General features: G+C 47.7%; 7 protein-coding genes and 1 long non-coding RNA gene across 18 annotated transcripts in view; 7 read left to right on the top strand and 1 right to left on the bottom strand.

Moving 5' to 3' along the window:
• The first annotated feature begins 547 nt into the window (after positions 1 to 547).
• LOC136364099 (prominin-1-A-like) lies at positions 548 to 11,632 on the top strand. Its single transcript, XM_066323718.1, is given in 28 exon segments — positions 548 to 779; positions 782 to 915; positions 917 to 928; positions 1,849 to 2,062; positions 3,133 to 3,188; positions 3,418 to 3,623; positions 4,039 to 4,159; positions 4,306 to 4,370; positions 4,786 to 4,874; positions 5,107 to 5,297; positions 5,377 to 5,451; positions 5,744 to 5,807; positions 6,033 to 6,192; positions 6,452 to 6,604; positions 7,088 to 7,154; positions 7,156 to 7,212; positions 7,370 to 7,461; positions 7,687 to 7,771; positions 7,879 to 8,023; positions 8,263 to 8,327; positions 8,517 to 8,609; positions 8,736 to 8,789; positions 9,127 to 9,207; positions 9,500 to 9,568; positions 9,660 to 9,749; positions 10,030 to 10,142; positions 11,058 to 11,075; positions 11,462 to 11,632. Coding segments are annotated over 28 exon segments (2,769 nt in total). The 5' UTR covers positions 548 to 631; the 3' UTR covers positions 11,514 to 11,632.
• Positions 11,633 to 13,850: 2,218 nt separating this feature from the next.
• Positions 13,851 to 17,477, bottom strand: HPS6 (HPS6 biogenesis of lysosomal organelles complex 2 subunit 3). Its single transcript, XM_066323710.1, has one exon. It carries the CDS (start codon positions 17,422 to 17,424, stop codon positions 14,977 to 14,979), a length of 2,448 nt encoding a protein of 815 aa, XP_066179807.1. The 5' UTR covers positions 17,425 to 17,477; the 3' UTR covers positions 13,851 to 14,976.
• A 152-nt stretch (positions 17,478 to 17,629) lies between these two features.
• ARMH3 (armadillo like helical domain containing 3) lies at positions 17,630 to 140,875 on the top strand. 4 transcript variants are annotated; one of them, XM_066323701.1, is made up of 27 exons: positions 17,632 to 18,083; positions 24,929 to 25,040; positions 25,504 to 25,560; positions 25,686 to 25,832; positions 27,774 to 27,881; positions 28,767 to 28,859; positions 29,727 to 29,801; positions 30,471 to 30,557; positions 33,833 to 33,889; positions 34,884 to 34,927; positions 36,444 to 36,504; positions 37,483 to 37,529; positions 38,186 to 38,261; positions 40,847 to 40,940; positions 45,736 to 45,837; positions 50,311 to 50,369; positions 51,691 to 51,756; positions 52,844 to 52,913; positions 54,405 to 54,465; positions 57,064 to 57,152; positions 69,798 to 69,880; positions 70,419 to 70,545; positions 73,247 to 73,322; positions 73,822 to 73,875; positions 106,909 to 106,987; positions 132,497 to 132,613; positions 138,502 to 140,875. In XM_066323701.1, exons 2-27 carry the CDS (start codon positions 24,939 to 24,941, stop codon positions 138,592 to 138,594), a joined length of 2,124 nt encoding a protein of 707 aa, XP_066179798.1. In that variant the 5' UTR covers positions 17,632 to 18,083; positions 24,929 to 24,938; the 3' UTR covers positions 138,595 to 140,875. The 4 variants fall into 4 exon arrangements, with proteins under 4 accessions (XP_066179800.1, XP_066179801.1, XP_066179798.1 ...); XM_066323702.1 differs by lacking the exon at positions 73,822 to 73,875 and having other exon boundaries at positions 17,646 to 18,083; XM_066323703.1 differs by lacking the exons at positions 132,497 to 132,613; positions 138,502 to 140,875 and having other exon boundaries at positions 17,630 to 18,083; positions 73,827 to 73,875; positions 106,909 to 106,963.
• Positions 140,876 to 148,530: 7,655 nt separating this feature from the next.
• On the top strand, positions 148,531 to 191,080 carry KCNIP2 (potassium voltage-gated channel interacting protein 2). 4 transcript variants are annotated; one of them, XM_066323713.1, is made up of 9 exons: positions 148,531 to 148,771; positions 186,885 to 186,980; positions 188,072 to 188,196; positions 188,589 to 188,658; positions 188,745 to 188,815; positions 189,347 to 189,454; positions 189,841 to 189,945; positions 190,180 to 190,242; positions 190,572 to 191,080. In XM_066323713.1, the coding sequence occupies exons 1-9, from the start codon at positions 148,699 to 148,701 to the stop codon at positions 190,617 to 190,619; spliced, it is 759 nt and encodes a 252-aa protein (XP_066179810.1). In that variant the 5' UTR covers positions 148,531 to 148,698; the 3' UTR covers positions 190,620 to 191,080. The 4 variants fall into 4 exon arrangements, with proteins under 4 accessions (XP_066179810.1, XP_066179811.1, XP_066179812.1 ...); XM_066323715.1 differs by lacking the exon at positions 148,531 to 148,771 and adding an exon at positions 176,052 to 176,173 and having other exon boundaries at positions 186,897 to 186,980; XM_066323714.1 differs by lacking the exon at positions 186,885 to 186,980 and having other exon boundaries at positions 148,534 to 148,771.
• Positions 191,081 to 196,253: 5,173 nt separating this feature from the next.
• On the top strand, positions 196,254 to 222,294 carry OGA (O-GlcNAcase). 4 transcript variants are annotated; one of them, XR_010744102.1, is made up of 18 exons: positions 196,257 to 196,735; positions 200,228 to 200,279; positions 200,606 to 200,703; positions 201,920 to 202,050; positions 202,717 to 202,888; positions 203,771 to 203,869; positions 204,011 to 204,295; positions 204,809 to 204,967; positions 206,247 to 206,857; positions 207,247 to 207,421; positions 210,898 to 210,983; positions 211,839 to 211,943; positions 213,463 to 213,548; positions 214,447 to 214,639; positions 215,429 to 215,588; positions 216,267 to 216,455; positions 221,483 to 221,568; positions 222,266 to 222,294. XR_010744102.1 is itself a non-coding variant. In XM_066323697.1 (16 exons), exons 1-16 carry the CDS (start codon positions 196,549 to 196,551, stop codon positions 215,752 to 215,754), a joined length of 2,613 nt encoding a protein of 870 aa, XP_066179794.1. In that variant the 5' UTR covers positions 196,256 to 196,548; the 3' UTR covers positions 215,755 to 216,324. The 4 variants fall into 4 exon arrangements, 3 of the variants coding, with proteins under 3 accessions (XP_066179795.1, XP_066179794.1, XP_066179793.1); XM_066323697.1 differs by lacking the exons at positions 221,483 to 221,568; positions 222,266 to 222,294 and having other exon boundaries at positions 196,256 to 196,735; positions 215,741 to 216,324; XM_066323696.1 differs by lacking the exons at positions 221,483 to 221,568; positions 222,266 to 222,294 and having other exon boundaries at positions 216,267 to 218,525.
• Positions 219,792 to 223,992, top strand: NPM3 (nucleophosmin/nucleoplasmin 3). Its single transcript, XM_066323700.1, has 6 exons — positions 219,792 to 219,993; positions 221,483 to 221,568; positions 222,266 to 222,385; positions 222,623 to 222,716; positions 223,136 to 223,253; positions 223,369 to 223,992. The coding sequence occupies exons 1-5, from the start codon at positions 219,807 to 219,809 to the stop codon at positions 223,219 to 223,221; spliced, it is 573 nt and encodes a 190-aa protein (XP_066179797.1). The 5' UTR covers positions 219,792 to 219,806; the 3' UTR covers positions 223,222 to 223,253; positions 223,369 to 223,992.
• Positions 223,993 to 236,389: 12,397 nt separating this feature from the next.
• LOC136364511 (uncharacterized) lies at positions 236,390 to 237,206 on the top strand. Its single transcript, XR_010744161.1, has 2 exons — positions 236,390 to 236,568; positions 236,835 to 237,206. It is a non-coding gene; the product is annotated as an uncharacterized lncRNA (long non-coding RNA).
• A 2,845-nt stretch (positions 237,207 to 240,051) lies between these two features.
• FGF8 (fibroblast growth factor 8) overlaps positions 240,052 to 243,793 on the top strand; it is an 11,534-nt gene continuing 7,792 nt past the window's right edge. Inside the window, exons 1-3 of one of the 2 annotated variants that reach the window (XM_066323694.1) lie at positions 240,052 to 241,455; positions 242,105 to 242,237; positions 242,322 to 242,358. In XM_066323694.1, coding sequence (XP_066179791.1) covers positions 242,206 to 242,237; positions 242,322 to 242,358 — 69 coding nt within the window. In that variant the 5' untranslated portion in view covers positions 240,052 to 241,455; positions 242,105 to 242,205. The remainder of the gene's footprint in view (positions 241,456 to 242,104; positions 242,238 to 242,321; positions 242,359 to 243,793) is intronic. The other variant, XM_066323695.1, reaches the window with a different exon arrangement.

Raw genomic sequence — 243,793 nt, 5'->3', positions numbered from 1 at the left:
TCACTAGCTGTTGCTTTTTCTCCCCCCTCTTTTGTTGGGATGGATCTGCGTCCTCTGCTGCCCTGCCCCAGTGCCAGTGCTGTGCCAGAGGGTCCCACATGATGCACTGGCATCCGGCATGAGCCAGACCAGGAAGAAAACCTGAAGCAGGGCTGGTCTCCTCATGCCACCTTCACCTAAGGTCACGGAATGCATGCCTGCTTGTGTCAAGAAAAGTTAAGCAGTAACTAGGAAGTGATGATGAGCAAGCTGTGGGTGCTGGAGGGGCCAGGGAGCCCACCATGCAAAGTTCAGGTACAGCTCACCCAGAATCTGCTGGTCCCAGTCCAAAAGCCCGCGGTGTCCCATGTGCGGACACAGGGCAGGACCATTATGGGGCCCCCAGCTACTCCGGGGCAGGAGGTGGGGGGGCAGGGCACACCTGAGGGCTGGCATAGGGGCAAGGTGGGCAGCGGGGGTGGGCTCCTGGCAAGGCTGCTATGGCAGAGTGGGCTGCTGGAGGGACCAGCAGTGGCTCTGGCAGTGTGGGATGAGTCCTGTTCCTCTTAGATAAGGAGGGAGCATCTCCAGGCAGAGGGCCTGTGGGCGGCAGGCTCTCCCATGTGGGACAGGGCAGGGGGCTCGGGGGGAGATGGAGGATGTCAGGGTGGGCTGGGGCCAAGAGCAGGGGTGCCCCCCGGGTGGGGGAGGAGGAGTGCCAAGGTGCATCGGGGAGGGGTGGGGCAGAGGGCCCCCCGTTGGCAGAGGAGGGGGCCGTCGCACGGCCCGGACAGAGCCGGCTGGCCGGGGCGGAAGGGGCGGCTCTGTCCGGCCTCTCCCGCACCTCCCGGGGCCGCCGGCGCCGCGGGCTCTGTGCGGAGCCGTGCCGAGCTGGGGAGCTCTGCCCGCCGGGACGTGACCCCCGGGGCACCTGCCCCGCGTCCACCGGGTGCGTCCGCGGCACAGCCGGGAGCGACCCGCGGCGCCTCCCCGCTCCTGCCCCCGGTTGCGGCTCCGGGAGCTCCGCGGCGGGGCGGGGGATGGAGCCACGAGGCGTGGGAAAGCTCTGCGGGGAGTGGGGATGGAGCCGAGCGGGCGCCCAGCCTTAGAGAAAACATGCTGTCTGTGGGCCCCTGAGGCTGTTCCCGCTTGCGGGGGGGGCCGGGGCGCGTGTGAAAAATGCCGGCTTTGCCGCAGTGCTCCATTTCGGAAGGTTTTTAAATGCTTAACCTGCTGCTGTGGCTACAGCTGGTTTGTGTTGAAACTACGAACGGCTCAACGCACCCCATCCCGAAAAGATGCAGATGGTGTGGGGCGGAGCGGGCGGGACGGCTGCCCTTGGGATCACCCCGGGCCACCCAGCTCCTGGCTTGGAGCAGGAGGAAACGAGCACAGGCAGGAGAGCTTAGCGGAGGGCGGGCAGAGGGACTCTTCCCCGTGCCTGCGTCGGGACAGGTCCGGTGATGACCCTGACCCCGGCATAGATAGGCGGCCTGAGGTGGCCGGGTGCCAAGAGCTGTAAGGGGCAGGGTGGGGCGATCGCGGCATCGCCGCCTGCCCCGGCAAACAGCTTGTCAGCAATCATCACTGAAACTTAAACAAACCACAGACCTGGGCGCTGGCACGGTGCGGCCGGACCCTGCCGCAGCTCTGGGTGCAGAGAGGTGTCAGAGGACAGGGTGAGTGCTCGGAATCCGCTTCATCCCCCACAGCTCCCCGGTCCCTCGTGGGCACCTCCTCTCTGGCTTCCCACCCCATTGCTCACAGGACTCCTCATCTTTCCTCGGTGCTCTCCCGCCGCTCTTTCCTTCCGGGCAGGAGCAGGCAGGTGCCTGATTTTTTCTCTCTGCGTTTCCTGGTCGGAGGCAGAAGGCAGGGCAGGCTGGGTGGTCCCTTGCCCCGACGACACCGACAGCTCCTCTCGGTGCCCGAGTGTGCACAGGAGCTGCTGCGATGGAGCTGGGGAACATCTCGAAGCCCACGTACGGCCCGGGCCTCGAGGCGCCGGGGAGCAGCACGCCGGGGCTGGTGACAATGGCACACGGCTTCCTGCGGCTGGTGCAGCCCAACGCCCTGCCCACAGGTGGGTCATGGCGGCGGGGGCTGGCAGGGGTGTGGGGCTGCAGGGGCGACTGTCCACCCAGCATTTAAACACCGGGGTACTGGGTAAAGAGGGATATGGCTGGGGTAATCAGGAGTGGGATCCCAAGGATTGCCAGCTGTGTCCTGCTCATGTCCCATGGCAACTGTGGGGCTATCTCAGCTGGGCCCCAGGACAGGTGTTAGTGGTAGTAACCACCTTGCAGACTCCTGCCTCATCCTCCCTGCAGGTATCTTAATCCTAGGCCCCCAAAACGTGCAGAGCAAACCCCACTCCACCTGCAAGGTCTTTGCCTGTCTTGCACCCTCTGTGCTTGCTGGCCACCAAGAGCAGTGTGTCCCAGTGCCAGTGCTGTGCGCTCTCCATATGCACTGCCCTGCTTGCCAGCACTTGCCCTTGTTCCTGTCACTGTCACAGCTCTGTCCCAAAGCAGCTGCAGGTTGGCACAGTTGATACCAGGACCCTGCAGCTGCTCAATACCCATGGGGCAAGTGCTGCCCACCTGTAGGGAAATCCCACTTGGGCTGCTGCCACTTGTGCTTCCTCCTTCAGTGGCTTCAATCCTTGCTCACTATCAATGTGCTGGCAAAGGTGTGGCTGACACACAGGGCTTTGTGGACTTGTGTCCCCATGTGCCATCAAAGCTTGTCATGAAGGCATGGGGTGCAGGCAGGGAGAGCCCTGGGAATAAAAGAGGCAGTGGGCCCAATACTTATTACTGGCTGGAAGTGCTGTTGGGCATCTGTGTAGAGCTGGGCTGCAGGAGGTCAGCCCCAGGGTGGTGTCCCTTATGCCCACTGTGGTGAGGAACCTCCTTGTTCTGTGAACCCCTGAGAGTCTGGGGGGACTGGCAGCACTTTTCCTGGGTGCAAAAACGCTGCAAAGCGTTATGGCTGGGGAGGGCAGCTGCAAGGGAGAAAAATGACATACTCAGAGCAGGTCTGAGCTGCATCCTTGGGCTGGGAGTGCCTCCCTGGGGGAGTCTGGGGCCCTTTTTGGAGAGCCCCACAGGGCCCAGCACCTCTTCACTTTCTGTGCTTCTTGTCTCTCAGAGCTGATTAATTTTGGGCAGCCCCAGAGTGAGTTCAGCCATGAGGACATCCACAAGGTGAGCAGGCAGCTGAGGTGGGGAGCCAGCAGCCCCAGACCACTGTGGACTGGGGGATGCTGGTGGGCACTGCTCTGAGGCTGATGCCTGGATGCTGGGCAACAGCAAGGAAACATGTTCTGCTCCTGGGGGGACCCATTTTGTCTGTTTGGGTCTGGGCAGGGTATGCAGAGCTGAGGACCCTTCAGGGGCACCAGCGTTATTCTGCCTCTCATTCTTCCTATCCCAGCTGCTGCTCTACGAACTGGGTTTCCTCATCTGCGTGGCCATTGGAGTCCTCTTCCTCATCCTCGTGCCGCTGGTGGGATGCTGCTTCTGCTGCTGCCGCTGCTGCGGGAACTGCGGGGGCCGCATGTACCAGAAGCAGGGCCGGCGGATGCGCTGCCGGCGCCGGGCGCTCTGCGCCTCTGTCCTGCTGGTCTCCGCTTTCCTCCTGTGAGTGCGCTGGCCGGGAGGCTCCGGATGGAACCCAGGGGTGGCTGGAAATGCCGGCGCTTGGTGGCCGGGCCAGGAAACTGCCATTGTTCATGAGTAGATCCCGGCACGGCGGGACAAAGGAGAGGAAGCAGCGGCGGTGGGAAGCTGTCCCCGGGGGGCTGCGCGTTGGCACCGTGCAGACCTTTCCCGACAGCTTCCCCACGGCAGCTGCCTTCCCCCGTGCCTCAGTTTCCTGCGTCCCTCCTCTGGTCCCTCCTGCGGGGCACTTGCTGGGATGCACAGGAAGCAGGGGTCACTGGTATACTCCGGACCCTGCAGGCTGGGGTCTATGTGGGTGGATTTGGAGGGTACTGTGGGGGGAGCATTGGGAGTGAGCTCCCCACATGCTGACCGTGCCACCCTTCCCTTGTAGGGCTGGTGGTGTCTGTGCCCTCATCAGCAACACCCGCTTCTCCCAGGCTGTGAAGAGCACCTTCCCCAATGTGAACAACACTCTGGAAGATGTCCAAACCTACCTGGCCTCCATCCCCCAGGCATGCATGATCCCCCTGCCACGTCTTGGGGGCAAGGGGCCAGGCCAGAGGAGCAGCCCAAATAGCCCCCTGGAGCAGGGCGACAGAGGGGCTGGCAGCAGAGAAAGGTCCCCTCCCTCACTGACACCGCATCTCTGTCCCTACAGCAAGTCGATTTTATCATCAACAGGAGTGATGTCCCAGTGGACTATGCCAACCGCAGCCTCCAGGATGAGGGTGTGCGATGGGAGGGGCTGGAGCATCCCCATGGCCCTGTGGGGAGCTACTCCAGGGTAGGGGGTTCTTGGGCTTGTGGGGGTGTTGTGTGGGTTTACCTTTCTGCCCTGTGGGTGCTTGCTAACCCTGCAGGCCACTAGGCTGCTTCTTATGAGGATGTCTAAAGGGACTGGGTTTGGAGTCTCTTCTAAGCTCCAGCTCTGCTCCAGTTGCTGCTTTTCCCTATTCAGGCTCCTCTCTGGGAAGGGTGATGCAGGTGGTGGGAGAGTGGGGATATCCCCATTGCCCCACATCTGGGAGCTGGGTGAGGGAGAGGTGCTGATGGTGTCAGTGTTTTCACCAACTTTCCTGTGAGTCCCAGGACCTTGCAGGGGTCCTGTCATTGACACCACCTCTCCCATCTCTGCAGACATTGGGCCCAGCCTGGGCAGTATGATCACCTCACGCATCAGGAATAGCATGGATGGGGCTCTGGGATCTCTGCAAAGCGTCTTGCAAGGTACTGGCCCCATCCCTGGGAGGCTGGCAAGGGACTCAGAGGGATGCTGGAACCAAGAGGTGGGGTAGCTGCATGTTTGGGTAAGGCTCTCTTGGAGGTGGATCCCTTTGGCCTCCCAACCACACCTCGGGGTAAGTGCCATGACTTTGGAGGTTCCTTAGTTCAGCTGGGTGAGAATGAGTCCCTGCCACACTGGCAGGATGAGGCCTTGAGCTCCCTGCTATCTCCCCAGGGATGGAAACACTGAAGGACACCTTTGGCAACATTGCCAGCAGTTGCTCAGACCTCGAGGAGCTGCAGAGCAACTACAGCCAGCGTTTGATCAGGCTGCGGGACAAGCTCAACCACACCCTGCAGAACTGTGGCCTCCCCTGCAGCCAAGTGTCCCTGGATGGGCTCGCCTTCACCACCAACTTCAGCACGGTGAGGAGGGGCAAGGTGTGGATCAGGGGCCCCAGCTCCCCTGCCCCACAGCTCCCTCACCCCAGGCCTTTTCCTGCAGATCCCAGGTGTGGAGCAGCAGCTGAAGGCATTGCATGAGGTCTCTGACTCAAAGATAGAGACTGAGTTAGAGGAGGTAAGATGTGTCTCCTTCACCCAGGCACAAAGCTGGGTGCTCCTGCAACTGTTGGGGCCATTGCTGATGGGGGAGAGCTCTGTCAAGGAATTCAGTGTGTGACATGGAGGGAGGGGCTGGCCAGAGGTCTGCTCGCTGTCCCAACCATCCCTGCACAGTGGTGGGGTGGACTGGGTGCTATGGAGAGCCTGGTGGCCCTGTGCTACTAGGGTCTGGGGACAAGGCAATGTGCTGCTCAGCCCTGGATTGCAGGCAGGGATGTGAGTTTCATGCTGTGCTCCCCTGGATGCAGGTTAACAGAACGCTGGACACGACCCCTGACAAGGTGCAAGAGCAGTCCCAGGAAGTGGTGGCACGTAAGCAGGGCTTTGCGTGCTGTCTTCTTCTTCTAGGGTTCCCTCCTCCCTTGTAAAGCCATTCTTTCCTGGAGGCCTTCCCTGCAGCCCTGGCTGTCCCCAGGTGCCATCATGTCAATGTCATCCTTGACCATGACTGCTCCTTTCCTGTCCTTTCTGAGTCCCTGGTGCCCTGCAGGACCCGGGCAGCAGCTCACAATGTCAGCGTGTCCCCATTCCTTGCAGAGAGCCAGGACCAGCTTGGCCTCATCAGGCAGGAGATCAGAAGATTGCGGGAAGAGTTGCCGCTCCTGGATGTGGAGGAGAAAGCTGGGGCCTTTGTGAACAATGCCATGTTGGTGCTGGAGGAGTACAGGGAGCCGATCATTGCCTGGGATAGGGTCAGGTGGGCGAGGGGCTGCGGCTCCATTGTCTGGAGAGTTTTAAGGCTCCTGCTCCTCCAGTTGCTGGAGGTGGGGGCTTGCTGGGTGGTGGGGTTGTGGGTTCAGGACAGTCAGTGCTGTGCCTTGCAGACACACAGGCCCCTTCCTTGCTGTGGTGTCTGGGACCTTTTTCCCTCCTCATGAAGGCAGCCAGTGGGCTGTAGGGTGCTGCTCAGGGTTCCAGGTTCTGCTGCCTGACTCCTGCCCTTTGTCTTTCCCCAGGTTGATCGTGTGTGCCCTCCTGTGCTGCACGGTGCTGCTGGTCGTCCTCTGCAACGTTTTTGGGCTGCTGCTGGGGCCCCTGGGGCTGAAGGAAGGTGTGCTGCCCACAGAGCGCAGCCGCCTCTCTGATGCTGGCGGGAACTTCTTCATGGCGTGAGGCTCGATTGGCTGCCAAGGACGTGTGTGGGAGCGCTGGGCTGGGTGGGCAGGGCTGGCCTGGGAATGCTCGAGCTCCTAAATCAGCATATTACTGCAGCTTAATGGCCTGCCCCATGGCAACTCCCCGTGCAGGTGGTAAATTGAAGGTCAAGTGTGGTGCTGGTGAGAGGCATTTGAGGAGAGCCCGTTTTCCCTGTGGCGGCGAGGGCTGGCAGTGTGTGCGTGGGTCCGGCAGCTCTGCGGGGGAGTGCTGGCTTGCAGAGCTGTGGGAAGCTTTTCTGGAATCCAAGCTCCAGGATAGAGCCCGGTCGTGCTCTGGGGTCTGAAGGCAGAACAGAGACGAGCTTGTGAGAAGGGTGGTGTTCCCACAACCATGGGGGTGAGGGGTGTGCAGCCCCTGGGCCATGCTGGGGGCAGTGCCAGCATCAGTGCTGGGCCCCAGGGCTGCTGGTGCTGATGGCATTTCTGTCCCGGCAGAGGGGTTGGCTTCAGTTTCATCTTCTCCTGGTTGCTCATGCTGCTGGTGATGATCATCTTTGTGCTGGGGGGGGAACATTTACATGTTCTTCTGTGAGTCCTGGCACAACCAGCAGCTCTTCCAGGTAAGCTTGCTGTGGGGAAACAGCTCTGCCTGGAGATATTGCTGCCTAAATAAGGACTGCTGGTGGAGCAGAGGCAGCACTAGCCATTTAGGATGCTCTTCCAAGGTGTCCTGCCCTGCACTATGTCTAGTTTCTGCATTTCTTTCCTTGCTCTTAGGTCCTGGACACCCCTGGCATGATTCCCAACTTCAATCTCTCAGAGCTGCTCGGCCTGAAGGGTGACACAGCAAACTTCTCAGAGATATACAGGTGGGTCCCAGCCCTGACACTGTGTCTTTGGTGGGGGTAGAGCCACTCAATGCCCTCAGACGCTCTCCAGGAGCAGGGCAGCTTTCCCTACCTTCCCAGGCTGTGGGTAGGCGCTGGTCACAGGGAAGGAGCAAGGTACAATCTACCTGCAAAGGTGAGGACATGCTCTTGGGAGGGGTTGGTCCTCACCTGCCCTGTTTTCAACCCCATGCCCCCATCCTGCAGGCAGTGCCAGCAAGATGCTTCCCTGTGGCAAACTCTGCACTTGGACCAGAACATGTCCCTGGATGAGCTCTTGAATATCAGCCAGGTGAGCATGGGAGTGCCAGGGTCTTGAGGGCAGAGATCCAGACCAAGGGCTGAGGGGACAGTAAGGGGCCAGCACATGTCCCATCATGGCCCCCTTTGCTCTGGCAGTACACAGGAGACATCTCCACAGCTTTTGAGAAGATGAACATCACCCTAAGCCCCATCTCCCTGCTCAGCCAGAGCCAGGAAGACCTGCTGCTGAACGCCAGTCAGGCCAGCCAGCCCCCCAACTTCACCCTCACCCTGGAGGCAGGTGTGCTGGGTGTAGCCTGGTCCTGGGATCGGGGGTGGGGGTTGCATATGGGCTGGGGAGGTCTACTGCTCTCTCCTTTTGCAGCTGTGGAGTCATCTGCCATCTGTATAACCTGTTAGGGTAACAAGACACATCCTCTGTCCAGAAGGCCTGGATCCACTCTGCCCCACAAAGAAGGGGTATAGCTCCCCTCATGAACCCCATTCTTCATTCTCATGGCTCTGTCTCTGCCTTTTCAGTTGGATCAGATTTGACCCAGGGAAGCCTCCTGGATTTGGCTGCAGAGTTGGACCAGCTGGCAGAAAAAAGTGGTGAGAGACCATGACACCCCAGGGCCATAGCCACCCTGTCCCCAAAGGCCACTGGTTGCAGGGCTCCTCTGTGCCTGGTGTTGAGGGGAGGCCCTTTACTCTTGCCCAGCTCTTTTCCTCAGCCTGGCTCATCAGCTGGCTGTGGTGGGGCACAGAGCTGGCACTGCTGACTGCGGCTCTTCCAGGACACAGATACGAAGAAGGACCTGGAAGATAATGCTCGCGACCTGAGGGAGCTGGAAAAGGAGATGCAGGCGAGCTTCTCTGGGCCACTGGTGAGTGATGCTGGAGGATGTCCTGGGGATGCTGGGTTGGGCTTCCCTAGAGCTCAGAGCCTGCTGGCAGGGTCTTGTCTGAGCTGTGGGGTCTGCACCTCTGACCTCCCTTCTCTCTGTCCCCAGCAAAGTCTGAAGGAGAACATCCACTCAGTGCAGAGTGAGGCTGCCCAGCTAGAGGTAAAGCTGCACAAGGGGAGTGCATGCCAGTCTTGGGCACCCTGCAAAGCACCCTTGAGGCCCTGCAGTGGAGGTGGTGGGGCTAACCTGCAGTCTGGGGGGCTGCTGTGGGACTCTTCGTGTGCTGCAGGGGCTGTTCATGGGGTAGAGGGAGGGAGGCCATGGACCCTGCCAGGTGCAGGCTCCCTGCACCTGAGTTACTTGGCACTACCACCGTGTGACTGCTGAGAACACCACAGCTCCAAGAGGCTGTGCTCCAGGGATTGCTGCTGTGCAGGGTTGGTCAAGTGCAGAGACCCCACTTAGATCACACTGCTGAAAGCACCTTTCACCTCAGGGACAGACAACAGCTGCGCTGGACAAAGCCAACAAAACCCAGGAGTTCCTGGAGAGGGAGATGCCAAACATCATCAAGAACGTGAGCTTGCCTTGCCCTGCTGCCAGGTCACATGGACCAGACCCTCTCACCGAGACCTCCCTCTATACAGGGAAGCCAAACCTTGTCTGGCTGCTCATCCTCCTCGCCTTCCCTGGGTGTCTCCTGCACCCCTGGGTGTTCCCTTCCCTTATGGCATCCCTGGCGAGGGACTGGGGTAGGGTGAAGCATTCGGCCCTATTGCTGCTGGGCTGAGGTGGTCTGATATGGAGGGGACATGGGACATGGAAGGGGCCAGTGGTGCAACATCTCCACTCTGTGCTTGCCCTTCCAGGAGACACAGGCCTTCCTGGAGCAGCTGTTGGATTTCTTTGAGACCTACATTTCATGGGCCAAGAGCAGGGTAAGCTGAGCCTTCCTCAGTGAGGCGGAGAGGAGAATGAGCTGCTGGGCTTGGTGGATGCTGACATAAGCTGTCCCCACTATGTCTTCAGGTGACAGAAGATGTGGCACGTTGCAAGCCCATAGCTCAGTCCTTGGATAATGTGGAGGTCATTGGCTGTGACTATATCATGGACTCTGTGGTGAGTGGGGCAGTGGTGTGTTGAGTGACACGCGTGTGGGGTGGCAGTGAGGTCCTCTTGTCCTCATCATGCACAGGATGAGAGACGCAGGGAAGGATCAGGGATGCACAGGATGAAGGATGCATAGGAGGCAGTACTCAGCTTCTGCCAGCAAATTGCTGTGGTTAAGAGGAAAGGCCGGGCTCTGAGAAGGAGTGGGTGGTAACTGGGGAGCGCTGGCAGCAAAAGAGATGCTCCCAGTCACTCTCTGGACCTAACACTCTTCCTCCTCCCTATGAAGAATGCCTTCTGGTTCAGCCTGGGCTGGTGCACCGTGTTCCTGCTGCCCACCATCATCCTGGCCGTCAGACTTGCCAAGTTTTACCGCCGCATGGATATTGCTGATGTGTACAGGTGAGGAGCAGCCCCAGCCCCTGTGACTATACTGGGTCTGGGGTCCCCTGCCGACTGTCCCTTCATGTCCTGTGGTAGCCTGTGGGGCTCATGCTGAAGTAACGTGGGCTGGGAAGAACCTGAGAGGTGGCTTGGGGCCCTCAGCCTCTGAGGATGGGGATGCTCTGGAGCTTTTCTCTGCCTCCTCTGACCCTCCCATTTGGGCAGACAAAGGTGCATCCTCTTTAGAGAAAGAAGCCTGGCAGGGCTGCATTCCCAGCCTGGCTCAACTCCAGCACCTGACTCACTCTGTTTTGCACCATTTTTGTGCTGGAGCACTGGCATGGGAACACAGCTGGATGCTGTGCAGAATGCAATGTGCTGCATGGTTTGTGGCATTGCCACGAGGGTGCAGTGCTTGCTCACACGCCTGTGGCCACTGTTGTCCTGGGGCTGCCCTCCAGCCCTCTGGGACACTGCCTGGCAGCTCGATCACCAGCACAGGCACAGACCTATGAGGGTAGTGAGGAGTTTCTAGTTTGATTTCCAACTCCTGAGGTGGAAATCATGGCCCTGTAGTCCAGCTGCTGTGCTGGAAGTTCCTCAGCTCCTGCCACCTCTCTGAGCTGGCTGGAAACATGGGCTCAGCTGCCCAGGAACCTCAGGGAGCTGAAGCTGAGGCATAGGGAGCTGGGTGCTTCTGAGCTGCTGAGCGTGGGGCCCTGCTCTGCCTGCCTGGGGAAGGAGCACTGATGCTCTGGGGGCCTGTAAGAGGTCAGCTCTGTTCAGATCAGGGAGCCAGGATGGAGGGGACCACAGCATCCTGAAGTCCTTTTGTGACCCGTGGGAGACCATGTCCCACCATGAGATGCTGGGCTGTACACAAGGCATCTTCTTGCCCCACTAACACTGTCCTCTCTTCTTTCTCCCCTCTAGGAACGAAGACTTTGAGATGTAAGCTACTCACGCTGCCAGGTCCCTGTGTGGGGTGGGGGGCAGCCCCTATGGTATGGGGGGGGATCAGGGGATAGAGGGAGGGGATGAGGGTGAGTGCAGACCCAAGGAGTGTGCTGGTACCAGGGGATGGCTGTGTAGGTGGGACTTTTGTAGTGCATGCAGTTGTGGTGTCCCCTATCGTCTTCCCACACTTCCCAGTCTGCAGGTGCTGCTGGTCCCTAGTATCCCAGCCTGGTGGGTTTGGGGAAGCTGTCTCCATACCCTATTTCCTCTGCAGCTGGGTGATAGGAGTGGGATGATATTTGACCATTCCAGTCCATCTTGAGCTGTTCCTTGCTTCCCTCTGTGGCTGGGAGTTACATTATGTGACTTTGGTTTTGCAGGCCACCAACATTCAACTCGTACAAAATCCCCAGACCTTCTACAAGGCATTAACCCCCATCACCTGCAGATGAAGGAGGAAATGGAGACCCCCTCACTTGAAAAATGTGACTATTTATTTTTGCAGGGCTGTAATTTTTGGTGTCAGACAATAAAGGGTGTGTTTGTGTGCACTGTGGGATGTGACTGTGCTCCTCAGGTCTAGCAGTGATGGAAGTATGCAGGGCTAGGGCCTGGAGTGTTCCCCACTGCATACTTCCAGGCTGTGCCTGGGACCAGAGGGCTCCTTCTGGTGTTCCCAGGTGTTCTCTGCTCATAGCCAGCCTATGGGTTAATACAAGATCACCATGACTGGGTGATGTTCCCCTGACTGGGCAGCCCTTTGCACTTCTGACTGGGTGAGTGCCAGGCCCCTCCCTGGGACAAGCCAGACAAAGAGACTCGTCCATGAAGTGGCACCCCAAGCTATTCCCGGCACGTGAGCACTTCCCTGTAGCAACCCTAATATGTATCATCTGTGGATTTCCAGTGAGTTTATGGGGTGCCTGCAGCCCACACCTCCTTCCCTCTGCAAGATATGGTGGCATTGGTACTTTCTGTGCCCACCCTGCACACCCCATACTCTGCACAGAAAGAGCTGCATGCAGAGATATACCAAGGGTGACTTGGTCTAGAGCCTTGGGGTGAGTTCAGGTATTGTTTTGTGCTGCTCCTTGGTTACAAGCACAGGGACCATCCCAAAAGGCATGTCAGGCATAGGGGGTATATGTGAGCAGCTTGACTCATTTCCTTTCTTGCAAAGTCCAAGTTTCTCTAGATCAGAGTGAGAGGGCCAGGCCAGCCAGCTCCCCCCTCCACTATGTGCATCTCTTCTTATTGTTTTTTCCACTTGCCTTCAGATCTATTTGCTAGTTTTTCCTTTGGGCTTTATCTGAAGCTGCACCAGCCTTACCTGCTGCTGTCTTCCCCCCAGCAGAGTCTGACTGCAGAGAGAGCCCTGCGCTTGCCTATCAGTCAGCTGAATCTGTCCTTCAGATTGGTTTGGCCCCTGTTGCCCCCAGGGATGCCCACCCTTCCTGGTTCTTGGAGTGAGATATCCAGCAACCCCTTGGAAAGCATTCAGCTCAGTTTTGTCTCATTTCCTCTGCCCTGGACCCTCAGCCTCCAGAATTCTGACTACTTCCTGTTTGTCTAGGGCCCATACATGGAGGCTTCTACCCCCAAGCCTCAGGCTGTCCCTACTGCATCATGTTCCCCACTTCCTCTTCCCTTACTGTGCCTCAGGGATGCCAGCTTATGCAGGACTGCTGCTGGCTTCAGTTTCTGCTTGCTGGCTTTGTGGGCACTGCTTCTTCCCTGCTCTGCTTTCTCTGCAGAGCCAGTGCTGGAAGGCAGGGAGCTTGACCCTCATTCACTGCGTCACTGTGAATGTGGGGTCACCTGCATCCAAACCCAGCCTGGCAATGCAGGTGTCCTCCCCAAATGACTGCACAGCCTTTGCCAAAGCATGGGGATAGCTCTTAGCAGCTCCCCATTCAGTGCAGCTCTAGGGCAGTGTTCCAACCCCTGGAGCCATGTCTCTAAGAGTTGCTGGGGTCCATCTCCTCCTCCTGAGCAGCCCTGGGAGGTGGGTAAGGCCAGCAGCAGCCTGGAGAGGAGGCAAGGACAGCCTGTTACGAAATGCCCCCAGTGGAAGCCACCAGCTCTCCTTTCAGGCCACACTCCCCTCGCTCATGTGCGTGGCAGCTGCCAGAGTGAGAGGGAAACTCACAGTGCCCCATGGCCACAGCACAAGGCCTCCCACCAAGGAAGGTCTCAGCAGTAACCAGCCAGTCTCTAGGGAACCATTGCAGCAGTTCCTCTTCCTCTTTGCCAGACCTTTTTTCACCACAGGGACTTTCCGCAGCCAAGCCCTTCTCTGGGAGAGACCCTGCCACACCTTTACAGTGGTTTCCCAAACAATAATCTCTCCAACGGCAGCTCTGACACTGCATGGCAGCAGGATTCTGTGAGGCCAGCCAGGTGCTCTCTGTTGCTAGTTTTCCTAAAAAACAGACATTTTGAAGCTCATGAGGAAAAAATTCTCCCTTCCTCAACTCTCTGTTGGGCCCAGCCACAGCCATGCATGGCCTAGATGGCCCTTCCCTGTGGCACACAGGCTTCAGCCTGCCTGTGCAGGCTTCTGACCCCATGGCTTCATAGTGGTGAGCAGCTGAGTACCACAGAGGGAATGGGCTTATCTGGGCACGCTTTCCAAGCCCAGCTGTACCAGTTGTGAGCCATGCTGGGCAGCACCAGAGATGAGCCTGGCCCCTTTTCACCAGAGACAAAACAAATTTGCCCTCCTCCAGAGGGTGTGTACCCTCATAACATCCACCACTACCTCAGCAGTGTTTTAGAAACATTTATTTTTAAAAGGAGTCTGTCTTCCCCATTTAAGACCACTCTTAAGAGAATTAATGCAGGTGAATCTCCCACAGCCCAACAAGGCAACAGACAGCTCCTTTACACACAGCCCAGAATGCAGGGACAAAGCCACAGCCAGGGTCTCCCTCCTGGTGGAGGGGGCCAGGCACCTGAGAGAGGCTGGAACCTGGATCTTCCTGCACCAACTCCTCTCAAGTTACATTGATTTTGCAAACAGAGGCACAATATGAGCCAGACAACCCTGACAAAGCCCCTTTGTATGCAAAGGGCAAAGGTAAAGGAGATGGGAACAGAGGGCTTGGGTGACCTGCAGCATAATCAAAGCTTCCACAAAAGAAAGGCAGGACCAGCCCCAAGCTCACGCAGGCTGCTGCAAGCTTCTCAGATCAGAAGAGAGTTTGGGTACTGTCTGGGACAGAGAGATAAGGGAATTAGGCTGCTCTTTCCAGCTAAGTAGCTGCAATCAGTCACAGCTACAGGACTGATCCCAGAGGAATTGTGGCGAGACAACATGTGGAGCGCTGCAATTGCCAGTGTATGTGCTGGGACCCCTAGTGCCATGGAGCTGGGCCACGCTGGCATTTAGCATCTGACTGAGCCCAAAGCAGCAGGACTCAGTGACCCAGCTGCAAGAAACGTGCCCCGTTTCTTACAGGCAGGGCTTGGAGGTACCACCCAACTGAGCCGAGAATGGGGGGGAAAGACTGTATCCCTGCCCACCACTCCACCACCAGTACTGGAGGATCAGGGAAACAGAAGTGGAGTCAAAAAGGAGCCAAACAAACCGAAAAGAAAGTGCTTTGGGCATGGAGCAGTTCTGTAGTCCTGTAGTGCAGCCAGTGTTTTCATCTGCAAATGCACCTGGCATTTGCTCCTCCACTGGCACACACACACAATTGCACTTGATAGGAATAACCAGAATGCCTCCCCTGGCTCAGAGAAGATCCCCCAACCCCAGCCACCCAACATGCTCTTTGAGATGCTGCTGCAGGGATGCTTCAGAAAGGAGCAGGCTTCCATACTCCCAGAACAGGTAGGATTTCCCTTCCTTGTGCACCCAGGGCTTGGGATGGCATTGTCCTTCCCCCCATCACACAGTGTCATCCTGTAGCAGTGCTGAGGGTGAGGAAGTCCTTGCCACGGATGGCTGAGGAACATCATCAGGCACTGCTTTTGAGGGGATTTTGTGCTCTCGGGGTGGGGCGGGAGGAGGGAAGGTGGTGCTCTGCAGGGTATCTGAGTACATCTCGTCCTGGACACTGGGACGCTGCACAACCCTTTGCAGCAGTGGCTTAAGCAAGCCCACAGTCAGCTGGTTCCCCTCGCTGGAGAAAGGCACTGGGTCCTCCTGGGAATGAGGGAGGTGCTGCAGGACTGTGGTGAGGATGTCTGAGGCAGAGAGCTCAGCGGGGCACAGTGGCCACACCCTGTCCAGGTAAGGATCCAGCTCCCGGTGCTGGGCAAACTCAGCCAGCAGTGTGATGAATATCTCCTTGTTAAGCAAGGGGCTGAGCTTGGAGAACTTCTCTGCCACCTCCACCACCCGCTGCCACTGCTTCAGACGGATGAGAAGGTGCAGAGCTTGCAGCACGGCCTTAGGCCTCTTGCTGCAGAGCAGCAGTTCCAGCTCCATCTCATCATCTGCCTCGCCGTGCTTGTTCTTTCGGGCCAGTACTCCCAGCGCTCTCTTGTACAGTGGCACCCGGCCCTCTGGGCCCTCCTTGCTGCTGTATGACCAAGAGCTGCTAACATACTGCTGGGTCAGCTCCACAAAGCTGGGCAACCACTTGGGTTTGAACCTCAGGAAGGAGGCACAAATGAGCTCAAAGAGAGGGGCCATCCCATTCTGACCCACCTCCTCCAGCTGTGGCTGACACAGGACCTTCTTCCATACCTCTGGGGTGGCCCTGGCTACCAAGAGGCCATCCCCATTCTGCTGCAGCTGCAGGCAGCTCCTTGTGGCCTTCCAGGCAGCCTTGGGGAATGAGGCAAAGACAGAGTTCAGATAGGCCAAATTGTCCTTGTCCATGTCAGACTGCAGAATGCGGCTGACCTCCTGCTCCACCAGCTCCTTGCAGTAGCTTTCTACCTCACTCTCTGGGGCACACACCACGCAAGCCTTGAGGAGCTCCAGGCTCATGTAGCTCTGCAGCTCCAGGCTCATTGTGCTCAACAGCTTGGCGTAAGTGTCTTGTAGGCTTCGGGCTTGCTTCTGCTTCTGGTGGAGGCTGTGTTGCAGGATGGCAGCGAGGACCACAGGAGCCTGGAACGTACCACCTTTCTTCAACTTCTCCACTGTCAGCTTGGAGCTGCTGAGGCTCCTCCTCTGGTAATATCTGCAGGCTTCCTCAAACACCATCTCCACCAGGCATGGCTCAGGCCTGCTGCTATCCTCAGGTTTGGAAAAGCTAAAGCTGTAGATACCAGTCTGACTGAGGAGCTGGATACTGTCCTCCTCTCCCTGGGACTCCAGGAAATGCACCTCTTTCATGCTCAGGACTTCCTTTTCTACAAACCTTCCACTGTTCCAGTCGATGACGTACAGCACTCCAGCCAGCACACAAGCCAAGATGCTGCCAAAGGTCTTCAGCTGCACAGGACTCCCTTGGGCCAGGGGGCCGCCCTCCAGGTCAAAGATATGCCTCTGTGTCCCATCTGGCTCCACGATACTCACAGAACCCTTTGTGCTCACCAGCAGCAGACCCCCACTTTTGGACACAGCGGAGGTGTGAATGTCCAGAGGTGCAAAACATGAGAGAAGGCCCACAGAACCCAGCAGAAGCTTCCTGAAGTCTGACTCGCTGCTGGAGCGCAGCACTTTGTTGTGGATGAAGCCTGCAGAGGGGGCTGTGATGGTGAACTCTGCCTTCTCTGGATGCCAAATAAGGAGGAATTTGGAAGTGGTAGCAAAGCCAGCAGCAGCAGGCACTAGAAAGACGTGTTGGGGAGAGGCCAGGACCTGGTACTCGGGGCTGTTGTGCAGGACTATCCTCACAGCGCCCAGCCGCACGCCTTGCTCCCCCACCTCCAGAGCACGGGCACAGACACAGAACCTGAAGGCACACTTGCTCATGTCCGAGTGAGCACCCAGCGGCGGCCTCTCCTCACACCACACCAGGCTGGCTCCCTGGCTGCACACGGAGACCACCCGTGCCCGGGCACCCTGGCAGAGCTCCAGCGTCTGCAGCAGCTGCCAGCCCACGGCCACCACAAAGTGCCAGATCTCGGTCCGGCCATGTTCCCACACCAGGGCCAGTACCCAGGAGCCCAGTACCACGGGGCTCTGCAGGAAGAGCAGTCCCACAAGGGCCGGCTGGGGCGGCTGCCAGCTCCTCTCCAGGTCGGCTCCAGCGATGCTGTGGCGCTGGAAGGCCACCACCCGCGGCAGGGTGGGCGGCCGGCTCTTCTGCAGGAGCAGGAGATGCTGCCCGTCGGGGCTGGACTGGACGTGGCGGGGCTCCTCTCCGCGGCACAGCAACTCCCGTAGCCAGTGGCCTCGGCTGAAGTCACTCAAGTCGGAGACCTGCCGCAGCTTCATCCTGTCAGCGACAGCATCCACCAGGGCGGGCCAGGGCACGGAGCCACAGCGGCCACTCAGACCCCTCCCGGAGCCCCGCCGCCCCCTGCTCCCCGGCCCCCTGCTCCCTCGGCTCTCTAGGAGACGCCCACGGTCCCCTCGGGCACCTTTCCCCGCGGCGAGCCGGTTCCGCGGCAGCGACTCCCGCGGACCGGCCGCACCCAGAGCTCCCCGCACGGCCAGCACCGCCCGAGAACACTCCGCGCTGCCCCGGGCACACGCCCGGCTCCCCTCCCGCCGGGACCCACCTGTCGGCGACTGCCGACCGGGCCCGGGCCCGGGCGGCGGCGGCTCCGCTCAGCGCTGCGCAGTCACGGGCCGCGGGTTTCCGGGCGGAGCCGCTCCGCGCCGCCGCGGGCCGTCCCGCTCCTACTTCCGCCGCCGGTGCGGGGTGGGCCGTGGGGCCGCGTCCCGAGGGTCCCCGCAGACGGCGGGGCCATTTGTTACCGGGGTGCGTGCGTCCGAGCGCGTGTCAGCGCCCGCGGGGGCGAGCCCGGCCGCAGGCGGCCCGGGGAGGGAGCCCGCCCGCCCGCCCCGCCTGCGGGGGCCGCGGTTCGCGCGGGGAAGCGGCGGGCGCACGCGCGGCGCCTGCGCGGTGTGCGGGGAGCGGCTGCCCGCAGGTGAGTGCGGGAGCGGCGGGGGGACACGGGACCCGCCCGCGGGGCCGGGCGCGCCCCCGCTGCCCCTCCGGCACCGGGGCCTCCGCCGCACGGGGGGCTCCGCGGGGCGGGCGCGCTCCCCGCCGCGAGGGGCCTCGCCGTGTGCCGGCGCCCCGCGGCAGGGCCGCTCGCTGCCCACCCCGGTTAGCTGTGGGAGCGGCCGCACGCGGCCCGTGCGGCGGGAGGTGCCGCTCGTCTCCCGCCGCTAACTCCGCCGTGCCCCGGGTGTCGGCCCCGAGGAGGCCTCGGGGCCTGCCGCAGCCCAGCCCCGTGGCTGCTCCTGGGCCGCGCCGTCCCCCGGCTGCCCGGTGGTTTGGGCTCGAGATAACTCCTAGGAAAAGAACCGGCGTTCGCTGGTCATTGCAGTTATCTGGTTTACCTCACCCTTCTCCGAACACTTGTATGGGCAAGGCAAAGGGGAACAGCAGACAGTGGTGAAGCAGTGGGAGCTTGCAGCGTTTATTATGTTGAAGGCAGAGGCGCTTGCTGCATGAGCAAGCTGCGGCCTCGGTCAAACCCTGTTGCGTATGTCGCTGTAACAAAGTTTGCTCCTCAGCAGAGACTGAAATCTGAATGTACGATGAGAGCCAATTAGGGTGAGCAGGTGGGTGGAATATGCAAAGCAATGAGATAATTTGAATCATTGCGTGGTGATTGCAGTTCACCAGCTGTTTGAGCTCTCGTAGGAAGTGTGACAAAAATGCAGAAGAGGAATTTCGAGGGGAGGAAAGGACGGCAGTTTGGCTTTCCAGTAATAATAGGTTGATCCACTGTGTCATTTATGGCACCTTTGCTGTGTGTGAAGAGATGTTGTGGGCAGGGTATATACAGTGTAAAAATGTTAAACAGTTATTGGCTAGCATGCACAAAAGGAAAAGTGAGGCTTTAATGAGCTGCTGGGCTAAGCATTTATCTGCTCCGTCACCCTGCTAACACACCAGGCAGCCTTTCAGACATCCCTTAGGAGGGCAGGGGTAAGCCTCTGCTGCTCAGAGTTGCTGAGTTGCCATATTCTGGCTCCCTATTTTTGAGGATTTTTTTTTTTAAACTTAAACCTTTTCACGTTTGCATTTTAACTCCTGAGTACTTGTGTTGTTGATGGTCTGTATCTCAAAAATGTTACCCACCCTACAGCTCCACTTTTCTTATCTTGGCATGACTTTACTGTGTAGCTTCTTAGAATATAACATCTATCTCAGAAGGCAGAGCTGATGGCATGCAGCTGCACTGTATTCAGCATGGGCCTTGGATCCACACCATCAGATGAAGCCATGGGAAAAGGGCAGGGGAAGGTTACAGGGAGAATGTTTTTCTTCAGTAGGAAGGCATTTGAAAAAGTCTGCAAGTGGCATGAGCTTTCAGGTGGGAGTGTAAAGGCAGTGCAGAATATTTCATTATAAACTGTGTGGGATGGGTTCTAAAGGGCTCGAAAAGTGAAAATCCAAAGTCATTTTCTGACATGAGAGAGCTGGTCATGGTAGCCAGGAATAGGGAGAGAAAGTGGCGAAATGAAAAGATTACCTTGTATGAAATTGGTGTGAACAGGTGCTGGTGGAAGCATGCAGAGCTTGTCTGGATGGACTTGACAGGAAGAGGCATAGCTAGTTGGTGGTGTGAAGTTGATGGATTGAGTGTTATTTTAACTGGACAGATAGAAATTAAATGCAGTTATAGATGAAGTGTTAAAATTGTAGCTCAGATGTTACACTTCTATATCATTGCTAAAGCAGGTGCAATGGGAGGTAGCCTGTGACCGAATTTGCATCAGGAAGCTGCTTTTCCCATTTTTCAAGAGGGAAAAAATAAGTCAGAAGTAGTGTGACTTTAGATTGTACTATGTAGAAGCACATACACTGCTCTGAGTGGGATGGAAGGAATTTCTAGTAAAAATACATATACAGAAACTGGGTTGTTGCTTTGTCCTGCAGAAAATGAAGTAGGATCTCTGTGGGTTTTTTGTCATCAGCACACCCTCAGAAGATGTTTCTTATTGCATACTACTGGATCCAGGCTTGTATGCTGTGTTACTGTTTCCTTGTTGATGGGTTGAGCATCTTGCAGTTGTAGAGGAAAGCACAGTTTTAGCAGTTTTTATTCCAATGGACAATATACAAATGCAGTTGTTAGCAGTGGATGGAATATAAAAGCAGTGTGGACATACTTGCACAATCTGTAGCTGCCAATGCAAGAGTTTGTGGAGGATAAGCTGCAAAAGGGCTTATGGCTGAAATTTGGCCATGATGGTTGCTAAAGTCTTGACAAAATATAGCCCTATGTGTTCTTGCTCTTTTTGTTTTCAATAGTGGTCTGCTGGGCTGCTGATGGGTGGTCCTTGGGGGTTTTAACAGAGGAGCTGGAACTGGGTCTAGGCACTCCCGGTGCACGGGGATTCATAAATTCTTGAGCTGGGTGCAGGTTGTCGGATGCTTCCAGTGATGGATGAGCACTGGGACCTGTGTTGTAACTGCCTGTTGCTCAGGTCCAGTATTTACTCTGCAGATTCATCACATGGATTAAGTGCAAGTTTTTCCTAGTACTTCACTGAAGAATTTAATGAGTTAGCTAATAACACATTGATTTAGGAGCTGTGTGTTACCTTTTAGACAGGGATTTATCCCTGCTTCTTGTGTGATGGAGGCAGTTCTTGAATAACTTTCCTTTAATCTTGAGTGATGTACCTGCAGAAGACCTTGAAAGGCAAAGCATGATCACACTGAGTCCCAGGTACATACACTCTGGGAGGGAAGAGGCAGCTGCTGGCTTTGAAAAGTTTGAACAGGTGAGTCCAATCTTAGTAGCTCTGGCAAGTCAAGGAACATTAGATTCTAAAACCAGAAGTATCTCAGTTGTTACTCAGAGTCTTTATAAAATTCATTGAGGCTCAGGGCTTTGACATTAGCAAACGAATACAGATCACGTAATTTGCACAGCCTTTTCCAGGTGGTGAATAAATGGTTTGCCAAGTAAGTCATAGGTTAAAATACAATTTTGCGTCATCTGTATTCTTTTTGTCTTGCCAAGGAGTGTTACAGTTTATTTTGTGAGGGCTCCACACTGAAAAAAATGCACTTATTCCCATTTGGTTGCGCGTGGAGGTTCTGTATGTGCATTTATAATCTTGAAAACTTTCAGGTTTGTTAGCCAAGGCAATTGAATGCAAAATGCTCTGCTTGATGTGCTGCATGCAAGATTACACAAGTTACAGGTTTTGGATCCTGATGTCATTATGGTGTAGATGTGCATTAGTGTTATCCTCTTGACAGTATTTTTGCTATTAAAAGACGGTCTATGGAATTCTAATAAGTCTGTTCAGGAGCTGAGGTACAATATGGAGCATTGTGTAGCAGTTTTCAGTGTGCACAGGTCTGAGTAAATCTCAGATTCAAATTACCAGGTTCATTTTCCCTGTGGCTAACAAAAAGCTAACAGAGCTGTGTTCATTGGAATGTCATATGTTTGCTTGGAATCTCTGTTACGAGTTGTGGAATGAAACAGAAATGAGGTGAATGGGTGGATGTGCTCATCTCTTCCTGACTGGATCAGCTGATCCTGGGGTTGATGAGAGATAAAGCAAGAGTCTGCCTGAACTTGTGTTTGCCATGGCTTTTATCTTCCTGCCTTTGAGCTGCCAAGACTCGTGCTCTGTCCAATTTTCTTTTAGTTCAAGATGAAGCATCTTGGATCTTCTGCTGCACAGCAAAGTATTTGTTGTTCTAAAAATCCCCATGCGTGTACTTCCCTTGGCCCTGAGGGGCAGTTCTCCTGTGCAGTCAGTGAATACAGCAGGATTCACTTAGCAGCATGTGTTAATGGGAACGACCTATTGACAGAATAAATTATCCATTTGAACCTAAAATGTGGAAAATCCACTGATGCTTTTTAAATGTGATGTTTAAGGAAAATTGTTAATTATCATCAGTGTCATTTTCATAAGCTGTCACAGCATCGTGATAATTTGACACCTCTACAACTTATTTATAAATGTTTTGTGCATTAAACTGTTGTTTTCTGCAGCTGTCTGGAAGGTCTCCATTAGCAAAAAGCAGTTTTCTGTTTAGATGTCTTTATGACATCTACAAAATGTAATTGCATAAAGTGAAAAGAAGAAAAACATTTGTATGACCTGATCATCATAGGTCATGAAACAAACACAGCCTAATAAAGCATTGGCATGAAAGGCAAGATTTATGTTTCTCTCCTTGATCCTCCATATGCTCATTTGTAGAATAGCGAATTATAACAAGAACATTATTTAATCTTTGCCTCTAGCAATTGTCTTGTATGTGCTCCGTGCAGCTTTGGTTGAGAGAATGTAGATCCTAGGAGCCAGTTTGACAGAGACTAGAATTTTCACATGGTCATGCGATGCTTCTGGTGCTCACTCTTTGTGTTTTGAGCTATTTTGATTTTTCTGTCTTTCTGGAAATGTAGGAAAAGGGTTAAAATGCAGCTCTGAAAATCCAGGGACTAAGCAGAACTTATTGATCCTCTCCCATTCACGTACACATTTGATGTGAGAACGCTGACCTAGAAGCACTGAGAGTTAGTTTATTAGTTTTGACATTGGGATTCGTTAGCTGTAATTCAATTAGAAGCACACTGATGGATGTGTTTGTATGCTGGGGCTGGCAGCTGGTTTAGGTTCAGAAACTTAAAACTCTAGGAGGAAAATGGTTTTGTGCAATCTTGCTCAAGACTTGTATTCCTAGGCTAAAAGTGACATCACTCTTGATTTGGTTTTTAATACATTTCTCAGTGTTTTCAGTTATGCTTCTAATTAGAAAAGTGTCTTGTTTCCCTCGAGAGTTTAAAACTAATGTAAAGTCTGCAAAAGTGAAGCTATCAAGATGATTGAATGTTTTCTTTTTTGTTTGTTAGTTGGAAACCTTCCATCTTAGTTGTGTACATAGACCGACTAGGCTGTGGGAATTATTTTGGTCTTTACAAAAGGTTATGGTGCAGTAGTTGCTAAGCTTTCTTCTGTCAGTGTTCTCAGGGCTCTTCCCATTCTCACCCCAGTCCATAACCAGCCAGCTGGTTCCCTTTCTAGTGGGAAGAGAGCACCTCTGCCTATGTAAATGTTAGCTTTTCAGGTGTGAGATCTGCTGCTCTCTGTCCTACCCTTTCCTATCCTGGCAAAGCTCCTTCCCTTTGCACCTGAAGCAGGGTCTTTTGCAGAACACTGTTTTTCCAGGTCTAAAAATGTTTTTCTGCCACTTAGAACCAAGATTTATGGCTAAAGGGTTGGATGTTTGAATAACCGGCACTGGAAGCTCAAGGGTCCTAGTTGAAAACATAGTTGTAAGTCAGCTAGAAATTGTCCACAGTGGAAAGAATGTAAAGGAGATCTGGATCTGGTATTCAGTAGTTGGTGGAATTTGGTCTTTGAGGGAAAGCGAGATCTGAACCTGCTGTGATTGTGGGAGGAGGTTCAGGTAGTCTGGGATTGAGGCTTCATCCAAAGCTGTCTCCATGGCTGCCAGCTCAGAAAGCTGTGGGATCCTAGATTTGAACAGTGAATTTACCTCTCTATGCATAATTTATCATGGTTGAGTGCAGCTACCACAAGAGCCTGCCCATGGTTTTTTTGGAGCATGGCTTAAGTCAAGCCTCTGTGTTTGGTATGCTGTTGCCATGTGTGTAATTATCTTTGGAGGTATAGGAAAAAGTCTGGGAGCTCAGGGATATGAGAAGGGATGGCATTCCCTTTCTGCTAAGTAGTTCTGACATGCTGCAGTGATGGAGGAGGTTAGAACAGTGGTAAAGCCGTGATGCTTGCCAGGAAAATCTGTGATTGCAGATAAATGTGTATTTGCAAGGTCAGAGTAGTGCTGCACTTGGTAGCATCACACATGAGGTTGAGAGTATGTGGCAAGTTGTGTGTTCTGACTCAGCCCCTGGCGTGGGTTGTCTCTCACAGAAGGCACAGGTCCACATTACTTTGTGTAATGGCTCATTTTGTAATAAGGATACTACTTTTTTTTTAAAATAGTATAATCAGTAAGACTCCAATTAATGATAGTAAAGCTTCTTTGAGTTTTTAGAAAACTCTTTGCTGTCAAATGGATCACAAAATTAATCTGGTTTAAAAAAAAAATCTCTAAAGCTTGCCCTGTCTTCCATCCTTCTCCCAAAACTGAACCACATGGTATGCTTTTGAGGCTGGGGTTCCTCTCTGGCTTGATTTGCAGAGCAGCTAGCCCAGATAAGGATACTAAGGTGCAGAGGCAGGTGTGAAGGGGGGTGGCTGGAGTGCTTTATGGAGGCTTTCCTAGTGTTGGATGCCACCTCAGGGTACAAAAGCAGAATTTGAAGTGCTTTGGTAGGCAGCAAATTAAACAGATTAGAGGAGACTTTCAAATTTCAGGAGTTTAGAAACTTCTTGTCACCAGATGCCTTTGAGGCTTGACCAGCATCGAAAAAGTCTGGATACCTATTTGATATCAAGCATCACAATTCCTCCAGTGAGATTAAAAAATACATACTTTTCTAGATGTAAACTGCATTGGTCTGGATAATGAACCAGTTTCTAATAGAAAAGAATTTAGAAAAATTATCCATAAGGAGCTTATTCTGTTTCTGCCTGTGTGTGGACTTTTGCATGTCTTTGAAATAGGATAAAAACTAGATGGGTCCTTTGATCTGATTTCTTATCTGGTGTAGTTATAAAGGCCTCTACTTAGAGCTTATGAGGGACTGTTAGTATTTCAGTGCAGTGAAGAAGTCTTTTGTGATTGAAGCAGGCCAGATATGCCTTGAAGAAACGTTGGACTTTTCTGAGCATTTTTGTCTGTTCTTACCTTCAGGGTATACAGCATGGCCCAAACAGAGAAGAAGGGTGGGCTGCTCCGGAAATCTTCAGCCTCCAAGAAGCCATTGAAGGAGAAAGTTGTGTTGATGTATGATGAAATTTTCACGGTAAGGAGTTGATCATCTCTTTTTCTGAAGTGTTGTACTAAATTTTCTTGGTTTAGTTTATGCTGAGGGTTTTTTTTTCAGTGGATTTCTGTCTTTAGGGTGTGCACTGTGTAGGCACATGCTCCAGGCTCTCCTACTGTCGTGCAGAACTCTGTATTCTGCTCCCTTCCAAACGATCTCCTTGTTCTGTTGTTTACCAGAACCATACCATCTATGGGAAGTCATGGCTTTTGGTATTTCTCCGATAACAGTATTTCAGAAAATAAACAGAGGCATCCCAATTGAGAGCTGCCTCTGTTGGTCCTTTTGTTTTTTGGGGAATCTCTGTAGCCAGAATTCTGCACTTTAAGACCTCTTGGTCATCCAGCAGAGCAGCCGACTCTGAGCCATCCATGATAAAGACTTCCTTTAAGTTCTGCCTGAATGATTTCTTTGCCTTCATGCCTGTTCCTTTTCCTTTCAGACAGAGGACCCCAGTAAATGCAACCCTAGATTTTGGGAGGAGCTATTTCTCATGAAGGTAACAGAATGTGAACATCCTGTTGCTGTTCTGCCCATGAAGTGGCAGACTGTCAGTGCAAAGACTTCTGTTTCTAAGGTGTTGGTGATGGTATAATGTGCATGAACTGCTTCTTCACCTGACAGGTCAACCTGGAGTATCTAGAAGGCAAGCTGGAGGCTCTGGATGGGGAAGAATTAATGAAGATAAAAGATAACATCAACTGCTTGTTTCAGCACTGCATCCAGGCCCTGGGTGAGGAGCACCCAATCAGAGTGGTGAATGCATTACAGGTACAACGCTGGGAGACAGGGAGTGCTGTCTTTCTGCTTCTGATGAGGCCATGTATTTGTTGCTGGTATCAAGCACCTTGTGCTCCTTTCTTTTGCTATTGAGAAGTAATGTCTACAGAGCAGTTGCTGCTTGTTGTCTGTGGAGGTTCCAAACAGTCATAGTCTCTGGTCTTGGCAGAGCAATAGATGATTTCCAAATTCAAGAGGATCTGATATTAATCCTGAGGATGAAGTGGATGGCGATGAGGAGATGAGGGGGATTTTCACATTGCAGGCTGTCAGTTTGGAGTCTCAAAAGTACTTAGGCTGTGTAGCTTTGTGTTTTACTTTCACCTCTTCTCCCTCATTTCAGCTGCCTTTTTCAATTTCCATATGGGTCAAAAAAGGAATAAAGCTCTGGAGAAGTTAGTGGGAAAGTTACACAGGAAATTGCCTCAGCTGGACGCTTCCTAATTGGAAGCTGTGAAGAATTATCACTCAGAATTCATAGCCATTTTTGTGCAGGTTGTTCCTTGCCAAAGCTCTGCTGTTCTGTATCTTGTGTGGGATGGGCGACTCTCCTCCTCAGTCTTGATATTTGATGTTACTGGTTCACCAGCTGATTCTCACAGTTTGGTGAATACATTTGCTTTAGGAGTATGCAGAATGCATCTCAGCTTTAGGAGTACAGGATATGAAATTTAGGTTTAAAGAAGTCATCTGTAGGAGACATTGGACCAGCAGTGAGCTGGGAAAAGTTGATTTAAAACAGAATATTTACATTTTTGATGTACAATCTTGCATTGCTTTATTGTTATTTTTAGAATTAGTTTGAAAGAGTGCTTCTAAGATTGTAGTTACAGCTACATAGACAGCTTAGACCAGCCCCAAATTTCTAAACTATGTAGTTACAGCTACATAGACAGCTTAGACCAGCCCCAAATTTCTAAACTATGTAGTTACAGCTACATAGACAGCTTAGACCAGCCCCAAATTTCTAAACTATGTAGTTACAGCTACATAGACAGCTTAGACCAGCCCCAAATTTCTAAACTTGTATCCAGGCTCTTGGAAGAACTTAGGGCAAGTCACAAGAATCCTGCTGGGTGCATGTAAATAGGAACCATCCTGAGCTTGAACTGGGAGAGTGCACCCTTAATCAGACTATGTTAATGTGGAAAGTGATCCTGAAGCCAAAACTTACTTAAGCAATTCTCTTTTTGAGAATCAGCGTGGTGACCAAAGGTTTGTTTAGCCCAGTATCTGTTTCTGACAGTAACCAAAAATAGGATATCTACCTTAACCTTTTTGCTTTTGTATAGAGGTCTGCTAATTCCATCAGGTTTGTTTTGTCTCCAGTTTTATATACGAAACTAATTACCTCTCACTGGTGAATTTAACCTGGAATCTAAAACTGCAGTGGTTGTATTCCTGCTCATTTCCCTCTTCACAGGCCTGAGAGATGCCTGATGACAAATGTCACCACAGACATTTCCCTCTCTTAGGACAAATGAATAATTTGCTGCCCGTAAATTTTCCAGAGTCTGTTGGAAGCACAGTATGCTGATACCTGTGTATCTTCAGGAACTTGGAATGAAGCAGTAATTAGGCTGCTTAATAGACTTGGAGACTTTTTTTTTGTGGGAAAGTTGGTTCTTGTAATTGACAAAGACGCTGTTTATTGGTCCGAGTTGGTATAGCAATGTGGTAACCAAACAGAAATTTGTGCTCAAACAAGAAATATGCAGACAAATATATTCTCAATTTTTACAAATTTTCAGCATCCAAGATCCCTTTTAGAAATGACAGAGCTGGAGGAGAAGTCAGACAAAATGTATGGCTTCCAGGCTGGGACTATTAATTTCAGTATCTGCCAGTGCTAGGAGAAGATCATGCAGTGCGTTTTGTTATTGAGTTGGAGGTGTTGCTTTACATGTCACCTTCTGTTTTTTCCCTTTGCAGACTTTGTGTGCATTAATTCGGGGGGTCCATCAGAAGAACAAATCCACTTCTGGGTTTGACATCATCAACATGCTTGTGGGTTTTGACAAGGCAGAGCTGTGTATGAAGGTGAGGCCCTGGCAGTGCAGAGAAGCAGTTTGCACAGCAGCTGTGTTGCCAGGACAGTGAACTGTAGATGGGTGTGTCTACCAGGTAGCAGCTTTTGGGGGAAATATTTGAGCCACTTACTAAAAATAGCTGTCCTGAAGTTCTGTACCTGTCTTAAAGTCTGTACATGGTAGCACAGACATTTGAGGTCCTTGGGTTGGTTAGTAATATAACAGAGCACGTTCTTTTTCTTGAGTTCCACACTGTATAGTCACTGTTGTTGAGAAACCTTAAAGCCAGAAAAAGCTGTCACAGGTCATTACCACCTGGTATTGTACCTCACATCTTGTTCTTTATCTGAGAGTCATACCTTATGTTCTCACACTCTATCACCACATGTGCTGTTTGAAACTTACTTGATGCTCTTCACTGTAAAGATGTTAAGTTTGGGAAATGACAAAGTAACCAGTGATAAAGCTGAGTTCTTGTTGGATCTTTTATCTCTCTACAAGAGTAGCAGTTTTTCTTCTCTGTACAAACAGTAGTATACATTTGGGGAAAACATTAAGTAGTAATTTTTAGTAAGAGGCCTATCAGGTTTTTTTATGATAACTTATGTATTTATTGTTAATTGGAGGTGTGCTGCTGCATCTAGAGAAAACTCATGGAAAATGATGATGATGTTATACCAGTAGTCATTAAACTGTAGTTAACACAAAACAGTATTGAGAAGCAATAGTATGAATATGACCTGTGTAGCAGTAGTAATGGCTCAATTATTGATTCTGGAATAACATGGATTATTATTGGTGTTCTGCAACTTGAATCTTCCAGAAAGCTTTTTATAAAAAACATTTCAAGTAATTGAAAATGCTCCTTTAAAATAACGTAAATGTTGTTCTTTAGAATCTGATGGAGAGCTTGGACTCCCTCCTCTGTGCAGAAGGTTCTGAAAGCCTCAAAAGCTTGTGTCTGAAGCTACTTCTCTGCTTGGTGACAGTAAGTAATTAACAGCTGTATAATAACTTAAGGCTTATATGAGCCACATTTGAGGGATGAAACTATTTCAAAACTTGAGCAGAATGTTGGAGTGTGAAGCTTAAAAAGGGGAAAGCAACTGTGAATGAGAAGAAGGGTCAGTCCAGAATATGCATGATGACTAACCATGATGCTAACACAGACTAGCAGATGCTTTTCATCCTGTAAGACAGGGACCAACTGGGGCTAAAGGGGAGAGGCAGGAGGTAAATTGGATTCACAGGTGTGGGTTTTTTTAAGGAAAAAGATATGTAAGCAGTTTCAGATAAATGGAAAGAAGGGGAGAAGGGTTGAGAAAAGACAGAAGGTGTGGAGTAGACCAGAGTGGTGAGGATGTGAAGAATGAGGAAGTTGTAACAAATGACCACTCATCAGCTTTTGGAGATGGTCAACTGTGAACTATTTTGACTGTGATAAGAGAGAATTGAGAGTGGTGTAGCTCTTCATTGCCCTATTCATGATGGGAAGGTTCTCAGTGGAGCATATGTGCCCTGTTTTCCATTCTCTGCCTCCTGCGTAGAGCCTGCAACAGCTGATGGCTGTTATCATTCATGCAGCTGTGTAAAATACCAATGTGTGGAGGAGCAGGGAGCTCTTTAGTCCGTGGGTGGTGCTTCTTAGCAGAGAGAGGGCTTGGAGGCAAGACAGATATCTTTTACTTCATGTCTGGCTCTATTGCTAGTCACACCTTGACTTGCTAAGTGTGAGATTCTGGATGAATTTATCCATCTGGGAGCAGGAGCTCTCCTGTTCCCAAAGTGTACCAGAGGCAGCTACAACATTGGTGGAGGTTTCAGATGAGATTTTAAAACTTGTGTTTGTACTCAGGTGACAGATAACATTAGCCAGAACACCATCCTGGAGTATGTGATGATTAACAGCATATTTGAAGCTATTTTACAGGTAAGGGTTCTTCCTAGTGTGAGTGCTCTTCCATAGTGAGAACTTTAAGTAATATGTTTGCTTTTCAGCTTCTTAAGTGTGGTGTATTTCACTGGCACTGTTGTTGCTTCCATTCATAGCTCAGTCATACATGCATTTTGTGATGTTCTCTCCCCTTTACTCCAGTCTGTTTTTAGTCACTACTGACTATTTAAAGTATTTTCACTTGAGACATTTCTGCACAGTTAGAATCTGAACAGATTTCTGGGCTGATTTCACACAGAATTCTGCATTGAAGAAACTGTTTTTCAAAAGGTAGTGTGGATATATACCAAAGTTTTTTTCTGCTCTTGGATAAATTATGCTTTTTTCAGTGGAACTGAACCTTGGAGAAGCCCAGAACATTTGCAGAGGTAATGCTGGTGATTCACTGAGATAGTGTACAATGCTGTTGTGAAATATATTTGCCCTTTTATGCCCTGAAAGCCTGTGTGCGTCCTTTCTGTGATAAATAAGCTTTTCTGTGTGCAGAACTTCCTTGAGGCACTGACACTCCCTTCCCCCTGAATATCCTCTTTCAGATAGGGCATAATTTGCTCTTACACATACATTTCATGGCTATGCTCTGTCTGACTCACTGCAAGCTTCCTGCAGCAGGCCTGAACAGAACAGTGTGATTGCTTATTCCAGATCCTGTCCAGCCCTCTTAGTCGCAGGGAACATGGATATGATGCTGTTGTCCTTCTGGCCTTGCTGGTCAACTACAGAAAGTATGAGGTAGGTGTTCTGGGTAACAGGAACATCACTTCTCTCTACTTTATTAATTTAGAGTGGCCTCTGGATTATGAAGGCAGCACACAGTACAATTTTTAGCAGTGCACACTTTAGCATCAGAGCATCAGCACAGAGCAGGAGAGGGTTTGCAAGGCAGCCCTGTTATGTTGCCTGTGTCTGTCTCTGATGTATGTGTATAATCAAATGTGTATGATTTTCCTACAGCTCGTTCTGTGCCAGCATGAAAGAAACTACCTAGGGAATTTGCATTTATTTGTGGAAAAAGTCTGAGGAAGGTCCTTTTGGAACAGTTACTGTTGTGCCAAACTGCATGTCTGCCTCTGTGTGTGTGTGTGAGTGTGTGGTTATACATAATCCCCAAAGTAAAATGAACTGTCAGTCATCCTGGGCTTCAGACTGAATTTGTGATTCAGAACCTGACTAGCTGACTGAAAGAGCACAGATCTCCAGAAGAGATGGTGAAGCTGTGACCAAAGAATTGACTGAAACATCACAGCTAGTAGTTCCAAGAGAAGTCTCTCTCTGTCTCTTTGATGGATTCCTCTTTGAGGAACTTTATTCATCATCCTTTTTATGTTTATGGTATGTTTCAATTTTTTTCTGTTATTCATCGGCTTGAAAAAAACAGATTTTGAATATCAGAACAACACTTAATGCTGGCTTATTTTGTATCAAGCATAATACTTTAATGATCAGGGTTTTTTTTTTCTTCATAAATAGAAATATCTTAATATACTTCATTAGGCAGCAAATGGGAAAGTTCTGGAATAACTTGCCCTTCAACAGAATTACTAGGAGGGATCAGGCTTCAAAACCTACCTAGTTTTATAATAGGTCTTGTTCTGAATTATGAATAGACCTAGAGAATATGCAAGGACAGGAACTACACTTAGTGTCAAAGTAATGCCTGTCAATTTCTGATTCCTGTCAATGATGTCAGAATCATGAATTGCAGATTCTGTTTAGCATTCTGTGCTGTGATAGCATGGAACAGGAACATGGAGTTTGATTTCAGTGTATGGCTGTGAGGGACAACTGTTGGGAATGATCTATAAGTAGGATTACTTATGAGGGCAGACTGGGAATACCAGATATTCAGCCAAATGGTGGAGAACTGTGTAATCCCATCCCTGAGGCATGGATCCCTGTGGACTGTAGTTTATGTCCTTAAGAAGGTAGTATGCTGTGAGTGCACAAGACTTGTTCTTGGCTCTTTGCAGTGGCTTTCTGGGGAGTACTGAGTTGGGGTCAGGTGGTTTGGAGAACACTATCTGAGATGTCTTGAAACTGGGCACTCTTAAGGAAGTTGTGCTGATGTTTGAAAGTGCAGTCCATACAATCCAGCTGAAGCAGACGTGTAGCAAGGGGAACTTCATCTCAAGCAGCTCCTCTGGCAAGGCTGAAAGCTACTCCCAGAAGGGTTTTATGTGACAAGTGCTTAACACTGCCCTTTGTATCAGTGCTACAAGCCAAGCCTGTAGTAATGCAGCCATAGTCTTTGTCCTTGAGTAGCTGCTTTCATTGGCTGTTATTTAGCCCTTTGGGTCAATATGGTGGTTGTCTGGTTGTCAGTGAATTGTAGCACACTTTCATGCCTCAGGTGCTCTGGAGTTCTCTTTCTAGTGAACTGTGATGCAGCCAAAAGGTTCTCTTTTGGCCTGAACTCCATCAGTTATGTGTTTCCAGCTCTTTTAAGAAAATCTAATAAGGCTCAGAATTCATTAGCTGACTATGATTTTGTGTCTGTTTTTAGTGTAAAGACCAGTGTGTTTTACATCAGGATGTTCTTTTGTGTTTTTGGGATGTGAATTTCGTAATCTCTCAAATTCCCTGGAGAGTATGTCTCCATGTTGTCATTACCCGTGTTTATAAGATCTTGGCTTGCTTATTAACTTTTGTTCTAGGGATTTACATGTCTTTACTTGGAACCTTTAAAGGGATGCCCTTGATTGAAATCCTAGTAATTTTCAGTAGTTGTTCCAACTATATACTTTTCCAAGCCTTCACATATATATACATATATATATATATATAATACTAGTCCTGATTTCAGAGAAAATGATTTTGCATTGATACTCTGAGAAAGAAAATGCTATGAGAAGAAGTATTTATTTGATCACTTTCCTGGTGTTTTAAGGGATGGTTGATAGGAAAGCAATTTAAAACGTAATATCAGGTAGTGGCTTCTGAATATGTACTTATTGATAATATCTAGGCAGAAATTTATTTGCCTCATGTTCAACATGCTAGAATTGCATTGTGTCTTTTGTTAGACAGGGCTGAAAGAAATTAGTTAAAATGTGGGATTTTCCCTTTGTGTGCTTGTCTGGCAGTATCCAGCAACCCTTCGTGTCTGGTTTTGTGCACTTGCCTGTCCTTGGTATAGACAACTACATGTGCTGAAGAGACACAGCTTTGGAGAATCTCAGAAAGTTCATGTGTTTTTCTTTTTCTTTTTTTTTTTTTTTAAAGATCTTGCATAACTCAATTTTTTTAAAAAAAAATCTCTTTGACAAAAAAAAGTAATTATTCAAGCTCCAATTCCCTGAAAAATGACCTGCCTGTAGATGATACTTTTCTTCTGTGTATTGATTCAAAATCAACTTACTTAGTTTTGCAATGACACATATAAACCAGGAAAAATGTGCATTGCTAATCTGAAATGCTTCCTAAATTATTAGTCTTTATAGATGGAGCCTGTGTGCTTTCTTCAGCTAAGTTCAAGGCATTTATATTCTCCAGAGACTTCCAGCTCTTAGTGGTGTAAACAATGTTCCTCTCTAATCCAGCAGCAGATGAGTCTAGAATGTTTGTCCTGCCTTCCTGGGTGCTACTTTAAGCAATCTTTGCAAGGTGTTGTAGAAGGGAGATAGTAGAGCACTAATGCTCCATCCAGCTTCACTGCCTGTTACTGCTGCAAAACTGTGTGTGTGTCACAGATAACAGGCTTGCAGGATGGCTGCTCCACTTTCCAGACTGACAGAGGAGCTGGTGGAGGGACAGAAACTCCCTCACTTCTCTATAAAATCAGGAGACTGCCTGGCTGAGCCAATAAGAGGAACATGTCCCTGGCCTAGTGGTCTTAGCATGTGCTGTGATTCCTGCTTATTTGTGTGTATTCTATTTTATGGGACAGGATGGAGTTTCTTCCCAGGAGGCTGGGTAAATTTAGAGACGTCATAGTGGGTTTTTTCCCTGAAGGCTGAATTTAAACCAATTTTCTTTCTTCTTTCCCCGCCTCCCCCCACCCTGAGCAGTCAGTGAATCCCTACATTGTGAAGCTCTCCATTGTGGATGATGAGGCCACGCTCAATGTGAGTACTTGGTTTGATTCCTCTGTGGTGCTGGAGATGCTCTTTCATGTGGAGTGTAGGGTAATGAATGTAAGCATGGTGTATGGTAGAAATCAGGTCTTGGAACAGTGCTGCTCTAAGGAACACCAGTACAGTGGTTGTTCAGTCCTAGCTGTGCTCTTGCAATAGGTTAGGCAGCTCATGATTTGGACAGTTTGTTCACCTGTTAAATGGTGGAGGTGGTTAAAAAGCTAGGTAGCAAGGAACATGCTAAAGTTGATCTATTATGCATTCATGAGCTATCTGTACACTATTTGCTGTCATGTGCTAAAGAGGCACAGGATGATTTATGCCAAAGGGAATCTCATTTCCAGTACTGTGTCACTTGATTTTATCAGTCAATTCTTGTAACTCAGTGGAAGCTCGTATCTGAGTTGGGTCCTACAGTGTATTTTGGGTTGTAGCCACAGTCTGAGTTTTTTTATCCAGACCTGGATAAAAATTGACAGTGAACTGAGTTATGTGAGTTCTGGACTTGGAAGTTGCTCTTTAGGCATGAAGTAAAAAGCAAGCTCCATGCTAAATAATGGGTGAGAACTGTTCATAGTTCTGTGATGGTGGAGGCTCTTTGCAAGAAGTCAAAGGTCATTAGTGTCTATGACTCTTTGTTTTGAATTGTTGGATGTTCTTCCTCTAACATCAACTTCTTTCTAAATTTCTTGATGCTTTACTAAGGCTTCTTGAGTGAGAGCTCTATATGGAGATCCAAGGAAAGTAAATGTTCTCTTTTGAACTTAGTAATTAGATAAATAATTTAAATTTTATTGTCTGAGTTTTTGTATTATAGTGTTACTGTATCGTAGCACATCTTAATAATTCAAACAGCTTCAAGGGAAGTTCTGTATAGCATGCTAGGTTATCTTGGAGGGGGCCGTATTGCTATGTGTGTTCAGTGTGTGACTTTTCTCCTTTGAGATTTTAATGTGAAGTTTTCTTTAAACACTTTTGTTTTCAGGGAATGGGACTTGTAATTGCCCAGGCTTTATCAGAATATAACAGGTAAAATCAAATTGTGTCCTGTTTTTCAATACATGATAGTTACTGTACATTTTCAAAAACTTTTTTTTTTTTTTTTTTTTTTTTTTTTGGGTGTTAAAGCGCTTGTTTGTCACCTGACAGCCTTCATACACCTGGAGAGGCAGGGGATAATATTATGCTTTGAGGTGCTTTGGTTCAGTTGATGCAGTCATTGCAAGTCTCAATGCATCTGTACCAGCTGACGTGCTTCAGGAGAGATCTTGCTGCAGGGGAAGATACCCACTGTATATTTTTACTGTCCTGGATTTTACCTCTGTATGAACTTTGCTTGAGATCTTAGTGAGAAGTGAAAAGTTAGTAATTTGCTGACAACTTCTCTGTTGAAAAATTAAATTAGCTGAAACACTATCTAAAACATACAAAAACATATCCAGGGATGTCCACTTGCCAGGTCAAAGACAATTAAGAGACGTAAACTCTTCCAAATGGTGGAAAGCAGTAACTGCTGCTGAAGAAAGAGCCAGAAGGTCAGCAGAAAGGGTAGCACATTCTTAGCCTCTGCTTCATAAGTACCAGCAAAAGTACTTGTAAGATTTCCTAAGAGGAAAGTGCTTTAGAAATGTTTGGAAATTCACATCAATTTCACCTGAGAAACTCAAGATTTTCAAAGTATCCAGAAAAATGTTTTAATTCCTTTGAAAGTCTGCTATGAGAGTTATGTAGGTGACTTGCAAGATCAGCATATCATGTAGATGTATTTAACACAGTACATGATCAGAGTAGAGCAAAAAAAAACCTTCACTCACCCAACTTCCATCATTCTGACAAAAGCTGTCTCAGATCGTGGCCTGTTTTGCTTAGCTCATTCCTTCTCCCTTTCCCAAGAATTTAGAGTTGGTTTCTTTGCATATTACATTGTGTGTGATCAGATTCTGTGTGACACATGAAATAAATGGCCATGTGAGCTTTGCTAGTCCCTTTGGATGCCAGATGAAGCAGTGTAGCTTAAATCTGAGGTATCCAACCTGTTTGTTGACTTCACTTGCTCTCCTTCCAGTCTCTTGCTCAAGGAAAGTGGGATCAGGCCATGAACCATAAAGGTCCATGTGGTTTCTGCTGGCCATAGGGTGACCAACTGTGATTTTTTTCTGTAGTGGATGATGAAATGAAACTGTTGTGTGGCTACTGACTCTGCATGCTCATGTGGCTTATTACTGTTTGTCCAATGCAGAACAAAAATTCCTAAGTCACTTGATCCCTTTCCTTCAGGGTTAGCCCAAACAGTTTGTGTCCTCTAACAGCACAAGCATTGTTCAAGTTTCCCATCTTTCAGCAGCCCCACTTCAACTCTACACAATTTACAAATATTTTAATGCCCTTTGTCTCTTCTTTTGTGAGTCTTGAAAAAGGCTGTTGAATGTTGAAGTTTCCTCCATCCTATATTCTTGTCAAATAAGACTAATGCATAGCAATTTGGGTGAAGTAACCTGTTTCCATTTCTAACTCTGAAACTTCATCTTTATTCCTTTTTGTTCAGGCAGTACAAAGATAAAGAAGAGGAGCATCAGACTGGTTTCTTCTCAGCCCTAACGAATATGGTAAGCAAGGAAGCATTTTTCTATTCTTAAAAAGGTGCATTCATGGAATGAATTTTTTCACACAGGAGAGTGTTTCTAAAAAGTGTGAGTTTGGAATGTGGGTTCTGGAGGTAGACATGGATTGAGCAAATCAAAACTAAATACGACTAAAATGGTTGTTTTCTGGGGAGTGTATTGTCTGGCTAGTAAAGCTCTTTCAAAGGATGAGATCTCTATTCCTGTGTTGATAGCTGAAATTTTTTTCCTGCGTCTTCTTCACTCTAGTTGACTTTATTTGAAAAATCACCTTATTTTAAACTTTCAATCAATTATTTTGACTTCTTAATCCTTTTAAGCAGCTATGTATTTTTAAAAACGAGTTGCTGCTCTGATGATGTGGCCTAAAACATAGTGGCACATAGTCTGATCTGTTACTAGTCTTTGAGGTTCTGTTTTTTTAATGTTTTGTTTCTCAAGCATTGATGCACTTTAGCTATGGAGTAAAGCTTGGACTCTGCAGTAGGCACTATCTGCATTTTTGAAGGGGTACCTTTCAAAAACAGTTGTGAATTTCTTTCTTATAAGGAGTATTCACTGTTCCTCTTGTTCAATTTGGATTTTCTTTAGTCAGAGATTTCATTGTATTCTGAGATCTAACTGCCAGAAAAATTTCCTGTAAGTGAGGGTACTTCAGTGTTGACAGCTGTCTGTCAGGAGTGACTTGGGTGACACTGCAGCCACCCTGGGGTGAGCAGAGAGGAAATGATCTCTCTTGTTCTTTTACAGAATGGCAAGCTAATCCAGGCTGGGATTCAAGATCCAGTCTTTTTTCTTTTTTTTTTCTTTTTCTTTTTTTTTTTTTTTTTTTTTTTATGGTTGACAGGTGAAGCATTGGTCAATGACAGTACAGCAAAATAAAATGTTTGTGTCCATGTGTTGTCTCTTGCTGTCTAATAGCTTTCCCAAATTCCTGCTGTGCAATGCTCTCTCTTTCCATAGGTGGGCAGCATGTTCATAGCAGATGCTGATGAGAAGATCTCTGTCCAGTAAGTGCACAGATGTTATTTATACAATGAACTGGTCGGTGCGATCTGTTCTGCCACGGAGCTATTTAATGTCACAAAGCAAACTAGAGGAGCAGGTTCTCCTGTCACTAAAATGGTACCACGCCCAGCAAACTGTGGATTTGTCCTCCCGTGAGAAGGGTACAGCAGGAGGAGACATAGCTGAATTGCTTGTAATGAAGTCTATAAAAAAACTCCAGTGGTTTTTATGAGGCATTTAAAACATAGAATAGGTGTGTCAGAGGTGGCACATGAGAAGCAAAGGTTCATGCACTCTGGCCCTCACCAAAGTATTTTCTAAAGGGGGCAAGTGATAAATATGAGGGATTTTAGTGTCTTTAGGATCCTCTGCTCTTAACAGAAAGGACTTTAAATGGAAAACACTGTGCAACTAGGGACATCTTCTGCAGGAAGGCAACAAAGATTGTAGTTGTTCTCTAAAAATAGCTATTTTTATGGATTGCTACTACTAGTACTATTGTAAGTACTACTGATAATTGGAAGAACAACTGGATTGCAGAGGCAGAGTTTTCCATAGTTTAAAAAAATTTCTTTTTTGAGACAGGCTATGCTTCTGAAAAGCTTGGCTCCTGGTATTCTGGTCACTAACTGTGCCTTTGTCTGTATCCTTCCCACAGAACAAATGAAGCAATCCTTCTGGCCCTCTATGAAGCTGTTCACTTAAACAGGAATTTCATCACAGTACTGGCACAAGTAAGTTTCAGTGGAATGTTTCCTCATTTCTTTGTAGAGGATGTCTTTGAAATCAGAGAGCCATAAATGGAATTAGTGAAAAGATATTTTCTTTTGTTTTCCCCTTTATGTACTTGTTGTAGGATCAGCATGAAAGACCAGAAGCAGGCCAGGGCTGGGGAAGAGTTTTATGATATACTTCCTGCCTTAACAGTAAATGAGTAGTGTTTTGAGGTCACAGTTCATGTTGGAATAGTTAATTTTTGCCACTGAAGGGAAAGGGCTGCATGGAGTGTCTTCTGTGCCCTATTGGTAGTCCACTTAGGGGGAAGGATGGAGTGAGCAGAGCACTTGCTGTAGATCTCAGAGCAAATCGTGGTTTTGTTCAGTTAGAGTTGAGAGAAAGAGGCTGATTCAGCTCCCAAATTTGATGGATTGTCCTGTATGGGTGTACATGGTACGTGTGTTGTTGTCTGTTTGGGTATTCTTCACTTAGGGACTAATTGACACGTGACAGTTGTTGTTTCAAATACTATTTTGTGTTCAGGCTTCCTTGAAGAGCCCAGCCCCTTTGGCATGGGAACCAGTTGTGGAGTATAGCACTTGTCCTTGGGCTTTTTATGGTGGAGAAACCTTCTGAGAGGCAGCAGGCAGCTCTGATCACGAATCTCTGGATGATTTTCTAAATGCTGTGTGAGTTTGGAGAGGTGGTTGCTGCTAGGAGGCAGATAATGAGCCTGTCTGATCTAGCGATTGTGCTGAAAGGGCAGCCTGGTGTGTTTAGGAGGCCTTCAGGTTCAGGCTTTTAATTTTGATTTGTAGGTACTGCTTGTAATCTGTGAGAAAGAAAGCATCAGCAAAACAGTTAACACCTTTCCGCAGTTTTTTCAGGTCCTCAGAGTGCAGCTATACATTGCAGGCTAGACATGACAGAGGAGACCTTTGGGGACTCTGGCAGTAGTGGTGGTGGAGGAGGTCTGATAAGCAGATCTACAGCCTCTGAAAAAAGCTTCTGTTTTGTGCATAGTTAATTTGCTGAGGTTCCCTGCTTGTCTTTTCCCAGGTTATTTATTCTTACCACTTCTCAGAGATTTGTGTTCTTTCAGTTCTGTGTGATACCAGTTTAGGCTTTTTTGTGGTGAAGATATTCCTGAGGGAAGAGAGACATTTTGCAGGGAAAGGAGCAGAGCAGAAAAAGATCAGCTAGTGTAAAAGCTCTTAAAAATAAAAGGATAGACTAGTTACTTGTGAAAGTGATAGTTGAAGCAGCCACTGATCAGTGGGTTGAATTGAAGAACTTATATTCTTGGATGGATTGTCTGTAATCCTTCATTTAAGAGAGGGCAAGGTAGGTCATGGCATGTTGGAAAAACCTCATAAAAGCTAATGAATGCTCTTGCCAGGCTGGTGTCCGTTGCTTGGTGCTGCATGAATGGCTTCCTGCTGCTGTGTGGCACACGGGAAGAGCAGGGATTCAGTTGTGTGGATATCTGGAGCATTAAGTGTGTGAGTGCTCGGGTTTGCTGCATGGTGGCACTCTTGTCTCTCAACTGCCTGTTACTGTTCTGGAGAAAGAAGGTGAGCCTCCAAAACCTGTCTAAGGAAATCTGGCTTATGTAAGATTTTCAGTGAAAAATTGTATTTTAAAGTGTAAGTCGGTAGCTGTAAGGGTGTAAATTGTCTGTGAGTTGTAGTATGTGTGGCTGTGCTTCCCATAAAATATATGCCTTTATAGTTGCTCATGAAATGAGATAGTCAGAAGCAGTGTGGAAGATACCCACTTGTGAAAAATCCTGTGAAACTAACATCAAATCAGCAGTTCTGTATCTTCCTTTTATTTTGAAATTGTGATGATATATTAAGGCAGATGATACATTTATGTAAAACTTGCCCTATGAAATGGGCACTTTGCTTGGCAGCCAGACTCAAAAATAGCATGGCAGATTGCCTACGCTCTCACCAGTGTGGATAGGTCCGGAAGCTTGCAAAGAGTGAAAGTCAAAGCAGTAATTAGGCAGGCAACTATTAGCAAAGATGAAATGGGGAGAGTGACTGGCTGATGGAAGCTGAGAGGATCAATAATGGTAGTATTATTTATGTTATGCATTGTTTTCCTGCAGCGTTTTTCCTGCAGGGCTTTACATGAGACAGGAAAGTAATAAATAGCCATCATTTTTGAATATGAACAGGTGGGGGGCAGGAGTGAGGAGAATTTGCTCTTAGAAAGAGAAGCGAAGGAGGAAGACTTCAAATGCACATCCTTTGGCATCTTTTAGGGGAATTAGAAACTATTAACCTTGTAGGCTTTTGCAAATCTTCTCCCATTCTACATTAGGGAAGGGCATTTTTTTCTGTTTGCTGTGGAGAGCCAGCATTTTTTGATGTATTTTTTGTGTTTTGTGGAGTAGAGAAGTTGATGTACAGTTTAATCATTAGACATCCAAGGTCAGGAACCATGGCCTGGCTCTTTGGGGAAGAGGTTGAAGTTTCTTGAGACTTCTTACGTCATGTCTATTGTGAAAGAGCATGGAACAGTACAAGTAGTGGTCTGTGTTTCTAGTGCCTGGAGGGAAGCAGTTGACCTGTGCATTTGTGTTTTCTCTTAGAGCCATCCTGAAATGGGCCTGATGACAACACCAACGAGCCCAGTTCCAACGACACCTGTCACTCCACTTGGAACCACCCCACCTTCTTCAGATGGTAAGAAATGTAATGATCTCCTGAGGAAAAGTAATTTAAAACTGTAAAATACCTAGCAAACTATTTTATGAAGATTGCCACTAGTGAGATCTGTCTGGAGCAGATGTACCTTGGTGGTCTCTTCCTGCAGGGACTTGCCTTACTAAACATGAACAAGATTCTTTGGCTCAAATTTATTTTTATTTTGCCTTGTGTATTGCTCGATGAAATTATTCTGATATTCCTTCTGAAAACAGTACTGCCCCGATATCTGCATGAAGGTACACCCAGCCCATTAGTTATTCTGTGTAGGCTTTTACTTATGAATATTTCTAGTGTCAGGTCCTTTGCCTGGGATTATTTGTCATTTGAACAGATTTACAGAGAATTGCTGTGGATTCCTGCTTGTCGTTAATGCACTTGTCCTCAGCTTTGAATTAATTGGGATTTGAATTCAGTCTGGGTGTGGAAGTATTCCTCCCTCTTATTATTGCCTTTCCTTTGATAGGCTTTGTAAAGGACTGCTTACCCTGAGATCTTTCTTCTAAATGAGATGTTAGGTGTCCACATAAATATGCTTTGAAATCATCTAAAATAAAACCCTTTCATTTTAAGGTATGGCTAGATATAGCCTAGTTTAAGAGAAGAAATGAAATAGCTCTTTTTATGTACTTTAATGGCATCTGAGCTGAAGAGTGTTTAATGAAGGAACAGAGTCAATTTGAATAGAGCACAGTTTGGAAGTACTTCTGGGGAAAAGCAGCCTGGGTTACTCAGTTATATCAGCTATTCAGGTCATTTCATACCCTAGTTAAGGATGATCCTCCTCATGGCTGAACTCTGGTTGCCATGGATAACAAAAGCTTCATATAAAGAGTCCCCTATGTCTCAAGTCTCTGTGTGCATATAACATAAAATGTGGAGGGATGGGCATTTTGTGGGCTTCTGTTCAACGTGTTGATTGCAAATGTATCCACCCCCACAGCATATTACACAACTGACAGAATTTGTGCTTACCTACATCTACAGCTTGCTTGCACTTTTTATTTCTGTTTTTTCATTTACCACAAGGCAAAACAAAATCAAAACAAAACCTCCATCCTGCTTTCAGCAGAGGCAGTGATCTTGTGAAGTTTGAGGCTTCTTGTGGCTTGTAAGGTTACTAAATTTAAGAAAAGGATCTGGTCTTAATGTGCAGCAATTACATTGAGAAGCTTGCTTTATTTTTACCTGCTGTCACCTTGTTGATCCCTACAGTGGGATTTTTTTTTTTGAGGCCCTTGGCTTGGTTTAGTTTGGTGGTGCTTGAGTGCTGCTGTTTTAAAGATGTGTCAGAATTTTCCTTATTTACTAAGGTCTTGCAACAGAGCTGGAAAATTTGCCTATGACTGCCAGTTAGCAAGAGGCTTTTTGGCTTTGGAATGAGAAGATTGCTTTCTTTTTACTGCATTAAAAAAAAAGGTGTAGTTGAACTGTTTTCAAGTTACATTAACGTGTAGAAATCCGTCTGTGAATTTCAGGTGCTTTCCTTTTATGCTGTCTGGGATAAAAAATGGGTTCATATTCTGGTTTGAAATTTCTCTGGCTGTTAACCTATAGTGTAAATTAAGACCTTGTAAAGTTTCAAAATGTGTGTTTAAAAAGGCCTGTATCATGAACCAAGGTAAGCAGCAATGTGTTCTTCAGAGTGATTTCTTCCTTTTTTTTTTCTTTTCTTTTTCAGAAATGAGGCTTTTGCTAGAAACTGTTTATCCATAATATGTAAATCAAGTGTGCCTGTCACCATAGTTATCTAAATGTCAGTTTGCTTACTGTTGTTAAATATTCATTCACTACGTTCATTGTAACAGCTCAAGAAGGATCCACTGGGGATATAAATACATTTTTCAGACTTTTAGCTAAATCTTTGAGCTATTCATAATATTGGGAGTGAGAAAGCTTCCAGTCTCATTGCACAGACTTTGCCAGCAGACATGGCACATTAGTAATGTGTCAGGAGCCCAGGTCTTTTAAGACTGAATGGACTAAACCAGCTCATGCTTGGGAATGTGCAACCTCTAAAAACCCCGTTAGGATTTTTTATGTGATTCGAACAGTGACGTTACACTGATCTATTTGACCTGTTGTTTCCAAGGGCTACAGTTTTGTATTGAAGGTGGTTGTGTAATCCTGAGTTCCCTGAGAACCTCTGCTGCAGTCTGGGCCTCTCAGTGCAGGGTTTAAGGAATCCTGCATTTTACCATTGCCTTGTCTCCTTCATCCTTCTGTGCCTGCCCTTGCCCCAATTGGCGCCTTACTTACCTCATTACAGGGTTACGAGATACAAGCCTTGAATTTTGAAAGGTGCTTTATATTGAGGCAGACTTTTCTCTGAACCAAAATACAGTTGTATACAGGATCAAATTGCTTCCCCTCAGAGCCCCCAGCCTAGTCATCCAACAATCAGATGTATTTCCTCACTTCTTACAAGGTCTAATCTCGTGATGAATACCTTTTTCATTCCTCCAAAGTGAGAAAAACCTTGAGCATTCCTGAGAATAGGCAGAAAAGAGATTATATAATTCTTAGAATGTGTATAATAGTGGTCTGCAGATCTGTTTCCAGTGCAAAGGGAGCCCTGTCTTTGGCTGTCTTTACAGCATGGGAAGAGAGAGACTTTGGGCAATTGTAATTCAAGCCATCTATGACCTCCTGGATGTGAGAACCTGTGGGTTTGACCCCCTAGGCAGCCACAACAGTCATGTTATTGTCGTGTCAGGACAGTTGCATAGAGCTGGAAAAGATCTCCTTAACTCTTGAGCATAGTGCCCTGTGCTTGCAGGGCATATCATCATACAATCCCTTGAATTTATAATTTGTTTTTTAATTTAAAATTTGAATTGAAATTTGTTTCCCAGTAATTTCTGTTGGGGGGCAGTTTCAGCATCTTGTTCCTTGGTTAGAAATATTCAGCTTTGCAACCTGGATTTCTTGTCAATTCATACCCATTTATCATGGTGTTAAGCCTCCCTTGAAACAAAGGTCACTCTTCTTCACGTGTTGGTTTACTCACCTCTGTGTTTTGCTGTCTCACAAGAAAGGTACAATGTTCTTCTGATCAACATACTAGCATGTCTTTAAACTTGTTCAAGTTTAAGTTTATCCTTTTTGATCATGGCTTCTGCATAATTATATGCAGTGTTTGAGATAAGGCTTCACCAGCACCTTGTGCAGGGCTTTACAGTGTTTGTGTCTCTGCTGGAAGTGCATTTCTGGATATATGTTGTAGAACTGGACTCTTGAGCCCTTCATGTTGGTAGCTTGTCATCTTGTGATCTGATAATGGTATTTTGTTTGCAGCTGATGAGCTTTCAGCTTGCCATGGAAATGAATCCCTAAATTCCTGACCCTATGGCTTGCATTGTTTAATTTCATCTTGTGTTTATTATCTCTTGTTTCCATCCCGTTCTTTGTGTGTAGTCTGATACTCCTTTGTAACTTTCTGCCATTAGCAGGTTCATTAGCAAGGAACTGTTTCTCCTGTCCAGGTGACACAGAAAAAAAGGGGATTATTCTTAATTTGATGTCTACAGAATTCAAGCAATAAATTTTTCTCAGACCAGTAATTTCTCTGATTGTATCTTGTTTGCCAGATCTTTGATGTAGATAAAATTTCTTTATGGGTTCCTGCCTATTTCCTTCACTTTTAATTTTTTTATAGATTAACTGTATTAAATGCTTTACTGAAGTGTTCCTAAGCTAGCTCCATCAGTTTGGGGATTTTTTTGTCTGAGCTACTTTATCTTAAATGGTGTCAGACTTATCTGGCAGGATCTGCAGGCAAATGCATGATGCATGTTTCCCACTGATCTTTCTCCTCCCTTTCAATATTTCTTGTAAAGCTTTCCAGTTGGAAAGGCAGAGAATGGCCCTTCAGGACAGCTCAGGTTCAGTCATCAGTAAAAATGTGGCTCAGTCACATGATAGAGGCTTGACAGCTCCTGAACTCAGTGCTTCACATGGTGCATGGGAAATGGGGGAATGAGCAAGGAGGCACATTGTGCAATTAGCTGAGGAAATGAAATAGCTCCTTGTAAAGTCTAAGGCGATGATGTCTACTGTTAAGGTGTCAAAAGTACACCTGGTGTCCTAGAGAAATGCCAATGAACTGCTGCAAGTATGGAAAATGCGTTTCTGCTCCCTGCTGGGCTGAGATGTATCTAGCACAAGCTGTGACTGCTTTTGCCTCTTGATTTTTATAAAGCTTCTGTTTCAGCCTTCCTTTTCTATCTCTTTGGTTGTGCAATAATCATTACATTATGTCTTGTGTTTGCTTCTGCAAAGGAGACTGTTGTTGAGAGGGAAGAATGGAATTGACACAGACCTTTTGGAACGAATGTTTCAAAATTTCTGAAACAGAGAAGGACCTTTCTTTGGGCACGTCTGTTTACAAAATGAGAATTGTGGGACTGTTATCTTTGTTGCTTCTAAGAACTAATTGGATATCAGTGCAAATATCCAGATTTCCCTAGGCTTGGGCTGTTGATGAATGCTAAAACAGTGGGCTCATCTCCCCGAGGAGTGCAGGGGCAGGATGGAGAAGGATATCACTTTGCAGGCTAACACAGACTTTGCTTAGAGCAGGAGAAATGGTCTCTGAGGGAGTGGTACCAGTCTTCATAACAAAATCTTTCCTGAGTGGTCATGGAGGAGGAGGTCAGGTAGCCCTGCAAGTAGGCTGATCCTACTCCAGACCTGTGAGTCTGTGTCTTAGATCTCTGTACAGTTATTTCTTGTATTTGTATAGGATAAACGTGTCTTATCTGCTTTGTTCCAGTTATAAGCTCTGCAGAGCTGCCTTTGGATGCTGATGTGCAAACTAGCAACCTGCTGATAACCTTCTTGAAGTACAGCTCAATTGTGATGCAGGACACAAAAGGTAAGTGGACTCTACAGATGCAACAGACAGTGCTTCTGAAGTCAGGAGGGCACAAGAACATCCCTCCAGAAATAGAAGTGGAGTCTCTTTATAAAAAGATTGAAGATTTCAAGATTTTTTAAAAAAATTTAGTGATTTCTTATTGTGAGATAAGACTTATGAAAGTAGTAGAAGAGACCTAATGCTGGCAGGAGAGATGTCAGGTATAGAAAGAATGTAATAATAAATGATAATACCTAATAACCAAGCTTGTCTATATGCTGAAGGTGCAAGTGTATCTGATTCACTACTGTCAGAGAGAGGAAGTCTGAGACCAGAGAACTGTATTTTTAAGAACACTTAGAAACTGACGCAGGGGACAAAGCTCAGCATTAAAAGGAAATACTTCCTTTGTCCTTTGGTTAAACAGGTAGCTCTGTAATTATAAATAGGACAGCAGCAACTTAGACTGCACTGGCAGTAATTTGCTTGAGAAAGTATCTTTCTGTGTTGTGTTTTTTGTTTCTGCTGTAGTTCTGTGGGAGTTAATTTCAGCTTGCTGGAGTTGAAGTATTGCTTAATCTCCTGCTCAGGGTACCCAAGGGTGCTGTTTTGCCCAGTGGTTATACAGGCAGGACCATAGTGTGAACATAACAAGTGATCTTTGCACCCTATTTCAGCCTGTTACCGACTTTCGCTGTTAAGTTAGATATAACAACAGAAATATGAATATATCTGCAGAGCTATGATACATCAATTACTGAGTTTCATGAATACTTCACATTGAATAAGAGAGCAGGCAGTTTCCTTTTAACTACAAGCTTGTATTTCACTGTCTTGCTCTTGTTCAGTAAGCAAGCTGGTTGTAGAAAAAGTAATAATTGAAATTAGGACCAAAAAAACTTCACGCATCCCTATCTGGTTTTGGCTGGGACAGAGTTAATTTTCTTAGTATCTGGTACAGTGCTTTGATTTTGGATTCAGTATGAGAATGATATTGATAACACACTGATATTTTGGTTCTGGCTAAGTAGTGCTAACCCTCTGTCAAGGACTTTTCAGTGTCTTGTGCTCTGCCAGTGAGGAGGTGCAGAAAAAGCAGGGAAGGAACTTGGCTGGGATAGGTGACCTGAACTGGCCAAAGGGATATTCCACATCACAGAATGTCATTCCCAGTATATAAACTGGGGGAGTTACCCCAAAGGGGGCAATTGTTGTTTGGGGATGGGATGGGCAGCAGGCGATGGGCAATCATATAATGAACTGTATTGTGTATCACTTGTTTCTCTTTGGTTGTTACCCTCTCTCACTGATGATTATTATGATGATGAGGCTTCAGTTATTAAATTGTTCTTATCTCAACCCCCATGATTTACCTTTTATTTCCAATACCTCTTCCCACTATGGGGAGAGGGGAAGCATTGCAAGTGATTGAGCAGCTGCATGGTACTTAGTTGCTGTCAGGGGTTAAACCACAACTCCTTGGAACCAAGGCAGAATCAGGTTTGCCTTTATCTTTTCTCAGAGGTATTGCTGCCAGGCTGGATAAAGATACTGTGATAGTGGAGCACCATTTTCAGACTATCCATTCCAGTGCTTAACTGTCCATATTGTGAGAAAGCTTTGTGTGCTTCCTAAATTCTTTGCTGTGATTTAAATTAATTACTAGTTATCTTCTCCAAGATAGATATTGAGAATGGATCATTTCTCTTCTTTTTATGTGTCAGCCCTTATATATTTCAAGTCTGCTTTCATGTTTCCTCTTATTTTGTCTTTTGAACTAAACCACATCAATCTTGGCTCAGTCATTTTAATAGATTGCGCACGTGAGGAGGGCTTGCCAGCTCTCTAATTTGCTCATTCTCATTTGCTTTTCTCAGGGTCTGTCTTACTGATCCAAGACTCTGATGGAACAATTTTATGTTTTTCCATGTAACTTCTGCATTTCATAGGCACTGTAACGTAGAAAGTCTGCACAGGGCCTTGGAAACTGCCACACTGGATTAGTGTCAGATAGAGTGAAATCTGATAGAGGGGATTCCTTACTAAACAAGCCAGTGAGAGATGAGTTATTATGTTATGAGACAGGAGTTGATGTTTCTTTCTTTCTTTGCTTTGGTTCTAGCCTGTGTAAGGTCTGAAATTTGTGCAGCTGATAGACCTCCTTCCCACCATAGTAGCTTATGGCAGTGAGCTCCACTGATTGATCATTTAAGGACTGTGCCTTCCAAACCAATACTTATTAATTCTAGTGGGTATATTCCTGACCTTATATTTTGATTATAGATGGAGCACTGCCGAATTTTTTTTCTTTTATAAGATCAAGCATGGAACAGACTGCTCAGGGAAGTGCTTGAGTCACACTCCTGAAGATATTTAAAAGACATGTAGATGTGGCAGTTAGGGACATGGTTTACTGAGAGACTGCCAGTGCTGCATTAACAGCTGGACTCCATGATCTTAAAGTTCTGTTCTAACCTGAATGATTTTATGCTTCTATGTGACACCAATATAGCAAGAAGAATGTATAATTCTAATTTACTCCACGTGTCTTGGGACAGGTGGCAACACTTAGAGGGGAAACTGGTTTGTTCCATGTCCAGGACTAGATAGTTGCTTTGGTCCTGTCCCAGAGAGCATAATTTAATAGATTGTGTTTGCTAGGCCCTTCTCTTATCCTCTCTTGTGTCAGTCAGAGGCAGCTGCCTTGGGAGAAACAAAACCTGTGTGTCATTTTCTCCCATCTGTGAAACAGGTTTCATACTGATACACCTCCCTGTAGAGAGTGGTCTGCTTTGTTACTTTAATGAAGATTGCTGTGAAAGTATGAAGTGTATGTGCAAATAACTGCTTGCATAGCTGCTCCTTAGCCTCTGCAGATGGTCTGATGTTCAGAGTACACTGGCAGAGGGCAGAGTTCATGGTGTGAAAAGGAGCCTTTACAGCATGATCTCCAGAGAGAGAAGTGGTAGCAGCACCTACAGAAATACAGAGAAGCCTTACAATATAAAAATAACAAGACTCTTGTGTATCAGTTTTATTCTAGGTCATTTCTCTTTTTTGCTGGAGTACAAAACTCCACACTTTAACATTTTAGCTGAGGTAAGGAGATGAGAGAGACTTTTAACTCTCCCATTCCAAAATTCCTCTTCATATTATTTAGTGCTGCAAGATGAAATCAGCACACTTCAGGGTACATCTTGCTAGAAAATATCTGTCCCTGAGCAGCATAGAAAAGAAAACAAAAGAGGTGTCAAACTAGACAGAACAGCTAGCTAAGCCCATTCTATCTGTTTTTATAATTACCATATACACACCAGCTAGCAAAGTGTTTGTAAAAGTCACCTGCAAAGAAGGAATTTGGCTGATGCTGTCTTCTGCTTTATATGAAAGTGTATCTGACTGTTTCAGATATCCTCCTCCTTTGAGTCTGACTCTGAGGCAGATGTCTGGGATGATTTGTGTAGTAGTCCTGTGCTTTAGAGAAGCTGTTGGAAATATCGGGAATGTGCAGTGTTAAGCCTCCTCAGAATTTAGTTATCAGGTTTGTTTTGTTTTGTTGGTTTATTTTTGTGGAGTTAGGCAGTCTGTGGTCCAAGTGCGTTGTTTTTTAGAATGAAGATGTTTAAATGTGTTTGATTGGATAGTGCCTTCCACAACCTGATCTTAACTGGCCCTGGTTTGAGCAAGGATTGAAACAGAGGTTTATTCTATCCTATGTTATCCCATGACTATATGTATTGCGGGGTTTTTATTTGTATTCAAGGTTAAAATTGAGAAGAGTTTGAATAAAAAAAAAAAAAAAAAGAAGGAAAAAAAAAAAGTATTCTTCTGCCTTAGTTCTTCTATTTTGCTCCAGCTGTCATTCAAGTCAAAAGCTGTTTGAAGTTGTGAGATGAATAAGAAGCTGTGAAACATGAACAGGGTGAAACTCTTGGCTTAAAATGCTAAGTCTTTGCAGACTCCCTTCTTTCATGGTTTTGCAGAGAGCAAAGTAGATAGTGTCTCTCAGTATTGGGGTTAAAACTTGGAACTTAGAGCATAATGTCAGCAGTTATTTTGCTGCACAATGCTGTACCTCTGTGAAAGCTTCGCTGCTTGTTTCATAACCTACAGCAAAGGTGATGTTTTGCTTTCCACCTTGTCTAAGAGAGGGAACAATGTGTCTCTGCTGTAATAGAAAGACAGTATTTAGTCTCTGTAGAAGTAAAACTGAATGAGACAGAAGCCCAGTAGATAGTTACAATGCTGGTGGAAGTTCAGATCTGAACCTTTGCTGTTGGTGCTGAGTGGTGACCATCAGGTGGGTTTTAGTGGCTAGGTTGGAGTGTGAGCGCTTAATGAGAGTAGGGTATTTAGCAATCATGAAGGAAGTAGGACTATGAAGAATCTCCAAGCTGGGTTTTTCTTTTGCTGTAGCAGCTGCCTTGCTCTTCAGCCTTGCTAGGCTTGTGTGGCTCACGGGGGACTTGTTTTTTTTTTTCTCTTTTGCAGATGAGCACCGGCTGCACAGTGGCAAGCTGTGCCTCATTATCCTGACATGCATAGCGGAGGTAGGTTTCTTGCTCAGCAGATGGTGTTACAGGGCTCTATCCTCCTGCCTCCTGTGGGGCAGGAGCTGAATATTCACCGTGGTACTGAGTGGTGAGATTCTCAGGCACTTACTGTTTGCTAATATACTTGATGCAGTACTGTTAAAGTTGACTTGAAAATTGGATCATCTTATTCAAGTTAGTCAACTCCTGGGGATGAAGGAGAAAAAAGAGTGAACCTAAGCTTTTTCTGTCTTAGCTTCTGAGTGACCCTGTGATGTGGCTTTTAGATGAGTAATGTGCTAATGGCTTTCAGCTCTGTACTGGTCATGGTAAACACAGGCTGTGCAAGTATCCCTTTTGCCAAAGAAGGATATAAGTCTGAAAGTAAGTCACGTGTTTGTAGGTCCCTACAAGCAAGACAAGAAGCAAATGTGGTAGTAGGGTGAGAAAGCATCATCACAGGGCTATGTCAGCAGTCTTGGCTGAATGTGGCCCTGTCTCATGGGGGGTGTGTTCTAATGGCTGATTGATGTCCTGAATGGTGGTTGTTTGTGTGGCATTTACATTTTGCTTGCTTGCAAGTAAAGACCTTTCATCCTTAAAGAATAAAAAGCAGTGAGGTTGATAGCCAGTGTAAGGATTCTGTAATAACATTTCTTCAGAGTGCAGCCTGAAAACTAATCATATACATTTAAGATTTTTCTAATTACATGGTTTTGGCACTTGTTCTTCAGGTGGATGCATAGATAACACAAGATAAGAAATTCTGTCCCTGCATAACAAGGGCATTCTTTGGTTCTGACATTAAACAGAGGGTATATTTATTACCTATTCTGGCTGTGCATTATCTGGAGAAGCCTCTTTAATTTAGAGGTGGTCTTGGAAAAAGATTTGCTTGAGGGGTGGAGCAGCTCATAAACCTATCTGCTAGCACTGCAGTAGCTTCTGGCATCAAAATGCCGATTTAAACCTTTATCCAGAGTCACAGAACTGGTGTGTTGGAGAACCACCTCTTATATTATAGACCTGGAGCACTTGTTAAACTTGTGACACCGTGGTGTGTACAGTCCAGAGTTTAAATGAGCTAAGGGGGAGAAAGTTAGACTGAGCTACTGCTTGTTTTATTAGCAATTTATTTTTCTAAAGTGGAATTGGGATCAGGAGGGGTTTACTTTTGTGTGACTAGAAATCTGGGTGGGACAAGAGGGAATGGACAGATGGCTTTTTAACTTTATGGTTGTATCTTGGGAGTTTTACACTGAAACACATGTGGTTTGAAAGGCAGCTGCAGGGTGTTGGGCTTTTCATATCTCTGCCCTTTTCTTGCCATTTTCAATAGGATCAATATGCTAATGCTTTTCTTCATGATGACAACATGAATTTTCGTGTAAACCTACACAGAATGGTGAGTCTTTTCCTCCAGATTGTTTTCTCTTTAGGATGCAAATACAGAGGATTTAAGTATGTATGAAAAGTATATGTTGAAAATTGTGTCACAGACATCTAACCTACATTGCTAAGGCATGTGGAAATGCTGTCAGAAATGCAGTAGTTGCGGAATGATTTTTAAATTACTCTCAGAATATCTCCATTCTTCAAAGAACAAAGAGCTTCTTGCCCTGTCAGTGAATTCAGAGGCCTGTGTATCTGGCGAGGAGCTGTGTATTACAAGGTCTCTGAGGAAATCAGCGATAGGGGGAAGGTTCTGCCTTAGTCTTCAGCAGGCATTAGCCCTCATGTGATACATAATAGCCAGCTGGAGTTACACTGAGTGCTCTTATTTGGCTTAGGCTTCATTTTGAGTGGAGTAATTCACTTTCAGGGAGGAAAGTTGTTTTTTTTCCAGAGTGTTTTCCTGTGATGGACGTGTCCTTACCTGGCTTATGAAGCTCTGTAGTTACAAGTAACTTGAATGGTTATTCTAACTTGATGCATTCTGTCTTTGTGATATTGGCAAGTTTCACCTCACCTGACAATGAAGCAGCACTTGAAAGTTACTCACTGTTCAAGGAAGAAACAAACATCTTACTTTATGAAGATCATAGTGCAAGAATGCTAGTCATCACCCTTTAACAACAGATTTGCTATCCAGTTAGCCTTTCTGTCCTGTTACAATGAACACCAAAGCCACTGACTGCTGTACACACTGTTAAGAATGCCAATCAGTCTTCTGATCAGAAACAAACCAGTATGCTAACCAAGGGGAGGAATTGCTGTGTGAGTTGTTTTTGTCTTGGGGTCTCTCCCCTCAGTAGAACAGTGCCCTCCAGCCACACAACTAGAGAAACAAACTCCCAATATCAGCGTGCTGGAAAGCAGGCACAATTTTGCTCCAGCCACGGCCTTTAGGGTTAGTATGTGTAAGATGGCAGTTGGAGAAAAAGACAAAAGGAAGCCTGTGCTGATGGTACTATTTGCTTGAAAAATACAGTAATACACAGAGTGTGACTTCTGGCTTCTGCTGACTTCTTTTCATCTTTGTGTGTTTGAAGCCAATGAGACATCGGAAGAAAGCAGCAGACAAGAACCTGCCCTGTCGCCCGCTGGTGTGTGCAGTGCTTGGTGAGTGTTGTCAGTGCACCTGTGTGCTTGTGGCTCCTGAGGCATCTCTTGTTGATCTATAGAAATATGAAATTTGAGGATTAAATGGAGCAGTGGATGGACTTAAAAGAAGGACAGCTACATACTAAAGATGTTTCTGGCAATCCATGCCCATCTTTATACATGGCTACCTCTCAGACAAATCCAAGATTGCACCTCTCTAGCAATAAGTCCTGTATACATTGGCAGAAAATTTTGCAGCTACTGCTTGGCCCATTTGACCTGAATTTTTAACAAGAGGGAGGGCAGGTGATCATTTAATTCAATGTTTAGGTGAGTGTGGTAGCAGCGACAAGTAGATAGATTATGTGATGATGGCAAACCTGTGGTTCACAAAAACATATTTGTGAACATGTTTGCTGGGCATTGAGCCTTTTCTGAGCCAAAAAACCCCGGGAATGTTAGTAGCTAGGATTGGTTTTGCCTGTGGGTATGGAGGCGTAGTTGAAAGCTTTTCATGCAGCACATGATTAAGTTGTGACTCTCGTTACTGTGGAGGCCAAAAGCACAAATGGGTTGAGAAATGGATGGAGCCTGGATCCTTGAATGGCTGTTCAGCCTGATGGTACAGAAGCAGTCTTTGACTTCGACATTTTCAAACGTGATTGTTGAAGCCAAGACACAACAGCTGCATGAAGAATCTTTCTAGAGCTATCAGATTTCATATACTCTTCACCTACACTGTTTTTAGTCACTATTGAGTCACACTGCTGGGTTGTTACTGCCCTAGGAGGCTACAGCTCATGATTGTTACCAGTGGCTTGGTATAAGCATTTCATGCTGAAGTTGGGTTGAACACACCCCCACATGCGTTCAGTTGTTATTGATTACCTTCTCTGAATTGTATTTCTGTACTCTTTGCCTCTTATCTTCACACTGGAAGCCCTTAAACATTAGACACAGTCTCCTTTTTTCTTTTTTTCCCTGAATTAGTCTTAAGCAGAAACTTGCATATGTTGAGACCAAGCTAGCTTTACTTGCTTCAGAATTTGTTTTAGGAAAAATAGGTGTTATTTACAATGTCTCTTTAAGTAACATCTAGGCTGTGCATTGTTTCTGGCAAGAATAATTTTCTAAAATGTGTTTCTTAATGGAATTTTCCATTAGTGACAGGGCTTGAAATATGAGAGCAATTCTAAACATCAGAATTCATGGTATAGTCTTTTATTTGACTAATAGTGGGGGAAACCATATGGGGAAGCAGTGCCTCAAAGCAAATTACAGTATGTACAGCAAACTACACTATGTAGTTGCCAGTAGTTTCTTTTCTAGTTCTAGCAAATGTCTAATGTTCTTTAGAGCAAACAAACAAAAAAGTAAAATCTCCTTCATCTAAGCAGGACTATTGTCTGGTTGAGATAGGTAAGGTGGGGCAGTTTGACTTCCTTGTAGTCTACTAAAAGTTAACAGTAGTCAGCTCCATACTTACTTTATAATTTTCTTTTCTGTCAGATTTGATGGTGGAATTCATTGTAACACACATGATGAAAGAATTTCCTATGGATCTCTATGTGTAAGTGTCTGTGGGGTAACTCACTGTGATTTCATTTGAAGTTTGAATTTAGGTAGAATCCTGCTCAAAGAGCAATCTTCTGGCTGAAATAACACTTTGTGGCTGGTGGGGAGCAGGATGGCTTTTCATGAACTCTTCCAGTAACTTTTTCCACTTCAAAAATCCTCTGTGTGCCAGAAAATTGAAAGCAATTCAATTTCAGACTGTTTTCCTAATCTACTTGATCTAACACAAAGAGTTTTCAGTCTAAAAGAAGTTTCATAACAGAGAGTCATTGCAACAATCCCCACTTCCCAGAAGATGAATCTTGGTCTAGAAACAGAAAAGACAGTTTTGAAAAAGCGAGGATGACTGACATGAGGCCTGGAAGGCAGTGTGGAGAGGGAGGGAGGTTTAAGCCTGAAATAGCCTGCTAGGCAGCATGGAGTAAAACTTCGCAATGGGCACAAGGAGATAAGAGGACAGAGCTACTCATGAGCACTACATGTGTCCCACAGGGGCCTCTCCAATGCTTTGTACTGCTTTAGCCTCCAGGGCAGAAGTAGGATTTAGACAGTTTGTTGGCTTTGCTCTGACTGTTTGTACAGTGCTGAATTTCCCCAAGGCGTGAACAGCACTATATTCTGTAGGGAAGAGAAAGACACGCAGGATGTTTTCCCTTAAGGTAACTTTTCAGCATATTCTGATTTTGCCCAAATAACCTTGCAATTACAGTGCCTTTTCAAGGATTGTATGGTTCAATTAAGTTTGGGAAAATTTATTTTTTTATGACAATTGCAGAACTATTTGTAGATGGGTGTAATGCTCTGGAGTTTCACAAGAAAGGTGGGAAATGCTTGGACTCAAAAACAACATCACATCTAGAAATCCCATAACACTAGAAATAATGAGCAGTAGCAACCATCAGTGGACATTTGTATCCATTCATTTTGGCATGTTTGTGCAGTCCTTTCACTGTACTTGTGTCTGGAACCATCCCATAGCAGACACAGTCATTGCAGACAAAGTGGGTGCTCTGAATACACAATTAGTGTCATACTTCTCTGCAGTACATTTAAGAGGTGACAGTATGAAGCTGCTCAAGGCTGGGCATATTAATATTTAAAAGAGAAAACCAGGTTGCTTAGACTAAAGGTGCTTTTGTCCATTATGTGTATTGTGAATCCTCAGCATGAAACTTAAAAAACAGAGACACCCCACCAGGATGGATAACTTCATAACGTGACTTACAGCCAAGCAGATACAGAGGTGAAAAGGTGCTGGGCATTGTCCAGTACCAGTAACCTCAGAAATAGGAGGTTTTTCCCCATAGGGATTGCTATTCCTGATCTGAAGGTAGCTGTCTATCCTGGCTGGTTAGCTTCCTTTTCTTGGTTGCATTTATGAGGATCCAATTTGAAGTGCAAAACTTAATGTCATGCTCAGCAATTATAAATAGTTTTACCTTTATTCAAAGTTAGTTTCAGTTCCTACCTCATTGTGGTATTTTTGGATTATCTATGGGTCTGAAAAAGATAATGTATACCTTCTGCATATTTTTTGCTTTAAAAGCCTTATCTTGAACTTTTCACCTAATTTTGAATAAATTCCATGCAAATTTTTAGAATTTGATTTCTGTGTGTTTATCTGATGTGCAGTGTCTTTTAACAGGATCTTTTCAGAAAGATGTGGGTTTTAGTGAGATAATATGTTTTTGAGAAATAAGAATTTGGGAAAAAGGGATTTTTCCTTTTTCTAGTCTTCCTTCTATCTTTTCTCCATGTCAATAGCTAAAAATAGCTTCACCTAACAAATTCAAATTTGTATGTATTTTTTTGTCTTGTCCTAAATGGTAGTGCTGGAGAATTTACTGATTGTATTGTATTTTTAGTTTGGATGTTATTTGTAAAGAATGTTTGTGCACCTAAGAGTTTGTATAAACACTAGATGCTATAGAGACCTACTTTGGAGACTTGACAAGTGCACTGCCTGTATGCTGGGGGATTCCAGAGCTTGCATGTGAATTGCATGAACATTCCAAAGCTTATGCTTAGGTTATTTTTTTAAAGAGACTGGAAAATTTGATAGAAATATATTTATGTTCTTTTTAATGTAATTAAAGCATACACCTCAGTCAAACTAAAAATCCCATAGTTATTTTTTGACACCCTCATTTCCTTTAGCCTCATCACTGGGACAAGAGAATGGAGAAGAAGCTCCATTGTGTCCAAATTTTACAATAACTTACATATATGGATCATATACATATACATCTCACATATATGGAGCCTGCAAGTTAAGTAACTTGTTTTGTAGAGTTTATGAGGCCCTTAGATTAGGGTAGCAAAGAGTGAGAAGTATTTATTGAACAGCAAACATGCATTTGTGGTCAGTCCAATCCTGTTGAGTTTAAACTAGGCGCAACAGGCCCCTTTCTTTCATTTTGTCAAATTCTTTATTTGTGAGTGTTGATTCCTCTTAAGAGGCCAAAACCATCCTTCTCTGATACTCTTTGAATTTGTCTATTTTCCTACTGCTGATTTTAGGGATACTTCCAGGCTTGATGTAAAAATTGTGGGAAGATGCAATGTCATTAATCCTTTGCCTTCTCTTTTCCAGACGGTGCATTCAGATTGTGCACAAGCTGCTGTGCTACCAGAAGAAATGCAGAGTGAGGCTTCATTACACTTGGAGGGAGCTCTGGTCAGGTACTTGGCCTCTGCAGAGACAGTCAAATAGGAAAAACCCACAGTGGTGGTTGTTTTGTGGCTGTGACTGCTTGTTCCGTTGCTACAGGGTTGAAAAGCAAGCAGCAGTTCTGTTAAAGCATCTTTATGTTGTTTCTTAGTTGCTACATGCAAATTGCCTCCTTAGGAAAGTCAATTCATTATCATAATGGTAGCTAATTTACTTTCTTGTCTCTCCATGCTCACTGTGGTATCCAAATGCCTTTGTTTTTCTGTTCCATTACCTGAGTCCCTCTTTACCTGATTGGAGAAAATGGAGTTATGTTTTATGGAGTAGTGCTTCTCTCTCAGATATTTGTGAGTAGAAATAAGGTAGGCTCTTGGGTAAAGGCAGATGAACCTTGCTTTTCCTTTTACTGTAAGAGATGCTTACACATAGAATAGTGTGTGCAGCTCCTGAAATGAGCAGCCTTGAAATGTCAGTGTGAGGGAAGAGAGGCTTTTAACTTTGACCTTTGAGTTGATGGTAGATAGTCTGGTTTGTGCCACTTGCATCCCGAGATAGATAAATAAGTATTGTGGAGTCTGACATAATCCACTGGACAGCTTTGTAGTACTCTTACTTGATGCAGTCATTGTGTGGGAGGTCTGGGGAAGGGAGTAGCTGAATGGTTGATGAGGCCTAACAGGCGTCTTTGGTGGATATGGTATGTGCTTCAGTTCTTGTCTAGTAAGCAGTGAAGTAGCTCAGCCAGGAAAGTACAGTTAATCCCCTTGATGCTGTGGCTTAAACAAGAGCTTTATGAAAATTCAAGGGAACATGGCCCTAATTGTGTATTCCTGGAGCTGTGCTTGAGACCTAGGATCGGCTACTTGCCTGGTGTAATGCAACTCCCATCAGAAATTTGAGACAGGGATGGCTTTTGAAAGAGGCTGTGATCAGTGGTTTGTGAAGCTGTTCTCAATTGACACTGAGCCCTTCCCTTCAGTAGCCTTGCCCAGCTGAGATGTAGGTACAGAGAAATGAACCAACAACCTGAGTCATTTTCAGTTATTAAATTTTCACCTTGTGTGACATGTGGCCCATTCAGACTTTCTAAATTATTCCTGCAGAAGGTGAATCGAGTGCCACTAATTAAGGGATTAGCAGTTCCTTTTCAGTTGTTTTCCTCAGAACAGAGCCCCTAGAGGCATGGCTGTGGTGTAGTGCCAGTTCAGGAGATGAGTGTGTACAATGTGGATGTTTATTGTGGATGGAAATTGCATCTGACAATGTGAGTGGTGTCTTCTCAGCAGTTACAGTGAACCAGAGCCATTTCTATTTGGCCAGGCTGGCCTGGATCTTTTCTACACACTGACAGAATGAAGGTTTGAAATACAGCTCCTTTTGCTTGAAAGTATTGTTTCCACAGTTCAGGGAGTGCACACTCTTAAGCATCTTTCAATCCTTAACTTTCCCTATTTTAGAGGAGGAGGAAAAACTGAAATACTCACTACACATGGAGATTTAACATCTTGGGATATTCTTGTTAGCTGTTTCTAATTAGCTGGTGTTTATATAGACCTTTGGAAATGTAAAGTGCCTCAGAAGTCTTAAGTACTGCACACGCTTTGAAAGCAAAGCAGTAATATAAAAACACTTGGGTTAGTCAGGTTTCTGTGAAGGAACTGGAATGTCAGCACACCTGATGCAGCTGAAGAGCTCCATGATTACCATAGATTTTTGTGTATTTTAGTTGATCCTCTCCTGGGAGTATACTACCATAGAATGTTTCAAATTTTTTTTTTTTTAGTAAGATGTTGAGGTGAACAGAGTAATTCTTCTGTAGCTGCTAAGTGGTTTATACAGGCTGGAAGACCCTAGGTGAAATGGTGCATACACCTGTAAAAGGACAGGTCCTGGCTGCTCCAGGTGTGCTTCTAGAATGCTATATAAGTTGCAGAATAAATGCTAATTGCCAGCCCTGTCTTGAGATCTGTTTCATACTTAACTCTTCGCCTGTCCAGGTTGCTCTTTGATTACCCAGAATGCTGCTACCTTTGATGTGAAAGAACGTCTCTTTCTGTGATCTTGATCTATGTGACAGACATTTTCAAACTGGAGACTCCTGAATTGATTTCTGTCCTTCACAGGCTTTTATTTTGGATCGAAGAATTAGTTATCACTTCTGGATGAACAGCAAAAAGGGAGCAGCTGTTCACTGTAAGGTCTAAGATATCAGGTTGCCCCATCAGGTGTGCTTTACAGAAGGTCTTCAAGCCCACACTTGTCTTCTGGAATGACAAAGTGTGTGATGACTTAAGCAGTGGCCCTGTGGTGCAGTGTGGATAATAGCAGTGGAGGCCCCCCAACATAGCTGAGTGGAACAAAGAAGCTAGAGGGAATTTGTGGAAGGAAGTATTAAAGAAAGGGAGAGAGCTCAACCTGGCACATAAAAGGAGGAGAGTTTTTTCAGGCAGAAAATTGAGTGGGAGAAGAAGACAAAGAGAATACTGTGGGGTAGATAGTCGGTATAGGGTGCGGAGGAACTGAGATAAAGGTTGTAGGTGGAAGCAATATCAGTGTATGGAGCCTTCTGTTCACTTGCCAATTCTAATGTTAGCTAATCTCTAATTAAGGAAAGCCACTTGTGTGTCATCTGATGGATTGATGCTCTTCCTTTGTGGATGCTTTGTCTTCAGTATGGAAGGCCAGCAGCACTTTTGAGAGTTTCTGCATTTACTTTGTTTGATTTTAATTTGCAATCACAGCAGATAAAAGCAGTGAAGCCAGGTGCTTTGGCATCTCTCAGGACACGTACCATGCTGTTTATGCAGTCTGTAATGCTTTATACTTTTTTGGATATGCCACTATTTGGCACATTGTTTCCATATGATCTTATTTCTGTTGAACTTTCTTCTGCGGCATCTGAGCTTAAAGAAGAACAATATTGTTACAGTCTTTGGATGTGATCCAGCCTAAGCTTCTCTATTAGGATAATTTTTTCGTATTAAGTCAAGGGACCAGGGCCATGGCACTCAAAGGAATATAAATCTCTAGCTGTGCTGACCAGATGACCAAGAATGTTTAGGTGCCAGGGAAAGATGCAGGGATTTGAGAGCTGGAAACAGGATTGACAGAACGGAAAATCTGTGGGTGGCAGAAGTAGTGTGTTGAAGCTGTTTCTGGCTAAAAGCAGTGTGAAAATAACATCAGATCAGCTAGTGGAGCTAAATTCTGGAACATCTTAAAAAGAGGGCTGGAGAGTGAAAGGCAATTGTAATCTGATTAATCTATGAAAGTGATTGGCAAATGCAGTTACTGATAGGTAGACCAGGCATTCAGATTCAGAGATGTCTGTTGATCTTGGTTCTTTTTTAGTAGTGTTTTGCAGCAGTCTGTTCACTTCTATTCCACCAGTGATTACTGTGCAGCTCTTCCCTTTGGGTGGTGAAGAAAATCTTCAGGTTTTTCACCGCTGAAATGCTAGTGTACCATTGCTGGTGACTAGCCTGGAAATTTGGCCAAGGTCAGAAACTCTTAAGTGGATACGACTCTGTTGGCCTGTTTACTTGCAGACATTTCAGCCAACTGGAAATCTCCTGGACTGTTATGCCAAGTACCTTACACTTCTAAAACACACTGACTAATTGAATGTCAGGTGTAAGGTACTTCATAGAGCTGATAGCAAACTTGGGAACAGCCAGTTCCCTCTTCTCAGAATCAGGCTGTGAGGCCCACTGTTCTTGGGCTAGTATGTACAGCACTTCAGTGATGGACAGTGCTATATGTGTTGTTGTTGTCAAGCATGTATGAGCTATGCCAGAAGAATTTTCATGAGTCATTTAAGCTTTTTATATAAAAAGACCTCGTTTCTTCAACTCCTCCCACTTCAAAATTAGCAAAGCTTGAGCAATTCACTCGAAGCTTAAGGGGTGCAGGTAACTTCTTTGCAGTTGCTATGGTTTGCTTTAAGCAAAAGATGTGTTTAAAGACACAGAAAAGCAATGTTAATAAAGACTTCTAATACCAAGAGTAGAGCCTAAAAATCTGAACTCTAATAATAATGGTAAAATAATTCGGGCAGTTGAATGCAAAGTAGGATTAAAAGTTGTATTGTCATTAGTAAGTGTTGAAGATCATTTTCCAAATTGTTTTAGCATAAGTCTATAGTTCCTTATCTTCTAGTTTAGTTAATTTGGTAGATGCAGAATGCACTGTTAAAATAAGGGGTTTTCAAATATGTAGCACCATCAGGAAGTTATTTTTTCTCTTTTGTCATTTTAGGGTTATCAAAGCAGACTTTTACAATGCTACTAGACAAAATGTACTTTTGTACACTCTTCAGATGTTTTTGATAGGTTCTATATTTGTAGCAAGGATAGTACTGCATTCAAAATCTTTTTGGGTGAATACTAAAAACATGAAAGGTTCCTCTGTGAAAGATTTTAAAATAATGAAGCAATTTTTTTTGGGGGGGGGGGTGGGGGGGGAGTAATTTCCCCCCACCCCAACTTTCAGTGTATATAATACTGTCCTCATGCAGTCAATGTTTAAAATGGTATTGTTTAGTCACTTTGCTTTATTATTTTTGTGACTGAAACATTGATTACTGAGAGTATGTTATCTGTGTCATTTCTGGTTCTACAACTGTTGATCAGGTCTGCTTCAGCCTTCTGATTTATGTTGCTGAACAGACTGGAAGTCAGGTGATGTTGTGTCTTCCCTTCATCTCTAATCTGGCTGTCACTGTCACATTCTGCAGCAGTTACCTTGCAAGGGAAGCTTATCTTGCAGCTCTTGTGGAGGCAGGATTCACACACTGGTGTACCAGACGGTCTAGTTCACTGGCAAAGTTCCTGCTCACCAGATGCCATGAGAGTTTGGAAGACCATAGAGCTGCTTGGCCAGTTAGCAAATGGCTTCATTTCTCACACAAACTAAAGCCTGTAACTGTTGTGTGCCATGGAATACGTACTGGGAGTTTGCAGCCCTTAGGGGGTCCTGCTTTCTTTACTTCTAGGAATGTTGGTGCTTGTGATATTGTGTGGGTTCAGTTAATCCTGTTATCTATTTCACAGAATTCGGGAAAGGATTGAAATTGAAAGATGGTTTTATAAAATATTTTTTGTTTATAGTTGTGGTGTGTACTGTGGGTTGATATTCATTGATTTATTTAATTTGTACTTCTGGCAGCACTCCGTGTTACCCCTAAGAAAACCCCAGTCCCATCTTAAAAAGCTCACTTAGAGGCAGCAAGATGGGAAGGTCAGAAGGAAGACAGCAAATGTCTGCTTGTATTATTCTGGTATCATTCTCAACTGGTGGGACATGTCATGTTCACCTTTCCACGTTACCTCCTTTAACCAAAGCTAGAATATTTTCATGGGAACATTCCAGCCATTTGGTGAAATGCCCTGGTATTAAACTCTTAAAGAAAATAGTGCAAGAAATGCAGAAACTCAGTGGCTTTCTGGTACAGGAGGATGTTCTAAATTCTCTACATGGGTCATTTTTAGGAAGCCTCTGCTTTTACTTAATTCTAGTTTACCTGTACTTTATGTTGATATATTTTAATACTGATGATAAAGAGTTTGACCCTGATAGCCAGTGAACAGAAAAAGAATAAGATTTATGGCTGTTATTGATCACCTGGTGAGATCAGGATGGGAATTTTTCCACCTAGCCTTGCTCATATAAGCACAAAGGGAATTTAGTCACTTGCATGGATAGAAGTCTAGTAGCTTCTGGTCATCCTGCCTTGGCCTTTCAGGTCTCATCCAGATATCTTGCTCCAGCAAATACTGTAGATAAATAAAGCTAGCAAATATTGGAGAATTTGATTGTGAATCACTAACAGTTTGCAGAGCATAGTGACCTAGTGGAGATAGTGTGATAATTTCTCCTGGGAAATAGTCCCATTGATGACAGAAGTGTTACAGTCTGCTGTTCAAAGCTGTTTCTTTATCTGCATGGAGGGGTGCAGCACTCAGAATGCAGTAATTTATCCTGAGCTGCTTTTTGTGTTCAAGCAGCATCACTCCTGGGTTTCTTACCTTGCGTTCTTTCCATGGTCTCACACAAAATTTCTTCTATTTCTCCAGATTCTCCAATTTTTCTGTTTTAAAACCTGAGGCAAAAATGTGCAACGTTGACTCCCAAGACTGCTGTTTAACAGTGTGAACCTACACTGTCAGACAAAACAGAAGCGAGCTCAATACTACCCTTTCCTCTAAAGAGGGATGAAGCTTGTGGGTGTGTGCTTTTTTTAAAAAAAAATTACTTATTTTTAAGAAAAAAGCATATTGTTCATCTGAGCTTTAGCTGAAGTTGAAAAATTAGTGTTATTTCTTATTATGTGCTGGATTGCCATCTAGCAGCATTGCTCTAGGATCAGCAATCAGCATTTCCATTAAGCTTGCAATTTCACACTGTTGGCTCCATTTAGGTGGGAACAGTGAGTGCTGGGATGGGGGCTATATAAAGAAAGTAAAGGGTTGGAAGTGAAGTAGCCTGCTTGACTGATCCTGGGAGCGGTGGGTTGTGCCAGCATGTGCTCCAGCCCTCTGGCAAGCTGTTGATTCTCATTAAGAGAACAGCCTGCTTTCATGGATGTACCCTTGAGAGCGAGTCATGGGGAAAAGAGGGAACAGCTGTAGAGTGCTGGTGGTGAGGAGACTGCCAGTTGCCAGCTGCTTTTTGCCACAGAGCTGTGGTGGCTGGGAGGAGGAACTCGGCAGTGCCTGTGGCGGCAGGAGGAAGGGTAGAGGAGCATCCAGGCAGGTGATTGTTGCTGCAGTGAGCAGGATGCTCCTTCCTGATCTGAGCAGAGCAAAGGAGCTGGAGCATGTTAACTAGTGATGTTGGCAGAGCTTTTATTGCTTCTGCTGAGAGGGGACTGCAGCATTGGTGCAAGAGTCTTGTTTTCTAGTGCTGCTGTGTGATTGACAGGAGGCTGCAAGTGCTGTCCCTGAGTAATTGGTTCACTTGTCCAAGAGTGCTGGGATAGTTTGTGCCTCAGGGAGTTCTGGTGTGTTAGTTTGTAATAGCAGTGTAACTATTTCTCAGACATGCTTCCTATTCCTCTAACTCCATCTGGAAAATACCTCTGTTGGTTCTTTCCTGTCAAACCCAATCTGTAGATACTCATCTCCTGCTGAGTTTGTTTTGATCGCTGCTCTTCTGAGTGCCTGCCAAAGCTGAATGTGGCCAGATCTGCATCCTCTTAACACTTAGGTCATCTCAGAATGTCATATTAGAGCCTTTTGCTTCCTCAAATCTGAATTGCCTTTCAGGTATAGCATTTTCTAGAGATGATTACTCTGTTCTGGGTTCTCTTCATAGCTGCACAATGGGCGGTATGGTTATCCTGGCTTAACCCTTATGACTTCCAGTGTGGAACAAGAGAGTGGACTGGTTTGTGCTTATGGTATTATCATGTTGTGAGAATCTGCTTTTTCCACATGCTGGACTATAATTTCCCTTATGTAAGGGAGTTGTGCTGAATTTTGGAATCTGGAAGAACATATAAGAAAGCATTGTTTGGCCTATTGTTTTTCAGCAAGCATTTGATGTTGACCATTTAGAGACAAAACAGTAAGCATAGGACGTTTGATCTGGCCAGGTAGAGCCAGGGCTCATCATGTTACTCTATTTATACTTTATTTATACTTCTTGTTCTGTTGCAAATAGAATGGTCCTATTTTCTCTTGCATGCTGGAAATACTGAAGCATAGAAAAACCAGTGCTGCTTCCTGAAGAATCTAATCCACTTTATTCTTAGTTGCAGCCTTAGTTGCACTAAACCTTAACCAGATCTGGCTTACCTTGTGCTACAGTGGGGTAGTGTGGACCTTGCCTTGGGAGTACGTACATGTGAACAGGGTGGCTCTGGAGGAGGAGGTCCAGGGTGGTTACTGGGCTGCTGAAGTACTTGTAGGCAGGTGACTTCTCTGCAGCATGGAATTGTTGCTCAGATGTCATGAACATCTGCCTTCTAGTGATATATGGGTGGGGGCATCCTTCTAAAGTGGTTGTGATTTGAGACACTAGAAGGACACTGAATACACTGTTGGTTCAGTGCTAACTTCTAGAGGGAATGAGAAAGTCACTGTTCTTCCCCCTGAAAATTGAAGCGTAAAAAATCAGAGAATTTTCGTAGAGCACTAGATCCTGTTAACTGATGTTATACTGCAGCCGAGGAGCCCTCACATCTCTCTCCCTTGCTCCTTTCATGAGGGCCATTATATGCACCATTAGAAGATTCTTGACCTATAAGTGCAGCAGATGCAGTGACACAGGCCTCTGTACTGTGCTCAACCCATCCGAGCTCTCATTGATGAGTGTCTCAGGGCTGTTCTCTTCTGCTCCATTGTGCAATAACACATCAGAGCTTTCTGATGCTCCTGGCAGAGTCTGTGCTACATTCTGACTTGCCCAAGGGATGATACTACTACTTTTTTGCCCCTCCTTTTCTCTTGGCCTACCTCCATGGTCCTGTTGCATTACACATGATCCAAACAGAGAACACTGAGAAACTAAACAAAAAAACCAAAAACTTTGTGTGAATTCAGATTCAACTTGGGGCTGTTTGAAACAAGGCTTACAGGGAGAGAAGTAAGTCTACTCTGCAAATAGGAGTAGGGGAAGGAGGGAGTGTAGGGAATCTGTAAAACAGGAATTACCTCCTTCCTGATAGAAGAAAAGGAGAGGTGGTGGCTGCCCACAGTCTTTGCGCAGAGGATGGGCTTGAGGGAGGGCAGCAAGTAACTGAGCAGGCATGTCCTGGTGCTCCTTGGCAGACAGTGGCTACAGAAGCTCATAAGGGAAAGTGTCTTCAAAAGCAGCTGTGCAGTGAAAGAGCTAAGAGGTTCTTTCACTGCAGTCGTTTCAGTTTAAAAAGTAGGGAGGATATCTGTGATGTCACTTTTCATCCTTTTGCTATAATAATCCTCTGGAGAGAAAATTGCCCAAGAGGCAACCTGCTATACACCACTTTGCACATACAGCCTGCCCCATGGCTCTGTGTCCACTCAGCATGCTTGTCTACTTGGGTTTGAGCCTGTAAACATAGGTGCCCAAAGCTGTGTTCTACTGTTGTTTTAAGCAGCATAGCCAGTGTGCTCAGCTCAGGTCACTTACATGAACTTACTGGTGGCTGCTTGTTTAGTTACAGCCTTCTTCCTTTATTACTAAAGAAGTCCTAGTGTCACTGTTGTATTGTGAAATTATGGATGTTTCAAGACTCAGCACAGTGGGTGTTTCAGGTCCTGCTAACAAATGCCAAGAACAGATATCTTTAGGAAAGAAAAAAGGCTCTAGAGGATATTGCAAAAATGGTGCTTTTTTCCACTTAATGTTGAAATAGATCTCATACCCAAATCATCCATTGCTGTTAAATCCTGGAGCATAATTTGGGATAAGGTGGCTGAGCCCAGGGAAGGATCACATTGGTGTCTGCCTGTGCAGCTGGGAGACTGAATTGCTTCTCTGTTGGGAGGGGAAAAAAGGGATAATTTCCTGGCTGCTTTTAGAGGGCAGCCTGCAGGTGGGGGTATGAGAGGCGAACAGTTGATTGCAGCAGGGAAAATGTGACACATCTGATTTGGCTTCAGATTGCTTAGGAATAGTAGCATCAGTACTCTGTTGGAGCTCGAGGGCAGAGGGATGTTCAGGCAGTTGGACTTTCCTCTAAAGGTTTATTTTCTGTGGGTAATGGCTGCTGAAGGGTACTACACATGTGAAGCCAGATCTAAAAGTTGTTAGTTCTGAAAACTTCAGGGCATAGCTGTCCTCATTTTCAGTACAGGGTCTGCCTTACAAACTACAGAGACATGGCAAAGGGATTTAAAGGTTCCACAGTGTTTGTGGTCCTTCGAGACTTGAACAGAGGCTGCTGCAGGATGTGCTGGCTAGGAAAAAGGTTGGTTGCTCTTTTAGCATAATTGTAGTATATATCCCAATTAGGAACACTGCAACTTCTTTAGGAATGTATGGTTTCCTAACAGCTGATAAATTTGTCAGTAGTTCTTCTGACCAGGCTTGCATCCCAGCAATTAGTTTCTTCTTCATGTGCAGTATATCTCTCTCCTTGCTAGTTCTTAGGGAAGGAACAGATAGTTTTGAGTGGGCTATGATGCAGTGCAATTCAGACATAAATACTGATTTCATGCAGAGGTAATCTCTTGTCTTTTTTCTAACTGAAAGAGGAAAATTAAACATAGATTCATCACAATGACTGAAACAAATGTAGGGATAGAACAGAGAAAGTTCTCCTTCAAGTGTTGTCACCAGTATGGAGCACTACAAGTGCTTCAGGGTGGTCTATGAGGAGTACTGCAGTAGGCAATTGTAGGGTGCTTGTCTTTGTCATTTGGTGAATGCTTGTGCTCTGGACAAATACACCGATTCTTTTAAAAATAGTTTCTCCTCATCCTGGACAGCTTTCACGGTCACTGTTTTTGGATGTTCAGTGGTGGCTTCTTGTCACGCTATGCCGTGACCTGCTGACAAAGCCGTTCAGCAGGGCTCTCGTGGGAGAGCAAGAGACAAAGAAATGAACATGAGGCTTCTCACAACTTTTTATAAGAAATCCAGAGCTCTGATACTTCCACAAGCCCAAGCTGCTGGTAGTTGAACAGCAGCACCTGGCCATGAGCTGTGGCTCTGTAGACTTTCATGGCTGGGAAGAAGGTAAAACCAATCTTGTAACTACAAGATGGAGAAATGGCTGATGAGCTGCTGTGACAGAGATGCAGGGCAGCTGTCTGCAGTCCAAGGCACCTACTGCAGGAGACTTTTTTGCTGTGGAGGTTTGGTTACCTTGGCAACCTGTTTTTAGCTGGATCTTTGCTCCGGTGGAGAGCCCATCTGTACCTGCTACTTTGTTTTGAAACGTTTGTTATGCGGAAAAATAACTGACTGATATTTTCAGAGCTGTGTTATTGTGGCGTCCAGGCTCTGCTTTTGGTCCCAGGAGTTTGTCTGATGATGGGGTGATGATGGTGTGGAGAGTTATGTGGCTGGATTGAAAAGGTGTTAATGTATCTGCTTCATGAGGTGAGCTGCTGACATGGAAGGGAGAAGTGCTGTTACTGATGGTTAATTCTGGAATAGCTCTGAAAGATACATCACTTGCATGTCTGGAGTTTGCAGAGAATTTTGTGAATTCCTGGTTTGCAGTGGAGTGTCAGCCACCTGCGGGAAGTACCTTCTGCATGTATTGAGTAAATACCCACCTTGGGGCTGTAGGGCTTCCCTTTTGGTGTGTATATATAAACTTGTGATACTCATGGTGAGCTTTTAGTATTGTAAAGTAGAGGTTGCAGGACTGCATTCAGAATGTGACAGTTTTGTTTAATTCAAGATCTGACCAGTGTGTTTGCATGTTTTTGCTGTAGGTTTTTTTTTTATTTTACCTTTTGTGAATACTTTGTAATCTTGAAGGGGATGAGTATCTAAATACTGCCCATATCTCATTCCTGTTCCCTGTGCTTTATGTCTTCCTCTTTTGTAGCCTGTACCTTGGGCTGAAAGATCTTTTCTGCATCCACTGTGGCGTTCTCCCAAACTGCAATTTATTTTTGCACCAGTTGCTGGGTAGTGTATGACACTTGTGTAGTGGTGGGGGGAAGAATGGATTAACAAGTTCTGCTTGTGCCTGTAAGAAGTTGAAGTAATGCCTGGTGGTGTTCTGTTGGATTAAGTTACTAATTAGGAGATAATTAAGAACCTTTTAAAAAGGTGTGTACATTGTTCCAGCATTTACTTTTCAGGCCATCTTAATTCAGATGTTTTAAGTCTTGAAATGTGTTGACTTCAGAGCAGAGAGTACATTAAGAACCTCTTCTAGTCAGGCATCAGCTTTCACTCCTGAACAGCTATAATGCAGAAGAAACTAGTTTTCTGAAAATTTTAACAACTAGGGAAAAAAAGATATGAAGCTTTACATTTTATTCAGGTGCATGGAATGCAGTTGTTCATTGTAAAGTCTGTTTGATTAAAGCATTTTTAGCCAACCTTTTTGTTAATTACCGTTGTTACTAACTGATACTGGGTGGTTACAGCAGGAGCTTTTGTTGTTTTATTATTTAAGACAAGTGTGAACCAGATCTGTAATATTTACGGCACAGCCCCAGATAACTGACACAATAAAGTACTACATCCTTCTTTTTACTAGTGCATCAGCATTGACACAAAACTACAGAAAAGCTGTGCTGTGGGGGTTTTCTTACCTTTTTTATTTTTTATAACTCCTTGTATCAACAAGAGTGACAGTTTGGGGCTGACTATGCATACATCATGTTGGTGATGTAGGAAGCAGAAATGAGACAGTTGGATTCTCCAGCCCCAAAGCTCACATCAGGATCTAGCAGACAGAAAAATCTCCATGAACCGACTGAGTTAACAAGAGACTTACCTTGAGCCTGAGAAGATTTGATTGGGAAGTCAGTGAAGGAGAATAAATGTGGGAAAGTAAAATAGCTGTCACCTACCTGTTCAGCAGGGTATTTTAGCAACAAAAAGTACCACCAAAGCCTACATATAAATGGATATATTTCTGAGGCGAATAGCTGGCGTTTAGTTTAATTTACACTAGATAATGTAAATGCATCGGTATGTAAGTGACTTGTTGAGAATGGCTATACTTTTATAGTATTTAAAAAATACTTACTATTTTCTCCTAGCTTTGATCAACTTGTTGAAGTTCCTCATGTCTAATGAGACTGTGTTGCTGGCCAAGCACAACATCTTCACCCTTGCTCTTATGGTGAGCATCTTTACCTTTGCACAATCCTCTTATTTTTAATAACTTAATTGTGAATTAATATTAGGAAGCAGTTGTAATGCTGAAAGGATTCCAGAAAGGATTTCTGGCCTGTTAAGGAGCTATGAGAACAAGGCCATGAAGCAGAGGAGTATAATTGTGGTTAGTTTCACTAGGTGTTTGGAAAGGGCAGTGCTTAGACTCACTATGCAGCTGGCTCACTGGAATAAGGAAGTCTGTGTGAGGAAAGGTCTGGTTTAATTTTCCAGATTTGTTAGATTTTTTTTTTTGTTTTTCTGTGGTCTTTTTATGCAAAAGAAAAACATGTTTTTCTGGCCCTAAATAAAACAGAATTTAAGCTTCTTGTCTATCTCTTTGGTACTATAAGGAAAATAAGAGATAAAGCAATGGAGTAATATAATACTATCTGCTGCAACTACAAGCTATTCCTTTGAAGGTTTTGGACATAATTGGTATTGTTTCTGTTGCAGAATAGATTTTGGATAAATGTTCCTGTTGCAACTTCTTTTCACTTGTATAGGTAGTGAACCTGTTTAACATGTTCATCACTTACGGAGACACATTTCTGCCCACTCCCAGCAGCTATGATGAGCTGTATTATGAAATCATTCGGATGCACCAGAATTTTGACAACCTTTATTCTATGGGTGAGTACCTCCTGACTCGTCAGGACTGCTGCTGCCTTGAAGTGAGGGTGGTGGAAGAGGGATGTTTGTGTCAGGTGTTTCCTGTCTACTTGCTATTGATGTGTGCTGTGCTGGGTGAACATGTTTTGTATGCTAGGGCGTGTTAGTAAATTGAGAATTGAGAGATGGATAAACTTATTAAAAGGATAAGTTTTTTTTAATGTAAAAAAAAAAAAAAAAAAGTGAACAGGCTCCTTGTCCCCCCCCGTCACTTAATGTTGGAAATATAAATTTATTATTGCAATGGAGTATGTGATATTTTATGCATTTTATGTAGTTTTCCTCTATCACATATGACAATTTCAAGTCAAAAAGCAGGTACATGCTGTAGAACCACAGAGCATAGAGAAACACTGAATGCAAGTAAGAATTTGGAAAAGAATTTGAGAAACTTAAAGCAAGAAGCTTACTGTGCTAGACAAATCACATCTACTTCACTCATTGCCAAAGCAACCAAGGAAACAGCCCTCACAAACCTGCTTGCAGTGACAAGTGAATCGCTGGACTGAAGAATGTGCCCTCTGGCAAAACAGGGAGAAGCTGCCATCCTTCAAGAGAGAGGGAAGGGAGCCAAGTGACACTCAGCAGGGAAGAGGAACAAAGAAGAGCAAGGAATGCATGGAGCCCTAATCAGGCAGTCTTATACACAGGAACCTGCAGCCCAGGGTAGCTGCAGCAGCATTGGTGTGCTGCCTACTTGAAGCTGTGAAAAAAAGAATATAGCTGTGTTCTTTGTTTGCTTTATTCCAAAAGGATCTTTCATTCCTTCATTCTCTGCTCCTTTCCCAGCGTGATCCCCCAGTGAACAACAGGAGTTAAGATAAGCGTATAAGGAGAATTAAAGGGCAGACAGTTGGCCACAGCCCTTTTCTGATATGGGAGGCATCCTCACCTAAATGAAAGTAGCCGACTACCCCCTGTAACTGCAGGCAGAAACAAACCACCCTTTTGTATTCCTTTCCCAGTTTTCACCCATTACATGGGGGATCACTCGGCCATTTTTGTGCCCTCTGAGTGTTTAAGATTTTTGCTAACCCATTTTCTACTCCCTTAGAAATTATAGTATTTTTTTGAATTTTCAAATTCTAAGAGTTCCAACTAGTAAGATGAGGTGTTTTTACTAGGTAATAATTTTTTCAAATCCTTCCCCTGTGGAAGCTGAAGGTAAATGGAATATAACAATTATGCACTAAAATACTTCCTCAGTTGGGTTGCAAAAGGCACACCTGTCCTGTTGAAACAATTTATCACATGAATGTTTGCCATCCTTCTGTGTAGAATAAACCTCTCTGAATTACTCTTGCAGATGCCTGAATTGGATATATTATTTCAGATATTCAAGTACAGTACCTACTGTTGGACAAAACAATGTTACTCAGAACTGGCAACTTTTTCTGCAGATGACATGTAATGGTAGAAGAGAAAGTGAGACAGTAGCACTGTCTCAAGCTGATGAAAGCTACCAGGTGTCCTGATAGCTTCCTTTTGCTTGTCAGCCTATCTCTGAGACTGCAGTGACTGTTCTGTCCCCTAGCCTTAAGGTATTTGTTAGCACAGGTGAGAAAGCTACTCAGTCCTTTAGTTTTCCTGTTAATGTAGTTGAAACTTTCTGTGTTGGGAGTGGAGGTGGAATCTAACTGACTTGGATTTTTTTCTCTTGTTCTGAAACTGAACTTTATCCAGATCTGCAGGACTGAAAGCTTCTGTCCTTCAATTATAGGCATAAATATGCAGCCATTGTGCTTTGTACTTAAGCATTCACTTGTATCATCCATGTTTCTGGATGATCCTAAATTTGGATGGTGAGCTGTTCCTTCACTTCTAAATTGTGGGTGAACCTTTCTTGTGGAGTCTAACCTCCAGAAAACCCAAATGTATGTACAAAGTCATAGAAAATTCCCTTTGTTCAGGCAATATGGAAATTAATCAAAACATCTGCTACAGGATCTGTTATTGTTTTCATACTCACCAAGAGTTGTGCGAGTCACTGCCACCATAAAAACACTACATATTTTGACCTAAATAAATACTTTTGGTACTCTGACAGAAAAGAATTGGATTCCCTAGAAGTTCTTCCTGTTGCAGAATGTTTTCAGATCTGCTTTTAAGTCTGTCAGAGACCATCTGTGCAAGATAACACCACCCTTCTTGCTACAGGCAGTGTTTTTTCTTTACGCTGGTGTGTGATTCCTCTTTGCAGCTCTAGATAAATGGGCATGTAAAGAATTCTTCATTTCTGGAGAGGGTTTAAACTGCAGTATGTAGTCCAGTTCAGATGGAACCTTGCATAAGCAGGAGCTGGAGAACAGCTGTGTGTGGAATAATAGCCCTAGCTATTCTAGGCTTGGGATGCTGCTCTGTTTCTGGGGAAGATTAACTCTCTATGTGATAATGAAAGCAGTACAGAGGACCCAGCTTCTTCCATCCCCTCTTTCTCCAAGTCATTATTCTGTTCTGCTCATTCCTTCCATATTTCTTATGTTTCTTAGATGGGCTTTGAAGGGAACTTCTGCCCTGGATCGCAGATAATCTCAAAGATAACCTTTGGTTTGATGTGGTGCCTGGACTGCCATCTTGCCAAAGCACATTTTATTTTTTTCCTGTTTTGAATTATGAAACTGCCAGTTCTGTGCTAGCACTGCTAACTGTCTTCTCCTTTCAGTTCTAAGGCTGTCTACCAATGCTGGTCAATGGAAAGAGCCTGCAAGCAAGGTGACCCATGCGTTAGTCAATATTAGGTAAGGCATAGAAGTTAATTACATTTAAAGTTTCTAATTTCCTGTGTGACTACTTTTTTATCATGACAGTTTCACATTTGCTTTAATGAATTTTGTTTTGAATTTGTTCTACTTGTTGGGCTAAATTGTTGTTTTAAACAGGGCTCACAGGCATAAAGCAGTGATCACCAGGATTCGATTGTCTATTAATTCCCTCAGCTCTTCTGTAGACTGAGTGCTTTCAAAGCATAGCTCAAACTGTAATGAATTAATCCTCATCATTCTTGGAAGAAGTTATACAGTAGAGAATAATGCTGTGCTGGCAGAGCAGTTGTGAACCTAATGGATTTCTGTTGCGTGATTCTATTGCAATTCCACTAAGCTATGAAGGGGACTGTAAGCCTGCTGTAATGAGCAGATTCAAGGCCTCTTAACATTCCAAGATTTTGTGTGTGTGTGTTTAAAACTGATTATTTAAGGACATCTCAATGTTCTCTTAAACCGCCTTTTCCTGTTCAAGGGCAGAAGGGGAGAAGTTATGCTTTTCTTGTAAGGCTAAGGAGTGTAAATCTAGGTATGTATTCTTTCACAATGGCAATAATTTATTTTTCTGGCACCTGAAACAGCTACTGCTGACCAAGCTGGGTACTGGGCAAGAGGATCATGGATATGATTGGAAAATGGAGGAATGTTGAGAGGGAAAATTTACTTCTTAGTTCTGGCTTTTAAAGAAACCATAAAAGATAAAAGTACTTATACTGAAAAAAAATCTATCACTTCCCTAGTCATCTTGGGCTCTTGGTGTCTGTGTGTGTATTGTTTTCCTCACTACAAAAGACATTGTGTAGGACAAACTTGCTGAGGGCATTTTGCAAATCAATATACATTTTTCATGTCTGTAAGCCACCTTAAAGATTCCTTTAATAAGTCTGTAAGCTTGATAACATCGTATATGATTCTAGACTTATTTTGCTACTCTTCTTATTTTTGGATTTTTTTAAACACATGTAAGTGAGCATGTGTGGGTAGGCAGTGCATTTGGAGTGAAGCAGCAGAACAGGTGGCTGTTGACTATTGTCACTTAATGTGATACGTAGTGTCTTCTCTGGGAATGCTCTGTATAACCAGCAAGTCTAAACTCAGAAGAGAGAAAAACCAAGTGATCAGAGAGAGTTTGCGCTCACCTCTGGTTTGTGGAACCAAGACTTTGCATGGGCTTATTTCCTGTTGGCTTTGCAACTCCTTTTGTGAAAATCAGCATGCAGCTGAGAGAAGATGCAACCAAAAAACTGGAACCGTGATATGCCTTCAAGGACAGTCTTTTTCTCTTCTGTACTTCTGGTAGCTTTTCTCTGCACCACCCAACTGCTCATCTGTGTTGAAATTTCATGAATGACTGCTTCTCATTCAGTGAAATTAGTAAAGGTCTAAATTACAGATGATTCAAGGCCGTGAGAGGGATTAGAATTCTGAGAAGTTAGTCTGTTTAATTTATCCCATTTCCCTACTCTAAAAAAAAAAGGTGTTTGACAGTGTGATGGTTCCAAGTGGTGACTGGGACTAGAATCTGGCTTAGCTCCCCATTATCTGGGTTTCCTGTTTGTTTGTGCCCCTTTGGTTTTCCCTTAGAGTGGTCTTAGTGTACTGTGTCTTGTTTGGACGTCTTTGCCATAAAGGAAATGAATTTAGAGATATCCACACTGGATTTTTTTCTCACCTTGCTTCATCATTCTATAAGTTTTTATGAGCAGCCATCACCTGCTTTTTGCTCTAACTGTGCAGTGCAAAGTCATGCTTCGGTTTATATCTTGGTCTCATTACACAAGCTATTTAAAAATAAATAAACATTGCAATTTCCTTATCCCTGGGCTTTTAGTGGGTTTTAGAAATGTAAAAGCTTCTGCTTGTGCATGCATACAGTGGGCTTTAACAAGTGTCTTAAATCTTAGTGTACAGTTTTATGTGCATTTCTGCTGGGAGAGGAGTGGTGACTTGTTTACATTTTGGGGGTGCAACACATTTGTGTTACAGGAATAACAGCTGAGGAGACACCAAAACAATCCTGATTGTGCCCCACAGTGCTGGACTGATGAGCTCTGCTGATTAATTGCTTAAATAGATAGTCAGGATGAGTAATACCTAGAGAATCTTGGACACATTCTTCTTTAAACTCAATTGCAGAGAGATCCCGCTTTGTGTATCCTATTATGGTATGAGCAGTACCTTTTAGTTGGACTAAAAGTTCTCCAGTAGACAGTCTGAGTTTTGTTGTTACTGATTATTTGATTTTCCTTGTCCTTACTCCAGTCAAAAAAGCAGTCATGAATATTCTTTTTGAGTATTAAGAGATAGGAAGGCTATTCCTGCCTTCTCTCCTTTCTACAGATAATTCATTCTTTCTGTCCAACCCAAAGAAAATGAAAAATTGAAGAAGAAAGAATAATAATATCCTTATCTGTCTGAAAAATCTTACATACCAAACTGGAATGAGTGATTCTGATTGCTGCCCTATCTCATAATAGTCATTATAATTTCTGGCTGTGGATTTGTCTCTGGTTTTCATAAATAATTGAGATATGATAGACTGCAAGATATAGCTGCAGCACTGATGAGGTTGAAATAGGAAGATGCAGCAGTTGGTGGTTTGAAAACTCACCTTTTCACCTATGAGGAAATAAACACATTTTGAGACAAGTTGGGTTTTTTTTTAACTAATGAGCCTCTTCAAGATAACATTGTGCAGGTTTGCATTTAATGAGAATTTTATTAACGCAGGGTTCGAAGGGGCATTTTCTGATTGCCTATTCAGTGAGAAAGGTAGCAGCTGAATTCTTGTATTCTTTTAATAGACTTTCTCCAGATCAGGATTTTTCCAAGGTGATTAAATAGATTTAACTCAATGATTAATAGGCTGAATGTCTCCCTTGTCTGAAATTCAGCTCCATCATAATTTTTAAAGTAATTTTATTTTTCTCACTGAAACGCTTTTAATAAGCAGAGAGTAAGTTTGTAGCATGGAACTAGGTGATAGGATAATTTTTTTAGGTGTTTTCTGTGCTGTTGTAGCATATGCTGCAATCCTCACTTGGGTGCTTTCATTCACTCTTCCACCGTGCAGCTACTTTCATTGTACTTGAGCCACCCTGTGTGATGCTTTTTCCTTGAACAGAAGGTGCTGCTTCTCCCAGGGCTGCTTTTGGGGTTGTAAAGGAGAGACTGGGGATTTGGGAGGAGCACTCAGAGGGTTGCATGAATGCATATAAAATGGTTATGCTTGGTGCCAGTCTATGCAGGAGCACTCTGAAGGAGCATTTGCAATTCTACTTCAGCCGAATTGGATGACACTTGTCATCCTGGCCCTGAAGCTATAGCTCCTGATATATTACCAGCACTCACAGAACTGCCCATATTGAAAACCTTGACAGAGGAGAAGGCTCCATTCAGATGTTTGTTAAAAAGTGGGTGGCTGCAAGCAGTCGACCTAGTACCTTCAGGATTGTTCCACCAGACTGAAAGGAGTTGAGCATTTGTTTAAGGGGAGAGAAGACCAAAATGCTGCTGACTTAGTCATGTTGCAATGGCTTTTTTGCAGGATATGTGAAAGTGGACCTGCTGGTAGAGAAATGCACATGTATTTGTGGTGTAGGTGTTGACCTAAGGATTACAGTCAGCTGAGACTGTGTGCAAAATATGTGTTTATATCTGTACACACACTTTCTTCCTTCCCTCTCTGTACAGACATTATAGACACAAACACATTTCTTGCCAATATGAATCAGCGTGAAAATGGAAGAGCAAGCTTAAAGCCTGGTTATGAAAAGAAATGGTCAAGAAAATCTATGTTTATATACATTAAAATGCAGATATCTGTATGAACATTATAGGTATGTGCACCTATATAAATGTGTATATCCATATGTGGATGTCTGTGTATATATAAATATATATATATAGTACATATGCTGACATACACACATATATACACTTAAATTCTATATATTTATTTACATATAGAGCACAAAGAGACATGTTTCCTTTGCCAATAGGCTTATTAAAGCCATAATCTCCAGGATGAAAATGCCAAGCACCTTCTTTTTCCAGCTTCTCCCAGATGAACTACAGGGGTTGGCTATTGGTGCTCATGTGTTGCTTCTTCCAGCAGTACCGTTTGCACTAAATGAATCCCCTGAGGCTGTGGAACCATGTCTGGAACTGCTCAGGGCCAGCCAGTGCAGGGCAGCAGAGGGTGCTCAGGCATGCAGGTTACAGCCCACAGTGATCTGGAGTTCATTCCCTGCAATTCTTAAAACCACCTGTGAGGACTATACTGATGGAATAACAACTCTATTGAATTGTTCACTGAGGTGTGTTTAATGGTAATGACCTCTGACATGCTGTCACTGCTAATCAGCCTGATTGAGCTCAGATCCCACCCAGCATAGTACAAGACAGTCAACAATTATTTTTTAATAAGAAAAAAGCAACAGAGCCCAAAGAGAAACTCAGAAATGTATTTTATCAGTGCTTTTAAGTTGTAACAAAAGCCTGACAAGATTATGGATCAAATTCTTACTGAAATGATGTAAGAAAACTTATGAAGTGTATGCTTCCAAGCTGTCTGAAGAATTAGTTCATTGCAGTTTTCAGGTGGTAGTGTGGTAGCCTGAAAAAATTTTGATGCTGAAAGTCTGAAAGCAGACTTTAGATGAGGATTCTGGCTTTGTTTTGGTTCTTTTTTAGTGATCTGTGATCACTCTCACAGAAGTAGCAAAACCAGCAGACCCTTCTTGTCATTTCATGTGTTTCTTGTTGCATGCTTTTCTGACTGCATAGGGACTTTGTCATGGAAGAACAGTTTCTGAAATGCCACAGTGGTTATAACAGTTATAGTGGTTACTCAGAGTTCACCTGCTACCACTGCTTGTTTTTCACTCGACCTTGCAGTATTGTGGTAGGGAAAGTTCCTTTGCTAGGGGCAACAAATATTGATGAGGGCAGGTTTTGGCACTACCTGGCACCTGAACAGAGAAAGGAGGTGCATTGAAAGGGAAAAACCTTATGACCGGCAACATATTAGCAGAAGAATGAAAAAAGAAGGAAGATGTATTCCTATCTTGGGTTGCAGTGTCATCTTTTCACATCAGTCTAACCCACGTTTCAATTATTTTTATTAGTATTTAGGGCTTTCATGTAGTTGTGTAACTTCAGTGCCTTGTTTCTCATACATGGTCTGATGTCTTCTCAATGCAGGAGTGTTAGTTTTCAGTTATTGCTCTTTATTTACTAGCTGATTCATCTTCATGTGTTTCTTTTACAGAGCCGTAGCCAATTTCCTTCTGCTGTAATTTTCTTTCATTCTTTCTCATTTGTGCAGTGGTTTAATTAAATGTTGTGTCTGCCACTGGCCCAAATCCAGGGAGCAGATCTCTTGGCTGAGTGGTGTTGTATGGACCAGTTCCACAAACACAGCAGCATGGTTTGGCAAGTCAGGTACCATCCCCAGGTCACATTCCTTCTTTCTGCTAGTTACTTCCATTTCAGTCATGAAGGGATTCTGACAATGTCACGCCTGTTTTCTCTTTAATGAACTTCTGTTTTCGGTAGGTTTTTGGAAGAATTGATGCCTTTGTTGTTTACTTCTTTTTGAGATGACTTAGAGTTTCTGGAGCTGATGCTGATTTTAAGGAAAGATGTTTGTATAGCAGATTGCCTCTGTCTGAGATACCATAGCCACAGTTTGCTTTCTTTAGTGCATTTGGATGTTATTCTGCAAGAGATCACTTTTGCTCCAAAATTTCATTCTTAAAGTAAGCAAGGCGTTTTGAGTTGGGGAGGATCTTGAAGTGATTTCTAGGATGGTAGCCTCACTTAACTGGCTTTCTTAACTTTTTTCCGAGGTCTGCAAGTTTCCAAAGCTGCTTGTATCAGCAGCTTTCATCTCCTTTTTTCATGTCTCAAAGGCAGCAGGCTGGCCTTCTAGAGGGGCCTGGGAGCAGGATCCACTTCTGTATTCAGCCGCTCTATAGGGTTTGCTGTGGAGGTGAGCCCTCTGTACAAGGGAGGATTGTTTGCTGGGTGGAAAGGAAACTCCTCTGCAGAACAGCCACTGATTGTTGGCCTCTTCCAAAGTTCAGAAGATCATGTGATTCTCATAAGGCAAACATCTCAATGCAGTTTGCCCACTTACGAGCTTTTGTCCTCCTGGACGTTGTATTGGAAACATTTCTTCCTTCAAATGTGAAAGATTTGCAAAGTTAGGCAGGATCTGTAGGCTACTTATCAGTTTGGTGAGAAATGTTGCCTCCACTGCTAATATATTAGGAACCCAGATTTCATTTGCTCTTTGTCAAATGCAACTGCTCTGTGAATAGGGAATTTGTGTCTGCAGATCTCTGCTGGACTCATGGGTGCAGATTGTAGGCTTACAAGGTGGAGTTAGTTAAGCTGCTTGCAATTTTTATTTTTTGAAAGCTGTGTTTACAGCCTTGGAAGTGTGATGTTGGCACACAATTTCAGCTTTTATGCCGATGAAATTGGGGTGTGAAGCTTTGGGAAAACAGTAGAGGAGAGAAGTCAGGGACTTCTCAGTGTGGTTGTGGTCTCCTGTTTGATTTCTGTGAGTGACTGTGCACTGCTTGATCTGAAGGAGTGTGGCACTAGGCAAGAAATTGTTTTTTGTTTGGCTTGCCAAATACCTTTCTCTGTAGAAACGTAAAAGCAGTAGAGAATATATGTCAGCATGGGGAGTACTTCTGGTTTATTTCAGAAGTGGATATAATACCTATTGGTCAGAATTTATTTTTCTGTCTCATTTCTAGATATTTTGGTCTTGAATCCTGGTTGGATTGGACTTGCTGGACACAGGCAAGTTATGTCTGAGCTCAGTAATGCATTAAAGCAGGTGCCGTAAACCTAGGATGCAGACTTGTAAACATCTTGGGTTTTTTGTTGAAGCTCAAAATCCAGAGACCTCTACTGTTTCTCTCTCTGAATTGTTCTATTGTTTCCTACTGTTCATGAGAACAATCTTCATTATTTCTCTGGTACTGTGGCTGGCATGAGTTCAGTTCCTAATTGATAGATTTCAACCTTACAGTCAATGTCTTTGTTAGTAGCTCTATTGCAGCCAGGAAGCAACCAGATTCTTTTGGCCCCAAGAACTGGCTCTACTGGAACATGATTGAAGCACAGTTTGAAACAGCTGTTTATTGCTTATTGAAACTTTGTCCATGCTGGTTTTATTCTTTGGGTAAATATAAGGGACTCTGATCTCTGCTGGTCTCAAATCTGGCTTTCAAGATTCGCTTCAGTGGAGAAAGAACATTAAGCAACTTTCTTCATAACCCAAACAATGTAAAAATCATTGTGAGTTTAAATAACACCTTTTTCCTTTGAAAAGTGATGTAGTATAATGCTGTTTTGCTCTTTCTGTTTAAAAGAAATCTGTTGCTCACAGCAGCAGCCGGAATTATTATTCCCTCTGAAAGTCTGGGCTGTGGGATGTGTACTTAAAGAAAAGCTTTTCAAAAGCCAGTGACGTGTATTTCTTATTATCTTATACTTGTGGGGGGCCTAAAATTTGGGTTTGCACTAGGAATGTAAATGCCCTGTTCTCTTAATCTTCCTTTAGGACTAAACTGACAAAGTACCCACTCATTAAGTACATCTGCTCATTAAGGTAATGAAGTACCTACCTTATCTTGAACTGAAAGCAAGGATAATACATTGTTAGCATGACTGCAGAACTGCAGTCTGTTTGCTTTTTGAGGTATTTTATGGTGCACTTCAGATTGCACCAGAATCTGGAGCTTACTTCCCAGGGAACTGTGAGAGGAAGACATCTTGTTGCTAAGATTTTGTTCATTAAAATAAATACTCAATCCAGCTTTTAAAGTTAAGGTGTTGGGTTTTTTAGGAGCTCTTGCAATGAAGGCAGAGAAGGTTGTCTCACCCCTACCAGTAGGTTGTCTTACCCTATTTGGCAAGCAAAACAAAAATCAATTTCTTTCCTGGTGCCACACTTCTCCAGACCAGGCAGTGCTCAGTCATTCACATAAAGCAAGGTTGCAAAGGGGCGGACTTTGCAACTCCTTGTAAATACCAGCTGGCTAAGGTGAAAGTAAAATGCTGCTTGGAGGGGAAAAACAGAACTTGAGTGAGTATGATTTCCACATATGTGACTGGTTGTGTCAGCCTCTAGAGGGTGGAGACACAAGCAGCTCAGTTAGGGACAACAGGACAGTCTCTCTTAACAGCATTGACCTGTTAAACTACTTTTAAGCTGAAATGCTACCAAGTGTTTTTTGTGGTTATGTCCAGAGTCATCAGCGGTCACTGATATGATGTTTTGCAGGGTCTAAACACATTCTCTTGCTTGTGCAGGTATAATGCAGGGTGGTTTTTTGCAAACTGTTCTTGCTGTTAATATCAACATAATCATTGCCTAAAGCTTTGCCTTAAGTACTGGGCTTGATACAATAGTATTGTGAGCCCAGAAAGTGAGAACTTGGATGTTACTTGGTCGGGTGTCTGAAATAGGAGGTGACTGACTCATTGAAGGCATCTCACTCCAGTGGAGTCCTGTTTGATAGGATATACAAATGTGGTCTCAAATGTGTCTTATTTTCAGGGTGAGCAGAAGTGGAGTGACCTTAAAAGCTCCCTGGCAATCCTTCTGCCTGACTTTGCTAGAAAACTTAGAAAGCCTAAAGCTTTTTCATGTTGCTGCTTTAGTGATTAATTAGGTCATCACTTTGTGTGTTAATTACAGTGACATTTTTCTTCTCATTAGTTGGATTATGGAAAGTTTTTGAGTCTGTGTGGGACGGGAAGTAATGCAACCTTTGTGGCCTAGGGAAGGATGATTTCAAACTTCAGAACATTGAGTTTCAATGGTGACAATTCACTATACAAAATGTGGCTGGTAGGTGCTCTGAGGCCAGAATAAATGCCTTTTATTATAAACAAACATGGTGTTGCACACAATTTGGATGAGGAGTTTTCAACTGAATCCTTCTTCTGGAAGATTGTGTAATTGTGTATTATGTCAATTAATGTAAAGCTCTTGCTGCTGAGAGAGGGGTGTGACAATGAGATGTACTTCATGTAATGTCCTTCGTGGTGTGTGTGAAAAGACTTTGCAGAGAGATCATTAGGCAAAGCAGTGCGCATGAACTAAGGCAAATTGCTTTTACTTACAATTTTTTCTATTAATTTCTTATAATTTTTTAACAGTGTTTGCTTTGAAATTTGAGCTTTACATTAACTTTTTATGATATTTGAGATCAGCTTGTCTGGGGCAGACATTCCCTTGTAAACTTAGAAAGCAATAGGTCTGCTATACATTGTTCTTGATTCCTTAGTGTGAAAGCTGCAGTTGCTTTGAGGTTAAACCCATGTGTGATTTGTTGAGCCTTGCTGAAGGAGCAGACTGTGCAATTCTCACTAGGTAGCACCTATTTTTCTTCCTTGTTTGGTGACTTTTACTCTTAGCATGAGCTAATGTCAGAAATGACGAGTCACAAAACGATAGTGTCCAGGATCTGAAGTTTGACTGGGAAATAAAGTTAGTTGGATTGCAATAAGAGAGGCTCTTCTCAGAATGAATGATCCCATACTGAACCAGATAGCTCAGTGCAATCTCCATCCTTGGCACTTAGTCATATTTTGCCTGACCATAGCTGTGCCTTAACTGTCCCAGTGCTGAGTACAAAGTTGGGCCATGAAACCTGTCAAGGTCCCTTTTAACCTAACCCATTTGATTTTAGAGAGCAGTCTCTTCACTGCATGGTCAGATGGTAAAAGAAGCAAGAAACTTGTTTTCATTAAGTGTATTGTGCTTGTTTCATTAAGTGTGTGTTAACTCTGAACCTGCCTGCTAGACATGCAGAGTAGGGCACTGACTTAAATCAGCAGGTGTTTGGCTTGTATTTTCTTTCCCTGAAAGATCTTTAAAGGGTAAAAACTAGGGAACTTGCTGTATATGTTGTTGCAGATGCCCAGTATTGTCTGCTGTCTGTGATCTTACCATTAAATAGGATCCTGCTGATGAGATCCAACTACGCAACTCAGTCATTTGTGAGGAGAAACTGTTCTCAGTGTGATTAATGCTGTGGTTGATGACAGGCACGGAAAGCACTGCTTTGAATAATGCCCATTATGGCATATTCCCCTGTGTGTGTGCATTTAAAGGAAGAGGCTATGGTTATATGAGATTGAGAGCATTTTATAGGCAGCTAATGACAAGTGAAAATGATAGCTAGGGTAGATTAATTGTTAAATGAATTGTGCCTGCCCTTGCTATTGTTTTAGTGTGGTATTGGTCTAAGTATGATGTTAAAAGCAGGAAGGCATCAGGGAACAATACTGTGCACTTGGGTTCAGGTCAGAGGAGTTTAAAGGCTTAGCCATCAGGAGTTTTTTTCTAGTTTAGACTCTTCTAGCAGTGTGGAGTTTTCTTCTTCACCTCTGGGAGTACAGAAATCTTTGTTTTGATTAATTTTGGTTTAGTAAGTTTTTTTTTTCCCCATGCTTTTTTTTGACAGTGGAGTAAAGCAGTATTTTCTCATAATCAGTTTAATATAAGCTTTGCATTAACTGTTTCTGGTATGAGATGATACTAACTGAACTTGGTTGAGCATAGCTCAGGGATTTTTTCTTATTTTTTTAAATTGTACCCTATCTCCAGGACTACATATTTAACTTCGATTTGTTGTGGGGTTGCTTTATATTCATTCCTTCAGTCTGAGTGGAGCATAAGGGAAATTAAGCTGGAAAAGGACTGAAAGCAGACAGGCACAGGTCCCATCCTGCCATTACTGTGAAGAAATCTGTCCTTTGAATTGATTTGGAGTGACAGTGGGGGAGGAAGGCATTGACAGAAGCTGTGTGTCCCTCGCTAGCTTTTGTTCACACATGGCCAGTAGCCTCATTTGAGTGAATTTTGGGTACTTTCTAGATGAAATGTTGTCACATTCGTTTCAGTAAAGTTTAGTGGCCCCTGTTTAGATTTAACTGTACTGCAGGGTTCTTGGGGCCCTTTTCTCTGCTCATGTTTTTTTATTTTTAAAGTAGAGTCTGTGTTTGGAGGGGAATCAGTTTGGGCCAAGGGTACTTAGTGGATGTGAGCTTTGCTTTCTGCCTGCTAATCTTCATGATCTGAACTGTGCAGTCAGCAGAAAAAAAATAATGCTGTCTACACAGGAAAATACACTTTCTGTTAAGTATTTTCCTTTCCTAGGAAGAGAGGAGGCCTACAAATCCATCTTAGAGAAAGATAAACTTGTATGGGGACAGGTGCAGACAAGAATCAAGAATCATGATTTCCTTCCGAAGGACTCTTGGCTCACGCTTTCCCCAATCCAGCTAAGAGAAAACTAGTGGACACTGCTAATGTAGTGGAAAACAACAGTGATGTAGGACAGCTTCTGAAGCTGAAGGGTAGTTTGTAATGGGAACAAATGGACAGGGAGGGAATATCATGAATAAATAAAAATTGGAAGTGAAGGGTTTTCTAAAATTAAAAGCACTGAGAGTCTGGTACACTCCTGTAATCAGTTAGAATGATGCAATCTAAACAAGAAAGGATTATTCTGAAGCTGAGAATATGAGAGAATGGGGAGAGCCAGAACCCCATTTTTGCAGCAGGAGGAGCCCAGGTGAAAGATGTATGCAGAGGTTCTCAGTGAGCAAGGAAGGTGGGGATTTTTTGTGGGTTTGACTTTTTTTTTTTTTAATTCCCCCTTCCCCTGTTAGTGTTATCAGCTCCAGAGTGTTAGAGATGGATGAGATCATGTTGGTCCATGGCTTTAATACGTGATTCATATAGTGTGATAGACACCATTGCAGGGTTTGCTGCAGTGTAAGGCAGCAAAAAAGCTCATACCTGCTGTTACATTGTATGTAGGTTATTTGCTTCCTGCATCAGTGATTGAGAACCTGTTAGTGTTAACAGGATAGCCACTTCAGAAAGACTGATGCCACTCCCTCCTGTCAGTCAGGGATCACTTTGCACAGTGTCTTCAGTTAAATTCAGGGGCTGGCTAACAAATTGCAGTTTAGAATACATTACAGATGATGAATGTGATCTCCTTAAAGGGAAATCTGTTCGTTTGACTTACTGCTCTTACGATTAATTGCTTGCCAGATTAAATTGCTCCATAAAATGCATGCTACTTTATTCGATCTCTTCATGATGAGATTAGCTAGGCTATGCTGGTTCTTTGTATGTTAATTACAGTGGTATTTTCTTCTTCAATTTAATTATTAAATTGTCCAGCACAGCATGCTTTCTCCTAGCCTCAGGAAAGTTGTCTGTATTTTTCTTTTGACCACTATTCTATAATCACACTGCTCTTTTCCCCGAAATATTCTAGGTTCCTTTATAGAAGTAGCACATGCTATAGTGGATACATCCTGAGATTTTTCTGTGTCTTCTTTGGTGTGCTGCTGAAACACAGAAATGGTTCAAATCTTGCACAGGTTCATTATGTGACAGTCTAGGATGAGGAATGAGGAAGGTCTGAACTGAAGCTGTGGAGGCAGATTTCCAGAGTTGCTACACAGACAGGAATTCATCCAGATAAACCAAACTTTCTGCTTTTGTTGAGAAGTGTAAAGCTCACTGAGTATCCACAATGTTTGTTTTTTGTCTCAGCTTGAAACTTAATACTATAGCAGTTCAGTATTCTGTGCTGTTGATGTTTCAGAGCAAGTTTGGGGGGAAGGACCATGTATTCTTTCCTTGTTCTTGGAGGAATTCTCTGTGCTCAGTGACCATAACCAAGACACATTTTTTCCTGGAAAATGGAAACACAAGAAGCTAAACAGCCCTAGAATTGTGGTGACATCCTATAGTTACTGAAGGAGGCCAGCAGTAAAAAATTTAAGGAAATTTTAAGAAAAAATGAATTTAAGTTTTCATTACCAGATTTCTCCCAGCCTTTGGGATATTAGTTCATGCTCCTTTCCTCAGACAGGGACCTGACTACAGGTGCAACGGCCCCCCACATGCACACACAAAATAACCTGTTCTTTTGCAGTGCCAAGACTGGGATTTGCACATAACCAATTGTTCCTACAGTGGTATTACAGAGGTTCTGTTGAAAAATTGTTGCGTTTCTTTACTTCTAAATTTTATTAATGTTTACTCTGCTATACCGCTCTAGATAAAATATGTAATATGCATCAATTAAACTGCTGTAGTGTTTAAAATAATTCAGATCTCTTGGTCTGAAATGGAGCTTCGCTCTTACCCAGCTGTAATACCTTTTTTTTTAAAAATTACTTCTCAGTTTAGCCCCTCTCCTTCAGAAAATAATGTGTTATTTTCCATTAGAATTGATTCCCAAAGGTAAGGTAAATTTTTGTGTTTATTAACCTAGTCTTTAATTTCCCATCTATTCAGAGCTTAGAAAATTCAAAAGGATGTAGGAAGACTAGAAAAGTATCAGAAAGGGGCAACAAGAATGACTGAAGGCAGGGAACCAGATGTATTATGAAGAACATTTATATACCTGACAAGTCTTTCAGACTGGAAGAGAGAGCAGAAAATATATAGAAGAGTTAATAAAAATTACCAAATGTCAGAAAGAAGGTGAAGGGGAGCTGTAAGAAGAGGGTGCATCAGAAGATCAGATAAGCTCAAACCAAAGATATACTGCTTCATGCTGTACTTAGTTAAGCTGTGGAATTTCTAAAGAGTTATGTGAATTTAAAGCAATGATTATACAAATTAATGGAACAGAATTTAATCATCGGTTGCTGGATCATACAGATTTCACCTCTGCTTCACAAATTATCTTGAAGTGTATGTGGCTGGAAGTAAGGGTTATTTTTGGGGTAGTATCATTTTGTTTTTGTCTGCTTTTATTCTGTTACTTGAGCTCCAAATTCTAGACAGTTTTGAAGCAGGGACACAAAGGCCTTTGCTACCTCAGTATGGCATTTTTAAACGTTTACATAAATTTTATCTTGTCAGCATTTTCTCAGGAATAAGTTTCTTCCAAGTCATTAGCCAAGGGTGAATCAACATCTCAGCATCCCCCTCCCGCTGCTTTCAGGATGGAGGTGTTGTGGTTTACTTACAGTCTTGCATCTGGTTATATACATGGTTTGTTCAATATGTCACTACTTTCAAGTTGAGAAGGCAGAATTCCCATGTTAGAGGTCTGTAAGGGTTTATTGTTAGGTGAAGGAGTCTCTTACCTACACTTTGACCCTTACTCTCATTGTGTGCAGAAGAGGAGGCCTCCAAGCCTTCCTGTGGCTTTCTGCTCTTACCTGTGTGTGCCCTGGAAATACTGTCAGGGGTAATTTACAAGAGGGATGTCTAAGGAAGAATATGAGCTGGTCTCTGATTTGGCAGCCTTTTGCTGTTTTCTGGAAACACTGGTGAAGACAAGGGTAGAATGAATAACCATGGAAGATTTTTCTTCCCTTGTGATTTTACTTCAGAATTTCAGTCATTGTCACTGTTCCTTTTTTCTCCAGAAAGAGCTCATGGAGAGCTGTCAGGATCATGTACTTATAAATCTCATGAAAGTAAAACCTGTGCCAGCTGAGCAAGATGTGATTTTAATTAAGACTAACAGGCTTTTTTTATTTTTTTCTTCCTTGCTAGCCCCAACCCAAATATAAAAGTCTTCTAATTTCAGTTGCCTCTTGTTTGTCAGCTAAAAAACCCTGAGTTGATGGAGCCTTTTGACACTTCTTTGATTAAAAAATTAAAAGTTAAAGGCTCTGTGTTTTTTTAATTTGATTAAGGGGGCACATCCTTTTACTGCATCTCTAGAACAAGGAATTTAATGGGAATGTAATCAGGTTTTTTTCTGTTGCAGGTTACTGTTCTAAAGGAAGTTCATGTTGGATAATTTATCATTCATTCCTTTTTCCTTCTGGCTAGTGTAGATCCCAATGCACTGCTCTATAAATAGATATATAAAAGGTTCTTTTGCTGACATCTCTGAAGACAACTTCCAGTTTCACTTAATCCAAAAGAAAAAAAAAACCTATCATGAATTCTCAGGGCACAAGTTAGATGAGTTAGGAAAAGAAAGGGATCAGGGTCATCTGATCTCTGCTGTCTCAAATAATGGTCTCGTTTTTGTGATGAGCATTTATCTACCAAGCCAAGGTGAATTAAAAACCAGCCAAGGTGAATTAAAGGAGCATTATGTGAGAACAGGTGAAGCCACACATCCTATTGTTGTCCCCAGGCTACCTATGTATGGAAGTGGGGAGGATTTTTCCCTTGCTGAGGAGCTAAGACCTTGTGGCTCCAGCTGGTTCTTCTGCCCAGTGCTGGTCTCACAGGCCAGTTCTACATCCCTACCTGTGCTCCCTGCAGCCAGCACAGCGGAGGCTGAGGAGGGTCTCCTTCAGAGCACAATGCTGATCTGACCAAGTGCCAGGCTGAATTTGCTTCCCATCCATTTCTTCCCCAGTCCATGGTACCTCTTACAGGGAAAGCCATCTGTGTTACAGCATTTTTATCTTAGCTTGGGGAGGCAAACGAAACAGAGGTTATGATGCTTGTGGACTGATGTTGTGAAACAGTCCATGCTGCCAACTGCATACAAACCTAGTCCTGACTGTTTAGGCACGAAATGGTGCAGGTACAGTTCTCCTGGAAAGGCTGAGTGCTGAGGGTGTCTCTAATTCCTGACTTTCTAAACAGACCTTTCCTTCTGTGTTACTAGTTACTCAGTTGAAAGAGTTTGCTTGATGTGGAACGATGCTGCTGTGGAACCCTACTAAGGCCCCATCTGCTAAGAGCTTGTATTGATTTGTGTCTTAGTTTATAAAAGCCTTCAATTCACCTTGTGTAAATGGCATAAATAATGCAGATGTACTAGGTGAAATATGCTGTGGGAACATCCCAGAAATCATTTTGGTCTGGGTTGAATAGAGCTAATCTAATCATGGTTAGGAGTTTCTCAATAGCTGTGAAGCAAGAAGTGTATTGTCTTTTTCTAGCTTAATGTATTGTTCAATACACAAGGGCAGGAAGATAGATATTTGAAAGTGGTTATCAACTTTAATGAAAGCAAGAGTCTTTAACGTTAAAATATTGCAAAACTTCAGATGAAACTATTTGTAGATTATGTATGTACACGCACAGTGGAAGTATGGTCAAGTCCAGTCCTGCACCTGTGATTTGTCTGCATAATCCTAACATTTGTATGCCTCTTTGTCACCAGGACTGCAGTGCTTCAGAGGCTATATGATTATATACTAAATAAATAATTTTGCTCTCTCATAGCAAACAGCCACTTTGTGCCAGCAACATTGCACAATGCATTTTAGTACATAGAGGACATTGATGAATAATTTGTCCTTTTGAAATTCCATGGGCTTTAGGGCACCAAAATATATTTCAGGTTGGACTGGGTCCAGATGTGTATGAGAACTCCTTGGCAGCCTTGTAGAAAGCATATGGAAGTTTTAAAGGTGACCTCTTTTTAGAAATTTAATTGGATTTTTGTTCTATTCAATTATGTGTAAAGAAAGCAAAAAGGTAAAGGGATGTGGCATTTCTTAGATTGTTCAGGTAGGAATATCCATTATATCGAGGCTGATTTTTCTTCAAAGTGGTCTGTGGGCATGGCATCTTAAGTTCTCTGCACTGGAGAGATCAGCTGATATGCAGTGGTTCTTACAGAGGTAAGAAAATGTATTTGTATACTCATAAAATGATTCTAATCGATGTTTTCCTGGCAGTTAGCACAATTGCAAGATGAAAAATATGTCTATGTGCTATTAGCATTGTTAATTGAGAGGAAACACGGTTGCAGCCCATTGTCAGAGCTGAGACTTGTCTTCCTGTCACTTTTCTGCAGTTGGTGGCCCCAAAACTGCTGGTGTGATCAAATAGGACATTGCAAACGACAGCGATACGACAAGTGCAGAACTCACTAATTCTGCCTCAAATTGTTTATCAGCAAGCACTTGGTCTTGGCTAAAGGAGACAAGCCATTGGCCATTGGCCAAGAGTTTTTAAGCATTTGGGGGTCATATGTCAGCATTCATTGCTGAAGGACCTCCAGGTGCCTTAGAGGAACTTGGAGAGCTCTTGAGTGTCAACGCAGAGCAAGACTTGAGAAGTCCTTGAGATTGCTGCTGGTGCAACTTGGCTTGATGTTGGTGCCCCAAGTATTACTTGCTGACAATTATAGCTCTTCTGCTCAACTGGAAAGCTCATGACAGTAGAGAGCTGTAGTTTTTAAGAGCCTTTGTGTGTCACATCTGTGGCAGAGATTACTGAGGTTCTATGGACATATGAAACTCTTATGTCCACAGCTCCTTTGGAACTAGTAGTGGGCATCAGTTACAATCCTGGAGATTCTAGGAATGAATGATGTGACAAAGCACTTGTTGTGGAGCATCCCTAGAGGACAAGGAGAGTGCCTTTCTTAGCTGATAAGCATGAAAACAGTGCCACGTAAGTTTTTCAGTGATCAAAAGGGACATAAGAATTTCTTATGAATGTTGCAAGTTACTGGAAGACTGGCAGAAGGTTAAATCATAGAGTAGATGAAACGTGTGATCTGAATTGCTTCTTAACCTGTCAGGCAGTTTTTGAAATGCAGTTCTTGAAAAAACAAGTGCCAGTTTGCAAAAAGGGGCTGTATCTTGAAAAGGGGTGTTTCAAGAAGCATTGACTGACAGCTTTACTCTAGATCTTTTGCGAAACATTCAGCTAAAGAGATTTATTTAACCCTAGAAATATTAACAAGAAAGTGATTTTATGATGTTTTATATTTTGCAATTTTTCTGGTGTCTGTTTCAAAAAAGGATACTGAAAAATTGGAGAAAGGACAGAGAAGCCCCAGTTACATGAAACTAGAGAGAATGCTTTCAAGATTTCAGTATCATAATCCCTTTAAAACAAAACCTGTGGTGTGCTCTTTAGAGTGTTCAGGCATCTTTGATGCGATAAAATACGAAAACAGAAAAGGAATGTAAGGCTAGACATTGAAACCAAAGTGCAGCTGCAAATTACATACCCTTAATAGGTAATTAATCACTGTAATAAATGACTGAAAGAATATGCTTTCTCCTCCTTGTCCTGTCTGAATAGAATACCTTGCTGAAAGGTGCTCTAGCTAGCTACTGACATGAGAGTAATGGTGTAAGGGTAATGTTGAAAAATGTGATATACACAAGTTCAGATAAGCTGATCTACTAACTTGTAGTGTCATGAATCAGGTAGATTGGATCAAAGGTATCATTTTGCATTTAAAACTTAACAAATTCACTCTGGATTCTTGTGCTTTTGGCTTTTATCTTTGCAATGAGAGATTTCTCCAGTACATCAGTCATAGACATAGTGAAATTTATCTAGGGAGCAATTAAACAGAAGGGCAGCCCTGAGAATTATTTTGAGACATTATTGCTTTTAAGACCACAGGACAGAGTAAGATTCAAGGAGATGTCAGTAGGCCACAAACTTTTCATTTTTCTGCAGTTTGCAGTCACCATGATGGCTGTGCTGAGAGAGTAGGGCCGAGGATGAAGTACTTGTGCTGCAAGGACGTATGGAGGAATTGTTCACTAGCCTAACCTCCAAGCAAAATTATTACATCTGTAATTTAAATTTTCAGTAGTACATGTTTCAGTTTTTTAGGGTAGAAGGGATTTTTCCCATTGTGTGTTAGAATGGAGTTTTTTACTCAATTGTAGTAGCAAAAGAAAGCTAGAGTGCTTCAGAGAGGCCTTAAAAATACAGTTTTACTGATTGAATTTGGCTCGGTTTCCCATGTTTAGTCTTGGAATTAATGGACAGGAGCGGTAAATCATGCTAGGAATTGTCCTCAACCCCAAAAAAGGATTAAGTATGCTGATTATTTCAGCAAAGTATCTTTTTTTAAAGTGCATGCAGATAGAGTAAGGTTAAGTGTTGGTGTTCTTGAACACTGTGATCTTGAGGGTGCCAAGACCCCCTTCAGCACAAGGGGACCTGTTTATAGGCTTCAGGGTCTGAAGCCTGGCACCTGAAAGAGGCCCCCTGTATCCAGATACTCTGCAATTGGAACACGACTGGCAGTCCTATAGCAATTCTTTGTGTGTAAAAGTAGGGTGGGAATGAATCATAATGATGCCCACCACCAGGAGAAAGTGCTGAGCTGTGCTGCGGTGAATTTGGTGAATGCCAGCTCCTGCCAGAGCTGGAAGAGAGCTCGACCTTCAGTAGCTGTCTGACTGCAGTCTTCCTGGAATGGTAAAAATACTTAAAAGTGATGGTGTGATTGATGATATGTTAAAAACCATTAAAGGAAACAGGAAAAGCAGTCAATACTTGATGCAGATCTATTGCTGGGTCATGAAGAGCTACTCTTAGGGAGGGTGTGAAAAAGCCCAGGGCAGCCTGTTTCTGAGCTTTTAGTAGCTGCCCCAGCATGTAACTGCAGAAAATCTGCAAGGGCTGCAGGTCTGTCTTCACTCTTTACATGCCACCCCCTGATTCTGTCTGCTGTATAATGGCAGAGGTGTTTTGGGCCACCAAATCAGACTCTCAGGTTTGCCATTGCTATTCAGGAGGTTAGGCACTCTGTTTACTCCTGCTCTCCTGTGCTACTTGCATTGAGGCAAGAGGTTCTTTGTTTCCCTGCTGGTACTCACTGATCATCGCTATGCAGAATGAAACCATTCATCACTATACAGAATGAAACTTAGAAGTTGCCTGAATATTAATTTTCAGACTTTCTGAGAACTGTGGAAAGCAAAGGTCCAGGAAAATATATTGGCATCTCTTTAGGCAGAATGAGGAACACGCTGAGCAGTGAACAGGCATCCCAGCCTGTAGTACACCCCAAACTAGGGTCTGCTACCAGCACCTCTGGCCTCCTGCCAGGACCCTGGCAGTGACTTGTACAGAGCAGTTGCACATCACCTCTGAATGCAGGGATGCTGTGTCTGAAGGCTTAGAGATCCATAGATCTTGAGATGAGAGTCCTGCTCTGTGGCAGGGGGAGTCCTGCTAGGAAGGGAGACTGAACCATTAGTCCTTGGTATGTCTCTTTTGTGTATATGTACAGTGTGCAGGGAAATACTCTGTGCTGGAGCCAATGGGTTTATTGTAGAGATTGCTTGGAAAGAACTTGGATATAACCATTTCCGGTATATAGCTTTGAAATCAAAACACTTTCACTACTTGCCAGTTCTTATTTTGAAATATCACCACACTTTTTAAAATAGCTGAATGCTTTCAACATGCAGGTTTGTCACTTTTATCCCAAATCTTTTATTTCAAAATTCAACTGAAATCTTAAATTTTGTCCAAAGTTTTGAATCAACTCAATTTATGGACAAATACGGAAGAAAAGAAACAAAAAACCCTTCTAAATTTTGTTCACCTTTTTTGTTGAATTATTATGCAGCTCATCTGTGAATCCAAATACAGTTCTACCCTTTAGATAGCGTTCATGTTTTTATTTGTTTGGATTTAAATCTGTCTTCGCTTTCCACATCTAGTTTTTTTTCTAGAAAGAGGTTTATACAGTTTTAGTTTTCTTGAATAATGAGCATGCTGCCAAACCTTGGCTCCTGCAAACTGCTAAGTGCTGTTGCTCATTAGCATCAAATGCCACAGCCCATATCACTTTGCTCTGTTGCTCAGCGAGTACATGCTGGCTGTTGGGTTTGTGTGGCAAGGGTTTGGTGTGGGGGGCTACAGGGCTGGCTTCTGTGAGAAGCTGCCAGAAACTTCCCCTATGTCCTATCAAGCCAGTGCCAGCCAGCTCCAAGGTGGATCCACTCCTGGCCGAGGCTGAGCCCATCAGGGATGGTGGTAGTGCTTCTGAGATAATTTAATCAAAAAGGCGAAGAGTGACCCCATGGGAAGCCCTCTCTGGAGCAGACCCCTGGAATGACCTGTGGCACCATGGAGAGAGGAGCCCCACACTGGAGCAGGCTTGTTGGCAGGAGCTGTGATCCTGCAGAAGGGACTCAAGCTGGAGCTGCCTGTTCCTGAAGGACTGCACTCTCTGAAGGGACCCACATCGGTGCAGTTCGTGAGGAACTGCAGCCTGTAGGAAGGACTCATGTTGGAGATGTTCTGGAGAACTGTCTCCCATTGGATGGACCCACACTGGAGCAGGGGAAGAGTGTCAGAAGTCTCATTACCCGTCCCTGATTTGATTGGCAATGATTTAAACTAACTTCCCTAAGCTGAGTCTGTTTTATCAATGTTAGTAATTGGTAAGTAATTTCTCCCTGTCCTTATATCAACCCATAACCTTTTCGTTATATATTCTCTCACCTGTTCAGCTGAGAAGGGAAAAGACTGAGTTGCTTTGGTGGGCACCTGACATCCAGCCAGGGCTAACCCACCCTGGCTGTTAAAGCAGCAATTAATTGTTTTGATACTGAATGGGTTCTGTAATCATCTGACCTGTTATTTAAAATAATAATCAAAGTTCTCTAATGACTTGCATGATTTAATTCCTTTAGGAGTCTTGCAACAGACAAGAAAATTTTGCCATGCAAGCTAACTTACATTAGCTGGAGAGTTACTGGCAAAGAATGCCTTTTAAATACAGTCAAGAAAAAGATGTCTTTAGCAAGAGCAGCGTGGGTGAAGGGAAAACAGGGTTTGCGAGGTGAACAGTGAGCAAGCTTGATTGCTTTCTGTTGCTCTAACACATTTTTTGCTGCAAGTTGGACTAGAGTTTTTGGAGCAAGATTTTTACAGGATTTTACCTGGCAGTAAATGCTGTATCAGTCAGGCTAGAGCAGTGTTGGATCTGGGTTAAGTTGTCAGAAATTTCTAAGTATGTGCCTATCAATAGTAAGTAATTATGCATATGCTGAGAAGGAATGCTAGCCAAGGGAAAGAAGACATGCAAATTTTTTCCTCTCTAAATGTGGTGGAATCTGCAGTACCACAAAAGCATGCAGTAATCATTGACAGTTTAAAACTTTGTAATAGTGACCTGTATATGTGCTGAATGCTTTTTTTAAAGAGATGCCTAATCCTCCATGTTTTCTAAAATTCTTAAATTGGGCAGCTTTTCCTTCATGGCAGATGATAGCACTCCTATCTCAAATGTTTCCAGTGCTGAGCTGATGTTGCTAATGCTGGTTCACAAGCAACACCAGGAAAAAGATTCTGGCTCCTTGCCTGCAGACAGAAGAGTGGTTAGGTGGGACAGGAGTAGGAATCAGCCTGCTGCAGTGTTTGGACCACCAGAGAAGTGTTGCCTTCAGTCTTTGAATGGAAGAGCTAAAAGGAACTGAGGAAAAATCAAATAGCTGACAAGCAGTCAACACTGCATTTTTAACAATGTGAAACAACAAGTCAGGATCTCAACAGCCTTTTAATGCTTAGATTTTGTTGCTCACTAGAGCAATTCTGAATCAAATAGAGCTCAGAGAAATGAATGCAACCAAGTGTGATGACTTCTTTTTTGGTATTAATTATTTTTTAAAAAACTGCAATGTGAAGCCACGTGTGGCTTTTTTCATTAAGTTTGCTTTTTCCCCCCCTTGCATTTTCACTTGATTATGGATAACATTTATTTGTGTGGCCCCAATTGTGGCTGCTGAATTGGGAAGTTGTGTGGTCTTCCCCAACTACAAACCTTTTTAGCACGAACTGAATACGTGCATGTTTTTTGTTTCAAAAAGAAAAAGAAAGGGGGGATAGAACACAGACTGTGTAACTCAGGGGTTAGCTCAAGGTCTGGAATGCTGAATTAGAACTGTTGGTGTTAAGAATTGTACAGCTTAAGCTTCACAAAGAAACTGGCTTGAGCTATCTGAAGCTACTGCTCTGGTTAGAACTAATGTACCTCCCTGGTGTGTACTTGTGTATTAGCAATTATAAGGAAAAGGCGGAGACAAACCTTTAGCTCTCCTTCCACAGAGAAAAGTCCAGGGCTGCTTCCTTAGATCTTTCAGATCCTCTGCCACCTGTATTATGTCACACGTAACTGGTTAAAAATCATGTGGCCTTTTTTTTGGATTATATTTTTGTAAGAGCCGTAAAAAACACTTAAATTCCAAAGCACGAAAGACATATCAGTAACAGAACACTGTAGGAGTTGGGCTTTTTGTTTGATTTGATGGATGGGAAAACATCAGCAGTTAACTTTGAAGTGTTTAGTGTGCTGCTGTTTCTAAGACTGGAGAACCATACTTCACTTCTGAAATAGAAAATGCACTTCACTGGCCTTGCATTTGCTGACACCCGTACAAAGAACAGAGCAGAGAGAAAGCGTATGTCTAAATTACAAACCCTAAGCTTTGAGGAGAGGTGAGCATGTATGGATATGTCAGGGATGATAGTGGGTGATTTGAAAAGAAACTACATTTCTCTACTTCTGTGACATGGGAAGGTCTGTTCCCAAAGATTTGCACTTCAATGGCTGACTCAGCTGAATGGGTTTTGTCAACATCTGGCTGAAATTCATTGCAGGATAAGGATGGGTAAAGTAAAAGCAAAACCCAGAAAACCCCCACACTGTTCAAGTGATTCTGGAAACCCTTGGTGAAGCAGGTGATTTTGGAAAAAAAGTTGCCACTTGTCCTCTGGGCTGTGGTGAGTTGACCTCCAATCCTCCTTTTGTCTGGAACTGTGTGGACACAGGCAAGTTTATCTGTGGCATTTTACTCTGCAGGTACAATACATTTACAGCATGCCTGTTGTCAGTAACTCAGTTGATAACTTGATCAACATCAATAAATCCTTTCTAATCACCACCTCTTAGTGAGAGTAGAGATCTCAGTAGTGTTCATATTTGTGAGATGTGTGGATATTGGGATGGAGGGGGCTTAACTTTCAGAGAGATGGGTCAGGTTAAGGCAATTAAATGGGAAAGAAGATGAGTATACATGAAATACAGCGAAGGAGATAAGATGAAGCCCTCCACTGGTCCATAAACCAGGTGCCCTGTCTCAGGAAAACAGAATCTTAATCAACTACAGGTCCTCCAGTCTTTCAGACATGAAATAAATATCCTAAAAAGAGTACCATTCATTCAGCTGTGATGAATGGTACTCTCAGTCAAACAATGCTGTTTGACTCTGGCTTTCCTTAGTGTTGCAAATCAACTTCACCTTGTCCCAAGTGATGTGTGGTGACATTTTTATTGAGGATAGGGTATTTACTTGGGGTGTGTCTGGGAATGTCAACAGAATCCATGCTTCAGTATTGATCCTAGATTTTGGAAGGAGCTGAATTCTACTTGGTATTTTTCAATAAATGTGCTTCTCAGTTGCACCTGTCTGACAAGAAAAATCTTGTGAGGTTTGTAGCATCTTGTGTTTTCAGATGATTGGAGTGTAAATAATGGGTTTTGATTGGCATGGTAAGTTGGTAGTGTCTCAAAGGCTGGTATCGTGAACCCTGATATACGTGGCTGTGTAGGTGCAGCCATAGCTGACACTTGGTGTAATTAAGTTAATGAAATACTGTTATGGAACTCATCTTAATTTCCTTTGCAAAGTAGGTTTGACTGTAGCTGATTCTTGCTTAGACAATGTTCCTTCCAGTCCTATCTCTGTAATTTAATATCCAGCTACTTCATGGCTCAGTTGCATTGTTCTAACCCTTCACTCACTCAATACAGACAAATGCTGATACTTCAGGGCCTTCTCTTCCCTCTGGAACTTCTGTTGCAGGCACAGGTTTTACTGTGAGTTAGTAAAATAAGGTTGTGCTCCATGACCTAAAGAGAGAGGTTTGTCTTGCTGCCACAGCCTGCAAACAGGGTGTTCAGGGCCTCGTGACATACCCACCGGCTCACATCTGACAAAATGAGGTAATAAGAGTAGTTTCCAGTGGGCTCTAGATAATACAGGGTTGATGGCAAGTTTTTGCTAAGTTAATTAAACTAGCAGCCGACTCAGAAGCTTTCTCAGCTTTAAAAGGTCCCAGTGGGATGGCTTATAAACTTTCTAAGTCTCGCTCTTAGCCTGATGTGTTTGGTATGTGCATCTGTACGGTAATCTGTAGATGCGGCATCCAGTAATCCAGGCTTTCCTCAAGGTTAAACATCCTGTGATTAAATACTAATGAAGATACTAAAAGTAATTTTAAAAACTTCAGGTTTAGATTCTGTTTGAGGTTTTGCAATGTGTCGTGTCTCAGGAGGCTTAGATGGCATCCTGTAACCTGAATTATGAAGCAGTGGGTAGATGCTGACCCACTTATAGCACTGGCAGAGAATAAATATTTGCCATAATGCTTTACTTCAGGTCCTAACCAGACAAGGTGGCCATGCAAACACGTATGGTAAACTACCGTCAAACATGTGCCTTTTTCCTTTTTTCCCCCCTTGTTTTGCCTTTTTTCCCCCCTTACCTTCTGGATGCATTGTTTCTTCGTACCTTACTTGTTTCAGAGAGCAGATTGCCTTGTGCATGGAGTTAAAAGCCAGTGTAGCTGAAGGGCTGTATTTGATGTTAAGGCAGTGTTCTGTAACCCATTTCACAGATCTACACCAACTAAGAGACAGTTATGCTGTTTGCATCACAGGGTGCTTGGGTACTAAACAAACCACAGCCTGTGGACTGTACTTGTTTAGTACAGCTGAAGAATTTTGGACAGAGGAATGTATATGAGGTCAAAAGAACTGGGAAATAGATGCTGCAGAAAAGGTTGTTAATGCTCTGAAAAAACTTACTTCCATATTAATACTTCTTGTTATGGCTCTGTGCAGATATTAAGCCAGGACCACAGCCCTAGGGCAGTAGGTACTTTTAAAAAGCATATATTAAGGAAGTTTCAAAGAAGGACTTCCCATTTTAAAAGTTGGCTGAATCTTCAAAATTGCGTACAGATGTGGAAGAAGCACAGACATTGTGCCTAAAATCTAATATGCTGACATATATCATGGTTGGCTCTCACACCTGGGACATGCTAGACTGAGCTGTAGGTTTTAGTGCTGGCAGCCCGAACCCAGAGGACAGGCTCTCCTATCTGTGACGTTTTTCTGTTCTATAACACAGTTCCAGCTCTGTTTGTAGTTAAGGGTGAGCAGGTATAGTTAACTGCTGCTCTCTGGAATTGAGGTGTAATGAAGGGTTGGCTTTTTAATGTTTTTATTTTGGCAAAAGTAAACTCTTACCACATGCTCACCACTACTAGCCGGCTGTTTTAGAGCAGTGAAATGTGCCATAAAATATGTCATTTGATCTCCCATAAATTACATGTTTGAGATGAAAAATGTATTTGTTATCAAGTGATAGCTTTGTTGTAGAATAGTCAATTAGCAATCAGGAGATGAGCAGGAACACAGATCAGGCTGGTGCCCTTTGCTTCAGTAGGTATTTTCATTCTCTGTGCCCAGGTAATATTTTTTACTTTGTCATTCATACCACTTAAACTATCAGTGCCACTGGTTATGTATACCTAAGAATTCTGATGCTTACTTATTGAGAAAAGGGAACAGAAATGCTTCTTAGATTGGTCTCCAGTGGCTGCATGAAAAAAGGTGAGTGGATAAATTCTCTAAATTGTAGTCTCAAGTGAGGTTGTGCAGCTGTTCCAAAAGATGAATTAACTGCTCACCCATGAGGATTTCTTTAGTTAAGAAGACAGATAGAAGTTAAGTGAGGTATTTGATTTGCTTGACTTTAAATTTATAGACATGGGCTGTATAAAGAGAAAATCAGCATATCCTGTAGCTGTGGCGATACTGGGTTAGTATCCAGCAAACAGTGAAGTGTCAAGATGGACTTTGTAGCTGCCTGATGGTTCAGAAAACACATCTTCTGCTTCTGCCCTTGCAGGATGGAGCTTGGTAAAACCATGCCGAGAAATGTGAGAAGCTCAGTTGCTGTGTGTGCACTCTTTGTCTCCTCCTTATTAAATAAATAGACCGTGTGTCTCCCTCTGCCATGGAACTTGTCATCACGATCAATAGGTTTCAGGATGGCAGAATTGAACAGGTGTAGCAGTTGCTTCTCCTGTGAGATTGCTGCAGTGCTGACTCAGATATTTTCAGTGAGCTGTAAAGCCAAGTGCTTTTGACTAAAACATCCTTTTGTCTTGGATTCTTCCCTGCAGTTTATTATTGTGTCTGGAAGATGCCTCCCACTGTGAGTTGTGGACTTTCAGCTTAATGTCAGTACTCAGTAAATTGTAGGAGCAAAAGATATTTAGCACACTGGAGTTAGACCATGGTAGAAGGAAGAATTTGATGTACATTTCCAGGGAGTTTGCTTGCTTTTAACTGCTGCAGACAGCTTAGGTATGGTAGGTATGTGTACTTTATAGCAATGCTTCATGAATGTGTGTTAAAATAATCTAAACCCTTTTACCTCCTGCCAGGTGGGGTTGTACATATGGAGCAACTCAGTGTAATTGTTGCAGGCATGTAACAGATGGGGTTTTATTGTCTGGAGTGCTGGTAGTGCCTATGAGACCAATGTCAGCAATATCCTTGCCCCAAACAGCATTTGCTGAGACACAGCTTGCTGCAGGAAGATTGGTTTGGAAGCTTTACAAAGTCTCCAGCAACCATGGTTGTGATGGCATGTATGGGAGAAAAGGAGAGAGGGTTTGTGTTAGTTTTGGTCTCTGTACTGTGTGTCATTTACTTGCTGCCTTATGCTTGAACACTTTCCAACATACCACATAGTAGAACACTGAGCTCTTTCCACCTCGTTGGTTTGAAACAGTTTGTGGAAGTGATTGCTCTCATTTCCATTTCAGAAAGGAAAAACTAAAGTGTATGAGAAGGAGAGGGAACAGCTGTGGCAAATCACAGAGAAACTGGTTACCTATTGATTCCTATTCCTGAACAACAACTACGATATCAGGCCTCCCTTTTGTAGTAAAGCAGCTTTGTGGAGTGTGATGAAAGACAACTATGCCCTTTCCTGCTTGCCTATTCCTAGCCTTAATGGATGAGGCTTAGTTTGTGCTGGAGTATTTGTCCATCTCAGTTCATGCCAGTTTTCATTGCAGAGCACAGGTGAACTGGCTGCCTTCGCCATGCGTTCAGTTTTACTCAGTGAAGACTGAGATGCATTCCCTGCTGCCCAGTGCTCTGTGCTGGCATGAGCAGTTGAGAAGATGAATGTCTGCAGCAAATATAAAGTCACCCTTGATTTCCTGTGAAGGGTTAAATACCAGCCAAGAGCTGCTGCTTTTCTCTTCCACTCTAGCGGAATGTAGGAAGAAGTGAACTTGGAGTGTTGTTTTTATTGTACAAGAAATGTTTAAGAAGAAAGAACACTTTATGTCAGGCACTGCTGCTGGACCTGTGAAGTAGGTGCAAAGGCCAGGTTCATGCAGGGAATGATGGCTCAGCATTCCCATCTCTATAATAAGCTTTGCAGCCTTTCTGTTCTTCCCTTAGCCTACTTTCAGCACCTCTATAGTGCTTTACTTTGCTGTTCGGGGTAAGAGGACAGTGTTGTCTTATGGGACTCTGGCAATGTATCTGCTGTCAGGCAAGAGTGGGTATTAGACAGCTCATCTGCAATAACTTGATGGGGAGAGTCTGGAGGTCAGAGAAAACGTGCTGAAGAAATGCTGCTTGCCTGAGCATAGTGATTTTGCTTTCCCTGCACATTGGACCCAGACGAGCTCATTGTGAGGTTGAGGCGGGTGAGGTGCCTTCCTTACCATGGTGGGTCACCTGGGCTGGAAGATCCTGCTAATTGTGAGACCAGTACCTTTGTGTTGCTGGTGCATTTCACTTCTCACATCTGATGTTACAGCTAGTGGCAAATGAAATTGAGGAATTAATTAAACCTTTGCTTTCCATTTGTGCCACATTAGTTTTCATAGGAGCCCTTTCCAGTCAGCAGACTTTGCGTCTTCAGAAGTTCTTTTACTCTGGGCCTCTTTGCAGGGCAGAGAGGTTGTTTCTGGTTTTTTGAGTAGTAACTCTAGGCAGTTCTTAAAGACTATAAACCTAAGTTTTCAAATGTTACTGTCTGGAGACCTACTGCAGCCATTGCAGAAACAAGTCCTGTTGCAGTGAACACAGTGAAGGAAGAGGAATGCAGCTTACCTGAGGGGATTCCTTCTCTCACCATAGTTCTAGGTGAGAGCCACAGTATGATGTCCCTATTTGGGGAACAAAAAAAACAGTAGGGTCCACATAGAGATTCTTCTGCTTCTCACCTTCCAGCATATGTGTTTTTGAGGGAGAAAGGGCAAGTAACAGTCACTTCAGGACTGGCCAATTTTTGCAGCCTCAAGAATAGCCAAAGTAGAAACTTTTCACCAGTTGGAGCTTTCCAGTTTGCAGAGGACAGACTGCCCTGGGATCAGTTGCTGTTTCTCTGATCCTTCCTGTTCTGCACTTTTTCACCTCTGTTTATCTGGATCCTATCTGTCCTTCTATCTCCTTTTTCCTATCTCTCTACTTCTTCCTTCAGTATTCTGTGTTTTTTCTGTCTGTGGTTTATCTCAAAATGAAGTGTTTTGTGATGCTCAGTAAGTAGAGCACTGTTACATATTCTGTTGCCAATGCGCTTTTGTGTGCTTTCCCTGTCCTCTTGCATTGGCCCTGGGACAGAGGCTTTCCACTACTCTAGGATTGGTAAAATACCTGTTACAGTGGGACCCGTTTCTGCTGTCTAATAACATGATTGATACAGCTAGTACAGATAAATGATTCATCTGCACTTGGAGGTTTCTGAATCGGGGCGATTTTTCCTGCAATTATTCTCCTCTTTGTGAAGAATTAAATGAATGCAATAAATATGCAATAAATGCAAACATACATAAAAAGCAAGTGTCCTAGGTTGTTCATCCTGAGAAATATGCAGATTCATTCATATGTGTCTCTACATGTTTCTGGCATCGTGGTGTGTAGGTAGCTTGAAGAGCTGCATGAAGAAGTGATGTGAGATGTATGTTTTTTGGAGACCACTGCTATGCCTCATGTACTTACTGAGAGATCAACATGTCTCCCCAGGAGACTGAGGAATAAAGAATGTGGAGATGGCTTGTGATCTGCCTTAGAGCGCTAAGCATTAACCTCAAGACAAGACACTGGGAGCCAGTTTTTTAATTCCTGAGCCTTCTGTTTATTCAGCATCCTTCCTTTGTCCAGTGACACTCTCCTCTTGTCAGTTCACTGCTGAACTGTGTATCTGTCAGAGGAGGCAGTGTTGCTGAAGTGACATCTCTCAATCCCTGGGGAATTGTGTCCCAAAGTGCTGTGGAATGTGTATGACAAATGGCAGCCAGCCCCACAGAGGGACTTGGCAGCGTGGAAACATCTAAGTGCACATACTGTGGAAGGCTATGTGGGAACTGCAGCGTTTTGTCTTTCAGCTGACACTTCACCATTTCCTTACTTTACAAATGCATTGAAGATGTTCATGCTTCATGAATACCAAACACAAGGATTTTCTTTTTTTTCCCCTCATGATCAATATGAAGATCTCAGTAAAACACATAATCACAAATCTTTTCTAAGTGCCTTAACCACTCTCTGCCCCCTCCCCAAAGATACTAGCTGGTATGGCAATAATTGAGGCAATCACTGTGTAAAAATAAATCATTGCTAAGGATCAGCTGTTATGTGTTGGTGTGGGAACTAATGGTGGCAGAACCATCAGTTCCTTTGTCAGTACCAGGGAAACTGTTTCAAAGTTCTCGTCTCCCGTTGTGTCCAGGATCAAATGCCAGTGAAGAGGCATCACTGCAAAGTGAATTTCAGCTGTTAATCAGTGAATATCCCAGGAGGCCAGTTGCTAAAATCATGCCCTAGGGACAAGATATGTTTTGAGAGATGGAAGAATAGCAGAGGTGTATGAGAGTAGCTGATGCAGAAAGATGCTTTTTGGCCTGGATAGCAATGGAATTTCTCATAGCAGATGAGTGAGAAGGAGTTGCACCACGTGCAAGAGTCTGGCCTTGGTGGGTGTGTTGGGCAGTAAGAACCTGGCTACACAGAGCCAGGATTGAATCCAAGCTCTTCATGCTTCTCTGCCCCAGGCTGCCTGTGGGTTCATGAAAACAGCTCTGCAGATGGTCAGGCTGGGGAGGAATTCTTTGTAGTTAAAACAAATTAAACAGCTGAACTTCATCTAATCACTGAGGAGTTGTCCATTCACCTTTTGGAAAATGAGGAAGAAGACTTGAATTCTTTTCCTTCCTTAATGTCTATTGATTCTTATTGCAGTGGCAGCTGGTTGCTGGTTTTGCTTTCACTGGGTGAATCCCAGCTGTGATTGCAGGTGCTGCTCCACTAGCTCAGATCCAAGCAGGGACTTGTGAGCAGGCAGCCCATGTTGATGTGCTTCACAGCAGTGGGTACAAATGAATGCTAAATCTGTTCCCTGGTAAATGTTGGAACCATGTGAGTGCACTGAATCTCTCTGAGCTGCCAAACCTTCTGTCAAGCCAGAAGTTGTAAGTCAGTGTTCCATTTTCTTTCAATAACTTGCAGGGTGTCCTGTAGGAGTATAAATACAACTCCAGCCAGGCATGAAACATGCAGCTTGAAAACCAGAGTGTTTGAAGGGGTTGGGTAATGGACAGTGTGATTGTGACTCTGATCACATTGAAATGGGATGAGTCTGGGCAGGTCTCAGCCTGTGTGTTTGTCCTTCTCCAGAGGGAAGGGGGTTATGGGAAGCCTGGTAGAGGCGCCGGGGAATTTGTTTGCTGGATGTAACTGTCAAGGTTGGTGAGAAGGCAAAAGTCTCCCTGTGCCAAATGTGTATGGATGCTGTAGGAGCAGCTGCAGGAGTGACTGGCCCTGTGTGCTGACTGGCACCTGGTGTGTTGATGAGGTGTGGCTGGGAATGTTGCAGTGAAGGTGGCACAGCCAGGAGGGTGAGGGAAATGATTCTGTCCCGCTGCTCTGCTCTCTGAGACCCCACCTGGAGTGCAGTGCAGTGTCCAGCTCTAGTGTCCTCAGCACAGGAAGGACATGGACATGTCGGAGCCAGTGCAGGGGAGGCCATGAAAGTGTTCAGAGGGGTGAACCCTTCTGTAAAGACATGCTGAGAGAGCTGGAGAAGAAAAGGCTGTGGGTAGACCTTATTGCAGTCTTTCAGTACTTAAAGGGGGCTTATAGGAGAGCTTAGGAAAAACTTTTTAGTAGCGCTTGTTGCAACAGAACAAGGGATAATGGTTTTAACTGGGATAGTTGATATAGATTATATATGAGAAGTTCTAAACAATGAGGGTAGTGAGGCATTGGAGCAGGGTGGATGACTCATCCCTGGATACATTCAAGGTCAGGTTGGATGGAGCTCTGAGCAACCTGGTCTTGTTGAAGATGTGTGTTCATTGCAGGGGAGTTGTGCTAGATGAGCTTTAAAGGCCCCCCTACTACTGAAACAATTCTTTGAGCCTATGAATTGCAAATTCTGTTTGGGTTGGAGGTTTTTTTGTTTTGTTTTTTCTTTTTTTTTTTTTTTCCCACTCCCACTCTCCACACCTTCCACACTTTTTCTGAGTATTTAAAGAAGTAAGGATGCTTCTAGGTAGGTTTTTATCTGCTTGCTTTGATTGACACCACTGATTATCACATATTCCTAGACTGGGGCACAAGCTCTTAGGCATGATGAGGTCTGGAGAAAGCAGCTGAAAGTCCTTCTGCAGGGGGAGTGGGGAGGAGGAAACCCATTAGAGTACAACAGAGAGAACTGGAGTGAATTTTCGTGCTGATGAATATGAGAGTGGAAGCCCTGACTGCTGCTGCAGTGTAGTCTGGCTGAGCAAGTGTTCTTCAGGCACAGTCAGAACTCCTCTGTGCTAAGCACTGACATGGCCTGTTCCCATGATGAATATTTACCTCAGCAGTGGGTCTCTTGAGCAGTGTCCCAACTACAGCAGTTACAAACTCTGTCCCAGGGAGTCTTTACTGTCCTGCCATTTATCTTCTCAGCAGCACCTGACAAGTTGAAGGAATGCCAAGGAAATGCTCCAGCTGTAGTTTGGTGTGGGTTTTTCCCCCAATTGTTATTTTACTTTTCAATTTTAGATTTCTCACATCTGCTTCTAGATCCACCTAGAAGGGAAAGGGAGTGGTGCAGATTGGTACAGCTAGTGAGAGAAATGAGGGATAAGAGCAGGAGTGACCACTATTTGCTGCTGTGTTTGGGACACTGACATAAGTTATCTCTAATGCTCTAAACTGTGGATGAGGACTGAAGTCATTATGGTAAGAATTCAAAATGTAGTGGTTGTGGTGATGGATGACTACAAGTAAAAGCCAGCTACAATGTTTTAAACAGAGTGAAAATTCAAAGCAATAAACCATCAGCTTCATCATATCTGGCAACAAAGTTCCACACAATGTCAGGCGAACACTGAGGAGCTGCAGTTCCCTGAGCAGGATGGGGCAGTAATGTTTGCTGCCGCTCAGCTGGAATGCAGAGCAATTTGCAGCCTGTTCCCAGCAATTCCATCTGCCAGAGCGGGAAGCACAGTCCAGTATCTACTGGGACAAATGCACCCATGTGTAGGACAGTGCCTGTGCTTGTGATTTCCAGCAAGCTTGTGTCAGGATCTGCACTGGCCTCAGCAGGGAGCAGGCTTTTGGCAAAGCAAACAGGACTTCATGGTGAAGAGGAATTTCTTGCAGGACTGGCTACACATGCACCTGCTCAGACTGTCAGGAAGTTTCTGCTGCATCTCTAAGCTGTTCCTGAGACCTCTGAAAATTTCCCTCCTTTGTTTCAGAGCCATCATCAATCACTTCAACCCGAAGATAGAGTCTTATGCTGCAGTGAATCACATATCACAGCTCTCCGAGGATCAGGTAAGCCAGGCATGCTGTGGTCTTTTTTCATGTTGACCTCTGGAATATGGGTGTTCAGGAGTGCTCACTGGGACTGATGATGTGGCAGCAGTAAGAGATGCAAACAGGACTCTCATGTGCCTTGTTCAGATGCTAGGGAGAGAAAAAAAAAGCAAGAATTGCTTTAGCCAATTTTGCCACCACATAGAGAGATTTTGGGCCCGCTAATGTAGAAGGAAGAAAAATATTCAGCATTGTCATCAAGTGTGTTTGGAGACTGTGAGGATGATGGCATTTAGAATGGGACGGGAAGTTTTTGGCAGTGAACTTAGTTATCAAAGAACTGTTGAGCATAGTTTGATTTTTTCCGTTTGGTGATATTGGGGACCTAGAACTCTGACAACAGCTAGTGGAAATTTTCTAGGGCAATTGAATTCAGTTGGGTTAGATTTTAAAAAGCAGAGGTTTTTAATAAAGAGGGTGATTGTGTTAAGTTTCCCTTCCTTAAATTGCCCTGGTTTGCTATCTTTGTGTTCTGCTTGTATTGCATAAATTTGTAAATATGGCTTTTTGAAAATAGGCTACTGTGAGTGGTCTCAGGAATGGAAGAGATGGCCTATTTCCCAAAATAAAATATCAGAATTATACATTAATCACTCTTGGAGAGATAAATGACTCTACAGGAGCATGTGGTGGACAAAATACAGGGCTGCCATGAGCACTTGGGGGATCATCCTAGACACAACTGCATCAGCAACTCTTGACCTTCTGGAGAGGAAATGGTTTATGCAGTCCAGGACAGGTTTCATTCAAGTCACCTTCGATTGCCTCTTCCACTAGATAGGATCCCATACTTGTGCTTGCTAAAAGGTCCTGACTGTATCCTGCTCTGCAATTCATTTCTCTTTCCGTCCATGATATTTTCACTATTTCTTGATTATACTCTTCCATGTTTCCCACTAACCTTTTCATTTATTAACCTACTTGATCTGTAATATGTAACACCCCAAAGACTTGGGATGAATGCTGTACTGATGCAGTGGGGGAGAAAAGGTGGCCCTTACTGGTTTTTATTCTCTTCTGGGTACAGTTGGGTAGAAGAACATTGGTTTTAATTTACTCAATTTTTCCTTATTGTTCTGCCTCTGAGAATCACTGTATCCACAGCTATGCTTTGTGATGGTTTGTTATCAATCCTCATTCATTGATCATTCATTCAGTGATTACATCAACCCAGGCCTCTAAAAAAGAAAAGCCTTTGATAGCCCAATTTAAAACTGGAGGCTTGGATAGAGGGGAATTTTGTATAGTCTTTGAGTCTGAGAAAGGAAATGAGCTTTTCACTGTCAGCTCTGTGTAGTATTCATCCCCCAGCAGTTCAGGGAGGTCAGGTTAAATCCTTTCTTCCTTGTGTGTTATTCTTTAAATAAAATCCCTAGCAGCAGGCAGATAATGAAATCAGTGCTGATGCATGAAGCATTTTGAGGAAGATGATTAGGAAGTTGAAAGACAGACAGATTTCTCTTTTCTCCCTTCATGCTTTTTCTCAGCATAGGGAGAACATCAAACAAACTAAAGCAGTAATAGTCCCAGATGAACTGCAGAGAAATAAGGGACATGTCACTGTGGTGAAGAAGTGTGTGGTCCCAGGGTATTTATTCAGCATTCTGCAATTTACTGCACAAGGAGGAGAGAGATGGAGACTTCTTGCTTCCACTTTCAGTTATGCCAGTGAGCTCAGGTCTGTGTGTTTGGACTGTGGTTTCTCCTCTGTCAGTAGCTCTAAGTACATGAGACATACTGGTAGGTGGCCCAAATCAAGCCCAGGGTCTGGCTTTTGTGGGCTGACAGAATTTGCTGTTTCCATTGTGTGAGCTGTTCAGCATGTGTGTGGGAAGGCCCAAGCTTGCCTTTTGGCTGCTGCAGTCTCTTTCCTTTTTTTTGTTATTCCTTCCAGCTGTACCTTTGTTTTAATTTGTATGCTCACTTAATTACCCATTTCTCTGCTCTCCTTAAATATTTTCTATACAGAATCCACCATCTTTTATAGCCCTGTCTTTTCAAGTGTACCACATTGAAATATTTAATACTGACATTCAGCTTGTGTGTCCACACACAGATACTACATTTGGGACTGGTCATTTTCTCCTTTGAGTTATTCCCGTAGTTTCAGGAGACTGGTATTTCTTTACTGAAAATATTTGTTTTTAGAATTTTAAGGGTGAAACTTTGCTTTTAATGAAGATTTCCTTCTCAGAGACCAGTCTTTCACCAGATTCTCATATCGCTGCTTACACGCCTCTGTGGTATCTGAGAATCTCCTGCTAATCAGGCAGGTATGTCTTTCACATAGCTTTGTCTGAAGGGGAATTTCCAGCTGCTCTGCTTTGTTTCAAGTTCACCTGAAGCTAAGTTCTGGCACCCTGTAAATGTGTCAGATTATTTATTTATTAATTTTTATATTTTAATATCCTTAAACATAGGTAAGTAATCAGCTGAAAAAGATTTTGCTTTATCTTTTTCTTTTCCTAATTGTATTGAAGCCTTTATTACCTTGTTAATTACTAATGTCCATTTATTAGTATTCTAAGTCTGTAATTTGAGTGCTTTCTCCTTTTTTTATTTACAAGCATTAATTTTAATGATATTACATGCTGGGGGGATTTGTAGGCCCTTAAAAATGATGGGCATGGGATTGCTTTTAGCATAGGTTATTAATGGCACTGTATGTTCTCAGCCCTAGAGATTTCCAGAAACCATAGTCTAAATATACATGTTTCTGGTCTAGGCAAGTACATTTGTAAGACCTAATGGAACTGCTTTGCTAACTGTTGTGGTGTTTATCTAGTGTTAAGGGGTTTATCCAATGTTCTGATCAGAAATACTGGGAAAAGACCTTTTCCATCCCATATTCTCTCCAGTAAAGGGTGGGAGATTCTCAGGGGCACGTGAACAATGCGCCTCTTCAGTCCATAAACGCTATAGGATCCTCAGTGCCCTCCTGCAAATAATTTCCTTGCCAAGGCAAACACGGAGTCCTTCCTAGTTTTGACCTTGCTGTAGTTCTTCACCATGAAGCAGGGAATGTCTTTAGCCAGTTATTGGCATCTTTCCTGACTTGCTAATTTGTTAAAGCTGACTTCAGTGTTAATTTGTTGTTTTGTGGTATTCTCTCTCTCAACACATTTGGTTCCTCCCTGCACATCCTTTAAGGGACTGAAAGATGCTACAGAGTCAGAAAGATGAGGTTGGCCATTAACTGCCAATGTAATTTTAGCTCTTCCATGCAAGTGATTATTCCCATGTCTTCAAAGAGGTTTTGGTACATTCTTGAGTAAAAGGGCAAAATAGCCTTTTATGAAATGAATTCATAGGCTTATCTCTACTTTCCAGCTGACTGGACTGCCTTGTACTTAATATGTTGGAGGCAGCAGAGTTTCTCAGTGCCATATCTGATCTGAGAAGCTCCCAAAATATTTTCTAGCATAAGCAGTTGTAGAGAACAGGGTTAAGGCAGTGAAGAAACAGCAACACAAGAGTTGCTTCAGAAGAGCAAATGCAGACAAACAGAAAGGATGAAAACACAGCATGAGTGGTCTGGGTGGGGTCTCACATCTGCCCTTTTCTGGGTGTGAAAGGGCACCTGTTTGTAAGAAGGCAGCTCTCTGCCTGATAGCAATGTAGCACAGCTTTCAAGAAAGGCTAAAGTGAGAGGAACCCAGTAGTTTTGGTTGAATCTTCCCTGAGTGGGAATTTGTTGTGCTGCCTTGCATGCCAATCAAGTCTTGTGCCAGTTAGAAATTTGCTCACTAAGGTCTTGTTTTTTCTTTGGCATTTTTTCTCTTCTTGATTTCCTCTCTAAGGGTCTTAAAATTGAGATGTCAGATACACAGGACTGATAATGCTTGTTAGTCAGGACCATCTCGGTGCTTTTTTTACTGGAAGCCCCTCTTTCTTCCCAGCCACACTGGGGACATTATGGCATCTCCAAAACTACAGAGGTAAAGTTCAGTGTGAGAGACTGCTGTGAACACCTGTTCTATGTCTGGTAATTGCAGATGGAAAGTGCTGGGAGCCAGAACGGATTGTGATGGAAAAACAGGACAACTCTATCACTTCTGAAATTGTGACAAATGAGTGTAATACTTGGGTTGTTTCATATTGTAGTACCTTTGTAACTCAGGCAGAACTGTAGAATTGTTTCAGGTTGGAAAAGACCTTTACGATCATTTAGTCCAACCACTAACCCAGCACTGCCAGTAACTGCAATCCAGTTTGGTCAGGCCATCTCACAAAGCCATTTCCCTTTCACTGAGGTCATACCTCAATTGCTGAATGCTCCTCCTTGCCAGCCCAATCCACATGGCCTTCAGTTACCTGGGAAGGCTCTGAGGGACTAACCTGCAGTGCTGCTCAAGAAAGGTTCCACAAGTGACCTGCATAGAAAGACACAAAAGGGTTTTAGGTGCCCTAAAATGTTTTAATTCCGAGCCATTGATGTCAGGGTTTATTCAGTTTATTCTGGTTTCCATAACTAGTAGCAAAACCACTGGCAGATACCAAATGCTTTGTCTTTTTTTAGCACTGCTGGCAGTGGTGTTAAAAGCCTCTTGGCAATGTCTGCGTTTGATATTTTTTAAATGCTGAGTACTGTCAGTTCTAGGTACTATCACAGTAAATCCACCTAATCTCTTACATTAATATAACATGTTGTGAGGACTTGAGAAATACTTTGTAATGGTCTTGGCATAATGGTGCTTCACTTCTGAAGTGCAGTGAGCTTTGGGGTAGAAGGTCTCAAGCCTGCTAGTGTTTTCTTGCACACAGTAGTGGGAATGTGAAACTCCAGCTAAGGAGGGATCACCAAGGCAAGGACTTAATTTAAAGTCATCGTGTCTTTGCAAATGAGACAGGGATGTTGGCTTTCATGGTCTCATTATAGACACCTACTCATGACTAATGGCTTGAAACAGATTTTATCATTTAAATAGAAAGAGCGGAGCTGCACCGGGCGAAATTGGAAGGGAACTATATAAAAAGTCTTCTGGAATTGGCAAATTGCTGGTTTGCTTAGCTGATGGGAGTTTTCTCTGGTTTAGCTATCGTCCTCTTTTTGTGATGTTGTTGCTTCTGTTGTTTTTTGTTTTATCAGAGAAATGTCCCTGCTATTTACTAACATCTCAGACTGCTTTATGCAGTATGCCAGACTGAATGGGTCTGAACAGGCTCCAAGGTCTGATCAGCTTTGCAGCAAGGAGATTTGAAGCTGGAGGTGAGCTTTGGAGCAGTGACATTGTGCTGTGTAGTGCCTTTTATTAACATGCAGAATGCAGTAAACTGTGCGTCAGTGGAGGAGGGAGGACAACTGTGCTAGGCCATTAGAGAGACAAAAGAAGGACTTTGATTTTTAAAAACAGCTGCTACTGGAATGATGCAGCCCTATTCCAGTAAGAAATGGGAGAAACTCTTCCATTCCCTTTCTTCCGGCTCAACACAAAGATGTCCCAACATCCTGCCTCTTACTGTTGATGGCACTTCTAGCTGCTCTGGGCCTCAGAGACAGAGTGACCCCAAAAAACCTTGGCTACTCCTGCAGCAGAGGAGTCTTTTCACCCTTTGTGCACTGCAGATGCTGAGGCATGTCTTGCTTCCACCACTTTTGTGAGCTGCCCTCTTGGGCAGAGAAGGGACTGCCTTGAAGTACAAACTAGTAACAGAAGTAAGTTAATTAAACTTCAAAGCAAGGTTTGCCCTCAACTTTTATGGCTGTTTTCACCTCCTCCCTTGGCTTTGTCACTACAACAGGGACAGATAAGGGCCCAAAGACTGCAGAAGTGCAGGTGACCACTGATTGCTTGGGTCTTAGCTTGGAAGAGCTGCCTTGGGGAGCTGCTACTCTAGGCTGGCTGCCACTGAGTGGAGCCTCCTGGAGCTAGATAAGTCTCTGTGCTGGGGCTACAGAAGCTACACTCAGTGGTGTGAGTTCCAAGCCCAACCTGATTCACAGCTGGGAGTGTACTGAGCATGAACCATAGGTTCAACTTTGTATTAAGCTCCCAGTCCACATTGTGGAGACAGGCTGATGTTGCTCTAGTTCCAGTGCTTGTCCTCTTTACCAGTGAGTTTTTTTCACAGAACACATCTCAGATGCTGGGCAGATTTGCTTTATATATGCTTCTTTTGCCTGTACTTGCTTTTTATTGCTTCTAAACCTAGAAAAGGGGCTATGGAAGGGGTGGAACTAGAGGAAGGGGCTGCAAGGTGGGGTCTGAACTCCTTCCTGCTGTCACTGTGCTGCTTTGAGCAAACCTTGAGCCCTGTCTTCCCAAGTAAGGAAAGCCAGTGGGGAGCCCTTGGAGAGCCAGGCAGCATTTGAAGTGCTGTGTGATCTGTCAGGGAAGGCTGCTGAGGAAGTGCAGAGCAGTGTTACGGATTCCCGTCACTGTTAAGTGTCTGTATAGGGCAGGGAAGCTCCACAGAGGATTGCAACAGAATGATCAAAACAGTCTGCATTTATAAAGATTAAATTACAACTCTGCACATCTGTGATTAAAGCAGAAGCTGTCAACGTCTGGCTTGTGAGAATGCACAATTCGATTTGCATTTTGTAAAACTTCAGATTGAGAAGGTTCTTTAATCCCTTGTGAAACAGGAACAATAGGTGTTGGCTTTTGCCATAATGCCTGTACAAACTTCTTTGGTCATCCTCTGCAGAGCTGGATTTATAGCACTATGATTTGTTGCTCTGGTCCTGAGCTCCACCCTAAGCTTCCTTATACTCACTCATCCCTCTGCTTGGAAGTCCTAAAAGCAGACAGGCTACAGCCTGCTGTGCCAGCTACAGACAGCAGTGTGGCTGTGAGCATCCACTCCTGGAGTCACATTTTCCTCTCACAAAAGGAGACCGACTGCAGTGACTCCCAGCCCTGCTCATTCTGGGGCTTCTTTAGGTTAAAACTCCTGCCCTTAGAGACTGGTACTCTTCCTTCTCTCTGATAGTATCTTGCTGTTACAGGTTATGTTTTTCTGCCTTCGTTTTCTGGATCCTCTAGCTGGAGCTGCAGCTGTTTCCCAAAAGTGATAAATTGGGTCATTGCTCTGATTTCAAAGTGGGAAACAAATGGAGCTTTGTGGTCCCCACCCCTTCTGGAGCAGGAGAGTAAATGCTGCTGAGCCAAAAGGTGCCACATCTGAACAGAGCTCCACTCAGCTGGAAGATTAGTTTTTTTGGCTCTCTGACACTTTACATTTGGATGTGTAGACAGTACGTACAGAAATTTATTGCCACAGTAGGGATCTCAAAGGCAAACCTTTTAATAGTGGAGAGGATGGCATCCCTGATGTGTGTCACTCTTCCTGTCTTCATGGGAGATCTGAGGCAGGCAGTGGGATTGCTCAGGTAACCAAGATGTGCCACTCAAAAGACAGCAAGCTGGGGGAATGGCTGTCTGGAGAGATGGAAGCTGGGGAAGGTGCTTCATCAGCCAAGTGCCAGAAGCTATAAATCAATTCCACTGCCTTAGTCAGAGGGCCTTTGGATTCCCCTATGGCTCAGTTAAAGCACAAATAAGCTCCTGGGGAGCTAAGTATTGCTGGCAGCACATCCTGTTTGAGCAGCAGCATCTGCCTCATAGCTGGCAAGGGTGTAGGCCTGCAGAAGCATTAATTCATAGCCCTGTGTTTGCTTTCACCTGAGCACCTGTTTGGAAGAGTTCTTCTTTCACATTTTCCGATCTGTGGATTTACATTCTCCACCAATAACTGCTTCACAGCAAGAATTTCTCAGAGGAAAGATGTATTCTGGTCTCCCAGACAAGTAACTGGTAAATTGTTGTGAAGCATTGTCTGACAGTACATACAGTTTTAGAAGAAGCTGATGCGACCCAGTCAGCGTCACTTTTATTAGTGTTAACTGGTGTGTCACAGTTGTATCAATGTTAGTTTAAACTAGCAAACTTTCCTCTTCTATGAAAACAGGTCCTAGTTAGGATGACCTCTGGCAGTAAGATGGATAAGCATGGAAAATCTCAACAATTGGAGAAGGCTGTAATGTGCAGACTGTCACGTAATAACATTGTTTCCAGTGACTCCTGCCATATGCCTTAATCTCATAGTTGGAAACTTTGCCACAAAGTGGCACTGTGTGCAGAACCCCCCTAATGAAATGTCGTGCTGAAGGCTTATTTGTGCACAAACCCTATAATGGTTTCCCAAGTGCGTTTTCCTCAGCAGCTGTAATTTGGCAGACTGCATTTGTTTTTGAGTTGGATGTAAAAACACACAGAGAATGCTGTTGAAATCATAGTCTGTGGCTTCCTGACTGCTCAGAAAATGCTGGGTTTGGATCCTGTGTGAAAGCTGTAGAAGTTCTTATGAGTGCTTCTCCCTCTTGTGATGGCATGAACGAGCCTCTGTCTCTGAGACAGTGACAGCTGCTTGCAGGGACAGGCAAGGCATCATTATAGCAATGAGATTTAGCATCAGGGAGCTGACATGAGGTGGCTGGCTAACTCTTCATTGGGGTGCTTTGTCTTTAGGAAGGTGTGCAATACCTTTTTCAGAGCAAACTGAGCTGCCCTGAAGCCCCAGGAGCGTGTTTAACACAATGGAAGGCTGGAAGTAACAGTATCGTGGGAATACTGTAAGAATCTGGGCACTGCTATCAACTCCCCTTTGGTTATATTTCTTCAGCATATTGTAAACCAAACGATTGCTCTTCCTGCAAGTAAGGCACCAGTCTTTTTCATTTAGGTAATGCATTGTACTTTTCAGCCTTCTGCTAGTTCAGTGACAAATAATGTTCCAAACCCAGGACAGATCATTCCATATGTGAATCTGAGAGTCAGACAGAGCCCTGAGATGTCACTCCTTCTGCCAGCAGTTCTCTTTCAAGTGTTTAAAGGAAGAGTGTGGTTAGCTGGCTGATTAATGACTGAGTCTCTCTTTCCAGTTCTCTACTGCTCTGGAAATACATATACCCCTCCTCAAACCTAGATACCAGCCTCTTCTCAGCTATATTATGGTGGTGGTTAGGAGTCAGGCATCTGTCCACCTTGCAGGAAACATTATCTGTCTCTGTCACTGCAAAGTTTATCTGTCATTTTATAAACAACTTACAAAACAGAACATGGAGCTTTATGTGGAGATGGAGCTTTATGTGATGGTATCTGCAAGTGGGTTTTTGTCCCTTTCATTTCTTAAAAAAGGTAGCTGTGAACTGCAGTGTAGGGTTCTTAAGGCTGTGTTTCATTTGCAGTAAGTGCTCTTTTTGTTGAACATCTTGAAACACTAGAACAAGAACAATCTTTCCACTGATGAAAACAGAAATGTGAATTTTGAGGGAGCTGAGGTAAGCATGCTGGAACTTGGACTTTGATTGTCTGCTTTAATTTTTTCCATCCAGGCTGCTTTGCTGGGAATTTTCTACCCTGTCATTAATGCTCCTGAAAACTAGTGACTTGATGGAAGCATCTCACTACAGAGTCTTAGTTCTCACCTCAGCTGTAAAGATGTGCTTTTCTATTTTAAGGGATGGACCTATTTAATTACAGCACCACCTACAAGTCACTTTACAGGCATAGAAAGAAAACTTAGGTCTGTTGCTGGGCTAAATTCCTTATCTCAGAAAAATAAAAAGAAAGCTGCAGTAATACTTCATCTCTTCACAGATACCTGAGCATGACACACTTTTTGCAGGGGAGAATATTAACATGGTCTGAACCTTAATTTCTCTGGTTGATGACAGTTTTCCACATCATGCAGATTTTGCTGAGCTTTCCACCCTCGGTAGTGCCCAGAGGGATAATATTCCTGGACTGCTTGAGGCCTAAATTTCTAAACTGCTTCTGTTGCTGTTTAGTGTGTTGATGCATCAGAACTAGGACTAAGCAATATTGGGGCTAGACAGTTAGTGTCATATCAAATGTTTTAGCATATAAAAACTGGTCACTGATCACTCTGTCCTAATTGCTCAGGAAGTTAGTTGTTAACATCAGGTCTTGTTAGCTTAAGGGATAACCTTGTCCCTCATTGTCACCCAGAAACCCTTCAGTTGGGTGAAGTATAATTTGAAGATGCAGGTAACTGTTCTGTGGTGACATGAGGATTGAAGCTGCCATGTTTTTCATACATGAGATCATAACTCAGCGTGACTTCAGCTTAAGTATGTCAGGGAGACCTTCCTCTGTGATGAATTTGGAAAAGGTCAGGTTAAGATGCTTGAAGGAAAATGGCCAGTTGGCTGGATCCTGATCTTTGCTTTAGGAAAGAATGATGCAAAAGTCTGCAGATTTTTCTGGGGAACAGGTGGTTTTATTTTTATGGTATTCATCTGTAGAAACCTGGGGGATGGAGGGTTGAAATCACCTGCCTACACTCTCCCCCAGCCTCTTACTTTCCAGTGCTTAACAGAACTGTTATTGAAAAGGTTAATCCAGACTCTGGGCTGTTAACCCTCTGCAGTCACCTTACACAGTTGTACCTGGGTGTTTACAGACTGCTGCACATTCTTTTCTGCCTTGTCACTTGTACCTGAGTCAAGAACAGATGCTGGAGAAATTGCCGCAAAATGTTTAAGACAGCTGTCCTCTGTCACTTTCTCTTGGAAAAGGCAGTCGGATCATTCTGATGCTCAGTGTCCCTTCCTGACAGAGGCTCTAATAAGCCTGCTTATGGGCGAGTAGCGTTTCAGATCTCAGGCTTCTTATGTTCTCTGTAGTTCCTACAGTATATTCCCTACTCTCTGGGTACTGAACTGTTGTTCTAGCACAGTATTCGACTGGAGTTTTTTTTCCTGCTCTTGTTTTTTTCTGTGGGTGGCTGAATGCCATCACACTGCTGACAGTGCATGCATTTGAGAGGATTCCTTTACATGTGCCTTTCTGGCATTTTATGACTCGGTCTCTTTCAACATACGATAACAGAATATAAAGTAGGTCACTTTATTTCTTTTTTTCCTTTTCTCAGTTCTGCAGTTCTTGTGATGTTCAAATTCTTTCTATTATCAGTTTTTGAGACTCGTGAGTAGGAGAGTGCAATAGGTTCCTAAAGCCTTGGTAGTCATCTTAGGATTGGGCCATAACAAGACACTAGGGATATCTTTTTTTTGCGTGCCTTGAGTAGCCTGTTAATTAGTGTCTTTCACATTTTTAGAGTTGAGAAGGAAAAATGATGGCACCTTTCCTAATGCACAGCCATCACTTGCTGCTATGCTGCATCCTGTGGCTGCTGCCAGCCCTGCCCTGCTGTCCTCTCTGAGTTGATTGTAGATGGCAGTTGTTGTCTAGAAGCAGTAAACAAAGTGAACAGCTCAACTTATTGCAGTTTGTGAAAATACACCAAATAAAAGCTTGAGGCACAGTCACAAGCTGGGCCTTAAAAAGGCATATGGAAGAAATTTAGTCTTTCCTTAGTCAGGCCAGTTCAGGCTATAAGGAACTCTAGACCTTTAAAGTACCTGAATTTTTCAACCTGCAGACTTGCTTCTGTGTTTTATTCATACAGTCTAAGATGAAATAAGTGTTGGGGTTAAATTATAGCACTATTTCGCTGAAACTCCCTTTAGCAAATGATACTTAGAACTGTAAGATCAGAGTCTCTACAGGGTAATTAAAAATGTGACTCCTTTTAGCTTCTGCCACTGGCTTTCTTAGCAGTGTAAATGTGGTACCAATATAGTCTGTGTTAGCTGAGGGTGAGAATGGGTTCCTTTACTTAATCCTTAAAGTGTGTTCCTATGTGGTCAAATGCAGGGAAACATTTTTTAGAGCTTCTCTGAAATGTGAGAGGGAGTTGAAGACAGAGAGACCTGGTCCAAAGCTTCCACCCAAGCCTTCTAGTGGTGGTGAATTCCTGAGGGGACTGCTCAGCTGATATATGCCTGGTTAGTCAGGAGAAGCCAAGTAGAACTTGAACTTGTGTATTAGTATAAGGTGCAGTTTCTTAAGAAATTTGCTAAGCTAGCATGAAATCCTCTTTACGTATAGTCAAAAATTTGGATTTGAGAATAATACCAAGAGGGCAATGCAGCAGCATTTTGGGAAGAGCAGGGTTTGATTCCCATTTAAACAAAAATAGTTGTGCAAATAAAACTACCAGCTGATGCAGTACAAATTAAAGGTTTTAAAATCTGGAGAAAAAGCTGCTGAGTTATTAATCCCTGAACTGGAGCCCTCAAGCCCTTTTAGTGAGTGACTTCAGCTTGTCATCTAATCCCTTTGACTCATAGAAAATAGACCCAGAGTTGTTCTCTGTGGCGTAGGAAGAGGAAATTAAACCAGTGAACTAAATAAATAAATTGATTAATTGGCAACAATAAGGAGTTGTGAATGCACTGTATCTAATTGCTTTCTTTATATTATCTTCTTCAAACTTGTGGGAAGACATGAGTTGATGGGTTGCTCATGCAAAAATATGCAAAAAAACCCCACCTCACTAAGGCTTTGAACCTTCAGCTTCAAACATCATTTGTGGATCATCTTACATTGCTTTGGACAGTCTCTAATGGGGACATTGTTCAGCCAAGCTGAATTTATGCAGTGGAAATTCAAGTTGAAATTGAACACACCTCTGGATCACAGAGTAAATCAAATCTCATTTCCTTGCCTGCAGGCAATGTGGGCTGTGTGGACTTTCTTTCTCCTTCTCCTCCTCTTCCTCAGTAATTTTCGTTCTGACAGATCAGAGCTACCTTTTTCTCATAAGAAATACTGAGCAAGTAGCTTCCCTAAGCCTTATTCAAAACCCCATCAGAGCTAATAGTTTTCAAAATGTTTGATGTCCAAGAGGCACTTGGGAGCATTAAATCCTCACACAGGGTTTTTCAGGCTATAGAACAATGGTGTTCTCCAAGCACTGCAGAAATTACAGTGGAGATGATATTTCCATCACAGATCCTGCAGGTACTGATCCATGTAATATGGCAAAAGAGAAATATAGAGAGAAAGCAGAAGCTTGGTGATCAGCTCCATACCCCCAGGACAGTGGCATCATCTTTACTTAAGTCTTCAGTATATCCCATCTCTATAGCCTGCAGGTTCTGTTTAGAGCTGTGACAGCAAAGGTTGCATGTTTTTGATTCAGAGAACAGGCATTGTGTACAAGTAGTTCACCAGCTTGCTGTTCAACTTGCTGATCAGCTCAACTTGACTCAACAGCTAAAGGTTCTTTGGAAAGGAAGCATAGGTTGTGTTCTTTTGTTCTCCTCATCTTTTGGAGAGAACAGGTGCCAGCACAAGTCACCTTTTCCTTGATTGTCAGTGGTGGGTATACAGCCAGCACTCTAATTTTATCTGGCCTGTCAGCAATAAACCTCACCTTTGTGTCACGTCCTTCCTGCCCATCCAGCATCTGAATATCTGTGGAGAAAAAATCTCGCTGTCATAGAGGAAAGATGCTTCTTTTCAGTCTTTCTCAGCTACTCATTCTGAAGAGATTTGGCTCCTGTAGTGTTTGAGGTTGTTGCTGGGAGCATATGAATTGTGAGAGTGCTGGTGCTGAAGGGGTGGTAGGTCTGATATTTTCAGGACATAAGTGGATGAAATGTTTACGAGATCAACATTGTGTTCCAAGGCATACAAGGCCTTTTTGTTCTCCAAGTATGTTTTGATTGCAAGATGCCATTTAACTATGCCAAAAATTCTTCTTCAGAGGCATAGCTATTATCTTGGGCTCTGATAGTTTCTGTCATGTATAAGGAGAAAGGACTAGAAACAAATGAGTGTCAGCAACCTTTGGGGCCTCTGTGTTTATTCCAGAGATTGCACATGGATGTCCTTCTCTGAGAAGGACAGTAATAACCAGCAGACAGTTGGATTTCTCAGAAACATCTGAGCTGTTTTCTGTGTGTGGTCCATGCCCAAGTCTCTGTTCCCACTCTGCTTCACCTTGCTGACTGTCTGCTTTCCAGCACATCTCCATTTCAGTCAAAAAATGTCTCAGCCTACAGTGTTCAGCATCTCATCAGGCCTGCCCTTGCTAGTGATTATCTTGGATAGTAGCCTCTGCATTTCCATCTGTCCCAATAGCCGTTTAAGTGTTCCTTTTAAATTAACTTAGTCAAGTTTAAGCAGTTCTGGTTTTGCAGGCAGAAAACGTTTTCTGTGTTGGCCATGGACACTTCCAAGCATTAATGGTCTCGTTCTGTTTCAGTTCTGGTCATTGCCCAGATGGAGTTTCAAAAGAATGACACATTCCAACAGCACAAAAGGGAATAGTTCAACAAATTAAAATGTTAACAAGCTTCACTCCTTCAGCGTATCAGAAATTGTTTGGTTTCCATTTTTCTGCCCTCATTACAGACTTTGTCCATTCCTTTTCCTCGGCCATGCCATGCAGGTTAGTCTAAGATCCCAAAGTGCGTCTGAGGTTTGTGAGGAGCCACTTTGTTGGGACAGATTTGATTTAATCCCATTTTCTTGGTAGGAATTTCATAACTGCTGTAATTCTTATAAGCGTGACTTGCACAGCTGCATTCTCAGTATTCTAAAAATCTCTACTCCTCCTTTACCTTCTTAGTCCCTCTTGATGTCAGTACTGCTTGGTCCCCAACACCCTCGGTACTTGTGTTCAGAACAAAGCTACTTCTGACTTGCACAGTGGAATGTCTTATTTCTGCAGTGAATGCTTTTGAAAGAAGAACTCCAGACTCTGGATTGCAGGCTAGGTGACCTACACTTAGATTGACTTAAACAACTTTAGGGACTGCAGCCTTAGAGCAGACACTTTGCAGCCAAAGTTTTCTTTCCACAACAGGATTTTCTGTCTCTGAGGATCATCCAGCAGCTTAAAACTGTCTGTTCCAACTCCAGATTTGCAAAAGCCTTAAGAGCTAGAACTTTTATATGGGTTGAGTCACACAAACTTCCAAGCACTGCTCACCTCTCTTTATTAGCTTGCTACCTTAGCATACTGCTACTACAGTTTTTCTAGCTATTTGTAGCTAACCAACTGACTGTACATCTTCTCTTTCTTTTGGGCTCTATCTTAAGAAGACATTTTTGCAGACTGAATTTTTAAGACTCTCAGAATTCATTAGACTATAGTTTTAAGTCTACTAGATAATGTCCTGCAGGAAAGGACTCCTGGAGTCACTGTGATAAGCCTGCAAGTGTTGGCTCAAGACTCAACAGTAGTCATAAAGACAAGTAGAGAATTAGAAATTATTAGAGAGAACACAAAAATAAAGGAGAAGAACTGTGTTCTGTGTAAGTCTTTAATAACCCATGTTTTAAATCTTGTCTATTGATTCCAGTGTCCTTAGTTCATAAAACATTCTGAAGAGCTGCAAAATAGTGCAAATAATCAAACAGCTGTTTGCTCAATGGGTTTCTTGGCTGTCCAGGCTTCTTGCTTGTATTCAAAAGCTTTTCTTTTCCCTGAGAACAGACTTGAGTTCATTTTCCACATATAGTCAAGCAGGTGAACTTAGTGTTTCCTCTTTCTTGGCTTCATTGCATCTCCTCAGGCTACTGAATGACTGCCTTTTATCACTTCCACTAATTGCTGAAATGTTAGTAGGAGCTAGGGAACTGATCTTTCTAATGTCTGCTCCTCCAAACATATACCTTCCTTCTCCAGTCCTAGCTGGTTTTCTCTAACATGTCCTATATTGATTTAACTTACTTTAAATACAAGCATCCAGTTGGTTTGTGGCCAGTTTTTTAGCATATTGGTATTTAGTTTTGCTGCTTCCTTTAATTAAATTTATTCATGCTGTGAAAACCAAGTTTAAAAAGATTTCTGATCATTAAAAAAAAAAAAAAAAAGTCATGAGCTAGATTAGCATCCATTTTTTTCTCAGCAAGCATCAGACCCAGGGCTGTATATTCATAAAGGCCATTGGCTTGGTAGTTGCTGTAAAAGATCAAAAAAGAAAATTAAAATGCATGCCAAGCTCCCTAGCCTTTTGGAGCGTCTGTGTTCTTCTTTCACTTGTCTTGATCTTCCAGTTAGAGTCCTGGTAAGTTTTGATTTGGTTTTATTTCTGTGTTATTCTGCAATCATTATATCCCAAAGAAGACTGTAATGGCTATATGAGGGGTGCAAACTCTCTTGGATTCTCTACTGATTTCTGTGAACCTGACCAGGTGACGTAGTTCCAGAAGCCTCATGTGACTGCAGGTGTTTGATTAGATCATAACCAGAATAAGCCTCCCCATTGTTTTTTCCTTGGGCACAATTATGTTTTGGTTTCTTTGAACTGGGGCAGTGCACTTACTTCTGTCTGGGTTTGATTGAACAGAAAGGGCTTTGTTGCATATCCTGCCTTAATCTATTCTCTAGGCAGCCTTCTTCCTGAGCTAACTGTCTTCTGGGCATATTTGAATTTCTTTACTGGGAATGAGTTTCTCCTCTGGTGTACATCAGGTATCCTGTTGTCATTTCATCAAGGCAATCTCAGCTTAAAGCTGTGCATTTGATTTCCAGCATTTGCCAGGATGCTTCTGGCTACTGATCCTAGAAAGGTTTTATTTCAAACTTTTCCTTAAAATCTTCACCCACCATTTTTTAAGTTCTTATATCTGTCTTTGATTTCTGTAATAATTTGGTATGTGTTGGCTTCTCAGTTCAGCTAGAGCAGCAGTTCACAACTTAAAACTCTTTTATCTTGTTTTGGGGACCAAGGTTACTGGTCTTGCTTTGGTTAGTTAAATGGTGCTGAAGAGCTGCTGCTGATTATTTTTTCCTCTGTGTTCAGGAGGACAAGGTCTTCTGTAAATAGAGAATTGCACCAAAGGTTGCACACAAATCACAGCATTCATTTGCTGAATGCTGGTTAGCCACTTAGGCTGAACGGGTAGCATGAATGATAACACTGAGCATAAGGATGTTCTTGTCCCCTTGTGTGATGTTTTGGTGACAGCAGTTGATTTACTGCTCTCTGAGAATGCAGCTGGTAGATAAAAAGCTTCTCCTGGAATAGTCGATCACATTTCAGCACTTAGGTTAATTGTAAGCACAAAGGGGAAATAAAAAAATTAACGGTCCAGTCCATAGCTATCTGCAGTGCATTTTGAGCCTTGGCAGAATTGCAAGTGCTCTTACGTACCTAGCAGTGAGAAATGTTTTCATAAATGCCACCAGCTGGAGATAAGGGTTCACAGCTCCAAAATGGGCTGTAACTCCAAAATAGCAAATCTATCTATCTATTTTCAGGGTTTTATGCTCCTGCCATCATCCTGGCCTTTCTTAGCGCTGCCTGCCTGTCTCAACAAAATTTCTAAAAACAGACAAGCTTAGTGGGCCTCATTCGGTTTCTGGCGTATCTCCCCTTCCAGATCTAAATGTCTGCTCTGGAGACTGCTTGTTTTATTAACTGATAATTTTTAAGATAATTTGTTTCAGGATCTTTGACTTCTTTTCTTCTGCCTGGGTTTTGAAAGTGCCAATGTTAAGCAGTTTATGGATGTTTGTTCCCTTTGGAGAAGTCCACTGAACCTGTTTTCTTTCCTTGAATGGCACAGGGTTGCCTCCTATGTTTTGCTCCCTGGAGAGCCTGTCCCTGCAGTCTGGGAAAGAAAGCCCAGTGTCCCACAAATACCAGGTTCTTTATACAAGTGGGATATGCTGATTAGTATAAACCCGCTGACCATCTTTGAAACTGGGAAAGTTGGATTGGTCTTGAGAAAAAGCAGTGTGAGGCTACATGCATTTTTGCTCCATATGCTCCAAACCTGAATGGGTTGAGGAAAGTGCATTTAACACATGTGGGAGTTGTCATGTATGTATGTACAGACATGACTTCTTGAAATTACTCTGCTGCAAAAGGATCCTGGCACAGGCCTTTTGGTAAGGTCAGCCATCTTCAGCTTCCTGACAGCTGGAGCTCGGAAGGTATTGTAGCACAGCACTGCCTAGTCCTAGTGATGGCTGCAGGAAATGTCCAGGGTTATCACCATATTAGTCTGTTCTGCTTGTCTATACCTCTTAGAAATTAAGTGCCCTGCAAGCCGTGCACATAGGGACCATATGTCTCCCTTGTTACTTGCCTTTGTCCTTGCTTGCAGCCTTATTGCTCCCTAAAGTAGCTGTTGATTTTTGGGAATGCCTGTTACGTGGGAGCTTGGAGTGGGCACTGTTTTGTACATTGACAGTTGCTTCTTGGTGGAGCTGGGTAACAGTTTTGGCTTTGAGACGTTTCTGAAAGCTGAGTGATTTCCAGATTGGTTGGATCAGTGTGTTTTTTACCACCATTAAAATAAAGTTGAACACCTAAGGCTTCTAATGGATTGTGGGTTTAAAACATTTCTGAAGCAGATAACTCTTGTCCCGAAATAGGATGCCATTTCTGCTAGCAGAGTTCAGAGAACAACAGTAATTTTCTGAGTGAGCTTATAAATTATTTATCTTTAGAAGAGGCACCTGTGGGCACAGGAGAAAGACTGTAACCAAACCCTCACACTCCATGGATAGAAAGTGTTGCCTTTGTAGGCTTTTTCCTTTAAAGATCACAGGATCCCTGTGAGATCATTGAACAAACATCTGAGCTACTGACAGACGGGCTCTACGCTGAGGTGAGAAAAGGAGGTGTGAAATGTCCCTCCTTGATGTTGCTAAGTAAAATAATAATAATGATAATCTTTTATGTATGATCAAAACCTTTTGCCTTGTGTAGAGAAGTGATGAGGCCTGGATTTCGATACCACTCAAGTGCAGATGTATAAAAGCAGTCCTCAGGAAGGATTTGGGACATGGAAAGTTAGACTTACATTTGGCTGGGCACAGAGCAGTTCACTGAAATCAGCAGGACTGCAAGAAGTGACTGGCAGGGACAAAGGATAAACTAGTGAGCAGAGACAGCTCACTTCCAAGCTCCAGGAAACAGTGTCCTGGCTAATGCTTAGTGAGCTGAGCAGAGGGAGATTGACAAACACAAAAAGTGTCAGTAAACCTGAAGTAAAGTGGGAACTGTTGCAGGGGTCCCTGCATCGACCTTAGCAGTGGAGAGCAGGGTGAGGCCCCTCCTCTCTCTTTCCTGGCTCACTCATCTTTGCTATGTGCTGCTCAACTTTGTCCGTGTGTCCAGCTCCAGACAGTGACCAAGACTCCTGTGAGTTCCATCAGCTTTGCATTCTCCACAGCAGGACTGGAGCATGTACTCATGGCTCATTGTGGCCCTGGAGCTCATGGGCAGCTGCACCCACCTCTGCAGCCTGTTCTTCTCCCCAGTGACTCTTACAGTCCTACTGCCCAGCAGCGTTGGTGCATCCCACGCCAGTGGCATCCTGTTTCATACCTCAGAGGAGAAATTTGGCCTTTTTTAGCTTTCACTTAATCTTTTGATCTGGCTGAACTTTTTACTGTTGGAAAAATATCCTTCCAGCAATTTTTCCTGTACTCAGGGCAGAAAAGGTGATGCCTTGTACTCTGGGAATGACAGATGTGTGAGCTGGTGGAGACTGTCTTACAGGCTCATGCTCTCAGCATGGCACAAGAGGGCCATGGGTCCTTCACTGCATATAGTACAAGCTGCTGGATACAGGAGATCTGGGGCAGGATTGGCAATGTGCTGAGTCTTACACATATGTGGCATGGTTACACTTCAGTCTGCAGCCCACATCTTTGTCTTTCCCCTCAGACTCACTTCAAATCCTCTGGATCCATAGATATGTGCTGTACACGCTGCATGTCTTGGGAATCTGAGTTGTGAAACTATCATAGCAACATCCTCCTCCTCTTAGCATTCATGAACATGGAATTATTAGGCATGGCTTGATCAGTGTGGGGGTGAGAAATGATGCTAAAGCATCAGCACTGCATTTAGCTCCAGGATAGCTGCAAAAGTAAGGTAGTGTTGGGTCAAACAAAAGCTCTGTGCCGCTGCTAGTCTTGGATGGGTGCTTTCCTGGAAGCCAGTGTGAACAGCAGCTGCTTCCAGCATGTGTGTGTAGCATTGGCAGCCTTAGTGGAGCCTCTCTCTGAACTTGGCTCCTGCAGACAGAGAAAGAGGAAAGGGAGAAGGAGATGCGTGCAGCTGGGGTTTGGGCAGAGTCTGTTGGGAAATGTGGCAGCTGTGTGTGTGTGTTTTTATTTAACTTCTAATTATTTAGTTATGTTCTTTGTCTGTGGTGCTTCTGGGGATTAATTTCAACAAAGACTCCAGCCTGCATCAGCAACTTTAAAGTTGCTCTGTGAGAAGTGTGATGGCACTTGGAAAAAACATATCGTTTTCCATATTAATTAGAAGTTCCTACTGTAAAATTGATGTCAATTATCCAGCACTTTATTATGGAGAGGCAATAGCCTCTTTGTAGTCCAGGTGTCAGCAGCCTTTTCATTACAATGAGAAATGTTGCTATTCAGTTGAATTCATGAGGAGAAACACTCAGGGACTATGAGTTGTTGTAGATATTAAGAAGGGAGAAAAAGGGGAAGATTTGTTCTAAACCTGGAATAAACAAGGCAGTTTGAGGACTGCGATGTAAAATGCACATTTCTACTGGAATATAAAAACCCTAGGGTCTCTTCCTACAGCCCCCACCCTCTGAGCTGAGGGGACAGACTGCTGAGTTTGCTTGTGGTGTTTTGTGTTTTGAATAGGTTTGGGAGGTGGGGCTGCCAGTATTCTCTCTGTGTGTGGTACACAGGCAGTGACGAGCACTCCATCACCTCTGCAGGTGGACAGAAGGCATGTTTGGCTGCCCTCAGTTCTTCTGTCCTGTTGTACTGATGAGAGTAATGCTGATGAGAGGTTGGCATTAGGTGCCCCATAGATTGGTTGCTCCATCCTCTGGCATGGAACAGATGGGACAGAGCCTCTGGCTTTTCTGTCCTGTGGGGGCTTGCTAGTTCTGACCTGGAGACCCTCCCCCATCCCAGCCATGTGAGCAGCAAGGAGTTGGTGAGGGGAGAAGTGCATTTTAACCTGGACATTGTTGGGGTGGTGTTTTGCCTTTTGCTAGATGTGAGATCAATCAGTGCTGTTCCGACTTCTCCTGTGTCGTGGTAGTTAATGACTGTCCTATGGGCACAGAGAGGCTTTAGTGAGGTACTGGTGATGCTGACTGATTGCATTCCTGTGCTTTCCTGTGCTGATTAAAAAGACAGTGTAGAGATCTTGATTTGTTCTTGCTTCTGTTTTTCCTTTAATTTTTCTGTCATTACCTGTGCATGCTTCCTGGAACCTACCCACCACCAGGTCTTTTGCTGGGTGCTGTGAATTGCTGGTGCTCTCTAATTTTATGTTCCAGTAAGGCAGAGACTGCAGATGCAGATGATGAAAGATTCTGCAGGTTAAAAAGTTACTAAGCAATGAAGCAAATTATGTCTGCCAGATAGATGGGCCCTAGGGCTGCATGTTGCCCATTAAGTTTTACTGCTGGTGCAGCTCCCACTGTGGCTTTGCTGCTAACAGTAGCAGTGTTCTCCTGGGCACAATGGGGATGGGGGACTGCTGCATGTAATCCCTGTGTTTCCTCAGGACAGAATCTTCCAGGAGGGCTGGTCTCTCCTGGGGCAGTGCTGTATGTTGGCTCTTGTTGAGGATCAGTCAGGGGGAACTGGTGCAGTAAGGGAAACGTCAGTGCGTAGTACAGCAAAATGATGGTTCGTTTTGAATGCTGAAAATTTCAGGGCAGGGGCAATTGCTTCTAGGGGAAATGGTTTCAGAGCCCATGCTTACAAGAGGCCACTGACCCAACCAACCAAGATTGTCCATCCAGTTTGTAAGGTAGTGGTGAGCTGGTGGATAGATCGAAGCAAGGAGCCACAAACTGTGAAATAAGCTTGTTCCTCTGGGTACAGTGACCTGGCGTGGCATGGGTGGGATGCTGCAGAGAGCTGAGCCCAAAAATCAGTCCCTCCTTTGGAAGCCAGCCCTCTTGCCATGTTCCTAAGAGGATGCCTCTATTCACAAGTTGTTGGTGATATTGGGGAAGGAGAGTTTTATGGGGCAGCTGTAGCTGCAGGAGAAAGCTGAAATCAGAATGCCAGAGAAAGCACTTGCTGTTCAGAGCAGCTCCTAGTAAGTTGGTTTGGGGACATGCATGCAGGGACCTGAATCCTCCAGCATTTCACTGGAACTTCTGGAAGGCTGTCAGTGAGTGAGTGGTGGGGCGGGAGGTTAATTTGATGGCAAATTATCTTTAAATTACAGTGGTGCAGCTCCACTGAGTTCTGGTTTGTTGCAGTGGAAAAAATTAGCCTCTGGGGCTGATATAGGTAACTGCAGGAAGGGAATTCAACAGCCTTCCCTCTTCTTGTATTGACCGTGTCTGAGTTGCTTGCTTCCGTCATACTGCTTTTTTAAGACTCTGATTCCCCTAAGGTAACCTACAAAAAGACTTTTAGATTGTGACTCCATTAGGGTTTTTTTTTAACTGCAAAAATCCAGTAAACCATTAAAAAAAAGAAATAAAGCTTCCCCTGCATGTTTATCCTTGCAGTCTGAGGAGTGTCACATCAAGCTCCTTGAAGACCATCTACAGTTCGATTTTGTCTGTCCTTGCCTGACACTAAAACTGGTGTTTTTCCAGCTTCTCGTGAGACTGTAAAAATTTGAATGACTATTTAAAATCTGTTTGAAAGAGCAGCCAGAAGTCCCTTCCTTAAAGTCCTTTCTCACACTTGGCCATCTTGGAATTCATGTTTTCTAGACAAGAGACTTCCAAGAAGAATGGGTCGAACAAGACTTTGAAGGAGAAATGCTTTAATCTCAAAATTAAATTGCTCTAGTTCCTTTGTATCTGACAGGTGCAGATAAAAATCTTGTGTGTTTAAGGAAAAAGGCTGTTTTTCCTGCAGTAGTTTTCCTGAGCAAAAGTCAAAGCAGTGTATAAGAAAGGCAAAGGATGCTGACACAGTCTTCTATTACACAGAGGATGTGAGGTTTTTTGTCATGTGTGTAGGAAGTTGATGCCTTTTAAATCTTCCTGTTAGATATTCTTAATACCTTCTGCTGCTCTTTGACCTGTCCTCTGTCTAGCAGCTGCATCTTAAAGAGCACATGAAATCATCTCAAGGATGGCAGGTCCTAATCTCAGTAATAGTTTCTATCCATTACAAGGTATGAAGTTGAAATGATCTGTGAGTGGGTTTATCTCAGATCCCACGTAGCATTTTTTTCTCAGCAGCAGCAAGAAAGGGAAATTATCAGGCAGTGGGGAGAAGCTGTTTATTTTTAACTTACCCTTTCTTTTTAAGTTCTATTTCATAATTAAAGGAGATAAGGAGTAGAAGCCAGTGAAATGCATAGCTGAAGGGATAAGCTGATCTCAAGCTCACTGAAGAGATTACAATAAGTAACAGAGTAGAGACTTTGGGGCCTCTTTTTCTTCCCTGTCCTCATCTTGAAGTATCAAACTTAGTTCTTAGCTGCTATTCAAAGGTGATGCAAGAGGGCAGATTTAAAGGTTTCTGGTTACAGAGCTCACTGCTGCCCTCAGAGTTTACTTCTCTTCGCCCCATGGTTTGAGGATGCCTCTTTTGAGTATCTGAAGACATCTCTACTCAGAGCTAGCAAGGAGGAATCCTGATTGTTCCGAAAGAAACATGTGCATCCATTGAGTGGTCACAACTGTGTGGCACTGTGCATGCCTGCGTGTATGGGAATACAGAGAGATTGAAAAGAAGGTTCCTGGGGAGTCACGTAGCCCCGAATAAAATGTCTTTGCTCTTGAATTACTCCTGGAGAAGCCTGTTCAACTCCTCACCTTTCAAGCCAGGTTTTTCCTCTGCAGCTTATTAGTCTTGGTCAATTTGGCTTCCTCTGACTGACAGGAGCAAGCTGCCAGATCCTTTATTGCTCAGAAGAGGGTGCATTATGCTATTACACTCAGTCCCTAGTGGATAGTTATTCCTGTGCCCAGGTGGCTTTCTTTCATCATTGCTCTTGGCTCTGCAATGCTTCTTGTAGCTTCAGCATGCAGGAGCAAGAAGGGCAGGCTGAATTTGGAGATGGATGTCATTGCAGGGGATTCTTTCTGCCAGTGAAGCTGACAAACAGAACAGCATTAGGAAATGAGTACTGGAGAGGAGGCTGGGAGCAACACTGGCAAGCTGTTCTTAAATAACATTGCAGAATCAGAAGTGCAGTTGGAAAAGGCTTCTGAGACCTTCAAGCCCAAATGCTTATTCCTATCCATAGCTTGCATCTGCAATGCTGGAGGACAGTTGAGCTGCAGAGACTGCTGCATGACCATCTCACCTGGGAACGACTTTTGGAACCCCTTTTTTGCCCCTAGTCTTCATGTGGATGATTCCTTGTAGCTTCTGCTCCCTCAGGCATGAGTGTCTCTGTGCACCACTGCCACATGCAGAGTTTGAGGGAAACAAGCTTTTGAAGGTACCCTAAGCAACTTTAGATTTCTTAGAATAAAGGATGTAAGGACAAGATTCAGTCCTGGCAACTGCCAGCTGCCTTAAGGGGCAGTTTTAGGAGAGTAGTCCATACATTGTTGGGAGTACAGGAGGAGAAGTGCAAGGGCTCCTTGTTGTTCTGGTCACTGTTGTCTTCAATCCTCTGCAGTGCTCTTCTTAGGATTTTTTCTGAGTTGTGATGCCTTGGAGCAGAGTCCTCTTCCTTTGCACCTTTTACCATGTGTCTTCCTACTGAAGCTTGTCATAAGTAGGGGTTACTGTAGTGCAAACCTCAGATATTGATATTTAGCTCTTGGAGCAAATGGCAACACCCTAAGAACAAAGTTCATGTGTTTAGGAGAGTCCTTTCAGGCACGGCTTCCCAGGAGTTTTGACCTCTATGGTTCCTTGTAGGAAGATTGTCACTAGCCATGTCACAAATACATTGAGGAATACATTTGTCCGTGCAGTGCTTTAAAGCTAAAAGTCATTGTGGGGGTCCCTCTAGTTAGGAAAATGAATAATTCAGTAGGACAGAGATGTGTAACTATGAATTTGCAAGTACAGCCCAACACCAGGAGCAGAGTAGGGCAGTAATAAAAGCTGAAACTGCTTTGGTTGCAGTGAAGGCTGCTGATCTCCTGGGCAGAAAGACCTGGATTCATGTCTTCATGTCTTTCTAAAAGCAGAGTCCATACCAAGGCTGATCTTCTCTTAGTGCCTGTCAGAGGCTTGTTCCTATCAGGAGAGACATGCAGTGCTGTGTATGGAGGCTGACCTGAGCAGTTCTAGAAGCTGGTGATTTAGCAGGTTGTGAATGGCGATTCACAGGCCAGGAGGAAAGTGTGGTGACAAAACTAACCTTGGAAGGACCGTGGGCTGGGCAAATCTGTGTTTGTATTGTGCTTCTGTGTTGCATCTGGGTGTACATGTGGCAATTAGCTGCTTGATTTATTAATGTCTAATTCTGATGACAGAAAGCTGCTGCTGTCATGGATACAGATTCCATCTACCATTCTCATGAATGGAGAAATTCTGTAAATTTCAGGACTGTTCCTTGGCATTAGGAAGACTTTAGTGCCCACCTCCGTGTTGTTAATCGTGAGCCAAATATTGGCTGTTAAAGCCATCTCTGTTGTGAAAACAGGTGCCAGAGTCTGTCTCAGCCTTGGCTCCTCCTGTGCAGAGGAGTCTGTAGATACTGATTCCTGTGCTGTGTTTGGCTGTTTCTGGCAGGTTTTGGAAGTGGTACGGTCCAACTACGACACGCTGACCCTGAAGCTGCAGGACGGGCTGGACCAGTATGAGCGCTACTCTGAGCAGCATAAGGAGGCTGCCTTCTTCAAAGAGCTGGTAAGCTGCCTTGACTCTGAGCAATCAGCAGCCCTCTTCCAGAGCCTTTGCTTATGGCCTGGGCAGTTGTATTTGAGGTGTAGCTGAGCAGTCCCATTACTCCATTGGACTGCCTCCAAAGACAGGGCAGGAGCAGGATCTGGACAGACACTGCATGTCTTAACAGATCTGAGAGCTCCCTGGAGCTCCCTGTGTGGCTGAAGAGAACCTCCAGGCTCTTTGGGCCAGCGCAGGTCAGATGGTGTCTGTCCCTTTTGCCATGAGGATTTGCTGTGCTTTTTAGTGGTAAATTTGTATGGGGAGAAGCTGACTGAGCTGACTGTTCCCACCTGGGGTTAATGATGCAGAGCAGCTTTGCTTTTCTCTTGTTGTTACGGGGACCATGAAGTTTGGGACTGATGAAACACCCTCCTGTTTATTGCTTTCCTTCATCACCCACAAAAAAGGATTCCCAAGCAAAGAAAGTGAAGGCATTCCCCTAGTACTGTCTCCATCTGCAAGAGGAGAAGACTGATGGTAGGAAGACCCACAAAAATTACAGAGCAAAGACAAAAATGAGTCTAAGTAATTCAAGTTGGTAGTTATAATTCTTCAGCAAGCCAGCTTGCTTACCCTGCTCTAGAGAGCCCTGATGGAACTTTTCTTGTCCAACAGCCATGTGAGTGTGGAGGCAGTGCTTTTGTAGTGGCTGGGGTGTGAGGGAAGCCTCACTCTTGAATCATTACAGCTTCATCAAACAGAAGGATCTCTAACTTCGGTAGCCTTCTCCACCAGTCTGAGAACTGATTCTTTCTTCCAGCTCTGTCCCTGCTGATTGATGAGTAATTGATGCCTGCCTACTCTGTCACGAGTCTCCATGAGTTGGGGCATGTTGTTGTGCATCCCTCTGTCAGCTCTGCTCCAGAACAGGCACCTGAATTGGTTTTGTTTCCTTTTACAGAATGCTTTTAACTCTCTTGGGGTCATTCCAGCGCTGACATTGGGTAGTATATGGGCAAAACCACTTGCAATTGCTTTTATGCTATTTTTCTGTGTTCTTTGTGCCTGTTTTTGTCTCTCTGGCCTGCTGTTTGATACAGCTTTCCTGGAATACACGCAAAGAAATTTGGCCATAGCTTTCTTGTGTCACAGGCTTCTTCTGTTACTGTACCCTGGAAATAAGACACATTCCTGTTTCTGTTGTCATCTGTTCTGTCCCAAGGGCTCCCAACCTCAGCCGGCATCTCCTTCCCCTTGGCCACATGACTGCTCTGCTTCCTGCACATCCCACTTTCCACTTGGCCTGGCAGAAGCTCAGGCTAGTCATGCCAATTGATTAAAATTACATTCTCAGTCCTGTGATCATCATAGCCACAAAACATTTAGGCTAAAATTATTTTCTTCCTAGACCAATTTCCAATTTTTTTCAAAATCCCAATTTTGTATCATTTAAGAATCTGTTTATCATAACCAGCTCGTCAACTCCCTTCTGAAAATTGCCCATCCAGGTACTCCTGGGACCCTCTCCTCAAGAGCATATAAAAGCCTGAATAATTACTGTATAAATGTGCTGATTTGACCCAGTTGTGAATCTGTTTAATCCACATCTCTAGATGCCCTGAGAATTGGGACCCTATTAAATGTTCTTTACTCACAGCTACAGAAAATCCCCTGCATTCCATTAAGCTGTTCCCTCAACACAGCGGGAATGAGCCTGATATGTTATGATTTGTCTTCAGCAAATCCAGTTGGCCTCCCAGCCTCCTCACTCTGTTTTTCTCTAGGTGCACAGTAAGTGATGGCTTTATTAATTGTTCAAACAACTCATCAAAAAGGCCCTAATCTGCTCTGTCTTTCCCATCGCCCCTTCAAACCAGGTACTTGAATTCTTTTTGTGAAGCTTTTGAGTCTTTACTTCAGTTTCTGTTTCTGGGCTGACGTTGGATAATGCCCCCTGACGCAGTGCTTTGTGTTCAACCACTGAAGTTTGCAAGATTTCATGGAGAGGGCAGAGGGAAGTTGCTCCAGTTCTCTTTGTGGGCTGCACTAAAGGAGCAGGACAGGTGGTGAGCTTCAGGTTTCTGAATTCACATTGATCCCATCAGATCTGGACAGGATCGTTTGCAAATAATTCTTTCCAGGTTCTGCCAGGTTTTCTTATCACTGTGAATGTTTGCATCAAAGCAAACGCTTCTTGTGTGGGGAATGACACAGAGGAGACAGTTTTCCTTTTCAGCTGCCTTTTTATCTCTCTTTGCTCCCATTAAGCAGGTGAGCAGAAGCTTCCCCAAGCCATTCTGGGGGCTCCTGTATGCTTAGAAATCTTGTCCTCACTTCTTTGACCTGCTTTGCTAATGCACTGCTTCCCTTCTCTTGCTTTGCCTCAGTGCTGCTCTTTCTTGCTAATCCTAAAGAAAAATCTCCTTTCTTCTCCCGTTCCCTTTACAAGGTTTTCAAAGGCTGTGATACTGCGGCCACATTGTGGTGGAAGGTGATGTGCTGATTGTTTTATCAGCTGGATTTTTTGGCATGTTGTGCTGCCTTTGAGGGGCTAAAGGAAGGAAGTTAGGAAGTTTTCTAACACTTCTTATTTCTTTCCCTTTGAAGCCTCAGGGAATGTCATTTGAGGTCTGTGCTGCTTTGATAGAATGAATGGTTTGGATGTGAGCTTTTGGACCCTCACATTGCAGCTGGAGGAATGTGTGGAAAGAGATTTCAGCATCTTTCCAAAACATTCACTGTCTTTGCGGTTAGATAGGTTTCATTAGTCTCAACATAGTCTGATTAGGGATTGATTTCTACGCAGGAAATTATATTAATTTGACTTTTAATTAAGTGTAGTAGTCAGTGTAAACCTTCTTCCCATTGTACAAATAATTTAAGAGCTGCTTGTTGATTAGGAGTAGATTTAATTGATGAGACTTGCTGTGAAATAGGAGTGTCAGTACAACCTTGCACACTTCCAGCTCTAATGACACAAAACTAGAATTTAATCATGTTTTCCCCCATGGTTAATGCCCTTGCTTCATCTACTTCATTTACTCATCCTTCCACAGGTGATGTCAGCATTTCATGCACTTCCCATTTCTTCAACAGTTGTGGACTAATAGTAAGAAAACAATTTTAAAGCTCTTCTGGCCCTAATTCTCCAGGATACTCTGCACAGGAGCAAGAGAGGACATGTGCTCTGCTTGTACTTCCTAGCAGAATGAATCTTAAAGCTCTGACCTTAATTTCTGCAGTTTTGGGGCCTTTGTGTAAGTTAGTCTGGAGGGATCTGGTAAATTCCAGACTGGCAGCCAGACCTGAGCTGCCCACTGCACCAAGAGCTAGGAGGAGTCCTGGGGTGTATCCTTGTGGAGCAGCTTAGGTAGACTACAGGAGGCTTCTGAAATTTATCCTTGTTACAGACTGACACCTCCTTGCGTAACTGTTTGGTCTTCCAACTCTGGAGGGGAGATGAGCTCTGGCTCCCTGTGCTGAGCCCTGGTGCTGGAGATAACTTGATTTAGCTTTAATTTGAGCTATTCTTGACTTTTAAGCGGTGTGGCTCAGGCTGCCTGATTTCTCATAGCAGAAGAAATGCTGGGCAGAGATTTGTGTTAAAGTCACTTGTATGTGTTATTATGCCCACTCTTCTCCCCAGTTTGTGTTAAGGCAGATCTACATTCATCTCGACTGCTCTTGACAGAAGTTTGTGTCTAAAGCTCCTCTCAAAACCTGAAGCTGTCTTTAAATGAAACTAGCTCCACAGTAGCTACAGGTGAGCTCCTCCACTGCTTCACAGGGCATAGGTTTTAGAAGTATTTCCTCTTTTCCTGTGTAAATCTTCTTTGTCTCGATTAGGCTGAGTATTTCTTACCCCTTCCCTGGGGAGCCAGATAAATATTACTCACTGTTCTCTTTCTGACCTCATTTTACATAATGGAGTGTGTTTGCTCTATTCCTCCTTCTCTTTGCAAACTAATCAGGCTAATTAATTTCTTGTGCTCTACCCCATAGCTACAATTTCTGCTAAGCCCTGTGTTCTCATTGTGCCACTCCAGCCTCACTTTCTGGGCTTGCAGAGACTCCTTCTTGGAGACCTTGATGTGTATACAAGCTGGGAATCTTCTACTGCTGGTGCCTGACTTCTGGCAGCAGTTCTTGAGGCCACGAGCTCATTACTGCTTGTACTTTCTGTAGCTGGGACCCACAGAAATGCATTTAGTCAGAATAAGGACACTGGCTTACACTGCTTGTAGCATTCTGTCCCTTTTCTTCAGGCACTCATATTCCCCAGGGCAGAGAACTCCCCACAGCTCTTTACTCATGTTCTTTCCTTCTTGTAAGAGCTGACTGGATCACTGGCATTGGAGCTCTTGGTAGAACTGGGACCAAATCCCATCAGTGGGACTCCTGTCTCTTGGCAGCAGGACAGCCCCGTGCCAACCAGTGTTCCAGAGACCACTTGCAGTGGTGTTTGACACATGGTACAACCGTGGTTATCTTGCAAGACATGGTCCCAAACTATTTGAGGATGGAGTAAGTAAAAAGATAGCTAAAGAAGAGAGATGAGGGGGTGCTCCAAGGGGACAAAGATTCTTGGGGTCTCTGCCAAGCATCCTGATGAAGGAGACTTTGTGGTTTCTGCAGATGACATAAAACTTAAGTACTTTGTCTTTTAGGGTAGACATCTTTGCTGGCATGCTCGGTTGTTAGGGTACATGCAGTGGAGCTCACTGGGGTCCATTTCACAGCTTTTCCTGTTATCCTTCCAAATTTTGATTTCCTTCCCTCTCTTACACATTCTGCCTTTTGGGTAGCCTTCTGCCCTTTTTGTATGTTTTTCTCACTAGGGTAGCAAGTGGGACGTTCGGCAGTTTGTGTGCGCTTGTGTATATATATATATATATATATATATATGCTCTTCCAGCCTCTGGTGTTGGATTCCTCATTATGCATCTATATAATTCTTCCCCCAGTGCTTCTGTAAAGCAAAAAACACTAACCAGGTCAGCAACAACCTTATTATCACAGGCTCCAAGTCTCTGGGAACTGTAATCCTGTTGTTTGGATGAGCTTGTGTCAGTTTTGCTTTCTGTCACTGCTGCACAGTCGCTGACACAGATGATGTTTGACTTTGTTTTCTCGTTGCCAAGTACAGCTGAGACTGAGCCCAGTCTGGGGCCTTCATATTTGGCCAACAAGTCTGTAGGCACGAGGGGGGAAGGGAAGCTGCTGTCAGTAGAGCTGCCCAGCTCTTCTTCATGCTCTGTGGGTGACCAGAAGTCTGGGTGTCATTGAGGGATAAAGGTGTCTCTTCTTCAGAGACAGTCAGTGAGCCAGCTGCACGTGTACTGCGCTTGGAGTACACACAGCTGGCTCTGAACCCAGGGGTTTCTGCCAGCCTGATGATAATTTGTGTTTACAGCACAGTGGCATAGCCTCTGTCCTTTCCTTCAGTCTGTATCTTTGGCTCTGTGGGTTCTGGAGCAGGACAGAGGCCATGGCACTACATTAATCCAGGAAATGCCTGCTGGCACTCCAGTGGGCATTGATAAAATATGATCTTTAAGGTGCAACCTGGGAATGCTCACTTACCCCATCTCTTTGCCCCAGAACAGGAAACACGTCATGGCTCCTGTATCCACACAGTGCATCTTCTTCCATCCCTGTCTCATTGGGAATTTACTCTCCTTGATGGGATATCACTATCGACATTCCTGTTTTTCCCAGAAACAGCTGAACCTCAGCATTTCCTTGCTAGGCTGGAGTCTCAGTGAGAGCTTGCTGCAGCAATTGCAGTGGAGCTGTAAATGCAAAACAGCTTCATGCTGAGCATGGAGGTCAGCAGTGCCAAAACTACCAGTCTCCTGCGGAGCCAGGAGGAGTCCTGTGGCTAAAACATCTCGTTTTGTTTCTGTCAGGTTCGCTCCATCAGCATCAATGTGAGGAAGAACCTTGCTTTCAACACACTGAGCCAGGAGGTGCTGCTGAAGGAATTCTCCACCATCTCTTGAAGCGGGGACGCTGCCGCCGCGCCGGCTGAGCAGAGACAGGCCCGTGTGGGCAGGGACACTGCAGCTCTGCCCTGGCCTCCTGCCTGCCGGAGGGACTGTGTTTCTTTTAGGGGAACGCCTCGCTGCTGTGTGTTTGATCCCAAAGGAATGTGTTTCAAACAGAACTTGGGCTGAGGAGAGGTGATTGGCGTGTTGAGGAGGAAGCAATTTTTTTTTTTTTATGGTGCCATGGGAGTGGGCAGCCATTCCTGTGACATAGCAATGGGAGATTCCCTCCACAGCCTCAGGGAAAATGCACTGGAAACCTTTGTAGCAGAGCTGAGGAGAGCTCACAACTTAAATAATAAAACCAGCCGAGCTGTGTGAAACTGTTCTGGGTAGAGATTGCTCACCTGCTCTATGGGGAAAGCTCTCTGGTCCCAGGTGAGGGCTCTTCTTTTCCATCAGCCTGGGTCAATGTGTCCACCTGTAATGTAAGTCAAATCCACTGCCATTCTATTGGGAATGGCTCCGGGTTATAGAAGAGTTTCCCCAAGGAGCAGACCTTGCTCACTGCTGTCTCCTGATGTCAGAAGGTGTCACTTCAATCAAGCCATCAGATTACTGGAGAAGGGGCAACTTTGCCTCCAAGGCTGTTGGCTTACAGGGTCTAGTGTGAGCCAGTATACAAGAATATGGGTCATCAAACAGAGCACTTTGTTACTGGATACCAGCTCTGCTTGGGGTCACTGTTGCTTCCAGTCGCCCCAGCTCATCCTCTGTTTCTAAGGTAGATGCACATTTTTAGATATTTGGTTTTCATGGCGCAGAGGACAGGCTGACTCCTTCTCCCCACTCACCCTATTGCCCTTCAGAGACCGCTTTGCGACAATCTTCCTCTTCCTCACAGGAACATCTGCCTTGCACATGTTTGCAGGTGCCTGGTGACCTTCATAAAAGAAGAAGTCTCCAGTTTTTCCCTTGTGTGTAGCACACAGTTAAAATGCATCTGGAGAAGTAGTGACTTCACTTTCTCTCCCTCATGTCTTCACCAAGCAACTTAGAGCCACGGTCTGCTGAGGGCTTCCTAAGGAGGAGCTCTGGGATGATGCTATGGGGCACAGGCAGACCTTTCTGCTCCCAGAACCAGTGCTTCAGAGGTGCCCAGATCTGGCAGAGCCTGTTCAGAGTGCTGTGTCAGGCTCCCAGCTCAGGAATACACAGCATAAACACCGGTTCCACACCTGTTCCCTGCTCATGCATTTTCAGCTCCCAGCAGTGATGTTAGATATTAGGATCTGGCCTGAATTGGTGGACTGAAGTAGAGAAGTTATTTACATCCCAGATCCACAGGGTCTTTTTCCTCCCCCCTAGAAAACAGGTGGTATTTTTAAAAAGTGCCTAGTCCTGCTCTTAGCCTTGTAGGTTAGTGTGAGTAATGTGGATGTCATGCTCATTTACTCCCATTTTTAGGCAAGGCCTTTTTCATGCTAATGTGCGTTAATTGTGTTAATGTTTCATCTTACCTGCTATGAGCATGGGAAACTGAAAGCTGTGTCCTTGGCCACCCACTGGGCAAAACACCCGATGAAGTCCCTGTGTTTTCCTTGGGAGCACTGGCTTCTCTCAGTAGATGATACTATTCCTCAGCAGGGAATTGTCTGGCTTTTAACAGCTAAGCCAGACATTTGTTTGCTTTCTGCCATGCAAGAGTATGGGAATGTGTTTGTGTCAGAGGGACAGTGCTCAGGAGAGCAAGCAGGCTCCATAAAATCACTGCTTGAGAATAGGCCAGGGCATGTAGAGGAGGCAGCTTCTCCAGTGGAAATTGAGGAATAGATGTTTGCAGTACATGTGCTTGTCTGGGGGGGATAGAAGGGGATCTCACCTCTGAGGGGGGAGTTCCTTCTCAAGGGCACTTGAGGTGCAGCCCCAGCATTGCGACTGTCGGAGCATTGAGTTGCCCAGCTGTTCTCATGCCTCCTGTTCTCTGAGCCCATTTAGGCTGAGCCTGGACACACACATGAGAGTTTGCAATGAGTCTACTTCCGACTTCAAACCTCTGGAATTTTCAGCTTCTCACTCTGGGCTCAGCTATCCTGTCTCCCTGAGGATGCTCCCTTGCTGGGATCATCATAGAAGCCCGGGCATGTGTGAGATCAGTTCCTGAGCCCAGCCCTCATCCAAGTCTGAGCTGGGGAAGACTGTGATACATGTCCTCTTGTCACACTGTCACTGAACCAAGCACTGTAAATGGATGTACATACAAACCTAGAGCTCAATAAATAGCAGAGCCCCACCAGTCCAGAGTGTGCAGTGTTTGTCCTTCACAGGAGGGAGAGTGGGGTGGTTATGGGAGTGGCCGTGTCACCATTTGGTGGCACACTGGCTGCAGCAGGGCTATCACCTGCCCTTGGACTCTTCTGCCTGTGCAGAGGGAGATTGTGGCACTGCACAGTAATGCTTTGTCCTTGGTCCAGTCTGCAGTACCATCCAGTAGTCAGCATCCGTCTTCCTCTTACGTGTCCCTGTGGCTGGCACTAAGGAAACCATGAGCAAGGCTGAGAGCCCGTGAGCAAGGGATGCAGGGACCTGCCTGTGTGTGGTGTGATGCTCCCTGTTGCTGGTGTCAGCAAACTCCTGCTCACAGATTCTGCTTCACATTTGCCTGCTTTCTTAAACACCTTACTACTGTTTGTGTTTTGAGGCCAGCTTGAACTGAGCAGAAAGTCATTTAAATCTTAATGTTCAGCTTCAGGATGTGTGTGATAGCCTCAAACTTTCCCATATCTGATCTGAGCAGGTGAGTGTATTTTATTATATCTAATTCATTACTCTGTTTTTGGAAGAGCTGTTTTGGAGGCTTAGGGAGTGTGGGGAGGAATCAGGTTGCTACCTTTAAATTACGGGAGCAGCTGCAGGGATGCAAATATTTTACAGAAAAATGACCTGGAAGAGAATTGAATTTGAACTAAACTTTGGAGGGAGTTGCTAAGAGTTGTTTTGTACATGCCACTGTGATTTTTGATCTCTTTTTCCTTAGCTCTTACAGGTCCCACTTTTCATGCAGACTTCAGAGAGAGGCAGCTTCTCGGGAGCTGAGTCTTTCCTACATGGGCCAGCAGCTCCAAATGGTGTTTTGTCTGTTCTCTGGAGCTGCCAGGAGCAGGTGGTAGCAAACCCCTGATCATGTACAGCAGCCGGAGGGTAGGGTGCACCTTTGCCCACCTGCTGTGTTTGGTTTGCAAACCTCTTTGTCCTCTTCTTTGTCATGGCTGTTGCCTGCTCTGGTCCTCTATCCATGGCACAGGGGCGATTCCTCTGCAGGTTCGAGCTGCCAGACATGTGAGCATGTCCTGGTGTCTCTTCCTGCTTGAAGAACTGAATACTCCTGCTCTGGAGTGCTGCACACTGTTGCATGGTGCATATCAGGAGAAGTCCCAGAAGGAGATGTCTCCTAGACAGCACCTGCACAAGTGATCAACTCCAGTGTGCACTACCTGCTTCCTCACACTTCTTTCTCAGGGTGGAGCTGCTCTCTTCCCTAGCTCCCATTCCAGTACAGGGCAGGCAGAGGGAGTGGCTGTTCCCCCTGCCAAGTCACAACTGGCACTGTGTGTATTGGGACTTGGGACAGTGTGTGGCCAGCAGTCAATGATAAGATTTACAGCTGGCTCTTGGCACTCAAAAGCAGCTCTTGGTGTCAGCACTAAGGGCTTTTATTCTTCATCTCCTGTGGGGCTCTGTTTTCCCATTTGGTACTTGTTGGTATGAGAAGGTCGTGCTGGAGAGAATGCAATGGGATTTTTTGGCAGATGAGCCATTGCAGTAACCTGAAAAGAAAGAGGTAAAGCCCAGCTTTGGAAAGTATAGAAATCCAAAGGGGCCAGGATTAAGATGTGCTTTTCTCCTGATGGCAACTTATTAATGCTTTTACTGATGCTTTCAGGAGGAGGGAAGACAGAAATATTAGTGATGAATGGAAGTCTGGACCAGGAGTCTAGAGAAAGACTGTTGCAAGGCTAGTGGGACCTGGAGGCCCCTGCGGCTGCTGAGAGTCCTTCGTGCTGGTCAGAGCCCACCTACAGCACAGTGTGGTTGTGCCCAGGGGGACACTGGTCGATCAGAGAGGTGATTGCAAATATGTATGATAGGCAGCACCCTCGAGGGAGCATTGCTGAATGCTGTTGTCTTTCTAAAGCTTCTTTGGGCCTCCCTGGCAGGTGCTCAGGGATGCAGACCTCAGATCTGACCCAGTCTGGCTATCACCCCTCAAGGCTGTGACTGACTGCAAAAAGAGATGCTCAGGATGGGGCTTCCCCAGCCTCTGCCCTACACCTGTCCACACATCACTCAGGACCAGCAGCTTGTGTCCAGAGGAGTCCCTGCTCTCCAGGACAGGATGGGGCTCTCCTGGAGCCCCCAACATCTCAGCACATCCCAGAGGGCCAGGACAAGCACAGAGTCCTGTGCTGCCCTCTCCCAGCTTGGCAGCTGCCGGAGCACAGGCTGGGCCATGCTCTGCATCCTCTGCTCTCTGTGCTGTCCCTCCAGGGCTAATTGAATCATGTGGCTGGAAATTGAATCCAATTGAATAGATTAAATGAGCCGGGCTTGCCATTCACTGCAGCACAACTCAGAGCCTTGCCAAGCTGCTGCCAGAGGCTGGGAGCTCCCAGGAGTCCCGTGGGGGCAGGAAGGGGCTGGGGAGGCTGCTGGGAGATGGACACCCACTGCGCTGGGCTGCTTCTCCAGCTCTGCTGTGACAGATGAGCCCTCAGCCATTTCTCAGTGATGTGCAGCCTGGCTGTGTCCCAGGGCCCACAGGTCACTCTGCTACAGACATACAGAGGTTGGGTTGGCTTGTTTCCCTTCTGAAGCAATTAATGACTAATTAGCTGGAGCTCCTCTGCTCCAGGGTTCAGCCAGGGCCTTCTCAACAGTGTACAGGGGCTGGGATGCTCTAATGCCCTGTGGCTGCTCAGGAGTTCCAATCCTGTTGTTCCCCCAGCCTACAAGTGGAGCAAGTAGTGCTCCAGCAGCGCCCACCTGCAGCACCCCAGCCACATGCCCTGCTTTTGGCCCCTCTGCTGCAACCCTTGCCAGGACAGTGGGATGGGACAGGATGGAATGGGATGGGCAGGTGAGAGCAGAGTGCCAAGATCACAGTCACAGCAGAGACATCCCCTCCCATGGAGGTGAGCTCGGGCACAGGGCCCTGCCCTGGCAAAGCAGGAGGACAGGTGTCCACAGTGTGGACTCATTCGTGATGGAGAGGCACATCTGGTCTCATAGCAGACCTGAGCTGCTGAAAGAGTCCCTGGTGTGGCATCCAGCGTGGCATAAATGAAGGTTGGAAATAGTATCTAGTTCCTCTTTAATTAAAACCTGAGCCCACAGGCACTGAGCACACAAACATGAGCCGCTTTATAATGCTGGGAGGGCTTGTGAGACTCAGAGTATGTCCTGAGCCCAGGAATGCTCCAGTCTCCACTCCCCAGACCGAGTCTTTTCTTCACACAGATTTTGTATCTGTTATGCAGAAGTGGCAAAGAAACATTCTGGATGGACACAGAGCCCCGCTTCAGCCCACCCAGCAGTGAGGCCATACTGGGGAATCCCTCCTTGCTGGAGACATAAGCAGAGGCAGGTGACTGGCTTTCGAGGATACAGAGTGATGCAAAGTCCTTTCTCCCTCCTGCACACCCAGATTTCTCACACCTGCTGGTTTGCATTTGACAGAGGAGTTTCCCTTCCTCCTGCAGCACTCCTGCTTGCAAGGCTCTCCCAGCAGCTTGCAGCATCATCTGTTCCTCCTCCAGCTTTGCAAGATTTTTCAGCAGCTGAAATTCCCCCAGGGCCTGAATCTTACAGTGACTCCCACCTGCCCATGTGTCTCAGTGAAGATGGGATCAGCCCTCCTGTGTGTGTGCCTTGGCTGATGTCCCCCTGGGGCATCACCTCCCAAGGACCTGCTGGTCTGCTGTAGCTCTTCAAGATCCCAGAGACCCATCTCTGCAGAGACCAAGGGGCTTGTCTTGGTCTTGTGTCACCGAGATCCATTTCATCTGCAGAGGTAGAGTATTGTGGTATATTCCTGAGTGAGGCCATGTGCCCTGCCTGGAGCCCTCCCAGACACTTGCACGGCCATGAACATCTCTGCTCCAGACTGGGGGCTTGTCTGGGTTCTGGGAGGGGAATAGCCCCTGCTGCAGAGCTGCTTATCTCCATGTACTGGCATGCTTGCAAGGGGTGAAGCTGGTTTAAGGAGCTCCTCTGTTTGCCTCTGGCTCTGGAGCCAGTCCCTGGCTGCTGCGTCCCTTGTCTCAGCCCAGGAGCTGCCTGGGAGCCCTCTCTGCTGTGGAAGCAGAGATGTCCCTTGTTGCCAAGTGTAAATCTGAGCCCAGAGACACCAGGTGACCACAGTCAAAATAGGATTAATGGCATCTGCTGGGAGCACATCCTGAGGAGTGCTATTGATGACCATGGCTTTAAAATACTGTTAACAGTGGATAAAGCACCGTGATTTCGAGCACTCGACAATTACATCTCTGTTTGAAATTTCCTTAAGATAGGATCAGACTCCTGAGTCCTGCTCTCTGCTTTTTCGATAGAACTAATAAGAATGGAGATATGCAATTAGAGAGTGTGCAGGCTGGTAGGGCAGATCAATGCCTTGTAGTTACCTAATGAAGTGTTAAATTATGTCTTTCCCTTTCCCTGTCCCCCAGTCACATCCACCCCAGGTTGCTTGCGGAGAGCAGAGGGCCTGGGGGAGAGCTCCTTGCATTCCTCTACTCCTGAGGTACGGCACCCAAGCACTCCGGACTCCTCTCCAGGGTCATCTTCTGTGGTTGAGACTGTCTTGTGTTTTATGTTGAGCCTAAGGTTCAGGGGAGTGTAGGGACTTGTGGCCCCAGAGTTGGAGTATCCCAGCAGGGAGCAGGAGGCATAGATGAGCCAAAGGGATCAGTCCAGTAGTGCAGGGTGAAGGTCCTGTGGGAGGAGCAGGGATGGCTGTGGCTGGGCTCAGCTTGGTTCAGCCTGGGGCGTGGATGAGGCTGGTGGCAGCCTAGCACAATTCTGCCTCCAGCCAGGCTCTTCATCTGGTGGATTTCCAAACTTGTTCCCTTCCCCAATTACGACAAGGCTGCAGTGGCCACACGATGACCTGGGGATAAACAAGGCTCCTGGACAGCGTGACCCTGCTCCTGCTTTCCAGCTCTTCTCACCATTGGAGTCATTCCTGGCTGCAGCTGCACTGCCTGGGGAGCAGCAGTAATCCCGTGCAGATGTCCCTTATCAAAGCTGTGCTGTCTCTGTCAGGGTGACAGATAGGCCACTTAGGAAACATGCCTTGTACCCGGGCCAATGTGGATGGGTGATTTCCATCATGATGAGGCTGTCTGAGTGTGCCCGGGGCCACTCTGCCCCTGAGAGGCACATGGCCTGGGGTGCACCTCAGGGGGTAGCACCGTTTCGACCCCCAGCCTGTCTTCCTCCGCGCAGGATTGAGTTCTCAGGTGCTGATAGAGCTCTTTCTCTCCTCTGGAAATTGTTAATCCAGTGACATCTTCTGCAGTGCAGACCACCAGCCCTGCCTGTGGCTGGCCCGTCCTGAACCTGCTGATTGCTTTTGTGGTGGATGCGGCCAGCAGCAGCCAGGCTGCTTTGATTAAAGCCTCAGACACTGCTTAGCTGATTTTCCTCAGCCTGCCCCAGTCATTTTGCATCTGCTGCATGTCCTGGAGAGATTGAGATGTGTTGCAAGGGATGCTCAGCATTCTGGGGTGACGCTGCTGCTGTGCCTGTCCTTGTCCAGCCATGTTCACCGAGGCATCTTTGCACCCAGTGCACCCACAGCAGGGCACCTGTCTGCATCTGGACAAGAGGGCAGAGACTAGACCCATTCCTACTTCTCCCACCCTAGCAACCTGCAGACCCCCAGCTCCCAATGCCCAGAGGAACATTTAGGGAGGACGTTGTATTTTTCCCAAGCAGAGAAAGGCTCAGAGGCTGTGAATCCTGGCAGAATGCCCAGTCCTCATGTCTGCTAAGGAAAGGAGCTGTAACCAGCGATCAAGTGAGTTGTGTCCCCCTTTTTCTACACTGTGGGGAGGCTGGGATGTGTCAGCCTGGGCCTGGGGCTGCCCCATCCTGCCCTGTGGTACTCACCAAACTGCCCGGCTTCCCCCTCTCCCCAGCCTGGCAAAGCATCTCTTGCTTGCCTGCTGGAACAGGAGCACTTAGCTAGGATAAAAATAGCCATGTTTGCTTCCCAATGGACTAGGGATGGCAGGAGGTGAAAACTTCCCTGTGCAGCTCTGCTGGGCTTGTCACATCCAAAGCCGGATCGACCCCGAGGAAGGTGAAGTTGGTGGGTGAGCTTGGGCATGGATCATGCAGTGCACCCAATCTACTTCCCTGGGACAGTGCTGATCCCAAGGGGCACCCAAGAAAATGTGGCCAAGCATGTGGCGGAGAGGTTGTAGCAGGGAGGTTGAGGAGGCCAGGGAGCAGCAGGATGGACAAGCCCAGAAGTGCAGGGGATCTGTGGGCTGGCCAGGCTCCAGCTTTGCTTGTCAGGCTAAGCGGAGGGGGCACTGCCAGAGCTGTCCCGGGAGTTTCCCTCCAGCCAGTCACTGCAGGCTCCGTGCGTTGGCCACAGGGAGGGCTGGGGGAATGTGTTTAGTTCTCTGAGCATTTCTCCACTGCGTTTTCCTTGCTAAATGGCTCTTATTTTTAGATCCAGGCAGTTGCTAAGCATCACTGCCTCGCTAAGGCAGCTTCTTTCATGGCTTGACACCAAAGCACGCTGACAACACGCTGCCTCGTGAGCACGGCCCTCCCTCCCCGCTGATCTGGATTCCCTTCTGCCCTGCGGCTCCTGTGTGCCGGGCTGGCACGGGGATCAGGAGGCATGCTTTGCCTCTTCCCGAAGCCCCTGCTCTCCTCTGTGTCTGCATGGGTGAGGGAATGAAGGGAGGAGCGCTGGGAGGCAACGGGAGCTGGACGGCCCCTGAGACGTGCCCAGGACCCCTGTCGTGGTGCAGTCAGTACTCAGGCAATGACATGACAAAAGCCCCCGGCTTTGTCCATAGCGGGGACTCTCCAGCACAGTCTGCATCCCCCGGGGATGGCATCGTGCACAGATGGCAACAAATAACCAGGGGCAGCAGCGGGACATCAAGTTCTCAGTGCCAGATGTACCGGTGGGCTGTGAGCTCCTCTCTTGGCAGCACCGTGCCTCTGGAAAGCCTCCCCTGCTGCTTCAATCTTTCCCTGGGGCTGCAGGAGATGGGGGTAAAATCCTGCTAAAGACTCCAACCCTGCGTGGGAAGCCACGCTCGGGGTGGGGACGGCAGTGGGACCCGCTTCTGCGCTTGGCTGGAGGCAGGGGAACCAACCTGGCCGCCCTCCCCACACCTCTCCTGCATCTCCTGAGCCCTGCCCATCCCCTCCGTCTCGGACCGATTTCTCATCCAGCTTCTCCCCTCGGTCTGAGATGCAACAGCCCCGCGGGACCGGGCAGGGCTGGGGTTCCCCTCCTGGGGGTCCCAAGGCGCAGTGGGACCTGTGGGCACTGACACGCAGGGCTCTGGGGACCCTCGCTCCCCCGCAGCGGGCTGTGGGAGTCTGCGCGCCTCCTGCCCCGCGACTTCTCCAATCTCTGTCCCTTTCTCCGTCCCTGCGCGGTGCCTGATGCCCGAGTCTCTTCCGAACCGCCGGAGGCCGCACCTCGGCGCAGTCCGAAGCAGCTCTTTTCCCTGCCTCCTACCGGGAGCGCCCCCGCTCTCCGCCCCCCGCCCGTGCCTCAGTTTCCCCGCGGCGGCGGGGCCGGGCTGGCGGTTCCCGGGAAGAGGCGGGGAAGCACGAGAGGGAGGGGGCGGCCGTGCCCAGCCCCGGCGGCGGCGGCGGGGACCGGGGCGGCTGCGCGCTCCTGCTGCCGTGCCGAGCCGTGCCGAGCCGAGCCGAGCTCCCGGCACCGCCGGCCCCTTGCCGCTGCCGCGCTGAGGGGCGCGGGCGGCGGGGCGGGGGCAGGCGGCGGCCGCGGGCAGCCCGTGCCCGCCGGCGCAGCCCGTGCGCCCCGTCGCCGTTCCCCCCGCCGCTCGGCGGGGCGGGAAGATGCGGAGCAAGGGCAGGAAGGAGAGCCTGTCCGACTCCCGCGACCTGGACGGCTCCTACGACCAGCTGACGGGTGAGTGCCGCCGCCGGGGAAGGTGCAGCAGCCACTCGGACCACGGCGCCGGGCGGTCCCGGGCACCCGCTTCCAGCCCCGCTGAGCCCCGCTCCCTGCCCGCTCCGCTTCGCCGCACGCCTTGCTCGGGGACAGGGGGAACGGCCGCGACCCCGGCGCTGGAGCAGGGGGACAGTCCCGACCCCCGGGGGGAGGGTGCTCCGGGGGCGATAGGGCTGGTCTCAGCGTGCAGAGGTTGTCCCGAGGCAAGGAAAAGGCCCCCCGGACGGGGGGTGGGATGCTTGGATCGCTTTTGGCCGCTCCTCAAGTTCACACTCCCTCATTGTTACGCCCAAGCCCCTCGGGACGCCAGGGTCTGGCGCTGGGCCCTCTCTGCCAAGCCTTGGACCCCCGCTGCACCCTGGGGTGGCACAGCAGCATGCCGGCCGCAGGTTCCCCAGGGAAGACAGGCTCACTCTGCTCGGAAAACCCCAGCAGCACCACGGTGCCTGGTGTCTTCACCCATCACCCGGAGTCCCTCGGGGCATCCCTTGAGACGTCCTGGCCCTGGATGGGATAGCTGTGGGACAGAGAGGATTAAGACGACCCATTTGTGACCCTGCTGTATTCCCCTTCATCCTCTGCCCCATCAGGGAATTGCCGAGCATCCCACATCCCCCAACATCTGCCCATCCGTCACACTTCATCTTCCACTGTCCGACAGGGAAGCAGCTGGGCTGGAGCTGGCAACACCCCTCCTTCCCCACGTGCCCTCCACAGCTCAGGCCAAATCCTGTCCCTTTTCAAGGCCTCTGTGGCAGCAGCTGTGAAATGGGGCAGCAGTTCCCACCTGCCTCCTGGGACGGTGGAGCTGAACCTTTCCTCAGCCGGTGGGGTTCAGTGTCCTTGTGCTGCAGGCACTGCTGTGTGTGCACAGGCGCCTTCCCTGAGTCCCGGTGATGCTTTTCCTGCTGAAGTCTGGGGTGGATTTCAGGATTTGCTCTAGAATTTCAAATAGGTGGTGGTAGCAGAGCAGGACCTCTGCTCTGCTTTCCTGAACAGCCCCACACATGAGAAACGCTTACTATCTACCCAAACGTGCTGTAGGGAAGATATTTTTGATCTGTGTAGGAACTTGGAACCCACACACAACTTTTGGTTTCTCCGGTAACTTTAAAATGTCCATATGGATTTAAATCAAATCAAAGATAAAAATAAATTCCAGTCTTTCCAAGACTGAGACCTTTTATGCCTGAGCTTACCTCTGAGCCAGCTGTGCAGCAAGCTGGATGGAATGGAGCTGTGCCACCATGCAAGTCCCTGCCTGCAGGGATGGGGCTTTGGGGAAGTCTTTGGGGAATAAGGCTGGAAATATCTGCCCCATTTCCCAGAGTGTGGAACAGGCCCTGTAGGGCATGTCACTCATTTCTCATCACTGTCAAGTCAGTGACCTGCCAGGGCAGAGCCTGCAGTAGCACCATGAAGGAGAGGGAGCTGGTCCCAGTGGTACTGATTTCCCCTGTGCTGGGTGAATGCAGTGAAGCTGACCCGCCCTGTGGAGGGAAAGTTGTCTTTCTCCCAGAAAGTGTGGAAGTGATGCAGGCAGCAGAAGAGATGCAACCTTAACTCTAGGGAGGGTTTACTAGCTTGACCCTGGTCTTGTCTCTCCTGATAGTCTGGAGACGTGGTGGGGAGTCGGCACCTCCTTAGGGCTGTAGCAGAGCTCTGGGGTGAAGCTGGCAGTGCCTGTGTGGGCTTGGTCTCTATCTGCAGACAGGAGGGTGCTGCTGGCACCTGCTGTTTGGTAGCTCAGCTCTGCTTGGGGTCAAGCATGAGCAGTTTGGGGTGTTCCTGCAGCTTTGGAGACCCTCATCCATCAGGACATGTCAGAGTTTAGAGGACATCTGCCATGCAAGAGCTGTTAACTGGGAGATGGTGTCAGGTGAGGCGACAGCCCCACAGCTGCTCCAGTGATCGCTGCGTGTACAGGGACAGCAGTGAGTCCTGCTGCCTCCTCATCACCGCCCAAAATCAGGGGTAAGAGCAACGTGATTCCCACTTATGCATGCCCAGAGAAGGGTTAGCAACACCCACTTCCAGAAGGAGAGGGACTAAACAGGAATCAGGACCGCCAGCCATGCTCAGGGTAGAAACACTCCACAATGTCCACTCATTCTTAAATTTATAGAGCTGTTGAAAATGCGGGTGCAGTGACAGTCCTCACTCCTTGCAGCGTCTCCAGCGATGCCCGGCTATGTGCGCACGTGGATGTGTGTGTGAGAGGCCGGAGTGAGTGAGATCTGCCTGCGGGTGAGCAGTGGGGAGAGCAGCAGCGCTCCCGGCGCCGGGGGAGCAGGGGCAGGCTGCGCTGGGGGTGGCCCCTGCCTGCCCTGACCATGGTGCAGCAGCGTGGGGCAAGGGCAGGATGCAGCCGTGCCTGCCTGGCTGCTGAGCCCGCGGCTGGGCACCCACCTGGGCGTTAAGGAGAAAAATGTTCAGGTTACACCACCAGGAAATTAAACTGGTCCATTTCTGGGATATTTAGATGACGCTAGCGAGAAATAAAAGCCATCCATAAATTACATTATTCCTCCAGCCTCTAATGGCATGAGCGATTAGTGTGCAAGCAGAGCCCAGAGCCAGTGTCTCAGGACTGCTCTGGCCATGGCTCTCTACGCAGAAGAAATGGGAATCCAGAGCCACTTTGTCCCGAGAAGTGCAGGAACAGGATCCCTGACCCTGAATGCTGGCAGTGTGAGAGGTGAGTGAGCTTGGAGGAGGGTTTCCCTCCTGCCTGATGCTTCACCGGGATGTGTGGGCATCAGGGCTGCCCTAGCTCCAGATTTGGAGCAAGGGTGGGTGGCGTGGTACTTGTCTTACCCCACTGAACAAACCCTTCCCAGCGATGCTGTATCCCGTGAGCGGGACAGTATGTGCCAGCACAGGGTCAATATCTAGGCTGTCTGGGGTGGGGCAAAGCCCCTAACTGCCTTTTGGAAAAATGAGGGATTCACCTCCAGGGCTGTTGGGCCTCCAAAAAAGGGTTAGGAGGCTCACTTTTCACCCTTGATTTTCCACCTCTGTCTTTTTTCTCCAATTGTCATGATCTGGGGACTCGAGCAACCGCTTTGCTCCACCCCAAAGGCAGCCGCAGCATTTGCAGGGTTGAGCAATTGCTATAGAGATCATCTGCAGAGCTTTGGGATCCTCCTATCTCCAGAGGCACAGCTGATGGATGGGGACTCCCCAACTCTTAGCACTTTTAGCAGCCCACCCCGTGAGATGAAAGCCTTAGGCAGCGGTGTAGTGGCAGCGCAGCATCTGGCTGAGTTCTCCTCCCTACCTCGAGAGAGGATGTTTCAGAGGTATTTCTCCCCATGGCAGTAAGAAAGGAGAGGTGGGGCCAAGCTGTCCCCCACAGATACATCAGAGGGAGAGCAGGCCAGCTGGATCGGTGGGAAGACAATGGGAGCAGGGTTCCAGTCCCTGCTATGGGATAAAGCTGAGGAGCTGTGTCCTGGCAGTGCTGCAGGAGGGTCCCAGGTGGTGGGCAGATCAAGGGCTGTGCCAGGGGCTTGTTCTGCTGCCACTAAATCCAGCAGCTTCATTGTGTCTGCTCACTGCCCATGATCAGCCAGGTGGGGGGAACATCTCAACCAGCTTGCCATAGCGTAGGACTTCCATCTGCACAGGGCATAATTTATTTCCCAGAGTGTGGAGGAGGTGTCAGTGCTAGCCTGTCCCAAGTAATAGTGTGTATAGGGGGAAGCACTGGGATCTGGAGCTGGAGGATGGAGTGACAGGGTCATTGGGTGGGAGCAAGAGCATGAGCAGGCAGGGGCTAGCGTGGCTGGAAGTGTGCATGGCAGGTTGTGTGCAGTGCCTGTGTGCTGGATGGATCCTAAGGAGAGGGACTGGGGTGGAGACTGTGGCCACGCCCAGAATAAAGGTCCTTCTCTTGCCCAGTTGCTTCCTTGAGAACAGCCCTGGGTGCACAGCCCTGTCCTCAAGGGTCTGGCAGGGCCAGCTACCTGCATCTCTCTGGTCACTGTCAGGTATGGGTTGTCCCTTCCTCCTAGCAGCAGCCCCCAGTAGGGGTGACACCCGCCAGTGTCCTTTCCCTGGGTGTCTGACCCGTGGGAACTGTGTGTTGCACATCCCCCTGCTCCCTCGCTAACCTGCCTCCCCTCCTGCTGCTGCTTCATGCAACCTCCCTCTGCTTGCCACTTCTGCTCCTGCAGCCTGGCAGTGAGGCTGGGCTGGAAGCCACACTGACCCTCGAGCCAGGTCCCGGAGCTCCCAGGAGGTTGTCTGTCAGGGTGGGGTACTGTAGGGAAGGGTCTCCCCGCTGTGTGCCAGGGTTAGGGGCTCCCATGGGTCATCTCTGTGCCAAAGCGCCTTGCCCTCGATGACTGCTGCACCTTCCTGGGGTGATGGGACTGTTGCCTGACTCTGCCTCATCTCTGTCTGCTGTCTCCCTCCTGGCATCTGTACCCTCTTCCTCTTCCCTCCTTGCTGTCCTGGCTTGTCTGCAGCCCTCTGATGCTGATGACTTCTCTCTCACGGGGTGTGTGGCATTGCCAAGATCCTGAGGGTCCCTGATGGAAGAGATGCTGCTCCTAGCCACACATGGGGCAAGGAGCGTGTGAGTGATGCTGCTGGGTACCACTGCTCACAGGCAGGTTGGATTTTGCAGGTGGAAAGGCTGGAGCTGAGGTTTTGGCAGCCGCTGCTGCATCCCTGCAAGCAAAGGCAGGTTGGAGTCCATGGGGAATTGGTGGCACAGGATTAATTGGCAGGAAGTTCGTGGATTTGGTTGGGCCGGTTAAACAGCTGATCTCTACAGATGCTGATGCATAATTCATGGATTGTCAAAACTTCGGCCAAGGGATACAGCTCCTGCTGCACAGGGCTGGCCATGGACAGGCTCTTTCATCATCTCTGTGTCTGGCCATAGAGTTTTTCCTCACTGTTGGCCATATTACAACTGGAAAAGGTGTCTCAACTCAGTGGTGTTGTTCTCATACTGCGTGTTGCGCTGCAACGAGTTGCCCTCAGAGCTTTGGGAGCCAGGACATGAGGAGGTTTGGTCCCTGGAGCAAAGTCTGGGTTTTCCAGCTGTATTGGGTCCATATGTCCCAGCTGGACTTAAGCCTCATGCATTAACATCCTGGACATCAGTGGGTCACGCCAGCCCTGAAGGACAGGAGAGACCCCGTTCATGGAGCTGCCTCTGCCTCACTCCTCATTAGTGATGTTTTCATTAGGGGAAGTGGTTTGATTTTGTTTAAGCCAAATTGCTGTGCTTGGGAGATGATAAATCCATCTGCTGGCAAATCGCTCTCCTGCCGCCCGGATGGATCCCAGCCCTGCTCTCTAATCATATGGCAGATAAATGAGCCTTTAGTGAAACAAATCTCCCTCGCCAGGGGGGCTGAGCTGGGTGGTCTGATGCCATGGCGAGGGCTTCTGGCTTGAGGTGGGGGCCCACAACCCTTCACTAATGCTGCAGAAGTCTGAAGGTGGTTATTGCTGAGCAAGTGAACTGTTGGGGTTGTTGCAAGCAGCTTCCATGGGAGCAAAGGGGCAGAGGAGTCCCTTTCCATGGGGCAAGATCTGTGGATGGGTCCAGAGGTCATGTTCAACCCACTGTCAAAGCCAGAGTGCTCTGCTGGCAGCTGGGGCTGGGTGCATGCCATGCCATGGGAGTGAGTGGCAGGGTACAGGGGACGAGTGACCCTGCTCTCAGCGATACTCCCCTTTGAGGGTTTTGCAAACGTTCTGTGGCAGCTGGGCTGTGCTGGGTGGGAAACTCTTACTGGGGTCCTCCTGCCCCCGCGTTGCTGTGGCTCTGTCTGCCTCTGGCTCTTAAGTAAATTGGTCTTCCTCTTCAAATGAAAACGGGTGGTGCAGCCCCTGGGGAGCAGTGAGAGAAATTAGCTTGTTTGGAGACGGAGCCCTGCTGGAGAGGAGCTGGGGGCAGGATACTGCTGCTTTCAACAGGAGCTGACAGAGATGGGGGATGTGGAGGGCTGCCACCTTCACTGCCTCTGGACCTGGGCTTCCTGGAATGTTTCCCCTGTGGTCCAGACAGGGCAAGTCACCTGTGGACACTCCTGGGCTGGGAAGGTGCTCACTGCCATGGACATGCACTTCTGTGTCCATGCCTTCGTGCCTTTCCGGCCCCAAAGGCTCAGCTCCACCAGGTTCCAGATGACTCCAGCCCCATTCTGGTGGGAAACACTCTGCTTTTGAACCTGTTGGGTTGGAGACCCCTTCTGTTTAGGGAACTGGCACCTTTCCCAACGCCAGGTTGGTGTTGGCATTGCTGTGGGGAATCTGGGCAAGAAGGTCAGTGTCCCATCCATGGTGCCCCTGCTCACTCCACCTGGGCACATGAGGAGCCTTGAGACTCTGAGCTCTGCAGGACATACAAGCAGGAGTGCCACTCTGAGCATGCATGATCATCCTATTCCTGCACCAGCTTCATCCTCAGTGAGTGTTTTAGGGATTGTACCCTGTGCAGGTACACCCCTGCACACCCCTGCATGCAGACAAACCTAATCCATGTTTTCCTTAGTCCTGGGCTGTACCTGGAACGGGCAGATGGCTTTGTCCTGGGTGGGAGGGAGGTGTGGGGTCTGACTGCTCACAGAGAGGTCCATCAGGGACCGTGCTGCAGCAGCAGCAGTGCCAGTATGTAGGCAGGGAATACTGAGAGCCCCAAGGGGCTGTCAGTGGAGATGGACAGCTTCACCTGCGGTCCCTCTCCAGGAATCAGGTCAGGAACAGTGATGAAGTGACTAACTCAGCAGGTGGGGTGGTGGTGCAAATCTGCTGCTTTAGCTCTGCCCTGCAGGGACTTGAGAACTGGATAGAATTGGACACCCTGGTCTGTCCAGTTGTCCCAGTGAGACAGATCCCATGGCGGTGGCATTCCTGCTGGGGAGGGGCTTGACATTCTTGAGCAGAGGCAGGCTTCTTGGCAAGATGCTAACATGAGAGACTGGCACGACCCTGTCACAAGCCTCTGAGGGGCAGAAAGTGGGACCCTGCTCCTGGCTTCAGGTACTGACCCCAGCAGCAGAGCAGGGATGCACCAAATCCCTTACCTGTCCTCTCCCCATTACCAACCACTCATTCGGACATCAAAAAGTGCTTTTTAGGGGTGGTGATGGTCTAGCCAGGATGAGAGCCACAGGGAAGAGGAGTTTCCTTGACCCAGATGGGGAAGGTGTAGCCCTGTGGGATGCAGGGAGGCACCAGAAAACTCTCACAGCCAATCAGGAGCCAGGTCAGGATCCAGGGAAGAGCCATCCATCTGCTTTCACTGGTTACTGCAGCCCATGCAGCTATGGTGGGGTGAAATGAGAACTGGCCTGCTTGCTAACAAGATTAGACAGGCGAGCCATTGCTCCCGGCCCCTTTGGTTAATCGCTTCTTCCTAGATTGAATTTTTTAAAATTGCATTGCTTACAGAAAGCCCCTGAATGGGTTTAAAGGCAATAATCCACCTGGCCCTCTGTCACTGCAAGGGCCCCCCTGGGGCTACTTGGCAGTGGGTTGTTGAAGTCCCTGGTGTGTCTCCACGTGTCTCTGGTGTCCCCAGGAGGTGGCTTGCAGTACTGGCCCCTGACAGCTCCTGATTTATTCCAGGAGGGAATGCGCATTAATTTTTAATGGTGTGATTTAGTGAAGTCTCTAGAGGTGAGGGAGAAGGGACTGGGTCAGATGCCTGGCTCTGTACTGCAGCCCATGTGACAGGTCCCTTTTGCCCCCCACACTGTTGCCTCAAGGGCCATGGTGGGCAGCTGCCCATGCTGCTGGACCCCCAGGAGCATGCTGGGTTTGGGTGGTTCAGTGATGGGGTACAGCACCCCCAGCCCTGGTTGCACTTGCTTGAGGTGTCATCAGACCCTGGAGCAGGGAGGGACAGCTGCTGGTGCCAGGTTCTGGGGTCGCAGCACAGGTGGAAAAGGGGTGTGGGGCTTGGGGAGCACAGTAACAGCTGGTATATGCTGTGGTTATGTCTGATCCCAGTATCTCCTGGAGACATCTCAGCCCTCTCCTGAGTGTGGGATCTGCCCCTAAGTACCTTTTTCTTTCCCCCTCGCTCTGCTTCTAGCGATTGATCTTCTGAGCCCATCCCCAGCCCTCTGCTGCTCATGCTGACCCAAACAAATTTCCCCTGGAGTCCGCCCTCCCTGCTTCTTCCCCTCCATCGTGCAAAGTGAGTCACTCCCAGGCACCAGGAATCATTCATGTCATTTCCCCCTTTGCCGCAAAGTCATTAATGCGAGTGGAATAATTTGTTGCATAACGGAGAGGATCAGCGGGAGCGCTGCTCTGGCAAGCAATTCCTGGCCCTGGCCACCACTGCCCTGGGACAGGGCAGCTTGATGGGATCCTGCTGGTCCCGTGGCTGCACCATGCTGGCAGCAATGGGGTCACATCCCTAAGGCATTTTTCCAAAGGCCAAGTCTTGCCTGAATCCCAGCCTGGGGGGATGGACCTGTATGTCATGGCCTTGGTGTCTGCTCACCCCCACACAGATCCTCTGAAAGGGACGTGTTCAAACTCCTCCACAGTGACACAGGCAAGAAGTGTCCCCTGTGTTGATCAGGGTGTGTATTGTGGCACCCTTTGTTCTGGCCACATCCCTGCCTCCCACCCACTCCGGCTCCTCTAAGCTCCCCAAGTTGTGGGTGTCACAAGTGCTTCCCGCCAGCAGCCAAATCCCTCCTGATTCTGGGGACCCCAAAGTGTCCCAACAAGGGTGCAGGCAGCTCTGGAACTGCTCCCAGTGAGTTCCCAGCTGGCGGTGTTTGGTGTAAACCCAAGCACAGCTGGTGGTCTCTCCTGGGGACCTTGCAGCCTCCCGAGTAGAGGGCTGCCTGGAGGGGGGACTTGCTACCCCACCAGCAAAGGTGGGTGCTGAGAACCTGTGCCTGAGTGATGCTCACTGTGATTGTGGTAGATCCAGTGTCTCCACTTCATATTGAGTGGGAGAAGGGCAAGGAACAATGCTTTAGGTGATAAGAGGCATTGTGGAGACTGCACCCCCTCCCCAGGGTTAATTTCCTTCTATCCTATGCTTGGCCAGGCATTAATTTAAAGATGCTGTAATGGGAGAAGGAGAGCATAAGGGGATTGGGCTGAGGGCAGGAGAATTTAATGAAGAGAAGGGATGTGGCTGGGGGCTGCCCAGGGTCTGATGGTGCAGGATGGACAGGAAGCGCTGTGCACTCCTCAAGACTGAGCTACGCTGATACGTCCCAGCTGTCACTGTGATGGCACCCACGGTACCCTCCAACAGGGAACATGGGAGTGAAGCCTTTCCCCTCCTCAGGGAGAGCTGCTGGTGGCTGGATGAGGATGGGGCTGTGAGCTGCTTGTTTGCAGTGTGGCTGTGCTGCATGTTCCACCTGTCTATGCCTTGTGTGAGACACCAGGCACAAGTTCAAACCCAACCCTGGAGTGACCCAGCAGAAGGGCATCATTCCTGGCTAGAGGGAGTAGGGGGAGGGAGCAGGCAGAGCCCCTTTGGGGTGCCATGTCCCAGCTCAGTGCCCTTGGCTCAGCTGGGCGCCAAGCCCTGCGGTGCCAGGGGGCTGCACTGAAGCAGAAAGGGGAAGAAGGAGATGGTGTTTAATATTTTCAAGTGACTCAAATGACTACTGGAGGCCAACCTATCTGTGATTGCACGAAAACCTGCTGTTCCTTGGGACTGATCATCTCCTAGCATCCTCCAGCAGAGGCTGGGATCGGGGCTACCCCAGTGCAGTGTAAGTTGGAGGGAGAGGCTCTTTTGGGACCACACCTATGAAGGCAAAGGAACCTTTTCTCCTCCTCCATCCATCACAGACTCAAGAGTCCCACTTCTGCCTTGGACCACAGTGCTGGGACAGGGACATGAGTCCCAAGGGATTGTGGTGTCCCCCCAGCCCTGCACCATCCTGTGCCTCCCATCAGTGCATCCTCAGCACTGTTTGTTTTCTCAGCCTGCCCTGCTGTAATTACAACCTGCTGTCACTCTCTGGATAATACATCTTCTCTTTTATCACTGCTTAATTTAACTGTGGGGAAGTGAGGGGCTGGTAACCCCTTGTTTGCTAGGATGAACAACCCAATGGCACTGAGGAGGTCTCCCGGGGCTGGCAGAAGAGCTGGATGGGGATGGCTGTGCTCTGGCCTGAACAACATAGCTGAACATGGGGTACCTGCATGTCCTTGGGAGGGATGAGGTGCTGACCTGGCTTTTTCGTGGGCTTAGGATCTCTGCACAAATGTTTCAACTGGAGGAAGTGTCCTGGATGTGACCACTGACATCCCATCTGTAATTCTCCCCTCAGTTTAGAACCTTGCCCACTACCAGGCTAGGAAGAGCACATGGGCAAGGTGCCTGCTGCCAGGCCAGACACCTCTGTCCACAATTAGTTGGTGCTAATGAGTGTCCCTGGCAGCTGCTGCCAGGTCAGTGATCTCTGGCAGAGTATCTGCCAGGCTATTCCCCATGAGGACACATGGGTCCCACTCCCTGCTCAGCAGAGCATCCTCAGTTGTGTTCTTGGTCCTCAGTGGAGACATGGCTCCCTCTGCTCAGTCTCCATCCCTTCCCTCATCCCTCTGCAATCTCTCTGCCTTTGCACCTTCCCCTAGAGACTGGTCCCAGTTTGGGCACTATCAGTGCACCTCCAGGTGCTGCCCCTGTGCCTTTTTGCTCTGGGTGCTCCTTTCTCCCCATCACAGCCACCCCACAAGTTGTTGTAGCAGTGGAAATGGAGTCTGCTATAACACCATCAGGAGCAGGATATGGCCCTGAGGACACACAAAACCTGTGTGCTGGTTTTGCACCTGAAACTGTCACACCCTATTTAAAAAAACATGTGGGCTGGGGGGTTAGGAGTACTCCCTGGGCACTGCTCATTCTGCTGGCACGGACTGGGGATGAGATGTACAACGTCTGACTGGGGTAGACTGGGAAATGAATGCCCCCCCTGTGAACTGCCCTGGCTCTTGGGGTCCTGGCATGGAAACAATCAGTCTGGTGATGGAGCAGTTTTAGATGCACTCTAGGTTTTTGCGGCAGGATGTTGTGGGGAGACGAGTTCCATGAGAATGTAGGGGTTGTGTACAGATGTGGAAGCATGGGATGACTTGCAGGCTCAGGGTAGCTCTCCTGCTGGTGTGCTGCCCATCCTCACAGCCTGTCCTCCTGCCTGCCCTGGATTTGCAGCTCCAGACTCGATTTGCACAGATCAAAGCCCGGGGCTATCTCTCATCTTGGCTTACCTGGGCCCCGCCTGCCCCCAGCCCTGAATGTGGGGGAGGTTTGGAGGTAATCCTTGCAGATGGAATGCTGTTGCCTAATTATAGCAGAACCTCTCACTTCGTGGGAACCACGGCAAATTGTCCCTCGAGCCCTGGCAGCAATGGTACAAATCTTCCGCTAATTAGACTTGAAAGTCCTCCCGTGAGCTCAGACACAGGATAGATATTTGATTATTAACATATTTATTTCTGAATCGCTCAGCAGGTCTTGCACTGGGAGGCTGTACTCCCCCTCCATAATTGCCAGGCACATTTATTCCCATCAAGAGTGCCTGGGGCTCCAGGGAGGGGGGTGCTGTTCAGGTCTGTGTGCTGATTTTTGGGATTGTCTCATTAAGGTGTGTAGAAGAAAACTTGCTGATGCTGAGAAGGTCTTAGGCAGGAGCAAGGCCCCTGGGCTGTGCCCTGTGCCTCCTCCCAGCCCCTCTCCCACATGGGATGCTCCTGACCCTCCTGCCCAAGCGGGAACCCAGGGGTATCTTCCGTGTGCTCCCAAGCACAGTGAGTGCAGGCACGGTCAGGCAGAGAAGGGATGAGGATGAGCCAATGGTGCAGAGCTGATGCTGGGCACCACAGCCCAGCACAAAGCTGCCGGCCATGGCCCCTCCGGGGAGAGCATCCCTTCCTCGAGTGGGGGCAGACAAACGGCAATGGAAACACTCTCTCTGAAACAACTCAAAATAGCTTTTCTGTCCCCAAAATGTCAGTTTAAAAAGGCAGTCTCTAGGGGCCCCCCTGGGCTGGCAGTCGGCTGAGCTGGTGCCCTGGAGATGTCGAGTGGGCGGCCCTGCTGCCCCGTGGGGCAGAGAGCACAGCAGGGTGGAAGGCTGAGCCATCACTCAGGGTACGGGTGCAGAGAGGTACGGGGCTGGCATGGGGGGCCATTATCCCGGCCATGGGGATGTGCAGTGCCTTGGATGGAGGCTGGAGAAGGCTGCAGGTGAGCTGTGGGCTTTTGGAAGGGCAGCACTAACCTGGTGTGTCTGCCCTGAGCCCCCCGGGTCCAGCCGTCTATCCAGGGGCTTCAGGCCAGTGCCGTGGTGCTGTCGGCGTGGGGGCTCCATGGGCTTGGTGAGGAGCCATGGCTCAGCGCCTCAGCCCCATCTCCAGCAGCACTTTGCTCTCCCTTCCTGCCTTGTTGCTGTGTCTCCCTGAGCCCAGGGCATGCTCCTCGTTACAGCTCTGGAGTTATTAATAGCAGCAAACACTCTCGGCGCATTCAAGCCAAGTCCATTTTGGGGGAGATTCCTGCCATTTGAAGCGCGTTTCCCCTCCGGGCGTCTTATCTCCCTCTCCCAGCTGCGCAGGCGGCGTGTGCAGGAGCCCCCGGATAAGCGCTGGTGCTAATAGCCCGTGTCACTCAGCGCCGCAGCGCCCGCCCGGGTGGCAGAGGGTGTCCCGCTCCCTGCCCCACAGGCAGCCCGGAGCTGCCTGAACACGTGGCAGCCTGTTCCCACTCCGCTTCCTCCTGTCACCCTGCCGAGACAGATCTGTTGGTGGCCAACCGAGCGCTGATTGCGAGGAAATGAGCCTGGTGCCACCTCCCATTTACTGGAGCCCAACCTATCTGTGATTGCATGCAGCTCATTAGTCACCGTCGCTGTGGCTTGGTGTGGGGTGGTGAGGGTGGCAAGGCTGGAGAGATGCTGAGGACTATGTCCTCTCCTGGAGCAGGCTTGGGAGCAGGGCTGGCATCCCTTGTGACCAGGCTGAGATTTTTCCCAGCTTCTCAATTCAGGAGACCCTGGTGATGATTGGAGTGGGGTGCTGGAACAGGGCTGGGGACGGATATCCCTGCTGATTTTTATGAGGTGCCATTGGCAAGGAGCGAGGTGGACATCTGAGAGGCAAAAAGATGCTGTGCCTGTGTTGTGCCCCAGTGTGAGCTGTGCAGCCCCGTACAGCAAAGTGCACACTTGTGAAGGCCGTGCTCTTTGGAGCTCCTGAGGGCTGTGCTGCCTCACTGCCTGATACGTCCTGGGTGCCCCCAACACTGCTGTGCTTTTCAGACACAAGCAGCTCTGAAATGCCCCTAGATGGTCCAGGCAGGTTATGGTTCTACCTGCTTACAGCTGCTGTCTCGATGTGTCAGCCCAATAACCAGGGTTGGGTTCAGCTCCTGGCTTTTCTCCCTTCCCTGTGCTTCTGTTTCCCTGCAGCTTTTGGTGCAGTTCTCTGCCCTCCTATTGCAGGACATGGAGATGCTCGGGACACACCCCAGGAGCTGGGGCGGGGATTGATGAAGCCGTTCCACCAGCTTTGTCCTCTCCTACTCGCCGCTTCTATCCTGTTCATGGGGTCAATGAATTATTCATACCCTGGCAGGCGGGGGTGTGTCTGTGGCTGCGTGTGTGATGCCAAGGGGCCCGACATGCCACCGAGCACAGAGAGCTTTTCTATGTAAATACTTAAAATATTTAGCAGAACTGACGAAAAAATTCGGCTTGGGAGCATTCAGTGTCTCAGTGTAATCTGGATGTCTGGGGTCCATCATAGGGGTTCTGGGGGTGGAGGACACACCAGGGTGGATCCTGTGGGGCTCTGACTTTCATCTTGGCCTGACATATGCCACCCAGGTTGGTGGTGGAGTTTGTGTCCGTCTGTCCAGCCACCCATCCGTTGGGTCTTTCTTCTCTCAGCAGCTTGTCTCTGCTGTCAGATGGTGGGGTGCCCCATCGTTTCCCTGCTTTGCAGGGGTGCTTTGGCATGTGCTCATCCCTGCTGTGGTGCACAGAGCCAGGCTGCTGCCCCATCACCTGCTCCCTGCCAGCTGCTGGCAGGTGGGTGCTGCAGGACCAGCACACAGCATTGGGCTGGGTTCTTTCCCTGGCAGCACCTTCCTGAGCAGACAGATCGTGTCACATGCATTTTTTAGCAAGATCCACCAGCTGAGAACGAGCTGAGCTGTCGTTGCAGGTTTGTGATCAAAGCCAGACGTGCCCTGGCAGCCCTGGGGAGAGTGGCCCTGCGTGCTGTTCCTCTCCGTCACACAGCCAATTTACTGGGCACAGCAGGTGGGGTTCCAGCAGTGTCACAGGTTGTCCCCTGCATTCCTGAATGTGCCAGGATGACCAGTGCCCTCCTGCCTGCTGCAGTTCAATGATTCCTGACCCGAACAGCTAAGGATGGCTGCAGTTATGATGCACAGCTGTTGATGGCGTTTTGCTTCATGCACACTCCTACATCCCAAAAACTGGACCTTCTGCTGTGAGTCAGAGTGAGGTGGGTTTGCTGGCAGCAAGGTTTAGGGTAGGAAAGGGTTTGTGCTTGTCCTGGGATGTGTTTTAGGCCAGGTTTACAAGGGAGCAGGCAGATGTAAAGGATGCAGCGAGCTGTGGCCAGCTCTATTTGGGAAAGCACATGGAGCCAGCTGGCTGTGGCAATGCAGGGCTGCCCTGCGAGGCAGCCTGGGCTGCTGGCAGCTTTTCCTTGGCCTTCACAAGCTCGTCCTTTCATGGATGCTCTCTGAGCCTTGGCAAGGTAGCAGCTGTGTTCTGGCCCATGATCTGTACATCCCAGGGCCAAGCTGCGGGCTGTGTGGCCAAAGACAGGAGGGGCTCATGGTTAAAGCACACAGCTCCTTCCAGGCTGTGTGCCCTGCTCCGAGCCTTCCTCCACCTCCTCGCTGGATTTGCTCCTGCTCTCCTCGCCTCCCCGGTGGCGGCTGCCTGCGGTGGGTGCCTGCGGTGTGCCCGTGCAGCACGGCTGTGTTGTGTGTTTCCCGCTGCAAGCGCAGCAGAGCCCTCGGGCTGCACTTCGCTGTGACAGCACATCCCATGTCAGACCCGCCGCAAATCCTGACTGCTAATAGCTATGCAAATTACCTCATTAGCTGCCTTATTTATTTTCTCTGCCATCACGTTTTCAGCACTTCCCCCAGACCCGGAGGCTGCGGTTTCCCCGGGCTGGGAGGAGGCAGGAGCAGAGCAGCAGCACGAAGAGCTGGCTGGGCTGAGCCTTTCTCTGCTGGTGGCAGAGGTGTTGAGATCCCACGGAGCCACGCACCCAGATGTGGTATATCTGGAACCAGAAGCTCATGGCTCCTGAAGTGATCTCTGCTGCTAGGGTGTCCACCTCCTTCTGTCTCATGGTGTCCTGGCTCTGGGGTGAGTCTTGCTGAGCTCTCCCTCCAGCCAGGACCTGCTCTGTCCCTGCCAAGCAACTGTGGGTCTGGCATTGCTGGGATGTGTATGCCCACCATCCCCAAAAAAGGGTGAGTTTGAATTATTTAGAGAGAGAATAGAGCATTTGCTCAGCTGCTGTGGATCTGAGTGGTAGGCTGAGGCTTGGCACAGGGTCGCAGGATGTCCTGCATCCTTCTCACTCTGATTATCCTTCCTTGGTAATGGAAATTTTCCTCTTCCCGCCCTGATTGCCCTTTCTTATTACTGGAAATGTGCCTCCCATCCTGACAGCCCTTCCTCCCTGAGAGAAATGTTGGCATCTGCTTTCTGCCGGCCACAGGATGACTCCAGAGAGCCCACAGATGCCCTGTCCAAGGTGGCCCTGGGCTGGGGCCCTCATCTGGTGTTGTCCGTGAGGGATGTTGCCCATGTTGAAATAATTTGAAGCCCAGGCACCATCCAGGGCTGGCACAGGCAGGAGCAGTCTCTGGCCACCAACGCAGCAGGGCGCCCCTTGGTGATGTGCATGTTGCAGGGCATCCCTACCCACGCTGGGTGTGCCTGCAAGGACTGCTCTTTCCTGGCTGCATTTTCTAGGGGTGTTTATGTGCCCATGGCAATGAATCAGGCTTTGCATGGACACCAGGGGACCCACGTACTGGTGTGATGACTGGTATAAAGACCTTAATTCAGCCATGGGCTTGTCAGTGCCATGCTGAGCTGCAAGCATTATGTCTTCTCTCCCCATCCCCTTCTGTTTATCTTTTATTTCCTTCCTTCTCTTGGCGGCTGTGCTAATGAATATTTCATGGCCAGGAACCAGCGTGAATTCCCCCAGCAGCTCCTTGCACTCCCTCGGCAGGTACCAACCCAGTCAGTGGCTTAGGAAGGATGTATCTGCCAGGAAGCCATCTCGGGAGGAGAGGACCTGGGTAGGAAAGGAAGCCATGGCTCTGGTGTGGGCAGACGTGTCGTGTCCCCCTCCTCAGTGGTGTTGTCACTGTCTTTTCAGCCTCCAAGAGACTGCCAGCAGACCGTGGTGGCCCCGTGTCCGTGGTAGCCGAGTGGCCTTTACGGTTCCCGTGCACCCTCTCACACGCGTGCAGGGCCACGCTCCGACACAACAACACGTGTCCTCTGCTGTCCCCCGTGTGCCATCAGCTGCCACAGCCGTCTGAACGAGCCGTGTCCCCGGCTCACCTCCCGCCGCTCTGCTGCGCTGTACCGGGGCTCCTCTCAGCGTCAGGCAGCGGCACCGCGGCCGCACAGAGCGTGGGGCAGCGAGCGTCAGCAGTCCGTGTCCCCACCTGTGACACTACAGATGTGTCGCATGGCCTCTACTGTCCTGGCTCCTGTGCTTCCAAGCTGGAGGTGTCCCAGCACAGCCAGCAGGCAGGCATGGGACTGGGGCAGGGAAGCACAGGACAGTGTTGGTCTTCAGTCTCCCTGAATTTGCTAGCTTTATCCCCTAAGCTGGGCTGGTCCCCCCGGTGCAGACTCGGCACTAGGAGGTGCGGGCGGTATCTCTCTTTCAAAGGGTCAAAGCACAGTGGGGGAGCATGTGCTGGAGCTGGAGGCAAAGCCTGGAGCCATAGTCTTCCTCCTTCCCATTGCTGCAGCTCCAGCAGCGGCATGTCCCCCTTGGGGGCCCAGCAGATGCTCTGGGGACACAGGCTGACTCTAAGAATCTTTTTGTGAGATGATGCCCTTTGCCCCACAGAAAGGCACTGTGGGGAATGGAGCTCATCTGGAGCTCAGCTGGGGCAGGTGCTGGGGAAGCACTGACCTCCTTAAGCAGGGAGCAGGTCTGGGAGAACCATAGGCTTGGGCTGTGGGGCAGGAGGCTGGCAGGATGTACCCTGCAGTGGCACCTGTGGGTGGATGTGACCCAGGTGGGGTCTTTAGCAAGAAAAGTTGTGTAAGAGTGGGATCAACAGCCCTGCCTTGTGGCTTGCTTTTGATTTGTGCTGAATTCCTGCTCGGCTTTCCAGGGAGGAGCAGGGTCAGTGATCAGGGTGGCCAACATCTGCTGATCTAGAAGTGACAGGAGATCCCCTGTCCTGCATGACCATCACGACCAGGGTGAACAGGATGGCACTTGGATATCTCACCTGCCTGGGACATGCTGGGATGGAGCAACTTTCTCTGTCAGATGGAAACTGGTTGCCAAGGAGCTGGATTGGTAGGGTTTGGGATGGATCGGCAAACTTTGTTTGCTGTCACGTACCGTGGGCTCTGGCACCCTCCTGTGGCTGTTCTGTCATCTGTCCTGTATCCCGCGGGCCTTTGGGATGCTGCAGCTCCCTTGGGGTGATTCGTGCTATCTGGACCCCGTAGCCAGCTGGTCCCCGTAGCTGGCTGGTCACCCAATGTGACTTGGTGCATTTGGAAGATCTGGCCTTGTATCACACATCTCATGGGACCCGATCACTGCAAAAAACTGTCCCAATATGTTTGTGTTGTGGGGTTGAGCCAGGAGCAGAGCTCCTGGATACTGTAGACATGGATGAGGGTCCTAAACCCCAAACCTGTCCCATGAAGGTGGCAGGAGTGGACTAGGCACTGCTGGCTGCCCAAATACCTGAACTTTCAGCTGGGGGCAAGTGGTTCACAGGGGTATATTCAGTCAAGATGTTACAGTCTCAGATTGTTTCTACATCTATGTCTCTGTCTGATGAACTGCCCAATCTGCCTCAGCTGGCCTGGACTGGCCCCTTCCCCTTGTGAGGCTGATGTCCCTTGTGTCCTTCCCTGGCCTGAGGCTTTGTGGATATATTATTAAAGGGTTGCAAGTGCCTTCTGTGCTGTGTGTTGTGCCTTGTTTAGGATCTCTCCAAACGTGGCTCAGTGATGCAGTGGCCAGTGCAGCATCCTCTGCTGCAGGTCCCCCTCACCCTGGGACACTGTCATGCAGCAGTGTAGAGACACTGTTAGGCAGCTGCCCCCCTTTTGCAGGGCCACAGCCTGTATAAGACAGGGGGGCAGATGGAAGGTCTTGGTTTGGAGGGGTGGCTCTTCTTTTGAGGAGCAGGAGGTGAGGTTCCCCTATGCCACCCCCAGTACAGGGTTGGTGGGAAGTGGTGGGGCTCTTGCTTCTTCCCTTTGGACTCCTTCTTGAGGTACTGGTAGGGACTGGACAGTCTGGCTGTTCTGGCTGTATCATGGCTCCACCCTCTTTTCCATCCCTGAGGGAACAGAAGCTGCAATTTCCATCAGGTCCCTTCTTGTTCATTTCCTTTCCTATTAATAAGAGATGAGATTTATGAGATTATAGAGCCTGGATGGATTCAGAACTGATAGAATCCTGCTGCTGTGGGGTGTGAATGCACTGTAGAGATGGAATACAGCTGGGAAAATGATATTAGGGGAAGATATGTTGTCTTGAGTCTGCACAAACTGTCTCAGGCTGGCTCTGGGAGCAGGGAAATCCTACTGCCACCACATTCCAGTCTGTTTTCTGGCTCTGGCATACTGTGCAAGTTAGCAACTTGCTGCCAGGCTGAGCTTTGGAGCGAGCAGCTCTTAGCCTGGGTGGTCTCAGAGGCTGACTTCTCTTCTTCCTATCCTTGCATCCATCCTTGTCTCCTCCCCTGAGTGGAGCCAGCAGAAGTGGATGCCTGGAGATGCAGGACACTTGCAGTGATGAAGGACTGATGCCCAGGGATGCAGGATGCTCGCAACACTTGACTGTGGGAGTGGATGGCTGATGCCTAAGGATGCAGGATGCTCTCGGTGCCGGCTTCCCTCCGGAAGGAGCATCCTTGCCTGCTCTTGGAGAGAGGCGGCCCTGGGATGCAGCGGTGCCTCATTGGTCAGCGGGACCTGTGGAGTCTGCGGGTTGCCATACCAACCTGCCTCTGGTTCCAGGCCAGCCGGGGCGTGAAGTGCCGGGTCGAGCTGGTGCCAAGGGGCGGATCAGGAGCCAGGGGCAACCCGAGGCTCTGCCAGCCAGGGAGGCGTCCATCCGCCTCTGTCCGAGGGAGCACTGGGCTCCCCGGCACCCCGGATCACCCCGGCGCTGCTCCTCCGCCGCTCCCCGCAACTTTGCGGCGCGGAGAGGGTCGGCGGGCGGGCACGGCCCCGGGGCGGGGGGAACCCGGACATCCCGCTCCCTCTCAGCGGTCGGCTTTCGTGAGCCCGAGCCCCGGGAGGCGCACGGCCGCCGAACCCTCAGTTCCACTGCCCACCTGCACCGGAGCATCCCCGCGCAAAACTTGCCGCTGCCCGCCGCCGGGGAGCGGGGCCGGCGGCTGCCGCGCTGCCGGGCGCTGCCGCTGCCCGCTCCGCCGGGCTGGACCGGACGCCGATGCCCGCAGGCTCGCTCCGGGCAGAAAGGTTCAGTCCTCCCCCGGGCATCGCCCGCTGCTCGGAGGAGCTGGGGGGCTGTTTGGCGGCCGGGAGGGGGTGCGGCTGGGTCTCTCCCCAGCGCTGGGAGCTGGAGCCATGAGCCACTGCCAGCAGCGCTGCAAGAGGCAGCTGGGCCGGGTGATCCGCTTCTTCTACCAGTTTGTCACCGGGACTCTCTCCCAAGGTAGGTGCCGCCCTGGGGGACACGGGATCTCTGTTCTGGGAGAGGGGATGTCTGTCTGGTGGGCTCTGCGGGGTTATTTGGGGAGGGGAGAAATGCTGTTTAGGTGCTGAGTGCTGCAGCCTCTCTGGTGGAGGGGTTGCACTGAGCTCCGTGTGGAGCAAAGCTGAAGATGGTTCCGGGAGGCAACAAAAGCCCCTGAAGGCCCCATGTGGACCTGGGGTGAGGGGAATGTTTTGTTTGGGGAGGGGACTGATGCAAAGTGGAGCATGAAAGAACTGTTGTACAAATAAATTGCAGCTGGTCTGAGAGTTCCTGACATGTCAAGGAATCTGACTCTTCTGGGGCTGGAGCCATGCCCTCCATCTAGCTGGACAAAGAAGCCCTGGGTGTGCCCCATGAGCCGGGGCAGGGACACACCCTGGTGCCTGCATCTAGCGGTGCTTTTGTCCTGGGATGCTTCGTCCCGGGGACAGAGCTGCATGCTGTGTGCTCCTGGTTGGCTGTCACTGCCATGGCAGGACCCTCACCCCGGTGCCAGCCCCTGCACTGCCCTGCCAGCTGCCCAGAACCCCCTCTTCTGGGCATGAACCCAGAACCACCTCCTAAACCCAGCGGGCACATCTTGGGGAGGTCATCATGCGCCTGTGTGTGCTGGGACTCTGGGTGCCCTACTCCTGCCCCTGTCCCTGTGTCCCTGTGCAGGGACAAAGTTGGCATCCCCATGGCCTTGCCCTGCTGAGGACCACTGGGCTGTCCCTCTGGGCCCCAGCAGTGCTGGGAAGGGATGCACTGTGAGTGCAGGGAAAGCCTTGTTAGGCCAATGCGGCAGCGTCACGCCTCAGAACAGGGCTGGGACTTGCACTGCTTTTGCCAGGACTCAGCCTTCCTGGAAAACCCCTCCCAGGTTCTGTCCCCTCCTTGTTGGGGAAACCCCTGGGTCTCCACAACCTGTGCCTATCCTTGGGGCCAGAGAAATGCGGGGATAGCATGGAGATGCGCTTGGCACAGCCCTGGAGGCTGGGATGGGGGAGCAATATTTGACCTGTGAGCCATGCCCAGCTGGCATGCTACCTTCCTGCCCACAAGGACCTGAGCCCTGGGATGAAGGCTCCCAGTCAAAGCAGGGACAGTCCCGCAGGCCCAGCAGAATGCCAGGCTCTGGAGGCTGGGTGTGCCACAGGCAGTGCCAGGTCCATCTCCGCTAGTTGGCTCCATTGGGCACCAGCCAACTTGCCCGGAGTGGAGGGGGCAGAGGATGAGTCAGCTGAGTCCAGCCCAGGGCCAGAGGGGCAGAGCTGCAGGTGATGGAGCAAAGAGGGAATGGGACCTTGGGATGCTCCCAAACCCCACTACCTGCAAGGAAGTCCTGCAGGTCCTTCTCCCAGGTCCAGGTCTCTGCAGCTAGGTACTATGGCACTGGGACTGTAGCAGGTGACCCCTGGGACTGGTTTCTGGAGTGACCACATGTGGTGCTGAGCAGGACCAAGGGCTTTCCCTACAGCCCTGGTGGGTGTGCCTGGGATTGAGATGGGCACAGAGGGCACGGCTGGCCATGGGGCACTGACTACCCTCACCAGCTTCTTGGTGCCCTCCCAAGCTCTGAGACAAGCCAAAGTGGAGTGAAACCCAAAGCTGGGCAGCTCTGAGTGGGATAGGGGGCTTGCACAGCCTTCTCCCATCTGCATCTCTCTTCCTCCCCAGGTGCTGCTCTGATCCTTGGGTCACCAAAATGCTGACCCCTCTCTGGCTGTTACCGTACCACATCATTCCCTTTTGGGGGGCAGTGACTCCTTGTCCTTCCTGCATGGGTCAGGGAGGTCCTCTGGAGCTCACTGCAGAAGGCACTGGGTGTCTGACCAGGTGGGCCCGGGGCAAGGGGGCCCCTGGCTGGGTGCCCCGGGGAGCTGGCCAAGGACGGGTCGCCAGAGAGGGCAAAGAGAAATGACTCAATCAATTAACCAGATTAAAACTGTGACTTCACCTCCCAAAAATAGCATTTCACCAATATTTTAATGTGCTTATTAATAATCTGCTCGCGCTCTGATTAGCAGCAAGGTAATAAGGGATCAGCTTTAACCTAAATTTAACTCTCCCTAATGGATGATGGCCCCGAGAACAAAAAAAAACAGGAGAAATTCCTATCCATCAGGCTGGCCCCCCAGCAGGTCAGGAGCACCCAAGGGACCTGGGCAGCAGCTGCCCAGCTGTGCCCAGGGACCATCACCTCATTGTGGCCCAGCAGGTCCTATGGCACATTTTGTGGAAGTAGTGTCCTAACACCCTGCTGCACTGGGTGAAGAGCACTTTAGGGGTAGCCACAGGGGTGGCTCTCAAGGAGGGCAGATCCTGGCCACAGTCAAGGTACATGCTCCCCTCCTGAAGAGACAAGTCCTTTGACGATGGTTGATTGTCCTGCTCCATCCTCATCTGCTCCATTCCACAGTAGGGGACAGTTCTCCATCTCCAACTGCCGGTGGTGCTGGGGTGATGGAGACAGAGACCAGCCACCTGGCTACCTGACGGCTCTGGGTGTGCTTGTGGCATGCTGTGTGCATGGACCTGCTTTTTTGGCAAGAAACCCCACTGCAGGGGTTATTTATACACCACCCAGCAGGTGGCTGGCAGGGTGTTTAAATTTAGCAGTGTGGCAGGGCTGTGCTGCCGGCAGCACTAGAGAGCCAGGGCGGGGGTGGCTGGGTGGGGATACTTCATGGCTGTTAGTGTCACAGCCCAAAGTGGGACAGGGGCATGGACTCAGTGCCAGCCTGGGCTGCCTGGTCCTGGGGCAGTGTTACAGGGCCTGCTGCTCTCCCCAGTGCTGAGCCATGGGCATATGACAGGGCCACTTTGGCATCCTGGCCCATGTCACCTGTGGATCCTCAGAGCCGTTGATCTCTGGGGAGAGAGAAGGGAGGGAGGACAGGAGGGATGGATCTGGGTGCTTGGATTCTGCTCCCTGAAAGGGGCACAGCTGGGGCAATGCTGTACTCCTCACCCACACTCAGGTGGCCACAACCCCTGGTTGTGAGTGCAGGGCAGAGATGGGACATCTTGTATGCAAAGAGGGTTTGGGATGGAGCACTTGGGTCCAGTGTCTTCCTCAGCTGTATGTCCTGTGGGGCAGCAGACAGGGCCAAGCACCGTGCAGGGACCAGAAGTGTCTCAGGCATGGGTGCAGCAAACTCAGTGTGGTTTGGGATCTGTGAGTGAGTGTGCCCAAACACACAGTGACACTGTCTAAATGCACCTGGCATCACAGAGCAGGGACCAGGCTGGTTGGGTCTGACTCCAGGCTGAGAAAAGCGGATGCTGATGACAGACATCCCTGGGGAGGTACTGTTGTGGGACGCAGAGAACAAGATGCCAGATCCAGCTCTCCAGGATGGCAGAATGTAGAGACACCTTTCTTCAAGGCCTCGTGTCTGGAGCAAGGACAGATACAGGCATCAGCAGAGATCCTGGCAGCATCATTCCCTAGGGAGCCCCGTTTCCAGGACTCCCAGCTTCACCTGTGGTGTGGCAGCAAGGGGCTGAGCCCCGAGTATCCCAAGATCATCAGGGCACTCAGAGCAGCCCTTGGGCTGTGGTGATACCTTGCTGGCCCCATGGCATTGATACACAGACACATGTGTAATGAGCCCATCTGTTCTCTGCCCCCTGCCTCCTTCTCCTGGCTGATGGTGCCACTCTCCCCCCGGGCCAGGAGGGTTATTTTTAACTGTTTGCCATGTGCTGCCTGAGCACAATTAAGGTAATTGGTTTGGGAGCCTGGCTCTCACACAACGCTCCCAATTACCTACCTGCCTGCCCATGCGGCCCCCCGCCTCCCTGCCCGCGGTGGCCGCTCCTCTGGCAGGGGGACTGCCGGGACAGGGCTGCCCCAGATAGCACGGTGGGGCTGGGTGGGGACACGAGCGGGCACAGGGGATGGAGCCATGGAGAGGACATCCCTGCACAACGACAGCCTGCTCTATGCCTCCCTGATTGCCATCCTCCTCCTCATCTCCTATTGGTTCACCACTCGCTGCTTCAAAATCATCAGCGGCATTGAAGGTACGGGGCTGGGGACATGGGGGGACAGGTGGCTCGGCCACTTCCACAAACTAAGTGGTGAGGCGAGCCAGATGCTTGGTGTGGGAGAGGTGGATGAGGGACTCCCTCTGCATCTCTGGGAGACCTCCATCTCCCAGTTACTTCATTAGTTCCTCCTGGCCGTGGTCCTGCTCCGCTGTGTGTGAGAGCAGCCAGTGGCAGCCCCGGGGCTGAGCTGTGGCTCAGGGCTGTATCCAGGGCTACTCCAGGGTCCACAATGCTGCCGGTGTCTTGGTGCTGCTGCCCCTCGCTGTGCGATGGGGATGCAGATGGACACTCTGGAGTCTCCCACTCTTGTAGGGTGCCTGGAACTCATGCTCGGGCCTCAATCTGTGTTTTGGGGTTCTGGGTCCCTTTGGGCGTGCCCCACATCTTTGGTCCTCAGCCGGTGTATTGGGGAGCTCTGGGATGCGGTGAGAGATCCCCCAGTGAAGGGTCTCTCCAAGCCCCACTGCGGTGGGATGTGAGTGCCAGAGGTTTCCAGGGTGAGACCCCAAGGCAAGGAGCAGGGCAGGAGGGGTGAAACTGGCATCACCTGTCTGGGGACGTGCAGAGCCTCTCCTGCCCGGGGTGTGCATTGCTCCAACCATCTGTGAGACTTCTCTCTGCACAGCTCAGCCAGAGCCTTGAGGCACTTCCCACAGCATAGCCAAATGCTGACTGGCTGCAGGGGTAAGGAGCACCCCTGGGAGTGATGCCCATCAGTGGGATGGGGGGCAAAGCCCTGTCTCACACTTCTAGTGGGGTATGTATGTTCTCGAGCATCCCTTGCAGGCAGCTGTGGGTCTGGCTCCACTGGTGACATCCCACATGTGGTCCTATGTGTCTCCTACATCTGGGGACTGTTCCAGATGGAGTAATATCCCTGGGGATCTGGGTGAGATGAAGGAGTGGTCCTTTGTCACACCTAGCCCATCTGGAGCTGCCCTTGGTCAGAGGGAATATGTTCTGGGCAAGAAACCCTGGGGAGTCTGGAGGTGCTGGGAGCTGGGCACAGTGTGTGGCACTGGGACATGGGACCAGTGCCAGGTGCCTGTGCTGGTCCTGGTGGGATTCTGTATCATGCTGGCAGCAAACAGTGGAGTGTTTTTAATGGCTCCAGCCATTAAACACATGGAAATGTGTAATCCTGACATGGCAGCCAGTGGGAGAATTATCACTGCTCTGCTGGGGAGGATGCTGGCACGGGAGAGGCACAAGGGCAGGTGGGGAAGCTGACACTTGGTGACTGATCTGCCACTGTGCCCTTCAGCCCCAGCATCCCACGATGCTGCCAGAGACACATGAGGGGCTGATGATGGTCCGTTCACATGGGCACAGCAGGTTCCCTTTGCAGGGAAGCTGCCCTAAACGCTCTGGGTCAGGCTGGAAAGGGCTCCTCTCCCTCCAAGTGTGGCCAAAACTAGGTTTCAAAAATAGACTCATGGCCTGCAGGATAGCCATCGGCACTGGAAGCAGCTGGAGGCTTGAGGAGAGAACGGGTTGTAACTGGGGCTCAGCAAGAAAAGTGGCTTTAAAAACTCAGTTGACAGCAGTGGGAAACTTCCTGCAAGAGTGCAACAGGTCTATGTCACTCCAGCCCGGAGGGGTTGATTCGAGGGCAAAACTGGGAGGCAGACACATGAAATCCAGGCTCAGCGCCTGGAAACTCAGCTCTTTCCAAGAAAAGGAAATGCCAGGGCTGAAAACTTCCAGCCTGAAGAATGTTTCCCCAGGGAAGACTTTCAGCTCTTTCCCCAGGATGCCTCTGATGCATTTATGGCATCTTCTGCTGGTGTTAGAACAACCTTGGGAGTGTGCCCCAAGTGGGCAGACGATGCCAAGCCCGGTGGCATGGAGCCACTAGATAACCAGGACAGGCCATGGCCTGGGACTGGGACACCAGCCCTCTCCATCCCCTGCCAGGGGAAAAAGCCTGCAGCTACTGGGCTGGAGATGAGGGTTCCTGGGAGACTGGTGTGAGGCAGCCCTGCTGGGAGCTCTTGCCAGAGGTCTGCTCCATAGCCTGGACATGGCCATCCCACCTGTAGCTGTGGCAGCTGACCTTGCTCCTGGGGTGAACTGGGAAGGGTGGGGGGCAGCAGTGGCATAGGGGAAGCCCTGCTCCCTGCTTACCACACCAGTGCTGGAGTTAGGACTGGTCTTGCATCATGCACCATATGGGAATTGTCTGCCTGGGGATGAGCAGTGCCAGTGGCATCCCTGGGGGAAGCAATGGGGGAGCTTCCCTAGGGGAAGACCCCAACGAGTGCTAAGTCCTGGTGATAGGCCGTGACCATGAGTACCTGGATCTCTGGTGATGCCTGTGGCTTGTGATCAAACAGCCAGGGAAGGGCTGGAAGGCTGTTAAAAAAGAACAGGGGAGCTAAATTTAGCCCCATTGTCTGTGTGTGGATGCTCGAGGCACACAGATGCACAGGTTCACCCTCTGTTTCTAGCTTCTGTGTGACCTTGGCTGGGTCCCTAGGCCCTGCTTCTCTTCCTCTCCTGCTCATTGGGGGGTCTGGCAGTGTCTTGGGCATCCTGCATCACAGCCTCTGCTCCCAGCATGTTCTCTCAGACCTGCTCCCCATGTTCCCTTGGTGTTCCCAGCAAAACAAGGGGACCCATTTGCCTGCTTGGAAATGGGGCAGATGGAGTTGTTGCCCCAGACACTTTCCAGGCGGGAGACGTTGATACGTTTAGCCAAGTTGGCCCCCATGAGGCAGACACATGTCTGGGGCACAGAGGACAAATCTGAGTCATCCCCATCCTGGATGTTTTGCCAGTGCCCAGCGTCCTGCCCCTCCCCGTGTCCCCCCTTGGGAACCGAGTGCCTTTTAATATCTGTGGCCTGTTTCCTTAGCAACTGCATTAAGCAAATCGAATGGAGGTGGTGTCATTGGAATGGGAGGGCATGCCTTCTTTCCCCCTCTGACCCCCCCATCCCCGCCACCCCCACTCCTCCCTCCACTTGGCCTCTCTCCACTCTTACTCACAGGCACGGCCCTGCTCTGTCTGGGCTCCCAGCCGTGGCTCCCTGAGCCTCCTGCCACAGCCCTGCGCTGACCCCTCACTTGCCCATGGCTACTACCTGAGTAGGGGGTGGCAGCCAAACCCCCACCAGGGACACAGGCAGGTGTCCCTGGAGATGCGTGGTCTGGCGGCTGAGGTGCTGGGGTGAGGGGCTCAAGGACTGTGGTGGGGAGGGGTGGGGGGGTGAGGGGCCATGAAACACCCTCACCATGAACCTAGAAGGCCTTGAGATGATTGCGGTGCTGGTGGTCTTGGTCCTCTTCGTCAAGGTGCTGGAGCAATTTGGCCTCTTCGAGCCTGTGTCCTTGGAAGGTAACGGGTATGGGCAGTGCTGTCACCTCCGGGAACATGAGGGGCAGGTGGTGGGTGTCCAGAGCTGCCCCTAAGGATGCTCCAAGGCTGCTGCATCCTTGAGAGAGTCCTGGTGCCCGTTGGCTGCTTGTAGGGCTGTAGGATGCAAAGAGCAGAGTATCCTGTCTGTCCCAGTGGCTGGGGGTGTAGGGAGGGGACAGTGCTGGCAAGGTGTGTGCTGTACGGTGGTGACTTTGATGTGTGCTGGGGTGCTGCGGGCTGGGACTGCGTGTGACCATATATGTGGGGCATCAGGGTGTTTTCCAGCACCTCCACAGGAACAAGGTGTTAGCAGAGACCATGGTCACCTCAATCTGCATGTGAGGTTCTGGACTCAGCACCAGTCTGCCGAGCAGCCAGGCTCAGGCAGGATGGGTGCAAGCTGGGCTCCCTGCTCCTGGCTCTCCCCAGGGCCCCCTGTGGATCCTGGACAGGGTGGGGGGACACAGAGGGAGCTGTCCAGCTATGGATGGGCTGTGTGGTGCTGAGTGGTGTGCACGGGATACACTTGGCAGAGCCTGGATCCACTCGGGGGACTCTGCTTTGTGCAGGCTGGGCGGGAGGTCAGGACTGCTTGTCTTGGGTGCTTCCTGGACTCCCAGGGTGATGGTTGTGTGAAGGATCCCCCCAGCCCTGCCCAGCCCCTGTCCGTACCTGCACACAGCTCTCTGAAGGATGCCACAGCCTGCCTGGCCCCTGGCATTGGGGTATGCACAGGCTGAGGAGGAAACAGGCAGTTTCCCTGGTCCACTGGTGCCCTGAGATACTCTGCTGTGCTTCTCCAGCTCTGGCTCCCACTCGGGCTGAGTGTAGGGGTTAATGCTCCCCTCCACAAGCAGTGGAGCAGACAGCACTTCGAGGCTGCACCTACAGGTCAGCTGTGCCTGGGGATAGGGATGGATGGAGGGGGCAGATCAGGGGGATGTCTCCCTCTGATTCTGTTAACCTGATTGCACGACAGGAAAGGTGGGTGGAAGTTTTCATTACTTCCCAAGTTTAACTGCTTGTTAAATCCATGTGTTCCAGCAGCAGAACCCCTAGGTGGATCATACCAGGAGGAAAACTGAGGCAGGAGTTCACCTGACAGACATCCTGCCTTGTGAGTGCCAGGGGAAGGCATGCTGACTGTGCCCAGGGTGGATTCCCCCTCTCTAGTTATGCTGGAGATTTGGGGGTGCTTCCCCCAGACCCTGTTTCCCCCTTCCCAGTGCTTTTGCTTCCCCATGTAGTTGCTCGAAGCTTTGGACTCAAATCGGTGGCATTGATTGCAGCTGTTCTGCAGCTCCCAGGTGCAGTGGAAAGAAGGGAGAGAGAGCACCCAGCCCCTGGAGCAACCCTGATGAGGGGCTCAGGACAAGCCAGGGGCCACTCCTTGCCTTGTGTGGCTCCTCTGTTTTCTGAGGCACACTCTTTGTCCATCTGCAACTGACTTTTCCCTAGCATGGGCCAGAGCAGGATGCTGGAGATGGGGTGTCCTGTGTCCAGCCTCGTCCTGGTCATCTATGACCCCTCCAGAAGGAACAGGGGCATGCCTGTCCCCTTCCACCCACATTCCCACGATGAGAAGCTGCAGTTCCCTTTGGCTTGGCTGGAGATGCGCCCCAGCTGTGAGGGTGGGAATGGGATTCAGGTGCCCAGGATTGCCAGCAATTGCTCCCATTGCCTAAAGGTGCCCAGAGGAGAGGGAAACATGTTGCTTAAGGGGCAGAAATTGGCTGAGGTTAAGCTGAGCCCTGGGCACTGTAGAAGGAGTCCTATGTGTGAACAGCAGTGGTTTGGGATGGGGGTGAGGTGCTGTTGCATAGGTCACTTCCCCTCTTGACTTGAGAGGCAGCAGGTAGGATTTTACTCTCCAGGGAAGGTCCCAGGCAGTGTCTGGGGCTGGAAGATACTGTGTCCCCTCCAGGGGTTGTTTACAAGCCATGGCTCGGTCCACAGTGACAGCCCAGAGACCACAAAGAGCCTGAAACCAAACACTAATGGCTTGGGTCTGCTAATGGACACAGGGCTGTGCCACCTGCTCCAGAGCTGTCGATGCTGCTGGCGGTGCTTGCCCTGCTCCTGCTGCTGCCCCACGCTCCCCCTGCCCCATCCCTGCTGGCCTCCTGCCTGCGGCTGTTTCCCTGCCCAGGTTGTGCAAGTTGCGTTGTGCCACTGCAGTGATGGGTTGGGAATGGAGAAGCTCCAGAGGGGACCAAGCCAACCTCTCTAAGCCTGGGGGAAAGATTCAGTGGGAGCATTTTGCAATGAGATCCTGGGGGAATTCCAGGCTTTCTGGGTTCCCAAACTCAGCTGGATGAGGCCCCAAAGACCCCATCCATCATTTGGAACTGGCACTTCCCTGAAAAAGGGATTGGACAGAAGTGCTGTCTGTGACCCCTTGTCCTGTCTGCTTGGCACTGTACCCCCTTGGACCCTGCCACAGCCTTGGTGGCACAGGCACAGCCACTGTCTGGCAGCAGCCATGGAGCATCTCCCATGAGTGCACTGTGCTCCAGGATCTCCAGGGTGATCAATGCTGGAACTGACATTGTTTACCAGCTGGATAATCAATGATGGACTATGTCATCCCACCTCTGCCCCGTGCCATCACGCCTGTCCCCAGCCCTGAACATCTCCTGGCAGACCCTTGCAGGAGGCTCTCGGATCCTTGCTGAGCCCCTGCTTTGGCCGAGAGCTCAGGATGGAGCAGGTGGAGAGAAACGCTATCAATTTTGCCTCTTGAAGCGTGGCATCAATAATTCAGTGCAGAGCAATCGGTCCTGGCTGGAAGGAGGGAAGGCAGGAGGGAAAGGCGGGAGAGCCACCCGCGTAGCCCAGCCACAGATTAATATTAAATGAAGTTGCAGATTGCTGTCGGCAGGATAATTGGTGCCTGTCCGGGGCTGTTCCTGCCTTGGCTGTTCAGGGTGCATGCTAGGGGGCAGGCAGGACTGGGGGTGTCTTGGAGAGTCCTCAATATGGGGTGTGCTGGCCTCTGTCTTCCATGGGGGCTGCTGCTGCTTTAGAGCTCAGGATATGGAGAGAGAAGCAGGGCTGGGAGGGTGCCAAACCCTGCCAGAATCTGGGGAGAAAGAGGAGGGAGCAGCATCATGCCACCAGCACCCCAAAAGGTGCCAGGCAAGAGGGTGGTGGCAGTGAGCAGTATGGACACCTCCTCATGGCTGGCTCAGGGTGAGGGTCCCTCTGGAGAGGGGAGAAAGTGAGCATCCCCAAGGTGTTGGTAAGAGCCAAGTCCTGTGCCAAGCCTTGATTCCTTTTGCTTTCCAGGAACCTCTTTGGCAGAAGTGCTGTGTCTTGGCTGCAGGAGGGACTGGCCCTTTGGGGTGTGATGCTTTGGTCCCTGGGCTCAGGGTGTCATCCAGCCTGGTGGGTTTGACAGACCCCAAAGGTCAGGGTGAGCTTGCTGCAGAGAGGTAGATCTTGGAGCATTGAAATCTTGCCTAGGACAACTGCAGGCACTCCAGGCTGAAGTTTGGGATTCTGTGTGTTGGGCTGCACCAGAGATTTCCCCATGTGCAGTGGATTTAACCCTTGCCTTTCCAAGGGCTAGCAGGTTTTTCAGCTGGCTCTAGGGTGGGCAGGGTTGGCTCTCACAGCAGCCCTGAACTCCCCAAGGTCCACAATACCTGCAGTGCATCCTGTGCCTCTGCTGCTGTGTGGTGACACGTCCTGCTCAGCCAAGCCAGACCTAATTAGCTTGTTGAATCTCTTCTCCCTCCGGCCTTGTGTTAATCACTTTTCACATTGCTTCCTTCCCAATTCCCTCTGGCCTGATTTGCTCTTACTGTTGCTGATGTGCCTGGAGAGGGGAGCAAGGGGACCCAGCTGGACATGGAGCAGGGTCCCCACTCTGTCCCAGAATGGGCTCTGAGCCAGCAGACAGAGGGGCAGGAGATCACTCAGCCACAGGGAGGTGAGAAAATCATGGGCTGGAGAAAAAGTAAGAATTGTGGAGAGCAAAGGAGCTTATTAGGACCGCCCTTCTTTATAGTCCAGCTCTGTTGGTGGAGGGTGAAGCCTTCAAGTCTGATGGGAGAGGCCATGACTCCCTAGCACAGGGTTGTGTTGGGCTGCAGGGTGCTGTGGGAGCTTAATGGGATTCCCCTCTTCCCTATGAGGGGCAGGATTAGACCCAGAACTGGGCACAGGTGGGACCAGAAGTGCCCTGGTCTGGGCTCTAGGGAGTCTGGAGTCCATGGTCCCTGGAGTGTAGTTAGCAGGATGTCTGATGTGCCATCCATGCTTGGCTACAGCATCCCCTCCCAGGGATGGAGGAAAATGTCTCATTCCCCCATGGGTGCCTGTCCTGGGGCTTGTACTGCTGGGGCAGGAGGCGGCCACATCAGAAGCAGCTTTCAGGTGAGAAATGCATAGACAACTGTCTGATAGTGACTTTCTAATAACCACTGTTGCCAGCCTGGAGTCTCTGTCCTCTGCTCCCAAAGCAGGACTTTGGGTGAGCTGTGGGGAGCACCCACCCTTGCTGTCCCTGACATGCTGCCCTTCCCTCGGGCAGCACCCTGTGGGGTACATTTGCACCCTGTGGAGCACATTTCTCTCCAGCAGCAAGCAATGTACCCAGGGCTGGCAGCCCCAGCTGTAGCTGTGACTGACTTGCTGGTGCAGAGATGCAGAGGAAGAGGGAGGAGATGAAAGTTGCAGATGTATATGGGGGGGATCAGCAGACAAAGCTGAGCTCCAAGGCAGAGAACTCATGCCATGCAAGGTTGGATCACTGTTGGGGGGCAGGCCTGGTGGTTTGTGATGGGGCAGATGGATTTGCTAGGTGGAGCTGGTCCCTGGGCTGGTGGCAGCAGTATCCCAGCAGCATGTGATGAACTTGAGGGTCCCTGCAGACTGCTCAGCTCCAGTGCCTCCAGAGCTGCTGTTGGGGTGAAAGTCAGTGTGGCTGAGCCTTCTCCACCTCCTCCACCTCTTTTTTTTCTTTTTCCATGCACCCACTGGTGCCAATTCTGCACCCCTTTGTGGGTTCCTATGCCAGGCTCTGTAGTGCAGGGGTGCCTTGGAGGAGAGCTGATCCCTAAGTCGCTTGGGCGGTTTTTGTGGGCTCTTATTCTCCGCAGCCTGGGTGCCCCGAGGGACCTCAGGGGGTGCCGGGGCAGGAAGAGGGAGGGCCAAGGCAGGTCTCTCCTCCCCTGCCCTCCCCTCTCCTGCGTTGCTGGGTCTGTTGCTGTCAGAGCAGCTGCCGGCTGGGGCTGTGTGTCTGGGGGATGGCGGTTGCTGAGGCACCCTGGGACCTGCAGGGGCTGCAAACGGTGGGCATCATCCTGCTGCTCTGCTCCAGCCTCAAGATACTCCATGCTCTGGGCATCATCGACCTGACCAGGGGAGGTGGGATGGGGACGGGGATGGGGATGGGGTTGCAGTGAGATGGGGATGTGGTGGTGGAGGTGCTCCTCCTATCCCAAGGGCTGCAGGGTACTTAGGGGAGTTTTTGAAGAATTAGTGTGGTTTAGGGCTTTGTTTTTTTTTTTTTTTTTTTTTTTTTTTTTTTTTTTTGGTGGGGGGGGGGGGGGGGCATTGGAGTGTCTGGCAGCATTAGGGTGTAGGGAACTGGGGAAATGAGGGTGTCTAGGGGTGTTTCAGAGTGTTAGGATATTGGGTGGGAATATTTGTGGACATTGCAATGTGTGGTGTTGGGTGTAGGATGCTACAAATTTAGGGTGTCTGGGAGCATTAGGGTGGGGGATATCTGGGTCTTGAAGCACTGGGATGCAGTGATGTGTGGGGTGCTGGGGGATGGAGACTGGGTTATTGGAATCTCAGGGCAATGGGATGCAAAGGGCTGGGCTTTGTCAGATGATGGGGAAAAGGACTGCAAGTAACTGGGGCTGAGGAGATAAGTGTGAGCTGGGAGAAAAGAGCCATGAATGTGGAGTGCAGCACCATGCAGGGCAAAGCTTTCTCACTGCTACAGGAATTGGTGGCTATGGGGAAAACAGGGGAAAAGAGGCAAGAGCCCCTTTGCTCTCCCTCTGGGACTGTACCATTGCTCGAGAAAGAAGAGGATGCTCTGGGTGTTCAGCTTCCTGGATTGACAAGTAGCTACTGAGGATAGGGCTGGATGTGGCCAAAGAAGAGGACCCAAAATATGTCAGAGCAATGGATACACAACCTGTTGGTTGTGCCTGGTGAGGGTGGGAGTGCAGGGAGCTGCATGGTGCTGATGCCTTGTTTTCTTTGGCTGCCTTCCTTGACTGTGCCACGGACAGTCCCAGGTCAGACAAGATCTGCCAATAGACCTTGCATGAATGTGTTTTGGGGTTGGTTTTCCTCCATCCACTCTGCCTCCTTGCTGGCACTGGGAATGCTGTGAAATGAAGGGACTCCAAGGGACGTCCTCTTGGATGGCCAGATCTCAGAACAGAGGTGTGTGGCTAGGAGTGATCAGGGTGTGTGGCTAGGAGTGATCAGAGGAGCAACTAGTAGTAGAGCAGAGGGTGTGGAGGAGAGGAGGGTGCTGTGCCCAGGAGGTGCTTTCAACCTCCTTCTGATGGAGGATGTCCCTGAGCTGCCTGGGATCTGGCTGGGGTGTGGCTCAAACACATCCACTTTTTGTCCCTGTGCCTTACTGTGGAGGGTATGGATGGCATCTGGGTAATGGACATAAAGCACTGGTGCTCTTGTGGAACGCACTGCTTGCAGCCAAGAGGAGCTGCTGCTCTGCTGGGGCATTTTTTTGAGTAGCTCCTCTGGCACCTTGGATGCGCTGGTTCCTGCTGCCAGAGGAGGTGCTGATGGGGGCAGGATGTGCCCCTGTGTGTGGGTTTTGCAGGAGGGTGATGCATATGGCTGTCCCAGTCCTGCAGCTTTGTCTGCTCCATCTGGGGAGCCCCTGAGCTCCACTGTCTCTCGGGATGTGTATCCTGTCCCATTCCCTGCTCACAACGTTTTGTACATGGTATGGTCTGAAGAAATTATTATTCTGAAGTATCTCCTTTGGGCACAGCCAGGCTACCTGTGAGCACTGTCACAAGCTGGGGATGGGAATGGGGACAGCAGTGCTGTGAGCCCCACTTGGCTCTGTGGCCAATTCTGGCCCATGCTCAGCACAAGGGTTGTGCAGCTGTTTCACCCCCAGGCACTGGGGAGTATCCTGGTTCCGAGCCTTTACTGTCCCAGCTTGGCAGCTTTGCTGCTCCCAGCTCTGTCCCACCCTCAGGACAGGGACTCTTTGGCCCTGGGAGATGCCAGCTGTGATTTCATTCCTCTGATGGATGACTGTGGCACCTTTGCTACACTTGGCTCTGCATTGCTGACTGATGAGGGTCATTTGCAGAGCTGCTGGTGGTGGGACACATCCTGACCTCTCCAGGGCAGCTGGGGAGACTCACTCTTCCTCCTCCTGACTGCCATTGCAGACCCCGAGAGCTGTGGTTGGTGGCACTGCCTGAGGCTGGGTACCTCCCTGAGTGGCTGAGCCCTGCACTGGGATGATTGTCAGCCACAGGTTTTAGAGGCAGCTGGGCTCAGATCAGCCTTGAGATACCAGCTCCTCCTGGCCTGCCAAATGACCCAGTGCTGCCCCACGGGGCCAAGCAAGGGGCTGTGAGTGCTGCATGACTGGTGGGCTGCTGGTGCTCTGCTGCCCTCCTGGAACGGGGCTGTGCCCCGGAGCTGGGGACACTGGAGTGGGTCTTGTGGGAAGCGAATCTTCCACCCATCATGATCATACATTTATTGACAGGTTACTGAGAGTGGTGGGGGAGTTTTGGCATTGCCTGTTGGTTTGTTACTGGGGGTATATTCTAGTGGGAGGGTGCCATGGAAGGGGATGGGGTTGGTCTGCCCATCCAGCTGTCACAGGGAGGGCACTGGTGGCTGTGCCTCTATGGGAGGACAGGGACATTGCTGTGCATCCGATTGACTCTGTCTCCTGCTTTTCCTCTGGGGAAACCATGGAGCAGCCCAGGCTTGGGTCCTCCATGGGAAGGGGGGAAGGAGGTGTCAGCCCAGCCCTGAGTAACTCTCAGCATGGTGGCATCAGCTGTTGGTGGCTCAATACAAAGCGGTCCGTGGCCATCCTGATGGCAATCATTGCTGGGGGCAGGGATCTACCCACTGTAGCCTTTGGAGCCAGGGATTCATTTCAGCAGCGTGTGGAGGTGGGGATGGAAAATCCCTTCCCCTTCTGGTGCTGCTCAAGGATGGAGAGTTAGTTTGTGTGTTATGAAGTCACTGAGCTGCAGAGTGATGCATGGGAAGCAACAAGCCACTTGACCCAGCAGACCTCCTGCCACAGACAAAACACTGCCAACCCTTTTTGTTCTGTGTCGGCTGCTGGATGGCCCACGCAGAAGCGTGGAGAGCAGAGTGGCATCTGAGAAAGGAGCTGTTGCTAGCAGGGACAGGGCTTCGTGCTGCAGTGTCCCTTGTGTCCAGAGTGGCAGCACATGGTTGGCTCTGCTCCTCATCTTTGGGCAGAGCAGTTTCCCAGCAAGGAGGAGCTCCCAGACTTGTTAGTGGTTTGGATGCTGGGGACAGAAAGAGGGTGGTGTGTTCTACTCAGCAGAGCCCTTGTATTCACTAAAGCCAGGACAGCAAAATCCCAGTCCTGGTCACCCCTCTCCTGTTGTTAAGCTGCATGTGCTGAATGTGCTCCCTCCCCTGCCCTGGGGACCCTGGAATTGGGCCCCCTTTGGTTTCCTCCTTGAGAAAACGCCCATGTTCTTTATTTTTTTTTTCTTTTTCCTTCTTTATAACAAACTAAAGTGTAACTTGCACCCGACCTGACCTACTGCACGTGCCTATACCTGCTGCCCCTGTGAGTCCAACCACAGTTTACTCTCTGTTGCATCTCTCTCGCTGTGTGGTTTCCCTCCTGCCCTGCTCCCTCCCAGGTCCATCACCCTGGCGTTGGGTGTTGCTCTGCCAGCCCTGTCCCTTCCCTCTCAGCCAAGGGGATACTTCTGCCTGTCAGGTCTGTTCCCACAGCTCAGCTCTGCTGGAGGGACCTGGCCCCAGAGCATCCTTGGAAGGCTGAAAGGTGCAATTTCCCTTTCTCTCTGCAAATTAAGGCCCTGGAAGGGTAACTGAGACAAAATCATGGCTTATGTACAACTGATGCCCACTTCTAGGAAAGTCCTCTTTCCTCACCTGCCTGCACACCCTGGAGCAGACAGGAGCCAGGTTGTGCTCTTCTGCCAATGCCAAGATCCTGGTGCTCACCCTTGACCCTGTCACCCGCCCCCCCCCGACAAATGCCAGGGGATGTTTGTTCATCCCTATAAGTTTGCACCTCGCTGTCACCCTGCTGTGGATACCACATCCCTGGGGAGAATTTGCTCTTTGAGTGGCTTTGTGTGATATCCTGCAGGATCCATGACCTCCTGAAGCTATTCTCCATCCCCCAGAATGATGGAGCTGCCTTGGTGTGAGGTCAGAGGGTCCCAGGTTCTGCCTGTGGGCACTTTGGGGCCAACCTGCCTAGAAGTGGCTGCTGGATGCATGTCCTTGTCCTGGAGCTGGGTACCATGCAACACCATTTTCCTGGCATCTGGGGCTCAGCTTAGCCCCACAAGGCTGAGAAAGGGCTCGTCTGGCAGGTATTTGCTAGAACCCTAGAGAAACAACATCAAAAACAGGGCTCAGGATCCATAGGCATTGTGACTTGCTGCTTGCAGATGTACAGGATGCTTGGAGCAAACACAGTGACCAACGAGAGCCCCAAAGGGACTTTGCACCTTTTGTCCCATTTGTCCCCATGCTGGTGTCTGCCTCCCCACGGTGGCTGGAGCCCAGCATGGCCTTCATCCCCTCCTCTTCCTTCTTTCCCTACCTACAGCATTAGTCCTGCGCTGAGTTTGCTGGCTTGAGGGAGGGAGGTGGTCTGCAGCCATGGGGCAACACCAGCTGGGAGAGATGGGGCTGAGTGAAACCACTGAGGTCCAAAGGGGGGAACAGGGGGTGGCAGTGGGGTCAGTAGAGTGAAGGGCCTACTATTAATGCAGGGAGACTTGGATGCAGTGGCCATGGGCCAGGCTGGTGTGGGAGTCCCTCACCCAGCCCTGTAGCCTGGCCATGGCAAAGCCCTGAGCCCCATTCCTTCTGGCTGTCTCAAAGCAGGTCCCTGGGCTTGGGTCCCAGTGCTGCACTGGGGTGGGGGTGCATGGTGCAGTCTGGGCTGCATGGGGGTGTCCGGTGCATGCTTTGCCTTCAGTCCTTGGGTGCCAGCAGGATCAAACCCAGCCCGTGCTTAGGGAGGATGCAATGCCCTGGCTCAGCCGCAGGATGTTTCTTGGGCTTCATTCTGCCTTGCCTCCCTGTAGAGCCTGCTACACAGGGAGCAGGTATTCGTCCTCGAGGCTAAAGGACGGAGTCTGACCCTGCCATTTTCTGACTCTCGGGGCTCCTGGGAGTCTCCAGTGCACTCTTTTATGATGGGGATGTAACAGAGGTGCTTGGTGTGGGTAGCCTAGCACAGTTGTCCCCATCCTTCCCCATCCTAAGGATGGATACTCCACTGCTGGGTTTGTCCTGGGATTGAGCAGGAAGGTAGACCAGAGCCTGGGCTGGGTTTTGCCTTCCTGCTGCTCCAGCCTCACGCTGCATGTGCTGCCTCCGCTCAGATCACCCCGCGCCGGGTGCCCCACCCTGCTACCGTCGGGACCGGGAGCTGATGCTGTGTTAACTCTTCTTCTGCTTGGTGACTCCTTCTTTCTTCCAGGCAACCCGCCAGTCCAAACTAAAAAAGCGCTGAAGCAGCGATTCCTCAAACTGCTGCCCTGCTGCCGGCCCAAATCCATCCCCTCGCTCAGTGAAAGCAAGTGCTTCTTCTTGCCTTTGTGTGTGTTTGTCCCCGGCGGTGCTGCTGCCTGCTCTCCGCCCTGGCCCTGCCTGCGGGAAGGGGACGCCTCCACCTCTCCCCTGCCCTGGCTGTCAGGATCAGCCCTGCCCTGGAGGGGTCCGATCCCATGGGTCTGCACCCACCTGTCTTTACCTGTTCACAGGCTGGTTTTCTCCCTGGAGCAGCTCCCACGGGATGCACAGCGGCAAGAACCGCTTGGGAGCTGGTTCAGGTCCCCCCGGCACTGGTCTAAGGGGTGGGGAGTTTTTCTCTAAGCTTAGGGTCGGTTTGGAGATGGAGGTGTGATGGGGCAATGAAAGAGCCTGAGCAGGGAGTGAGTGCAGAGTCCCTTAACCCCTTATACTGGGTGTGCTTGGTTCCTTGGTGAGTCCAAGCCCCTGGTCAGGATGTCTCCCAGCTCCATAGTGCAAGCCAATCCCCCCTGGGAAAAGGTGAGTATGGAGGGGCAGGGTATGAACCGTCCCATGAAGAGGGAGTACCTGCTGTGTGTCCCTCTTGGCTGAGTGGGCTCATGGGGTGCTGGTTGCTGCAGGCACGGGGTTGTGCAGCTTGGCAGATGATGGAGAGAAGCCATCGATGAAGGTGGGAGCACAGTGGGCAGAAAAGAATCTGGAAAGCCTGTGGGGGGGGCATTTGGGGCTGGGGGTTCTGAGGGGTAATTCTCCCTGCTGAATGTGAGCCCTGGTGCTGCAAGGATCTGAACTCCCCAGGGCAGATGCTGTGCTGGTGGGAGGAGAAGGGCAGGCAGGGAGGGTTTCAGCACTGGGGGTTTCACACCTCTTTTGTGCCCAGCCTGGGCTGTACTGCAGGGGGATTATTGCCCAGTGTCAGTCCCTGGTCTGTAGCCAGGGTGGCTATGAAGGTCCCCTTCTGGCACAGACTCAGCTCTGGCTGAGGAGAGCACCCCAAAAATGTGTCAACCTGGGCAGATGTGAGAGGACAGCGTGTTCTGTGCAAGGCACTTCTCCTGCCCCCTGGCATGACAAGATAGGGCAGGACAGTGCTGGCCTCAGCCACCCTCCTCTCTTCCCCTGGGTTCCTTGCAGACAGTGTTGAGGATGAGTTTGAGCTCTCCACCGTTTGCCACCGCCCTGAGGGGCTGGAGCAGCTCCAGGAGCAGACCAAGTTCACCCGCAAAGAGCTGCAGGTCCTGTACCGAGGCTTCAAGAATGTGAGTACCCCTTGACCAGCTTTGATAGCCCCCACCTCTGCTTCCATGTCCACCTTGGGGTGGTGCTTTGTATTTGAAAGTTTTTGGGACCTTGGGGTTGAAGTTTATCTAAGGCTACAGCCTGATCTTACCTCCAGGGAGCTCAGTGGGGAGACCTGATCCTGTGCTCTGTTTCCTTGGGTGCAGAGAGCCCCCTTCCTGGGTGCCTGGGATTCAGAGCCCCTCCAGCGAGGGATGGAGCCCAAAAGATCAGGGAGATGCTCCAAGCAGCCTTTCTAGCCACCCCACCAGGTGCACAGGGCTGGGGGCAAGGCAAGGGAGCCACAGGTTTTTAGGGGGTGATCAGCCCTTTTTTTGCCATGTGAAAGTGACGCTGTCACCCTGCCTGGCAGGAGTGCCCAAGCGGCATCGTCAACGAAGAAAACTTCAAGCAGATCTATTCACAGTTCTTCCCTCAAGGAGGTGAGTGCCCATCCCCCTCCCTGTCCTCATACACATGGGTTCCTCTGCAGGGCAGAGGGTCACACATGCTATCTGCCTCCCTGCAGACTCCAGCACCTATGCCACCTTCCTCTTCAACGCCTTTGACACCGACCATGATGGCTCTGTCAGTTTTGAGGTGAGCTGTGGCCAAGGAGGGCGTGATGGGGTGCAGTGGGGCAAGGAACATCCCTCCAGGGGCCACGGGCTGGGGTCAGCAGTGTTTTTGTTGCAGATAGATGAAGAGCTTTGCAGACCTAGTGGAGTTTATTAAATTCCTAGAGGCAATGGAAAACAAATGAAAGGCGTAAAAAAAGGGGCTTTCTGTATTTTCTGGGTAGAGTTGTGTAGGGACCCAGACTGGCAGACACAGCCATGGCTGGGTCTTGTTCAGGCTTTGGCTGAACAGTGGGTCACGATGCGCACTGTCCTCTTGGTTGCTGTGACCCAAGGGAAGTAGTGTGAGAAATGTACAGGGTTAAGCAATTTTTTTCTCCTCCAACTCTTTTTGATACCAAACATTTCACCCTGTCAGTCCATTCCCAGAGCACGTCAGCTTTCTCCTGCTGAGCTCCTGTCTGCAGGAGAATCAAGCAGGGCTGTATCCTCTGTGTCTCTGAGGCCCTTTGTGGCTGTAACTCCCATTTGCCTGCCTTGTCCATCCCTGCAGGACTTTGTGTCTGGGCTGTCCACCATCCTGCGGGGCACCATTGATGATCGCCTGAACTGGGCCTTCAACCTCTATGACCTGAACAAAGATGGCTGCATCACCAAAGAGGTGGGATGAGGGGTCCAGACTGGTCCCCAGGGCCAGCACAAGTCTGCACCTGGCAGGGACAAGGGCACAGCTTGGGGGTATTGGCTGAGCTCTGGAGGAGAGCTCAGGGGATCAATATTTAACTGAGCTCAGCTTTGCAAATGTCCCTCCTGGCCCTGTGGCACTGGTGTGACTCTGGGATGAAGGGTGGAGGAGTGGTGTGCTACTCTGGGGCTCCACTGCACATGCACATGCCCACATGGCCCCACACTGTGCACAGAGCCAGCAGAAACACATCTGAGCACCCCACAGGTCCTTCAGGAGCAGCAAGAAAAAGGTGCAGGTTGGGGACCAGGCAGAGGCAGAGCCCTGTGTTGACACTGCAACCCTGCTCCCCTTCCCATCAGGAAATGCTGGACATCATGAAGTCCATCTATGACATGATGGGCAAATATACCTACCCGGCCATGCGGGAGGAAGCACCCCGAGAGCACGTGGAGAACTTCTTCCAGGTGAGCTGAGTGCGTCCTGGGAAAGCAGAGCTCTAGCAAGAGCTGCAGTGGGTGCAGTAGAAAGCACCCCACTCTGGGGATGAAGCAGGGCTCTGCTGGTCCTGTTGGTGCTTGGGCATGCCTGGGGCCAGGGTAGCACTGTCCAGCCCCTCTGGGACCTGGGCAGGGGGTACCAGGTTCTCCCTAGGGCTGGGGGTCTCCCTGCTATGCCCCCTGTGCTGTGCTTGTCTGCAGAAAATGGACCGGAATAAAGATGGCGTGGTGACAATCGAGGAGTTCCTGGAGTCCTGCCAGAAGGTAAAGTCACCAGCAGCTGTTTTCTGAGCTAGGTCACCACCCTCTTCCTTGGGGACCTTTGTCCCTCCTGCTTTCTTCCTTCAGTGAGGAGGTGAAGCCAGGGCTCCCAGGGGCAAGGCTGGAGCTCTGCTTTGGGAACTGTACCCATGCCAGCATCCTCATACAGATGAGGAGAGCCATGGATCTCAGTAGGGCTTGGAGACTGCTGTAATCCCTGGGGCTCTTGTCCCACGTGCCAGAGTTGCCATGAGGGTAAAGCCAGGTTTGGGGGAGCTGCCCAGATTGCTGGTCTGTGCCCAACTTGCCTGCTTCCCACCTGCTCCTGACAGGATGAGAACATCATGCGATCCATGCAGCTCTTCGACAGCGTGATTTAGCTCCCGGACCTGCCTCCAGATGAGCTCTCCTGACACTGGGCCCAGAACCTTCTTCTCTCTCTTGACTTTTCCTTTGAGACTTCCCTCCTCTGGCTGCACAGACACCCCCATGGAAAGGGGCCTTCCTTCCCTGAGATGCAGGTGGTGCCAAGATCTTCCCTTTCCCCTGGCCCAGCTCTGCTTTCCTCGGGAAATCCCAAGCCAGTGCTCCCAGATGTTGGGGCATGGGCATGGCTGGCACAGGATGAGAATTTCACCTGAATGGACCACCCTGCACCCAGCCCCGGTGGAAAAGATGTATCCTTGGGCTGCAATAGAGGTTTTCCCCATGCACACCACCCTGTGCAGCCACAGCTCGCCTACCCTGATCCTCGCCAGCCCTAGGAGCCTCCAGTTCTGGCTTCAGCCCAAATCCTCCAGCAACACTGTCTAGAAACCAATAAAGTCTTGCAATGGGCACAGCCAGTGCCTGGGCTTCCTCCCCTGCCCTGGCTGTGCCCTGCTGTGGGAAGCATGTCTGGTGCGTCCACTGTGAGCCACCGGCGACCCTCCCTGTCCTGACACTGGGCCAGTAGGTGGGCAGAGGGGCCATGCCTGGAGAAGGCAGCCACATGAGCCCTCGGGCTTCATTGCTGCATGAGCTATGGGGAGCATCCCCTGATTCCCGGATGAGGCTCTTCCTGACAGGGGCAGAGGGGAGGCTAAAGTGATCCCGAGATGACTTCTTGTGGCACTTGTCCCACAGGATGGATGCAGGGCTGGGACAGCTGCAACCTCGGCACCCATCCCTCAGGTTTGGGGTGCTGGTACAGGGGGACTCCAGGGGATCCACTTTGAGGCTCCAGTGGAGAGACACCCTTTCCAGTTCTTCCTGAGGACATGACATCCAGGGCATGGTGACACGTGGAAGAGGAAGATGGGCTGGTCTCTGGTGGCCATTCTGGCCCCGTAGGGCTCACAGCCATGCTCCTGGCATCATTTGCTGCTGACCTTGCCCTTTTCCTGTGCCCTGGCCCAGCCCAGCCCACCTGCTGCCCCGGGGGCTGGGGAATGAGCAGTGAGGCAGAGAGGTGTCCCCACAGGCACAGCCCTGTGCTGGTGACATGGCTGAGCTGGCAGCTCCTGGAGGAGAAAGTTGAGGCTGGGGTTAGACAGGAATCACTGTCATGCTGCTGTGGACAGGGGACTTTTCTCCTTTTCCCAGCATGGCCATGTGAGAGCCTGCTTGGGGACCTTGGGGATGGGGACCCTGGGTGTTTTTGTCACCACCAGCTCCTTGGAGATGGGTGTGTGCAGGTAGGCCTGTCCTGCCCACATACCACTCCAAGTCATAGCTGGGAGAGTGATGCCCATGGGCTAATGATCCCATGCCAACTCCAGAAACCCTTCACAGGCACTGGGAATGTACCCAGCCCTGGCAGCCCCGACTGAGGCTCCATTCTGTATCCTTGGCCAGGGGTGGTTTGGGCTGGCCTGAGCTGTGATGTCTGGGATCAGCACCCATGCCGGGCCAGATCCAGGCTGAGCCCCTGGGGTTGGAGACTTTAGAATTTAACCCCTGGGGCTCTGAGCCAAAGGTATGGGGCTGCTTCCCAGGGGGACTGTCCCTGTCCCAGCCCTTGCAGATATCACACTTTTTTAGGCTCATCTGACACATTATTTATCTCGCAGACATGATGTGTTTTTTAGGTTCATTCAACACACTGTTCATCTCACAGACCTATTTCCAGGTTTGCTGTGGGGCTGAGCTCCCACTTGCATTCTCCTAAGAGTGGGAGGGCCTTACCCCTCTATCTCTTTGGCCCTGTTCTCCCTCCTCCCAGCTCTCTGGGGTACCCATTGTTTGCTGCCATGTGGAGCACCTGCCGCCTCCCCCCTCACGCTGTAGGTCGCATGGTGTGACCCCCTGCCCTGGGGCATGGTGACCCACAACCTGCTTGGCATCTCCAGTCTGTATATTTTGTATTATAACAATTATATGAATTAAAAAAAACAAAACAAAACAAACCCAACAAAGAACCAATAAAATCTAACCACAATCGCTATGCACACTACTGTTATGTCTTTGCATCTGTTGGCCCTCTTGGATGGGAGGGCAGGAAAAATGAGGGGGTCTCTGCAGAGGGTTGGTATCCTTTTTGGGGTGCTCTGGGAGGTTGCATGGGGGACAAGGTGCACACTGAGCTTAGCCATGTTGTTGGTTGTCCTATAAATACAGACTTTCCCCTGCTATGAGGCTGTAGGTGTTAAGGTAAAAAAGCTCTTACATCAAGGGTGTCACATTTCAGGAGTCAGGCTGCCAGGTGTGTTTTCAGCCTGTCACAGATGCTACTGAGTGAACCCAAGCTTGGGACCAGCTGGCATGTTGGGAAAGATGGGACAGGAAGGGCTTATGGATATGATTGTCTGGTAAGAAATACTGGAGATATAAAATCTGTGAGTGAAATAAAAATGAAGGCCAGCTTTGAGATGTAGGCATGGCAGGCAGGAAGATGGTGATTAACTGGAGATAGGCTGAAGGACTGAAAACAAAAGGACCCAAGAATGCAGCCTGTCTCCACCCTGCCAAGGCATCAAGGAAAAAGTAGATCAGAAGAGTAGTCTTTAGAGTTTAGAATACAGGATGATATGGTAATTTAATAGTTCTCATAGGCTGCATGCAAAGTTTGTAGGTTTTGTATCTTGTGCCAGTTGGTTGCTGTAAATTAGAATATTCAACACAAAAGGAGATATATTGTAACAAGGTCTTCTCTTCTCTTCTCTTCTCTTCTCTTCTCTTCTCTTCTCTTCTCTTCTCTTCTCTTCTCTTCTCTTCTCTTCTCTTCTCTTCTCTTCTCTTCTCTTCTCTTCTCTTCTCTTCCTCTTCTCTTCCTCTTCTCGTTCCTTTTTCCTCTTGCCTCTTCACCCCTTCTCTTGCCTGCTCTCTCCCTCTGCTTCTTCTACCTCCCTCTCTCCTACCACCCTGACCCCGGCACTCTTTTTACCTCTCTTACCCATCTTAACTTTTTTACCTCCCTTACCTCATACCCCCTCTCTCTCTCCCTCTCTCTTTGGGGCTTCCCTTCAGCCGAGGCTGGTGGCTGAAAGCAGACTCTCTTTACCCACGACCCTTGCAATAAAACCATGTGTTTCTAGAATATCTCAGGTCTGCAGAGTTCCTTCTCCCTGCCGTCCACAGATGTCTGTACAGTGGCCCTAGTTAGGATGTAGCATTTAAGGCAGAGCTAACAGGAACATGGTCACCTGCCACCTTGAGGAGGTAGATACAGATTGGGAAGGGTTTTTTCTTAGGGCAATCACTGATTGTTGGAGAAGTCCAGCATTGAGAACTGGAAAAAATTAAATAAACAGTCATGTAAGTAAGAAAGTAGCAGAACAAGAGAGCAATGGATCTGATGTGGGACAGCAAAACGGTCCAGCATTCTACAGTCTGTGGTCCAGGAACTGAAAGCTCAATGCCAAGAGCTGCCTGAAGACTAACCATCTTTAAAGGATGGGCTCTGGGCTGTTGGGGGAATTAACCACTGTGGGACTGGGTAAGCAGCAAGCCTGATCTTTCCAAAGCCTGTTACTCTCCAGGGACTTTTTTGGGCTCCTGGCTGTCACCCAGGGCTGTTTATGGCAGCATGAATGGGCCTGAGCACGTTTTCCCCTCTAACCCACTTTTCTCGGTATATCCTATCCCCTGAGCTCCGTTTGGCTGGTTGCTATTTCGGGCAATGACATCCAAGGGCTTGATGTGCCCTCTTGTGGCACAGAGATGCTGTGAGCCACTGATGGGATCCCTTGGGTCCTTGTCCCCAGGGTGAAGGGCAGGAAAGAGGTTGAGGTGATAATGGGAAAAACAGCACTGTGGGGCTCAGCCCTCGGATGCTGCCATAGCCTTTTCACACCAAATGGGAAAAGGTTTGTGCAGAGAGTGTAGCTTTTGGAGTCGGGGATGGGGAAGCATCTCTGAGAGTAAAAAATAATCTGTTTAGCTCTCCTCCAAACAGGTCTGCAGGGAGGCATGGATCCTTTAGGTGTGCCTTCAACTTGCCATGAGAAGCTGCTGTGTGAGCCAGGGCTTAGACGACCCTTGTTAGTCGGAGATGACATTTAAGGGTGGACAGCCAAGTAATTTAGTCTATGATAAAAACAGATAAGAGCTGATGCATGCTTGGAAAAGGGCAGCCTTCTGTTGTTTCCAGATATGTTCTTCCCAGCTTTCAGAGGAAAAATTAATAGTAGCTATTGGTAAAACAGCTGAGCAACTGGATGAGGCAGCTGATGCAGCCTGGGGCAGTCATTCACTTCAGCATTCTGAATACTGCCTAGAAACACAAGCATTTTGTAAAAGGATGAGATTCCAACAGTGGCAGAACTATTACTGTAGGATTATTTTGCCACGATCAGAGATATGAGCACCCCTTCAGGGTCTTTCGTGACCCTGGGCAGAGTCACTGCCCAGCTCTGGAGGTGTGTGAAAGTCCTGCGTCTTCTCCACCCAGATTCTGTGCATTTCTCCTTTCTAACTCTTCTGTAAAGTCTGCTCATGTATCAATACAGTTTAGCTGATTCCTATTTAGGGTATTTGTACAATTTCTATTTCTGCTCTTTGAAAGCCTTGGCCTGATGTTGGTGGTAACTAGAGATGCCCCTTGGCCAGCGGCTCTGCTGCAGCTTCCCGAGCACGGGTATGACCGTGCCGGAAACGCAGCCGTCTGCAGTTTCTCGTCATGCCCGAATTGTCACTGGGGATCAGCAGGAACGTGGCTGAAACGTGATGTGTCTGCACTAATGTCTGCAGGCGTTCTCCAGCCCTTTCTCGAGAGCTGGGGTTTTTGGCAGCTCTTTGTTAACTTGTTTCTTGTTGGCCGGTACCTGCCACAGTCTCCCCAGTGCTGCGAAGGCTGGCAGGATCACCTTAGTCACACCATAGTCTCCCCATAGTCACTCCATAGTCACAAGACAGGTCATCTCAGTCTTGGAGTCCCCCGTGCTCCCATGCGGCTGCAGGAGAGATGCTGTGTGACCTTAGACCCCTCCTCTGATCTGCTGCTATTATCTCAGCTTTGCCTCTCACTCTTTCAGCATCCTCGCGGTCTCTTCCAGGCATGGAAACACCTCCAGGCGTGCCATCAGCTGTGCCGTGCCATGCCGTGCCACAGGCCCGGAGCTCTCCCCCCCGACAGCTCGGTCTCCCCTCCGCTCTGCAGCCGCGGCGGGCCCTGCTGAGCTTGCCGGGCAGCGCCACAACTAGGTCACGTCTCACGGGAGCCCGCGCGCCCTCCACTCCCGCGCAGGCGCGCTCCCGCCGGGGCGCTGCGCAGCAAAGCGCACGCGCACACCGGAGGTAAACACTTAATTCCCCACCCTCCTTCCCCCTCGGCGCCGCTTCCCTACACAAACCCCAAGGCGCGTGCGTGCTCTCCCGCTGCCGCTTCCCCCTCAGTCCCCGCGGCCCCTCGCGCATGCGCCGCGGGCGCGCGCTGCCTCCCCGCGCAAGCGCCCTGAGGCCGCCGCGGCCTCGCCCCTCCCGCTGCCGGCCCCGCCGAGCACGCGCAGTGCGCGTCCTCCCCCGCCCCGCGCCGGCGCAGATCGCTCGCGTCGCCCGCCCGCCTCATTCCCTGAGGAGCCTCCCGCGCCCAAGCCCGTTGTTCCCGCTCCACCGGCGCGGTCCCGGCCGCCCACGTCCTTCGCTCTCTTCCCGCCGAGGCAGAGGCTACCCCTGTCCCCGCGGCGGTCCCTCGGAGCGGGACGGCTGCGGGCGGAGCGGCGCGGACCGGTTGGGGCCGGTTCCCCGCGCAGGCGCAGCGCCCCGTAAACAGGAAGCGGCGGCGGCGGCCCCGGAGCGGCGGAGACAAAGGGCCTGCGGAGCGGGGACGGCAGGGACCCGGCTTGGCTCGGCCCGGCCCAGCGAGCGGCGGCGCTGGCGGCGGGCGGCAGGATGGTGCAGAAGGAGGGGCAGGCGGCGCTGGAGGAGCCCCAGGGCAGTCCTAACCCGGCCGGGGTGCCCGGCGCCCCCTTAGAGCCGCCGGGCGCCACGGCAGGGCCGGTCCCGGGAGGCGAGGAGACCGACACCGAGACGGAGACCGCGCTGGGCTCCCGCCGCTTCCTCTGCGGAGTCGTCGAAGGTGAGAACTTTCGGAGGAGTCTCCCCTGGGGGACGGGGGTGCGAGAGAACGGCGGGGGGGTTCGGTATCCGCAGGACACCGGGGATAGGCTGGTCCCAGCTGGCTTTGCTTCGCCGTCTCCTCCCCCGCCCGGAGGAGCCCGCTCGGCGGGGAGGTGGCGTGCGGTTCTTGGCCGGGACTCCGCCAGGGTGGGGAGGAGCCGCAGCTCCCGGGCGGGGCCTCTGCCCCCGGGGCCTGTGCCGGAGCGGGGAGCGCCTTTGATGGCGGCGGGGCGAGGGCAGGCCTGGCACCCAGCGCGCCGATGGTTCCTCCGAGCGGCTGAGGCGGTGCTGGGGCTCGCTTGCTCGTACGTGTCTAAAGGGGGAAGTGGGAGATAGCAGAACTACCGCGCGATTATCTCGGCTGTACGTGCCCTTTTGCACTCCAAAGGCTCCTATTCAGTCCTGAGTAGGTGATTCTATAGACATCTGCTCAGTAATTAGCGTTAAATGCATCTTGTTCTCTGAAGTGTTATAGCTTATCCTTGCAGTTGTAGAACAGTCCTCAGTCTTTTAAAGTAATTGCACCCTTAAAAGTTTTAAATTGTTGTTGAAGCTGTAGAATTAAGGGACTTTTTGAAGTTGTCAGTAATGCGTTTCTGACAGGTCAGTTAAGGTAGGTGGTTGAAAGTCAGCAGGAAAAATGGTTTATCCCCAGCAAACCCCATTGGCTTTAAATGCTTTGCTTCCCATGATCTCTTACTATTTCTGTACGAGTAATGCTTTTCCAGTAGGAAAACAAAATAATTAGCAGGTGGAATGGAGAGAGGAGCTGGCAGTTTATCAGATAAAGTCAATTTTTGCATTACTTTGCAGACTGTTTTCTGTTCGTATCTTTAAAAAAAAGATAATTTGGTTTCTGTAAATATGACTCTGAGAGGTGAATTGGTAGGGCTTAAATACAATCAGTGTAGAGAAAAATGCCCTTCTTTTGCTAACAGACTTAGTTCTGTGAAGGTAGATGCCAAATTGAGGGCTTTGGAGACACATAACAGGGGAAAGAACCACAGATTGTAGCAGCATGTTTTCTCACGTTCCTGCTGATACACCTGGAACATCACTTGTTCATCATGGTTTCTGTTGGAACCACTGAGAATACCATAATCATTTTTCTTGTCGTGTTAGTCACATTGTTGGTTGCCTCAGCATATATTTTATTGCAGGTGTTCTTGAGTGTACTGTGTACAAAATAAAGAAAATGGCCTCTGCCTGCTGAAGCTGTCAAACACGGTTTAGGAGTTACCTGTCTGACAATAACACGAATAGGGGAGTGTTTAAAAAAACAAAAAAAATAAAAAAAACCCCAGACATAAAACCACCACTAGCAGAAAAATAAACTTTTGGTGAACGAGTGAAAACATCTGTCTCATTAGTGACTCAAGGGAATTATAGAGTTAAGAGAAAAACAGGAATTAACTCCAGAAGTGTAGATAAATACTTAGACGTAGAACACAGACTAAGGCGTAGTGAGATTAGAGCACTGAGATGGAGAATTTGGATCTTCGGTAGAAAAGGCAGAGGGCAATTTGTCAAATACTGGGTGTGCACTCTTAAGAATGTGAAGAGCGTATGCCACTTATCAAATTTGCTGTTTTGCAGAGTAATACAGTCTAAGAGATTGCTGAATGCAAAGCTTTGGTGCACTGCCGCTAGGATGTCCTGACTTTTAGTGATGGAAAGCATGGTAATGGGATGAGGTATTTTGGCATGATCTGTTGACTTTGGATTAACCTGACACACAGTCCTGAGGGAGTAATACAAAACGAGGTCGATTTTTTTAGTTGGACAGAAAGATCCAAGAATTGTAATCAGCTGGTGACAGTAGTAACCTAAGAAATGTGGTGACAGATGGAAAAGTATTGCTATAGATTAGCCGGTTTTGTTCAGCCTTATTTAATTAGTTTTTGGTAACTGATTTTTTTTTTAATAGCAGGCCATGCTGTGCTTTAGGTTTGTAGGTATGAAACAGCAGTATCATAAGTAAAGCAAAAGTGTTGTAAATGAGTTAAGAGGCCATAGTGGATATTCATTAGGTTTCACTTCTTTTGTGAGTTCCTGAGCTTCCTCAGAGCAGTATCAGTCAGAGTTAGGAAACTGTAGTGAAAATAAGAAATTCCTTCTGGGTGACATAAACTGGGAGGTTTTCAGGCCTCTCAGCTCTCTTGTTGTTCTGTGTTGCACTGGGCAGTTGTGAGGATAAGTAGTTGCTTAGTTTTGCCACGTTGTGATGCCAAAGCAGTTTGAGATCACTCTTAGAGAGAATAATTCTTACAACTTGAGCCTCTTGCTCTAAGCTTCTTAAAAGAGCATTGTACACTATATAAAAAATGGCTTCAGTTGCATCAGTTTGGAGTTTTGGAAGGTAAAAGGGTGGTTGTGACCTCAGTGAGACTGAATATTTACAGATTTACAAGGGTGAATAGCCTTGAAAATGAAGATACTGTTTACCTTTTGAACTGGTGTTCTGTGGGGACTTGTGAGCTTTGTGTATTAGTAGTATCATTCATCACTGAGTGGCCATGCCATTTGAAAATAAGAGCTTATTAAATTTCATGTTATTTTAGTCTCTCGTCTTTGCATGGCCTGCAAGCTGAAGCTTTGTTTTGAAGTGCCCACTTGTGGTTGAGCTGTTTGTATAGGTCTTAGTGAGTTGGCTTGACTAAGAGGGCATTGAGAGTGCTTTTTTGAAGTATTGTGTTTCTAGAATGGAAGGATTAGAATAAACCTGGAGCAGTTGCAATTTCCATGGAATTCTATGACTTTCAGTACACTCTACTCTAAAGTCACTTGGGTAGATGCTTTTATGTATGATTATTCAAGACATAGTATTAGCTTGTAAAATCTGGAACTGGTAAAGCATCAGGTTACAACTTAATTTTGATAAAGAGCCTATTAAACAGAATAAGAGAAGTTAAATCCTAAGCATTTTGTTGACTCGCAATTTTTTTTAATTACACATCATCTTCTCCAGTATGTATTTGTATATTCTGTGTGTATAAATCCTAGTCTGTACCACCCATTAAGCATTTTTGAGCTGGTGAATATTTTCAAGTGTCTTCAGTGTTCAACTTAAAATCAAATCTATTTATTTTGTAGGTGTCTGGAGTGGTGGTTTAATTAGGTTATTACTGTTCGGTTTGCTGCTGTAATAATGCTGACTTGACTTGTCAAGGGCATATGTTCAGGAACACAGTTTGTATTCTGAAAATTAATTGCTTCAGTGGCCAAAATTATAAGACCTTAGATCATAAGAAATAAAACAAGTTATAATTGCATTTTAAATTTAGATTAGTTTAGGTTATTACACTTTCCTCATCCAAACTCTTTTTTCCCCTTCTGCTTTGAGAAGCTTTTTGGCAAATGTAGCAAAAGAGGAAGAAAATTGTGGTTGTAATACAAAGTTTCATGAAGCAGGCGTAATCTAACTGGCTAATTCTAATCTTGTTGCCTTTAGGATTTTATGGAAGACCTTGGGTGATGGAGCAGAGGAAAGAACTTTTTAGAAGGCAAGTCATGTTTCCTCTTACTGCAGCACATTCCTTTGGAATGTAATCATAAACTTCCACTTAAGTCTGGAAAGAATTATTGTTCTAACCTAGAGCAACTTTGTGCCTAATATTTGTGTTCTTGGGAATTTGTATTCACCTTTTCATCTTGCATATACCAAATTTGTCCAATATGATTCGTGCTCAAAGTTACTGTGATTTAATAGTATAACACAGTGTTCAGTGAAGAAAAAAAAAATTAGATTGAGTAAAAGAATAGCATGCAGTGAAACACAGAATTCCTGAATTTATGGGCTATATAAAGACTTTTTTTCCTGTGTTTTTAGGCTTCAGAAGTGGGGGCTGAATACATACTTGTATGCTCCAAAGGATGACTATAAGCACAGGATGTTTTGGCGAGAAATGTACTCGGTGGAGGAAGCAGGTAATTGCCTTTATTTCTCCTCTGTGTTTTCTATAAGTAGATTTTTGAATTAATTGGTTATGGCTATGTAGACATGTGTGTGTTTAATCACAGTAGCCATTCCCAAATGTGACACCCTCTTTTTAATACTCTGCAGGTGTTTATTGAAGCTTTGGAACAAGCATGGATTTACTTCTTTTAACTATAACTGTAGATGATTTCTGCAACTGCTTTTAAGTCTTTGTCTTACAAGATTTCTTTTTTGTCATGGGAAAGGTTGCTTAGACTTACTTCTCTGGCTCTTGAATGTCTGGGCCATATTTTGAAGTAGAAGATATTTGCTTTAGAAAAGGGCAAAAAAGATTGATGAGCAAATAGCATATCCTTTAATGTGATTCATTAAGTCCTTGTCTCAATGAAAAGATTACATTTTAGAAAAACAGCTCTTGTTTAGTCAGAGCATAAAACATCTGTTCACGCTAGTGTGAGTTGTTTTATCCACCTCTGGTATTTATGAGATTTATGATGCTTTATTAAACTGAGGCAATTATAGTTTTCCTTGGGTGAAGGGAAAAATTATACACTCTTGAAATTAAATAATCCTTCTTGGTGGCCTCTTTTGAATCAATGGTGAAAAATAATCTAAAGGATATGGCAAGGTAATATCCAATAACAGCAAAGATCGTTAAATATGCTAAAAATAATTCTCTTTATTTGATCTATGAAAGATTCAATTGCAAGTTTTTTTATTAAACAACTACTTTTGCAGAGTGATCTTAAACCCCACATTTTCATGTGCCCAGGCTTCAGTCATATGAGTAGTGTGTGAACCACTGTCACATGGGGTGATATTACTGCAATAAATTGTTAGTATTACTCACTTTATGGAAAAAGTGAGTAATAATTCTAGAACTGTTGATATATGTACTGTGGAAACAGACTATATCCATATTTGTCTCACAGCGTTGAAATAAAGAAAAAATTTTAAATATTCATAAAAATTTTAACAGGGAAAATGAGAGTACAAGGACAGTTGTATTCCTTTTGGCATAATTGCTGAAAAATCTTCCAAATAATTTGGTGTTCTTTGCTGTGCTAGTTTCAAGAAATTCCAGCAATTATTTTTTCTGGTTATGATAGAAGAAGTATCTGCACTTTATAATTTACTTTAAATGATGCCTGAGAATTTTTCTTTAAATTGTTGAGTCCTTCTGAAATATTTTAATTTAATTTCCAGAGCAGCTCATGACTCTAATATCAGCGGCACGAGAACATGAAATAGAATTTATCTATGCAATCTCACCTGGACTTGACATCACTTTCTCCAATCCTAAGGAGGTATCCACATTGAAACGCAAGCTGGACCAGGTAAGGATGACACAAACTTAGCACAGTTCCACTGCTGCTTCATTTGGGAGCTCCAATTCCCTGCTCACCCTTGGGGCTTCTCATCAGCTTCTTGGACCTTCCCAGCACAGGTGTTAGTTTGGGTGCCTCTGACCGATTCTGATGGATATGTTTAAGTTGCATTGCAGAGCCAGTGATAACTCTGATTTTAAAAAATTCTCATCCTGTATTGGATACCGAAGACTGTTTTTGACTTCAGGGTATTTTGGAATCTTGAAGCCAAGAAGCACTGCTAAAAGTAGAGAATTCTGGCCCACAATAAATGCCTTCGCAGACCTGACATGCTCATCTTCTTTGTTCTCCTCACTGACTCTTCTCCTTTGTCCGAGAGCTGTTACAGAATTAGTTTTTTTTTCCCCAGCTGTCCATCCTGTGAGATCAGCTTTGGATGGTTAAAACTGGAACAGATTGCAGGTCTTTAAAGGTCTAATCTTTGAGAGAAGCAGAGCTGTGGGTCAGAGACAGGCATTAATTGTGAATGGAAACCAAAATCTGTCTTACTTCCGCTATATCCCCATTCCTATAGCTGTCTTTAACATAGATTTGATTTTAAAATCCTACAGTTTGATTAAAAGAAGCAATAATAATTTAAAAAATTAAACATTTTGCTCTTGTCTCTTGCATTAGGTTTCACAGTTTGGCTGCAGATCTTTTGCACTGCTCTTTGATGATATAGATCACAACATGTGTGCAGCAGACAAAGAAGTTTTCAGTTCTTTTGCTCATGCTCAAGTCTCAATCACAAATGAAATTTATCAATATCTAGGAGAACCAGACACATTCCTTTTCTGTCCTACAGGTAAAACGAGCAGAATACTTTCCTTCAGCCTTAAAGGAAGGGAGCTGTTACCTTACTGTTTGAAAAGCTGGTTTAACATTTAATAACTGCCTTAAGGAGTATTTTGGGGTTGGTTGAAGAAATTGACATACAAAGAAAAGTTTGATTATTCAGATGTATGCAAAGATTTCTCCAAATTTATAAATCTCTGAAAGGCTCAGTGCCAAGCAAGTTAGGCACCTTGACCGAACAGTTCAAGAAATTTGAGATGAGAATTAGGCTAAAGGAAAATCTATTTTTTCGTAACTTGAACTGAAATCTTTGCTTCTTGAATTAGCAGGCTGTTCGTTTCTAAGAATTTTTTTTCTTAAGTAGAAGTAGCTTGTGCCTACGGCTGTCACTAGTTCCTATTTTTAATAAGATTGCTCACTTCACTAGTCACAGAGTTGCTTTTTTTATCAAAAATTATTTTTAGTTTAGCCTCTTACACTGTAGTATTGTGCTTCTGTTGCAGACCTTAACTTTAGAGACATATGTTCCAGTGTTAAAATTTTTAGGTATTTGCATTTTGTAATGAGTCTTGGGGTTTTCTCATTGTCTTGAATATTATCTGCTGTAACTTGGCCTTTTATTTATGGACTTTATTTGTTTTTTCCTAATTTTGACACTTGAACAATTTAAAATCATTCTCTGGCATTGGTTTCTGATATTTATGGTAAGCGTCTCTCATAATGTCCTTTTTATTTAGACTTTAGACTTTTGGGCATTACTTGATTAATTTTATAAATGTTTTTTGTTTCTAAGGGTGGTATTCTCTCAGTGTGTTTGTGGGACAGTTGAGTGTGTTGTCACACGTGTACATCCTTCTAATGACAGTGACATTCTCTCTCTTTTCCTGTGCAGAGTACTGTGGAACTTTCTGTTACCCGAATGTTGCCCAGTCACCATATCTACGGACTGTAGGAGAAAAACTGCTCCCTGGAATTGAAGTGTTGTGGACAGGTAAAGATCGATGGCTGATTTCTTTTATTTTGTTGGTGTTCAGTATTTTCTCGTAAGTATTTAGAAAGATAACCTGTCCACCTGCTTGGGGTTTGAGTGTTCAAGTATTTGCAAAGCCCTCTGATTTTATTTCCTCCTTAGGTCCGAAAGTTGTATCCAAAGACATTCCGGTAGAATCCATTGAAGAAGTTTCTAAGATCATCAGGAGGGCACCAGTTATCTGGGATAACATTCATGCTAATGATTATGATCAAAAAAGGCTTTTTCTTGGGCCTTACAAGGGTCGGTCAACTGAACTCATCCCTCGACTGAAGGGTGTTCTGACCAATCCAAACTGTGAATTTGAGGCCAATTATGTTGCCATTCACACACTTGCGACCTGGTACAAGTCTAACATGAATGGAGTGAGAAAAGATGTGGTGATGAGTAAGTATGTTTAACTATATAAATCATACCAATTCTCAGTGTTTTTAATGGTTTTATCTCTTCCTCACCAACTTTCTCTTCTTATGATCACTTAGCCTTTCTGTTCCATAAGTAAATGGTAGTTGCCTGAAAGATAATGATCTTGCTTTACTGACTTCCCTGGGGTATATATGTAGCACAGGGTATCAAAGAATTTCTTAGACTTGAGAAGTTTCTGTGGTTATGTAATTAACACTCCTGGAAAGCAAGTTTAATGCTCAAATTTGAAATGCGTTCATGGACGTGTTTCATTGGTATAGAAGCAGTTCAGATCAGAAGACACCTGAATGCCAGAGTGGCTGGTTTCTATGTGGACATTGGTGGTGACCATAATTTTCCTTTTTTTTTTTTCTAATTAGAATCTAGTAACTTGTCCTTTTTGTGAAGTAAGCCCCTGAATTACTGTATGTCTTGTCCATTTTTGCTATTTTTAATTAAACTAGCATAGTAACTTATTTAAATTTGTCTCTGTAGCTGATACTGAAGACAGCACGGTTTCGATCCAGATTAAATTGGAAAATGAGGGAAGTGATGAAGATATTGAAACAGATGTTCTCTACAGCCCACAAATGGCCCTGAAGTTGGCCTTAACAGAATGGTTACAGGAATTTGGAGTACCTCAGCAATACAGCAGTGAGTATGGTTCGATATCATACTGGGGCTGGTGGAGAAAAATGGTGTTAGATGTTCCGTGTTTGTGTTTAGATTAAAGATACTTTACAGATCCTGGCAGTTCATACACTTCAGCTGAAAATATTTTCCGCCTTAGTAAATTGGGAACCTTAATTAAAGAGTAAGAATGCTTCATGTTCTGCAGTGTGCTTGTGATGCTCTGACTGATCAACAGAGGCAATCTTGATGTGTTATCCCTTTAGCACTTCTGATAGAAGGCAGGAAAGGGTCTGGACCTTGCTAGTCCCAGTTCTTGCTAGACTTCAGTGGAACCTGAGAGAATAGGAAGTATAGTGGGTTTTTTTTTTTCCAAGTTGATGTTAGATTGTTGTAAAAACTAGTTCTGGTCCTGAAGACTCCGTGTTCTTCCAGTTGTTTTAAGATAGTTTTACTTTCCTGAGTTTGTCTGCATAAACCAGCTGAGTTCCTTCCAGCACTGTACACCTTTTTTGTACCAGTGGGAGCTTGGAATATGAAGGAAAATTATTTTTCTCTAGTGTGGGTTTCAGGTGATCAGAGCATCTTTCTGTGATAACTGGTGATGGAATGGAGGAGCCCGTTCTCCTAACTGCTCTGATGCATTTATGCTTTTGAACTGCTGTAGAGTTTTGTATCTCTCTACAGCTCAGCTGCAGCAGAAACATTGGGTGAAGAGTAGTAATTAAGGTGTCAGTGTTTCTCCGTTTTCACGGTATAGTTCAAGTTGGAAGAACTGTCTTGAGTCTAATGACCTTGGTCAGGAAGGGTGAGTTAGAGCAGGTTGTCCAGGATTGTATGTGGTAAGGTTTTGAATGTTTCGATTTTCCCCAGGTTAAAGACAGTTTTGAATGTGAAATATTTAACCCTCAGCTTATCATAATAAGCTTTTATTATGGACTGTTCTTTATATTCAAAGAAAACTTTGCCAAGTCAGTTGATGCAGAGTGAAAAAGTTGCTTTGAGAGCTTTTTATTCTGATGACGTAGTTAAAAATGCTGCTGGGCAGCACATAAATGTTAAATAATTTTCCTAACTTTTTCTTCATCCTATCTTTGCTTACCAGTTATGTGAAAAGGAAATTTGCAAAACTCCAAGGCAGTAGCTAGAATTACATTGACAGAAGTGAACAGGCAAAGTGCCAAAAGGCAGCTCTGCTGATGGGGTGCTGTGGTAACAAAATCGTCCATCATTTGCAGGAGTTGCTGATTTGAACCTTAGTTGGTAGATATTGAAAACTAAACTTGTTTCTTCTTATTATCAGGTAGGCAAGTGGCCCACAGTGGTGCGAAAACCTCTGTAGGGGATGTAGGGCCACTGGTGGCACCATCCTCTTTAAATGCAGCAACAGTGGTTACCACGGTGTACCAGGAGCCCATCATGAGCCAGGGCGCGGCGCTGAGCAGTGACTCCCCGGCCTTGGCCAAGGAGGAGGAGAAGAAGCAATCTGATGAGGAACCAATGGACATGGTGGTGGAAAAGCAAGATGATGCAGACAAGAATGCAAACCAGATACTGACAGATATTGCTGAAGCCAAGATGGCAGAGGAGCTGAAGCCAATGGATACGGATAAGGAGAGTATAGTTGAGTCAAAGTCTCCAGAGATGTCTATGCAGGAAGATTCTGGTAGTGACATTGCACCTATGCAGACTGATGAGCAAATTAATAAAGAACATTTTGTGCCTGCGCCAAATGAAAAACCTCTTTACACAGTAGAACCAGTGACTTTAGAGGACTTACAGCTTCTTGCTGACTTGTTTTACCTTCCTTATGAACATGGACCCAAAGGTGCACAGATGCTGAGGGAATTCCAGTGGCTCAGAGCAAACAGCAGTGTTGTCAGTGTTAATTGCAAAGGAAAGGATGCTGAAAAAGTGAGTGCAAATCTTGTTTTCTCTCCTTTTATGTCAAAATCCCAAGCAATTTTATCTGTTGCCTATAAAAGAAACTGGTGTTCTACGTTGTAGGACCTGAAGGATAGTGTATAATGAACCGCAGATCACAGTAATTTTCATTCCTCCAGTGGAATCTACTGTTTTAAGCCCTGTAGTGTCACGCAGCTGTGAAGGTAGTCTGTATCTGCATTTAACCAATGTTCCTTGTACTGACCTCCTTTCTAACAGCCATAGAGAATATCTGTAAGTCACGTGTGGTATGGCAGTCCATTCTGGTAAAATGAAGTAATGGATTGTGTAGTCTTCCTCCATAGAGTACCTCTCCTCTCTAGGAGCTTGTGTTTGATCTTGTGGATTTTTTTTTATAGATAGAAGAATGGCGTAACAGAGCAGCCAAGTTTGAAGAGATGTGCAGCTTGGTGATGGGCATGTTCACTCGCCTCTCCAATTGTGCCAACAGGACTATCCTTTATGACATGTACTCCTACGTCTGGGATATCAAGAGTATTATGTCAATGGTGAAATCTTTTGTGCAGTGGTTAGGTAGGTGCATTGGGAGCCATTATAATCCCAGATAGCATATTTTTTATGTGTGCTTTTAATTAGCCCACGGGGAAAACTGAAGCATTAGGCAAATGTGTTTTCTTGGACAGAGGGTCTGGTTTGACCCTGTTTTAAAGGTTTTCCTGTCTTGCTATTTGAAGCAATGCTTGCAGTGAGTTTGCTTTGCTATTAAAAGTGAAGTCTGCTGGATGCTTAAGATTGGAGACCTTGATTTTCTTCTTGGGCTAATGAAACTTGAATCTCATCTGACACGTAAGTGTTGACTTTAACTTACTCTTGACTGAATGCACACTGGACTATGCCATGTAACTCCTGGGATGCCCTTCTGTATGATTGGAAATGACACTACGAAATGTGATCACATCAGCCATCTGCTGTTTGCTCTGTCCTGATAACATTATTGCTGTCTTCAACAGACCTTTCAATGGGCCTGGCCATGAGGAAGGTGATCCTCCCAGCCCCTGTGCGCATGCGAGCTGTAGCATAAGGCTATTCTGGTGCAAAATTATTTCCTTTAAACACTTTCCAAATTGCTGATTTTTTAAAAGGTTTTTTTGTTTGTTTTTTTAAAAAGTATATTTTAGTTTTTGGTAATGGGTGGAAATCGTGGAGCTCTCTGGACAGATTTAGTCTGAGATGTAAAATGAACTTCAAACAGTTGTTTGTTTGGCTTGGTTTTTAATGTGTGGCGCTTTCTTCTTTGTTTTCTTTTGTTGGTTTTTTTTTTTCCTGAAAGATTTTTGGGAGATCCTAAGTTGGCAGATAGCACCAGCATGGCCTGGGTGATTCTAGTGACCTCATTTCACTTTCAGGTTTCAATCCAACTGTAAGGAATATGCTGTGGAGTTGCTTGACATACACAGCAGACAGCAAAGCTGATGGTCTCAAGTCACACTTTCTGTAGTCGTCACAAACCTCACAGTGGCTAACCATTACACAACCTTGGTCTAATCCTAGTGTTTGGATTGTCTTTAAATTATATTCTTAAATACTGACAGATTTAAGTGGGGACAGAGAAGACCTGTTAAATCATCAGCTTGGTCTGTGCCCAACAAATTCCTGTGTTTTGTGCTTATTAAATATCTGATTTCTAAACTTAGAGTTGATAAAGAAGAGAGCTTTTGAGACTGCCTTCTGCAAAGCACAGAGAAGAAAACTAGTGGGGGAGGAAAACTCAAAACTCAGCAGCACTATAGTATGTTAACATTTCTTGAACAACCTGATGCTGTTTTAAAAGCCTTAGTTTGTGCATTTTTAAGTGTAACACAACTCCTCCAACTCTACTATCCTTGCTATAGGATGACCTTTAGCTAGACAGAATGCTCTCTTCTTGATAACTTAATCTGCTTATAGTTCTAGGCCAAAGCTCTATAAAGGGAACAGTGATTCTTGTAGTCTTTGAAAACATCGAGGGCTCAATGCAGACTGCATTTCAGAGTTATCAGACTATGTATTAAATTCAGCTGAAACCATTTTCAGTGTCCCTGTAAAGTTGGGTTCAAGTCTCTAAATGCATCAAATATTTGGAATAGTTCACAGTAGAAGCCAACTCTGTAAACACGAACTCTGTTAACTTTGGCACTGTTCTGTTCCAGTACTCACTCTGGTATTAGATAGTTGAAAAATTTCAGGGTTTTTCACATGTACAGTTTAATACTGTTATGCTAACAGTGCTTCTGTAGAGAGGCCATTATATAAAGTCAAGTACATTACAAATCCAAACCAAGTTAGTTTTCACAGTGGTGTGCTCAATGGTCCACTGGGTGTTCACTTTCTTCACCTCTCCTCCCAAGTCCAGCTAGCATTCAGTCCCTTAAATTAGTGTGACTGTACAGTACAATGGATTACTAATGACTTCTATTGTCTTCTTCCCCATTGTGTACAGATGGGAGAATCCTCAGCACAAGTTTCTACTGCTATTGGATGGACAGCGCCAGATGTTCACAGCGCGTCGTCATTAATTAATTAAAATGGAAAGGTTTTGTCTGTGAGGCAGCTCAGATAGATTAGATGTACAACAGGCATGAACTGAAGTCACATTTGCGCAGCGACTAAGGCATTAACTATGTTTTTCATTTATACAGCTCTTCATTCACACAGCTCTTTACTGTAATAATTGGAAGTGCTAGTTAAGTAGTAGTCTCAAAGGACAGACAGATACTGTCTTCCAAGTTATTGACTAAAACTCTTTGGGAAGAATATCTTATATGAGAATTCTAAAATGTGGGAGTAAACCAAATTTGAATTCTGGTGTTTGGATTGTTTCTGAAATTTACCATACTTAGGGTAGTTTGTATTTAACCTATATTCTTAATCTTGCATAAATGTCAAACTTGGCACACTTTGGGACTCTCTGACTAGCACAACATACTTGTCTGTACTGATCTGAGACTGTTACTTGAACAGGAGGTAGATTGCTGTCCACAAAAGGAAAAGAGTATTTGCGCTGCTCCTCTTGTCAGAAAACGAGGCATATAATTGAGATCTCCACTCCAGATACCGCTTGGCTTTTTTTTCTCTCCAGAGCTGTCATTTATGTTACTTTGTGAAGGCTGCAGTGCCTTACTGGCAGAACAGTGTTAAAAATCAAACAGCCAATGGAAGCTTCTTTTCTAAAGCAAGTGCAAGCTTAAACTAAGCACTGCAGTGGGCCTGCTGTTGCTGGTTGAGCAGCAGGGTCCCTGGCGCGTCCACTATACTTGTGGGAATAAAAATCCAGATACAAAAAGCAAAGCTAGTAGTGGCCACCAAGATGTGTTTATTGTTAAATTGTGAGTTAATTCCAGTTAACATGTCTTAACTTTTTAATGTGCCAACAGTATTGTGAAGGTGTGGCCTGGATTATGTAAATCTGTGTAGTCTCTTGCGAGAATGCTATTTCATATAGCTGTCCTGGTTGCCTGATCTGTTCCAGACTGTTTGCATATATTGCTAGTCCTGGTTTTCTGACAAGACTAGAAACAATCAGTACTAAAATGTGACTTCAGAAAGGTCCATTTTTTTTTTCAGGGGCTGTGATAATGGTATTTGTTTGATCTGAAATTTATGGTAGTAGCTATTGACCCACATAGCTCCCAAGATATCAAAATTTCACAGATGAAATGAATGTTTCTATCACAAATATGCAAAAAAAAAAAGTGTACAAAACGTGTGGGAAGTCTTTGTAGTTCTGCATGGCACCATTCTTATGCCTTCTGGTCTAGAATGAAGTGTGTAGCTGAATTGCCTCACCTGTCTGTTACAGGTAATCAAAAATCTGGAATACCACAATTAGTGCGCAAGCACAAAAGCTTTATAAATTATACATTATTACAGCCCCTCCCCTTCCCCAAGCCCTGGATTCTAGCTCAGTTAGAGAGCTTTTTCCACAAGTGTATGTTAGCTTTTTGGACATGTAAGACACCCAGGAAATCCCCCTTCTCGTAACATTCTCCGCTTGGATCTGATCTCAACAGGGTGTCGTAGTCAATCTTCAGCACAGTTCTTAAGTGGAGACCAAGAACCCTGGGCCTTTAGAGGTGGTCTAGCAGGAGAGTTCCAGGTATCAATATGACTTCACAACTGAATGACATTTTCTTTGTTTTATGAGAAACCTTTTGTTGCACATCAGAGGTCTGGAAGGATTGGTCTGCCGAAGGCTTTCTGGTCCAAAGCCCATTAGCCTTACAGCTTGGTTTAAAATAATTTTCCTCCCCTTTCTACAGTAATTTCTCAAGGAGATGCTGCCTGTCCCACGCGCATGCGAAGCGCAGCGGCTTTAGTTGTACATTTCACATTGTTTCTTTGCAGGTCGCACAGCATTTTTACCTGCGCCCGCAATTGCACAATGCGCGCATGCTTGTCTGCCGATGGGAATTCCATGAGCAAAAGGGATTGTCATCCAAATTTTGTTTCCTCTTGAGATAACGCTGTAATGTGCTTTATTGCGAGGAATTCAATTGGCAAATATTCCTGAATCGCTGTTTGTACCATGTGCAGATTTGTTCATGGATTTTTCAGGCGCTATACTTTTCCCCCCTCACAGGTGCTCTGCGCGCAGCAAATTGAATCAGCGCATTGCTTTTGGGATAAAGCGTCTCCTCTGGCCAGTTAACCCTCTTCAGACCAAACCTTTCCTCCTGACATTCTATGTTCTTAGTGTAGATATGATTGGTAAAAAAGTTTTTTAAAGCAGTTAAGATTAACAGACTCTTAATGTGCTGTTTCAATCGCATATTTTAGAACACCAATTGGATATATTCTATTCAAATGAGGTCTTTGCATTTATAAAGCATACCAACCCCACCTTCTTCTGGGGTAGCAAGTAGCAAATGTTAATTTGGGAGTCTGCAGTGCACACCCAAGAGTGATGGGTTTTGTTGTTCATACAGTTATATTAAGTATTTTGTTTTCACAGCGTTTGCTGCCTATTGATGGGGCAAATGACCTCTTTTTTCAACCACCTCCATTAACACCCACTTCCAAAGTGTACACCATAAGACCCTACTTCCCTAAAGATGAGGTAAGTGCTTTTGATGCTTGTCACTTTTGTTGTTGGTGATGCACTTCCTTTTGTGGCAACAGTGGTTACTGTTGAGTCCCCTCTTCCCCTAATGAAGCAAGTGTCTTGATATCTTGCATAAGGCACAAATGCCAGCTCACAGGAAATGAGGTTAAATGATATGCCTCTGGTTCAGCAACATGCTGTGCAACAGTATGTGTACACCCACAGCATGATTCCCAGCCTCCCACCCCCTCACCCTTTTAAATCTGTGAGTGCCTTCCTTCTTTATGAAAGGCAGGTTAAATTTGTTCACAGCTGGTAGATGAATTCTTGCAGCAGGGAGACATATAGTGGATTAACCTTAGAGGGTGACTGTATGCCTGTTTGAGTGGTTATTGTGCTACCTGCTGATATTTGCGGAGCTGTATAAGCAGAACGTTGATACTGCATCTCAAAATGGAGCTGAAAAATGTGATTATGGTTCAGTTATTTGTATCATTTTAGTTACAGTTGGAAGCTTTTTGGTCTGGTCTTGAAAGATTGTTGTCAAAACTGCTTTGGAGTGTTTGATACTTTAAAATCAGAAAATTTTTATTAGTCCTTATTGATTAGTACTTTTTACCTTTTCTGTAGTGTAAAAAGTTTGGCATGAAGAATACTTGAAAGTGAGGTATCGGCCAATAGTGGACACTTTATGGATGCAGTTTAGACAATGTAGGGATTAATGCAGCTTGAAATCTTGTGTTGGTAGGTACACTGACATGAAATAGGAGTTTCTAGGTTGAGTTTGCAGTATTTCAAATGAGTCCTAACTTTGAAGCCAGTTAGACGTGAGGCTGACACATGAAGACTCCTTTTCCTGCCACTTCTGGGACAGCTCTGTCCTGTGCTGTTCTCACAAGCAGTAAAGCAGCCTTTTCCAAACCTTCATGCAGGACTCGACTTTTTCTTTTGTAGAAAATGGAATTGGTATTTCTAAACCACCTTAGCAATCAGAGATGCAGCTAAGCATGCAGTCATAAACATTATTTCTTCTGAAGAGTTACCTTTTAATTAAAAGAAGAAAGAGAAATGTCAAATGCAAAGCATTTTTGTTAAAAAAAGGTGAAGTTTCTTAAATCTTTAAGATATGACTGATACATATTTGCTCTTTTAAAGAGATTCAGGTGAAAGCCTTTGAAGGTGCAGGATGTGTCTGTCCTTCACATTTGTAAAGGGACTTTCTACCAATGGTGGTGGTCTTCACTGAGTGTTTAGTGTCTAACCCTCAGCATTGATCTTGTGCTATTACAAGAGAAGGAGGTTGACCTCCAGCCTTTCCTTCCCAGCCATTCAACTTAACTGCAGAGGTTTTGGAGGCAACTTTGAGTTACTTTCAGGGAAGAGGTGGAGAGAATGCCATCCTTTTGCATAGATGGATCCTTTTGATCTCTGGTGACTCAGTGCCTGTCAGTACTAGGTTACAGTATAGCTGTGAATGGCATATTCCCTTTTGAATGTGACTGCTGAGTTGAAATCATCTCTTTTCTCTTTTTAGGCATCTGTATATAAGATCTGCAGAGAAATGTATGCTGATGGAGCTGATCAACCCTTCCACAGTTTACCAGATTTAATTGGAGACAAGTATGTAGTAGGAACAAGTGTCCTGCAGAGGTGGTCCAGAAGGATGAAGTCCTGATAGTGTATTTAACTTGAATTTTTAGAATTGTGTGTGGGAAGAATACAAAGAACATTTGAAGTAGATAAAATAATTTACTCTCAGGAAATTGGGATTTTGGTTTCCTGAAGAGACTGTTGACTTTTATGTCTCAGTTCATGCGCTGGTCACCTGTTGTGAGCTGTTAGAAAATAGATTTAGCTGAAACCTCTGTCTTATGAAACCTGTGCATCACAGTGTCTTATTTCAGATTCCGTGAAAGTATATCATGAGAGTGTCCACAGTCTGTAGTTACCCTCTGATATTTTTTCTGACCTACTGTAGTTTTTGAGGTGCAGTCCCCCAGCCAAGTACCCCAAGTTTTTTCTGAAATACATGTACCAAGTTTTTAAAAGGATGTGCAATGATAGGTGAAGTTATAAAAAAATGGGGCATTAAATCTGAGCTATAAAATGAACTATTTTACGTGGATTTTTTTTATTGTCTCAGGTGTTTAATTTAGATAGAATTTTATAGAGACTCTGCTTTGAGTGACAGGAAGGCAGTTAAGAAAGGATATGTAACTGGTATCAAACAATACCCAAAGGAAATTATGAAAGCAAGGAAATAATGGCAGCAGAACAACTAAGAGCAAAAGCTGAGAGCAGTGTGTATGGAATTAAACTGTGGAAACTTCAGGTGCAGATGTTGCTTGTAGCTGAGTTTTGACAGCTGATGAGTTAGTTTAGTGCTTTGTTGGAACTAATTCCATGAATGAAGGACTCACTTCTCTGGTTGACCCTGGAGTCTCCTCTGTGGTACTTGAAGGGCATACTTGGTAAAACTGACCTTCTTTTTACTGAATTTGCACTTCTTTTTCTGCAGGTTAGTTGGAGGTCTGCTCACCCTCAGCCTGGATTACTGCTTTGTCTTAGAAGACGAGGATGGCATATGTGGTTATGCTTTGGGAACAGTTGATGTAACTCCCTTCATTAAGAAATGCAAAATGTCTTGGATCCCTTTCATGCAAGAAAAATATACTAAACCAAATAGTGACAAGGAGCTATCTGAGGCAGAGGTTGGTATAACCTGTGAGATCAGAACTGTATGCTGAAGTCTTTCCAAACTGGATCTTTGTTTTTTGAGCTCACATGGAATTCAGTTCTTGCACCTTTCTGAAGACTTTGAGCATGTATTAAAACATCTGATGTATCAGAAGGAGACAGTAAAATTATTCATTGCCAATCAGATACAGCTGTGTGGTGTAATACAACCATGAGGTGTACTTTAGTAGTAATCAGTGCAGTAAATGTAAAGCACTTTCATCTAGAGCAAATTACATTTTGAAAATCAAGTATTGCTCCTGCTCTGTTCTGCAAAATGCAGTATTAGTTTCCCCACACTGCAGGTAGAGCACTGAAAGTCACATCAGTTTAAATACAGAAAACAAATTCAAGAGTACTTGGTTTTGGTGTGAAAATCTGTGAGCTATTTGTGGAGTGTGACAGCTGTAAATGGTGCAAAGCAACCTAAACCTGCCCATTAAAAACCAAAGAAATGAAGTGTATTTGTGCACAGACCTGGTTATGTGTTGGTTTATGTTTTCTTCCACTTGAAGTAAGGGTCACTGAGAAGGAGCTTTGCATGCCTCCTTTGATGGTCTGATAAGCTTTTCTAGCCAGTCTTTTTATCTAGAGTACAGACAGCAATTCAGCAGATGAGGAGCTGAGTGGCCATCAGAGGTGTAGCTGAAAAGCCTGCTGGTTTAGAGGTACACTCCATGAGCAAAGCAGTCTCCCCTGATAAGGATGAATGAAAATGAAAAGCTGGATAATTATTAAATACCTGTTTCCTATGTTCTTTTCAGAAAATAATGCTAAGCTTCCATGAAGAACAAGAAGTATTGCCTGAATCATTCCTTGCTAACTTTCCGTCTTTGATAAAGATTGATATCCACAAAAAAGTTACAGATCCAAGTGTGGCCAAAAGTATGATGGCCTGCCTGCTCTCTTCTCTAAAGGCTAATGGTAAGTTTCTTGCGCTTGGAATTCCTTGTTCCCTAACTACACGTAATTTCTAGGGTGCAAGGCAAACTTGGGAAGATTTGGATAAATAATGACAAAAGCTTTTGAATAGTTAACTTCTGCTGCTTCCTTGAAAAAGGAGCTTTTCATTTTAGCCATTATTTGGTAAATTAGAAGATGGGCAGAACTGAGGGAGCAATTTGGCACTGAGAGCACATATCTTTACATCTTGAACACTGCACTAAAGTCTATATTTTCCCTGCTGGCATTGGTAATGATGCTTTTTCAAGTTTGGCTGTCTGCACTGATGGGTAATTACCATACCTTCAGTATGGGAAGTGCTTGGCTGCCTGCCCTGACTGCACACCCCACACTCACTGTTCCTTCGTGCCACTTGATGCCCTCTTGCAATGCTGTGTTTGGAGCCAACATCAGATATTTTTGTGTGCAGTGAAAGGTGTACAGATGGTTTGTTTTGGCTGATGGACGCCTGCAGTGTGCAGTCCCATTGGGGAATGGTCAGCTGTGCTACCATAAATCTGGGCTCTTGGGCACTATGCTCTGTGTGGAATTGGATCACTGATTTACCTGCTAAAATCACCTCTAGTAATATTTTAGGTCTGTGCTTCTTACAGTAACTCCTATCCTACAATATTTTGTTTCTTTTCTTTTCTTCTTCAGGCTCCCGTGGGGCTTTTTGTGAAGTGAGACCAGATGATAAAAGAATCTTGGAATTTTACAGCAAGCTCGGTTGTTTTGAGATTGCTAAAATGGAAGGATTTCCAAAGGATGTTGTTATCCTTGGAAGAAGCCTTTGAAGTGCTTGACAGTGAACTGTTCCAGTACTGTAGACCCTTAACAGCTGGGCAGGTAGTGGTGGGGATCTTCATATGGTCTAACTGCACAAAGCCAGCAATAAGCCAGCTTGGTAAAAGGGGCTATGCGAAAATCACCCATCACACATTCAGACTGTAATTTGTTGGAAGGGGATAATGCTGCTGAAAACCTTATCCTCTCCTGGTCCTGTGTGAAGTGCCAAGGAATTTTGCATGGGCTATAGCTTCTCAGAGGAATCCCTCTCAGTCGGTGCTGTGGTTGATGACAGTTCTTTGTGTTCCAAGTGTCAACAGAAAATTGGTCTCTGGCAGAATGCCAGGTTTTTCTTTGTCATAGAGCAATTGGGAGTTTCAGAAATAGGAGGGATTGCTTGTGTCAATCAGCATTTTTAAAGATAAGTAGTTACAGTTCTATTTTTTACTACCTTTACGCTTGTTGATAAAGCAATGACCCGTTGTCACTTCTAATGACCATTGGTTCAAGCTTTGTGTTTTGTTAGGGACAAATGTGCAGTGGTCTGTGGCAGAAGTCACTCAATGACAAATATGTAAATCTCAGTGTATATAAACTTAGCTGTATGCTGAGTAACTTTTTGTTTACTGGTTTTTGTAACTTTTTCTTTTGAAAAGTGAAATGGTATAGGTCCAAGACAGCACTTTTGAAAAACCTAAAACCACAATCGAGAACAAGTCTGTCCTCAGCACTGACCTTTCTTACTGTGCCTCATATCCAGGGCTAGGAACTGACCATCTTGGGAAAGGGGAGCAGATCCCACTGACCCTTCCTTCAGATAGCAGTTTGTCACTCTTGAGGGTGTCATTCTCCTGGGACTGAAACAGCAATTCACAGGATGCTTTGCTGAACCCGTTAATTTTGGTAATGTTCGCATGGGATTATGGATGAAAGATGGTGAGAGGGAGAGAGAGCTGGCCCACAGCTGGAATTTGTCCTTGGAAGAGTCACCATGTTTCAAAGCCTGTTCGTACTAGTTTGATTAAATCAGGGTCTTCAAGTCCTGCACATTTGTATCAAATAACTTTTCTATAAAAAATGCCACAATAAGCACATTTTTACACATTATTTAAATGGTTATCTACTTTTAAATGTTCTAAGAGTTTAATGTTTTTGCCCAGGATGGACATGTGTGGTGATGGGATGGAACCGGTGTCGTATGGGACCTGGTAGTCAGGCAGTTGGCTCATTAATGGAAATGGTATTTCACAGCAGTTCCAGTGTCCCAGACAGGTGATTGGACAATGGTGTGCACTTTGGTGTACTTTGTTTCTTCCACCTGCTGCCATCAGCTGTCTATATCTTACGTTTAAATTTTCCTGGGGTTTTTTTCAGTGATGCACAAAGGAAGCTTGGTTGCTCTTACAAGCCTCCAGCTGCATAGTTGATTTGCAACCTGTAATGAATGGCATTAAGACTGCAGTAATGCTCTCTGCAACCTGTAAGGAAATGCTGTGTTTGGCCTTCTGGTGCAGTCACGTGCAAGATGTTTCTTTTTTTGGTTTTTTTTTGGTTGTTTTTTTTTTTTTTTTCCTTTGCAGAATGTGAATGATTTTTAATGCGGTAGCAAAGTATTTAAGTTGAAACAAATTCATTTCATTTTTAGAGAGAGGTATGGGGTTGTGCTGTGGGATTTCATTAAGTCCGAGCTGAATGCCACTAGTTTTTATACAGCTTTGAGTGCATGTTGAGTAGCTGATACCTTGATTTACCAGGTGGGAGAGTTTTGTTTCTTCATTAATACCAGACTCAATTTATTTTATCTGGATGCATAACATTACAGCATAGGATGCTTGTGGCCTTATTTCTTGGCTTTTAAGGAGTTGCCACATTTTCTCTTCCTATGAATTTGTTATTATAGAAGTTAATTGTCTAAGCCTATGGAATGTTCAGGCCAATACCATCATTCTAGGATTGTAAAGTGATATGTTGACATATCTTTCATGGTTATGAATTTTCATTAAGGTTGGAATGCCACTTTCATTAATCTGTTTTAGATCAACAGTATCTGTAGCAGAAAAAGACCTGTAAAACTGTATTTGAAGACCATGCGAGAAATAGAATAAAAATTGAGAAGTGAATGTCAATAAATGCGTGTTTTGTGTATGAGCTGGTCCACAACCAGAAGTGGTTCAGCAATGTACATTACATCACATCACACTATGTTTGATGCCCTTGGGATCAGCTGTCAGAAACTTGTGTCTGGTTTTGGCCTTGGCAAAAGTACATCCACAAAATTTGACTTGGGAAGATCAATACTGAGATACCCTAAAGCAAGTAGCTTCCTGCTTAGAGTGACAGCTAAGCAAAGGGATGGGCCAGGGGTATAAAAAGCAGCTGTTTCCTAAGGTCACTTCACAAGAATTTGTCCACCTGGTGCACTGGTGGTGTGGTTCAGAAGCTGTGCAGTGTGGAGAACAGGATAACACACAAACCAAGCACGGAAATTAGCAGGTGAAAACTTTTCTCTTGGCCCAGTAAATGTTCTGTGTTAAAATGAGTAACATGTTGCACGTAGGTGACTGTTTTCTTAGAGCCCATTTCATGAGGTTATGACAGACTTATCTCTGTACAACATATCTTGGCCTGGGAAAAGGGATTGGGCTCTGATGTTGCACCAGACTCTTTTCCTTTAAGGGAGCATAATGCAGCAGTGGATGCTCCTGCCTCTGTCGCTTCAGGGTGGTGGCTGCAGACAGGTCAGGTCCGGTCAGGTGGCTGCGCAGAGCAGCTGCTGAGAAGCACATGGGCGTGCTTGTGTAACCATTCATTGCTGCTTGCTTCTTTCTGGAACCTGGTTCAGCTTTTCAAACCTCTTCAGCCAGGTTTTTCTTGAGCGTCCTCCAGCTCGAGCAAAGCTAGTGGCTAGCTAGCAGAAGTCTCTGTGGTGGGAGCAGAGCCAGGTTCGTCCCCAGAATGCAGTGTGAGCTCTCTGTTAGTGGGGTTTATTTTAATTTGGCTGCCCCTCTGCAGCATCAAGCAGACTGCTTCCCCTTTCTGCTTTGGAAGGCCAGCCCTGCCCTCTCCTGCTTGCTGTTGATTTTGAAGTAGGATGATGCCTTCTGCACTCAAGCGTTCCTGTGCTGCAGTCCCCAGTGTCAGGTCACGCTGCTCTTGCCCATGCTTAAAGGGATAGAGATGAGCAGGTCCCTCCCGCTGTGGCCCTCCCTCCATCCTTGTCACCCTCTTGTCCCCCCAGTCCCCCTCTCTATGCCCTCAGCCTCCTGGCTCTGTAGGTGCCCCGTATCTCCTCCCCAGTGCTGGGGCGGCTGCTGCGGTGGGTGAGCCGCTAGTAAGGGCCGTTATTCCGCTGTGGCGTTTCCACAGCTGGTGCTGGGGTCAGTAAACGCTCAAGGGCCTTCTGCGGAGGAAATGCCCGAATTAAAGGGCGCGGGGCGCTGCCGCAGGACCCTTTGGCTCGGTCCCCGGGGGCGGGCACAGGGCGGGGCGGCTCGGCTCGGCACGGCGCTGCGCGGCCCGCCCCGCTCCCAGTGCCGCTGCCAGCGCCGCCGCCTCATGGAGCCGCACGGGCCCCCCTGCCCCGGCAGCGTCCTCTTCGGTGAGCGGGCCCGGGGACGGACGGGCCCCTGCATTCGGGAGGTGCCTAACGGGGCGGGGGGTGTGGGGGTGAGAGAGACCGAGGAGGGTGAGAGAGAACTGGGGGGCAGGAGAAAGACGGGGCAGAAAGAGACTTTGGTGAGTAACGGAGACGGCGTGGAGGTTGGAAGTACACGTGTGGGTGGGGGGAACACGTGTGGGGGCAATAGGACTGGGGGCAGCAGAGACATTGTAAGGGGGAAGAAGGCGAGGGAGACACGCGGTTATGGAGAGACACGTGGAGGGCATTTCCGTGCCGAGGGAGCGCGGTGTGGAGAGACACGTGTATGACCGCACTTGGAAGGCAACAGGCACATGCTGAGGGACCCGGTCGGTGTGGGGGGAGCCGCGTGGGGTCTTGGTGTTCCGGCAGCTTTAGAGGACTGGGATTAATGGGGCGGTGGGTTGGCAGCCCCGGCTCACGCCGGCCTCTCCCGCTCCTCGGGTTCATCCCCCGCGCTCCCACGTCAGCGTTCCGTGGGCGCAGGGCGGCGGAGCCGTGTCCCTCCTCTCGGGGCGGGCTGTCGCCGGGCCCTGGCAGCGCCGCCACACGTGGACGGCTGTGCGGGCAGGGCAGCCCTGAGCGGGGAGCGGAGTTCCAGCTCCCCGGGCCTTTTATGTACCTGGACTTTGGTTCTTCCCTCGGTAAGTTGAATATATAACCATGGGAAGGAAGGAGGTCCTGCCCCGGGCTGCGCTCGTGAAGGCTGATTCCTCTCCATTGGAAATGCCACCGCTGGTATGCAGGGCTCAGCTCTGTGTTTTTCCGATCAACCTCACATTGGTGAATCATCCCGCAGTAAGTCAACACGCTCAGGGCAGTTTTGTCGCTCCCTTTGGTCGGCCGAATCCTGATCTTAAGAACGAAGGACTAAGTTACGCATCTCCCTTGTTTTTGTAACTGTCTGAAGAAGTATGTAATAAAATATTTCTCAAAACTTACCTTGAGGGACTCCAGCTCCCTGCAGCTCGGCCTGGCATCCTCCCCTTGGGTTATGCCTCATCATTCAGGTCTGGCGCTCTGCTTCCAGTCTCTGCACCAGACTCCCATCCAGGAAAAAGTTGGGCGACTACAGTGGCATGAGCAGAGTCACAGTTTTGTCTGCTCCCTCCTGTTTCCAGCAGTGGTGTGCCCTGCCTGTTCTCTCTGGAGGGGAAGAACCTTGCTCTAACAGTGGTTGGGAACCTTGGGTGCCTGTGGGCATTGCTTCATGGCAGCCCACTTTGGGGACCCCAGGTTTTGTCCCTATATGGTGCAGAGACAGGTGTGTAGTTTTCTGTGACCCTGGAGTCGAGGGTGCCCTGGTCTGACTCTGCTCCTCACACGAGAAAATAAAGAGTTTTAGGGATGCCATATGCATGCCTGGCCAGGACTCCCCCTCAGAACTCTTTGCCTGTAGTGACTGGTGTTGCTAATGCTTGCTACTGCTTTTTTAATCTCCTCCTCCTAGGCTGTGAGCTGACTGCCAGTACCAAATCCTACACATTTCAGGTGGATGAAGAAGATGACTCTGACCACATTTTAGCACTGTCTGTGGTAAGAGAAATGTGAATTAACTGTGCTTGTTCTCTCCTGTAGTCGTCATATCCTTATGCCCCTTTCCCAGGCTCATCTTCCTTTCTTGGCTGGGCTGGATCAAGGGGCTCCCTTGGCTGAGGTCCCAGGACTGGCTGCTCTCAGGGCAGGACACAGAGTGGTCACGTTCATCCATCATACGGAGGTGCTTGTGCAAAGCCTGTGGTGGCAGGAGACTGCTGAGTAGGGGAATGCTCCAGGCAGGTGGTGAAGAAAAATACTTTTCCTTTGTATTTGACCTTGCTGGAGCTTCACACCAGATTCACACCTGCTGGGTCTCTGGCTTGTTGCTCTCCAAGCCCAAATAGCTACAGGGCTTCATTCCTGGCTTTCCCTGGGGATCTTTTCTATCCTGGGAGCACAGAACCTGCTGGCGTGGATCAGATCAGCAGAAAATGCAGTCCAGGTGCCGTCCCTTAGGAGACTGCAGTAACAGCTGTTGCAGCTGGGAAAGGCACAGAGCCCTCTCTGGAGCAATCGGGACAATTGCTATGGGGTTATTCAGTGCTCTTCCTGTTTTGTGGAGCAGCATCCCCACACCTTGCATGACATCTGGGCTGGTAGCATTGCTGTGGGTTACTTGTCCTGTGGAGAGCTCCAGCTGTCCCAGATGTGTCCCTTGGGAGAGCATTTGTTCACAATCTCCACTCCTACCCAGGTCTGCCTCACTGATGGTGCCAAGGATGAGTGCAATGTGGTGGAAGTTGTTGGGCGAAACCACGAGAACCAAGAGATCGCTGTGCCTGTGGCCAATCTGAAGTTGTCATGCCAGCCCTTGGTAAGAGGCTGGTTTGAAGACTTGGGAGTGAATCTCTGCAGGGAACAGGACAGCTCTGGATGTTTGTGGATCCTGATCTAGGATCCACAAACAAGCAAATGCCCGGGGTTCCCTTGGCCTGGCTGCACGTGCCCTCAGATGGACATGTTTAACTGGGCCAGGTGCTTTACTGGGAAGTACAGGATATTCTGCTTTTTGCCTCTGCCCCTAACTCAGCTCTGTCTCTGCTCTTTGCAGCTGAGTCTGGACAACTTCAAGCTGCAGCCTCCAGTGACCTTTCGCCTGGCAGCAGGCTCTGGCCCAGTGCACCTCGCTGGCTGGCACAGGATCAGTAAGGCCTGAAGGGTGGGGAAAAGCTTGGGAGGAGTGAGGGGTATGAAGGAGCTCCAGTGTCCACAGTGGCCAGGGAGCCACTGGGAGATGCACTGGGTGCTACCTGGTATGCATGCTCTGTCCCTCCTTTGTGCTGGCTCCCCAGGGCCATCTTAGTGCAGGGATTCCTTCCCTACCATAAGGCCTTGCATAGGAAAAGGGGTGTGGATGTCTCAAACTGTCCCCTTTTTTCATGTCTATCTGTCACCATTCCCCTCTGAGACCTCCCTTCAATTGGGATGCTGCTCGTTTCCCACTGTTAGTTGCTGTGAAAGCTTCTTTAGAGCTCTTGGGCTGCTCTGTTCTTGGGGTGCTTTGTGGGCCAGTTGTGTTTGCACTGACATACTTTGGTGAGTAACAGTTACTTGTGTGTCCCAGTGCACAGGGAAGATGCTTCCTTAGAGGACGATGTGTCTGAGGAGGATGAGGAGGACCTTCCTCCTATTAAGCCAGCCAAGAAATAGAAGGAAGAAGTAGTAACTTGTCTCCAGGCAAGGTGAGGGGCCAGGCTGCCTTGGAGGAAGGATCTGGGTGGCTTTGATACTGGTATGGCAAGTGTGGGTGGAACGTGCTGCTGATGTCTGCTGGTCTCAACCTGGTTCTTCCCCTAGGTACTCACTGGGACTTCTCTCCCTGGATGGTTTTTACCTTGGATACCTGTTGCCAGGACCTCAACATTTGCTGCCTTTTTGTTTGTTTGTTTGTTTGGGGTTTTTTAACACAGTTTTAACTTTTTGGGGAGCAGGGGCTGCTCCCAGCACTTGAGGGTCTCCTTTCACACAGCCCTGGGAGGGTGATCCCAAAACTGGATGGATGCTGCTGGTATATCCCCTGTCCCTGATCCCATTTCTGGGAGTTGGGGATGGAGGAGGTGATCCTTACTTACCCTGTGCCTTTTTGCTATCCTGGACCTCTGTTCTCTGCACCCCCGTTCCCTGGCTGTGGAAATACTCAGTCCTGGCCCCTTCTCCAGCAGATGGATGTAAAGCCAGCTGTGGGGCAGGCACTTTCACTGATTCTAATGTGTTTGCTTTTGCTTACTCACAGTTTGGTGTTTTTTATATACTTGAAAGTGTGAAGGTGGGGCCCAGGCTCTGTTCTCGACTGCAGTTATGTTGGGGTGGGAGCTCACAGCCTGTCTGATTTGGGGGAGGTTCTGGGTCAATCTGCATTGTAAAGAACTGTTCTTAACACTCAATAAAGATCTCTCAGGCATCAGGTCTGAAAAAAGGTCACTGCTGGCTGGCTGGTTCTTCCCATGCACACTTCAGTGGAGCAAGTTTGAGCTGTGACCTTTGCTGAGGAGTTGTGTCCCCTCATGCCTGGGTACCTGGAGAGGGTTTTAACCTTTCTGCACTTCAGCCAGATGGCATTTCTCACCCGTGGTGGCTAGTTCTGCCCCTCAGCGTTTCTCTGGAGATTTGTCTGCAGTCTTGCATTCTTGGCCCATGCCCGACTTGCCTGTCGCAGTCCTCCTTGTCTGACACCCTGGATATTGTGGTCTCAGAGAAGCACCATGGACTGTTCTGTCATACTGGCTCTGTTGATGCCCTGGGACAGTGAGTTTCTCAGTAGACTGGACTCATGTAGGAAATCCAGGGTGGATCCTCAGCTCAGGCTCCTTTCTAGATTTTGTTTCCTTCTGGAACCTGTGCAGCTCCTTTGCAAACACCTGCTGTTTCTTTCTGGCCCCAAACAGACCTTGCTTAGCCCTCAGAACAAGGTTTCAAAACCCCTTGCAGCAAAGGGAAAAGGACTCAAAAGAAATTGGCTCTGGGGAGATCTTTCTGTGGCATTTCAGGGCTTGTGAGAAATATGGGGACATGATTTACCAAGGCCTGTTGAGGTAGGACAAAGGGAATAATTTTAAACTAAAAGGGTAGATTTAAATCGAATATAAGGAAGAAAGGCTTTTTGCATTGAGCGTGGTGAAACACTGGCATAGGTTGTGCAGAGAGGCGGTAAATGCCCCATCCCCGATGTTGTGGTTTAAAAACAAACCAAGTAAGAGGCTCTAAGTCAGAAATAAAATTTAATGAGAAGAAAAGGAAAATAAAATAGAATAAAATAAAATAAATACAAAAAGAAAAACCAGTGACAGAGTCAGAATACAACCTGATCAGGGTGATGGAAACAGTCCAGACGAGGTGGTCTTCTTGAAACAGAAATCTTGTAGAAAGGTCTGGTAGCTCCAGTCCTCTGGGAATCCAGTGGAAGAGGGCTGCTTCTACTGTCCCAAATCCCAGCTTATATCCAGGTGAGAATGCTTGGCTCTTCCCCATGGGCGGAGCATCTCACAATGGGATGATGAGTCATGGAAGAGAGCCTAATGGCCCATTAAAGAGAGAGATAACGCCCGGAGGGAGTTATCTCTGAGTCATGCAAAAGGCATTGATGGGCCATTAACTGAAGATGGTGATAGAATACACCCTAAACTACAACCCAGGACAATCCACCCCTTATTCTATTACCATCTACAACATGCCTAAATCAATACATTCTTACAGATGGATGCATATATACATACAGAATGAAACCTTACACACTGCTCTCACTTAAAATTAAGTCTCCCTGTGGTACACAACGGGTTTCTCCATCTTTCTGCATTACCCACCAAGTGTAGCCAGGTCCTTGAGCAAAGACAATCCCATGGACGGGTCTGCCTTTGCCTGAAGTGGGATTAATCCAAACACTCTTTCCTAAAATGCCCTTCATGTGTACCACAGGTACTTTGTCTCCATCCACTGTGTGTAAGGGTTCAGACTGGGCAGGACCACCTCGATTGACAGACCCTCGGGTGTTAACTATCCATGTGGCTTTGGCTAAGTTTAGTTCCCAATTCTTGAAGGTTCCCCCACCAAGTGCCTTCAGGGCAGTCTTTAATAGTCCGTTGCACCGTTCAACTTTCCCGGCAGCTGGTGCATGATAAGGAATGTGGTATATCCATTCAATACCATGTTCTCTAGCCCAGGTGTTTATAAGGTTGTTCTTGAAATGGGTCCCATTGTCCGACTCAATTCTCTCAGGGGTGCCGTGTCTCCACAGGATTTGTTTTTCAAGGCCCAGGATGGTGTTCCGGGCAGTGGCATGAGGCACAGGGTGGGTTTCCAGCCATCCAGTGGTGACTTCCACCATGGTCAGCACATACCGCTTTCCTTGGCGTGTTTGGGGAAGGGTGATATAGTCAATTTGCCAGGCTTCCCCGTACCTGTACTTCAGCCATCGTCCACCATACCACAGAGGCTTCATTCGCTTGGCCTGTTTGATTGCAGCGCAGGTTTCACAGTTGTGGATGACCTGTGAGATGCTGTCCATAGTAAGGTCCACCCCTCGGTCACGGGCCCATCGATATGTTGCATCTCTTCCCTGATGACCAGAGGCATCATGGGCCCAACGAGCTAGGAATAATTCTCCCTTGTGCTGCCAATCTAGATCCACTTGTGATATTTTCACCTTGGCAGCTTTGTCTACCTGCTCGTTGTTGCGATGCTCCTCATTAGCCCGGCTTTTGGGTATATGCGCATCTACATGTCGAACCTTCACGGTCAGCCTCTCTACTCGGGCGGCGATGTCTTGCCAAATGTCAGCGGCCCAGATGGGTTTTCCTCTGCGCTGCCAATTGGCCTTTTTCCAGCGATTCAGCCATCCCCACAGAGCATTAGCTACCATCCATGAGTCAGTGTAGAGATAAAGCCTCGGCCACTTTTCTCGTTCAGCAATTTCCAAAGCCAGCTGGACAGCTTTAAGCTCTGCAACTTGACTCGATCCACCTTGTCCCTCGGTAGCTTGTGCAACTTGTCGTGTGGGGCTCCATGCTGCAGCTTTCCATTTCCGGTTAGCTCCTACAATTCGGCAGGAGCCATCAGTGAACAGAGCATATCGTCTTTCAGTCTCCGGTAGCTCATTATATGGTGGGGCTTCCTCAGCGCGTGTTACTTGCTTTTCTTCTTCTTCTTCTTCAGACGATAATCCAAAAGTTTCACCTTCCGGCCAGTTCGTTATAACTTCCAGAATCCCAGGGCGATTTGGGTTTCCAATGCGGGCGCGCTGTGTAATGAGGGCAATCCATTTGCTCCATGTGGTATCGGTGGCATGATGTGTGGAAGGAACCTTTCCCTTAAACATCCACCCCAGCACTGGCAGTCGGGGTGCCAAAAGCAGCTGTGTTTCAGTGCCAATCACTTCTGAGGCGGCTTGAACTCCTTCATAGGCAGCCAAGATCTCCTTCTCTGTGGGAGTGTAGTTGGCCTCGGAGCCTCTGTAACTTCTGCTCCAGAATCCCAATGGTCGGCCTCGAGTCTCCCCAGGCACCTTCTGCCAAAGGCTCCAAGACAAACCATTGTTTCCAGCTGCGGAGTAAAGCACATTCCTCACATCTGGTCCCGTCCTGACGGGGCCCAGGGCTACTGCATGAGCAATCTCTTGCTTGATCTGAACAAAAGCTTGTTGCTGTTCAGGCCCCCAGTGGAAATCATTCTTCTTGCGGGTCACCAAGTAGAGAGGGCTCACGATCTGACTGTACTCAGGAATGTGCATCCTCCAAAAGCCTATGGCACCTAGGAAAGCTTGTGTTTCCTTTTTGTTGGTAGGTGCGGACATGGCTGTGATCTTGTTGATTATCTCTGTGGGGATTTGGCGACGACCATCCTGCCATTTGACCCCCAAGAACTGGATTTCTTGAGCTGGTCCCTTAACCTTGCTTCTTTTAATGGCAAAACCAGCTTTCAGCAGAATTTGGATAATTTCTTCTCCTTTCTTGAAGACCTCCTCTGGTGTATTCCCCCATATGATGATGTCGTCAATGTACTGCAGATGCTCTGGAGCCTCACCCTTTTCCAGTGCAGCCTGGATCAGTCCATGGCAGATGGTGGGGCTGTGTTTCCACCCCTGGGGCAGTCGGTTCCAGGTGTACTGCACGCCCCTCCAGGTGAAGGCAAACTGAGGTCTGCACTCCGCTGCCAAAGGAATGGAGAAGAAGGCGTTGGCGATATCAATGGTTGCATACCACTTTGCTGCTTTGGACTCCAGCTCGTACTGAAGCTCTAACATGTCTGGCACAGCAGCGCTCAGTGGTGGCGTGACTTCATTCAGACCACGATAATCCACCGTCAGTCTCCATTCTCCACTGGACTTACGCACCGGCCAAATCGGGCTGTTGAAAGGTGAACGGGCCTTACTGACCACCCCTTGGCTTTCCAGTTTGCGGATCATCTCATGTATGGGGATCACAGAGTCTCTGTCTGTGCGGTATTGCCGACGGTGTACTGTTGCTGTGGCAATTGGTACTTCTTGTTCTTCTACTTTCAGCAGTCCCACAGCAGAGGGGTCATCTGAGAGACCAGGCAAGGTATTCAATTGTCTGATGCCTTCTTTCATCACTGCGGCTATCCCAAAAGCCCAACGATATCCTTTTGGATCTTTGAAATATCCATTCCTGAGATAGTCTATGCCGAGGATGCATGGGGCCTCTGGGCCAGTTGCGATGGGGTGTTTCTGCCACTCCTTCCCAGTTAAACTCACTTCGGCCTCTAATACAGACAGTTCCTGGGACCCTCCTGTTACTCCTGTAATAGAAATGGATTCTCTTCCTACATACCTTGATGGCATCATGGTACATTGGGCCCCAGTGTCAACCAATGCCGTATATCTTTGTGGGTCAGATGTGCCAGGCCATCGGATCCACACAGTCCAGTAGATCCGATTGTCCCTTTCCTCTTCCTGGCTAGAGGCAGGGCCCCCCCTATTCCTGGTCATCGCATACGTTGTTCTCTTCCTGTAAATGAGTTGCTGAGGTTCCTTCAAGAGGATCAGTCATATCATCATTCCTGTAACGTCTGGAGTTCTGTGCACGAGAGACCGGAGCAACACTGATTCTAGATGAGCTTTTTGTTGTAGGCATTTCTCTTTTCAGTTCACGTACCCGGGCTGCTAAGGAGGAGGTAGGTTTTCCATCCCACTTCTTCATATCTTCTCCATGCTCCCGAAGAAAAGACCAAAGGTTACCTCGGGGTGTGTATCCTCTCTCCCTGGCTGGGGGACGCCTGCTCCTAATCGCAGAGACTCTCGTCGGCTCTGGTGAAATATCGTAAATTTCTTCCTTAAGTTCTTTTTTCAGTTTCTGATGGCCTTCTTCAATTAAGTTCCTGACTTGCTCAGCCAGTCTTGTTTCCACAGATGAGACATGGGCACGAACTGGGGCGGTGACAGTGTCCTCGTAAATCCTTAGTTTATTAGCCAGGACACCCACCTTGTCCTCACCTTCTCTCCATTGCAGTGTTGCCAGGTAACGCGAGTACATTTCTGGTCCAAGCCGTGCAAATCTCAACCACATCCGTGATGTGCACTGGACATCATCTGGGCTCTTAGGAAATCTCTCATCTTCTGCAAAAATGATCTCCAGCACAGCCAATTCCCTTAGGCATCGGATACCTTGTTCTATTGTGTTCCATTTTCCTTGGTGCACTAGGAGGTCTTCTTTACAAAGGTATCTGTCTTTCACACTTGTTAGCAGTCGCTGCCAGAGGCTGAGAGTTTCTTGGGTTTTTCCAATTCCCTGGTCAATGACCACATCGCGGGACAGTGATCCCAGTTGCCTGGCCTCAGTTCCATCCAGAATGGTGTCATTGGCTGCAGCATCCCAGATGCGGAGCAGCCAGGTGAGGATGGACTCGTTGGTCTGGCGGGTGAATTCCCTTCGCAGGTCACGCAGCTCACCCAGAGATAGAGAGCGGGTGATGATCTCTGTCTCTGTCTCTTCAGCTGAGTGCGAAGGTCCTGCTCCATCCTCGTCAGTTGCTATGCGGACTGATTTGCTCCTTGATTTCTTCTTCTGAGTGGTGGCAACTGCTACTGGTTTAGGCTGTTCCGGTTCAGTGACGGTTTGTGTGGAGATGCTGACAGCACTTTTGGTTCCTTTTTCCTCTGTGAGAGTCTGTGTAGTTGTCGATGTTATTGCTTTGCTTCTTTTTACCTCTTCTACTTCTTTAAGAACATGCTCCAACACACCATGTAGTGTTTTGATTCTAAGCATGGTGCGGGCCGTACAGAGAAAACCAAGCAAGACTAACAAGAACATCATGCTGTCCTTGGCATCCAGAGGGTACTCAATATTTTCAAAAACTGCTGTGTCCTTCCTGAAAAGCTGGAAAAAATCATTCTTTACTCCTCCCCACAGGGGCTGGGTGAGATTGTTGAGGCTCCAGACGTAGCATCCTAGACTAGAACAAGAATACAAAACTGGGTATATATTCTGAATAATGTTCATTGCCTCAGATTTTATCAAGCAATTGACATAATAGACCAGTAAAGCAATTTTAGTACCATATCCTGGTCTATGCAGGAGCATTAATGCCGGCAGATAGTGCCCCACGTTTGGAAAAATATAGAGAGATAGGTATAAGACACATGTAAGCATGTTGGGCATCATAACAGACAGGTGTCCTCAATAAGATTGTAATTTCTGACTTTTCTTATTGCCTCTGCCGCACGTTGGGCGCCAAAAATATGTTGTGGTTTAAAAACAAACCAAGTAAGAGGCTCTAAGTCAGAAATAAAATTTAATGAGAAGAAAAGGAAAATAAAATAGAATAAAATAAAATAAATACAAAAAGAAAAACCAGTGACAGAGTCAGAATACAACCTGATCAGGGTGATGGAAACAGTCCAGACGAGGTGGTCTTCTTGAAACAGAAATCTTGTAGAAAGGTCTGGTAGCTCCAGTCCTCTGGGAATCCAGTGGAAGAGGGCTGCTTCTACTGTCCCAAATCCCAGCTTATATCCAGGTGAGAATGCTTGGCTCTTCCCCATGGGCGGAGCATCTCACAATGGGATGATGAGTCATGGAAGAGAGCCTTAATGGCCCATTAAAGAGAGAGATAACGCCCGGAGGGAGTTATCTCTGAGTCATGCAAAAGGCATTGATGGGCCATTAACTGAAGATGGTGATAGAATACACCCTAAACTACAACCCAGGACACCCGAAAACATTCAAGATCAGGTTGAACAGGGCTCTGAGCAGCGTGGTCTAGCTAAAGATGCCCCTGTCCATGGTAGACGGGCTAGACTAGATGGTCTTTAAAGGAGTCTTCCAACCCCAAAGGTTCCATGACTCCAAGACCTCTGGCATCCCAAGCCCGGGGAACGCGACCTCAGCTGCCTGGGGGCTCCAGCGGGGAACGCGGGCCCGGGGGAGCTGAGGCCCCGCTGGGTGCCTGGCCCCGCAGCAGCTCGGGGGGAGGATGCCGGTGGTCGGGAGAGGCGGCGGGGGCCGGTGCGGCACCGCCAGGGGGCAGGCGGGCTCTGCGGCCCGGCACCGGGGCTCCGGGACCCGCCGCTGCCAGCGGGGCTGCCCCGGCACAGCCCGGGGTGCAAAGGGCATCCCTCCCCGCTGCTCCTCCTTTCCTGGGAGAGGGCTGGCAGGGCTCCTACCCCCGGGGAGGTGCGGTGCCCCCGCGCCGTGCCTTGTGCCCGGGGCTGGGGCTCGGTGCCCACGGGTGGGGTCAGATCCCTCGGCAATTCCCGTTGCCCCGGGGAGTTCGGAAGAAGCGGCACATTCCTGAAGCTGAGCCGGGTGAAGGGAGGCAGTAGCATCCTCCCCGTGGGGCAGTGGCTGTTTGAGAGGTGTTGGTGGACACGGTGCACCAGAGCCCTGTGCTGATGGCACGGGAAAGAAGTCCTGGGCTTTCGATGGGGCCGGGCTGGGACAGTGCTGGGACAGAGCCCAGCCCCTACCAGTTGGAACCCCAACACCTTGCAGATTTCCCTGGCTGTGTGCACCTGGAAGGGGTCAGGGATAATCTGTCTGCCAGACCTTGACTGTGCTTGTGCTCTGTGGAATTGCAGCTTGACTCCAGGGGAACAAGAGCCAGCAGACCATTTGTAAGAAGGTACTCTTGGAAGGGAGGGTTGGCAGAGGCAGCTGGTTCCAAAGCTGGTGGGGAGTGGTGAGTGGAGGGATGGGCAATGCTCACTCCTGGAAGAAGGATACTGTTGCTTCTCACAGAAAGAAAGAGACTGCGCCAGCTGATGAGAAGGAGCATTTGGCTTCTTCAACAGTAAAAGGAGATTATTTCAGGCTGCTGATGTCCCTCAGGGTGTCTAGGTAGCTGGAACAGAGACAGGTAGGACTGTCCTGGCACGGGGCAAAGGTGGCACCATGGAGGACATGAGGATGGTGGCAGGAGGCTTGAGGAGATAAAGCTTGTGTACCCCCCTGTAGGACCAGCTCAGCTCAAGACCTTGTCATGAGTGCTGGCTGTAGGGCAATGCCAGGGGAAGTGGAGGCCCTCAACACAGAGGGAGCAGTACAGGGGCTGGGGGACTAAGGGAGGTTTGCTTCCTGCTCCCCAGAAATGTCACAGCCTTGATGTGCTCAGCTTGGGGAGAGGGAGATAAATGTGAAATGTCAGGAGGCTGGGAGGGGGGAAGAGCTCACACAGCACTTAAGGGGGAAGGATGGGATTACAGGGGTCACGCTAGGTGAGCAGCTTCCTTCGTGGAGCTGATGGTATCAAAGCAGGTGCCCCCGGCTGCAAATACCTTGGGCAAACAAACAGGGCTGTCTAAGAGCAGGTGGGCTCGGGCATGGCTGGGCTGGGGGTACTCAGTGGTGGTGGGGGGCAGGAGGCTTTCTGTGCACAGGGAGTGAAGTGTAGGGCTCCTGGTGTGAGGGCTGCTTTGTCTTCCATAGGCTGAGGGGGTAACTGAGTTGTGGTGTTCTGTGTACATACGTGAGTTCCCCGTGCTGGAGATACATGTAAGGGTGCGGAGCCCATCACTCTCCCAACAAGGGGTGGAGGTGCCAATACCTGGGGAGCCAAATGATGCACCAGTCCAGGTGAGGGCTCTAGGATTGCTCTGGGAGTTGATTTGCTCTGAGCATCCCCCCCTCTCTGCTGCTTCAGGGCTCTGCGTGCTGGTACTGCTGGTGATGGATCTGCTCTGGCAGCACTGGGTAACCCTGCCCCTGGTTGAGCCGTGTAGCAGAGAAACGGGGCTGTAGTGGAGCTTAGTGTGGAGCCCATCATGCATGAGCAGTGTGGCTGTGCACCCATGGGGCCACACACTCCACAGCCCTCCCAAACCAGCCTGCTGCTCCTGGTGAGAGGCTCGGGCTGCTCGCTGCAGGGCCTGGCTCAGGTGCAGCCTCACTGGGCTGGGGCTTGACTGCCTTCTCTTGCTGGGTGGCTGGGCCAGGCCAGCAGTTCCCAGAGGATGCTCTGATTTCAGAGGTCAGGTTTGAGTTGCTTTTTCAGGGATGGGGAAGCAGGATGGGAAACTGCTTTGCTGAGCATGGCCAGGAAGTGGTTTTCCTTGTGATGCCCCAGCGGGTCATGCCCCATCAGAATTCTGGCTGCGTTTCAAGTCTTACGTGGCTTAGACCGCGGCCCCAGGGCGGCTGAGAAGCACAGCTGTGACTGTGCTGTAGGTGGGGCTGGTCCCCTGCTCCATGAGCTCCCTGTTTCTGGTTCCCACGCTGATCCAGGGTAAAGCTCTTTTTATCTGAGTCTTGGCTTCCTAGGCTTCCAAGGAAGCAAGGGGGCACCCCAGGAGGTGCAGCATCCCATTATCCTGGGGTTCAGCAGCTCTGCGAGGTGGGCAGAGAGCCATGTGACACCTTGGTGGCAGCAGGAGCCAGAAAAAGGGCCAGCAGAGCCACCTTTAGCTGGGACTACTCCGATGGTGGGTGTGATGAGTGTCCTGTTCTCTGAAGTGTTAGCTGACCATGCCATCCCTCTTCCATCCTACTGGGAAGTGGGCACAGGTACCTCTGCTATTGCCTCGGGGAGCCACCAGGGCAGGGCAGGCCCTGGTAGAGCTGAGCTGCGGGGAGATTCCAACCAAGGGAGGCAGCAGCAGGATCAGTAATTCCCGTCCTCTTCCCGTCAACATGCCTTGAAAGGAGAAATGGTGCTGATGCACTGTGGGCATGGCCGCCTCTGCTGGAAAAGCTGAAGCTCAGGTCTGGTGTCATCTCCTTCGTGCTGGTGCTCAGGAGTGTGCTGGGTCCTCCTCAGGCTGCCTCAAGTTTATTGGGAGCTTGGATGCGTGGCTGTTCACCCACAGATTGTTCTGTGGGAGGAGAAGTGGTTCCTCCAGCTCCCAGTTCCACAGCAGATGTCTGGATTCACATCCTGGCACAGGAGTTTGCTTATGCCTGGGGCAGTGGCAGGCTGTGATAATGTGGCTGCTTGTGGTGTGAACTTGTGTCCCCAGTGCCACAGTGCTGCCCAGAATGCAAAAGGGGGCTGTTTCCATGAAGGTGCTGCTGTGGCAGCTGTGGCTTTTTTGTTCTATAGTAAAGGCACAACTGTAGAAGCATGAGACAATGTTAGAGCAGGGGTTGTGTGGGTTTAAATTCACAGACACTCACAGACACGTAAAGCAGCTGCTAAAAGTGAATATGTTTGGGCCGTGGCAAGGGAGCTCTAGGCAAGACAGCCTGGGCTGAGGCTCCCTGCAGCTGTCCCACACTGTCCCCTCCTGAGCCCCCCATGCAGCCGCCTCACATCAGGGCAGTGTTGGCAGCTCTGTGCTCAGCACCCACAGCCGAGATACCCGGAGGTCGCAGGTGTCCTGCCCTCCGACCCCTCCGACGTGCAAATCTAGTCACTCTGCTCTGAGCTATCCCTGACACTGGCAGAACTGTCACTACTGGCCACAAATCCCTGCCAGGCTGGTGGCATCCAGGGAATGGGGGCTGTGTGGGGCTGTGTCCCAAGGAGATTTAGGAGAGTTATTCTCTCAGGGATGTCCGTGCCAGAGCCCTTGGCTGGAATTCTTTTCTGTGGTATCCTTGCTGGTGATGTCTCTGCATAGGACCTGTGGGACACCTCACACTACTCCATACCTCCAGTCCCTGCTCCCCTGACAGGCTCTTAGGCAGGCAAAGACCTCCGAGCTGCAGTGCATGAGGTTTTTGGGGTTGGATAGAAAGGGTTGTTGCTGATGGGCAGAGTAGAGCATGAAGAGAGGAGAGGGGACAGGAACCTTGTCTGTGGCAGGTCTGCTCTTCTAGACCTCCTGGTGCTCAGCTCACAGGGGAAGGCAGCATAGTCTAGCAGTGGGGCTTGGCCATTGGGAGGTAGGATTTTGGCTTCTGGGGAAAAAAATGGAAGTAGAATATCAAACCCCAAATGAACTCCCTGGGCATCTGCACCTATGCCTAGGCTGACACCCTGCAGCCCTGACCCAGCCCTGACCCAGCCCTGAACATCCTGGAGACAATGTCTGCACCATGATGGCACCTTGGATTGTGCATGCCATGGCTACACTCCAGGGTGGCATGAAGTCCCCTATCACAGCTGGTACTGGGGAGAAACCAGTTACAGGCTGTCTCCAGGCTCTGGCTGTTGTTTTGCCTGTGGCCATATGTTCCCCACCTTCCCAAAACACACAGAGCTCTGCAGGGCTGCACAGAGACTGGGCATGGCCTGGGCATGGAAGCTGGCAAGGGGCACAGTCTGTGGGCCAGTTCCATGCCCATGCTGGGATGGGGACTTAGGGTTGACAGAAGATGAAGGGCTGGGCTTGGATGAGGACTAGCAGGGGGTTTGGGGTGGGTCTATGGTGTGTTGGTCCATAGAAAGCTGGGGGGGTGCAGCCAAGCCTGGACAGCAGCAAGTACCATCTGTGTCCACCTCAGCACTCCTTTGGGGTTCATTCCCACTGTCCCCGCTGTCTCTCCCCATAGCTGCAGCTCTCACAGGGCCTTGTGGGGTTCCCCCGGGGCCAGGGTCAGGATGAGCTGTGGCTCTGCTGGGCTGGGATGTCAAAGGGGCCATAACCCTGGTGTTTTGCAAACTCCTGGGGTCAGCAGTTCAGCTGCCACTGACACAGAGGCCCAGAGACACACACGGGCATTTTGGGTGGATGCTGTAAGCAAACAAACGAAGGTAGAGTTACAGCTGACATACAGCCCCCCCTGGCCATGCTGTTGGTTTTAGGCTTAACCCCACTGCAGGCTGGACACAGAAGTCGTCTTCCTAAGATGACTCAAACCAAGCCAAATTGCCTGATGGGGCTGGCTGGGAATAGGCAAGAAAGGAACAGCATTTTGCATCTCTGTCTCAGCTATTCATGATCCTGAAGGAGCCACAGACCCCACCCCACAGACAGGACAGTGACACCTGGCATTGAGTGATGGCTCTCACCTTCCTGGGTGGCCAGTGGAGCCTCTGCTTACCCAGAATGGCTTTGACCCCCTTCCCCCTGCTTTCCCAGTGCTGCCTGATGGTGTGTGCCTGGAGACCCCAGCTTGGGCTGGGGCTATGATGCTGGGGAAGTTGTGCCAGCCAGGAATGTCTTAGGACCAAGTTCTCGAGGTGCCATTTGGTTTGTACAAGGGGGTCAGGAATGGAGTGGAGCTGTCCAAGTGCCATGAGCACACATATCCTCATCCACATGTCTGTGGGTGTCACTCCTTCCCTGTGTCATGGCCATTCCTGGTCAGGCTGCTTGTTTGCTGACCCCTGTTCAATGCAGAGCAGAACTGCACAAAAATACTAAGCCTTGGGTTTAAGTCATGCAGGGTTAGAGACATCACTTTCTCCCTGAGCTGATTCCATGTGAACTGCCCTCACTGGTACCCTTTGGTCTTTGTTTCTGGCTTGCCTAGCTCAAGGACTCTGTGTGCAATCCCTCCTGAGCTGAGTAGCTGCAAAGCCATCCCAGTTCTCTCTCCTTGCAGATGGATGGGGCCTGAGCATGTCTGTCCTTCAGTGCTCTCCACAAGGCTCTTGGCATTGCTGAACTCTGCCAGATCATTACCCATGTGCCTGGCTCGTCCCATGTGCTGCATGGGGATGCCAGAGGTGAGAATAGCATTGGCCTCAACAGAGCCAAATGCAAGGGATGCTTAACAGCATTGGAAAATCCATGTGTGTATCCATGGACTGTCTTGGATGACAGGATGATCTCCTGCTCTGCCTAGGAGCCAGGAGTGACGCTACCACATGCTGAGCCACCCAGGCTGCCCCTGCTATGCTGGCAGCCTTGCTGTTGTGAGTGGTGAGCTCTCCTCCACATCACCCATCCTGGATGGAAAGCAGAGCCCAGCTTTGTCTTCTCTGATCTGCAGGAGCATACCTGCCCGGGAGCATGTGGCGGCTGGAGGATAGTGGAGCCAATATTGACACCTGCAGTTCCAGGAGCACAGACTGAAATTATGGAAGCAAAGGTTGTGTTTCTAGAAAGCTGCTGGACAGGAGGGACAGGAGGTGGTGAAGGGCAGAGAAGTCAGCCCGATTCTCTGAAATGAAGCTGTGAGAGCAGGCTGCTGGACAGTGAGGGGGCCACAACATCCAGTTTGGTTCTGCACAGGGGTAGGCACAGCTCCAGGGGGCTGTGACCAGAACACAGAGGCAGTCTCCCAGCCTGGTGTTCCCACCACCCACAAAACATGCCTGAGTCTTGCTGCTAGTAATTGAATAGAGAGAAGAATTAATTGTGAGTGGGCTGTGTCTCCCCTCCCCGCTCCTCGTTTGCCCTGGGGCTGCCTTGGTGCTGTGGGTAGTGACGACAAGGTCATTCCCATGTAACACATCCCAATGGGGTTTCACGAAGTTCCTTCCCTTTGGTGGGTGGGGGCAGGTTAATGGTGAGCAGTGGGACTGCCCCAGGCTGCTCTGTGCTGCTCAGCCATGGAGGAGCTGCTGTTGCCTCTGAAACGCCCCATTAAAGCCGCAGTGAAGGATCAGCAGGCAGGGCTGGGGGCACTGGGCTGTGGGGCTGGGAAGGGTGAGGGTGGAGCGGGCTAGTATCCCTCTGGCTTTGCTGGGAAGCCTCCATGTCTTTATTTTGGGGTGGAAAAAGTTAGTTTATGGCCAAGGATCCTCCAGGCATGGCTGTGAAACCTTACAGGATTCTGGGTTTTGTGCATTTTGGCTCTTCTTCATGTGGTGTTGGAGCAGAGAGAGATGCTCAGGTGTTGGGCAGTGCCTCCTGCACTTCAGAGTCCTCACCTTTGTGTGCCCCAGCCTTTGGCTAACCCTCAACCCCGCTGCCTGCACTGTCCCCTTTCAGAGTGCCCAGGCAACTGCTCTGCAGAACGTCTGAGCCCTCTGCATCTGCAGAGAGGAGCTCTCTTCCCCCTCTGGCCGGCTCAGTGTTGCTGTGTGCTGCTGCAGGTACTGCTCTCCTCCATCAGTCGGGATTAGCGCTGTGGTCCTGTATATGTCCCTGCTGGTAGTTCCCCCGAAAGTGGTATTCAAGGCAAAACTCCTGTGGGTATTTTGCTGGCTTCCCCTCACTTCAAATTCCCCCAGACTCCTCTTATGATATGGATTCCCAGTTTGCTAGGAGCCCTTGTCTCCATTCAGCCCAGTTTAGACTGCTATCTGCTAAAGCTGTTGGTTGATGTTGTTTTCCTTGTCTCTGTCTTTCTGAAACAAGAGATGCTAGTGGACAAGTTTCAGGCTGATGCTCCTTGCTGGCTTTGATCTCCTGTGGGGAGCAGGAGCTGACACCACTGTTTGTCATCCTGTACAAGGAAAGGGGTGTTATGTGGACCATTTCTGATGTGAACTGGACTGGACAGGGAAGATAAAGAAGCAGGCAGGAAGCTGGAGGTGGAACTCTGTCCCGCAGATGTGCTAAGAGAGATCCTGGGAGAGAGAAGGGATGGTGCTGGGGTGGCCTTGGGTTGTGGGGGTGCCATGCTGAGTGTCACAAGGGGAATAGGAAGAGCTTCCTTCAGCACCTACTGCACTCTCTCCAGTCTCTGCTGCACAGTGGCACAGACCCCTCTCAGAGTCTCACAGTCCATCACCTGCTGCTCCTTCTATCTCAAATTTTCTCCTGATCTGCTTCTTGTCTTATCTCAGTCTAGGCTGCTCCAGGTGCTGCCTCCACACTTCCCAGCTGCCAGGAGGCTCTGTGTGGGGTGAAGGAGGTGGGCAAAGTTCGAGAGCAAGCCTGGACCCCAGCGAGGCTGAGACTGACACCTCCGTGTCCTGGTTCCTCTGTCATCTCTTGCATCTTGGTACTGTAGCCCTGTGGCTGCACCTTGATGCCCTCAGCTTTGTGGGAAAGGGGATAGAAGGGCTGCAGCTCATATAGCTGCTGCTGCTGCTTCATCTGCAGCATTTAACACACCTGATGATCACAAAACACATCAGCTCTTCTCTGAAGGAAAACACTTCTGTACCTGACCAGTCTAAACATGGTCCCAGTTTTGCAGACCAGGGCAATGGAGCAGTGGGGCAGAAGGTCAAGATCTGGTGGGACCATGCTGGTAAGCCCAGGGATCACAGCCCAGAGGCTGGTGGAGGGCTGGAGGCACAGCAGGTCCCCAAATCTTTCTGCCACAAGGGGCTTTCTTCCACCATCTCCACAGCAGTTTGGCCTGAGGCCCAGTGGGTCTCAGGAGCACAGGGATGGAGTTTCTCTTCACCCCAGGAGAGCCAGACAAGCCATTTAGCCTCAGTGCCTGGGGATGGAGGGGACCCTCACCCTGTGGACCAGGGGGCTTATCTCAGATGGCCTGTGAAGGAGCTGACAGGCAGGCAGATTTCCCTTGTGCTGCCTGGCACGGGAGAGAGCCTAACCAAAAAGTTTTTTACTTAAAAACAAAAGGGGGGGGTGGGGGGGGTGGCACTCTTGATGCAAACACAGGTGGGCTGGGAAGCACCGAGGGAAGAAGGCAAATGCCTGTGTGCAGGCACCCGTCTTCCCTCTGAGGAGCAGATTGTGGCCATGGTCCAAGGCAGCAGCAGAGGTGGGTGAGCCCAGCAGCTGTGATACTGCATGTCCCTGGCTGGCTGCTGTCACCAACCTGCTTGTTTCCTTTCCCTTCCCTAAGGTGGGGTAGGATGGGGGCTGTGGAAGCTCTGGCTGTAGGCCTGAGGACGGCTGACAGGAGCGCCGTCTGTCATCCACTGTCAGGCAAAGTGTGGCCACCCCTGGGTGATCCCACACTGGCTTGGTTTTACAGCCATGAGTGGCACTTGAGCCTGTTTGCTGAGGGCAGGGGGCACACGGGACTGTCAGCTTGCAGCTGCCTCTGACCCCGTACAGGACACCATAAATCTCCCAATTTAAGGCAGTCTGGGCTGTTCTGAAAATGGTGCTATTGAGTAGATGGGAGTGTGCACAGTAACCTGTACCTGCCTGATTCTGTACCCACCAGGGATAAAGTGGAGGTGGCCACTGGAGAAGGAGAGCAGCATCTGGGAAATAGAGTAAATTCCATGAATTTTTTATATATAAAAAGCTAAGGATTTAGTCTGAATTTAGACCATCAGGAGTGTCTAGTGTTTCCTGCTCTGGTTTTCCTTAGGCAATGCGGAGAGGTGAATAGGAGAAACCACTTCACCTGTGCTGTGTTGCATCAGCTGTTCACGCAGCTCAACCTGGAGGGTTTTTCTCCTGACCGTGTGCTGTACTGGTGGGCTGAGTGTGTGAATGTGTTGTGCCCTTGGAAACCAGCTCCTGCTTCTGCCGAGCACCTTCAGTGCCTGTCCTGCCTGTTCCTGTGGTCCTCCTAAATGCTTCCAGTTAAATGCAGGCTTGATTTCTTCCTACATATAGGAAACCCCTCAGAAACATCCTTTTTAAAAACAAAACAAAACAAGGGAAGGAAAACGAATAAGGAGCTGAATTTTGGAGTAATGTAGTAATTTTGGCCAGCACAAGGCAGTTGCTCATCCTGTGCTATTCTGGGTTTGTTAGTACTGATGCAGGCTGTGGGGTCAGGCCAGTGATGGGTCAGTGCCCAGGCTATCCTGCCTGCCTGCTGCACTCTTCAGCAGTGAGGATGCTGAGCAAGATCAGGTGAGAACCCTGGGAGATCCAATTCTAGAAGTAACAGTAGGCAGAGTTTTGGGGTGACACATTGTGTGCTGGGGAGGGGTGTTAGTGCACTTGTGTCTAGGGCTGTTGGGCGCCTGAGCGAGGGGGAAGGTGCACAAGCTGGCTGTCAGCGTGCATGTGAGAGAGAACTGTCCTGTGGCTGCAGCTGGTGTGACTGTGTGTGAGGCAGAGCGTTGTATTTTGGTAGGGGCAAGCAAAGCAAAGCGTGAGTAACTGTGCCGGGGCTGCGGAGCGTGTGAGGGGTGCAAGCGAGAAGGAGCGGACCTCACGGGAAAGGCTGCACACATGTGCCAGCGGTGTGCGTGTGAAAGGGACTGTGCGCAGCCTGTGTGTGTGAGGGCTGCGTGCACGGATGTGCGTGTGCAGGAGAGCTGCCCAGGCGTGTGCGGGGCTGTGTGTGTGTGCGGGCGGGCCATGCACGCGTGTGTGTGTGGGTGGGTGTGCTTGTGCGGCGGGGCAGCCGCCGCGCTGTCACTCAGGGGCGGCTGACAGGAGCTGCCTCTCCAGCGGCGGCAGATAGCGCTGATTGCTGATTCGAGGAAGCAAAATAGCAATTGTAATTATGGGCTCTGATAAGATAAAGGAGGGCGCGGGGAGCGCGGGGACAGGCAGCGGGGCACGGTCGGCAAATTAGCAGCTGTCACTCAGAGGCGAGCAGGCGGCGCCGGCCCCGGCCAGGTACCGGCCCCGGGGGCCGCCCGCCGCAGCCCCGCCGCAGCCCCCGCCCCGGTGCGCAACAGGTGGCGGGGCCGGGAGGGCCGGGGCTCGCCGGAACAATGCAGCCCTCGGCGGCCCTGCCCGGGCTGCGGGGCTGAGCCCCGTCCCGCAGCCGCCGCCCGGCCCCATGGCCCCGCAGCCCCGGCCCTGAGGGCGCTCGCCCGCTCCACAAGGTAAGCGCCCGGCGGGGATGCTCGCGAAGAAAAGCGGGGGTGTCCCGCTCCCCACCCCGGTTGCGGAATTTGCTCAGCTTCACTCCTTCTCGAAACTCCGGCCCCCTCCATCCCCCTCCTCCGGTAATCCTTTTAATGTCTGGCACGTCCCGGGAGGGCTCGCCCGCCCGCTCCCAATCCACAACGCGCCCGCGGAGCGGCGAACCCCCGGCGGGGGGAACCGAGTCCCCGACCCACCCTCCGAGCCCTTAAACCCCGTTTTACGGATGGGGAAACTGAGGCACGGGGTGGGGAGGCAGTCCCGCCGGCGACTGGCCGCGGAGCCCGGCCCTTAGCGGTAGCCCCGAGCCGCGGCGACACCTGGCCCGCCGCTCGCTCCGCTTCGGCAGGTACCGCCGGGGCCGGGAGGGGAGCGGGGGTCCGGCCGGGCTTCCCCCGCGGCAGCTGCCGCCCCCGGCCGCGCCCGCCCCCGCCGCCGGGGTTTGCGGGTCGGCTTCGCCTCCCGAGGAGGCAGCGGGGCCGCGGAGCGGGGCGGGGGGCTCCCCGCGGCAGGGGCCGCCGGCCGAGAGCCCCGGGGGCTGGGCGGGCGGTGGGGCCGCCGGGCCTTTCCCCTCTGTAGCCGCTTGTGCCCTCCTTTCTTTGGGGCGAGGACGTGCCGGCAGGACGAGAGGAACCGAGGAGCTGAGACAGCGCCGCGCCCCCCGGGCGCTCCCCGCCGCCGCCGGGCCCCGGCCCCACATCGGAGCCGCGATGGACCCCTGTTCTTCGCTCTTCAGCTACGTGTGAGTACCGGCAGCCCCAGCCCTCCCGCCCCGCGGCCGCAGCTCCCCCGGCTCACACCTCTCTCCCGCTTTTCCCCCTCCCAGGTTAATGCACTTGTTCGTCCTCTGCCTGCAAGCCCAGGTAAGTGCCCGCTGCGCTGCCCGGCTTTGTTCGCCCCGCGGTGATGGGGGTGCCCCGCCGCCGCCGAGCGGCTCGGCAGGGAGGGAGACCGGGAAGAGGAGCACTTTGAAACCCGGGAGACAAAAGTTGCCCGGTTGTAAAAAGCCGGAGCCGAGGGGGACCCTACCTTTTTCGGGATACAAGATAACGTGCGGGGGACTCCGGCTGCGAGGCAGCAAGTACCAGGATTTCAAGGAAATACGCAGGGTTATCTTAAAGCAGGTTTAATTCCCGTCCCCCGATCTCTAATTACGCTGCGGATACCCTCATCCCTCAGCTTCGTTTTTTTTTTTTTTTTTCCTCCTATATTGCTTCATCCGAAAAAGTAAAGCAGAATTGAAAAGAGGACAAGGAACCCTGAAAAAGCCTTAGTAAAAAGAGCAGGTTTTGATTCAGCTTAAAAGTGTCAGATTTTAGCATCGCTGGTTTGTATCGGCAGAGACAGAAGTGACATGAATAGATTAAACATCCCAGGCAGAGCCTGTGCAACACCCGCATACCAGCAGGAACGCGTCGCTGGGAGCGGTGCGCCTCCAAACCCGCGTGAAGCCCCCCCTTCCCCCTGAGATCACAGGTGCAGAAGCTTTGTTTAAAATGCCCTTTATGCTACTTTTTAAAATTATTGTTATTTTCCTGGAAGGTTGGGGGGAGAAAAAATGGAGTTTCCAGCTGAAAAGTAAAGAGAACAGAGCACTGGGATTGTGCAGTTGTATAAAAACATAGCTGTAATATTTTGGAGAATGAGATGGAGACCAAATAGCAGCATGGCTAATGACCTCTCCTCCACATGGTACCCTCATCAGAGCTGGGGAGAGAATCCTGCTGCATTATCCAAAACCCGTCTATAGGAAACACACATGCACAGGCAGAAGCAGAGGGAGAGAGATGACATTGTCAAGGGGAGATATCTCTATAAAGCTGGCTTTGGGAGAGCAGCGGCTTTTGCTTTTATTGTGGTTTTCTGTTGTTGTTTAAGACAGGAGGAAATCTTCCCATTTGATGTGGGGGTGGTGGGGGGTAGCCCCAGCCTTCTGATGTTGAAAGGAGCGATCTCCTAACATTTGCTCAGAATACATCTTTATAAATGTCAGGGAGCAGCGAAACTTTCCAGACTTAAAAGAGGGATTTGAGACGAGGGGGGAAAAAGATTTCTGTGCCAGCTTGTGAGCCGGGGCTGAGGGGGGAGCAGGTTTGGCCGCTCATGAAAATCATTTAAAGCCCAGGAGCAGCAGCGTCGGGTCTGGAGAGGATGGGCTCAGCTGCGGCTCCGGGACTAAAGGGCTTGGTGTGCTGGGGCTGGGGATGTGCCGGCACCAAACAGCTGACTGGGGATGAGGGCTGTGTTTGCTCGGGTAGCATGTTGGTATCCTTGGGTGATTATACCACTAAATACCTG

The sequence above is a fragment of the Sylvia atricapilla genome, chromosome 8 (genome assembly GCF_009819655.1).
Source record: "Sylvia atricapilla isolate bSylAtr1 chromosome 8, bSylAtr1.pri, whole genome shotgun sequence".
Taxonomy (NCBI): Eukaryota; Metazoa; Chordata; class Aves; order Passeriformes; family Sylviidae; genus Sylvia; species Sylvia atricapilla.
The sequence above is the reverse complement of the archived record's forward strand: the minus strand, read 5'-3'. Positions and strand labels throughout refer to the sequence as shown.

Bases quoted from the DNA above. Each gene is read 5' to 3' on its own strand.
- OGA (XM_066323696.1), top strand. From the start codon at position 196,549: ATGGTGCAGAAGGAGGGGCAGGCGGCGCTGGAGGAGCCCCAGGGCAGT. The intron at 200,280-200,605 runs GCAAGTCATGTT...CTGTGTTTTTAG, and splicing joins AGGAAAGAACTTTTTAGAAG to GCTTCAGAAGTGGGGGCTGA. The intron at 214,640-215,428 runs GTTGGTATAACC...TGTTCTTTTCAG, and splicing joins AGGAGCTATCTGAGGCAGAG to AAAATAATGCTAAGCTTCCA.
- KCNIP2 (XM_066323715.1), top strand. From the start codon at position 176,053: ATGAACCTAGAAGGCCTTGAGATGATTGCGGTGCTGGTGGTCTTGGTC. The intron at 189,455-189,840 runs GTGGGATGAGGG...CCTTCCCATCAG, and splicing joins ATGGCTGCATCACCAAAGAG to GAAATGCTGGACATCATGAA. The intron at 189,946-190,179 runs GTGAGCTGAGTG...GCTTGTCTGCAG, and splicing joins ACGTGGAGAACTTCTTCCAG to AAAATGGACCGGAATAAAGA.
- NPM3 (XM_066323700.1), top strand. From the start codon at position 219,807: ATGCCCGAATTAAAGGGCGCGGGGCGCTGCCGCAGGACCCTTTGGCTC. The intron at 219,994-221,482 runs GTGAGCGGGCCC...TCCTCCTCCTAG, and splicing joins CCCCGGCAGCGTCCTCTTCG to GCTGTGAGCTGACTGCCAGT. The intron at 222,386-222,622 runs GTAAGAGGCTGG...TGCTCTTTGCAG, and splicing joins AGTTGTCATGCCAGCCCTTG to CTGAGTCTGGACAACTTCAA.
- HPS6 (XM_066323710.1), bottom strand. From the start codon at position 17,424: ATGAAGCTGCGGCAGGTCTCCGACTTGAGTGACTTCAGCCGAGGCCAC.
- ARMH3 (XM_066323701.1), top strand. From the start codon at position 24,939: ATGGCCCAAACAGAGAAGAAGGGTGGGCTGCTCCGGAAATCTTCAGCC. The intron at 25,833-27,773 runs GTACAACGCTGG...TTCCCTTTGCAG, and splicing joins GAGTGGTGAATGCATTACAG to ACTTTGTGTGCATTAATTCG. The intron at 33,890-34,883 runs GTGAGTACTTGG...TTTTGTTTTCAG, and splicing joins ATGATGAGGCCACGCTCAAT to GGAATGGGACTTGTAATTGC.